We start from the raw sequence: 270,762 nt of genomic DNA, 5'->3' as shown, positions 1-270,762 counted from the left end.
GGGGAAAGGGGGCAGAGTACTCACCATTAATTCGGACCCTCGATACCGGGTTTTGGTACAGAATGCGAACCCATCTGGAGAAATACTCGCCCATCCTCACCCGTGATAATACTTTCCAAAGGAAGGGCCACTCCACCCTGTCAAAGGCCTTAGCGGCATCAAGGGACAGGATGGAGCAGTCCCCCCCGTCCCCCGTCTGGATGTTCAAGAGCGCCCGCCTTATATTGTCCTGTATATTTCTTTTGGGAATAAACCCGGTTTGATCTACATGGACAACTTTATGTATGACAGTTTTTAATCTGTTGGCTAACAATTTGGCAAGAATTTTATAATCTGTATTCAACAGAGAGATAGGGCGGTAGGAAGCAGCTAACAGCGGATCCTTCCCCTTTTTGGGGATCAATGTGATGGTGGCTTCCATCCATGAGGGGGGTAGGGAACCCATTGTCCAAGATTGATTTAGTACCTCCAACATTGGGGGAAGGATCGTTCCCTCATGTTGCCGATATACTTCGAATGGGAAACCGTCCGCCCCTGGGGATGTATTGCCCTTGATGGAGTGCAACGTGGTCTGTAGCTCGGTCAGTTGTATAGGTCTATTTAACCAGTCAATGTCTTGTTGGTCAAATTCAGGGATATCGATGTTATCCAGATATTGATCTATTTTTCCTCCCTGATTTTGGGACCCGGCTTGATATAATATAGAAAAGTACCTAGTGAATTCCTTTAGGATGTCATCAGGGTCTCGTAAGATGTTCCCTGCCTCTGTCCTAATTCCAGTAATATTGGAACCTCCCCTTTGATTTTTTACTATCATAGATAATAATCTGCTTGGCTTGCCGGACTCGCTAAAACTCCTCAACCCTGAAAAAAACATTTTTGTTTTGTGCTTTTTTGTATAAATTTTGTTGTATTCCTCCTGTGCCTTTTTAAGTTGGAGTTGTTTTTCTATGGTATTTACAGAGATAATCTCATTCGTTATCCGGTTGAGCCTCCCTTCTATTTCTTTTTGGGTTTGGGCGAAAAGATTTTTCTGTTTCCTGATTTCATGAGAATATATACCCCGGAGGTATGCCTTAAGCGAGTCCCAAACCATATGGATATGTGTTGAATTAACATTATCCCTCCAAAAGAGTTTTATTTCTTCATTAATCTTATCTAGATCCCTTATCAATGTCATCCAATGGGGGTTAAGTTTAAAAATTCTATTTTGGTTTGGTTTCTTAGGGCTGTCCAGTATTACCATGACCGGGCTATGGTCAGAGATGCCATGACATTCGTAATTCATTTTTTTAACCCTATTAATGAGCCCGGGGCTGGCGAGAGCCAGATCAACTCGAGACATGGACCTATATGTGTTACTAAAGCAAGAAAATACCTGCTTATTTCCGTAAAGAGATCGCCAGATATCGACCAGTGCCATCTCCGTACTGATTCTGGATAGCACTGTACTTGATCCCAGATTTGATTCGTAGTTAGTTATGGTGGAAATCCTATCTTTTTAGTGTCCATGACCGAGTTGAAATCGCCCATCACCAGCACCGGGCACTCCTCTCGTGCTGCAATGTATTCCATCAATTTACATAGTACAGTAGTAGTAAAGGGGGGCGGAATGTATATAAACGCTAAGATTATCCTTTGCCCCTGCCAATAGCAGTGCAAAAAGATGTACCGGCCCTCTTGATCAATTAGCTGTTCTATTGGGTCATAGTCTACCTGTCTATGAACATACACACTAATTCCCCTGGAGTATATAGAGTGGCAGGAATGATATTCGTGAGAGGCCCATCTCCTTCCGCCCAGTGCTGCCACTTTTTCACCTGTAAGGTGTGTTTCTAACAGGGCCACTATTGCTGGTAAATGTCTAGAAACTAAATCGAACACTGCGCACCTCTTAATTTTATCCGCAAAACCGCGGATATTCCATGTCAATATGCTAGACATTTTAAAGAATATGGCAACACTGAGCGAAAGAACAGGGGAGCCACCAGCGACATACCCTCAACAGCACGACAGGCCCCCGCGGAAAGAAATCCCCTCCCCCAAAACCCCAATCCCACTCTGACCTGCGAGACGCAGAGCGCGGCTCATAGGTCTCTAACTGTAGACTATCCCCCCCCCCACCGCCGACCCCCCCCAGCTCTCCCCCACCGCGACCATAAGCGGGTTATTTAATGCCCTGAGAGTCCATCCAATCGACGGCGTCACTTGGGTTGGAGAAAAATTGTACGGTTTCTTTATAGATAATCCGTAGTTTCGCAGGGTACATCATGGAATATTTTAGTTGGGCTTGAATCAGTCTCTTTTCAACATCCTTATATTCTCTTCTTTTGTCTTGCGTAGTTTTCGAAAAGTCCGGGTATATCTCTATATTAGTATCATTGTATTTCACCGTTGGCGCTTCTCTCTTCCACCTAAGGATGTTATCCCGATCCCTTGAGGAGGTCATTTTAATTAACAAAGGCCTTGGTGCTAGCCCTGGTAGGGGTTTTCTTGTTGGAATACGGTGTGCTCTCTCCACTATGGGTCCTAGAGCTGCTCCTGAGGCTGCTATATTATCTAACAGCCATTTTTGTATGAAACCTATAGGGTCGTCTTTTTCTGCTCCTTCTGGAAAACCCACTAATTTGAGATTGTCTCTCCGTGATCTGTCCTCCAAGTCGGCCATTTTTTCCTTCAGTGCCTTATTATCATTCTCTACAGTTGCCATCCTTTTTTTAATCTGGCTGGATTCTTTTTGCAGCTCTATGGTCAAGGTTCCGTACTCTTTAACGCGCTGCCTCATTTTATTTAGATCGTCCCGGATTACCGCAATATCAGTCTGCACTGCTGCCACCGTTGTCGTCAGAGTATTTAATGATTGGTTAGTTGTTTTAACTGCTTCCAATATACCTGCTAATTTATGATCAATATTACTCATCTGGTTCTCTACTACTGCTGCCTGGTTATCTCCCACCCTATTTGGAGGGTTTTCATTCTCTTCATAGTCCCCCATCTGTAATGTTTGTTTCTGATTACCCCTTGTCTTAGGTAATGGAGGTGGGGATTTAAGATATTTATCAAGCTGCGTCCTTCCAGCGCCCCCTTTGGGTGGAGAGGATCCAATGGACTTTCTGTTTTGCAATTTTGGAGCCATTATGTATATTCCCCCCCCCCCCTCCTCCAGCAGCAGAGCAGGGGCTATGATGGTATATACTGATGTAGCTAATGTACAGCTAGTATTATGGCAAATGTATATAGCAGGTATGTATAGCAGTTTTTGCCGCAAAGCGGTGCGGTGTCCAGCGGCAAAACGGGTGCTGTAGTGATTTACACTAATGTGGCTGGTATAAAGCTGATATATATAGCGGGTGTATAAGGCTGATATAAGGCCAGACAGGAGAAACTGTTTTTAAACTTAGCGACTGTCGCAGCAACCCCACAAATAGGTCGGAGAGGCAACTGGCTTGCTGGCGTATGAAGCGACGTGTAGTGGAGCATATAATGAAGATGTCAGCCCCCCTCTCTTCAGGGCCACACACCAGCAGGGCAGATGGAACCCGGGAGCGGTCGACTTTAAACCCTTTCAGACAGTGCCAAACAGACGAAAAACCACGAAGGCAACAATGTAGTACCCACTAGGGGTCATTTACTCACTACTCCAAATCTTCGGACACCACATGTAACCTCCAGTTTGGAACAGTCCGGAGCGGGCACAGAAGGGCAGCCTGAGACAGTTAGGACCCCAGGTAAGGACCCCGGACATACGGCCTCCTAAGTCGACTCAGCGGAGAGGGTAACAGAGCTTCGCAGCTTCACAGCAGGAGGAGACACCAGTGGACGCAGCAGGCACATCGATCAGGTAAGTCAGCCTCTCAACAGGGAATCGGGCTCATCGGAGAGCGCATCAGCGCATCGGAGTCGTCGCCCACGCTGCAGCGAGAGCAGGAGCAGGAGCTGGAGTCGGCGTCATGGGAGGGGGGAGGATCGCCGCACGCCCGTCTGTTCACGTCATGCCGCAGCGCCTCCTCTATTTTTCTTTAATTCTTCTGGAACGCCTAAAGTTTGTAAAATCATATTTGAATAACCTGAGGGGTGTAGTTTCTAAAATGGGCTGATATATATGGGTAGTTTCTATTATGTAAGCCCCACAAAGTGACTTCATAACTGAATTGTTCATTTTAAAAAGCTCATTTTGGAAATTTTCTAAAAACTGCGTCTAAAATTGTACTCTATTTAAAGTAGTGTGGGGTTTTGCTGGTAAATAGGGTAAGCGGGCGAAGTACAGAGGCAAAATACAAGTTCACACTTGATGCAATTGCACAAAAGAACACTTAACTTTGCAGTCTTGGTGTTAATTCACACACAATGGAAAGTTCATATAACACAACTCACCTTGCTGGCAGTTCTGCCTCCAGTAGTCCACAGCAGGCTTTAGGGGGCCTGTTTCCCCAGCGTGCGGCTCTCAGCCCTCCAGCACGGCACAAAGCCTCAGATCCTAAAAAACAGAGACATCTCTGTTGAGCCCAGCTGCCTATTTAAGGACAGCCAGGTGCTGCCAAAACCCGGATTGGCACTTAAGCTCCAGTCTGGTATTTGACCTCAACTGGCTGGAAATCAGCCAGGCCGCACATGCTGGGAGGAAAATACCTGCCTTGCCAGACAACCCCTCACTGCGTCACAGTAGACATATGGGTAATAGTAAAATAGTTATTACTTTATGTCTTAAAAGCAGATAAATTGAAACTTAGAAAATTGCGATTTTTTTTGTTGTTGTAAATTTTTGATTTTTTTTTAAATGAAGGTGAAATATATAGACTCAAACATACTTACCACTGTCATGAAGTACAATGTGTCACAAGAATATCTCAGAATGGCTTCAATAAGTAAAAGCGTTCCAAAATTATTACTACATAAAGTGACACATGTCAGATTTCCAAAATTTGGCCTGGTCCTTAAAGGAAATGTGTCACCAAAAATTAGATTTAGTTAAAATCAGATAGTAGGATCAGCTGTATAAGGAGATGGCGCGTGCAGTGTGCATGTGCCATCACCCTTCCTGCCCGCTGCTGCTTTGCCATAGACAGCAGCAGCAGGAAGTGATGCGGCACATGCACACTGCGCTCGCCGTCTCCTCATACAGCTGATCGGCGGATGTGCCGGGTGTTGAACCTCTGCCGATTGATAACCTATCCTGCCCTGGTGTTTTTCTTGTATAGAGGAAGTGATGTCAAAACGCCTGAAAAAAAGGCAAAAGCACAAACACACCGAGGGACATTTTATTAAGCTAATTATACCACTATGTGCACCATGATTTGCAACTTTTTAGGCTTCCTGACGCTTTTTCAAAGTGGCAAAAAAAAAGAGACTGGGCTCAGCAGAAGTGATGGGGCTTCAGGCCGTCTGCATTATTTACTATAACTTGTAAAAGTGTTGTAAGTTACAGCTAAAATTTCTGGCGCACTGCAGGGCAGAGATGCGCCTGATTTGTTAAGAGGTATCTGCCTCTTAAGTTAGGCGCCTCTCGCGCCAGCGCAGGGAGAATCAGACTGACATATGGATGTGCCAGTCTTGATATATCTCCCCCACTGAGTTTCTGAAAAGAAACCAAAGACAAAAAATGCCACCTAATAAACAAAATCGCAAGTAAAGAAAAACACTTGAGTGGCCTGTGTTTTAAATTTTGTAAAGACCTTTATCTAAGGCAGCGTTTCACATCACTGTTTCGTTTTCTGCTTTGTCATAAGAACAAAAATAAAAACGGATCTTGTAAAAAAAAAAAAAAAAGGATCCTGCGCATCACTTATGCACATTACTGAGCCATTTCCATCTGAGATCCCTGCACTGGTGTGAAATGTGCCTGATTTGTTAAGAAGCAGAAGCCTCCAGAAAGTGAACTTTACGCCGGCTACAGGCTGACGTAGACTTCAGCTATAACTCCTGCCACTTTCTGACAAAAGTTATAGTAAATGCAGTAGCGAAGCCATGCCCTCTTTTCCTCACCACTGTGCCGAGAAGCTCAAAACGTCACAAATTAAGATGTACAGATGCTGTGCGCCTTATTGGGCGACTTTTTAATGCCATAAATGTCCCCCATTGGCTTTGCAGCTTAGTATTACACATTATAGCCTTAGATACACTGAATAAACAGCTCTTCATCAAATACATGATACTAGCAGCAGAATTATCATGCTGTTATATACAGGGGCGGCTGTGAGTAGTAACACTGACGGAAGGCTCTGACTGCTGTGACACAGGGCTCACAGGCCTGGGATGTTGAGGCACATCCTGTATGCACACAGCACACTGAACTACCAGTCACAAGATGGCTGCAGGAGCTGTTTTCTCTCATAACACAATGACTGAATTTACTGTCGTTATGCTTCCAAATGTATCTTCTTGTGTGTTTAATTATTTGTGCCTCCTCCCTACTGTAATATAACCTAGTATACTCCGTGGTGACAGGGTCTCTTTAAAGGGATTCTGTCACCAGGTTTCACCCCTGTCAGCTAAACATATGCTGATGTTCAGGGCCTCATCACGATTCCTAATGTGGGCTTCTAAATGTGATCTGTAGCCTTATTTTGCTAAAAAAAACAGCTTTTACTAACCTGTCACTCAAAGAAATAAGGTGCCCAAGGGGATGTCAAGGGATCCAAGTTGCTGGCCACACCCGCCGCCGCCTTTCCAGACTTCTGCGCCGCCTCCTAATCATTTGTGCCGCCTCTCGCTCTCCCTCCCTCCCCCCTCCTCATGCTGTTATGATCTCGCGCGTGCGCACAGGGCTCTGCCTGATGAGCCCATTCGGACTTCTCCATTTGGCTTCTTACAGCGAAGTGCGCATGCGCCAGCACTTTGCTCAACCCCTGTATGCGCGAGATCTTACAGCAGGAGGAGGGGGGAGGGAGGGAGAACGAGAGGAGGCACAGAGGATTAGGAGGCGGCGCAGAAGTCTGGAAAGGCGGCGCTGGGCACGAACGGTGGCGGATGCGGCCGGCAGCTTGGGTCCCTTGACATCCCCTTGGGTGTGACAGGTTAGTAAAAGCTGTTTTTTTAGCAAAATAAGGCTACAGATCACATTTAGAAGCCCACATTAGGAATCGTGATGAGGCCCTGCACATCAGCATATGTTTAGCTGACAGGGGTGAAACCTGGTGACAGAATCCCTTTAAGTTCCACGTGATCGAGTGAGACTTCAGGGACTGTCTGTCCTGTCCGTCACAGAGGAGGGGGAACTCTGGGTGCAACTGTATCTCGCTCTCCTTGCACCTAGGGAGTCATTTACACAATAAAAAAGTATTTGGTCAGAGGAACATATAGAGATGCCAGAGACATCAGAGGACTCTGCTTATAACTGCATATGGACAGCTGCCAACCCTAGTGGTATGTGGCGACATGCCCTTAAACCTGTATGTATACCATTTTTCGATCTTGGCGTTTTTGGGGCAAAATGATAATTTTTCCCTTTATTTAGGTGTTTTCAAGTGTTTTATCACCTGCCATTTTTTGCATGCCTACCTTTATTTTATTTTTTGGGGGAAATTATATACCCCCCTCCCCCCCCTCCCGAGCATGCTGTTGAAAAACTCATTGACCAAAAAAAAGCACCTCAAGGGTAAAAAAACTGCATTACAAAAAAACAAACTAATTTTTTCCTTAAAAACTGGTTTAAAATCAGTAATAAAGTCACCCTTAGGGTTCATGAGCATAACCGTGTTTTTCATCCGTGTGCTTATCCGTGTTTGAGGATAGCACACTGAACCATTCATTTCTGTGGGGCCATGCACACATCCGTATTTTTGGCAGATCTGTGTGGCCATTCTGAAAATGATAGAATGTCTTATTCCTGTCTGTATTGCAGATGAAAATAGTCATTTCTAGTGATGGGAGTGAGAAACATGTGACGTGCACTCAGAAGGTATATGTATTTTACGGATCCGTTGCTTGAAAATCTAAATTACGGACACAACTGTGTGCACGAAGCCCAAGACTAGACAGTCTAAAAGTATGCCAGATCCACCATCAGCCAATGTGATAAATCTGCCATTTCAGACTGTGTAGTCTAGCCTTCAGCGTAGTATCAGCAAATCTACTCCAGTGTTTCTTAATTTATTTACAGGGAATATATTTTCAATTCAAAGAAAGTTGGCGTAGGAGCAAATACAGCATTCAAAACTCTTTAAGCAGGCTGAAATCAAGCTTACTTTAAGGCTACATTCACACGTCAGTATTTTTCTATATCCCGAATTTCGATCCGTTTTTTTGCGGATCCGTTGTTCCTGAAAATGTTTCCGTATGTCATCCGTTTTTTGCGGATCCGCAAAAAACTGAAACATGTATAAATTTCACAAAGCAAATAAAGTTGTTTGGATTTCTTTGAAAAAAAAAATGAATCAAAGTCTAGTTATGTGTTACCTCAGGTGCCATTTTGTTTGGTTCATCGTGAGGTAAAGAGCTCTGTGTGGAAATTTTGCTGTTGAGCCATTTTTCCGTGCAAACTCTACTGCGATAACATGCCGAAGGATATTTCTGGAGTTCTGTTCCATTGGGTCCTATTTCGTTTATTTGGACATCAAGCAGCAATGTTGGAAGAAGAACCGGAGAGGAGGAGAAGGGGACAGTGGATTCATCCCATTGTTGCGCAGAGACATCAGAAGGGACAATTTCATACACTCTATAACGATCTGCGTCAAGACCCCTTCAAGTTTAAAATTTTTTGCCGTATGTCCATGGAGTCATTTGATCACCTTTTGTCGTCTCTCCATCCAGACCTTAACTTCATGGACACTAGCATGCGGCGCAGCATCTCTGCCGAACAAAGGCTTATTGTCAAGTTGAGGTAAGGTTTTTTTTGTAATGTGAATATTTTGTGGTTTTTTATTAAAATAAAAATAATAATTTTTTTCTTTTTCCCACAGATTCCTTGCAACTGGAAATTCGTTTGCATTGCTGCACTTTGAATTTTTGCTTGGGATCTTAAAAATCTCTGGGATTGTCTGCCATACGTGTAAAGTCATATGGCAGCGCCTCAGAGATGCGGTGATGCCCACCCCCAAGGCGGAAGATTGGCTTCGTATCGCCGAGGGATTTTACCAATCAGTGCAGTTTCCAAACTGCATTGGGGCACTGGACGGAAAGCACATACGTGTGAAGAAGCCGCCTCACTCAGGGTCCCGGTACTTCAATTACAAGCAATATTTTTCTGTAGTGCTGATGGCCTTGGTTGACAGTAACTACAAGTTTGTAATTGTGGATATCGGGGCCTACGGGAGCACTTCAGACAGCCGCATCTTTAGTGTTTCCAGAATGGGTGAACGGCTTCGTGAAAACCAGCTTGCCCTGCCAGAGCCAAGAAGACTACCCGGATCTGCAGGTCCGCCGGCTCCATTTGTGATCGTGGCAGACGAAGGATTCGCATTGTCACACCACCTGATGCGGCCCTTCCCTAGACGCGATCTTGATGACAGGAAGCGCATCTTCAATTATCGATTGACTCGCGCCCGTCGGTATGTGGAGTGCGCTTTTGGAATACTGTCCAGTAAGTGGAGAGTATTCATGTCATCCATACAGATGAATCCGGACAATGCCACCCTGGTGATTCAGGCTTGTGTACTGCTGCACAACTTCACCAGGATACATGATGCCTCTGCTGATGCAGATATTGGTCAAAATGAGCCATCTTCTGTCAATTTTGATCTGAGTCGGACTGGACGACCGGGAACGGCTGGGCTAGCTGTTCGGGAATTCTATGCCGACTTTTTCAGCAGTCCAGAGGGGGCATTACCGTGGCAATTGGAAGCCATCCGTGAAAGTCGTTGATTTCAGCTTGAATCTGGTTTCCAAATTACTATACAAATTTAAATTTTCTTAGTTTAGTTAGATCCCCTGTTGTTAGTTTAGTTTAGGGACTCGCAAGATAATGAGGACACTTGACGTAGGCTTGCGAGCTGAGGTATTTAATATTTGACAAATGACTATCATTATATCAAATTTTGGTGATAGTGTTTAAAAAATGTTTACATTTTTTTTTATTAAATACCTTCAAATACCTCAAAATAACATTTAATAAAAATTTTTGAAATGTGTTTTTGAATTGTGCTTTTGTAACCTCAAAAGTTTTTTTTTTTAACAATTAAATTTTTCCTAAATTTGTGTTGGACTTAAATTTTATTATTTATATGTTATTAACTTTAATTGTCTAAATAAAAATTAATAGACATATTTAAATGAAAAATGTAATTTATTATAGTAAACAACATATTTTTTTTAAAGAAAAAATTAAAGATCAAAAAGTTCCCTTGTAAAAGGGCCGGGATTGGAACTGGGGAGACGAGTTCCCTCTGAAGACCTGGGGTGTCCATGTTCCTATTGATAACTCCCCTGGGTAGAGGTTTCTCCACGATAGGACCGAGATGGTGGTGGATTGTGGGAATAAGTTTGCCCAAAAGGCCTCCAATTGAGCATTGCATCTCTATCGCGCTCCAAATTGTGAACGGTTTCAATGGGTTCGTGGGGACCTGCAAATAGGTCCATTAAAAGTGCCACAGCAGATAGACACCGAGCTTTTCGTTCCTCAGGTATTTTTTTAAGTAAGGGGACCAAACTTTTTACCATTGTTTCGTCTGGACTCTCACCACGATTCTGGTTTAGATACTCCATAACCCTTGATTCAACAATGGTTCGAGTATCTAAAGCAGAATCGTGGGGAGGGGGACCCCTACGTCTACCAGAAGAACGACGCTGGGTGTTTATCTGCTGTGGCACTGCGATATTTTCAGGGACATCCTCAGAGACCGTTTGCAAAGGTGGATTTTCTTCCGTGGATGGAGGGGCAGATGTATTGTCAATCGAAGATGGTCCAGATGCTGCTTCGACTTCATTCGGGTCTTGGCTGAGGTTATCAACGGTCCTGTAAAATATTTTCAAAAGTATTATTAAAGTAAATTATTCAAGAAAAATTAAAAATCAAAATTGATTATTATTTGACAGACATGCTGATCCGGGAACCGTCAAGCAGTTTCAAAACTACATTTCCCATCATTTCAGAACGGCATACAGAAATCCTCTTATAAGGACCATTGTGGGAGTTGCTATTTGCCATCTGTTTTAAGAATGACGCAGGGTCACTAGCCAAGCTATTGGATATGAAAATACCATAGGCCCCTTGCAGACGGGAATAACTGATTCTGTCCGGATAGATTGACTAGTTCAACTAAACCCACGGGATTCCTCACTCAATGAGTGTAACATTTTTATTATAGACTAAAAATTTAAGCCAAAAAATTTAAAATAAAATAAAAACATCCCTCTCACCATGAGAAAACCTCTATGTTAGAATATACAATCGAATTCCAGTTTGAAGGCCCGGTCCATCAGTATAATCTTACACAGAGGCCTTCCCGCGGCGATAGGGACGCTTCAATTTGGAATATAAAAAGAACAATGTACATACTGACCCTTGCCTGCCTGGTAACACCCTATCTGTTACAGGGTGCTATGATCCCCTCAATTAACCACTCTGGTGCGGTTATGTACACTGTTCTTGGTATAATAGAACTAGAAGCGGTCCCATCACCATGGGAACGCCTCTGTGTGTGCATATACGGTTGGATCTGAGTTCTTACAAACAAACTTACATCCAATGGTATATTCTAGGCATGCTCAACCAGCGGCCCTCAAGCTGTTGTCAAACTAAAGCTCCCACGTTGCCCTGCTGTAAGCTGATAGCTGTATGCTGTTCAGGCATGCTGGTAGTTGTAGTTTGGCAACAGCTGGAGGGCCGCAGGTTGAGCATGCCTGGTATATTATAACATAGAGGCGTTCTCATGGTGATGGGGATGCTTCAAGTTAAAAAATACCATTGGATTGGAGAAAACTCTGATCCAATGGTATATTAATAGGGACTCCTGACTTTACATTGAAAGGCGATGTGAAATGGATCCGTTTACAATTGCACCATATTGTGTAACTCCAAAAGGATCCGTACACATTTACTTACATTGTACCTCAGGACGGATCCCTTTGGTTCGGCACCTCCTGGAGCACACCTAAATTCTTCATACATCATTTAGATGCCCGCCTCCTGAGCGGAAAAGAGGCATGATGGCACCAAATTTATGCATTCTAAATGGAACCATATCCAATCAGAATGCATAGGTCCAGAACTGATTATCCTTGGGCCGCTTGCGAGAGCCTTAAAACTGATTTCACAGGACGACCCAGAAACGCCAGTCTGAAAGGTACCAAACTATAATCATCAAGATGACATTGAAATATAATCTTAATAAAACATTACTTACGGTCGAGTTTCCATAATTGGCCTTAAAAATTGTAAATTGGCCGTATATAAGTATGGCTTTTTGGCCAAAGATCCGTCGCCACTTTTTTGCCTCAGGTTCATTTCCTGCTTGAATTGGTCCCGACACGAATACCAGCGGTTTTTTATTTTGCTGACTAGGTTAAAAAAATAAAAAATGAAAAAACAGACATATATTTTAAATTTTCCATAATTATAAAAAACCAACATATCTGAGATTTACACACTATTCAAACACTAATCTACTCAATTTACTGTATTAGCTGTAAGGCAGGCATGCACTACCTCAGGCCCTCATGCTGTTTCCAAACTACAACTCCCAGCATTTCTGCACAGGCGACAGCTATCAGCCTATAGCATGGCATGTTAGGTGTTGTAGATTGTCCAAAGCTGGATGGCCACAGCAGCCATGCTATAAGGAGTTAACATGTTTGTAAGGCCTAAAAAAAAAGTAGCCATATGCAGCTGTATAATAATGCCTTGCTATGCACAGGTTTGCAAAGTAAAAATCTTGGACGGGGGGGGGGGGGTTAAAATGTTTGCAAACCCGTCAAAAAGCATGCATATGCAGATGTATAGTAATGCCTTGCTATGCACAGGTTTGCAAAGTTAAATTCTTAGGGCTCTTTCACACCTGCGTTATTGTCTTCCGGCATAGAGTTCCGTCGTCGGGGCTCTATGCCGGAAGAATCCTGATCCTTTTTTTTCCTAATGCATTCTGAATAGAGTGAAATCCGTTCAGGATGCTTAAGGATGTCTTCAGTTCCGGACCGGAACGTTTTTCGGCCGGAGAAAATACCGCAGAATGCTGCGCTTTTTGATCCGGCCAAAAATCCTGAAGACTTGCCGCAAGGCCGGATCCGGAATGAATGCCCATTGAAAGGCATTGATCCGGATCCGGCCTTAAGCTAAACGTCGTTTCGGCGCATTGCCGACGTTTAGCTTTTTTAGAGTGGTTACCATGGCTGCCGGGACGCTAATGTCCTGGCAGCCATGGTAAAGTTTAGCGGGGAGCGGGGGAGCAGCATACTTACCATCCGTGCGGCTCCCAGGGCGCTCCAGAGTGACGTCAGGGCGCCCCACGCGCATGGATGACGTGATCGCATGGCACGTCATCCATGCGCATGGGGCGCTCTGACGTCATTCTGGAGCGCCCCGGGAGCCGCACGGACTGTAAGTATACCACTCCCCCGCTCCTACTATGGCAACCAGGAGTTTAATAGCGTCCTGGATGCCATAGTAACACTGAACGCATTTTGAAGACGGATCTGTCTTCAAATGCTTTCAGTACACTTGCGTTTTTCCGGATCCGGCGTGTAATTCCGGCAAGTGGAGTACACGCCGGATCCGGACAACGCAAGTGTGAAAGAGGCCTTAGACGTAAGGATTATAAAAGTTTGCAAAGCAAAAAAAAACATGAATATGCAGCTGGATCTTTATGCTTTATGGAATGCATGGTCAGCCTGCTGCTCTCCAAATGCTGAAAAACTACTTCTCTAGACAGCACGTCATAGGAGGAGTAGTAGTTTGGAGAGCCAAAGTTCTCACATTCCTGAATACATGCATTTCTAAGAAATATGACCAGACATATATACATATATAAATTACTCACTGATGATGTGACGCTTCTTGGAGTCTGCTTTAGCAAATTCAGCCCCATCTATTTCTTGGGCAATCTCTTCCCATGACCTTTCCTTCTGGACTCGGTCATGGTAGGAGTCCAGTCGGGTATCCCATAGGTTGGGACGCTCTTCAATTAGCGTAATCAATTTCTCCACATCATAGAGTGGCATCCTGACAACTTTTAATCCAGTCTGATTTTCAAAAAACAGGATCCAGCTCTGCAAAGCCCTTCCCCTTTGGTTTCTGTGGGCAGGATTTAATTTCCAGGAACGGAATCCGCATAAAACGGATGACATACGTAATGACATCCGAATGTCTTCCGTTTTTTGCGGATCCATTGACTTTGTATTGTACCAGGATCCGAATTTTGCGGAAAAGAATAGGACATGTTTTATACTTTATCGGACATGCGGAACGGAACAACGGAAACGGACAGCACACATTGTGCTGTCCGATTTTTTCCAGGACCCATTGAAAATGAATGGGTCCAGATCTGTTCCGCAAAAAAAGATCAGGAAAGAAAAAACGGACGTGTGAATGGATCCTTAGGCTACCTGCACACAGGTGCGGGTTTACAAATGGAATATCTACGTAGATTTTCGTGCAAATTTCTCAGAATTTCTCACCAAAATCCACATCTGCACAGTAAGATATCAATTTTTGCAGATGACATTAAACTGTGTAAAGTAATTAACACTGAAGAGGACAGTATACTGCTACAGAGGGATCTGGATAGATTGGAGGCTTGAGCAGATAAGTGGCAGGTGATGTTTAACACCGACAACTGTAAGGTTATGCACATGGGAAGGAATAATGCAAGTCACCAGTACATACTAAATGGTAAAACACTGGGTAACCGACATGGAAAAGGACTAGGAATTTTAGTGGACAGTAAACTAAGCTGTAGAAACTAGCGTCAGGCAGCTGCTGCCAAGGCCAAAAGATAATGGGGCATAGATGCCCGTGATGAGAACATAGTCCTGCCACTTTACAAATCACTAGTCAGACCACACATGGAGTACTGTGTACCAGGGGAGCACCCAGGAATTTTGTCTAGAGGGGGTCCGAAAGGCAAAAAATGTGGCACGTGTAGCGTGCTGTGCCAATTCTTTTGTCCGCCCATTTTTCAAAGCCCCTTCATAATTAAAAATGTGGCGCGTGTAGCGTGCTGCACTGATTCTTTAGCCTGGCCATTTTTTAGCCCCGCCAATTAAAAGCTCCTCCTACATATAAAAGGCCATTCCCAACAAACACTGCACAGCTGAAATTCTATTGTTGAGGCCTGTGTCTACACATCATACGGAGAGGGAGGCCTGTCCTGGCTGCACTGCCTGCTTCACATCATACAATAAACAGCCGGCTACAGCCAGGAAGCTCCTCCGCTCTCCTCCCTCCCCAGATCCTGCTCAAGGCTTGTGGTTCCCCCCCACCATCTGCCACCCGCCCGTGGCCTGCTGCCCACCTTGGCTGTCCTCACCCAGCTCTGAATCCTCCTTCTGCAAATGGCAGGGGGAGGAGCCGGAGCATCTCCTCTCCTACATAGCACCACATACCTCTTACATCCAGTGATGTCACCTTTGTTGTAGACGTTCTCTTTCCTCATCTTCTCTATTCAGACCAGACCGCCATGATGATTATTCAGCCATCTCCCGTCTCTGCGGAGATTGAGAAACAGACATTAGTTTCCCACATTGTCCCATCATCTTCACATCTTCTAAACACCCTTTCCCGCCACCCCCAATACTACAGTCCCCCTAGAAATACTACTACCTCACAGATAGTGCCCCCTTCAACAATTATTGGCACACAGCGCTCTAAAAAATAACAGTACCCAGACACTAATCGTATAAAGATAATGTCCCCCAAAAATAATTGTGCAAAGCTGATACTGTGCCAGGGTGTCCCCCAAAGTAACAGTGCTCCTCAAAATCCCACCAATAGAAATAATTCTCTGCCAGAACACACTTAGTAGTAATAATGCCCCTATAGTGCCCATACTAGTAATCATGTTCCTCATAGCCCCCCAGTAGTAGTAAAGCTCCCCATAATACCCCCTAGTAGTAATAATTCTCCTTATAATATGACAGTACATGAAATACCCCCGCTTAGTGCTTGCAGTTGAGCTAATGTCCCCACAATGTATGCCAGTATAAAATACCCTCATAGTGCTCCTCTCCCCCTTCCCCATAGTGTCCCCGATAATAGGCCAGTAAAAAAATGCTGCTTCTTATTGCCCCCAGAAGATGCCCCAATAGTGCTCCTCTCCCCCATAGTGCCCCCAAATAATGCCCCATAGTCCGCTCTCCCCTATAGTGCCTCCCATAATGTGCCAGTAAAAAATGCCCCCTTAGGGCCACCAGATGCCATAATGCCCCTCATAATGTGCCAATAAAAAAGGCCCCTTTAGAGCACACACTTCCCAAAAGTGCCCCCAAATAATGCCACTATAGTGCCACCAGATGCCCCATAGTGCCCCCATAATGTGCCAATTTAAAAAAAAAGCCCCTTTAGAACCCCCAGATGCCCCCATAGTGCTCCTCTCCCCCATGGTTCCCCCCCAAAATGGGCAAGAAATAAATACCCCCAGAGTGCCACCCCCCAATAAAATGGGGCTGTAAGAAATGCCAGATGCCCCCCATAGTGCCAGCTCCCCCCCCCCCAAACAAAAACAAAAAAACACTAATACTTACCTTCATCATCAGCGATGCGATGCAGGCCTCTCCCGGCCTGTGTCCCCGCTGTGTGCTGCCCGGCTCAGGCGGTACTAGTGCCTGCGGCCAATCAGAAGAACAGGGAAGGGAGACGCCTCTCCCTCCCCTGCCCCGCCGCAGCACAGCCATCTGCATCGCTGTCCTGAAGACGGCGATACAAATGAATATGGAGATGAGCACTTCCACAATGGAAGCGCTCATCTCCTACTGCCACCGCCCCCCCCCCCCCCCCCCCACTGCCGGCAACTAGAACCAGTGCCGCGCCACCTGTGGTGATCGGCGGTGCAGCCCTGCGGGATAATAAAAAATATACAAATATTCGCTGGTTGTTCGAGGGGGGGGGGGGACTGGTCCAGACCCGCTGGACCAACCCTGTCGGTGCGCCACTACTGTGTACAGTTCTGGGCCCCTGTGAACAAGGCAGACATAGCAGAGCTGGAGAGGGTTCAGAGGAGGGCAACTACAGTACCCTGAAAGATTATCAAAATTAGGGCTATTCACTTTAGAAAAAAGACGACTGAGGGGAGATCTAATAACTATGTATAAATATATCAGGGGTCAGTACAGAGATCTATCCCATCATCTATTTATCCCCAGGACTGTGACGAGGGGACATCCTCTGCGTCTGGAGGAAAGAAGGTTTGTACACAAACATAGAAGAGGATTCTTTACGGTAAGAGCCGTGAGACTATGGAACTCTCTGCCTGAGGAGGTGGTGATGGGGAGTACAATAAAGGAATTCAAGAGGGGCCTGGATGTATTTCTGGAGCGTAATAATATTACAGGCTATAATTACTAGAGGGGGGTCGTTGATCCAGGGAGTTATTCTGATTGTCTGATTGAAGTCGGGAAGGAATTATTTTCCCCTAAAATGAGGAAAATTGGCTTCTACTTCACAGTGTTTTTTTTTTTTTGCCTTCCTCTGGATCAACTTGCAGCATAACAGGCCGAACTGGATGGACAGATGTATTTTTTTATTCTAACAAACTACTTTACTATGTTACTTGCAGTTTTTGTTGCAGATTGTATGTGGTTTTGCGACAAAAGGTGAAATCCACACCAAAAATTGCACAAACAAATAACATGCTGTGGATCTCGAAATCTGCATGGCAGGTCAGTCTCATTCACATTGATGGTACTGTATTACGCTGTGTAAAACATGAGTAATCTGCAATGTGTGCAGGTATATTAAAAGAGAGAACTTTAAGTGACTTCCCTGGATCCCACATTCCAGGAACCTTTTGGGGGAAACATTGGTTCAGAAGTCAGAACTATGTGTCCATCTAGTGGTATTTTCTGGTAATGCACGTGCAGCTCTACAGATAGACATTAGGTACAGCCTTTTTGTTTTTCTGGGTTCATTCTCACAATGATAATCAGTTTTGTCTATTTTACAGGAAACTATTAGTTCTAACAAAAATTGAATATGAATGGATATTCCAATTATTAATTACTAGTCAGTTATACTGGTGCTGGACACTGGATTAGTACCCTGCATGTGAGCAGTTACCCTGTCAGTGGACAATCACCGGGGGCGTAACTACCAGGGGTGCATCGCCAATGAGGCGAGGTAAGGCGACTGCCTCAGGAGGTACCAGGTAGGGACAAGTAGGGGGCAACAGAAAGGCATTAGGCAATCAGTGCTTTCATTGTGGAAGCGTTCATCTCTGCATATTCAACTGTATTGCTATATTAACCAGTATGTTTTGTAGCATTATACATAATGTTTTCCAAGTATGCCTTCAACAATAGGGCTGGAAGGAAGGGGTTAGGTTGAGAATTTGGCATGGGGGGGGCATCATTTCAGTTTTTCCCTAAGGCAGCAGAAAGGCTAGGTGCAACCATGGTAACTACCATAGCGGCAGACCAAGCGACTGCTGTGGGGCCCAGGGCAAGAGGGGGCCCAGTCTTAGTTGGTATTATCTTTAATTCTACTGGAGGTTAAAACTTGTTCAGGACTTTACCCTCTAAAGGAACAACTTTCAGCAAATGAGGCAGTGGAAAAATTGTCCAAGGGTAACACAGAAACCCTACTATCCTATGTGGGGGGCCTGGTTAGATCCTTGCTATGGGGCCCTTACTTCTCTATATACATCATCACATCATAATGGAATCCTGGATACTATTATCTGCTGACCATACATTGTGACATCATAATGGAATCCTGGATACTATTATCTGCTGACCATACATTGTGACATCATAATGGAATTCTGGATAATATTATCTGCTGACCATACATTGTGACATCATAATGGAATTCTGGATAATATTATATGCCGAGTATACATTGTGACATCATAATGGAATCCTGGATACTATTATTTGCTGACCATACATTGTGACATCATAACGGAATCCTGGATACTATTATTTGCTGACCATACATTGTGACATCATAAAGGAATCCTGGATACTATTATCTGCTGACCATACATTGTGACATCATAATGGAACAGTGGATACTATTATATGCTGACTATACATTGTGACATCATAATGGAATCCCGGATACATTATGACATCATAATGTAATACTGGATATTATCCTCTGATTACTATTCATTGTGACATCATAATGGAAGCGTGGTTACTATTATCTGATGACCATACATTGTGACATCATAATGGAATCCTGGATACTATTATCTGCTGACCATATATTATGACATCATAATGGAATCCTGAATACTATTATCTGCTAACCATACATTGTGACATCATAATGGAATCCTGGATACTATTATCTGCTGACCATACATTGTGACATCATAATGGAATCCTGGATACTATTATCTGCTAACCATACATTGTGACATCATAATGGAATCCTGGATACTATTATCTGCTGACCATACATTGTGACATCATAATGGAATCCTGGATACTATTATCTGCTGAGTATACATTGTGACATCATAATGGAATCCTGGATACTATTATCTACTGACCATACATTGTGAAATCATAATGGAATCCTGGATACTATAATCTGCTGACTAAATATTGTGACATCATAATGGAATTCTGGATACTATAATCTGCTGACCATACATTGTGACATCATAATGGAATCCTGGATACGATTATCTGCTGACCATACATTGTGACATCAAAATGGAATCCTGGATACTATCATCTGCTTAGTATACATTGTGACATCATAATCAAATCCTGGATTCTATCATCTGCTTAGTATACATTGTGACATCATAATGGAATCCTAGATACTATTATCTGCTGACCATACATTGTGACATCAAAATGGAATCCTGGATACTATCATCTGCTGACCATACATTGTGACATCATAATGGAATTCTGGATACTATTATCTGCTGACCATACATTGTGACATCATAATGGAATCCTAGATACTATTATCTGCTGACCATACATTGTGACATCATAATGAAATCCTGGATACTATTATCTAATGACCATACATTGTGACATCATAATGGAACAGTGGATACTATTATCTGCTGACTATACATTGTGACATCATAATCGAATCCTGGATTCTATTATCTGCTTAGTATACATTGTGACATCATAATAGAATCCTAGATACTATTATCTGCTGACAATACATTGTGACATCATAATGGAATTCTGGATACTATTATCTGCTGACAATACATTGTGACATCATAATGGAACCCCGGATACTTTTATCTGCTGACCATATATTGTGACATCATAATGGAATCCTAGATACTATTATCTGCTGACCATACATTGTGACCTCATAATGGAATCCTGGATACTATTATATGCTGACCATACATTGTGACATTATAATGGAATCCTGGATACTATTATCTGCTGACCATACATTGTGACATCATAATCGAATCCTGGATTCTATTATCTGCTTAGTATACATTGTGACATCATAATAGAATCCTAGATACTATTATCTGCTGACAATACATTGTGACATCATAATGGAATCCTGGATGCTATTATCTGCTGACCATGCATTGTGACATCATAATGGAATTCTGGATACTATTATCTGCTGACAATACATTGTGACATCATAATGGAACCCCGGATACTTTTATCTGCTGACCATATATTGTGACATCATAATGGAATCCTAGATACTATTATCTGCTGACCATACATTGTGACCTCATAATGGAATCCTGGATACTATTATATGCTGACCATACATTGTGACATTATAATGGAATCCTGGATACTATTATCTGCTGACCATACATTGTGACATCATAATCGAATCCTGGATTCTATTATCTGCTTAGTATACATTGTGACATCATAATAGAATCCTAGATACTATTATCTGCTGACAATACATTGTGACATCATAATGGAATCCTGGATGCTATTATCTGCTGACAATACATTGTGACATCATAATGGAATCCCGGATACTTTTATCTGCTGACCATATATTGTGACATCATAATGGAATCCTAGATACTATTATCTGCTGACCATACATTGTGACCTCATAATGGAATCCTGGATACTATTATATGCTGACCATACATTGTGACATTATAATGGAATCCTGGATACTATTATCTGCTGACCATACATTGTGACATCATAATGGAACAGTGGATACTATTATATGCAAACTATACATTGTGACATCATAATGGAATCCTGGGTACTATTATATGCTAACCATACATTGTGACATCATAATGGAATTCTGGATACTATTATCTGCTGACCATACATTGTGACATCATAATGGAATCCTGGATACTATAATCTGCTGACCATACATTGTGACATCATAATGGAATCCTGGATACTATTATCTAATGACCATACATTGTGACATCATAATGGAACAGTGGATACTATTATCTGCTGACTATACATTGTGACATCATAATGGAATCCTGGATAATATTATATGCTAACTATACATTGTGACATCATAATGGAATCCTGAATACTATTATCTGCTGACCATACATTGTGACATCATAATCAAATCCTGGATTCTATCATCTGCTTAGTATACATTGTGACATCATAATGGAATCCTGGATACTATTATATGCTGACCATACATTGTGACATCATAATGGAATCCTGGATACTATTATCTGCTGACCATACATTGTGACATCATAATGGAACAGTGGATACTATTATCTGCTGACTATACATTGTGACATCATAATGGAATCCTGGATACTATTATCTGCTGACCATACATTGTGACATCAAAATGGAATCCTGGATACTATTATATGCTGAACATACATTGTGACATCATAATGGAATCCTGGATACTATTATCTGCTGACCATACATTGTGACATCATAATGGAACAGTGGATACTATTATCTGCTGACTATACATTGTGACATCAAAATGGAATCCTGGATACTATCATCTGCTTAGTATACATTGTGACATCATAATCAAATCCTGGATTCTATCATCTGCTTAGTATAAATTGTGACATCATAATGGAATCCTAGATACTATTATATGCTGACCATACATTGTGACATCAAAATGGAATCCTGGATACTATTATCTGCTGACAATACATTGTGACATTATAATGGAATCCTGGATACTATTATCTGCTGACCATACATTGTGACATCATAATGGAACAGTGGATACTATTGTCTGCTGACCATACATTGTGACATCATAATGGAATCCAAGAAACTATTATCTGCTGACCATATATTGTGACATCATAATGGAATTCTGGATACTATTATCTGCTGACCATGCATTGTGACATCATAATGGAATTCTGGATACTATTATCTGCTGACCATACATTGTGACATCATAATGGAATCCCGGATACTATTATCTGCTGACTATACATTGTGACATCATAATGGAATCCTAGATACTATTATATGCTGACCATACATTGTGACATCATAATGGAATCCTGGATACTATTATCTGCTGACCATACATTGTGACATCATAATAGAATCCTGGATACGATTATCTGCTGACCATACATTGTGACATCATAATCGAATCCTGGATTCTATTATCTGCTTAGTATACATTGTGACATCAAAATGGAATCCTGGATTCTATTATCTGCTGACCATACATTGTGACATCATAATGGAATCCTGGATACTATTATCTGCTGACAAAACATTGTGACATCATAATGGAATCCTGGATACTATTATCTAATGACCATACATTGTGACATCATAATGGAACAGTGGATACTATTATCTGCTGACTATACATTGTGACATCATAATGGAATCCTGGATACTATTATCTAATGACCATACATTGTGACATCATAATGGAATCCTGGATACTATTATCTGCTGACCATACATTGTGACATCATAATGGAATCCTGGATACTATTATCTACTGACCATACATTGTGACATCGTAATGGAATTCTGGATACTATTATCTGCTGACCATACATTGTAACATCATAATGGAATCCTGGATACTATTATATGCTGACCATACATTGTGACATTATAATGGAATCCTGGATACTATTATCTGCTGACCATACATTGTGACATCATAATGGAACAGTGGATACTATTGTCTGCTGACCATACATTGTGACATCATAATGGAATTCTGGATACTATTATCTGCTGACCATATATTGTGACATCATAATGGAATTCTGGATACTATTATATGCTGACCATACATTGTGACATTATAATGGAATCCTGGATACTATTATCTGCTGACCATACATTGTGACATCATAATGGAACAGTGGATACTATTGTCTGCTGACCATACATTGTGACATCATAATGGAATTCTGGATACTATTATCTGCTGACCATATATTGTGACATCATAATGGAATTCTGGATACTATTATCTGCTGACCATACATTGTGACATTATAAGGGAATCCTGGGTACTATTATCTCCTGACCATACATTGTGACATCATAATGGAATACTGGATACTATTATCTGCTGACAATACACTGTGACATCATAATGGAATCCTGGAAAATATTATCTGCTGACCATACATTGTGACATCATAATGGAATCCTGGATACTATCATCTGCTTAGTATACATTGTGACATCATAATGAAATCCTGGATACTATTATCTACTGACCATACATTGTGACATCATAATGGAATCCTGAATACTATTATCTGCTGACCATACATTGTGACATCATAATGGAATCCTGTTTACTATTATCTCCTGAACATACATTGTGACATCATAATGGAATACTAGATACTATTATCTGCTGACTAGGGATCGACCGATTATCGGATTTACCGATATTATCGGCCGATATTCAGGATTTTGAACGTTATCGGTATCGGCATTTATTTTGCCGATATTCCGATAACGTCCTGGGAACACAGATCGCGCTGCTGACAGCGCTCTCCGTGTTCCCTCAGCAGCAGCACAGGGGAGAAGGAGCAGTGTCTCCTCCCCCTGTGCTGCTGCTGCCGCTCCAGCCAATGGGAGGACAGGGGACAAGAGGAGGGGAGGAGCTATGGCCACTGCGCCACCAATGAAGCTTAATCTCACATTAATTCATATACAGGAGGCGGGAGCTGCAGGATCACATAGCCGGCTCCCGGCCTCTATGAGCTGTAGCTGCGATCTGCGGTAGTTAACTCCTCAGGTGCCGCGGATCGCAGCTACTGCTCATAGAGGTCGGGAGCCGGCTATGTGATTCTGCAGCCAGCTCCCGCCTCCTGTATATGAATAAATTAGAGATTAAGCTTCATTGGTGGCGCAGTGCGCCCCCCCCCCAAGCCCCCCAGTATCAGACATTGGTGGCGCAGTGCGCCCCCCCAATATTAGGCATTGGTGGCGCAGTGCGCCTCCCCCCCAAGCCCCCAGAGTATTAAGCATTGGTGGCGCAGTGCGCCCCCCCCTCCCCCCCAGTATTAAACAGTGGTGCGCCCCACCCCACCCCAGTCGCAGTGCGCCCCCCACAGGATTCCCTCTCCCCTGCTCCTCCGATCGGAGCCCCAGCAGTGTAATGCTGGGGCTCCGATCGGTTACCATGGCAGCCAGGACGCTATTGAAGCCCTGGCTGCCATGATAAGCTCCATGCTACTGTGTGCACAAAGCACACAGCAGCAGGGACAGTGTGAGCTCCTATTCACCCTGATAGAGCTCTATCAGGGTGAATAGGACAAGGGTTCTAGTCCCTAAGGGGGCTAAAAGTTAGTTAAAAGAAAAAAGTAATAAAAATAAAAACACCAAAATATTAATTATAAATGAAACAGAAAGATTTACAAAAAAAATAAAAATACACATTAACAATAAACATTAATTTTCAGCAGATTTGTGGGAATTAAATTTTTTTTTCAAAAATGAAAATTCCCAGAATATCGGTATAAATTATCGGCTATCGGCCTGAAAGTTCACAAATTATCGGTATCGGCCCTAAAAAATCAATATCGGTCGATCCCTACTGCTGACCATACATTGTGACATCATAATGGAATTCTAGATACTATTATCTGCTGACCATACATTGTGACATCATAATAGAATCCTGAATACTATTATCTGCTGACCATACATTGTGACATCATAATGGAATCCTGGATACTATTATCTGCTGACCATACATTGTGACATCATAATGGAATCCTGGATACTATTATCTACTGACCATACATTGTGACATCGTAATGGAATTCTGGATACTATAATCTGCTGACCATATATTGTGACATCATAATGGAATTCTGGATACTATTATCTGCTGACCATACATTGTGACATCATAATGGAATCCTGGATACTATTATATGCTGACCATATATTGTGACATCATAATGGAATCCTAGATACTATTATCTGCTGACCATACATTGTGACATCATAAAGGAATCCTGGATACTATTATCTGCTGACAATACATAGTAACATCATAATGGAATCCTGGATACTATCATCTGCTTAGTATACATTGTGACATCATAATGGAATCCTAGATACTATTATCTGCTGACCATACATTGTGACATCATAAAGGAATCCTGGATACTATTATCTGCTGACAATACATAGTAACATCATAATGGAATTCTGGATACTATTATCTGCTGACAATACATTGTGACATCATAATGGAATCCTGAATACTATTATCTGCTGACCATACATTGTGACATCATAATCAAATCCTGGATTCTATCATCTGCTTAGTATACATTGTGACATCATAATGGAATCCTGGATACTATTATATGCTGACCATACATTGTGACATCATAATGGAATCCTGGATACTATTATCTGCTGACCATACATTGTGACATCAAAATGGAATCCTGGATACTATCATCTGCTTAGTATACATTGTGACATCATAATCAAATCCTGGATTCTATCATCTGCTTAGTATACATTGTGACATCATAATGGAATCCTAGATACTATTATATGCTGACCATACATTGTGACATCAAAATGGAATCCTGGATACTATCATCTGCTTAGTATACATTGTGACATCATAATCAAATCCTGGATTCTATCATCTGCTTAGTATACATTGTGACATCATAATGGAATCCTAGATACTATTATATGCTGACCATACATTGTGACATCATAATGGAATCCTGGATACTATTATCTGCTGACAATACATTGTGACATCATAATGGAATCCTGGATACTATTATCTGCTGACCATACATTGTGACATCATAATGGAACAGTGGATACTATTATCTGCTGACTATACATTGTGACATCATAATAGAATCCTGGATACTATTATCTGCTGACCATACATTGTGACATCAAAATGGAATCCTGGATACTATTATATGCTGAACATACATTGTGACATCATAATGGAACAGTGGATACTATTATCTGCTGACTATACATTGTGACATCATAATCAAATCCTGGATTCTATCATCGGCTTAGTATACATTGTGACATCATAATGGAATCCTGGATACTATTATATGCTGACCATACATTGTGACATCATAATGGAATCCTGGATACTATTATCTGCTGACCATACATTGTGACATCATAATGGAACAGTGGATACTATTATCTGCTGACTATACATTGTGACATCATAATGGAATCCTGGATACTATTATCTGCTGACCATACATTGTGACATCAAAATGGAATCCTGGATACTATTATATGCTGAACATACATTGTGACATCATAATGGAATCCTGGATACTATTATCTGCTGACCATACATTGTGACATCATAATGGAACAGTGGATACTATTATCTGCTGACTATACATTGTGACATCATAATCAAATCCTGGATTCTATCATCGGCTTAGTATACATTGTGACATCATAATGGAATCCTGGATACTATTATCTGCTTAGTATACATTGTGACATCATAATGGAATCCTGGATACTATTATATGCTGACCATACATTGTGACATCATAATGGAATCCTGGATACTATTATCTGCTGACTATACATTGTGACATCATAATGGAATCCTGGATACTATTATCTGCTGACCATACATTGTGACATCAAAATGGAATCCTGGATACTATCATCTGCTGACCATACATTGTGACATCATAATCAAATCCTGGATTCTATCATCTGCTTAGTATAAATTGTGACATCATAATGGAATCCTAGATACTATTATCTGCTGACAATACATTGTGACATTATAATGGAATCCTGGATACTATTATCTGCTGACCATACATTGTGACATCATAATGGAACAGTGGATACTATTATCTGCTGACTATACATTGTGACATCATAATGGAATCCTGGATAATATTATCTGCTGACCATACATTGTGACATCATAATCAAATCCTGGATTCTATCATCTGCTTAGTATACATTGTGACATCATAATGGAATCCTGAATACTATTATCTGCTGACCATACATTGTGACATCATAATGGAATCCTAGATACTATTATATGCTGACCATACATTGTGACATCAAAATGGAATCCTGGATACTATCATCTGCTGAGTATACATTGTGACATCATAATGGAATCCTGGATACTATTATCTGCTGACAATACATTGTGACATCATAATGGAATCCTGGATACTATTATATGCTGACCATACATTGTGACATTATAATGGAATCCTGGATACTATTATCTGCTGACTATACATTGTGACATCATAATGGAATTCTGGATACTATTATATGCTAACTATACATTGTGACATCATAATGGAATCCTGAATACTATTATCTGCTGACCATACATTGTGACATCATAATGGAACAGTGGATACTATTATCTGCTGACTATACATTGTGACATCATAATGGAATCCTGGATACTATTATCTGCTGACCATACATTGTGACATCAAAATGGAATCCTGGATACTATTATATGCTGAACATACATTGTGACATCATAATGGAACAGTGGATACTATTATCTGCTGACTATACATTGTGACATCATAATCAAATCCTGGATTCTATCATCGGCTTAGTATACATTGTGACATCATAATGGAATCCTGGATACTATTATCTGCTTAGTATACATTGTGACATCATAATGGAATCCTGGATACTATTATATGCTGACCATACATTGTGACATCATAATGGAATCCTGGATACTATTATCTGCTGACCATACATTGTGACATCATAATGGAACAGTGGATACTATTATCTGCTGACTATACATTGTGACATCATAATGGAATCCTGGATACTATTATCTGCTGACCATACATTGTGACATCAAAATGGAATCCTGGATACTATTATATGCTGAACATACATTGTGACATCATAATGGAATCCTGGATACTATTATCTGCTGACCATACATTGTGACATCATAATGGAACAGTGGATACTATTATCTGCTGACTATACATTGTGACATCATAATCAAATCCTGGATTCTATCATCGGCTTAGTATACATTGTGACATCATAATGGAATCCTGGATACTATTATCTGCTGACCATACATTGTGACATCATAATGGAATCCTGGATACTATTATCTGCTGACCATACATTGTGACATCATAATGGAACAGTGGATACTATTATCTGCTGACTATACATTGTGACATCATAATGGAATCCTGGATACTATTATCTGCTGACCATACATTGTGACATCAAAATGGAATCCTGGATACTATTATATGCTGAACATACATTGTGACATCATAATGGAATCCTGGATACTATTATCTGCTGACTATACATTGTGACATCATAATGGAATCCTGGATACTATTATCTGCTGACCATACATTGTGACATCAAAATGGAATCCTGGATACTATCATCTGCTTAGTATACATTGTGACATCATAATCAAATCCTGGATTCTATCATCTGCTTAGTATAAATTGTGACATCATAATGGAATCCTAGATACTATTATCTGCTGACCATACATTGTGACATCATAATGGAACAGTGGATACTATTATCTGCTGACTATACATTGTGACATCATAATGGAATCCTGGATAATATTATATGCTAACTATACATTGTGACATCATAATGGAATCCTGAATACTATTATCTGCTGACCATACATTGTGACATCATAATCAAATCCTGGATTCTATCATCTGCTTAGTATACATTGTGACATCATAATGGAATCCTAGATACTATTATATGCTGACCATACATTGTGACATCAAAATGGAATCCTGGATACTATCATCTGCTGAGTATACATTGTGACATCATAATGGAATCCTGGATACTATTATCTGCTGACAATACATTGTGACATCATAATCAAATCCTGGATTCTATCATCTGCTTAGTATACATTGTGACATCATAATGGAATCCTGGATACTATTATCTGCTGACAATACATTGTGACATCATAATCAAATCCTGGATTCTATCATCTGCTGACTATACATTGTGACATCATAATGGAATTCTGGATACTATTATCTGCTGACAATACATTGTGACATCATAATGGAATCCCGGATACTTTTATCTGCTGACCATAGATTGTGACATCATAATGGAATCCTGGATACTATTATCTGCTGACAAAACATTGTGACATCATAATGGAATTCTGGATACTATTATCTGCTGACCATATATTGTGACATCATAATGGAATCCTAGATACTATTATCTGCTGACCATACATTGTGACATCATAATGAAATCCTGGATACTATTATCTAATGACCATACATTGTGACATCATAATGGAACAGTGGATACTATTATCTGCTGACTATACATTGTGACATCATAATGGAATCCTGAATACTATTATCTGCTGACCATACATTGTGACATCATAATCGAATCCTGGATTCTATTATCTGCTTAGTATACATTGTGACATCATAATAGAATCCTAGATACTATTATATGCTGACCATACATTGTGACATCATAATGGAATCCTGGATACTATTATCTGCTGACAATACATTGTGACATCATAATGGAATCCTGGATGCTATTATCTGCTGACCATGCATTGTGACATCATAATGGAATTCTGGATACTATTATCTGCTGACAATACATTGTGACATTATAATGGAATCCTGGATACTATTATCTGCTGACCATACATTGTGACATCATAATGGAACAGTGGATACTATTATATGCAAACTATACATTGTGACATCATAATGGAATCCTGGGTACTATTATCTCCTGACCATACATTGTGACATCATAATGGAATTCTGGATACTATTATCTGCTGACCATATATTGTGACATCATTAGGGATCGACCGATATTGATTTTTTAGGGCCGATACCGATACCGATAATTTGTGAACATTCAGGCCGATAGCCGATAATTTATACCGATATTCTGGGAATTTTCATTTTTGAAAAAAAAATAAAAAATTCCCACAAATCTGCTGAAAATTAATGTTTATTGTTAATGGGTATTTTTATTTTTTGTAAATCTTTCTTTTTCATTTATATTTAATATTTTGGTGTTTTTATTTTTATTACTTTTTTTTTTAACTAACTTTTAGCCCCCTTAGGGACTAGAACCCTTGTCCTATTCACCCTGATAGAGATCTATCAGGGTGAATAGGAGCTCACACTGTCCCTGCTGCTGTGTGCTTTGTGCACACAGCAGCATGGAGGTTATCATGGCATCCAGGGCTTCAATAGCGTCCTGGCTGCCATGGTAACCGATCGGAGCCCCAGCATTACACTGCTGGGGCTCCGATCGGAGGAGCAGGGGAGAGGGAATCCTGTGGGGGGCGCACTGCGACTGGGGGGAGGGGGGGGGGGCGCACCACTGCTTAATACTGGGGGGAGGGGGGGCGCACTGCGCCACCAATGCCTAATATTGGGGGGGGGGGGGGGGGCGCACTGCGCCACCAATGAAGCTTAATCCCACATTTATTCATATACAGGAGGCGGGAGCTGGCTGCAGGATCACATAGCCGGCTCCCGACCTCTATGAGCTGTAGCTGCGATCCGCGGCACCTGAGGAGTTAACTACCGCAGATCGCAGCTACAGCTCAGAGGCCGGGAGCCGGCTATGTGATTCTGTAGCTCCCGCCTCCTGTATATGAATTAATGTGAGATTAAGCTTCATTGGTGGCGCAGTGGCCATAGCTCCTCCCCTCCTCTTGTCCCCTGTCCTCCCATTGGCTGGAGCGACAGCAGCAGCACAGGGGGAGGAGACACTGCTCCTTCTTCCCTGTGCTGCTGCTGAGGGAACACGGAGAGCGCTGTCAGCAGCGCGATCTGTGTTCCCAGGACGTTATCGGAATATCGGCAAAATAAATGCCGATACCGATAACGTTCAAAATCCTGAATATCGGCCGATAATATCGGTAAATCCGATAATCGGTCGATCCCTAGACATCATAATGGAATCCTGGATACTATAATCTGCTAAGTATACATTGTGACCTCATAATGAAATCCTGGATACTATAATCTGCTGACCATACATTGTGACATCATAATGGAACAGTGGATACTATTATCTGCTGACTATACATTGTGACATCATAATGGAATCCTGGATAATATTATATGCTAACTATACATTGTGACATCAAAATGGAATCCTGGATACTATTATATGCTGAACATACATTGTGACATCATAATGGAATCCTGGATACTATTATCTGCTGACCATACATTGTGACATCATAATGGAATTCTGGATACTATTATCTGCTGACCATACATTGTGACATCATAATGGAATACTGGATACTATTATCTGCTGACCATATATTGTGACATCATAATGGAATTCTGGATACTATTAACTGCTGACCATACATTGTGACATTATAATGGAATCCTGGATACTATTATCTGCTGACCATACATTGTGACATCATAATGGAACAGTGGATACTATTATATGCAAACTATACATTGTGACATCATAATGGAATCCTGGGTACTATTATCTGCTGACCATATATTGTGACATCATAATGGAATCCTGGATACTATTATCTGCTGACCATACATTGTGACATCATAATGGAATCCTGGATACTATCATCTGCTTAGTATACATTGTGACATCATAATGAAATCCTGGATACTATTATCTACTGACCATACATTGTGACATCATAATGGAATCCTGTTTACTATTATCTCCTGAACATACATTGTGACATCATAATGGAATACTGGATACTATTATCTGCTGACAATACACTGTGACATCATAATGGAATCCTGGAAACTATTATCTGCTGACCATACATTGTGACATTATAATGAAATCCTGGATACTATTATCTACTGACCATACATTGTGACATCATAATGGAATACTAGATACTATTATCTGCTGACCATACATTGTGACATCATAATGGAATCCTAGATACTATTATCTGCTGACCATACATTGTGACATCATAATGGAATCCTGGATACTATTATCTACTGACCATACATTGTGACATCATAATGGAATCCTGGATACGATTATCTGCTGACCATACATTGTGACATCATAATAGAATCCTGAATACTATTATCTGCTGACCATACATTGTGACATCATAATGGAATCCTGGATACTATTATATGCTGACCATACATTGTGACATCATAATGGAATCCTAGATACTATTATCTGCTGACCATACATTGTGACATCATAATAGAATCCTGAATACTATTATCTGCTAACCATACATTGTGACATCATAATGGAATCCTGGATACTATTATCTGCTGACCATACATTGTGACATCATAATGGAATCCTGGAAACTATTATCTACTGACCATACATTGTGACATCGTAATGGAATTCTGGATACTATAATCTGCTGACCATACATTGTGACATCATAATGGAATCCTGGATACTATTATATGCTGACCATATATTGTGACATCATAATGGAATCCTAGATACTATTATCTGCTGACCATACATTGTGACATCATAATGGAATCCTGGATACTATCATCTGCTTAGTATACATTGTGACATCATAATGAAATCCTGGATACTATTATCTACTGACCATACATTGTGACATCATAATGGAATCCTGTTTACTATTATCTCCAGAACATACATTGTGACATCATAATGGAATACTGGATACTATTATCTGCTGACCATACATTGTGACATCATAATGGAATCCTGGATACTATTATATGCTGACCATACATTGTGACATCATAATGGAATACTGGATACTATTATCTGCTGACCATACATTGTGACATCATAATGGAATCCTGGAAACTATTATCTGCTGACCATACATTGTGACATTATAATGAAATCCTGGATACTATTATCTACTGACCATACATTGTGACATCATAATGGAATCCTGAATACTATTATCTGCTGACCATACATTGTGACATCATAATGGAATCCTGGATACTATTATATGCTGACCATACATTGTGACATCATAATAGAATCCTGAATACTATTATCTGCTGACCATACATTGTGACATCATAATGGAATCCTAGATACTATTATCTGCTGACCATACATTGTGACATCATAATAGAATCCTGAATACTATTATCTGCTAACCATACATTGTGACATCATAATGGAATCCTGGATACTATTATCTGCTGACAATACATTGTGACATCATAATCAAATCCTGGATTCTATCATCGGCTTAGTATACATTGTGACATCATAATGGAATCCTGGATACTATTATCTGCTTAGTATACATTGTGACATCATAATGGAATCCTGGATACTATTATATGCTGACCATACATTGTGACATCATAATGGAATCCTGGATACTATTATCTGCTGACCATACATTGTGACATCATAATGGAATCCTGGATACTATTATCTACTGACCATACATTGTGACATCGTAATGGAATTCTGGATACTATAATCTGCTGACCATATATTGTGACATCATAATGGAATTCTGGATACTATTATCTGCTGACCATACATTGTGACATCATAATGGAATCCTGGATACTATTATATGCTGACCATATATTGTGACATCATAATGGAATCCTAGATACTATTATCTGCTGACCATACATTGTGACATCATAATCGAATCCTGGATTCTATCATCTGCTTAGTATACATTGTGACATCATAATGGAATCCTGTTTACTATTATCTCTTGAACATACATTGTGATATCATAATGGAATCCTGGATACTATCATCTGCTTAGTATACATTGTGACATCATAATTGAATCCTAGATACTATTATCTGCTGACCATACATTGTGACATCATAATGGAATCCTGGATACTATTATATGCTGACCATACATTGTGACATCATAATGGAATCCTGGATACTATTATCTGCGGACCCTACATTGTGACATCATAATGGAATCCTGAATACTATCATCTGCTGACCATACATTGTGACATCATAATGGAATCCTAGATACTATTATCTACTGACCATACATTGTAACATCATAATGGAATCCTGGATACTATTATCTGCTGTCCATATATTGTGACATCATAATGGAACAGTGGATACTATTATATGCTAACTATTCATTGTGACATCATAATGGAAGCGTGGTTACTATTATCTGCTGACCATACATTGTGACATCATAATGGAATACTGGATACTATCATCTGCTTAGTATACATTGTGACATCATAATGGAATCCTAGATACTATTATCTGCTGACCATACATTGTGACATCATAAAGGAATCCTGGATACTATTATCTGCTGACCATATATTGTGACATCATAATGGAATTCTGGATACTATTATCTGCTGACCATGCTTTGTGACATCATAATGGGATTCTGGATACTATTATCTGCTGACAATACATTGTGACATCATAATGGAATACCGGATACTTTTATCTGCTGACCATACATTGTGACATCATAATGGAATCCTAGATACTATTATCTGCTGACCATACATTGTGACATCATAATGGAATTCTGGATACTATTATCTGCTGACTATACATTGTGACATCATAATGGAATCCTGGATACTATTATCTGTTGACCATACATTGTGACATCATAGTGGAATCCTAGATACTATTATATGCTGACCATATATTGTGACATCATAATGGAATCCTGGATACTATTATCTGCTGACCATACATTGTGACATCATAATGGAATCCTGGATACTATTATCTGCTGACAAAACATTGTGACATCATAATGGAATTCTGGATACTATTATCTGCTGACCATATATTGTGACATCATAATGGAATCCTGGATACTATTATCTGTTGACCATACATTGTGACATCATAGTGGAATCCTAGATACTATTATCTGCTGACCATACATTGTGACATCATAATGGAATCCTGAATACTATTATCTGCTGACCATACATTGTGACATCATAAAGGAATCCTGGATACTATTATCTGCTGACCATACATTGTGACATCATAAATGAACAGTGGATACTATTATCTGCTGACCATACATTGTGACATCATAATTGAATTCTGGACACTATTATCTGCTGACCATACATTGTGACATCATAATGGAATCCTGGATACGATTATCTGCTGACCATACATTGTGACATCATAATTTATTCCTGGATAATATTATATGCTAACTATACATTGTGACATCATAATGGAATCCTGAATACTATTATCTGCTGACCATACATTGTGACATCATAATCGAATCCTGGATTCTATTATCTGCTTAGTATACATTGTGACATCATAATGGAATCCTGGATACTATTATCTGCTGACCATACATTGTGAATTCATAATGGAATCCTGGATACTATTATATGCTGACCATACATTGTGACATTATAATGGAATCCTCGATACTATTATCTGCTGACCATACATTGTGACATCATAATGGAACAGTGGATACTATTGTCTGCTGACTATACATTGTGACATCATAATGGAATCCTGGATACTATTATATGCTAACTATACATTGTGACATCATAATGGAATCCAAGATACTATTATCTGCTGACCATATATTGTGACATCATAATGGAATTCTGGATACTATTATCTGCTGACAAAACATTGTGACCTCATAATGGAATCCTGGATACTATTATATGCTGACCATACATTGTGACCTCATAATGGAATCCTGGATACTATTATATGCTGACCATACATTGTGACATTATAATGGAATCCTGGATACTATTATCTGCTGACTATACATTGTGACATCATAATGGAACAGTGGATACTATTGTCTGCTGACTATACATTGTGACATCATAATGGAATCCTGGATACTATTATATGCTAACTATACATTGTGACATCATAATGGAATCCAAGATACTATTATCTGCTGACCATATATTGTGACATCATAATGGAATTCTGGATACTATTATCTGCTGACCATACATTGTGACATCATAATGGAATCCTGGGTACTATTATCTCCTGACCATACATTGTGACATCATAATGGAATCCTGGGTATTATTATCTCCTGACCATACATTGTGACATCATAATGGAATACTGGATACTATTATCTGCTGACAATACACTGTGACATCATAATGGAATCCTGGATACGATTATCTGCTGACCATACATTGTGACATCATAAAGGAATCCTGGATACTATTATCTGCTAACCATACATTGTGACATCATAATGGAATCCTGGATACTATCATCTGCTTAGTATACATTGTGACATCATAATAGAATCCTAGATACTACTATCTACTGACCATACATTGTGACATCATAATGAAATCCTGGATACTATTATATGCTGACCATACATTGTTACATGATAATGGAATCCTGGATACTATTATCTGCTGAACATACATTGTGACATCATAATGGAATCCTGGAAAATATTATCTGCTGACCATACATTGTGACATCATAATGGAATCCTGGATACTATTATCTGCTGACCATACATTGTGACATCATAAAGGAATCCTGGATACTATTATCTGCTGACCATACATTGTGACATCATAAAGGAATCCTGGATACTATTATATGCTAACTATACATTGTGACATCATAATGGAATCCAAGATACTATTATCTGCTGACCATATATTGTGACATCATAATGGAATTCTGGATACTATTATCTGCTGACCATACATTGTGACATCATAATGGAATCCTGGGTACTATTATCTCCTGACCATACATTGTGACATCATAATGGAATCCTGGGTATTATTATCTGCTGACCATACATTGTGACATCATAATGGAATACTGGATACTATTATCTGCTGACAATACACTGTGACATCATAATGGAATCCTGGATACGATTATCTGCTGACCATACATTGTGACATCATAAAGGAATCCTGGATACTATTATCTGCTAACCATACATTGTGACATCATAATGGAATCCTGGATACTATCATCTGCTTAGTATACATTGTGACATCATAATAGAATCCTAGATACTACTATCTACTGACCATACATTGTGACATCATAATGAAATCCTGGATACTATTATATGCTGACCATACATTGTTACATGATAATGGAATCCTGGATACTATTATCTGCTGAACATACATTGTGACATCATAATGGAATCCTGGAAAATATTATCTGCTGACCATACATTGTGACATCATAATGGAATCCTGAATACTATTATCTGCTGACCATACATTGTGACATCATAAAGGAATCCTGGATACTATTATCTGCTGACCATACATTGTGACATCATAAAGGAATCCTGGATACTATTATCTGCTAACCATACATTGTGACATCATAATGGAATACTGGATACTATTATCTGCTGACAATACACTGTGACATCATAATGGAATCCTGGATACGATTATCTGCTGACAAAACATTGTGACATCATAATGGAATTCTGGATACTATTATCTGCTGACCATACATTGTGACATCATAATGGAATCCTGGATACTATTATCTGCTGACCATACATTGTGACATCATAATGGAATCCTGGGTACTATTATCTGCTAACCATACATTGTGACATCATAATGGAATCCTGGATACTATCATCTGCTTAGTATACATTGTGACATCATAATTGAATCCTAGATACTACTATCTACTGACCATACATTGTGACATCATAATGAAATCCTGGATACTATTATATGCTGACCATACATTGTTACATCATAATGGAATCCTGGATACTATTATCTGCTGACCATACATTGTGACATCATAATGGAATCCTAGATACTATTATCTGCTGACCATACATTGTGACATCATAATGGAATCCTGGATACTATTATCTACTGACCATACATTGTGACATCATAATGGAATCCTGGATACGATTATCTGCTGACCATACATTGTGACATCATAATGGAATCCTGGATACTATTATCTGCTTACCATACATTGTGACATCATAATAGAATCCTGAATACTATTATCTGCTGACCATACATTGTGACATCATAATGGAATCCTGGATACTATTATCTGCTTACCATACATTGTGACATCATAATAGAATCCTGGATACTATTATCTGCTTACCATACATTGTGACATCATAATAGAATCCTGGATACTATTATCTACTGACCATACATTGTGACATCATAATGGGATCCTGGATACTATTATATGCTGACCATACATTGTGACATCATAATGGAATCCTAGATACTATTATCTGCTGACCACACATAGTGACATCATAATGGAATCCTGGATACTATAATCTGCTGACCATATATTGTGACATCATAATGGAATTCTGGATACTATTATCTGCTGACCATACATTGTGACATCATAATGGAATCCTGGATACTATTATATGCTGACCATATATTGTGACATCATAATGGAATCCTAGATACTATTATCTGCTGACCATACATTGTGACATCATAATGGAACAGTGGATACTATTATATGCTGACTATACATTGTGACATCATAATGGAATCCTGAATACTATTATCTGCTGACCATACATTGTGACATCATTATGGAACAGTGGATACTATTATCTGCTGACTATACATTGTGACATCATAATGGAATCCTGGATAATATTATATGCTGACCATACATTGTGACATCATAATGGAATCCCGGATACTTTTATCTGCTGACCATACATTGTGACATCATAATGGAATCCTGGATACTATTATCTGCTGACAAAACATTGTGACATCATAATGGAATCCTGGATACTATTATCTACTGACCATACATTGTGACATCATAATGGAATCCTGGATACGATTATCTGCTGACCATACATTGTGACATCATAATGGAATCCTGGATACTATTATCTGCTTACCATACATTGTGACATCATAATAGAATCCTGAATACTATTATCTGCTGACCATACATTGTGACATCATAATGGAATCCTAGATACTATTATCTGCTGACCACACATTGTGACCACATAATAGAATCCTGAATACTATTATCTGCTAACCATACATTGTGACATCATAATGGAATCCTGGATACTATTATCTGCTGACCATACATTGTGACATCGTAATGGAATTCTGGATACTATTATCTGCTGACCATACATTGTGACATCATAATGGAATCCTGGATACTATTATATGCTGACCATATATTGTGACATCATAATGGAATCCTAGATACTATTATCTGCTGACCATACATTGTGACATCATAATGGAACAGTGGATACTATTATATGCTAACTATACATTGTGACATCATAATGGAATCCTGAATACTATTATCTGCTGACCATACATTGTGACATCATTATGGAATTCTGGATACTATTATCTGCTGACTATACATTGTGACATCATAATGGAATCCTGGATAATATTATATGCTGACCATACATTGTGACATCATAATGGAATCCCGGATACTTTTATCTGCTGACCATACATTGTGACATCATAATGGAATTCTGGATACTATTATCTGCTGACCATACATTGTGACATTATAATGGAATCCTGGATACTATTATCTGCTGACTATACATTGAAACATCATAAAGGAATCCTGGATACTATCATCTGCTTAGTATACATTGTGACATCATAATTGAATCCTAGATACTACTATCTACTGACCATACATTGTGACATGATAATGAAATCCTGGATACTATTATCTGCTGACCATACATTGTGACATCATAATGGAATCCTGTTTACTATTATCTCCTGAACATACACTGTGACATCATAATGGAATCCTGGAAACTATTATCTGCTGACCATACATTGTGACATCATAATGGAATCCTGGATACTATTATCTGCTGACCATACATTGTGACATCATAATGGAATACTGGATACTATCATCTGCTTAGTATACATTTTGACATCATAATTGAATCCTAGATACTATTATCTACTGACCATACATTGTGACATTATAATGAAATCCTGGATACTATTATCTACTGACCATACATTGTGACATCATAATGGAATACTAGATACTATTATCTGCTGACCATACATTGTGACATCATAATGGAATCCTGGATACTATTATCTACTGACCATACATTGTGACATCATAATGGAATCCTGGATACGATTATCTGCTGACCATACATTGTGACATCATAATGGAATCCTGGATACTATTATCTGCTGACCATACATTGTGACATCATAATAGAATCCTGAATACTATTATCTGCTGACCATACATTGTGACATCATAATGGAATCCTGGATACTATTATATGCTGACCATACATTGTGACATCATAATGGAATCCTAGATACTATTATCTGCTGACCATACATTGAAACATCATAAAGGAATCCTGGATACTATTATCTGCTGACCATACATTGTGACATCATAATAGAATCCTGAATACTATTATCTGCTAACCATACATTGTGACATCATAATGGAACAGTGGATACTATTGTCTGCTGACTATACATTGTGACATCATAATGGAATCCTGGATACTATTATATGCTAACTATACATTGTGACATCATAATGTGACATCATAATGGAATCCAAGATACTATTATCTGCTGACCATATATTGTGACATCATAATGGAATTCTGGATACTATTATCTGCTGACCATACATTGTGACATCATAATGGAATCCTGGATACGATTATCTGCTGACCATACATTGTGACATCATAATGGAATCCTGGATACTATTATCTGCTTACCATACATTGTGACATCATAATAGAATCCTGAATACTATTATCTGCTGACCATACATTGTGACATCATAATGGGATCCTGGATACTATTATATGCTGACCATACATTGTGACATCATAATGGAATCCTAGATACTATTATCTGCTGACCACACATTGTGACATCATAATGGAATCCTGGATACTATAATCTGCTGACCATATATTGTGACATCATAATGGAATTCTGGATACTATTATCTGCTGACCATACATTGTGACATCATAATGGAATCCTGGATACTATTATATGCTGACCATATATTGTGACATCATAATGGAATCCTAGATACTATTATCTGCTGACCATACATTGTGACATCATAATGGAACAGTGGATACTATTATATGCTGACTATACATTGTGACATCATAATGGAATCCTGAATACTATTATCTGCTGACCATACATTGTGACATCATTATGGAACAGTGGATACTATTATCTGCTGACTATACATTGTGACATCATAATGGAATCCTGGATAATATTATATGCTGACCATACATTGTGACATCATAATGGAATTCCGGATACTTTTATCTGCTGACCATACATTGTGACATCATAATGGAATCCTGGATACTATTATCTGCTGACAAAACATTGTGACATCATAATGGAATCCTGGATACTATTATCTACTGACCATACATTGTGACATCATAATGGGATCCTGGATACGATTATCTGCTGACCATACATTGTGACATCATAATGGAATCCTGGATACTATTATCTGCTTACCATACATTGTGACATCATAATAGAATCCTGAATACTATTATCTGCTGACCATACATTGTGACATCATAATAGAATCCTGAATACTATTATCTGCTGACCATACATTGTGACATCATAATGGAATCCTAGATACTATTATCTGCTGACCATACATTGTGACCACATAATAGAATCCTGAATACTATTATCTGCTAACCATACATTGTGACATCATAATGGAATCCTGGATACTATTATCTGCTGACCATACATTGTGACATCGTAATGGAATTCTGGATACTATTATCTGCTGACCATACATTGTGACATCATAATGGAATCCTGGATACTATTATATGCTGACCATATATTGTGACATCATAATGGAATCCTAGATACTATTATCTGCTGACCATACATTGTGACATCATAATGGAACAGTGGATACTATTATATGCTAACTATACATTGTGACATCATAATGGAATCCTGAATACTATTATCTGCTGACCATACATTGTGACATCATTATGGAACAGTGGATACTATTATCTGCTGACTATACATTGTGACATCATAATGGAATCCTGGATAATATTATATGCTGACCATACATTGTGACATCATAATGGAATCCCGGATACTTTTATCTGCTGACCATACATTGTGACATCATAATGGAATTCTGGATACTATTATCTGCTGACCATACATTGTGACATTATAATGGAATCCTGGATACTATTATCTGCTGACTATACATTGAAACATCATAAAGGAATCCTGGATACTATCATCTGCTTAGTATACATTGTGACATCATAATTGAATCCTAGATACTACTATCTACTGACCATACATTGTGACATGATAATGAAATCCTGGATACTATTATCTACTGACCATACATTGTGACATCATAATGGAATCCTGAATACTATTATCTGCTGACCATACATTGTGACATCATAATGGAATCCTGTTTACTATTATCTCCTGAACATACACTGTGACATCATAATGGAATCCTGGAAACTATTATCTGCTGACCATACATTGTGACATCATAATGGAATCCTGGATACTATTATCTACTGACCATACATTGTGACATTATAATGAAATCCTGGATACTATTATCTACTGACCATACATTGTGACATCATAATGGAATACTAGATACTATTATCTGCTGACCATACATTGTGACATCATAATGGAATCCTGGATACTATTATCTACTGACCATACATTGTGACATCATAATGGAATCCTGGATACGATTATCTGCTGACCATACATTGTGACATCATAATGGAATCCTGGATACTATTATCTGCTGACCATACATTGTGACATCATAATAGAATCCTGAATACTATTATATGCTGACCATACATTGTGACATCATAATGGAATCCTAGATACTATTATCTGCTGACCATACATTGAAACATCATAAAGGAATCCTGGATACTATTATCTACTGACCATACATTGTGACATCATAATGGAATCCTGGATACTATTATCTGCTGACCATACATTGTGACATCATAATAGAATCCTGAATACTATTATCTGCTAACCATACATTGTGACATCATAATGGAATCCTGGATACTATTATCTGCTGACTATACATTGTGACATCATAATGGAACAGTGGATACTATTGTCTGCTGACTATACATTGTGACATCATAATGGAATCCTGGATACTATTATATGCTGACCATACATTGTGACATCATAATGGAATCCAAGATACTATTATCTGCTGACCATATATTGTGACATCATAATGGAATTCTGGATACTATTATCTGCTGACCATACATTGTGACATCATAATGGAATCCTGGGTACTATTATCTCCTGACCATACATTGTGACATCATAATGGAATACTGGATACTATTATCTGCTGACCATACATTGTGACATCATAATGGAATCCTGGATACTATTATCTGCTGACCATACATTGTGACATCATAAAGGAATCCTGGATACTATTATCTGCTAACCATACATTGTGACATCATAATGGAATCCTGGATACTATCATCTGCTTAGTATACATTGTGACATCATAATTGAATCCTAGATACTACTATCTACTGACCATACATTGTGACATCATAATGAAATCCTGGATACTATTATATGCTGAACATACATTGTTACATCATAATGGAATCCTGGATACTATTATCTGCTGAACATACATTGTGACATCATAATGGAATCCTGGAAAATATTATCTGCTGACCATACATTGTGACATCATAATGGAATCCTGGATACTATTATCTGCTGACCATACATTGTGACATCATAATGGAATACTAGATACTATTATCTGCAGACCATACATTGTGACATCATAATGGAATCCTGGATACGATTATCTGCTGACCATACATTGTGACATCATAATGGAATCCTAGATACTATTATCTGCTGACCATACATTGTGACATCATAATGGAATCCTGGATACTATTATCTACTGACCATACATTGTGACATCATAATGGAATACTAGATACTATTATCTGCAGACCATACATTGTGACATCATAATGGAATCCTGGATACGATTATCTGCTGACCATACATTGTGACATCATAATGGAATCCTAGATACTATTATCTGCTGACCATACATTGTGACATCATAATGGAATCCTGGATACTATTATCTACTGACCATACATTGTGACATCATAATGGAATCCTGGATACGATTATCTGCTGACCATACATTGTGACATCATAATGGAATCCTGAATACTATTATCTGCTGACCATACATTGTGACATCATAATGGAATCCTGGATACTATTATCTACTGACCATACATTGTGACATCGTAATGGAATTCTGGATACTATAATCTGCTCACCATATATTGTGACATCATAATGGAATTCTGGATACTATTATCTGCTGACCATACATTGTGACATCATAATGGAATCCTGGATACTATTATATGCTGACAATACATTGTGACATCATAATGGAATCCTAGATACTATTATCTGCTGACCATACATTGTGACATCATAATGGAACAGTGGATACTATTATATGCTAACTATACATTGTGACATCATAATGGAATCCTGAATACTATTATCTGCTGACCATACATTGTGACATCATTATGGAACAGTGGATACTATTATCTGCTGACTATACATTGTGACATCATAATGGAATCCTGGATAATATTATATGCTAACTATACATTGTGACATCATAATGGAATCCTAAATACTATTATCTGCTGACCATACATTGTGACATCATAATGGAATCCCGGATACTTTTATCTGCTGACCATACATTGTGACATCATAATGGAATTCTGGATACTATTATCTGCTGACCATACATTGTGACATCATAATGGAACAGTGGATACTATTATCTGCTGACCATACATTGAAACATCATAAAGGAATCCTGGATACTATCATCTGCTTAGTATACATTGTGACATCATAATTGAATCCTAGATACTACTATCTACTGACCATACATTGTGACATCATAATGAAATCCTGGATACTATTATCTACTGACCATACATTGTGACATCGTAATGGAATCCTGAATACTATTATCTACTGACCATACATTGTGACATCATAATGGAATCCTGTTTACTATTATCTCCTGAACATACATTGTGACATCATAATGGAATCCTGGATACTATTATCTGCTGACCATACATTGTGACATCATAATGGAATACTGGATACTATCATCTGCTTAGTATACATTTTGACATCATAATTGAATCCTAGATACTATTATCTACTGACCATACATTGTGACATTATAATGAAATCCTGGATACTATTATCTACTGACCATACATTGTGACATCATAATGGAATACTAGATACTATTATCTGCTGACCATACATTGTGACATCATAATGGAATCCTGGATACGATTATCTGCTGACCCTACATTGTGACATCATAATGGAATCCTGGATACTATTATCTACTGACCATACATTGTGACATCATAATGGAATCCTGGATACGATTATCTGCTGACCATACATTGTGACATCATAATGGAATCCTGGATACTATTATCTGCTGACCATACATTGTGACATCATAATAGAATCCTGAATACTATTATCTGCTGACCATACATTGTGACATCATAATGGAATCCTGGATACTATTATATGCTGACCATACATTGTGACATCATAATAGAATCCTGAATACTATTATCTGCTGACCATACATTGTGACATCATAATGGAATCCTGGATACTATTATCTACTGACCATACATTGTGACATCATAATGGAATCCTGGATACGATTATCTGCTGACCATACATTGTGACATCATAATGGAATCCTGGATACTATAATATGCTGAGTATACATTGTGACCTCATAATGGAATCCTAGATACTATTATCTGTTGACCATACATTGTGACATCATAATGGAATCCTGGATACTATTATATGCTGACCATTCATTGTGACATCATAATGGAATCCTAGATACTATTATCTGCTGACCATACATTGTGACATCATAATGGAATCCTGGATACTATTATCTGCTGACCATACATTGTGACATCATAATGGAATCCTGGATATTATTATCTGCTGAGTATACATTGTGACATCATAATGGAATCCAAGATACTATTATCTGCTGATTATATATTGTGACATCATAATGGAATTCTGGATACTATTATCTGCTGACCATACATTGTGACATCATAATGGAATCCTGGATACGATTATCTGCTGACCATACATTGTGACATCATAATGGAATCCTGGAAACTATTATCTGCTGACCATATAGTATGACATCATAATGGAATACTGGATACTATTATCTGCTGATTATACATTGTGACATCATAATGGAAATCTGGATACTATTATCTGCTGACCATATATTGTGACATCATAATGGAATTCTGGATACTATTATCTGCTGACCATATATTATGACATCATAATGGAATACTGGATACTATTATCTGCTGACCATATATTGTGAGATCATAATGGAATTCTGGATACTATTATCTGCTGACAATACATTGTGACATCATAATGGAATCCTGGATACGATTATCTGCTGACCATACATTGTGACATCATAATGGAATCCTAGATACTATTATCTGCTAACCATACATTGTGACATCATAATGGAATCCTGGATAGTATTATATGCTGACCATACATTGTGACATCATAATGGAATCCTAGATACTATTATCTGCTGACCATACATTGTGACATCATAATGGAATCCTGGATACTATTATCTGCTGACCATACATTGTGACATCATAATGGAACAGTGGATACTATTATCTGCTGACCATACATTGTGACATCATAATGGAATCCTGAATACTATTATCTGCTGACCATACATTGTGACATCATAATCGAATCCTGGATTCTATTATCTGCTTAGTATACATTGTGACATCAAAATGGAATCCTGGATTCTATTATCTGCTTAGTATACATTGTGACATCATAATGGAATCCTGGATACTATTATCTGCTGACTATACATTGTGACATCATAATGGAATCCTGGATACTATTATCTGCTGACAAAACATTGTGACATCATAATGGAATCCTGGATACTATTATCTGCTGACCATAGATTGTGACATCATAATGGAATCCTGGATAGTATCACCTGTAGACCATACATTATGACAGTGATGGAGAACCTTTTAGAGACCGAGTGCCCAAACTGCAACCCAAAACCTACTTATTTATCACAAAGTGTCAACACGGCAATGTAACCTGAATACTACAGTCCAATATAGTATATCTTCTATGTACTTTATCATTTAGCTATAATAGCCTGCCTGCATTCAGTGCGCTGCCTGTGCTGTTCATAGTGCGCCCTGCCCTGATGAATAGTAGGAAAAGTCTAAAGCATACTGGTACACCATATAATTTTTCCAGGGCGTGGGTGCCCACAGAGAAGGCTCTAAGTGCCACTTCTGGCACCCGTGCCATAGGTCCACCATCACTACTCTAAAGGAACAACATTTAGCAAATTAGGCAGTTTTCGCCTCAGGCAGCAGAATGGCTAGGTGCACCCCTCTTCTACTGGAGATGAAAACTTGGACAGGACTCTACCGTCTAAAGGAACAACTTTTAGCAAAAGAGGCAATGGAAAAATGGCCCAAGGGTCATTGAAAAGGGTTTAGGCAGAAACCCTACTGTCCTATGTGGGGGGCCTGAATTGATCCTTGCTATGGGGCCCTTACTTCTCTAGGTACGTCACTGACAATCATGTCTCCTTTCAATGATGGCCACATTCACCACTCACCATCACAGCGCAGGCTCTTCCCTAGGATACTCTATTGTCGCCCTATGTGATGATTTTCTGATCTAAACTGTATTATTGAAACCAACACCAATTACGAGACATAAAGGTTTATTGATAACACAAGTCTCAATGGGGGAGGGAAATCTCATCCTCAGCTCATGGTTTTACTAATTGGTATGTGAGAATTGTCGGACTGGGGTACCTAGGGCCCACCAGTAAAATTAATTTTGGGGGCCTACAGTACGTATTCATTAAAATATAATAAATAATCTAACAAGTTTTTTATATGAACATAGGCTGGTTGAGGTGCTGTACATTGAATATATGTATGTAGTGCAGTAAGTCTACTGTGTTATTTGCCACTTGTGCAGGGGGTGGGAGACTAAGGGCCCACCTTGCTCAGGGGCAACTGGGGGAATCACCCGTACCCCTGTGGGCCAGTACGAGCCTGTACGTGAGGCAAAGAAGGGGAGAGGAGCTCATAGGGTAGTAAGTTCTTTTGATAAGTTGGTTGAAAACAAAAACCGTTCACAGGCACAACACTCATGAAGACAAGTGGTCGGTGCTGCCGGTATTGTTCAGTCCTCACTTGTGTAGTTGCCAGTTCTCCGGTGGAGTGATAAAGTGAACAATGGAGAGATGTGGACTAGAAAGACAAGTCCTTTTTTTGAGATGTAGGTCACCTACATCTCAATAAATGGAATTGTCTTCAATACATCGAGGTAGAGTTTTTGCGCCAAGCTGTATCAAAATTTGTGGCTTCTCCTAGTCCACACCCCTCCATTGTTCACGTACAGACAGAGGACGTATCCTGTCAGGGTTTTCATAGACATGGCCGACCAGTGGCCGAGCTCAGATATCACAAGCATGGAGGTCACTGTCAGGAGAATGGCCAACAGAACTGGAGTGATGGCACATATAAAATAAATCACAACTAATCCTCTCCCCCCGCGTCTGTGCAGAGTTCTGGGGAGATAGATGTTTTCTGTGTCTCTCACTAGGTGGCAACCAATGAACACTGCATCCGCACTGCGGCAGTTCTTGGAAACCGTCAGAATGTGCAGAATTAAATGTCCCAGGAAAATAAGTACAATCAGAGTGAAGCTGTCGGGATATGAGGAGCTGGGAAGAGCCGGGATACACAGGCCAAGGGTGGAAACTGAAGAAAGCAAGCACAGGACCCAGAAAAACATCTGCGGGAGGTTTATTATCCGATGGCCACTAGGTTTCCTCCACATGATCAGCCGGGAAAGGATTTTCAGGCACTTGAGAATCTTCAGAAGTAAAGAATAAAATCCTGTTGAAGAAGAGATGCCTCAGAAGAGTCTGGTACATCTCACAAATCAACAAGTACTGGTGGGTTATGAACTAGGCAATTGCTGGTTGTTTCATTGTATGTAACCCACGTGACTTAATCTGGTCACATGACCATGTCCATGTGGTTTCAAAAGGTCCTTAACCCCTTAAGGACCCATAACGTACATTTACGTAATTTCTTTCTGGGACTTAAAGACCCGTGACGTACATGTACTTCATGGGGATCGGGCGGGTGCAGGAGCTGCGCCCACTCGATCTGCAGCAGGTGTCCGGCTGTCACTGATAGCCGGACCCCTGCTGCATGCCGGCGCAGTAACCCTTCATGTGCCGCGGTCGGCGCTGAACGCGGCACGTGAGATGTCGGGCAGGGATCTGAGCTGCCATCGGGTCCCCGTGCTGCTGTGACGGGGACCTGATGGCATGGAAGGCAACCCGATGCCTTCCTTAGGCATCGGGGCTGCCTTCCGGTGAAGAGTCTGTGAGATCCAGCCCCCTAGATCTCACAGGCAGGAAGCTGTATGAGTAATACACACTGTATTACACATACAGCCAATGCATTCCAATACATAAATATTGGAATGCATTGTAAAGGGTATCAGACCCCCAAAAGTTGAAGTTCCAAAGTGGGACAAAAAATAAAGTGAAAAAAAAAGTTGAAAAAATAAAGTGAAAAAAAAAGTTGAAAAAATAAAGTTCCCCCCCCCAAAAAAAAATTAAAAGTTTCAAGTAAAAAACAAAACGCCATTTTCCCCAAATAAAGTAAAAAAAAAAATTGTAAAAAATAGGGAAAATGAGAAAAGTAGACATATTAGGTCTGTATCGACCAGCTCTATATAAACATATCACATGACCTAACCCCTCAGATGAACACCGTAATAAATAAAAAAAACTAAAAACTGTGCTAAATAAACCATTTTTTTTGTCACCTTACATCACTAAAAGTACAACACCAAGCGATCAAAAAGGCATATGCCCGCCAAAATAGTACCAATCTAACCGTCACCTCATCACGCAAAAAATAAGCCCCTACCTAAGACAATCGCCCAAAAAATAAAAAATATATGGCTCAGAATATGGAGACACTGAAACATATTTTTGGGGGTTTTTAAAAATGCAGTTATTGTGTAAAACTTAAGTAAATAAAAAAAGTATACATATTAGGTATCGCCACATCTGTAAGAACCTGCTCTATATAAATATCACATGACCTAACCCCTCAGATGAACACCGTATAAAAAAATAAAAACGGTGTGAAAAAACCAAGCGATCAAAAAGTCATACGCACCCCAAAATAGTGCCAATCAAACCGTCATCTCATCCTGCAAAAATCATACCCTACCTAAGATAATCGCCCAAAAACTGAAAAAACTATGGCGCATAGACTATGGAGACACTAAAACATGATTTTCTTTTTTGTTTCAAAAATGAAATCATTGTGTAAAACTTACATAAACAAAAAGAAAAGTTGACATTAGGTATAGCTACGTCCATAATAACCTGATAACCACATGACCTAACCCCTCAGATGAATACCGCAAAAAATTTTTTTGACACCTTACATCACAAAAAGTGTAATAGCACCTATAATAGTACCAATCAAACCGTCATCTCATCCCGAAAAAAAATGAGCCCCTACACAAGACAGTCGCCCAAAAAATAAATAAAACTACAGCTTTCAGAATGTGGAGACACTAAAAAATCATTTTTTTTCAAAACAAACAAATAAACCGAAAAAAGTTGTCATATTTGGTATTGTCGCATCCGTAACAATCTGCTCTATAAAAATAACAATGATCTAACCTGTCAGATGAATGTTGTTAATAACAAAAAATAAAAATAGTGCCAAAACAGCTATTTATTTGTTACCTTGCCTCACAAAAAGTGTAATATAGAGCAACCAAAAATCATATGTACCCTAAAATAGTACCAACAAAACTGTCACCTTATCCCGTTGTTTCCAAAATAGGGTAACTTTTTTGGAGTTTCTACTCTAGGGGTGCATCAGGGCGGCTTCAAATGGGACATGGTGTCAAAAAAACAGTCCAGCAAAATCTGCCTTTCAAAAACCGTATGGCGTTTCTTTCCTTCTGTGCAATGCCGTGTGCCCGTACAGCAGTTTACGACCACATATGGGGTGTTTCTGTAAACTACAGAATCAGGGCCATAAATATATATTTATTTTCTTTATTTATCTCAAAAAAACACTTACAGAATTAGGAAAGAGAAAATCCATACATTCCCACCCACCCATCCAGCTCCCTCCCCCCACAATGCCGCCATCCCTGAAGGAAAAAAAAAAAAAATATATATATATATCTATAAAAAATAAGTCACCGTAAGGTCTTTTCCAATTATTCTTTCACCCATTCCATACTGCCCAAACCCTAAGCCATTTATCATATGAACCGCTCTGCCTGTACAAGATGGCCTCATAGTCTTTGATTTTATTGACTAGTTTCAGCCACTGGTTGACGTAAGGAGGGGTGGCTGCAAACCAGGACCTGGAGACCAGGAGACAGGCCAAAAACATCACCCTAGTGAAAAAGCACTGCTTTGGCTTCTGGCAGTTTAAAGCCGACAGATCCCCAAGGATCCACAGCTCCATCTGCAGTCGCCGAGCAAGAAGTTCTTGTATTGCTCCCCAATAACCATCTAGAAGGGGGCAATCGTATGCAGTTGGAGTTATCTCGTAATCCGTGCCTCTGAAGCCACACCGGTGTTACATGTGCATAATATTAAACTGAACAACCATGTGGTTAAAACTAAAAGAAACTAAACCTATATTCTTCAATACACTTTCCCAAACCTCAGAAGATAAGTTAGGGTAAGTAAGTCTCCAGGACTTTTGTCCAGGTGAGAGACAATCCAAAAAGCGTGCCCTGATTAGGTGTTTATAACAATAAGCTATGTTAACCTTTACGTGGTTCTTTTTCTTTATTACACTGTGCAAAAAACTAGACGTGTCTATACTTAATAAAGTGCCAATCGTAACTAAAAGTATCTAAACCAAACAATGTATATATTTTTGTGCATAGTTTTAGAATAAAACTAACGATTTCATCGTTCCAGTTTTGCCCTTGTTACTTGATGACCTGATCTATGCTAAGAACTCTGTCCTCAGAAGACATACTACCAAATAGTTTTATTTTTATAAATTGTTAATGTACTAGCTAGGTTGCAAATAACCGTTTCGTCCCTTTAGGATTAGCTAGCCGGGGTCTCTTCGCCCCGATTCAATACAAAGAGTGGTGGCAGCAAATTAATTTGTGATTGCATCCTGTCTGGGCCCACCAACCAATCTTAAACGTCTTCTGTGCTCACAGTGGATTCGCCTCCAGAAGTCTCTAGTGGAGACCTGTATGGCAACTGTGGCTTAGTACGACGGGATTGGCGGGTGGTTGTCACAGGGAGGTTCAAACCCCCCCGTTCCAGCGGCATTGAAAAATAGTCCAGTTTCAGCCTTACCCGCTTTCTCCCCCATAGCAAATCATTAATCATCTTCTCTATCAGTTTAAAGAATTTGTCCTCTATCCAGACCGGAGAGTTTCGGAGAACATAAAGCAGTTGGGGAAGAACTATCATTTTCACCAAGGAGACCCTATCTCCTCTCGAAAGGGTGAACCGATGCCATTTTTTAATTTTAGACCTAATCTTCATAATGACCGGGAGTCGATTAAGTTGAACATAGTCCTAAATATTAGCAGAGATAGCTATCCCCAAGTACTTCATGGAATCCTTGACCCCCAGGTCCAGAGGTAGATTCTCCACTGACCATTGTGGCTTATCTATAGGGAGGAGGGTGGTTTTGGACCAGTTTACCTCCAGGCCCGAAAACCTGGAGTACAATTCTACAATCTCCATAACTTTTGGCAGGGTAGTATTAGTCTGTTGCATGAAGAACAGAATATCGTCTGCATATAGAGAAATCCGATCATAATCTCCCGCAATCCCAAATCCAAGAACACCCGAGTCCTGTCTGATTTTTATACCCAAAGGCTCAATATAAATGTTAAATAGGAGTGGCGAGAGAGGACATTCCTGGCGGGTGCCTCTCTCCAACATCAGACTCCTGGTCAGGGTCCCATTGATCCTGAGCTTGGCTGAAGGGGATTTGTAAAGTATATTGGCCAGGACCTTGGAGAGCAGTTTAATATCAGTGTTAAGTAAAGAAATAGGTCTATAAGCACCCATCTCCAAAATATCTTTATCTTTTTTTAGAATTAGAACTATCAGTGCTTCATACATGGAGGTCGGGAGGCCCTCTCCCTGCAGCCCCTTTGTAAATACTTCTGAAAGATACGGGAGGACTATATTCGCGTATTTCCTGTAGAATTCATATGGAAGGCCATCCAGCCCCCGGGGACGAACTACCCGATATTGACCCAATGGCCAAATGGATTTCCATAAGAGTGAAAAATGTTCCTTCCTGAAATTATCAAAAATAATAGATTGTATTGTTCCTACTAGATTTTTATCATCCGCATCTTCTGTCAGTCCAATAATTCGTACATTAGATCTTCTTGACTGATCTTCTAAATCAACCGTTTTTTTTTCAGGTAGTTATAATCTATTTTTAATGTAGTGTTCTCTTCTTTTAATGTTTTCACTTCTTGCTCCAAATTAATCACTGTATTTTCTAATTCTTTCCCGGATCTTTGTAAAATCATCCTTTATAATAAGGACATCTGTCTGTATTGACCCCAATTGCACTGCCATGTTTTGTATCGCCTTTCCGTTATTTTTAACAATTGATATAATGTAAAGAGAAATTTAGGATAAGTGATCAATTATTTAAAACTTAACTTTTAATAGGGTAAGCATAGAAAATTCGCCCCACGATAAATAGATGGCATTAGTGCCATAAAGGATAATTACAGTAACATGAATATGCTGACCAGACACATGTACAGGGGAAAGGGATGGAAAAATAGAACAATAACTGAGGCTACTTTCACACTAGCGTTGTTTTAATCCGGCGTTCAATTCCGACACCGGAACTGCCCGCCGGATCCGGAAAAACGTGTGAAAACGGATTACATTTGAATCCTGATCAGGATTTTGATCACAATGAAAAAATGCATTGGAAAAAACGGATCCGCCATTTATGGACTTTAACTTTTTTTTCACATTTTTCGGGTTTAACATGCAAAAGCCGGATCCGTTTTGACTGAACACACAGGGCCGGATCCGGCGTTAATACAAGTCAATGGGAAAAAAGCCTGATCAGGCGTTCAGTCAAAGTGTTCAGGCTTTTTGGCCGGAGGTAAAAATACTGCATGCTACGTTTTTCTGAAAAGCCTGATCAGTCAAAAAGACTGAACTGAAGACATCCTGATGCATCCTGAAGGACTGACTCTCTATTCAGAATGCATTAGGATAAAACTGATCAGTTCTTTTCCGGATTTGAGCCCCTAGGACGGAACTCAGCGCCGGAAAAGAAAAACGCTAGTGTGAAAGTACCCTAAAGCAGTGCTCCAGACTAAAAAAAATACCTGGTAGCCACTGGCTCCTGAACTGAAAAATTTAGGAGCCAAATCTAATTTTTAGTCGCCAAATCAAAACCGAATCAAAATTTTGGTATCGTTACAACGCTACTCCGATCAGATTGGCATAGGGTTGTTTTGATAGCAAAATTTTGATTCGCTTTCGTCACCATAAAGTATTGCGATACTCAATACCGCGCAAAAAAAAAACACCAAAAAAAGCCGCGTGCATTTTGCATATTATGAAACATTCGGCCCATAATAGAGCAGTCCTATCCTATTTTTTGGGATGACAAGGTGACAAAAAAATGGTGAATGCTCACCGCATAGGAGATATTTTTTAATAATTTAATAGTTTGGACAGCACTATGTAATATGTTTATTTATTCTTTATATATTTTATATGTAAAATTGGGAAAGGGGGGATTTAAACTTAATATTTTAGGGTACTTTCACACTAGTGTTTTTCTTTTCCGGCATAGAGTTCCGTCCTAGGGGCTCAATATCGGAAAAGAACTGATCAGTTATATCCCCATGCATTCTGAATGGAGAGTAATCCGTTCAGGATACATCAGGATGTCTTCAGTTCAGTCATTTTGACTGATCAGGCAAAAGAGAAAACTGCAGCATGCTACGGTTATATCTCCGGCGAAAAAAACCTGAAGATTTGCCTGAATGCCGGATCAAGCATTTTTTCCCATAGGAATGTATCAGTGCCGGATCTGGCATTCAAAATACCGGAATGCACCCGCACTAAATCCGGACCCATTCACTTCTATGGGGCTGTGCACATGAGCGGTGATTTTCACACATCACTTGTGCGTTGCGTGAAAATCGCAGCATGTTCTATGTTGTGCGTTTTTCACGCAACGCAGGCCCCATAGAAGCTAATGGGGCTGCGTGAAAATCGCAAGCAAGTGCGGATGCGGTGCGATTTTCACTCATGGTTGCTAGGATGAAAGTCTATTCACTGTATTATTTTCCCTTATAACATGGTTCTAAGGGAAAATAATAGCATTCTTTAATACAGAATGCTTAGTAGAAGGTCAATATAATAAACATTGGTGGCGCAGTGCCGCTCCCCCAACACCCAGTATGATAAACATTGGTGGCGCAGTGTGCGCCCCCAATATAACAAACATTGGTGGCGTAGTGCACCCCCCCCACACCCCAGTTTGATAAACATTGGTGGCGCAGTGCGCCCCCCCCAAATATAAGAAACATTGATAGAGCAGTGCGCACCCCCCCCCCCAAACACCCCAGTATAATAAACATTGGTGGCGCAGTGTGCCCCCCTCAATATAATAAACATTGGTGGCGCAGTGCGCCCCCCCCCCAACACCCCAGTATAATAAACATTGGTGGCGCAATGTGCCCCCCTCAATATAATAAACATTGGTGGCGCAGTGCGCACCCCCCCAACACCCCAGTATAATAAACATTGGGGGGCGCAGTGTGCCCCCCCCTCAATATAATAAACATTGGTGGCGCAGTGTGCACCCCCCCAACACCCCAGTATAATAAACATTGGTGGTGCAGTGTGCCCCCCTCAATATAATAAACATTGGTGGCGCAGTGCGACCCCCCCTCAATATAAAGAACATTGGTGGCGCAGTGTGCACCCCCCCCCCCAACACCCCAGTATAATAAACATTGGTGGCGCAGTGCGACCCCCCTCAATATAATGAACATTGGTGGTGCAGTGGGAAGTGCCAATGAGGGTTCAAAAAATAAAATAAAAATTAACTCGCCTCCTCCAATTGATCGTCTCCTGTTCTTTCTTCATGACCTGTCAAAGGACCTGTGGTGACATCACTGTGCTCATCACATGATACATAACATGATTCATCACCATGGTAATGGACCATGTGATGAGCTCAGTGACATCACCACAGGTCCTGAAGCAAGAACAGGAGACCGGCAGCTACGCGATCAACTGGAGGAGGTGAGTTAATTTTTTTAAATTATTCTTTAACCCTCATTGGCACTTCCCACTGTGCCACCAATGTTTCTTATACTGGGGTGTGGGGGGGGGGCACACTGTACAGGGAGTCTAAGAAAGAATCAAATGAGTCACAAGTCGGCTCTTTAGTTCTTTTCACCTGTGACTCATTCGATTCTTTCTCCCTGTACTTGTCAGTGACTCAGAGCTGCTAGTGCTCGCCTTGCCTTGCCTCAGCTCTGATTGGTTGGTGGGCGGGGAGGGGCTGGCAGAAGCAGCTTCCACTCTAGGATCAGATTACACTCCTCCCAGCCCCTCCCCTCCCTGCTGCCGGCGTCTCTGCTGTTGTCTGTGTGCTGTGACCGAGCTGACTGAGACTGAGAAGAACATCGGCGGCGGCGGCGGGGTAGAGAACTATCCGCTCCTGTGCCCGTCGCTGTTCTACTGCAGAGCTGCCGCGGAGGGTCTAGTCGCAAATGGCGACAAGACTAAAAAGTCTTGTCGCCATATGTAAATTCTAAGTCGCATTGGCGACCATTTTGGTCGCCATCTGGAGCCCTGTAAAGGAGGGAAATGGAGAAAGGAGGGGAGAGGACAAGAAACAGAGAACTAATATAATTAAATATACATGTTAGTAGACTGATGAAGATCCAAATAGCCAAGCAGATGAAATTATAAGGTATGCATATGAGCACGGGCTACCTAGATGAAGCAGCTAAAATTAAGTTGCTCATTCAGGCCCGTGGGTGAGACTGTACGTAATGTATAGATCCAGCGGGATTCTCGCTACAGTAAAATGCTGTCCCAGTCTCCACCACGGCGGAGACTGGGACCGCATTTTACTCCAGCGAGAATCCAGTTTTGTAGCGAAACATGCGTGTAGGGACTAGGCAGGAGAGGGCTTTCTAGGGCGCACTAATTCCAGGGTTAGGTTCCTGGTTGTGACCGGTCACGGGGATCCGTTATTAGGTCACTCAGGCCATTGTAGGTCCCTAGGTATTACTAGGGCCAGCTAGCCTAGCATCCCTAACCCTGTGCTTTACAACTGCCTTCAGCGACGGTGTATGCACATCATCCAACACCGGCGAGGCATCCGTTGTATCAAGGACCTCTTGCTATCTAAATGTGTCCTGGTTATTGAGTACCATTATTACCTGTGTGGTGACCTTATCGTGGGGCCAATTTTCTATGCTTACCCTATTAAAAGTTAAGTTTTAAATAATTGATCACTTATCCTAAATTTCTGTTTGACTCAGGTGGCTGTTAACTCTTGCTTTGTTAGCGGAAAAAAATTATTAAAATGGAAAATTTGCCAAAAATGTGAAATTCAGAAATTTCATCTCTAGTTTCCATTTATTCCTTTGGAACACCTAAAGGGTTAATAAAGTTTGTAAAATCAGTTTTGTATACCTTGAGGGCTGTAGTTTGTAAAATGGGGTCACTTTTTTGGAGTTTCTACTCTAGGGGTGCATCAGGGGGGCTTCAAATGGGATATGGTGTCAAAAAAACAGTCCAACAAAATCTGCCTTTTAAAAACCGTACGGCATTCCTTTCCTTCTGCGCCCTGCCGTGTGCCCGTACAGCAGTTTATGACCACATATGGGGTGTTTCTGTATACTACAGAATTAGGGCCATAAATATTTAGTGTTGTTTGGCTGTTAACTCTTGCTTTGTAACTGGAAAAAATGGATTCAAATGGAAATTCTGCCAAAAAAGTGAAATTTTATCTCTATTTTCCATTAATTCTTGTGGAACACCTAAAGGGTTAACAGTTTGTAAAATCAGTTTTGAATACCTTGAGGGGTGTAGTTTGTAAAATGGGGTCATTTTGGGGCGGTTTCTATTATGTAAGCCTCACAAAGTGACTTCAGACCTGAACTGGTCCTTTTCTGAAAAATTTCAAGATTTGCTTCTAAACTTCTAAGCCTTCTAACGTCCCCAAAAAATAAAATGGCATTCACAAAATAATCCAAACATGAAGTAGACATATGGGGAATGTAAAGTAATAACTATTTTTGGAGGTATTACTATCTATTTTAAAAGTAAAGAAATAGAAATTTGGAAATTTGCTAACTTTTCAAAATTTGGGGTAAATTTTGAATTTTTTAATAAATTTTTTTTTTTGGGACTCAATTTTACCACGGTCATGAAGTACAATACATGACGTGAAAACATTCTCAGAATGGTCTGGATAAGTAAAAGTGTTTTAAAGTTATCACAACATAAATTGACACATCAGATTTGCAAAAAATGGCCTTAAGGTGAAAAATGGCAGGGTCCTGAAGGGGTTAAAGGGGTTGTCCCACGAAAAATATTCAACATTTTTCAAACCAGCACCTGGATCTAAATACTTTTGTTATTGAATAGAATTCAAAATTTTGCATAGCCACTGAGTTATTCACTAAAGTGTATCTGTTTAGCGCCACCTTCAGTTATTTTATTTCTTATTTCATTGACCTGCTCACTGAGAAGGCCGCACATGCTCAGTTTCATCCTTCAACTGCCTCCTGAGCTGTGATAGGGAGAGCATGGACACGCCCCCTAAGCTGCAGCAGAAAAGACACTCCCCTTGAGCTGTCAGCTTGATATAAATCTTGCAGAGCAATGAATGGTGAGATCTCTGGATCCATGTGAGGTACAGGGCTGGTTCTAGCTTTGTTAGAAAGAGGTTTTCGTGTCCTATATGATGTCTGATTTTAATTTTTTACATTAGTCATGGGATATCCCTGCTGGTGTGAAGGAGAAGTTGGGGCTGCATCACACTATAACTATAAAACTAAAATTGTGAACGCCCAAAAGATTCACCCGCATCTTATCCAGCCCAAATCTATGACGCCCGTGTGAAAGAGGCCTAACTGTTTTAAGCAGGGCTGTGGAGTCGGTAGATAAATGCTCCGACTCCGACTCCTCAGTTTTTTGTACTTCTGACTCCGACTCCTCTGTATTTAATATGCAAATGTATTTTATACATTCCTTGAAAGAAAGAAAGAAGTTCTTCTAAGCTCTTCTAGCACAGAGAGGTAGTTGGGCAGAAGCTGCTACCTTCTCCTTTGTGTGCTGATCTTCTGCTGAAGACAGGGCAGTGGGAGGATCCAGGAAGGGACATTTATTTTAAAACATGATTTCCCTAGAAGAATCCCATAGTCATGTTTAAAGTTTAAGATAACATTCTGAGTTTACACGTTTTATAGCCTTGGGCCCCATGCACACGGCCGTGTGCGGGCCGTGGAACCGCGGCCTGGATCCCTCCTGAGAGCAGGAGCGCACGGCGTCACTGGTTGCTATGACGCCGTGCGCTCCCTGCTGCCGGCACAGTACAGTAATACACTGGTATGATCTATACCAGTGTATTACTGTACTGTGCCGGCAGCAGGGAGCGCACGGCGTCATAGCAACCAGTGACGCCGTGCGCTCCTGCTCTCAGGAGGGATCCAGGCCGTGGTTCCACGGCCCGCACTGCCCTGAACAACGGCCGTGTGCATGGGGCCTTAGCTGAATGACAGCAGTTTTTCCAATGGTTTACAGCTTCAGTCTTGAACTATTGACCCTCCATTCCCTTCATTTATACAAGTGTCTCTAGTCCTGCAAAACACATATTTACTTAATCCCTTATCAGTGAGAGGCTAGGTAAACCATGGGCATTGTGTTCCCTGTAACATCAGAACACAACACAATGGAAAGTATATGTATTGCCACTCCAAATTGTGCATTGCGTGCCATATAGTGAAGCATATGAAAAGCATGCTTCTTCACATCACTGAACGCGTTTGTTTTGCGGTTACGTGAGGCACTGCATGCATTGGCCTTTATTCTTACAGTAGAGAAGTCATTAATTATAACTGTTTATGAATTCGGACATTTAAACTTGCTTTTTTTTTTTTTATTCCAATTTAAATTTAGTAGGAGTCAGAGTCGGTTCATTTTTTGCCGACTCCGACTCCAGGTACCCAAAATTGACTCCGACTCCTCGACTCCGACTCCACAGCCCTGGTTTTAAGTCCTATGTTCGCCCTATTTTTTGGCCTAACCCATAAGAAAAGAGAATACAACAGATGTGGGATTTTAAAACTGGACACAGCTTTATTGAATTGTACACACATTAACCAATGTTCCTGCCGCAGCGAATCCCTGCAGGCACGAAATAACCCCAAATCACAAGAGTCTCTGACCGAGAGATGAAACCGTGGGGTACCACCTCTCCATCTAACTTCCCAAAGATCCAGAACTCTAGGCTTGAAAGGCCACCAACACCTCAAAGGTTAAACCTAACCGGAGAGATGATCCCACAAGGCCAGAGCCCAATCAATACTGTTCTGGAAATTTTAGTTCAGTGTATCTAGCCCTATTGGGTTTAAATGCATACCATCTTTCCTTTTTAGGGAAATACCCCAACTATTTCCCTGTGTCTGAGTGATGTGCCCCCAGTGCGACAGAAAAAGGCAGAGACTTACAGTTTTAACTTTCTGTGACATTTTTCAAAAGCAGTCATCTCTTTCGCTCCTCCAGAAAGATCTAGACACTATCTCAGTCCAGACTTAGTAAACCACATTTAATCTGATTTAAAGGGGTTGTCCAGGTTCAGAGCTGAACCTGGACATACCTCCATTTTCACCCCGGCAGCCCCCCTGACATGAGCATCAGAGCAGTACATGCTCCGATGCTCTCCTTTGCCCTGCGCTAAATTGCGCAGGGCAAAGGCATTTTTCTGAGTTCCGGTGACGAACCGGGCTCTCCATGGGGCTGACAGGCAGCCCGGTGACGTCACCGGCACTGATGGGCGGGATTTGGCTCTGCCCTAGCCAGTAAAACGGCTAGGGCAGAGCTAAAGCCCGCCCCTCAGAGCCGGTGACGTCACCGAACACACTGCTGGGCGGAAGTTACCGCCCGGCAGTGTGTTATTGAAAACACAAGAGCCTGTGCCCTGCGCGATCTAGCGCAGGGCACGGGAGCGCATCGGAGCATGAGATGCTCCGATGCCAGGCTCAGGGGGGCTGCCGGGGTGAAAATAAGGGTATGTCCGGGTTCAGCTCTGAACCCGGACAACCCCTTTAATTGTGTGGATCAGGTAAACATTCTTTGTGGAACCCAGGTCGGTTCCCCTGGCGTGTATGATTAAGATAAACAAGGATGGGCATTGTTCTTTTTATCAAGTAAACTTCCAGGTAAATTTGGGACCACAGTAACTGCTTATACCCCTCCATCTGACCTGTACATGTGACATATGGTATCCCAGGTTCCTGCCACAAGGCCTCTCGCTGGCCCAATAGACAAAAGAGTGGCCAACGATCTACACCCGGACTGGAGGTTTCCCTGTAAGGTTACAAAAAATTAGGGCGAACATAGGACTTAAAACAGTTAGGCCTCTTTCACACAGGCGTCATAGATTTGGGCTGGATAAGATGCGGGTGAATCGCGGAAAAATGCGTGATTTTTCTGCACAAGTGCAAAACATTTTAATGCGTTTTTGACATGCATGAGAAAAATCTGCATTTTTGGGTTAGGTGTTGTGTAGATTTTTATTATTTTCCCTTATAACATGGTTATAAGGGAAAATAATAGCATTCTTAATACAGGATGCTTAGTAAAAAAGGGCTGGAGGGGTTAAAAAATAAATAGATAACAATTTAACTCACCTTAATCCACTTGTTCGTGTAGCCTGGCTTCTCTTTTCTTCTTCTTTGCTGTGCAGGAGGAAAAGGATCTGTGGTGACGTCACTGCGCTCATCACATGGTCCATCACATGGTCCGTCACCATGGTGATGGATCGTGTGATGGACCACATGATGAGCGCAGTGACGTCACCACAGGTCCTTTTCCTCCTGCACAGTAAAGAAGAAGAGAAGCCGGGTTGCGCGAACAAGTGGATTAAGGTGAGTTAAATTATTTGTAATTTTTTTTTAACCCCTCCAGCCCTATTTTACTAAGCATTCTGTATTAAGAATGCTATTATTTTCCCTTATAACCATGTTATAAGGGAAAATAATAAAATGTACATAACACCTAACCCAAACCCGAACTTCTAACCCAAACCTGAACTTATGTGTTTTCTCACGTGCGTGCAAAACACATTTTCCCACGACGCACATGCATCTTATCCGGCCCAAATCCATGACGCCCGTGTGAATCCATCGTTTTAATCTCCCCTTCAGACATGCCTGACAGGAATTCCATAGTGGCAGCTCCTATCCAGAAAGAGTGTGTAGTAAAAGAGGTAACAACTGGAGACCAAAATGTGACAAAGTTTTTAATGAGAGGGATGAACTGCTTGTGAATGTACAGATAGCCCTGTCTATCAGGCCTAACTTCCAGATAAAGGCTGAGGTTTAAAATGGGCAAGAGAGGCCGTTAATGGTGTATAAAGGTAGACCCGACCGTGTCCCTCTTGATCAGTTTAGATTTGGGCAGCCAGGTCAGCATGGCGTTGGCTCCTTTGGAAAATGAAAGGCGGAATCTGATTGCTTGCTATGGGCAACTAAGTCAGTTTTCCTTTACACCAGTTTTGATAAATCGCCCTCATTGTCTTTTAACAAACTGCCCGAAGAGTCTGTTCTTCTGCCTTCTAATTCGCTGATGTGAAAGGTCCCAAAGAAAAAAAGGATAAAAGGCAAACAGAAGAGGTGTGTTTCAAAGGAGTCCGAGCACTCTGACGGGAGGGTGTCCAGTCATTTTTCCGGGATGGCTGGAGAAATGGTCCTTCTTTTGTCTTTGGTAGCATGAGCAGACCTTCTCCAACCTTGAACAATCTTTTTAGCGAGGAAATTCTCCAGTCCATCAACTGACCTTAATGGTCTTCAATAAAGCAAGGGTGGCAATCAATCTGGACAAAAGTCTCAATGGGGGGGATCTCATCCTCGGCTCATGGCTTTACTAATTGGTATGGGAGGTACACGTACAGACAGAGGACGTATCCTATCAGGGTTTTTATAGACATGGCAGACCAGTAGCCGAGCTCAGATATCACAAGCATGGAGGTCACTGCCAGGAGAATGGCCAAAAGAACTGATGTGAGTGATGACACATATAAAAGAAATCACCACTAATCCTCTCCCCCCCATGGTTGTGCAGAGTTCTGGGGAGATAGACGCTTTCTGTGTCTCTCACTGGGTGGCAATCGATGAACACTGTATCCGCACTGCGGCAGTTCTTGGGAACCGTCAGAATGTGCAGAATCAAATGTCCCAGGAAAATAAGTCCAATCAGAGTGAAGCCGGCGACATATGAGGAGATATGAGGAGATGGGAAGAGCCGGGATACACAGTCCAAGGGTGGAAACGGAAGAAAACAGGCACAGGACCCAGAAGAACATCTGCGGGGGGCTCATCAGCTGATGGCCACTAGGTTTCCTCCACATGATCACCCTGGGGATGTCCTGCTGCTCCATTATAGCAACAACTTCCTTTACCATCCGGAAAAGCGTTGTCAGGCGCTTGAGAATCTTCAGAAGTGAAGAACAAAATCCTACTGAAGAAGAGATTCCAGAAGAGTCTGATGCTTCTCCCCAATCAACAAGTAATGGTGAGGCAAGTCATCTCCCAGTACATGAGCACCACCTATTAAGATGCGGTTGCTTCTATGGATTATGAGGCGGCTGGGTTCCATCAGGCGGCCGGGTTCCATCAGGCGGCCAGGTTCCATCAGGCGGTCGGGCCCTACGGTTATGATGCAGCAGGGTCTATAGTTCTAATATGGCAGGTTCTACATGATACGGCCATGCTGAAAGAGAGTGAAACCTAGTAAGCTGTGCTGTGCCTAGAGGAGAATACATTTACTTCTGCTGCATCTTTTCAGGGGAACATAAATGAGCAGAAATAAAAAAAAAAGGGAGGGCAGATTTATTGGTTTTATGTCGGTGATCTGGCATAAACATGCAAGGTGTGAAGGAGACCTTTTGGAACGCTTTGCTAAATTATGAATGGGGATGTCCTTTCTACCTCTGGAGGAATTGTTCGGCGTGTGTCCATGTAATTACATCACCCATGCTGGATTCCTCTAAAGGTGGGGAGTGAAGGCTGAGCGTGCCCCAAGCAGTATCTGTCAGGGACAGTCGGGAGCTCCCTATATATGTTAGACTGTTGGCTGAACCGCAGAGAAAGGCTGGTACAGCCAACAATAGCATAATGTGAATATCAGAGTTTTTTTTTGTCTTCATGTTTTCATTTTTCTTCCCAGTTTTCCCAGAGCCATAACTTTTTATTTTTCTATTTACATAGCCGTAGCCGTAAATAGCTTTATTTGCCACCGGCAGGCCTCCATAGGAACTGCAGCTCTGTTACGTTGGGTTGCTTCAGAGAGAAGGACGAGCTCGTAGAGACACCCAGTGCTTCAGAGAGAAGGAGCGGCTCGCTGATCGCTGCATGGAGGAGCTAGTCCTAATCCAGAAGCACGCTTCTGGTTTTTGGATGCCGCAGTCACGCTGGACCACGGCATCTTAAGAGTTAAATGTATGCAATCGGCATTATTGCCAGTTACAGAAATTATCCCAGAGCCTCTGCGGTTTGAAACAACAGAGACCCGTCAGCTATGGCGCCCACTGCTTGAGAGCAGGCAATATATTTAAAACATCTACTTCTACTATACATGTACGGAGGTGGTACTCAAGGCGTCACCTGGGAATTCATAAAATAAAATTACTGAAAATAGATAAATATTACTTAATTATAAATACATTCCCGAATACCTTTCATTGGTTATAACTGGCTTGTTATACGGAGCAATCATCAGGAGAAATAAAATGGCCGTCGTCCTATTAGTACACACAAAACCTGTCCTAATCACACAGGAGGACAAGTTATTTCCGAACACTGAGGTAAAGAGCTGCCTCATCCTCCTCTCTGCTCTACTTGTCAGGAATTATGATCCTGAACACAGCTGATAAGACCTTTAGCTGAATCTCTTTAGGAATGGAGAGGACATGAAGTACAGAGAGGACGACAGGACAGACTGTGGTAATGTTGGGCTGTGGTAAGGGAGACTGTATACAAGTGGTGCTGCTGCTCATTACCCACATCCCCAGCTCTGTCCCGTTTCTGTTATGCAGGGCAGTAGAGTTGTTGCGATACCAAATTTTTGATTGGATGTTGATACCATAAAAAGTATTGCGATACTCGATACCACGCGAAAGAAATAAACCATAAAAGCCACGTGCATTCCGCATTTTTCAAAAAATGGCGAATCGCGCGGTTTTTATTTTTTTCTGTTCCGGCATTCACTGCATATATTTTTTTTTTCTATTTTAATAGTTTGGAGTTTTCAGACGTGGCGATATGTGATATGTTTATTTATTTATTGGTTATATATTTTATATGTAATTTATACTTAATATTTTGGTGGTGTTTCTTTTTTACTTTTTATGTAATAACTATTTCCCCCCTTAGGGGCTAAAACCTGGGATTTTTTCATCCCTTGTCCAATTCACCCTCCCTGCTGCCCTGTGAATAGTACACACAGCAGCAGGGAGCCGACTATGGCAGCCAGGGCTTCAGGCTGCCATGGTAACTGATCGGAGCCCCAGGCTTACACTGCTGGGGCTCCGATCAGAACTGCCACTGCCACCAATGAGGAGGGGAGGGAGGGATCCTGTGGCCACTGCCACCAATGATTTTAATACTGGGGGGGGGGGTTGAGGGGGGGGGGGGGCACTGAGCCACCAATGATTTTAAAGGGCTTCTGTCACCCCACTAAACAGTTTTTGTTTTTTTTTGTTTACTTATAATCCCTATAGTGCGATTTCTGCATACATAAGCTAAATAATCATTTCGGTTCAGTAAAATTTGTTAAAAACGTAATTTTAAAATATGCAAATTACCTTTCTACCAGCAAGTAGGGCGGCTACTTGCTGGTAGCAGCCGCATCCTCCAATCCTAAAGACGCCCCCTCCGCATGTTGATCGACAGGGCCAGCGAACGGGATTGTTCTCTGCTGGCCCCGTCTGAATTCAAAATCCCGTACCTGTCTTCAATCGACGCAGGCGCGCTGAGAGGCGGCCGCTCCATCCTCAATGCGCCTGCGCCAGGTGTAGATGTGATGTCATTGGCGCAGGCGCATTGAGGAAGGAGCGGCCAAGCGAGCGGCCGCCTCTCAGTGCGCCTGCGCCGACTGAATACCGTTACGCGCAGGCGCGAGATCTTGATAGCAGTCAGGGCCAGCAGAGGACGATCCCGTTCCCTGGCCCTGTCAATCAACATGCGGAGGGGGCGTCTTTAGGATCGGAGGATGCGGCTGCTACCAGCAAGTAGCCGCCCTACTTGCTGGTAGCAAGGTAATTTTATTTTAATATTATGTTTTTAACAAATTCTACTGAACTGAAATGATTATTTAGCTTATGTATGCAGAAATCGCACTATAGGGATTATAAGTAAACCCAAAAAAACCCAAAAAACTGTTTAGTGGGGTGACAGAAGCCCTTTAATACTGGGAGGGGGGGGGGGGGCGCACTGCGCCACCAATGATAATTAACCTTTAATACAGGAGGAGGGTACTGGCAGCAAATCAGCGGCAGTTAACCCCTCAGGTGTCGCAGTTCCCTGTGAAAGGCAGGGTGCCGGCACCTGCCTCCTGTATTAAAACTTCTTGGAACACCCAGGAGAGAAGCTGATGTCTCCTGTCCATCGCTCTGATAGTAGTAATAAGTATACGGAGCAGGAGACTATAACTGGGGCACAGCGGGCGAACGGAGCGGCACCCAGGAATAATAGTAGGTGCAGGGAGATCTCTGGGCGCCGCTCTATGTAGCCTGGTAACTTAAAGGGGTTCTGCACTTTCAATTAACTGATGATCTATCCTCTGGATAGATCATCAGCTTCTGATCGGCGGGGGTCCGACACCCGGGACCCCCGCCGATCAGCTGTTTGAGAAGGCAGCGGCGCTCCAGCAGCGCAGCGGCCTTCTCACTGTTTACCGCTGGGCCGCCCACTGACGTCGCGACTTGTATCAACTAGAGTGGGCGCGGCTAAGCTCTGTTCACTTGAATGGAGCTTAGCCGCGCCCACTGTAGTTGATACAAGTCGTGACGTCAGTGGGCGGGCGGCCTGGCGGTAAACAGTGAGAAGGCCGCGGCGCTGCTGGAGCGCCGCTGCCTTCTCAAACAGCTGATCGGCGGGGGTCCCGGGTGTCGGACCCCCGCCGATCAGAAGCTGATGATCTATCCAGAGGATAGATCATCAGTTAATTGAAAGTGTAGAACCCCTTTAACTAAGTCCGAACCCATAAAAAAGGGTCGCCCTATCATTGGTAGTGCAGTGCGCCCTCCCCTCCTCTGCCCCTCTCTCCACATTGGTGGCAGCTGCAGCAGCGGCACAGGGGGAGGGAGAGACTGCTTTCTTCTCCCCTGTGCTGCTGAGGGAACATGAGCGCATTGACAACAGCGCGCTCATGTTCAGAGATTCTAGACTGCGCATCAGTGCAGGCCAGTATGGAGTAAAATGGAAATCCCAATATCGTATCGATACCGGGACAAAAGTATTGATTGGGCATCGAAATTTCGATACCCGCAACAACCCTACAGGGGAGTCCTCTCCTCTAAAGGCATTCTGTCACAGAATTGCGTTATGGTCCATGGTAACGGAATCTATAATGCAATTCTGCTTTTACCAGTAAATGAATCGCAAAATATAAAATTCGCTCATCTTTTGTCCTCCTGTGTGATCAGGACAGGTTCTCTGTGCACTAATAGGGCGGCGGCCATTTTGTTTCCCCTGATGATTGCTCCCCAGACAAAATGAGCCATTATAACTAATGAAAGGTATTTGGGAATATATTTATAATAAAGTAATATTTAAGTATTTTATTTTCTTAATTCCCCCTTTAAGGAGAATCTGCACCAATTTGTGCTTCCTCGGAGGACCTATCTCAGAAATGTTGCATCAAACTGTGTCAGTGCCATTTTCCTAAAACGGCAACTCTCTTGCGCCAAACTTATACATGGGGATGTCCCAGGGGGATATGTGGGTCCCAGAGGTGGGACTCACACCTAGCAGACACTGGACTGCAAGGATATGCCACCTCTTAGGGGGCATTATACCATTATACCGTGTGTGTGTGTGGCACCATATTATGTTGGGGGCACTAAACGGGCATCATGATGTGTGGGGGCACAAAGAGAGCATTACTGTGTGTCACGGCACTGAAGGGGCATCATACTCTCTGAGGGGCACTATGATGGTCTCATTACTACCTAGAGAGCACTTTTAGGGCTCATGCACACGACTGTATGCATTTTGCGATCTGCAAAAAATACAGATGATGTCCGTGTGCATTCCGTATTTTGCAGTTGGCCCCTAATAGAACAGTCCTATCCTTGTACGTAACACCGACAATAATAGGACAAGTTCTATTTTTTTGTGGAACGGAAATACAGAAAAGAGTAATCTCAATAAAAAAAAATTGTGGACCCCTTGAAATGAATAGTTACGCATACGGTCGGCAAATAAACCAGAACGGACAAGGAAAGAAAATACCCTTTTTTATGGTGGGATTTCTTACAATCTCATCCACTTCGCCGGTAATGTACAACGCTGGGATTTGCCGTTATAGCCGCCACGTGTGAATTACCCGCAAAATGTCGTGTTCATGTCCAATTAGTGCATGTCCTATTAACCCTATAGGTCTCACAAAGACCAGCTCTATGTGTAATTGGAAGCAGTGCAATAATAACATTTCCCCCCGATGGCACATTGGTCAACACATGGCCCCCAAAGATCGCAGAATACTCAAAATGAATGGGGCCACATTCAGACTGACACGTTTCCTGAAATCCAGCAGCTTTACGTGCCTGGTAAGTGACCAACACACCGCAGCCCCACAAACACTAACCATATTCCAGTCAGTGCACAACAGTGCAGTACTCCTTCCCATTTCCCGCGCTGAATCCTACCTTCGCGTTTTCAGTTTTGGACCCTGCAGGCCGCCGTCTCTGACAGCGCGGGATGGTTGAATGGGCGGTCGCTAAGTGACAGCCTGTGTGCGGGAATGACTAGACCACAGCCGGCTTCTTGTCTCAGCGTACACAGTGCATGAGCCATGGAGACTCCCGGCGAGGACGAGCTGCTGGAGATGATGATGGAGAGAAGCTTCACAGACTTAGACGAGAAGGCCAGGGACAGGTAATGGTCTCGCTCCCTCCTTATGTACAGAGACCCCAAATAACTATAGACAGCCCACTCCTTATACAGAGAGAGACCCCCAGAATAACTATAGACAGCCCACTCCTTATACAGAGAGAGACCCCCAGAATAACTATAGACAGCCGACTCCTTATATAAAGAGAGAGACCCCTAGAATAACTATAGACAGCCGACTCCTTATATACAGAGAGAGACCCCTAGAATAACTATAGACAGCCGACTCCTTATATACAGAGAGAGACCCCTAGAATAACTATAGACAGCCGACTCCTTATATACAGAGAGAGACCCCTAGAATAACTATAGACAGCCGACTCCTTATATACAGAGAGAGACCCCTAGAATAACTACAGACAGCCCACTCCTTATACAGAGAGAGACCCCTAGAATAACTATAGACAGCCGACTCCTTATATACAGAGAGAGACCCCTAGAATAACTATAGACAGCTGACTCCTTATATACAGAGAGAGACCCCTAGAATAACTACAGACAGCCCACTCCTTATACAGAGAGAGACCCCTAGAATAACTATAGACAGCCGACTCCTTATATACAGACAGACTTCCCCCCCCCCCCCCCCCAAAAAAATAAATAAAAATAAAATAATAATACTGTGCGGCCATACCCTTCGATTGGCGTGGAGACACCGCTGCGCACTGCACAGCACAGTAGTGCAGCCTGATACCAGCGAGTATTGGGTCTGGTTTCCTTCACATGCCTTTTTTTTTTCTTTTCAGTCATAAATTGTACGGGGGTTTTTGGTCATGTTTTTTTTCCCCCAGCTTTTTTCATTCAGTGTGCTGACACTTCAAAAACTGCAGTTTTTTTCCTTAAACGCCGCATGTAACCACCTTTAGGCCAGCTTTACTTCTGCCGCGAAATCCCCTCTTTCTGTTCAGTATGTAGCTGTAATCTGCGATGGAGCCCCCCTACCAGAACCCTGCAGTAATGGGGTCCTTGGCTACTGTCCCACTCAGCATGACGACGTGTCTCTCCATGTCTTACTTCTCATTGTGTGGGGGGGTCTACGTGGACAAGACCTGACCGGCATCAGTAAATTATCTATGCCGGTGACCAGGAGTGCCATGGCTGGCTGGAATTTAACCCCTTAAGGATGCCGTCTTCCTTGTACTTTCTTTTATTGGCATGACCAACTTGGGTCTGTGACTTGGTACCGTTACAGCATTGCCAGATTTATAGTCCCCTTTTTTTTTTTTTTAACTTGTGATACATATAACTTTGGTCACTTTTTATTGCATTATTCAAGAGGTGAAATGAACAGAATAACAGCAGTTTTGTTAAAGGCCTCGGTCCACTGGAGGCCATTGGCAGACCCCCGTGCTGCCATGACAATCCCTCGGCACCCTGCGATTGCCTCACAGGGGGTCTGATGGGGTGAGATGGAGCTCTCTCCCTCTAATCACATGGATGTCGCAGTCAGCATTGATAACTCCGTTCCTGGACGTTAGAACAGGGTAACACAGCTGGCACCTGCAGGAAATGAGACGGGCACAGCTCCCAAGCCAGCAATAACTTCCTTACCACCCAGCCAGAAGGTCCTAAAGTGAGCTGGTGCTGGCACTGGTCTTCCCATACACACACAGCACTTGCCTGGGCTTATGAGATTGTACAGAAAGGTGCTAGGAGACACAAAGGGCTTCTGGGAAACGTAGTTTTCTCAGTGGGAAGCAGCAGTCACCTGCTGTGAACAGGAGCATCGGCCTGCTGAAGCCGAGACCACCAACAGCATTGCTGACACAACAGTGCTCCAGAAAAAAAAAAAAATACCTAGTAGTCATTGGCTCCTGAACTGAAAAATTTAGGAGCCAAATCTAATTTTTTGTCGCCAAATCGAAACCGAATCCAAATTTTGGTATCGTGACAACGCTACGCCGATCAGATTGGCGTAGGGTTGTTTTGATACCAAAATTTTGATAAGCTTTCGGCGCCATAAAAAAGTATTGCGATACTCAATACCGCGAAAAAATATAATAAAATACCAAAAAAAAAGCTGTGTGCATTTCGCATTTTATGAAACGTTCGGCCCATAATAGAACAGTCTTATCCTATTTTTTGGGGTGACAAGGTGACTAAAAAAATGTCAAATGCTCACCGCATAGGAGATATTTTTTAATAATTTAATAGTTTGAACTTTTCGGACGCAGCGCTATGTAATATGTTTGTTTATTTATTGTTTATATATTTTATATGTAAAATTGGGAAAGGGGGGATTTAAACGTAATATTTTAGGGTACTTTCACACTAGCGTTTTTCTTTTCCGGCATAGAGTTCTGTCCTAGGGGCTCAATACTGGAAAAGAACTGATCAGGCATATCCCCATGCATTCTGAATGGAGAGCAATCCGTTCAGGATGTCTTCAGTTCAGTCATTTTGACTGATCAGGCAAAAGAGAAAACTGCAGCATGCTACGGTTTTATCTCCGGCGAAAAAAAACAGAAGATTTACCTGAATGCCGGATCCAGCATTTCCCCCCCCATAGGAATGTATTAGTACCGGATCCGGCATTCAAAATACCAGAATGCACCCGCACTAAATCCGGACCCATTCACTTCTATGGGGCTGTGCACATGAGCGGTCATTTTCACGCATCACTTGTGCGTTGCCTGAAAATCGCAGCATGCTCTATGTTGTGCGTTGTTGCAGGCCCCATAGAAGTTAATGGGGCTGCGTGAAAATCGCAAGCAAGTGCGGATGTGGTGCGATTTTTTTCACGCATGGTTGCTAGGATGAAAGTCTATTCACTGTATTATTTTTCCTTATAACCAATAGCATTCTTTAATACAGAATGCTTAGTACAAGGTCAATATAATAAACATTATATACACCCCAGTATAATAAACATTGGTGGCGCAGTGCACCCCCCCCCCCAAATATAATAAACATTGGTGGTGCAGTGCGCCCCCCCCCCCAACACCCCAGTATAAACAACATTGGTGGCGCAATGTGCCTCCCCCTCAATATAATAAACATTGGTGGCGCAGTGGGCAGTGCCAATGAGGGTTAAAAAATAATTGGCTACTTTCACATTAGCGGTTTTCTTTTCCGGCATAGAGTTCCGTCACAGGGGCTCTATACCGGAAAATAACGGATCAGTTTTATCCCCATGCATTCTGAATGGAGAGTAATCCATTCAGGATGTCTTCAGTTCAGTCATTTTGACTTAACAGGCAAAAGAGAAAACCGTAGCATGCTACGGTTTTATCTCCGGTGAAAAAACTGAAGACTTGCCTGAATGCCGGCTCCGTCCTTCCGGGCTGCGCATGCACAGACCTTTTAAAAATGAGAAGGAAAAAAAACTGATTCGTTTTGCCTGATTACACCGGAAAAACGGATCCGGTATTGCAATGCATTTTTCTGACTGATCAGGCATTTTTCAGACTGATCAGGATCCTGATCAGTCTGAAAAATGCCTGATCAGTCAGAAAAAATGACATCCGTTTGCATACAGTTTGCCTAATCAGGCAGTCAGTTCAGGCAACGGAACTGCCTGCCGGAATCAAACAACGCAAGTGTGAAAGTACCCTAACTCACCTCCAATTGATCGTCTCCTGTTCTTCTCATCAAATAGCCGGCACCCGACCTCTATGACAGGGAGCTGCGATCCGATGCAGTTAACCCCCTCAGGTACCGCACCTGTCAGAGGTCGGATGCCGGCTATTTGATTCCGGCAGCCGCCTCCTGTATTTGTATTAGGTCAGTTATATAAGTTATATATAAGTAACAGGTCAGTTATCTTCATTGGTGGCACAGTGGCCACATCCCCTCCTCCTCCTCCCGTCTCTCTCCTTACTGGCAGAGGCGGTGGCAGCAGCACAGGGGGGGGAGAGACTCCTTCTCCACTGCGCTGCTGAGAAGAACATCGGCGACGGGGCAGAGAACTATTAGCTCCTGTGCCCCGCCGCTGCATTCAACTGCAGAGCAGCGGCGGGTATAGTCGCAAATGGCTACAAGACTAAAAAGTCTTGTCGCCATTTGTAAATTCTAAGTCGCATTGGCGAAAGTGTACCCCTTTAAGCTAATCTCTAGTGTAACATCAGAGGCCGCTTTGTGCTGGGTTGTTCTATATGATTTGTGTGAACACTTTTTCTATTTCTTTTCTGTAGGCCTCCTAAGAAAATTATTCCCAGGACTAAACTGTGCAGAGGTCTGCACAATAGATATTGTGTTCTGGATGTGAAGGAGGTGTATGCGCCCAGAGAGGAGAAGCACCTCACTATTACAGCTCACCAGGAGGGAGAAGACACAGAACTCTGCATTCTTAAGGATGACTGGTAAAAAAAATATACATCCTCAAAGGGAATGTGCCATCCAAAAATGACCTGCTGTTTAAATAACTTTTTAATGTTTAACATATTATTTATAAGCATTTTTTATTTCCTTTTTTAATTTTCTAAGTCAATATCTATATTTAAACAATAGAAAATTGGCTGGCTCACAGAAATTTGTTCACGGAAAGAAAGGGAAAGTGAGGTGTATAAAAGAGTAATTTATTGATATACGCTAAAAACAGGGGAAACAGGAGTGGAAACCTAATAAAACATTCCCCGTGTGGAGTGATGCAACACTTGAGCGCTCAGAGGACTAAGGCTGGGTTCACACCTGAGCGTATTTGATAAGCGATTTTTGCAGGCGTTTTTTATCGGGTGTTTTTAATGGGCGGAAACAAGCAAACGCCCATTTAGACTCATACCCGCTGAAGTCTATGGGCGGGAACGCACGACAATACGCCCCAAAGAAGCTCCTGTACTTCTTGGGGCGTAGGGCGTTTTACAGCGCGTAGGAACGCACTGTAAAATGCTCAGGTGTGAACCTAGTCTTAAACAAATAGGTCACAAGCAGCAGGGGTAGGCTGGAGATGGATATAAGCAAAAACCTACACCACCTGCTATCGCCCATGCTCAACTAGTGAGAAATGACCCCCACTTCGTTCAGATGGGTGTGATACTATAGGCACACCACTTGACGTGTACTGAGCTAAGGGGGTAACAACACCAGTGATGCACATATATATATATAACACTGCAGCCAACTATCAGGGGAGGGAACTGGACAGAGTTACCACAGTGCAATGTTGAGTCCCCCAGTAAGGTGTGTGTATATATACACGTACCACACAAGTATATTGTCACTGTGGGGCACTGTACATGCAGACCATACTCGGGATGCTCCCTAACCACCTGCCTGGTATATAATATTGGACGCAGATGGAGGGAAACACCCCAGGCCTAAGGGACTCGCAAGCTAAATAGCTAATCAGGCAGGTAGCTAAGCTTCATCGGAAGCAGCAATTGCCAAGGTGTAACAGCTCAAAATCTATCATCAGTAAGTAACTGCTCACAGAAATTTGCATCAACTTTTACTAATTGGTAAAAACATTTCACATAGAATATTCACATAAAAAACCCTTATAAAGCAGAAATAGACAAAAATAAACGTCAATTTTATATACTGTCCCTTTAAATTCGGAGCTCATGCAAAAATAATAAAAATATATAAAATAGCAGCTTCCTTATAGTTTGTTCGTTCTGGGCGTGTGATTAGTAATGTTACTTAGTATATTGTTGTACTGGCTTTCTTATGCTCGCAGCACGCTCTGTTGGATAATTAGGTTGTGTCCATACTGCGGGGCTAATTGTTATTAGTTTGCGGTTAGATAAAAATGCATACACGTATGCTCAGTTGATCCCAAGTTTGGTTGGTCCGCAACTTGTTTCACAGTTAAACACTATCGTGTGTTACTCACGGTTATGGCTGGTATGTACGCTCCCTCTATAGCTTGCCTCCTGTACTGCCAGTTTGGCTATGCCGCTTCTCAGAGCATGTTTCCTGGCGCATGTGCAGTTTGCCCACTGGGACGCCAACCTTGTACTCGTGTCTTTATTCGCCAAAGTATATCTTTGTTCACACTGCCCGTTCCTCAGCTGCTAAGCAGACGCGTTTCTGAACCATATAGTTCCTTCCTCAGTGGTATAAAAAATCATTATTTTTTTAAAATCACTGAGGAAGGAACTGAATGGTTTTGAAACACTTCTGGTGAGCAGCTGAGGAACGGGCAGTGTGAACAAATATACTTTGGCGAATAAAGACACGAGTACAAGGTTGGCGTACCTGTGGGCAAACTGCGCATGCGCCAGGAAACGCGCTCTGAGAAGTGGCATAGCCGAACTGGCAGTACAGGAGGCAAGCCTTAGAGGGAGCGTACATACCAGCCGTAACCGGCTAACTGTGAAACAAGTTGCGGACCAGTCAAATCTGGGATCAACTGAGCATAAGTTTTAAGCATTTTTATCTAACCGCAAAGTAACACCACAATTAGCCCCGCAGTATGGACACAAACTAACCATCTAACCGAGCATGCTACGAGCATATGTGCATGTATTTCTATTTAACCGCAAAGTAACACCACAATTAGCCCCGCAGTATGGACACAAACTAACCATCTAACAGAGCGTGCTACGAGCATATTAACAGAAGATTGTATAAGAAAGCCAGTACAACAATATACTAAGTAACATTACTAATCACACACCCAGAACGAACAAACTATAAGGAAGCTGCCATTTTGTATATTTTTATTATTTTTGTGTGAGCTGCGCACTTAAAGGGACAATATATAAAATGTACGTTTATTTTTGTCTATTTTTATGTGAAATGTTTTTACCAATCAGTAAAAGTTGATGCAAATTACTGTGAGCCGGACAATTTTTCATTGTTTTATATTTGTAATTTCACTGGGGGGTGGACAGTGGGCTGGGCTCCAGTGTCACCGGTGAGTATCCCCTATACTGTACAATATCTATATGTAAACAAAAACCATAAAGTCCTGCAGTTTTTTCACACTGGCCGCTAAGCCTAAGGCGAGTTTTCCGCGCGGGTGCAATGCGTGAGGTGAACGCATTGCACCCGCACTGAATTTTGACCCATTAATTTCTATGGGGCTGTGCACATGAGTGGTGATTTTCACACATCACTTGTGCGTTGCGTGAAAATCGCAGCATGCGCCTCGTTGTGCGTTTTCCACGCAATGCAGGCCCCATAGAAATGAATGGGGCTGCGTGAAAATCGCAAGCAAGTGCGGATGCGGTGCGATTTTTTACGCACGGTTGCTAGGAGACGATCGGGATGGGAACCCGATTATTATTATTTTCCCTTATAACATGGTTATAAGGGAAAATAGCATTCTGAATACAGAATGCTTAGTGAAATAGGGCTGGAGGGGTTAAAAAAATTCAAATTTAACTCTCCTTAATCCACTTGTTCGCGTAGCCCGGCTTCTCTTCTGTCTTCATCTGTGAGGAAAAGGACCTTTTGATGATGTCACTACGCTCATCACATGGTCAGTCACATGATCCATCACCATGGTAAAAGGTCATGTGATGAGTGTAGTGACGTCATCAAAGGTCCTATTCCTCAAAGAAGAGATGCCGGCTGCGCGAACAAGTGGATTAAGGTGAGTTAAATTATATATATATATATATATATATATATATATATATATATATATATTTTTTAACCCCTCCAGCCCTATTTCACTATGCATTCTGTATTCAGAATGCTATTATTTTCCCTTATAACCATGTTATAAGGGGAAATGATACAATCTACACAACCTTGAACCCAAACCTGCACGTCTGTGAAGAAGTTTGGGTCTGGGTACCACATTCAGTTTTTTATCACGCGCGTGCAAAACACACCTTATCCGGACACGCTTGTCTGCAGGGGGCCTAACAGTCTTGGATTGCATGGATTTTCCTCAGCATTTCCGAGCCAAATATCTCCTAAAGACATATGAATCAAGCACCTTTATAGTGCTATTAAGTGAAGTTGTTCAGTTGAGACAATATCACACTGTGATGCAGCCTTTAGTGTCCATAAGCCATAAATCAATCACCAATAATTTTATATAGTGGAAATAACGAGTGACACAAGAAAGATTATATCACTTCTTAGTCCAGTGAGAGATGCATTTGCACTCTACAAGATACAGGGGTTTTCTCAGGACAACCTCTATCACCGTGGACATAGATTTGAAACCTATTGGAGTCCATTTTGGGGGAGTAAGGCCAGTTCCACATGAGGGTGTTCAGTCCAAACAACACGCCCCATGTGGCAGCAGTATTTCCTAGTCCGAACACTGCTCTGTAGTGAACTAAAAGTATCATGAGGATTTGATGCTGTGAATTCCACTCTCACCCCAAGTCTACTTAACAGTTCTGACATAATGCTGTCACTACAGTTCAGTAGACCTGCGGTGCCACAGGGATTCACAGCATTCCAAATTATGATGCTGCGAGTTTACTTCAGAGGATACGATTTGGATTTTTTGTGATTCAGGGATCACGGTTGCGGCAGACTTGCGACTCATCTTCTATGAGATCACCGGAACACTGTGATGCCCTTGCAATCCTGGCAGTGGTCGTTGTGTAGCCCAAACCTCTAAATCGGCCTTGTTTCACAGTGTAATCAGAGGGCCACTTTAATTTTTCCAGAGCAGACATTAAAGCTGAGCTCACAGAGCGAGTTCCCGGACCGAATAAACTTATCTGAAACTGGCCTAAGAAGTGAGAGCCGCTGATAATCAATGACTCTCGATCTGCTAGACTCTGGTAAATTACTTTACCTTATTGGCGTCACGGCCATGTTTTGAATGTTTGGTCTGATACATTCTTCTTCCATACAGGGTTGGAATTCAAGTGAAACCGGGAGATGTTATTCACCTGGAGGGTAATGCAGCACTGCCAAATACATGGACTGTGGACAAGGATTCTGGATATATCATATTATTCCCTGACCTTCTCATATCTGGGACCAGCATAGCAAATGGTATTCGATGCTTACGGAGATCAGTGCTGAGTGAGAAATTCAAGGTTTGTTTCTTTAGTATGGATATGTATATAAAATTATTAACAAACAGGATAGGTGATAAATAACGGATGGCGGGGTCCAATTGTGGGGACCCTATGCAATCCTGGGAAGGAGAGATCTGCTGTTCCCCTTTCTCAATGGAGCGATAGTGCCCCTCTTTGTCCACCACTCCATTCTATTAAATAGACTGTGGTAGAGCTGAACAATTTTGCCAAAAAATAATTTTTCCCTTATGCCCATGATGGCACCCTTGAGAGACCTCCTCCATCCAGGACAGGAAACAGGAACTTTCGTGGAGAGCTCTTAAAGGGAACCTATCACCGGGATTTTGGGTATAGAGCTGAGGACATGGGTTGCTAGATGGCCTCTAGCACATCCGCAATACCCAGTCCCCATAGCTCTGTGTGCTTTTATTGTGTCGAAAAACTGATTTGATACATTTCAACACAATAAAAGCACACAGAGCTATGGGGACTGGGTATTGCCGAAGTGCTAGCGGCCATCTAGCAACCCGTGTCCTCAGCTCTATACCCAAAATCCCGGTGACAGGTTCCCTTTAAGGAAGGAGTTCCTGTTTCTTGTCCTATGGATAGGACTTCTATGTGGAGAGCTAGGATCAGGCTGCAGGAGCCCCTGAGGTGCAACATTCATAGTGGTTACCTGGTGCGTCCTAAGACTCCACTAGGAGCCGCCTCCTAAGTCTGGGGCCAATCCTTCTGGGTCCTGGATGTGTTCTGTTGGGCCAGTGTTCCTGGGCAGTCCCAGCATAACCAGGAGGTGATGCTGGCACGCTGGATCCTCCTGGCGATGTTCAGGAGGTCCGGAGCCTTTTCTTTGCCTTCCTCCCGGCCTTGAGCAACTTACAGAGGCAGGGGTATTTGGAACGCATGTGGCTACAGTGAAGGAGCGTTCCAGAAGTAAGGGAAGATACATCCTCTGCTGCAAGGGCCGCATGGGAACGCCAGCAGGGACCCGACCTAGGGTTATTAAACCCTTCAGCGCACGGTTAGAAGAATCCCAGCCAGCCTGCAAGCATCTGTGGATCCACTTATGGAAAAAACACTATCCTGGTCTGGTACAATGGATGAAGAGGCTAGTTAGCGTGCTGATGTCCAGGAGGGTCATGATGCCAGACCGGTATTCCTGGTGGGGTAAGGGAGTCAATCCCCACCTTTTTATTTCTTCCTTCAGTGTCTAATAGGGGCTTATTCTCTTATTTTATTTTAGAATATCAAAGAGGGCCCTAGGAAAGCTACCACTAAATCTAAAGGAAGAGAGTGCTGTATGCAAGAAAAAACTCGCTCCTTCCTGGTCTGTTAGGTCAGCATTTTGCGAACAAGGTCGGAGAGGAGGAATCCCTGTCACTACTTCAGGGTATCAAAGATGTTGTCAATTCTGAAGTTTCTGATTCAATGAAAATGTTTAAAAAGTGCCTCACTTCCTCGGGCAAGCAGGGTTACTCTAATATAGTATCCAATTCAGAGTCTTCAAATGAGAATGAGCAAGGACAAATCCTAGAAGATTCAAACTCTTCCTCAGATGAAGAAACCACGGGTAGACCTTTCATTTTCTCCTGAGGATACAGATTCCTTGCTCAGGGCTATTAGAGCCACTATGAGGGTGGATGAATGTAGGGAACAAAAATCTATTCAAGATATAATGTTTGGTGACCTGGGGCAAAAAAGATCAAGTCTTTCTGTTAAAACGAAAATATAAAATATTTAAATCAGAAAAAGTGGGGAAAAAAACACGCCTGCGCCGAATACTGAACGGCGTGAGATTTCACCAGAGCACAGGGCTGGCAGATAGATGCGAGCGCTGCCTGGCCCTGTCAATCAGGACTTGGAGGGAGGCGACAAAGGTGGGAGAACGGAGCCTCTAGGAGCAGGAACAAAGCTTCCCCCCCCCCTTGCTCCTAGGGGCTAATTAGCATATTATAAAAGTTTGATTTCTGGCGTAACGAGGGCATAGATAAAAGTAGGAATAGGCTAGTTAGGTTTATTTGACACTGGCACATCGCTAACGTGAGCTAGCTTAATAGGGTTAAATCTGGTGACAGAAATCCTTTAAAAGCTCTCCATGAAAGTTCCTGTCCTGGATGGAGGCGGTCTCTCAAGGGTGCTGTCATGGGCTCATGGCAAAAGGATTACCGGTAAGTGTAATCCTGTTGTTTTTTTTTTTTTGTTTGTTTGTTTGTTCACCCCCCCCCCCCAAAACCCTATTGGCGATTTGAATCTTCATTTTCCTATTTTTGGTAATTAAACTATAATGACAAGACTATATAGACTTACAGTATGTAGACCGGCGGTACAGGGGGGGGTGTGTGTGTGTAATAAATACCGTATATACAGGCAGTCCCTGGTGTGACAAAGGCCCCTCTTTTGAGTTTGCCACGAGTACTTGGAGAGGACTACTTGCCAGCCTCTTACCATGTGATTACGGTCCCATGTTGAATGTACCTGTTTTATGTTCTAGCTGCATAGTTATACAAGTACAGGTATTTTTCTACCATGTGGCTAATGGAGTCTGGCCTCTGTCCCCTGTCCCTGGGAGATGTGGATCACTTCTTAATTGTCTCCAGGACAAAAGACTGTGTAGGACCGGTTTTGGGCAGAAAAGCAATCAGTACAGCCAGGCCAAAGAGACTTTTACTAACTTTTGAACCCCTGGTCTAGTTTGTGCCATTTCGGGATGTTAAATGTCTGTGTACTATAAGGGCCGCTTAACACGAGCGGATGCCTTGCGTGGCATCCGCTCCGTGACAGAGTGCCAAGACCCGCTGCAGACTGCAGAGGCACGGGGCAGTAACATGACTGTTAATGCTCCGTGCCTCTCTGTGATCTCTTTACTACGAAATCACAGTGACAACTGTGATTTCGTAGTAAAGAGATCACAGAGAGGCACGGAGCATTAACAGTCATGTTACTGCCCCGTGCCTCTGCAGTCTGCAGCGGGTCTTGGCACTCTGTCACGGAGCGGATGCCACGCAAGGCATCCGCTCGTGTGAAGCGGCCCTAAAGGGTGGGACATTGTATATTTAAGTAGTGATGTCTGTCCTATTGTCTCCCCGTGTGTATTGGTGATTTTCCCTTTGTCCTGAGAGATAATTGAATTACACCTCGGTTGTCTCCAGAACAAAAGACATTGTGCATGCTCCTGCCTGTAGTAATTATGTTAACCATTGTGTGCCATAATTATATCACAGGCAGAGGGGAGGATTCTATGTGGGTTGTACCTTTTGTGTTATTGGTTAATGTATATTTGTTGTGGGTGTCTCCCTTGCATGGGAGCAGGGCATAAAAGAAAGTGTAGTTCTGAATGCCTGTGTTGCTTCCAGTAAAGGCTTGTTCCAGCATTCAGGTTTGGCTCATGTATGGTCTTATTTGGCGATACTAGCGATTTTATTGCTCTGTGGATTATTTGGCTGTGCTATTTCAAGGGAAGAAGGGAATACTAGGCGGTGACATGGATGATACCGTCACACCCAGGTTAAGTACATTTGAGTTAAGTACAACTCGTACTTGCGTACACTGCCTCATGGGACCGAAAGTGTACCCCCCCCCCCCCCCCCCCCCCCATCAAGCTCTCTGCAAGCCGTTTAGAGACATCCAGAACTCCCCTGCCCGTTCTCTGCAGCTGGGAGTTGAAAACCACATAAGAGGCTGATACACGTGGGGCTAACAGTGTCTGTCCCACCACCCACCATCTCCAGACAGTGATCAGTGACCCTCTGTCTGTGTTTCCAGGGCAGCGAGTGGCTGTCAGGCTGCTCTGTGCAGCAGCACCCGAGCCGAGCCTCCGTCTGTGTTTGCAAGAGGTAGGGAAGGGGCAGCGTGTGCTGTGTAAAGCAGAGCAGAGCTTACTTAACACCTTCTATCACGGGCCTGTTTTCACCTTTCTGCCCAGGCCATTTTTTGCAAATCTGAAGTGTCACTCTATACATTATGTGGTGATAACTTTAAAACGCTTTTACTTATACAGGCCATTCTGAGATTGTTTTCTCGTCACATATTGTACTTCATAACAGTGGTAAAAATAAGTAAAAAAAAAAAAAAAAGTATTCATGAAAAAATACAAAATTTACTAAAAATTTTGAGGGGCATACGCCTTTTTTTCAGTTTTTTTATTATAAAATTAGGGGAAAGGGGCGTGTGTTTTTTTTTTTTTTTTTTTTTTTTTTTTTACTTTATTTATGACATTCACTTTTGGGGGTCTGATCCCCTCGGCAATGCATTACAATACATCTGTATTGTAATGTGCAAAAAGAGAAAATTTTAGCAGCTCTCACCTCTAAACACCTGCGTGAAGCACGGAAGGAAAGTGACTTGAACCTAGCCACACTTGATAAGTCCAAAAAACAAAGGGGTTGATTCCAGCTTTTGACGTATAAAAGGTATTCTTTATTCGGCTTGTAGTATTAAGATCCAACAAATGTCACATGGAGAGACACAGATTGTGACGCGTTTCGGGCTATAGTATTGAGCCCTTCATCAAGACAATACAAAGTGTACTAAAAACAAAAGCTTTATATACAACACAAATGGGTTCCTCCTCCTTCTCTAATTGGATGAAGGTTGTGTCCCAGACCCAGGTGTTCCCAGATTGGGAAAACCCTTCCAGGAACACGTGGGTGGGGACGCAGCAATTCAAAAAATTAAACATTCAGAAACATACTGGTGCACTACATATACTGCAAGGTTAAATCATGCTTTCTGTTCAAACCCTTCGGTATACATGTATCCAAAATGAACATCCAATATGTTTCCCTACTTAGAAGCTTTTGTTTGCGATCACCTCCTCTGACAGGTGCGGAGACAACCTCCACCCCCTGTACAGAAAACGCAGAGACATCGCCCTTGTGAACAGTGGCAAAATGTCTTGTTGCCGCTGAGACATTGCGAGACATATAATGAGGGACATCACTTAAGTGCTTTCTTATGCGTACCTTTAAATCATTCGTGGTACACCCCACATATTGTAGATTACATATACTGCATGTTATAACATATACTACATGATCTGTATTACAATTAATATATTGTTTTAGCATATATTTTTTATTATTAGCCATAGATGTAACCTCTTTTGAGATATGCATATGTTGACAGCAGATGCATTTTTTGCTGCCGCATTTATAATTCCCGTTGGTTCTGGGCCAGGTGCTTATTCTAGGAAAATTTTCCCTGAATAGGCTTGGGCAGATTTTTTGGCCCACTGTATGGGCTCTTTTTGCTACACACCTTATCCCTGTGGATGCTATATTTCTCCATTCCTCGTTGAAATTCAGAACATGGAGATGTTTGCGTATGATTTTGCAGATTTTGAAATAATCTCTACTATAATTTGTGGTAAAAGTGATGGGTTCTTCCTTATTGGTGATGTTTTCTTTTTTTATTCTTTTTTATTTTTATATTTCGTTCCATTTTTTCCCTCGTTCTCATTTTTGTCTTCTTTGTCTTTGTTCTTATTTTTATTGATATTTCTTTTAGGAAAAATAAGGGTTTCTCTATTTTTTGATCTAGCAAAATGAATGCCTCTGTTTATACTGGTTTGGGTGTAGCCTCTCATTCTCAGTCTGGCTGCAATATTTTGAGCCTCTCTTTCAAAAAGTTCCTGGGTAGAGCAATTCTTTTTAGCCCTTACCATTTCTCCCTTGGGGATATTTTTTAGGACGTGTGGTGGATGGCAGGAGGAGGCAGAGAGAATAGTATTGCCCGCTGTAGGCTTTCTGTGGGTATATGTAACCACCCTGTTGGTGTCATTATCCCCTTCCAGACACAGATCCAGAAAAACAATTTTCTCTGGATCGCTGGAAAAAGTGAGTTTTATTGATGTAGTACAGTTATTTATATACTCTACACATTTGGCTATTCTCTCTTCGTCCCCCTGCCATACCCACAACATATCGTCGATATAACGGGCATACCATTTAATGTCCTCCCTACAAGGGTTGTTATCAGAGAAAAGGAACCTATTTTCCCACCATGCCATGTATATATTTGCGATTGACGGTGAGTATTTAGCTCCCATTGAACATAAAAAAATTATGTCTCATCAAAAAATCTATAACTGAACATAAAAAATCCTGCAGCTCTAGAGTATAGTTGCTGTAGTGTTCTAAGAACCATTTTAAAGCAACAATGGCAGATTGATGGGGTATGTTGGTATATAAAGAGGAGATGTCTGCTCTTACCCATATAAAATCTTTGTGCCAATCAAAAGAAAGAAAATTGCCCAGGACAGTACCAGTGTCTCTCAAATACCCCGGTATTAGTGGCACAAGTGGCTGTAATAGGGAATCTGCCCATTCCGATAAATTTTCGGAATAGGAGCCGATGCCTGCCACAATCGGACGTAGTGGGGGAGGGAAACCTGGTTTATGGATTTTGGGGAGCGCGTGAAATATGGGTGTAATTGCATGTTCCACATATATAAATTCAGTTTCTTTTTTGGACAAAATGCCCAGGGAGTGGCCCCTGTCCAAAATTGCACTTAGCATTTTCTGACAGGGGAGGAGAGGGCTGCAATCCAATGTGAGATAGGTACTGGAATCTTTTTAATAAGTCCAGAATCTGGTTTTTATATAGCTCACTATCAAGGATTACGACCGCTCCTCCCTTGTCAGCTCTCCGTATTACAACATCTTGCATATTTTGTAGCTCTATAAAGGCTTTGTGTTCATTTTTGGTAAGATTATTTTTAAACATATTTTTTCGTCTGAATCAGCTTTCAAAGCACATAGATCCCTTTGTATTGTCTTGATGAAGGGCTCAATACTATAGCCCGAAACCCGTCACAATCTGTGTCTCTCCATGTGACATTTGTTGGATCTTAATACTACAAGCCGAATAAAGAATACCTTTTATACGTCAAAAGCTGGAATCAACCCCTTTGTTTTTTGGACTTATCTGTATTGTAATGCATTGCCTGTTAGTGTATGACTCAGTGTCCTACACTAACAGGTTGCCTAGGAGACGCAGCCTGAGGCTGGATCTCCTCGGCACCCGTAGAAGGCAGTTCCCGATGCCGTGCAAGGCATTAGGCAGCCTCTGCGCGGCATTGGGCTGCCTTGTGTCGCATCGGGTCGCCGCCACAGCAGCGCGGGGACTCGATGCTCTCCCTCGCCCGACACAAACCTCTTCTATGTCGCGGACCGTGGCATAGAAGGGGTTAATCCGCCGGCATCTGCTTTTACAGCAATACCAGTGGATACAGCAGGGGCCCGGCTACCACGAACTGCCGGGGCCCTGCAGTGATCGCGCTCGCACCGCTCCGGTGCCCGCGCGATCACTATGACGTACTATTACGTCTAATTGCGGGAACTCGTGGGTAACAGTACGTCAAAGGTCGGGAAGGGGTTAAAGAGTAAAAAACATTCCAGAGCAGACAATCAGACTGCTTTAGGGACAAGTTTTATTAGCCTGAGCAACAGTTTCCTTATTCATTAAAGGAGATCATCACAGGGTTCTCTGACAACTGTACCCTGTTTTGAATGTTTAATTTGATATTTAAGCATTTACATGCAAAGAAAAAAATATATATATATATTAAGACAAACGTGTCCAAGTTGCATTTCCTATGTAGAACACCATGCAATTTAGTTTTAAGGAGTATGGAATGAGTTTAGAGCCACTTGAGATTTTACTGCTTTTTGTAACCTTATTAGAAAGATGTAATCTAATATCCTGTCCTTTGGCTAGTGGTTAGTGCTTTAAAAAAAAGTGCCCGATTTGACTTATGAACAAATTCGACTTATGAACAAACCTACAGTCCCTATCTTGTACGTAACCCGGGAACTGCATGTATACAGTGGATATAAAAAGTCTATACACCCCTGTTAAAATGTCAGGTTCCTGTGCTGTAAAAAAAATGAGACAAAGATAAATAATTTCAGAATTTTTTCCACCTTTAATGTGACCTATAAACTATACAACTGGGTGCCTTCTGAAATCAATCAGCAGGCACCCTGGTTCAATGCCAAGGGGGGTCCTGTGCCCCCCCTGTATCGGCGATCATTGGGGTTTGTGTTTGAGGGAGCCAATCGAGTCCCCGCGCTGCTGTCTCAGAAGGCAGCCCGATGCTGTGCAGAGGCTGCCCAATGCCTTGCACGGCTTTGGGAACTGCCTTCTACGGGAGCCGAGGAGCTCTAGCCTCAGGCTGGGTCTCCTAGGCAACCTGTTAGTGTATTACTTTGTGTAATACAGTAACAGCTAATGCATTACAATACAGATGCATTGCAGAGGGGATCAGACCCCCAAAAGTGAACATCAGAAAAAAAACACCCCTTTCCCCTTATTTTATAATAAAAAAAATTTCAAAAAAACCCACACATTAGGTATCGCCGTGTCCGTAATGACCGGCTCTATAAATATATCTCATTATCCACCCTGTCCGATAAATACCATTAAAAAAAAAACACCAACACCAAGTGATCAAAAAGTTGTATGCCCCCTAAAATAGTACTAATCTAACAGTCACCTCATCCCGCAAAAAAATGAGCCCCTATCTAAGCCAATCGCCCAAAAAATGAAAAAACTATGGCTCAGAATATGGAGACACTAAAACATGATATTTTTCTGTTTCAAAAATGAAATCATTGTGTAAAACTTACATAAATAAAAAAAAGTTGACATATTAGGTATTGCCGCATCCGTAATAACCTGCTCTATAAAAATATCATATGACCTAACCCCTCAGTTGAATGCCGTAAAAAAATAAATGGAAATATAGCCATTTTTGACACCTTACTTCACAAAAAGTGTAATGGCAAGCAATCAAAAAGTCATACGCACCCCAAAATAGTGCCAATCAAACCGTCATCTCATCCCGAAAAAAATTAGCTCCTACACAAGACAGTCGCCCCAAAAATAAAACTATGGTTTTCAGAATGTGGAGAATCATTTTTATTTTTTTAAATGCTTTATGTAAAACAAACAGATAAAAGTCATATTTGGTATTGTCGTGTCCGTGACAACCTGCTCTATGAAAATACCACATGATCTAACCTGTCAGATGAATGTTGTAAATAGCAAAAAATTTAAACTGTGCCAAACAGCCATTTCTTGTTACCTTGCCTCACAAAAAGTGTAATATAGAGCAACCAAAAATCATATGTACCCTAAAATAGTACCAACAAAACTGCCACCCTATCTCGTAGTTTCCAAAATAGGGTCACTTTTATGGAGTTTCTACTCTAGGGGTGCATCAGGGGGGCTTCAAATGTGACATATTGTCAAAAAACCAGTCCAGCAAAATCTGCATTCCAAAAACCGCCTGGCATTCCTTTCCTTCTGAGCCCTGCCGTGTGCCCATACAGCAGTTTACCACCACATATGGGGTGTTTCTGTAAATTACAGAATCGGGTCTATAAATATTGAGTTTTGTTTGGCTGTTAACCCTTGCTTTGGAACTGGAAAAAAAATTGATTCAAATGGAAAAGTGAAATTTTGAAATTTTATCTCCATTTTCCATTAATTCTTGTGGAACGCCTAAAGAGTTAGCAAAGTTTTTAAAATCCAGTTTTGAATAACTTGAGGGGTGTAGTTTGTAAAACGGGGTCATTTTTGGGTGGTTTCTATTATGTAAGCCTCACAAAGTGACTTCAGACCTGAACTGGTCCTGAAAAAGTGGGTTTTAGAAATTTTCGAGATTTGCTTCTAAACTTGTAAGCCTTGTAACGTCTCCAAATGATCCAAACATGAAGTAGACATATGGGGAATGTAAAGTAATAACAATTGGAGGTATTACTATGTATTATAGAAGTAGAGAAATAGAAATTTGCTAATATTTCAAAATTTTTGGTAAATTTGGGTATTTTTGTTTTATACATAAAAATGATTTATTTATTTTTTTACTCCATTTTACCTGTCATGAAGTAAAATATGTGACGAAAAAACAATCTCAGAATGGCCTGGATAAGTAAAAGCGTTTTTTAAAGTTATTCACACATGGTGACACTGGTCAGATTTGCAAAAATTGGCCTGGTCCTTAAGGGGTTAAACCTCTGCACTCCTGGTCTGTGTACAGTAACCCCTGCTAGTGTGTGTCTCTATGGCAGTCTGGGGGTTACTACAGAATCGTCAAATTAATTTGCCTGGTCTGTGTAGTAACCCCTGCATTATATATTTATTTATTATAGTGTGTGTGTGTGTATATATACTGTGACATTGTATGAGGCAGTAGACATGACACATAATGATGCTTCGCTCATTGCTTTTAGGTTTGTGAAAAAGGTTCAAGGCAAATGTTGATCGGTACAATGTTGCATGACGTCTTCCAGAAAGCAACAACTTGTGGTTTTGGGGAGGAAGTTTTGCAAAACCTCGCTGTCCAGGCTGTTTATGGACCCAAATATCTGAAAGAAATGTAAGTAGTGGATTAGATTCCTGTGTGATGAGTGACCCCATCTTAATAGGTAGGGAATGCTCATATAAGCAGTTCTGCAGATGTGTGGTACATTTATAGCACATGATCAGCAGATGGCCTCCCTTTGGCTGCATATACAGTTTAAACGTGTGAGAAAATGGAGTGACCCTTAAAGCAGCTAGTTTGATGTAAGCTGGTTCACACTTGCAACCGGAATACCCCTTTAAAGCTGAGCTCTGATTAGATGCTAAGGGCACAAAGGCCTTTTTTCTATTGGACAGTTTCCATGAATGAGGCCCAATGTAACCCTATTTAACTGGCATATAGGTACTTCAAAAATGGCTGATCAGTTAGGCTCCAACTGCTGGGACCCACATATCTGCCTCTTTTATGACACTGAACACACCCTACCAAGGCAGTGTTAAGCTTTATTCACATGTGTCCGTGCTCAAATTTGTGAAAAGGTGGTCAGTGATGTCCATGAAGGATCAGTGTTTGGTCCATGTGTCCCTTTTTTTGCTGTCCGTGTGTCATCCGTGTTTCACTGACACTGAACAACTGAAAAATTATTTTCAGTGCATCTCTTCCTAATGATCCTCGAAACACAGATGGCATCTGTGATTTTCATGGACCCATAGACTATAATGGGCATAAAGGATCCGTGAACACAGACAAAATAGATCAGGCTTCCTTGCTAAAAACACGGACCCACAGACTGTAGTAAAAATCTGATGTGGGAATACGCACATTAAAATGAATGGGTACATGTGCCGTCCGTGGAGAACACGTACAGCACATGTCCGTGGAATACTGATGTGTGAATGAGGCTTTACAGTTCCTAATGCAGTATTTGGTTGGGAATGGCAGTTTGTCTAACTGGTGGTGGAGATCTCGATAATGCGTCGTGTGGAACACATTGTGGGGGGATCAATAGTTTGTACATTACAGGTGAAACTCAAAGTTAGAATATCGTGCTAAATTCATTTATTTCAGTAATGCAACTTAAAAGGTGAAACTAACACATGAGACTCATTACAGGCAAAGCGAGATATTTCAAGCCTTTATTTGGTATAATTCGGATGATTATGGCTTACAGCTTATGAAACCCCAAAGTCACAATCTCAGGTCCCCTTTGCTCAGGGGGTATGGATTAAAGAGGACCTTTCACCGAATATGACAATGTGAACTAAGTATACAGACATGGAGAGCGGCGCCCGGGGATCTCACTGCACTTACTATTATCCCTGGGCGCCGCTCCGTTCTCCTGCTATTCCCTCCGGTATCTCCGGCCACTAAGTTATAGTAGGCGGAGATTTCAGTCACAAAGTTATGGTAGGCGGAGCCTGCCCTTGTTCTGCTGTAGCGCTGGCCAATCGCATTGCAGAGCTCACAGCCTGGGAGAAAATAACCTCCCAGGCTGTGAGCTCTGCGCTGCGATTGGCCAGCGCTACAGCAGAACAAGGGCAGACTCCGCCTACCATAACTTTGTGACCGAAGATACCGGAGGGCATAGCAGGAGAACGGAGCGGCACCCAGGGATAATAGTGCAGTGAGATCCCCGGGCGCCGCTCTACGTGTCTGTATACTTATTTCACAATGTCAGGATCGGTGAAAGGTCCTCTTTAATTAGCTGACTAGAGTGTGACTCTTTGAGCCTAGAATATTGAACCTTTTTCACAATGTTCTAATTTTAAGTTGCATTACTGAAATAAATGGACTTTTGCACAATTATTCTAATTTTTCGAGTTTCACCTGTATATGTAGTGTGTTTTTTTTTTTTTCTGTATAATGAATTTTTTATAGTCTTATGTGCACCTTTTCTTTTTTGTAATCTGCTAAAGCATGTCAAAGTATGGATATATAGGAAGAAGAAGAAAAAAAAATCTCAATGCTGTAGGTGAATATTTAGGATGTACCACATTTGGGGAGATTTATCAAAACTGGTGTAAAGGAAAATTGGCTCAGTTGCCCATAGCAACCAATCAGACTCCACCTTTCATTTTTCAGAGCTCCTTTGGTGGAATCTGATTAGTTGCTATGGGCAACTGAGCCAATTTTCCTTTACACCAGTTTTGATAAATCTCCTGAACTTTGCAGCAAATTTGTTCCTGGAAAATTTCTATTTATTTTTTTATTTTTTTTTATGCATGTTTTTCTTTTTCACCAGGTACCAATTAAACTTAAATCAAGCTGACGTTTTCCAAGAAATTGAGGAATATCTTCCATCATTTCAAAGATGGACAAATGACTATATGACACCTGTGTCACAAACGAAGAGGACACTTGGCAAGTAAGCCCACCAGAAATATTTTCACAAGCCGTTTTTAAGCTTCGTTCACACTTGCATAATGGCTTCAGCTTTTAATGTAATCCAAGATGCTATTTTAAAATTGTCACACAGTGAATCCAAACAACGGTCACGAGACACCATTGACTTTTTAACAAATCTCTTTTTATTGGAGTTTTGTGACAATAATAAATGAGCTTGCACTTACAGTATACAGACGGTCCAGATATGAACATGAGACAAGTGACAATGTATTGACATAAAGCAAAAATCCATTTCCATGCAAGGAATGGGCAAAGTAAACAATGACTTCAGAGGCTATATGCCTGACAACACAGGAGGCATGGAGTACATGCCATCTCTGACAATACACATAGCAAACATGCTGGAGATCTGAATAACCAGGCCTTATAAGAGCAAGAAATAATGATTAGAAGAAAGAAGGGTTGCTACAGTGGCGCTCAGTGGATGCTATATGTAGAAGCAGCGGTATCGCGGCAGAACCACAAAAATCTGCCGCAAAGGGGAGACAATGTAATATATTATAATACTGCGCTTAAGGACATATAGTGATGAATGTTGGTGTACAGGTATTGCAAATATATGGTGACTGGCACACGAAGGTATATCAATATACAGGTGCTTAGCTAGTTTTAAACAGTGTACCTGAAATGAAGGCTTCTGTTTGTGTGCTTTTGTCCGTGTCCCCGTACTTGATGTACAGATATTTTCTTCTTTGCTTTTGTTTCTGTACTCGGTTATTGCTGATGCTGGTAATCAGGAACAGTCCAGATGTACTGTGGTTTGGCGTGCTGCCTCGTGCCCCGGCCGGTGGCACGCTGCTGCCGCAAGTGGAGGTGTGTGCAGAGGAGTGGTTAGCGATCACTTGGAGCTTGTGAGTGACGTCACTTACAGCGGTCATACAATGACCACCAGTACCAGGTATCTTTCTCCAACGCGTTTCGAACAGACGCTGTTCTTCCTCAGGGAGTGTTACCTGGCTGCTCACGCTCCCTTTTTATAGGCGCTTCTCCAGAACTTTAACCCCTTCCCTGCCAATCCTGCATGAAGTCATCACCAGTCATTTATTCAAAATAGGGCTGCAGCTAACGATTATTTGAATAATCGATTAGTTGCCGATTTAATTTCTACGATTAATCGGCAAAAACGACAAAATTACAAAACAGAGGTTTATATGATTTTACTTGAAAAAATATGTTCAAAGGCCATATTAAAACAAATTGTGGACGACACTATTATTGGGGATCTGTGGACGACACTATTATGGGGGATCTGTGGACGGCGCAGTTATGGAGAGAGGGATCTGTGGATGGCGTAGTTATGGAGAGGGGGATCTGTGGGTGGCGCAGTTATGGAGAGGGGGATCTGTGGGTGGCGCAGTTATGGAGAGGGGGATCTGTGGGTGGCGCAGTTATGGAGAGGGGGATCTGTGGGTGGCGCAGTTATGGAGAGGGGGATCTGTGGGTGGCGCAGTTATGGAGAGGGGGATCTGTGGGTGGCGCAGTTATGGAGAGGGGGATCTGTGGGCGGCGCAGTTATGGAGAGGGGGATCTGTGGGCGGCGCAGTTATGGAGAGGGGGATCTGTGGGCGGCGCAGTTATGGAGAGGGGGATCTGTGGGCGGCGCAGTTATGGAGAGGGGGATCTGTGGGCGGCGCAGTTATGGAGAGGGGGATCTGTGGGCGGCGCAGTTATGGAGAGGGGGATATGTGCACTGTTATGGGCATAACAGTGCACAGATCCCTTTCCTCATAACAGTGCACAGATCCCCCTTCCCATAGCAGTGCCATACACAGACCCCCCCTCCCCATAGCAGTGCCATAGACAGATCCTCCCCCCCTCCCCATAACAGCCCCGGCCCCGATGCTTATAAGTTGGACTAATCACGTCTGCATCTTTATTTTACCTTTTTACAATGACGCTCCTGTAACAGCCAGGCAGAGCGGACGGCGGCGTAACGTCACTCACTCACGTGACGCACCTGCTCCGCCCACCTCATGAATGAAGGAGGCGGAGCAGGCGTGTCACGTGAGTGAGTGACGTTACGCCGCCGTCCGCTCTGCCTGGCTGTTACAGGAGCGTCATTGTAAAAAGGTAAAATAAAGATGCAGGGACCGCCCGCCCGCCCGCATAGCAACGAATCGGCGATTATTCGATAACTGGATTCGTCGACAACGAATCCAGTTATCGAATATAATCGATTACATCGATTAATCGTTGCAGCCCTAATTCAAAAGCAAACAGTTCTATCTCCGCATTTAAACCATTGGGTATTAGGGTGTCCATGTTGAATATCCATTTTTATTCTCTTTTGGACATTTCCTTAATGTAGTCCCCTCCCCTCTTATTTGGTTGTATTGTTTCAACCCCACAGAAATGGGACCCAGCAAAATTGCCCCCATGCTTTACACTGTAGTGGCGCGATAATGGATGGCCTTCATATTTTCTATTTATGTTGTATATATGTTCACCTATTCTTTTCTTTAGGGTTCTCTTGGTGCGGCCCACGTAAATCTTGTTGCAGGGGCATGTTAAAGTGTAGATGACTCCTTTACTGTTACAAGTGATGAAATGTTTTATAGTTTGTTTATAGGTTCCCTCCGTATTACTTATTTGTGTTATTGTTTTCGTGTTTTTGGATATTTTGCATCCTCTGCACATTTTACACGGATGGAAACCGCCTTTTTTTCCTCTATATTTATTCCTGTACATCTACCTGTGGATGCAATTATATTGCCCACATTTTGTGCCCTTTGGAAAACAAATTTCGGGTCTTTGGGGATAATTTCTCCTATTATTTTATCCTCCTTGAGGATGTCCCAGTGTTTTTTTACACTGGTACCTGGTTACTGTATGGTGTGATAATGGGCGGTATTTTCGCATTAATTTCAGTCTCTGGAGTTTTCATATTGTTCTTATTTGCTGTTAGTAAGGTCTGCCTATTTAGTTGGTTTATTTCAGATTTTTGTGCTACCAATTTTATTGTATCATATCCCTTGTGTTCCAATTTCTTCTGTAGAATTTCTGCCTCCCTCTCATATTCCCCTATTTCTGTACAGTTTCTTCTTAATCTCATAAATTGACTACGCAGGATATTTTCCAACCATTTGGGAAGGTGGCAACTGTTCATGGAAATAAAGCTGTTTCCATCTGTTGGTTTACTGTAGGTTCTGGTGAGTAGTTTTTCCCCTTCTAAATAAATCTAAAAAGTTGATCTCTTTTCTGCTGTAAGTTGAACTAAATTCTAAATAAAAATCATTTTTATTAATATAATTTAAAAATTCCAGCAGTTGCCACCTTCCCAAATGGTTGGAAAATATCCCGCGTAGTCAATTTATGAGACTAATAGGTTTGCTACAGAGCCATGTAAGCACTGTATATGGCCATATGGAGGTGACAGACTCCCTTTAATGGCCTTGGTAGTCATATCTCTAATTCTTCTCATCTGGGGAGGAGAGATAGAAATCCCTAAAGCTTCTGAATTGTCAGTTATTCTTGAAATTAGACGCCTTCCCAAATGCCTCAAAAATATTCATATGTGGCATGGCTTCTTCTGGGTTCGAGATAAACATCAAAAAATCATCGGCAAACGCTGCCATTTTGTGTTCAGTTTTTTTTTTATTCTCAAGCCTCTAATATCAGGGGTCTGTCTAAATTTAAGCAGCAGCGTTTCCATGGCCAAAATGAAGAGTGAAGGAGAAAGCGGGCAACCCTGTCTGGTACCATTTCCAATGCCAAAGGAGTCCAACAGTGTGTTGTTCACCAATATACAGTACAGACTAAAAGTTTGCACACACCTTCTCATTCAAAGAGTTTTCTTTATTTTCATGACTATGAAAATTGTAGATTCACACTGAAGGCATCAAAACTATGAATTAACACATGTGGCATTATATACATAACAAAAAAGTGTGAAACAACTGAAAATTTGTCATATTCTAGGTTCTTCAAAGTAGCTACCTTTTTGCTTTGATTACTGCTTTGCACACTCTTGGCATTCTCTTGATGAGCTTCAAGAGGTAGTCACCTGAAATGGTTTTCACTTCACAGGTGTGCCCTGTCAGGTTTTATAAGGCTACTTTCACACTTGCGTTAGGAGCGGATCCGTCTGGTGTCTGCACAGACGGATCCTCTCCTATAATGCAAACGCTTGCATCCGTTCAGAACGGATCTGTTTGCATAACTGTTTATTTCAGATCTGATTTTTCACTTCGGAAAACTCAGATCCGACAGTATATTCTAAACACAGAAGCGTTAAGTTAGAATATACTGGGGACGCTTTAAGTTAGAATATACTGAGAACTGGCAGACCCCCCCCTCCCGTATTCAACTTATTGGTGGCCAGTGCGGCCCCCCCCCCCCCCTCCCTCCCCAGTATTAATTGTAACCAGTGCGGCCCCCCTCCCTCTATATTCATCGGTGGCCAGTGCGGATTCCCAGTATTAAATATGACCAGTGCGGCCCCCCTCCCTCTATATTCATTGGTGGCCGGCCAGTGCGGATTCCAAGTATTGTGACCAGTGCGGCCTCTCTTCCCCCCCCCCCCCCCCAATTAAAATGGTGGCAGCGGAGAGTACCGATCGAATTCCCAGTTTAAATCGCTGGGGCTCCGATCGGTTACCATGGCAGCCAAGACGCTATTGCAGTCTTGGCTGCCATGGTTACTTGGCAATAAATACAAGCATTATACTTACCTGAAGAGCTGCGATGTCTGTGTCCGGCCGGGAGCTCCTCCTACTGGTAAGTGAAAGGTCTGTGCGGCGCATTGCCTATAGCACAGACCTGTCACTTACCAGTAGGAGGAGCGCCCGGCCGGTCGGACATCGCAGCTCTTCAGGTAAGTATAATGCTTGTATTTATTGCTAAGTAACCATGGCAGCCAAGACTGCGATAGCGTCTTGGCTGCCATGGTAACCGATCGGAGCCCCAGCGATTTAAACTGGGACTCCGATCGGTACTCTCCGCTGCCACCAATGATGTGTGTGTGGGGGGGGAGAGGCCGCACTGGTCACAATACTTGGAATCCGCACTGGCCGGCCACCAATGAATATAGAGGGAGGGGGGCCGCACTGGTCATATTTAATACTAGGGAGGGGGAGGCCGCACTGGTCATATTTAATACTGGGAATCCGCACTGGCCACCGATGAATATAGAGGGAGGGGGGCCGCACTGGCCACCAATAAGTTAATTACAGGAGGAGGGGGGTCTGCCCCCTGCTGCCAGGCAGCAGGGGGCAGTCATGTACACAGTTCTCAGTATATTCTAACATGAAACGTCCCCATCACCATGGGAACGCCTCTGTGTTAGAATATACTGTCTGATCTGAGTTTTACGATGTAACTCAAATCCGATGGTATATTCTAACATAGAGGCGTTCCCATGGTGATGGGGACGCTTCAAGTTAAAATATACCATCGGATTGGAGAAAACTCCGATCTGATGGTATATTAATAGGGACTCCTGACTTTACATTGAAAGTCAATGGGGGACGGATCCGTTTGAAATTGCACCATATTGTGTCAACGTCAAACGGATCTGTCCCCATTGACTTGCATTGTAAGTCTGGACGGATCCGTTTGGCTCCGCACGGCCAGGCGGACGCGAAAACGCTGCAAGCTGCGTTCGGGTGTCCGTCTGCTGAGCGGAGCGGAGGCCAAACGGTGCCAAACTGATGCATTCTGAGCCAATCCGCATCCACTCAGAATGCGTTGGGGCTGTACAGATCCGTTCGGGGCCGCTTGTGAGAGCCTTCAAACGGAACTCACAAGTGGAGCCCCGAACGCTAGTGTGAAAGTAGCCTAAGTGGGATTTCTTGCCTTATAAATGGGGTTGGGACCATCAGTTGCGTTGAGGAGAAGTCAGGTGGATACACAGCTGATAGTCCCACTGAATAGACTGTTAGAATTTGTATTATGGCAAGAAAAAGGCAGCTAAGTAAAGAAAAACGAGTGGCCATCATTACTTTAGGAAATGAAGGTCAGTCAGTCTGAAAAATTGGGAAAACTTTGAAAGTGTCCCCAAGTGCAGTCGCAAAAACCATCAAGCGGTACAAAGAAACTGGCTCACATGCGGACCGCCCCAGGAAAGGAAGACCAAGAGTCGCCTCTGCTGTGGAGGATAAGTTCATCCGAGTCACCAGCCTTAGAAATCACAGGTTAACAGCAGCTCAGATTAGAGACCAGGTCAATGCCACACAGAGTTCTAGCAGCAGACACATCTCTAGAACAACTGTTAAGAGGAGACTGTGTGAATCAGGCCTTCATGGTAGAATATCTGCTAGGAAACCACTGCTAAGGACAGGCAACAAGCAGAAGAGACTTCTTTGCGCTAAAGAACACAAGGAATGGACATTAGACCAGTGGAAATCTGTGCTTTGGTCTGATGAGTCCAAATTTGAGATCTTTGGTTCCAACCACCGTGTCTTTGTGTGACGCAGAAAAGGTGAACGGATGGACTCTACATGCCTGGTTCCCACCGTGAAGCATGGAGGAGGAGGAGGTGTGATGGTGTGGGGGTGCTTTGCTGGTCACACTGTTGGGGATTTATTCAAAATTCAAGGCATACTGAACCAGCATGGCTATCACAGCATCTTGCAGCGGCATGCTATTCCATCCGGTTTGCGTTTAGTTGGACCATCATTTATTTTTCAACAGGACAATGACCCCAAACTGCTGTGTAAGGGCTATTTGACCATGAAGGAGAGTGAGGGCAAAAGGGCCAACAAGTGCTAAGCATCTCTGGGAACTCCTTCAAGACTGTTGGAAGACCATTTCAGGTGACTACCTCTTGAAGCTCATCAAGAGAATGCCAAGAGTGTGCAAAGCAGTAATCAAAGCAAAAGGTGGCTACTTTGAAGAACCTAGAATATGACATATTTTCAGTTGTTTCACACTTTTTTTTGTTATGTATATAATTCCACATGTTAATTCATAGTTTTGATGCCTTCAGTGTGAATCTACAATTTTCATAGTCATGAAAATAAAGAAAACTCTTTGAATGAGAAGGTGTGTCCAAACTTTTGGTCTGTACTGTATGTGCTGAGGGAGAGGAGTACATCGCAAATATTGCCTGTACAAATCTATCTGGGAACTCAAACGCTTCCAAGGTTTTCCACATAAACTTCCAGTTAACTCTATCGAATGCTTTTTCTGCATCTGTCCCCAGTAGAACTAGGGGCATTTTTGGGGCGTGAGCATGAGCAACCGCACATACGACTCTACTAACATTGTGTCTACCCTTCCCTGCCCAATGCAAATCCCACCTGCTCTTCACCAATCAGGTTAGGAAGCAAGGAGGCCATCCTATGGCTTAGCAGCTTGGCCCACCACTTCAAATCTGTGTTTAGGAGAGATATTGGTCTGTAGCTACCGCACAGCTCCTGATCTTTCCCTTCCTTATGGATGATGGTAATATGTGCTGCTTGTGTTTGGGCTGGGAGGGTGGAGCCCTGCAGCAGATCATTACAGAGTCTCACAAAGTACGGGGATAAGATATGTTTAAATTTCTTGTAGTAATAAATGGGATACCCATCTGGACCTGGGCTCTTACCCGTTGGTATAGACCAGTGCTTCTCCGTAAAGGGGGGCTCGTTTGACCTCGGCAAACACTGTCATATTGGATGTCCAGATCGGATTATCCGACTCACTCGCAAGCGGCGTCCCACACGGCGTCGGTTGCCTAGCAACTCTACGGCTGGAGAGAGGGAGCAGCGCAACGCGATCACTGGAGATTGTCCCAGCGCAGCCCCAGTAGCAGCCTGATGCGGAGGACCACGTGACCGCCAACGCACGTGACACATGCAGAGGACCGGTGGAGACATACAAGTATCAATACGCCGGTTCCTAGTGCCACTCACAGAGGCGAAAGAGCAGGACGCCGGCATGTCATCAAGGCAGAGTCGCAAAGATACATCCGCAGCATCACCAGGTGGGAAAACAAGAGCTGAAGCACAGAGAGAACATAAAGAGCAGGGGTCAAGGAGAGGAGGTAGGACAAACACAAAATCTGATAATAAAACTGAAAAGGGGAAAAGAAATAGTAACCAGGGGATGGAGGAGGAAAAAGTATACGAACTAGAAGGCAGTACCCTGGATCAAAAGGAGGAGGGGGAAGGTGCAAAAAGACGCTCTGCAGGTAAACTAAGCCCTGAAGGTAACCTAGATAAAAAAGGGCATAATAGCAGGAATGCAGGAGTGGAAGGGGTACAAAGCACACTGCAGGAGGATACCAATAATAAGCTGTACTAAACAATTTTATAGACAAATGATACTATTTACAGTCGCGCACAAAATGTTTTCTTCTTTCTAGGGGGGGCATGACAGAAAAAAATTGAGAAGCACTGGTATAGACCCAAGGATTTTATCAACCTCCTCAGTGGTAACGGCCTCATCAGTGCAGATCTATTTTCCTCTGATAAAGTGGGGATTGCGATGGATTCAAGGAAGGAGTCTATGTATCCGCTTAAGAGGCTCTGATCAGACTCTGCTGTCTGTTTCTCTTGTTCAAGGTTATATAGTGATGAATACAAACTACAAAACTCTCTAGCTGTGTCTGGAGTTGAAGTGAGTTTTTTCCACTCCTTATTTTTTAATAGCATGTATAAAAGTTTTACTCCTTTGTGCTCTTAAAAGATTAGTTGTTACATTAGATCCCTTATCTCTATGACAGAAATACTTAAATCGTAGCGATTGCAATATTTTGGCTTTTTTAATATTTAACAAATCTTTAACCTGATGGCGCAGCACCTTAAGCGTACATTGCACTTTGTCAGACTGTCTAGTTTTATGTAAGGTTTCCAGGGTAGGAATCTGTGTCAGGAGAGAGTTTAAGGCTGGGATCTTTGTTTCTTTACTCTGGAGCCTAAGCTGACCAGTTCACCTCTAATAACCGCCTTATGAGCCTCCCAAATCATGGGCATGGGGGTTTGAGGACTATCATTTACATTGAAATAGTTTTGGATCTTCTGCTCTATCTGGGTTTTATTAACCTCATCCTCAAGAAGCATGGTGTTGAGCTGCCACGTCCATACTTTTGGGGGTAGGTCTTTCAATTTCCACCTAACTTTGACCAGAGCATGGTCAGAGACAGTGGAATTTCCAATTTCTGCCTTTGTAACCGAGGTAAGTGAACTGTTAGACATAAAGATGTAGTCCAACCTCTGGTAGGTACCATGTACCTGCGAGAAAAACGTGTAGTCCCTCCCCTCCGGGTTGAGAATCCTCCAAACATCAGAAATTCGCAAGTTCGAGAGAGATAACTGGAGTCTACGTATCTGTCTCTTAGAGAGAGATGGGGTTTTTGAGGTGGAGTCTATGTTGTGGTCTAAAGCAAGATTAAAGTCACCCCCTAATATCAATAAGCCTTCCACAAACTCCCTGATAGTGTTTAACATCTGCATGAACCACGGGACCTGTTTAACATTCGGGGCATATACATTTGCCATAGTGATGGTACTGTTAAGGACTTTCCCCTTTAACAAATAAATACCTTCCAAGAGGGTCCTCCATATTAGCCGTTAGGGTAAATAATACATTTTTGCTTCTTCCAATAGACACCTCGTGCAGCTGAGGAATAGGTAGAATGGTACCAGACAGGGAAGCTTCTGCTGTTCATATTGGGAACATGTTGATGCCGAAAGTGAGTCTCCTGTAAAAAGAGTATGTCAGCGTATTCTCTTTTAAGGGTGTAATACACCTGGCTACTTTTCTGGGGTACATTCATCCCTTTAACATTAAGTGTGCAAACAGTTATTTCAGCCATATTACTTTTAAACACTCTATATCTATCACAACCACCTCAGTGATATCATCTTGCAGGTCGACATTCGACATATGGGGGGGAGGGGGACAGGGAAAAAAACTGTAATATAAACAGAAGAAGAAAAAGAGCCCTGAGGCTCCAACAGCGCACCTCTGCGCAATAGTGCAATGACTATCGAATAATATAGGACCAGGAGGGGGAACATCAGTGGTAGAGCCCGACAGGACCAGGGACTCCGCACACCTCTGGCCAGTATAAGGGCCTTTCTAGGCCTACTCGATTCAGAGAACATATAGAAACATGTGTAACATAGGAAAAAACACATGAAAACGCATGGAAGCATATGAAAACACAGGAAGACAAATGCCTAGACTATTGCAGGGTCCGAGGGAGAGTACCGGCCCATGATGGTTGAAGAAGACTATTCTGAGGATCTAGCCTAGCTAGTCCCTCTCACCCAGTAATCTTTGTCTGCGTTCGGTTCTGCATTCCATATCCATTTTCGCATGATACCTGTCCAGGTAAGGCAAATCCGCTCATAACAATTCTAACAGGAACTCAGAGGTTCGCAGACACATGGGCCAGAAGCCCAAGAAGGAGTTCTTAACGCTACAACTGGTAGTTTTTTTACTCCCTTCAAAATTAAACTTCAGTCCACGGAGGCCTGTTTCTTTCTTGTCGGCTTGGACTTAGATGAAAGTGCGCAAAGCTCAGATGAGGGCAGACGAGGGAGATCTTCTGCTGCAGACACTGGTAGCCACGATGGAATGTCCATAGGCAATATCTCTAGGGCTTCCCAAATCTTCGGCAGGTCATCCGGGTGCCGCACTGTGTATTGCCGGCCCTTAATTGAAGTGCTCAGGCCAAAGGGGAAAATCCATCTCATAGGCAATTTCTTTGCTCTTAACTCTGCTGTCAGTGGACGTAGGGCCTGTCGTTTAGCAAGTGTACTAGCCGCCAAGTCCTGGAAGATCTGGATTTTGTGGGCGTCCAGTAAAATGTCCTCTTTCTCTGGCTTTTTTGAGGATCTCTGCCGTGTCTAGTTAGTTCAGGAGTGCGCACACTGTGTCTCTTGGTGGGGTCCCCTTCTGCCGGCTTGGCCCTTAGGGCTCTGTGGGCTTGCTCGATAATAATGGCGTCTGCATGTGCCTGCCCCACCGGTGTTGAGAAGATTCGGCGTACACATTCCGAGAGTTCCTCAGCAGATATGGACTCTAGGATCCCCCTGATTCTGACATTTTTTTCGCTGTCCCCTATTCTACTGGTCTTCCAGATTAAGGTAGGCATTATTCAGCTGCATGCGTAGTGATTTCATTTGAGTGTGCAGCCCTCTGCACTGTTCAGTTATGGCTAACTGGGAGCTTTCGAGTGATTTCAACTCGGGACCCCATTTGGTGTACCTCCATCTTTATGTCGCCAGCTCCTTCATCACCGGAGATGGGGCCTGCGACATAGAGTGCTTCAGGAAGGACCTTGTGATCGGTAGCATGTTGATAGCCCCTTGCGCATCGGAGAAGGTGCATGAACTGCCTCCGTCCGAATCATCTTCCTGTGTCTCAGAGCGGGCAGCAGCTGCCGCCACTTTCTTCACTCTGGCTGGGGAAGGCATCGGTTTATTTAGGAATCTTGTCAGGTGCCCCTGCGATTTTTGGGGTCTCAGTGTACACTCCGTGTCTTTGCTTCTCTCCTTGGACAATTTGCCCATGTTTCGAGTAGGCTGGGTGCTGTAAAAAGCTATTTGGCCGGGAGATGCGGTGAGGAGCTCGAGGTTAAGCGTCCACCACCATGCTCTGCTAGCTCCGCCCCCAGACACCATTGACTTTTAATGGGGGTTCCATTGTTTTGACACCTAAGAATCCTTTAAAAATGACAAACTTTGTCTGCGGTTCTAAACACTAGTTACAGCTGGCATAAATACAGGTTGACAGCAAGGTCGGTGCAGACATTGGACCAACAAGGAATGCTGGAGGATCTCAAGTCTTTGGCTTAAGGATTGTGAATGCAGCTCTGGCCTTAAATACAGACTGTAACTCGGGGTCCTTTAAACTTATTTCCAGTATTTGGATATTGAAGACTTATCCTCAGGATAAGTCATCAGTATCAAGTCGTGGGGGTCCGATACCCCACACGAACAGCTGTTTTTTTGTTTAATGGTCTGCTTGCATACTTGCACATTTTGTTGCAGAGTCATAGATATTAATATTGGATATTCCAATTGTTTGGTATTTGACCATCATAATGCTAGATGAGTGGATTACCTGGGTTATGGGACTTTTATTAGACTTATTTCTGGTTTCTAGATGCATGAATGTCAGGATGAATAACACTGCCTATATAAAATGATTTACATTCTTGGCGTTCTTATTTTTATTAGATCTACTGGAAGCATTACAGATACAAGAGCTGTTCAGGTGTCTGAGTTCCTGGACATTGAGGAAAATGTTTGGTCACCTAGATTTGGCCTAAAGGGAAAAATTGATGTAACTGCCAAAGTGAAGATACATCAGAAATCAAAATCTGTTAAAATAATGCCGCTTGAACTGAAGACTGGTAAAGAATCAAACTCCATAGAACACAGGAGCCAGGTGGGTTGTAATTAAAGTTAAGGATCTGCTGTCATAGATGTGCTGTGTCTGACTGTGTATAGTTATTCACAGTTCGGTGAAACAAAATGTCTGAAAGGGTTTTCCAGTTATATATCGCCTCTGAACCAAACCCCCCTTTCCCCCCCAAAATGCCATTAATTTGTAAATAGTTTTACATTAAAAGCTTCTGATTATGAATCTATAATATATATTTTTTCTAACCCCTTGCATTCCCCTCCCTGTGGGCCGTATATGCTGGTGAATGAGCCTTAGGACTGTTCGTGATTATATTGTGCAAGCTTAGGAGACATCTTTACATAACGGCAAGGACCACGTGGCCCATTTGTAGGCAAATAGCAGAGGTATGCAAGTGATAGGAAGTAGAAAATGGTGTATTGGGTATAGGAATATTTTAAATCCTATTTTAAATACACCGATTATTGCAGTTTAGGGGGTTTCAAAGGTGAAAGTCTATTTTAAGAATAACCTGTCACTCTTGCGGCTCTCTTTGAGGGGGTGTTCTCACATTAGACATTTAAGGCAATCCACAGGATTTGTAAAAATGTCTTGTAGATGTGGGTCCCTCCTCTTCAGAACCCATGGGTGGCTTTCTACATTCTCTGCCAAAAGGGAGCAGGATGGTGGTCAGGGGATCATGTGCCAAACAGTGTAAGGTGGGATTACTCCTTTTATATTAGAGTGGTGAGTTACAAAGATGTCCTTTTCTGTTCAGTGGGTGTTATGGTAATTACTAATGTACCTCTGGGAAGATGTGTTACTAATATCCTTACTTTAACACCTGAACAAGTTCCCACCATCTTCTGATGGTGCAGGTCTTGAGTCTGCAGCGACATCTTTTACCATTGCTATATTAAAAAGGGATTTTCAGTATCTGATGAGCTGTTTCAGGATGCCGCGGTGCTCCAATAAGCACATGCACAGTGCCATACATTGTATAGCAGTGGTGCTTGGTATTGCTTCCCAGCTCCATTCACTGGAATGGGACTGAGTTTGCCTAGGCCACGTGACGTCACTAGTCTAGGGCAAGCTGCGAGATGGCGTCAGCGCTCACCGGAGCACCAAGGCCTCCTCAAACAGCGCATAGTTGTCACAGCTTGTAACAGTGCATATTTAAATGTGTTGGGCACAGTGTCATCATAATAGAACACATTTTATCTTCTCCCTAGTCCTGTCTTTACTAGTAGGAACTCTGCTGGAAGGAATAGAGAGTTTGAGCAGCCATCTGCCTGCCATTCGCATATTCGCCGTATTTGATGAGTTGCATCTTTACTTTTTTTTGCTGGTACTCACATTGTTTGCTTGTTTTTGTATTTTAGGTAATTTTGTATACTTTATTAAGTCAAGAAAGGAGAGAAGATCCTGAAGCCGGCTTGCTTTTATATCTGAAAACAGGAAATATGTACAATGTGCCTGCAAATCGTCTGGACAAAAGAGGTTTGTTACATGCTAGGTGGCAGATTTATTAAAGGATCTAGATATTGTCATAAAGTTGGCACATCTAGTTTTAGGGATATTATTTTCGCCTAGCACAACGTGAGGGTGTGGTCTAAGATGCACCAAATTTGCCCCACTACTCCAGTGTAAAATTCTGTTGTGATGACCAATAGTTAATATTAAGTTGGAAAAAATTGCGTAGCCATGTGCCAGATTCATTATCCGGCCTGAGCTACTGTGGTAAATCTGGTGCATGTCTAGACCACCTATCTTAAAGTCCTATTAGGTAATTGTCAGGAGGGACGCGTTCCTTCCCGGCAATCGTCAGAGGAGGAGAGCACTGCAATTACATCGCGTTTGCTCGTTTATTGGGTATTGCACTGTCAAATCATCTCCAACGAGAGTCCCTATGAACACTAAAGGGGTTGGCCACTTTCTGGGCAACTTGTGCCCAATGTGTATGTAAAATGATTATATGGCTATTGCTAATATAGATTTTGGTGATATTCTGTGCTATTTCCTATATTTCATAGGTCATTTCCCCTTGTTAAGCAAATCTTCTGTGCTGTCTACAATTTTTATGGTGGTCCATAGAAAACTGAAGAACTCTAAAGTCTGAGTCCTCTAAGAAATACTTTGTAACATAACTTCCGTGTTCACATGACATTTGTCCTTTCTCCCCACTCTGCTGTTAGTGGCCTGAATCGTGCAGAGGCTGCTGTAATCACAGCACTTTGTTTGTAGAGAGAACATGCCAGTTAATAAAGAGCTTATAATTCCTTATGTTTACCCATGTCTGACTGCTCCTGCAGTTAACATTAGCAGAGAGGAAGTAAAGGGCTGCAAGAGTCCTCACATTATCTTCCATAATCAAATGGAGTGCACAGCCTGCAAATGAATGAAGCTAATAAATTGCATAAAGCACTATGGGGGTAATTTATCAAACTGGTGTATAGTAGAACTGGCTTAGTTGCCCATAGCAGCCAATCAGATTCCACCTTTTATATTTTGGACAGATCCTTTGGAAAATGAAAGGAGCAATCTGATTGGTTGCTATGGGCAACTAAACCAGTTCTACTTTACACCAATTTGATAAATGACAAATGATAGAGGTTTACTGGTTTACACACTGAAATACTTATGCTAAGGATTTTTTATGCAAATTATTGTAGGTACGCTCTAAATACATACCATATATTTGCCAAATTTAATGTATGAATTACATTATTACACTATTGACTGAACCTTCTTTTTTTCCAGAATTATTGAAAATAAGAAATGAGTTGTCATTTTATTTAAAGAATGTGGTACATAAATCTGACAACGGAACCAGAGAAATTAAACTTGCCTCTCTACCCTCACTCATTGCTGACAAACAAGCTTGCAGATTTTGTTCTCAACTTCGGAATTGTGCACTTTACAGCAGGTAATGACTGGACTCTTTTAATGACCATGTCCTGGAAGGCCATAATACCAGACTTGCAAAATGATAGTCTTTTTTTTTAGCATAAGCTTGGTTATGTCGAAATACATTTAAATGCAAAATGTGTACAATTGTGAGTGTATGTAAGTAATGCATCTGTGACATGCACAGCTCAGACAGGCATGTGGAAAAAAAAAATACAAAATACCGTACTTGTCGAAGGACTAAAGCGGGGACTCGGATCTACTTGTCCCGATACAATAATATATTTTTTTTTAAATTTTTTTTTTAAATCAAAACCATATTTCAATGCACCGCCACACTTTCTTATGCAGGGAGGTGGGTGGCTTGCAGGGTGGATTTAAATCAAACAGATTTTAAATCACTAGTCAGTAAGGCTTGATTTAAATCAGTTTTTTACATAAAGATTCATATTTGGACAATTTTTCTGTTGTACTTAGGAAGGAGAAAAATAATCATTACCTTAATAATAACAATTTAAATAGGATTTATTCAACTGAAACAATAACATTACAGCATGTTATTTGCTTGAACATCCATGTTTGTTGCAGTGTTTGCATTTTGCACGCATGCCTGCCTTACCGATAGGTAAAGGAACTTCATTAAAATATTTCCAAACTGGGTCTCTTTTACGCCCTGCTGCCATTATAGTTTTTTTCCTCCAAGGAAAGAATGTGATAAACCTCAGGTCATACACACAAAAAGATCCAAAGACTTGTCTGTCTGTGGCTGTGCAGTACTGTGCTCAGAAAGTTTCACTTTCATTTTGTAGTACTCCTTGTCTGCTTTTCCTCCTTACACTTAGTTTCACTTTCTTCTTGTGCAGATCTATTCCACTGCAAACAATCAGAAAAATATTGTTTATATTCTATTCACTGAACTTTAAACTTAGCACTGAAGGGGTTGATTCTGTATTCGGTTCGGTTTGTAGAAGTTAGGATTAAGATCTTTTTCTCAACTCTTTTCATGTTATAAATTCAGTTTTAAGAACTCCAGAATTAAACCAAGCATCTGTGATAATACCGTATTTTTCGCCGTATAAGACGCACCGGCGTATAAGACGCACCTAGGTTTTTGGGGAGGAAAATAAGAAAAAAAATATTTCTCGCCCAATTCCTTGGGGGACACAGGAACTCTTGGGTATAGCTTATCTCCATAGGAGGCGTGACACTAAGTAAAAGACTGTTAAGCCCCTCCTCCAGCAGCTATACCCTCAGCCTGGAGAGAGAGACTTCCAGTTTTTTGCTTAGTGTCAAGGAGGCAAGACACTCTCTGCACTGCAGAGTTGTCTTGTGAAGACTTAGAGTTTTTAATTTTTTTATTTTTACTTTTTTTCACTTGGATTTTTCCACAGGGACAACAGAGTCGCAGTAGACTTCTCTGTTTTCCCGGGGTTGAGCTGCACCAGGGCCGGTTATCCGCCCTGCTGCCTCCCCCACAGAAGAAAAGGAGGATCAGGGCAGCTCATGCTCCCCTGTATCCCGCCAGCTCTGGGTCGCCCACCTGCAAGCCCCTCTCCAGCTACTGTCACTCTGTGCCAGTGGCTGAAGGGGCGTCCCAGCTGGATGGACTAGAGGGTGAAGACGTCGCAGGTGAGGTGGCTAGTGCAGCCGTTCCACTCCCCTCCCCCTCCCCCCCTCCCTCTCTCCCCTCTCCGGAGGGTTCGGTGCTCCTCTCTGACTCCCCTTTACTGATGGCCTTGTTGCAGGCGCGATTCGGCGGCCGGGCGCCCTGCTTTGTCTGGAGCGGCGCGGCGGCAATGATTCATGGGGGAGACTTGTTTGAGGGCGGCCGGGTATGCGACCGCTGTGCCGTTGCATGGCAGGACGCCGGCTCCCGGCCCTCCTCCTTGGGCTCCTACCTTGCTTCCGCTCGGCGGGGGCCATTCGGGGGTCCTGTGATGGTGGAGCGCGGGTTTTGAATCGCGCGCGCGCGCGCGATAATTTTTTCGGCGGGGGGCGGAGTTTCGGATCTTCATTCAGAGGCCGCACGACTTTCTTCCCGCGCCTCTTTAGTCCCGCCCACTCTCGTGCCGGCGTGCTTCTGGGAGCTCACTGCAGGACGGACCGTTGCTCTGATTGCACACCGCCGCTCTTCTGCTGCTGCAGCTTCCTTCTGTGACCTGGTAGGACTGTTGACCCTTCCTCACTGTAGCCCCCTGGCCTGGACTCGGGTTTTTTTCTTTGCTTCTACCAACATGTCTGACCCCTTAGTGCCAGTGGGACCTTGGTACCATACCTGCACCGCATGTAAGGCGCCCTTTCCTCAAGGGCAGTCTGATCCGCATTGCTCGCTTTGCAAAGACCCATCGCAGGGTCCGCCATCTGTTGTGTCACCCCCTGGCCTCTTGGATCCCCCTGACTGGGCTAGATCCCTCTCCCAGGCTGTGGTTAGTCTCACTAGCGTTGTGGGCCGACTTGCAGATGCGTTGCCCTTGTCGCAGCCGGATGATTCCCCTGCTGGGCCCTCCGGGTCCGCTGTCCTGGCCGACCCGTCTGAGTCTCTCTCTGCAGGCGATTCCTCTAGAGCCCGCCAATCCCAGAAGCGGCCTAGGGTGGATCACCGGTCATCCTCGGATGCCTCGGTATCCCCCCCAAGGGTGCGTTCTCAGTCGGGCCCTTCCTCCTTGCAGGATTTGCCCTCTGAGGGGGAGCTGGTTGATTCCGATTGGGATATGGATTCGGCGCTGCCTTCAAAGCTGGCTTCTGCTGTGGGCCACCTTATAAACAGTATCCGTGATACCTTTAAAATTCGCGATGATCCTCCTGATCCTGAGAAAACCAGTGTTTCCTTCTTTCGCCAGAAACAGGCTTCGGCGGTTTTTCCCCTCCATGCTGACTTTTCGTCAGTGGTTTCTAAGGCCTGGGCCCGTCCTGATGCACGGTTTACCCCGCCAAAAAAGTTGGATGTTTGTTATCCGTTTCCGGCGGATTGCATCACAAACTGGGCGTCTCCTCCCAAGGTCGACCCCCCTGTGGCCCGTTTGTCCAAGAGCACGGCTATTCCCGTCGCAGATGGTTCTTCATTACAATCCACTGAAGACCGCCGTGTAGAGACCCTTACAAAGGGTATCTTTTCGGCCTCCGGATCCGCACTTCGGCCAGTCTTTGCTTCCGCTTGGGCGGGTAAAGCGGTTTCAGAATGGGCATCTCAGCTGGATCTGGAGCTTGAATCTGACGTCCCTATTCAAGACCTCCGTGCCCTGACTCAACTTATAGTTCAGGCTGGAAAATTTGTATGCGAAGCATCCCTGGATGCAGGAGCTCTTATTGCCCGTTCATCTGCTCTGGCCGTGTCGGCTAGGAGAGAGCTTTGGTTAAAGGTTTGGTCGGCGGACGCCGCGTCTAAGCGGTCTCTTACTAGCCTTCCTTTCTCTGGTGCTCGTTTGTTCGGAACCCGTTTGGATGAAATCATTTCGGAAGCCACGGGGGGGAAGAGTACTCATCTTCCCCAATCCAAAGCTAGGAGCTCCACTCGTGGTCGTCCCTCGTTCCCCCGTTTCAGGTCTTCTCGTAGGGCTTCCGCTCCTCGCTCCGCTTCTGGTCCGTCCACTAATCCTGTCCAGGACAGGCGTAAGAAACCCTTTTTTCGGACCCAGCCCTCCTGGCGCAAATCTCAACCTGCTCGCGCTCCCGCGACCAAGCAGCCCCCCGCCTGAAGGTGCGCCCCCACCCACCCGGGTGGGGGGACGTCTCCTCCTGTTCAGGGACTTCTGGCAGGCGCACGTCTCCGACGCCTGGGCTCTCGAGGTTGTGTCTTCCGGATACAAACTCGAGCTTGCGTCCCTTCCCCCAGTTCGGTTCTTTCGCTCTCGGGTTCCCCGGGATTCCCGAGGGGCGGCCGATTTCTTTGCTGCCGTTCAGATTCTTCTAGACAAAGGGGTCATCATCCCGGTTCCCATGGGAGACAGGTTCAAGGGGTTCTATTCGAACCTTTTTGTGGTCCCCAAGAAGGAGGGTTCGGTGCGACCCATTCTGGATCTGAAACGACTGAACCGCTTCCTTCGTCTTCAGCGGTTCCGGATGGAGTCGCTCAGGTCGGTGGTGGCCTCTCTGGAACAGGGGGAGTTCCTGGCCTCCATCGACATCCAGGACGCCTACCTTCACATTCCAATCGCACGGTGTCATCAGTGCTTTCTGCGTTTTGCAGTGGGGTCCGAACACTACCAGTTCGTTGCCCTTCCCTTCGGGCTGGCGACGGCCCCTCGTGTTTTCACGAAGATCCTGGCCCCGGTCCTCGCCTTACTTCGTTCCAGGGGAGTTTTTCTGCTTCCATATCTGGACGATCTCCTGATCAAGGCGCCTTCTCTGTCACTGACTTCAGCCAGCGTGGATCTCTCGCTGCAGACCTTGCGCCAGTTTGGTTGGGTTATCAACCTACCCAAATCCTCTCTGGTTCCCTCCCAGCAATTGGTCTTTCTGGGGATGCTGCTGGATACCGATTCAGCGGTGGTTCGTCTTCCGTTGGAGAAGCGCCTGCTCCTCCATCGGTCGGTTCGGAGCCTTCTGTCCCACCGCCGTCCTTCTTTCCGGTTCAGCATGCGGGTCCTGGGTCAGATGGTGTCCTGCTTCGAGGCGATTCCTTACGCGCAGTACCACTCCCGCACCTTTCAGACGGCCATTCTGTCCGCTTGGGACAAGTCCCAGGAGAGTCTGGATCGGCATTTTCCCCTTTCCCCCCAGGTTCGTTCCTCTCTCCTCTGGTGGCTGCGGACCCCTCTTCAGGGGAAGTCCTTCCTGCCAATGACTTGGCTGGTGATTACCACCGATGCCAGTCTGCGGGGGTGGGGGGGAGTGTTTCCTCCCCGGTCCGTCCAGGGCACTTGGTCTCCGTCGGAGTCCAGACTGCCGATCAATGTTCTGGAGCTGAGAGCCATTCTTTTCTCGCTCCGACACTGGACTTCGTTGCTGCAGGGTCGCCCTGTTCGAGTCCAGTCGGACAATGCCACGGCTGTGGCGTACATAAATCACCAGGGGGGCACTCGCAGCGCGGCGGCGATGAGGGAAGTGTCTCTGATCCTTCGCTGGGCGGAGGTTCATGTTCCGGCCCTTTCGGCCGTATACATTCCGGGGGTGGACAATTGGGCGGCGGATTTCCTCAGTCGGACGACGATCGACCCGGGGGAGTGGTCTCTGCACCCCGACGTCTTCGAGTCTCTTTGTCTCCGTTGGGGTCGTCCGGACGTGGATCTCATGGCCTCCAGATTCAACTACAAACTTCCCATCTACGTGGCCAGGGCCAAAGATCCGGACGCTTACGGCGCGGACGCGCTCGTCCTCCCCTGGACGGAGTTTTCGCTCCTCTACGTGTTTCCGCCCCTGCCTCTTCTTCCGCGGGTCCTTCGGAAGATTGCGGCGGAGGGCACGCCAGCTATCCTGATCGCCCCGGACTGGCCGCGTCGTCCGTGGTACGCCGACCTTATGTTGCTTCTGGCAGACGCTCCCTTGCCTCTGCCTCTCAGAGAGGACCTCCTCTCTCAGGGGCCGATCTTCCACCAGCATTTAGGGTCGCTACGTTTGACGGCGTGGCTATTGAAACCGCGGTCCTGACGCGGCGGGGGTTTTCGGCTGACGTGGTCCGTACCATGATTCGTGCACGAAAACCGGCCTCGGCCAGGATTTATTATCGTACCTGGCGGGCCTATTTGGTTTTCTGTGAGGCCTTGGGGACTCCCCCTCTGAGGTTTTCCCTTCCTACGGTTTTATCCTTTTTGCAGTCTGGTCTGGCTCTGGGCTTGGGTCTCAGTACCCTGAAGGGTCAGATTTCGGCTCTTTCGGTCCTTTTTCAGCGTCCGCTGGCTCCGCTCGGTCCGGTTAAGACCTTTCTTCAGGGGGTTGCTCACTGTGCTCCCCCCTATCGCCCTCCTGTTCCTGCTTGGGATCTCAACATTGTGTTGGCGGCTCTCCAATCTTCCCCTTTCGAGCCTCTGCGCAAGGTTTCCCCTCGCTTGTTGTCTTGCAAGGTTTTCTTTCTCGTCGCTATCACGTCCCTTCGGCGTGTGTCTGAGTTGGCGGCTCTTTCTTGCGTGGAGCCCTTCTTGGTTTTTCACCAGGACAAGGTGGTTCTCCGTCCTGTTCCGGAATTTCTTCCGAAGGTGGTGTCCGCCTTTCACCTGAATGAGGATATTGTCCTTCCTTCTCTGTGTCCGGCCCCGTCGCATCCCCGGGAGCGGGAGCTTCACCGTCTGGATGTTGTTCGGGCTCTCAGGATCTACCTGGATGTGACCAGACCCTTTCGGCGTACGGATTCTCTGTTTGTGGTTCCGGAGGGTCCGCGCAGGGGACTGGCGGCGTCTAAGGTGGTTGTTGCCCGCTTTCTCAAGATGGCTATCATTGAGGCTTACCGTGCTCGGGGCAGGGATCCGCCCCTTGGTGTTACCGCTCATTCTACCAGAGCGGTCGGGGCTTCCTGGGCTCAGCGTAATCGTGCCTCGGCTGAGCAGCTGTGCAAGGCGGCCACCTGGTCTTCTTTGCACACGTTCACCAAGTTTTACAGGGTGAACACTTATGCCTCGGCGGATGCTGCTTTGGGCCGCTTGGTCTTGCAGGCGGCGGTGCCTTGATGTTTACGGTGCCTGGTTCGCGTTTGATTGTGGTCCCTCCCTGTTTGTGGACTGCTTTTGAACGTCCCAAGAGTTCCTGTGTCCCCCAAGGAATTGGGCGAGAAAACGAGATTTTTGTATAACTTACCAGTAAAATCTCTTTCTCGCTCTTCCTTGGGGGACACAGCGCCCGCCCATTGTTTTTTTGTTGGCCTTCGGGTGTTTTTTTTTTTTCTGGCTTGTTGGTATTGGTTTTGGTTACTCCTTGCCTTTGTCTTGCACTACTTGGGCACATAACTGGAAGTCTCTCTCTCCAGGCTGAGGGTATAGCTGCTGGAGGAGGGGCTTAACAGTCTTTTACTTAGTGTCACGCCTCCTATGGAGATAAGCTATACCCAAGAGTTCCTGTGTCCCCCAAGGAAGAGCGAGAAAGAGATTTTACTGGTAAGTTATACAAAAATCTCGTTTTTGAACTAATTGTGGTCTGTGGGTGATGCACTGTTATGGGGATCTGTGGATGACGCACTGTTATGGGGGATCTGTGGGTGACACTTATAGGGGATCCTCTCTGGATGGCGCTGTTATGAGGATCTGTGTATGACAGTTATGGTGGGGATCTGTGGATGACACATATATAGCATCTTATGCTATGTGTCATCCACAGATCCCCTCCATAAGTGTGGGGGTCGCATTTGCTTTTATAATGGGGGTGGGGGTCGCATCTGCATTTATAATGACAGCGGGGCCCGTGCAGTGACTGTATTCTACTACACGGGCCCCGCTTACTGTACAATCATATCCCTAATACCGTAGTTAATTGTTGTGTGCACTGCATGTAAAAGCATAATGAGCGATGATGAGCGCTATTACTTACAATTAGAAGCGCTTGCCGTTCGGAGCAGGGAGGAGGCAGGAGGCAGGCCGGGAGGACGGGCGCTGGCAGTGTGAGTCATCCGTCATGCGCCCACGCCGCCTGCTTCATTCATGAAGCAGGCGGCGCAGGCGCGTGACGTATGACTCACACTGCCAGCGCCCGTCCTCCCGGCCTGCCTCCTGCCTCCTCCCTCCTCCCTGCTCCGAACGGCAAGCGCTTCTAATTGTAAGTAATAGCGCTCATCATCGCTCATTATGCTTTTACATGCAGTGCACACAACAATTAACTACGGTATTAGGGATATGATTGTACAGTAAGCGGGGCCCGTGTAGTAGAATACAGTCACTGCACGGGCCCCGCTGTCATTATAAATGCAGACGCCGGCCCCCAGCCCCTCCTCCCTCACAGCTGATATACCCGCCGCACGGCATCGCGGCGGGTGTATCATTGAAAACTAAGCAAAATCGGCTACATTCGCCGTATAAGACGCACTGCTATTTCCCCCCCACTTTTGGGGGGGAAAAAGTGCGTCTTATACGGCGAAAAATACGGTATCTTGTAGGCAGAGAAACTACCCAGTAATCTTACAAAAACCTCTGGAAGAGCATGACATTGTGAATGGATTAATGGAATTTAACAAAAAAATTAACATATACAGCCTTATTCTTCATAATAAAAAAAAGTAATCTTTATTTCATAATGAAATAACCTTTGGATGGTAATATATTTTCCTCAAAAAGCATTTTATATTAAAAAATCAGATTTAAATAAAAATAATCCTATTTTTTCGATTAAAAAAAAAAAAATCATAGATTTTTATCCACCCTGGTGGCTTGCGTTCTAGTCTTTGTGGTGTGAAATGACTCTAAGTTTAGGCCTCATTCACACCAGATGATTCTGTCCAAAATGCACTACATTGCGGCCGGCTCTCTATGTTGTGGGGCAGGAGGGGGCGTGACGATCCATTGAAGTGAATGGCACCGTAGCCACAGCCGCAGGCGATTGGATGCACAGGATCGCAAGGCACAATTATGCCTGAGGTCTGGCCAAAATGCTGCTGTACTGGACCTCAGGCATAATATGCTTTGCGATCCTGTGCAGCTGATCGCATTGCAGCCGTTGGGCATGGTAATGGCGCCAATCACTTCAACAGACCACTACTCCTACGCCCACTGCCTGGTGTGAACGAGGCCTTAATGTGATCACAGCTCCCTGTCAGAGGTCGGGTGCCGGGAATGTTTCTACAATGTTTGCATTAGGCCCCCCACCCCGGTATTAAAATCATTGGTGGGCAGTGCAAACTCTCCCTCCCCCCCCCCCTCCCAGTATTAAAATCATTGGTGGGCAGTGCGCCCCCAAACTCCCCGCTCCCCGGTATTAAAATCATGTTAATATAGCAATGCGCCGCACAGACCTGTAAGTTACAAAAAGGAGCGCCGGGTGGCCACAGCGCATGTAAGTATAATGCTGCTGAGTAACTGACCATGGCAGACAGGACTTCAGTAGCGTCTGCCACCAATGATTTTAATACTGGGAAGGGGGAGGGAGGGCGCACTAACCACCAATGATTTTAAGACTGGAAAAAGGGGGGGTGGGACTGAAGCAGCAATGTGGGTTCTTTTTTTCTTTTTAGGCAAGTACTTATCTGTTCTTTATTTCAAGCTGATCCTGAGGGTTCTCCATTTTCCACCTGAACCTGGTCAACCTCTAACAAACAAACTGATAAATAGAAATTATGGAACGATAGTGAGCAGATTTTTAGATATTGTGACATTCACCAGGCGCCTAAATAACTTATTCCCATGGGTCAGTGTGAAATACAGTGAGAAACTGTTAAACTGTCAGGAAGCCTCTTAGATCCTGCCTTTAGGCAAGGATTAACAGGCTAAAATACATTGCTGCTCATGGGAGCTTTGTGAGACGCCTAGATGTCTTGACAGTCCAATCGTGTCCCATTGCTGCACAACCACTTAGTATTGTGGTTGCTATTGACTGTGACATCTAAAGGGTTATACAGCTGGATCACTCGTCTTGCTGTTACAGCAGGTTATCTATAGTCCAGCAGACAACCTCAATACGTATGATGTGGACACAGCTCCTAAGTCCATACCATTCGTACATTATCGTAGTAGGTTGTGGTGTAGGAACTGCCTTTCTTCCAATGCAATACTATAGCATTGCTAGAAGATAAGGACACCGGAGGACTGATGCTCTATACTATAGAAATGCCAACCTTTTTATATTTTTTATAAAGGGATGTGCCTGTGACTTGCAAGCTCTTGCTTTTCTTTCTCTAGGTCTGTGGAGCAGCAGAGTGGTAGTTTCTACATTCCTAATGACATGCTTCCAGTTATTGAGAGTGAGACTGCACATCTGAAAGCCTCTCATCTGCAGTACTTCAGTCTCTGGTATCTCATGTGCTCTTTAGAAACAATATCAAAAGATTCAAAAATGGGCCGAAAAAACATCTGGATGCTATCATCTGAAGAAAGGTAATGGATGTTTTGGGATTTTTTTATTTTTTTTTGGTTGTTCATTTTTCAGATGTTTTCTGTACTAAGTTCTGAAACTTTTGTAAATGAACCTTACAAGTGTGAGCCGGAAGAATTTAAACCTTGCTATTTTTCCTGGAATCAAGTGTTTTGTTTGTTCGCTCTTTATTCTTGTGCTCATATCGCATTGTTATTTTGCGGTCATTTAAAAGGGTTCTTTGAGACCGTAAACACGTTTTCTTATGTGCAGGCGATTCACTTGTCATCGGCGCTCAGATTCCAGTGCCAAGCTCCCCTCTCCTCCACTTTCGGTCCAGTCACCACTGAGACCACGGATTGGCCAGCAGTGGTAGCATGTTTGTAGACAGCAAATCACAGTTCTGATGCAGCAGGGACCAGAAGCAGAGGAGAAAGGAGCTGTTTTTGTTTTTTCTTGTTAATGCCTGCTTCCTGCCCGCACATTTCAAAAGGGGTTCATGGTCTCTGAAAACCTCTTTAAAGAAACCAAGGTCTCTGGTGCCGCCTGTTGGAAAGCGGCTTTTAAGGTTAAACATTGACATGTAGGATGGCTGCCTTCTAATAGGTGGCACCAGAGACACAGCTTTATTTTTTTCTTTTGGCAAGAGAGCTAATTTACATACCTATTTCCCAGAGGAGCATTGAATGGCATATAAAGGGGTTGTGTCACTTCAGCAACTAGCATTTATTATGTAGAGAAAGTTAATACAAAGCACTTACTAATGTATTGTGATTGTCTATGTTGCCTCCTTTGCTGGCTGGATTCATTTTTCCATCACATTTTACACTGCTCATATCCAGAGGTTACGACCACCCTGCAATCCAGGAGCAGTGGTCGTGCTGCTGGATTACAGGGTGTTTGTAACCATGGAAGCGAGCAGTGTATAATGTGATGGGAAAAAATAATCAAGCCAGCAAAGGAGGCAATATGGGCGATAACAATACATTAGTAAGTTTCTTGTATTAACTTTGTCTACATGATAAATGCCATTTGCTGAAGTGAGACAACCCCTTTGAGACTCCCTATGTCGACTAGGCACGCTCTGTAGCGAGAAATATTACCCCCAGATCCCTGGCAAAGGCCTCTCACCCACCTAAGCAAGTATTCTCTGCTGTACAGTAATGACAATCACCCTGAAGGAGATGAGTGGCTTGGCTGTCATCCACCAGGTGGCACCTCTAAAGAGCTAATTTCCATTTCATCCACCATGACTATGGATTAGATTGACCCCTTGACCTCTGTAGGGGCAGGAATACACAGAGTTTAAAAGCCCCCACCCACTCTCACCCTTCAGTGCTTTCCTGTCCCTACAGGAGCAGTGCACAGAGAGACCTCCCTGGGGGTAGGTGAAGAGACTTTCATTTTTTTTTTCCTCATCTTATTTAGCGTTAAATTACGTTGGCTTACCAATCTTCTCCTCAGCCCTCCCGCAGCTTATGCTAAAGCTAGGTAGAGGAGATCAGCGTGATTCTCGTCCCTGTGTTGAGGGGCCTGTTTTCTCACATCACCTGCCACATCAGGGCGCCGGGGGCGTAGCCCGTCTCACCGCTTGGTTTCCCGGCGAGGTCAGGAGGGGGCGATGCTTGGAGTCACATGGAGAGACGCGTCCCCACGCTAGATGCAGCCTAATGACGTCAGACGCCGCACCAGGGAAAAGAAGCGTGGCAATTCGGTGAACATCATCTCCTCTGACCCCAGCAAACGTGTCAGCTCCTGAAGCGCCCGGGACCCGCATGGACTGCGCAGATCTACCTTCGGCTGCTCCATCAGTATGTGTATGGGGCTGATACCTGGTTGCTCTTCTTTCCTCAGGGATCTAAAGAAGGAAAAATTAAACCCAAATATATTAAGTGTGCCAAAATATGCAAGTCCTGCATTAGTGATCTTTTGAAAGCACAATCATCTATCCTGATGGAAGTAAAGTCCATGATTCAAGATGAAATTAAATCCTCACTGGCCTCCCTTACACCTGCTCAGCCCACGCCTCCTGCCAAAAAAACAAGGTTATCCGTTCCATTCTCCTCTGACGCAGAGGACATGGACGATAAGGGGTCTGTTACTAGACACTATTTTGAAGAAGATCAATTGTCATAGGGTGAAGTAGTGGAAGACTATAAGAAATACTTTATTTTTTTTTTTCCTCAGAAAAAATGGAGGAATTACTTAAAGGGACACTGACAGGCCCTATAAACATATTTAGTTATTCCTATGCAGTCATAGATCTATTAAAGTGTATTCCAATGATATAAGAGTACCCTCTGTCCGCATTGTCAACCATGTAAAAACAACTTTATATTCATCTGTCAATCACATTTCTTTATGCCCAAGGGGCGTTTTTTCTCATACCTTTGTGCCCAGGCGCCCCTCAACTGTCGATTCCTAGCGCCTCCCAGCTCATTATTATTCACTGCGCTGGGCGGCTCTTACATTCCCCGATCCTGTCACCCGAGAGAAGAGTTTCTTGGCCGGCGCAGGCGCATCAACCATCTGAATTTCTGATGACATCAGCGCCCTGAAGTGCTGGATACCAGTGCCTTGGAGGAGAGATCGGACGCAGGCGCATTCAATTACAGGCTTGGGAGGGTGCCAGCGCATGCGCAGATGGTCCGATTGAGGCCGATGCCCATAAGTATCTATCGGGCATGCACGGGAACTGACAGGGTCGAGGAATGTAAGAGCAGCGCAGTGAATAATAATGAGCTGGGCGGCTGTAGGAAACGACAGTTGGGGCGCGGCTGGGCACAAAGGTATGAGAAAAAACTCCCCTTGGGGATAAAGAAATGTGAGAAAACGCCCCTTGAGCATAAAGAAATGTGATTGACAGATGAATATAAAGTTGTTTTCCCCGGTGCCTCCACAACGGCATTCCCAGGAGGGTGTCCCCGCCTCCAGGACAGGAAACAACGAGGAAGCACAGGATTTAAGGAGCCTCCTCCCCTTACCTTACCAGTCGTTGTTTCCTGTCCTCGGACGTGCGTGGAAGCCACTCCTGGGGTTATCCAGGAATTTGGATACCGCACCGGTCTGGTCCTTTCCCGGTCGTTCAGGAGGGCTGGTGCAGGGATTGGGGGCTCCGGGGACGCATTGCCTCCCTTCCTCGATCCTGCGGAGTAAGTCCTGATCTCAGGCATCCCCGGGCTTGCGAGTCCGCCGGAACTCGCGCGGGATCGGGCGTTGTGACGTCAGCGGAACGAGATCTCCTTGGGCAAGAGATTCTCGCGGGACGGCTCCTGCGCGCGGCGGGAGATTTAAAAGGACTCGCATCCACCACCGCCGGTGATCTGCAGAGATGCCTTCCAGCGACAGAGAATCGTCAAAGCGCTCCGGTGATCCCGCTGTTTCGGCCCTCAGCCCGGTAAGCCTCCTCCCAGGGGGGAGTTATTCCTATTCTTTTTTTTTTATGTTTTCCACATAGGTATATAGGGTTAAGGAGTCCTGCACCCCTCCTCCCCCTGCACGCTGGGTGTCTGTAATTTTACTATACTGACCCCTCACCACCCTTACTCTGGATCCCTCCTTTGTCCTATACAAAGATTGTTTTATTCCCTTTAGGACAGTGAGTCCAGAAAGTCTAAAACCAAAGGGTATTCGGGCGCAGGAAGTGTGGTGGTTGCCGTAAAGGCTTGGTGTCGGATCTGAAAAGACCCTTTGCCCTAGATGTATTGAAAAGGTCATCTCAGAAGAATCCCCTTCCTTCGTGGAGTCCATGCGAACCCTCATTAGAGAAGAGATCAAGGCTGCGGCTGATTCTAGACAATTGGCGCTTTCCCCTGGGCCTTCCCGTTCCCTAAATCTGGAAATATCAGACCAATTGGATCTGGATGAAGGGGAGTTACTTGATGATCAGGTCTCCTTATCCTCTGAGGAGGCTGCAGGGAGGCCTATGTGCCTTCCCGAAGAAACGCAATCCCTACTGAAGGATATTAAATCTACCCTAAAATTAGACGATGTAAAAGAGACTCAGTCCCTTCACGATCAAATTTTTCAGGGGTTGGGAGAAAGAAAGAAAAGAGCCTTCCCCATCCACAATAATAAAGCCCTTATTTCCAGGGAATAGAGGGATCCTGATAAAAGGTGGACTGTATCGGCCGCCTTTAAGCGCAAATACCCCTTTTCAGAGTCTGACTCTGATTTGTGGGATAAAACTCCCAAAATAGATGCTCCGGTGGCCCGTATTTCAAAGAAATCCTCGCTGCCCTTTGAGGATATGGGTCTCCTAAAGGACCCGATGGACAAAAAATGCGAAAATCTATTAAGGAAATCCTGGGAGACAAATACAGCGATGTTGCGCCCCAGCATAGCGTCCACTTGTACGGCCAGAACCCTCTGTGTGGCTAGATCAGTTAGAGAGCAATCTGTCAGGGGGTACATCCAGAGAAGAAATCTTAAACTCCCTTCCCTCCCTAAAGAGAGCATCTAATTTTCTAGCGGACGCCTCGGCCGACTTGGTTAAACTCTCTGCAAGAAGCAGTGCTTTAGCCAACGCGACCCGTAGGGCGGTATGGCTCCGTTCATGGACGGGGGACGCAGGCTCTAAGAACCGCCTGTGCTCCATCCCATGTGAGGGAGACAGATTATTTGGCTTCGCTCTTGATGATATTCTGGAGAAGGCCTCCAATAGGAAAAAAGGTTTCCCCTTTGATAATCGTTACTATCAACAGAGACGTTCCTTTCAAAATCAAAAAAGGTCAAGAGCAGATCAGAGTAAAAGGGACGGATCAAAAAGGTGGCAACCTTCTAGAGGTAGAGGAAGGGGATACCTTTTTAAGCCAGAAGCCTCTACCCGCCCTACCCAGTGACATGCTGACCCAGGTAGGAGGCAGACTAAAACAATTCTCCTCCGCCTGGCAAGAAATTTATGCCTCCCCTTGGGTCACTCGTACTATAAGAGAAGGCCTAAAGCTAGAATTTGTTTCCCCACCCCCAAAACATTTTTTTTATCAACCAAAGGCAGCAGCCCGACAAACAGGCGTCCCTAGAGTCAGAGATAACTACGTTACTCCTCAAAGGAGTCCTCATCCCTGTACCAGAAGAACAACACGGCGAAGGATTCTATTCCCCTATATTTTTGATTTAAAAAAAAAAACTGCTCCTTTCGCCTAATAATACATTTAAAGTCCTTAAACAAATCCATCGTTTACAAGAGATTCAAAATGGAGACCATAAAATCTACCACACGGATCCTTCCGCAGGACTGCTTTATGGCTACAGTCGACCTTCAGGACGCTTACTACCACGTCCCAATATACCACAGGCATCAGTGTTTTCTAAGGATTGCAATTTATTATCAAGGAAAATTGTCCCATTTTCAGTTCACAGCCCTTCCTTTTGACCTGTCCTCTGCCCCCAGAGTTTTTTCAAAAATAATGTCAGAAGTCACGAAATTTCTTCACCTTCAGGGGGTACAGATCGTTCCATACCTGGATGACTTTCTGGTGTTTGCGGAGTCGCGCCAACTTCTACAATCACGCCTCAAGCAAATCCAGGACGGTCTTACAACTCTAGGGTGGATAATAAATCCCAAAAAATCGGACCTTATCCCCAATCAGGAAAAGGTGTTTTTAGGGGTGCTGTTGGACTCAAGGCATCTAATGTCTTTCCTTCCTCAAGACAAGCAATCTCACTTAATCCAAACAGTGTCTCATTTTTCCAGCAGGGATCGGTCCTCGATAAGAGACATCATGGCTGTACTAACAGCCGCAATCCCATCAGTAAGGTGGGCCCAAAGTCACACAAGAGTCCTTCAGGCCTTTCTCCTATCCTCATGGGACGGAAAGAACTCCTCTCTGGACAGAAAGGTTCACGTTCCCTGACAGGTAAAACAGTCACTAACTTGGTGGAGAATAAAGGGAAACCTGAGCGCCCAAAAGATGTTATTGTCATTACAACAGACGCCAGCAACTCAGGGTGGGGAGGTCATTCTTCAGGATCAGTAGTTCAGGGATCCTGGGAGAAGGACATGCAGGACGCCTCCTCAAATTTAAAAGAACTGTCAGCAGTCCACAGAGTTCTCCTTTCCCTTTACAAAACTTCCTCTCCAAAACACGTAAAAATATTGACGGACAACACTACAGTTGTGGCGTACGTAAACAAACAAGGGGGAACCAAAAGTCGCTCACTAGCGGAAGTTTAAAAAAAACTTTTTTTGTTGGGCAGAAAGAAGCCTTCTGTCCCTTTCTGCGGTGCATATCAAGGGGGAAAAAAACGTGGTGGCCGATTATCTCAGTCGACATCTCATAAGAGAAACCGAATGGTCCCTAAATCACCACGTTTTCAGCCAGATGTGGGGGACCCCAGTGTTAGATCTGTTCGCCACCAAAAGCAACAGGCAGGTCAGAAAGTTCTGTTCCCTCTTGCAAAAAGATCATCCGGTATGGCTAGACGCCCTCTCCCAGCCATGGCCAAAACAGCTCCTTTATGCCTTCCCTCCATTCAGCCTCATTCCAAGAGTCCTGGTAAAAACTCAGGAAGAGAGGGTCCATGTAATTATGATGGCCCCCTTCTGGCCAAGAAGGGCTTGGTTTCCACTCCTGCTCAAACTATCAGCCGGAGTTTATTGGACACTGCCGTCAAACCCAGACCTACTCCACCAGGGACCAATAAATCATCCCAGTGTAAAGCAACTCAGTTTGACGGCCTGGAATCTGAACGCCTCCTGCTAAAACGGAAGGGACTGTCAGATGCAGTTATTTCCACGATGCTAAAAAGCCGGAAACCCGTAACTTCCCGGATCTACTTGAGAACCTGGAATGCCTTTTTGTCCTTCTTGGGAAGTGTAGATTTTCCTGATGTTCCTCAGGTCCTCCAGTTCCTGCAAGCTGGGATGGAAATAGGCCTCCGCCCGTCAACTCTAAAGGTACAGATCTCCGCGCTCAGCGCCTTCCTGGACGTAAAACTGGCAGATTCCCCTCTGATCAAACGTTTTTTGAAGGGGGCAGTAAGAACTTTTTCTTCCCTCGTCCGGTGATTCCTCCCTGGGACTTGGGCCTAGTTCTTTCTGCTCTCACTACTCCTCCGTTTGAGCCAATTGATAATATCCCTCTAAGGCTCCTCACCATGAAGACGTTTTTTTTAGTTGCCATAACCTCTACCAGAAGAGTTGGGGAAATTCAAGCATTCTCTTGCAAGCCTCCCTATCTTACAATTCTGGATGATCGTATAATCATCAGGCACTGTCCTGCCTTTCTCCCAAAGGTGGTATCCAGATTTCATCGTGAACAAGAAGTCTCCCTACCTTCGTTTTTTCAGTCTCCATCCACTGACTCGGAGGGAACTCTCCATAATCTGGACGTCAGGAGATCAGTCCTTTCTTACCTACAAGCCACTAAGCCGCTAAGAAAATCGGACAGCCTCTTTCTGCAATTTCAGGGCCCTAATAAAGGGCAAGCGGCTAGCAAATCAACCATAGCTAGATGGATTAGGAACGTAATATCCTCTGCCTACGTTACCAAGAACTGTCAGCCACCAGAGGTATTAAGGGCTCATTCTACAAGGGCAGTGACGAAAGCAGTCCCTCTGGAACAAATCTGCAAAGCCGCCACATGGGCCAACCCTATGACTTTTTTCAGGCACTATAAGCTAGATGTAGTAAGGGATCAGGACTTGTCCTTTGGTCGTAAAGTTCTATCTGCTGTGGCCCCCCCCCCCCCCCCCTGATATTGATTACTCTGTTAGTCCTCCTGGGAATGCTGTTGTGGAGGCGCCGGGGAAAATGGTAAATTACTCTTACCGGTAATTGGATTTTCCAATAGCCTCCACAACAGCACTGGTTTCCCTCCCAAATTTTGAATGTAGACGAATGATGTAATTTGTTTACTATAATATTTAATTTCTTTCTGCATCACTTCTGTGTCCTCTCTTATTGACTGGTAAGGTAAGGGGAGGAGGCTCCTTAAATCCTGTGCTTCCTCGTTGTTTCCTGTCCTGGAGGCGGGGACACCCTCCTGGGAATGCCGTTGTGGAGGCTATTGGAAAATCCAATTACCGGTAAGAGTAATTTACCCTTTTTACATGGTTTACAATGCGGACAGGGGGTACTCTTATATCATTGGAATACACTTTAATAGATCTATGACTGCATAGGAATAACTAAATATGTTTATAGGGCCTGTCAGTGTCCCTTTAAGGCAGTGAGGGAGACCATGGGGATTGAAGTGATCGGTACAGGATGAAATGTTTGGGGGATTGCGTACAAAAAGATCCAAAGTTTCCCACATTAATGAAAATATTAAGGAAATGGTCCTTGACGAATGGGAGTCAAGGACCAAAGACGATTGGGAGTCTCTAGGGAGTTTAGGAATAGACTTCTTTTTGATCCAGCAGAAGCTAAGATCTTTAATGAAACCCCAAAAATAGACACACTGGTGGCAAAAGTTGTGAAGAAAACTTCCCTGCCATTCGAGGACGCTTCACAATTATGCGACCCAATGGAACAAAAGGCAGACGCCCTTTTAAGAAAATGATGGGAAGCTTCCATGTTTGGGGCGAAAACAAATATTGCGGCAACCTCCATTCCTAGGGCCATGTATTTCTGGCTTAATGAGCTAGAAAACCACATAAGAAATAAAGCCCCTAGGGAAGAAATTTGGCATTCCGTTCCTCTCCTAAAATCCGCCACTGCGTTCTTGGCAGACTCTTCCGCGGAATCTGTCAGATTTGTGGCCAAAGATGCAGTCCTTTCAAACCTCCAAATGAAAATCGTGCTCCTTTGCTTTTTCAGGAGAATGTATTTGGGCCTGTACTAGATAAAAAAATTCTAGAAACAGCCACTGATAAAAAGAAGGGCTTTCCAGAGGCGGTTAAAAGGAAATTCTTTCGTCCCTATAACCAGCAATCCAGACCCTACAGGGGAAAAGGGAAAACAGGGCGCTGGCATTATCAGAAAGGGGGTAAAGGTAGAGGTTTCCTCCTCAACCTCCAAAACAAACAAAGCGAAAAGCAATGACGCTAGAGTAGAGTAGAGGGGAGGTTGAGGAATTGTCTGACCCAATGGGAGTCTGTAACATCGAACCCTTTGGCATTAGACATCATGAAAAAAGGCTACAAAATAGTTTGCCTCAAAACCCCCAAGAAGATTTCAGATCACCTCCCACAGTCCCACCACTATGTCAAAGATATGGCAGGGAAATCGGTATTTAAAAAAAATCAGGGGTAGTAAGAGATGTTCCCAAGTCAGAAAGGAGACAAGGCTTCTACTCAAGACTATATCTCGTCCAAAAACCAGACTGTTCTTTCTGTACTATCATAAACTTAAAAAATCTAAACAAAACAATAACATACAGAAAGTTCAAGATGGAATCAATTTCGTCCCATGTTCCCCTTATCAAATCAGATCTAAATTGGTGGAAAAAAGAGGAACAACACAACAGTGGTCGCTTATTTAAAGGGAACCTGTCACCGGGATTTCTGTGTATAGAGCTGAGGACATGGGTTGCTAGAAGGCTGCTAGCACATCTGCAATACCCAGTCCCCATAGCTGTGTGTGTTCTTATTGTGTAAAAAAAAAAAAATCGATTTGATACATATGCAAATTACCCTGAAATGAGTCCTGTCCCTGAGATTACTCCTCTCAGGTTAATTTGCATATGGATCCAATAGTTTTTTTTACTCAATAAAAGCACACAGAGCTATGGGGACTGGGTATTGCAGATGTGCTAGCAGCCTTCTAGCAACCCATGTCCTCAGCTCTATACACAGGTTCCCGTTAAATAAGCGACCACTGTTGTGGTGGTCCTCTTTTTTTTCCACCAATTTAGATCTGATTCTGATGGTGACAGGTTCCCTTTAAAACATCAGGGGGGTACAAGGGCCCCAAGTTTGAAGTCCCTAGAGAAAAAAAATATCCTGTCCATTACACCGGTTCATCTCAAAGGATCAGAAAATTTAGAGGCAGATTTCCTGAGCAGAAAGACCCTGGACCCAGGGGAGTGGTCCTTAATCGCTTAAGGACCCTTGCCGTACACGTACGTCACAGATGGACGTCACTTAAGGACCAGAGACGTACATGTATGGCAGGCTGATCAGGTTGTATTGTAATGCATTGCAGAGTGGATCAGACCCCAGAAGTTGAAGTCCCGGAGTGGGACAAAAATAAAAAGTAAAACAAAAGTTTGTGTTTTTCATAATAAAAAATTAAGTTTCAAGTAAAAAAAAAAAAATTCCAAAAATAAAACACAAATTAAAAAGAAAACCAGACATATTGGGTATTGTCGCATCCGTAATGACTGGCCCTACAAAAATGTCACATGATCCTCACCTGAACACTATAGAAAAAATTAAAATAAAAACTGTGATAAAACCATCTTTTTCATTTATTTTTTATTTTTTGTCACCTTACATTACATAAAGTGTAATGCCAAGCGATCAAAAAGGTGTATGCCCCTCGAAATAGAACCAATCGGTCACCTCAACCAGCAACAAATTAGACTCTACCTAAGACAATTGGCCAAAAAATAAAAAAAACTATGGCTGAATATGGAGACGTTAAAACATGATTTATTTATTTTTTGGTTTTTTATTGTTTCGAAACTTATTGTGTAAAACTTAAATAAATAAAAGTATACATATTAGATATCGCCGCATCCATAAGAACCTGCTGTATAAAAATATCACATAACCTAACCCCTCAGTTGAACACCGTAAAAAAAAGCAATTTTTTTGTCACCTTAGATCACAAAAAGTGTAATGCCAAGCGATCAAAAAGTCATATGCACCCTAAAGTAGTACCAATCAAACCGACATCTCATACCGAAAAAAATGAGCCCCTACAGAAGACGGTCGCCCCAAAAAATATAAAAAACCATGGCTTTCAGAATATGGAGACACTAAAATATTTTTGGGGAAAAATGCTTTATTATATAAAACTAAAACAAACAACCCAAAAAAGTCATATTTGGTATTGTCGCGTCCGTAACAACCTGCTCTATAAAAATACCACATGTTCTAACCTAACTATCCCGTAGTTTCCAAAATGGGGTTATTGTTTTGGAGTTTCTACTCTAGGGGGTCTTCAAATGTGACATGTCAACTTAAAATTATCCCAGTAAAATCTTCCCTCCAAAAACCATATGGGGTTCCTTTCCTTCTGTGCCCTGCCGTGTGCCTGTACAGCAGTTTACGACCACGTATAGGGTGTTTCTGTAAACTACAGAATCAAGGTAATAAATATTGAGTTTTGTTTGGCTGTTAACCCTTGCTTTGTTAGCGGAAAGAAATGGATTAAAATGGAAAATCTGCCAAAAAAGTGAAATTCTGAAATTTCATCTCCATTTTCCTTTAAAGGGAACCTGTCACCTCTACTATGCTACTCTCACTGAGCGTTTCTAAATTTTCATTGTGTTACCCTAAACATATAAATTACACTTTTTTAATTTAATTTGCAGACAAATTCAATAAGTATTATGCATTTTTCTACTTCCCGTATTTTATGCAAATTAACATGAGTCATATCTCACTTGCGTGACCAGAGAAGTTATATTTTCAAGCTCTGACTCTTCTCACGTTAATTTGCATATGTATCAAATCGTGTTTTTTTACACCAGGCATGCGGCCCTCCAGCTGTTGTAAAACTACAATTCCCATCATTCCTGGACAGCCTACAGCTATCAGCCTACAGAACGGCATGGTGGGAGTTGTAGTTTTACAACAGCTGGAGGGCCGTAGATTGAGCATCCCTGTTTTACACAATAAAAGCACACAGTGCTATGGGGACTGGGTATTGTGGATGTGCTAGTGGCTATCTAGCAACCCATGTCCTCAACTCTATACCCAAAATCCAGATGACAGGTTCCCTTTAATTCTTGTGGAACACCTAAAGGGTTAACAAAGTTTGTAAAAATCAGTTTTGAATACCTTGAGGGGTGTAGTTTCTAAAATGGGACCATTTATGGGTGGTTTCCATTATGTAAGCCCCACAAAGTGGTTTCAGACCTGAACTGGTCCTTTAAAAAGTGGGTTTTGGACATTTTCTAACGTGTGTCCCCCCCCCCCAAAAAAAAAAGTCATTTACAAAATTATCCAAACATGAAGTTGACATATGTGAAATGTAAAGTAATAACTATTTTAGGAAGTATCACTATCTGTTTTAAAAGCAGAATTTTTTGGTAATTTTTTTTTTTTTTTTTTTTTATAAATAAAAATGAAATATTTGACTCAAATTTACCACTGTCATGAAGTACGGCTTGGATATGTAAAAGCGTTTTTATCACCACATAGTGACACGTGTCGGATTGGCAAAAAATGGCCTGGTTTTGAAGGGGTTAAATCCAGGGATCTTTCGAAAGATATCAACCGGATGGGGCCTGCGAGAAATAGACCTATTCGCCTAAAAAAGGAATGCAAAGGTCAATTGTTTCTGTTCCTTAAATCCCAGAGGAAAACCATGGGCAGTAGACGCTTTCTCAATTAAATGGACATGGAATCTAGCGTATGCCTTCCCTCCTTGGGCCTTAATGTCTCATGTTTTACAGTAGATTCTAACAGACCCTGTAACACTAATACTGATAACCCCCTATTGGCCCAAAAGAAGCTGGTACCCCATTCTAAAGAAAATAGCGCTGGAGGATCCCTGGCTGATACTGTTTCAGGAGGACATTCTTTCACAGGGGCCAATTCTCCATCAAAATCCAGGCCTTTTCAAACTATCCGCCTGGATCCTGAGGGCGAGATCTTAAAAAGTAAGGGGCTTTCAGATAAAGTTATTCATACTCTAAAAGACAGAAGGTCACCTCAGCCATCTATTGTACTTGGTTGGGGGGAAGTCTCTCCAAATCTGTCTTCGTCATGCATTCAAAATATTTTAGAATTCCTTCAAAGAGGGCTGGACTTAGGCCTTAGTCCAAGTACTTTAAAAGTACAGATATCTGCCCTAGGGTCTTCCTACGATACAAATCTAGCCAACCATAGATGGATTAGAAGATTCATAAGAGCAGCGTCCATACTTAGACCATCTTAAAAACATAAGGTTCCCCTACGGGACTTAAACGGGTTGACAAGATCTCCCTTTGCTCCTATGGCCGATATTTCCATAAAGCACCTCTCCTTTTAAGACAGCATTCTTAATAACCATAACTTTGGCTAGGCACCTGGGAGAGATCCAGGCCCTCATGTAGAGAACCTTACCTTTCCATCTTTTTCAACAGGATTGTATTAAAATTAGAACCAGGTTTCCTTCCTAAGCTGATTTCAAATTTCCATAGAGATCAGGAAATTGTTTTACCTTCCTTCTGTAGTGCCCCCAAAAAACCCTACGGAAGAGCAATTTCATCTCCTAGACGTCAGGGAAACTATTATTCAGTACCTAGAGGCCACAGAAGTTTTTAGGAATGATAATGATCTATTACAGTGTTTCCCAACCAGTGTGCCTCCAGCTGTTTCAAAACTACAACTCCCAGCATGCCCGCACAGCCAAAGGCTGTCCAGGCATGCTGGGAGTTGTAGTTTTGCAACAGCTGGAGGCACACTGGTTGGGAAACACTGATCTATTAATCCAGTTTGCGGGCATCAATAAGGCCTCTTTCAGACGGGCATTGCGGGAAAAGGTGCAGGTGCGTTGCGGGAACATGCACGATTTTTCCGCGCGAGTGCAAAACATTGTAATGCGTTTTGCACTCGCGTGAGAAAAATCTGCATGTTTGGTACCCGAACTTGTTCACAGAAGTTCGGCTTGGGATCGGTGTTCTGTAGATTGTATTATTTTCCCTTATAACATGGTGAATACAGAATGCATAGTAAAATAGCGCTGGAGGGGTTACAAAAAATAAAAAAATAATTTAACTCACCTTAATCCACTTGGTCGCGCAGCCGGCATTCTCTTCTGTCTTCTTTCTTTGCTGTGTGCAGTAACAGGACCTGTGGTGACGTCACTCCGGTCATCACATGGTCCATCACATGATCTATCACCATGGTAAAAGATCATGTGATGGATCATGTGATGACCGGAGTGACATCACCATAGGTCCTGTTCCTGCACACAGCAAAGAAAGAAGACAGAAGAGATGCCGGCTGCACGATCAAGTGGATTAAGGAGAGTTAAATTATTTTTTTATTTTTTGTAACCCCTCCAGCCCTATTTTACTATGCATTCTGTATTCAGAATGCTATTATTTTCCCTTATAACCATGTTATAAGGGAAAATAATAATGATCGCGTCTCCATCACGATCGTCTCCTAGCAACCGTGCGTGAAAATCGCACCTTATCCGCACTTGCTTGCGGGTGCTTGTGATTTTCACGCAACCCCATTCATTTCTATGGGGCCTGCGTTACGTGAAAAACGCACAAAATAGAGCATGCTGCGATTTTCACGCAACGCACAAGTGATGCGTGAAAATCACTGCTCATGTGAGCAGCCCTATAGAAATGAATGGGTCGGGATTCAATGCGGGTGCAATGCGTTCAACTCGCGCATCGCATCCGCGCGGAATACTCACCCGTGTGAAAGGGGCCTAAGGGAAAGAAACTCTCCAAAGCATCCATAGGGCGTTGGATAAAATCTACTATTTCATGCTGTTACTCCCTAATGGGTCACACTTGTCCTACGGGAATAAAGGCTCACTCCACTAGAGCTATGGCTGCTTCATGGGCAGAAAGCAATATAAGCAAGGCAGCTACTTGGTCTAGTATCGATACATTCATAAAACATTATCGTCTAAATGTATCTGCTTCTACGGATTTCGCCTTCGGCCAGAAAGTTCTGCAAGCAGTACCCCCCCCACATTATAATCTGTTAGTTCTCATCCGTAGCCATCATGGTGGATAAAATGGAAAACCGTAATTTGACTTACCGTTAATTCTGTTTCCTTGAATGCACCATTCCCTCTCGTAAGGTAAAAAAAAATATAAAAAAAAATGTGTATATATATATATATATATATATATATATATATATATATATATATATATTTTCACCAAATAAAGAGGCAGCACTTCCAGTCATGGGTGATAGGGTGACGACCCCAAACTTTATTCCCAGCAACGTTTCGGCCTTCTCTCTGAGGCCTTTGTCAAGCTACAACAATGCTAAAATGTGGGCTCTATATACCCACAAATCATTACAAAATCAGTGCAATTAATGAAAACCAGTGTAGACAATTAAGTCACATGACCATCCAACACTATATTGTCACATGACTATACAAGTGCAAATCTTATTTATATCACATAATAAAACCATCGTACAGCGTATTTCACATAATAATCAAAGTGGGTCATACATCATATGTGTCGCATATCATAAATGCGATGTACAGACATCAGTATTCAAAATATTACATCCAGTGTTCACTATCTCCTAGGTGGTCACAAGTGTACTAACCATAAAGAGTTAAAATCATTATACAGCTGTATCTTATTATTAAAATCCGTGAGACCAACCGTCATGGCGTAGCCCAGTGTGCCTGCTTCAGCGTCTCCCCGTCTGTCAGGCGCATGCGCCGCGACGAGCGTCATGCGTCACCCTCCCCATATGGCCGCGTCATCACGCACGCTCCCTGGAACGCACCATCGCCCAGTGGCACGCATCGCTGACGGAGCGGCCACAGGGGGCAGGGCAAAGGCAGACACCCATCCGGATCGCATTACCAGGCGTCTGGGGGGCGTGTTAGTAACCTAGGTGACGACATAGACAGCTATCCCAGAAGGGGACCAGACATAGTCACTCAGCACAATCAAGGGACCGACATAGGATGGAAAAGCAACGATGAGTACAATAGGGGTCATCACCATATTAACGGCAAATATAGCCGAAGTGGTGCCTTCCCCCTTGTCAACATCATTGCTGCCATCTTTAGCTAGTATGCAGATATAGAGGGAGGAATCCTTCCCATCTCCCTGCCTAATACTATAGTATAGATAAAGAGGCCGTCTGGCTTACAGATTCCCGGCCAGAAATTGCCTCTCAGTTCCTCTGGAAAAATTGCCGGTCAGATAATCTTGACGTGCAGTTTGTGACTTGTCATGGTAGCCCCTCCCGAACAGCAATCTATGGTCACCATCAAGCTTGCACACTGGGGTAGTCCATATACGGTCCGGTCCAACTGTAAGACAAAGGTTCTTCTATTTTCCTCAAATCTCTATCTATAAATATAGAGAGAAAAAGGTGTAAGTAGATTCCTACAACATTCTATAAAAATAGCATTGTTGTATATCATCCCCATCAAGCAGGACTAATAGTGTCACCCCCACGCCTGGTGAGCAAGTAGCACATTACCTATCCACATAATTCCCATCTGCACTCAGCATTAAGACCTGCGGGCCTAAGAGTACCTAACTTGTGTATCCACATAATCTCGCGATGTTTCAACTTTTTCTCCCTGTCACCTCCCCTTTTAAGTGGGGGGATATGGTCAATCACCCTAAACTTAAGGTCCTTTTCCCTGTGTCCAGCCTCAACAAAATGTTTAGGTACTGGGAGGTCCCTTCGTTTTTGGCGGATAGAATACCTGTGATAGTTCATTCTCGTCTTAACATCACATGTAGTCTCCCCAACGTATAGGAGACTACATGGACATAACAACAAGTATACGACGAATGAACTGTCACAGGTCAAATAGTGTCGGATCCCAAATACCTTGTGCGTAACTGGATGCGTAAACGTATCTCCCTTTAGCATATAGCTGCAATTTACACAATTCAGACATGGATAGCTTCCGCATTTCTTACGGCCTATATATGTCTGGACTGTGGTTTTCTCACCCGCTACCTCTGCTTTAACCAATTTATCTCGTAAATTCTCAGTTCTCCTATAGGACATTAGAGGGGGCACTGCAAATTCATTAACATGACCAAGATTACTATGTAATATAGGCCAATGCTTCCTGATGGCCTTGGCCACCTGATCACTGCCCTCTGTATAGGTGGAAATGAATGGTATTCTGGCTTGATTGATCACTTTCTCAGGTCTCCTCTGATCTAAATCGTCCAAATGTTTTTGGACTAATTTTCTTGGGTATCCCCTATGCAGAAACTTGTCGGCCATCTCAGCTAATCTTTTATTTTTCAATGGTGAATCCTTCACTATGCGTTGAATACGAAGAAATTGACTCCGTGGCAAAGACCTTACCATCGGCCGTGGGTGGCAGCTTTCAAACTTTAGAAGTTTGTTACAATCAGTCGGCTTAATGTAAAGGTCTGTTACCAACCTATTGTCCTGTTTCATCACCATGGTGTCCAAAAATTGAACCTGCTCGGTGGAGTGCGTCAGAGTAAACTGGATTTCTGGATCCATATTATTCAGGAATAGGTGGAATTGAGCCAATTCATCTTCATTGCCCCCCCAGATGACGAACACGTCATCAATGTATCTCCACCACCCCAGCACATGGCTGAAGTGGTGTCCAGTCTCCAGGCCGGCCATGAAGATATTGGCGTACGTGGGCGCCATGTTAGACCCCATAGCGGTTCCACGCTGTTGGAGATAGTAGCCATTTTGGAAAGCAAAGTAGTTGTATCTGAGCACCACACCGAGCAGGTCAATTATGAACTCCTTACATACATCAGTATATTGTGTTGCAACCAGACACTTTCTGACAGCCTCTACACCCCTATCATGATTGATAGAGGTGTAGAGGCTGACCACATCAAATGACGCCAGTATAGTCATTGGTGAAATGACCACCTCAGCAATCTTGTCAAGAAAGTGACCAGTGTCCCGAATGTAGGACTCGGCTGAAATTGCAAATTGTCGAAGGATTTTATCCAAAAAAATCGCCAAATTAGAAAATACAGATTCCCTCCCGGAGACTATCGGTCTCCCCGGTGGGTTACACATGCTCTTATGAATTTTTGGTAACACGTATATCAATGGTGTCTTAGGGTGTGTGATCAATAGAAAATTGTATAGAGACTCATCAATCAGGCCCCCTGTTTTAGCATCATCTAGTAATCTGGTGATAATTTTGATCACCTCAAATTTTGGGTTAAAGCAGAGGTAGCGGGTGAGAAAACCACAGTCCAGACATACCAGACATATATAGGCCGTAAGAAATGCGGAAGCTATCCATGTCTGAATTGTGTAAATTGCAGCTATATGCTAAAGGGAGATACGTTTACGCATCCAGTTACGCACAAGGTATTTGGGATCCGACACTATTTGACCTGTGACAGTTCATTCGTCGTATACTTGTTGTTATGTCCATGTAGTCTCCTATACGTTGGGGAGACTACATGTGATGTTAAGACGAGAATGAACTATCACAGGTATTCTATCCGCCAAAAACGAAGGGACCTCCCAGTACCTAAACATTTTGTTGAGGCTGGACACAGGGAAAAGGACCTTAAGTTTAGGGTGATTGACCATATCCCCCCACTTAAAAGGGGAGGTGACAGGGAGAAAAAGTTGAAACATCGCGAGATTATGTGGATACACAAGTTAGGTACTCTTAGGCCCGCAGGTCTTAATGCTGAGTGCAGATGGGAATTATGTGGATAGGTAATGTGCTACTTGCTCACCAGGCGTGGGGGTGACACTATTAGTCCTGCTTGATGGGGATGATATACAACAATGCTATTTTTATAGAATGTTGTAGGAATCTACTTACACCTTTTTCTCTCTATATTTATAGATAGAGATTTGAGGAAAATAGAAGAACCTTTGTCTTACAGTTGGACCGGACCGTATATGGACTACCCCAGTGTGCAAGCTTGATGGTGACCATAGATTGCTGTTCGGGAGGGGCTACCATGACAAGTCACAAACTGCACGTCAAGATTATCTGACCGGCAATTTTTCCAGAGGAACTGAGAGGCAATTTCTGGCCGGGAATCTGTAAGCCAGACGGCCTCTTTATCTATACTATAGTATTAGGCAGGGAGATGGGAAGGATTCCTCCCTCTATATCTGCATACTAGCTAAAGATGGCAGCAATGATGTTGACAAGGGGGAAGGCACCACTTCGGCTATATTTGCCGTTAATATGGTGATGACCCCTATTGTACTCATCGTTGCTTTTCCATCCTATGTCGGTCCCTTGATTGTGCTGAGTGACTATGTCTGGTCCCCTTCTGGGATAGCTGTCTATGTCGTCACCTAGGTTACTAACACGCCCCCCAGACGCCTGGTAATGCGATCCGGATGGGTGTCTGCCTTTGCCCTGCCCCCTGTGGCCGCTCCGTCAGCGATGCGTTCCACTGGGCGATGTTGCGTTCCAGGGAGCGTGCGTGATGACGCGGCCATATGGGGAGGGTGACGCATGACGCTCGTCGCGGCGCATGCGCCTGACAGACGGGGAGACGCTGAAGCAGGCACACTGGGCTACGCCATGACGGTTGGTCTCACGGATTTTAATAATAAGATACAGCTGTATAATGATTTTAACTCTTTATGGTTAGTACACTTGTGACCACCTAGGAGATAGTGAACACTGGATGTAATATTTTGAATACTGATGTCTGTACATCGCATTTATGATATGCGACACATATGATGTATGACCCACTTTGATTATTATGTGAAATACGCTGTACGATGGTTTTATTATGTGATATAAATAAGATTTGCACTTGTATAGTCATGTGACAATATAGTGTTGGATGGTCATGTGACTTAATTGTCTACACTGGTTTTCATTAATTGCACTGATTTTGTAATGATTTGTGGGTATATAGAGCCCACATTTTAGCATTGTTGTAGCTTGACAAAGGCCTCAGAGAGAAGGCCGAAACGTTGCTGGGAATAAAGTTTGGGGTCGTCACCCTATCACCCATGACTGGAAGTGCTGCCTCTTTATTTGGTGAATATACATTTTGGAGGACAAGCCAGCCTCTCTGAGGAATATTGCACCCAGCGCACAACGTCTGACTGTGCTGCTGCATCATCTGTTGTAATATATATATATATATATATATATATATATATATATATATATATATATATATATATATATATATATATATATATATATATATTTTATATATATATATATATATATATATTTTATATATATATATATATATATATATATTTTATATATATATATATATATATATATATATATATATATATAGTGTGTGTGTGTGTGTATATAATATAATTTTTTTTTTTTTTTTTTCCTTTATGGGAGGGAATGGTGCATTCAAGGAAACAGAATTACCGAAAATGTCATTACGGTTTTCCATTGCCTGTCATTAGATATTAATGGCTTGTACTATGAGTAAATGCAGCAATGGTTGCTCTTAGTAATGTCGCAGGGTTTGACTAATGCATACTGTTTTTGTCAAAACCAGGAGAGCATCTAAGAAATGAGAAAGGTTATCTAACTTTTCTTCTATCACATAACTGTCCCTAAATTGAATGAGCCTGTCATTGTGTCATGTTAACTGTCTTTCAGAGAAGAGGATGGGCAGTGCGTTGGAAACCTCAATTGTATAGGAAGTGTACAGAGTATAAGTGATGGACAATACCTCCATTGCTTTCAGCGTCGGGCTGGTGATATTCCTGCTACAAACATAATGACAGGAGACAGAGTTGTAGTTAGCGGAGAGGAAATGAAGTTCCTCGCTCTCTCCACCGGTTACATCAAAGAGGTGAACAGAAATAATATAACCTGCATTTTAGACAGGTACGATGACCTATTTGTGGATGAGCTCTAATATGTCAAATGCTGCATAACATTAGCAAGCAAAAACTTGAATTATACAATTCTCATGCAGAAGTCTGGCCAAGATACCGCAAGGTACTGTATTTAGATTGGATCACGAGGAGGGAGGTGGTGGCATGGAATCTCACCTGGGGAACCTGTCCAAGCTGATGGTAAATTCACCTGCAAGGTTTGTTGCTGCTTTCTAATTATTTAATGACTTTTTTTTTTTTTGGGCACACGGATATATCTAAAGTGCGCCAACAAAATTCTGGTGTACAGACAAATTTTTGGCGCACAAACAGAATTCTTGTGTAAATCTAGCACAGGATTTACAATAATCCAAATTTACAAAGGTCCACACCCTAGAATAGTAAATTTGTCTAATGTTAAGAATGTGATTCGTGTTCTTAGACTGTGCAAAGTATGACACTATTAGTTAGTAAATCGGCCCCACTATGTACTAGAAAAAGACAATGACCATATTCAAAAGCACCTGAACAGTTAGAGGCAATGTATTAAGACTGGTGTTTCTTACGCCACTCTGAATAACCAATCCCGCTGGCGTACAGTGAATAAGCTTATACTTTTTGGAGCATCTTAGATAGTTCCGGGTGCCATGAAAATAGCATCTATGCTATCGGACAGTTTTCTGGCTCACATATTGGTTTGTGTGGGGCCATGGCCAGCTTACCCCTTCCTGCCCACTTTTACAAAAAGTTGCAAATGTTGCTACAAAACTGGTGTAGGCTAATTATAGTTTCCTCTTTAGGCCATAGACACACAAGCAAGTTCAATGTGATGAACTCGCAGTGTGTGTCAGTGAGAGGTCCTGTCACAAACTTGCTCCACTTGACAAAGATCGCACAGCTTTATACAGATTTATGATGCTATGTAACCCTTAGGCCCCTTTCACACGGGCGAGTTTTCCGCGCGGATGCGTGAGTTGAATGCATTGCACCCGCACTGAAACCCAACCCATTCATTTCTATGGGGCTGTTCACATGAGCGGTGATTTTTCACGCATCACTTGTGCGTTGTGTGAAAATCGCAGGATGCTCTATATTCTGCGTTTTTCACGTAACGCAGGCCCCATAGAAATGAACGGGGTCGCGTGAAAATCGCAAGCATCCGCAAGCAAGTGCGGATGCGGTGCGATTTTCACGCACGGTTGCTAGGAGACTATCAGGATGGAGACCCGATCATTATTATTTTCCCTTATAACATGGTTATAAGGGACAATAATAGCATTCTGAATACAGAATGCATAGTAAAATAGCGCTGGAGGGGTTAATTTTTTTAAATTAACTCCCCTTAGTCCACTTGCTCGCGTAGCCGGCATCTCCTTCTGTCTTGATCTTAGATCTGTGTAGCAACAGGACCTTTGGTGACATCAGTCATCACATGATCTTTTACCATGGTGATGGATCATGTGATGACCGGAGTGACGTCACCACAGGTCCTGTTGCTACACAAAGCTAAGATGAAGACGGAAGGAGATGCTGGCTTCGCAATCAAGTGGACTAAGGTGAGTTAAATTATTTTATCTTTTTTTTTTTTTTTAACTCCTCCAGCGCTATTTTACTTAGCATTCTGTATTCAGAATGCTATTCTTTTCCCTTATAACCATGTTATAAGGGAAAATAATACAATCTACAGAACACCGATCCAAAGCCTGAACTTCTGTGAAGAAGTTCGGGTTTGGGTACCAAACATGCGTGATTTTTCTCACGCGAGTGCAAAATGCATTACAATGTTTTGCACTCGCGCTGAAAAATCGTGTGTTCCCGCAACGCACCCGCACATTTTTCCGCAACGCCCGTCTGAAAGAGGCCTTAGAGTTCTGGAATCTTTGGTATTAAACTGACAGTATTATGTCAGTGTATTACAATATATTTCAGGACTCTAAGGGTTACACAACATTATGAATCTGTTTAAGGGTCCATTCACACGTCCGCTATTTCGTTCCGCAAGGAATTGCGGACCCATTCATTTCTATGCGGCAGCATGATGTGCTGCTGGGATACGGAATTACGGACCCGCACTTCCGGATCTGCAATTCCATTCCCGAAAAAAAAAATATAATAGAACATGTCCTGTTCTTGTCCGCAATTGCAGACAAGAATAGGCATATTCTATCAGTGCCGGCGATGTGTTGTCCGCAAAATGCGGAATGCACATTTCCGTGTTTTGTGGATCTGCTAAACACGTTACGAACGTGTGAATGGACCCTAATGCTGTGCAATCCTGTCAAGAGGAGCGAGGTCAGGACTGGACCTCTCACTGACGCACGCTGCGAGTTTATTGCACTGAACTCGCTCGTGTGTCTCTGGCCTTAGTCTTTATTCAGTTGTTGAAACAGCTGTTTTTGTTAAATGGAACAGCATAAAAACCAAGTAGTTATAACCCCCCCTTAAAACAAAAAGAAACAGATCGGCTAGGACATTCTCTAAACAACACTTTAAAATGCTAGAGATGAGTAAGTCAATTTGTACGAATTGATTCGCTCATCAAACAGTTCTTGACCAGTGAGGGGCTGTCCCTGCTGCCTAAGAGGCTTCACCTTCATTGTCCATTGTACCCTCCTGTCCATCCAGCGCCTGCACCCCAGGTAGCGGTGCAAGGACAGAGGGAGGAGCCTCTTGAGCAGTATGGACAGTCCCTCGCTGCTCATGAACTCTGTATGAATCGATTTTGCCCTCTTAAAAATACAGATAATCACACAAACATACACAGAAAAGGGAAATAATTACGTAGGCAGCAAGGGCATGGATTTGTCTTTTATGACGTGTTATCGTTGAAATTGCTTTTCATTTCTTGCCTTAATAATACAGTGATCATTCTGTGTGTTGAATACGATATGTTTTATCTCCAACTAAATTGTCTGCTCTCTTTCTCAGTGAGAAGCTTAGAGATTTAATTATCGATTTTAAAAATCCAGGCTTTATTCAACATTTAAGCAGCGTTCTACCTCCAGATGCAAAGGACACTGTGGCTAACATATTGAAAGGTAAGTGTGTTGTGTCCGTAAGGAGTCTTTGCTCAGCTATGTTTAAGGGGTATTTCCATCTCAGACATTGTTGGCATATCCATAGGCCTTTGGCCTCCGAATCCAGGTCCCAATTAGATGGACAGAGTAGCTCTTGTCCACGTCTATGGGAGTTACGTGAACAGTCTAGCGCGGAGAGCTTGGCTGTTTCGGTAACGCTGAGCCCCTCAGTATTCAGTCGTCACATGGATGCATCAACCAGAGGCCACCTTGGCAGGGTGGTGGAACCCTTATTTTCACTTGATCAGCATCTGTTAGACATTTATGGCATATCCACAGGATGTTTTATAAATGTCTAAGATGGAAATACCCATTTAACTAAAATTTTAAGTAAGATAAATGACCGTAGATTGGCAATCATAAATGTGTAAATTAATGTTAGAAGGAAGTGTTTTGCTTGTTAGTTCATTCTGTTTGTAATAGAAAAATGTCATTTTAGTATGTTTAATCACTTATAACCCGATATTGCAGTGAAACTGTATTCTTGACTTTAAAGTTGCAGTCCAGGTTTAATATGGTATCTTCCCCTAGGCCTCAATAAGCCTCAGAAGCAAGCCATGAAACGTGTTCTCTTATCTACGGATTATACACTGATTGTTGGCATGCCAGGAACAGGGAAGACCACCACCATCTGCACTTTAGTAAGTTAAACACAATTGTGATGTGACTTTTGTCTTTCTGCCTGGCGTATGGAAGCTAAGGCTGCGTAGGTATTCGTCATTTATCTTTTTAGACAATGATTAAAGGGCTTAACCCACTAACAATATTTATCTCCTGTCCACAGGATAGGGAAAAACTGTATGATCACTGGGGGTCTCACACGGGGAACTCAACTGATCCCGGGAACTGGGCATACCTGTGTGAGTGAAGCAGTATTGCAAATACATGAGCACCACTCCATTCATTTGCATAAGACTGCCGGAAATAGCCAAGCACTGTACTTGGCAGTCCCTTAGACAGTCAATAGAATGGTGGTTGTGCACTACTGCTTCATTGACTAATGGGACTAGGGGATCCCTATTCTCATGATCTGTGGGGCTGTCAGTGATCAAAATATCCCCCCTTTCCTTCTAGCAACCATACATTTATCACCTATCATGTGGATAGATGATAAAGGCTGCACAGCTGCAATATGGCAGGAGCTATATATCCATATTATCATTCGGATGGGGGGGCTTTTAAAACTGTTTTGTTTTTGTGTTTTTTTTCCCCCTGCATGAGCATGTATTTTTGTTTTATTAAAAGGTGCATGCCAATCTGCTTTTCCCAGCCCAACACATTTTAAATAATAATAAAATAGGGTGCAGAGAGTTTTTGAATTGATAGCGTTATATGTTGCAGTTGATGAAGTTTGCATCTTCTATACATTATAAAACTGAGGTATTGCAGATCAAGATCTCTCTCCGCACATCTAATTGTAGATATACATCTTTAAAGGGGCCAGTCCAAATTCCATTCTTTATATTCACTCCTGTTCTCCTGCTTTGTGTCTGCAAACTGAGCGTGCAATGCGTAGACAGAAATCCTGAGCATATGCACATAATGGGGAGGACTCCTGGACTAGTCTTCTACCATTCCAGGCAGAAGAAAACTTGCTACTGTAAATATGCATGGCCTTCTATCCCTTTTTTATTTCAAGCTTTTTTTCTTTCTTTTTTTCCCCTCCTTTCTTGTGCATAATAATGAACTGTATTTGAAATTGTTTTAAGGTTAGAATCGCACACGCAGTTCTTTTTTAAGGCAAACAAAGGAGTGGAACAAAAGTAACAGGGTTCATTCAAACATCTATATAAAATTTATTACAGATCAAATAAGGGTGTCCAATATCAATCTTTCTTTAATTTGTTCTATTTTGTTTAGTGCTGCTTTTGTAAGATTGCATAAAATACAGACACAAAACAAGGAACAAATACACACATTACGGATATGTTAAAGGGAACCTGTCACCGGGATTTTGTGTATAGAGCTAAGGACATGGGTTGCTAGATGGCCGCTAGCACATCCGCTATACCCAGTCCCCATAGCTCTGTGTGCTTTTATTGTGTAAAAAATCAATAAAAATATTTTAAAAATATGCAAATTAACCTGAGACGAGTCCTGTCCCTGAGATGAGTCAGGGACAGGACTCATCTCAGGTTAATTTGCATATGTATCAAATCGGGGGTTTTTTTGCCAAAAAAGCACACAGAGCTATTGGGACTGGGTATTGCGGATGTCCTAGCGGCCATCTAGCAACCCATGTCCTCAGCTCTATACACAAAAGCCCGGTGACAGGTTCCCTTTAAGTATAAATAAACCCTAAAGACAGGACTTCTACTTCTCTTTTGTATCCATTTCTCTGGGTTAAAAAAAAAAAAAAAAAAAAACATAATGCAATATCACAGCTTGTATTGGTATCTTTTTTGAATTCTTTTAGGTACGAATTCTCTATGCCTGTGGCTTTAGCGTCTTGCTGACCAGTTATACTCACTCTGCAGTAGATAATATTCTCTTGAAAATTAAAAAATTTAAAGTTGGATTTTTACGATTGGGTAGAACACAGAAAATACACCCGGAAGTTCAGAAATTTGGTGAGGAAGAAATCTGCAAAACTAAGTCCATAAAGTCACTAAGTGCTCTAGAAGAACTCTACAACAGTCAGGTGCGTTGGAGGATTGTTGTATTTGCTTTTTTCTTTTTTTTTCTTTTTTACAGAACATCTGTGGCAACTGGCTGAAAGTAAGTACAGGTATGCAGTTAGAGCCACACATTGCGCTTACGGTAGCACCGAAGTGGATGAGATTTTCACAAGTATCATCCACACGTTGAGGTCATCCTTCCGCACTGAAATCTGCACATATTTTTATGTGCAGTGCGGATTTTAATCCTTTCAAGACCAGGTGATTTTCATTTTCTACTCCCAGCCCTCCCAAAGACATAACTTTTATTCACTTAGCCGTATGAGGGCATTAGCATTGGAGTGTATTACAGTTAGGCCTCATGCACACGGCCTTTGTGTGTTTTGCAGTCCGCAAATTGCGGATCCGCAGAACACTGATGCCGTCCATGTGCATTCCGCAATTTGCGGAATGGTGCGGACAGCCATTAATATAACTGCCTATTCTTGTCCGCAAAACGGACAAGAATAGGACAGGTTATATTTTTTTTGTGGACCACAGAACGGAGCAACGGATGCGCACTGCACACTGAGTGCTGTCCGCATCTTTTGCGGCCCCATTGAAGTGAATGGGTCCACATCAAAGCTGTAAATACTGCGGCTCTGATGCGGACCAAAACAACGGTCGTGTGCTTGATGCCTTACATTGTGTTCCTATGGAACCCTGCCACAGGCATGCTCTCGAGTACAGGGGCTGTTGCACACTACATCCAGCTCCCCCAATCCTTGCCCCAGGGGGACCGGAGCAATGCTTGGAGCGCGCATTCCCGTTCTTTTCTTCTCAGATGCCGTGGTCACATTTGACCATGGCATCTTAATGATTGAATGTATGCGATCAATATTCTCGTCTATCCAATACATTAGTCCCGGGTGCTTGCTGTTTAAAACAGCAGGCACCCAGTCACTATGATGCCTGCTCGGCTTGCGAGCGGGCACCATTTGTAACCAGCTCAGCTCCCCTAGCTTAAACCCCCTTAATGACCAGACCACTTTTTACAATTCTGCACTACACTACTTTCACGGTTTATTGCTCGGTCATACAACTTACCACCCAAATGAATTTTACCTCCTTTTCTTCTCACTAATAGAGCTTTCATTTGGTGGTATTTCATTGCTGCTGACATTTTTACTTTTTTTTTTTTATATTAATCAAAATTGACTGAAATTTTTGCAAAAAAATTAAATTTTTCACTTTCTGTTGTAAAATGTTTCAATTAAAACTACATTTCTATATACATTTTTCTCTAAATGTATTGTTCTACATGTCTTTGATTTAAAAAAAAAAATGCAATAAGTGTATATTTATTGGTTTGGGTAATAGTTACTATGGTGCAAAAATTTGAATTTATGCACTTTGACTTTCTGAGCACCTGTCATGTTTCCTGAGGGTCTACAATGCCCAAACAGTAGAAACACCCCACAAATGACCCCATTTCAGAAATTAGACACCCTAAGGTATTCGCTGATGGGCATAGTAAGTTCATGGAAGTTTTTATTTTTTGTCACAAGTTAGCGGAAAATGATTTTATTATTTTTTTTTCTTACAAAGTCTCATATTCCACTAACTTGTGACAAAAAATAGAATTTTACATGAACTCACTATACCTCTCACGGAATACCTTGGGGTGTCTTCTTTCCAAAATGGGGTCACTTGTGGGGTATTTATACTGCTCTGGCATTTTAGGGGACCTAAAGCGTGAGAAGTAGTTTGGAATCCAAATGCGTAAAAAATGCCCTGTGAAATCGTAAAGATACTCATTGGAATTTGGGCCCCTTTGCGCACCTAGGCTGCAAAAAAGTGTCACACGTGGTATCGCCGTACTCCGAAGAAGTAGGGCAATGTGTTTTGGGGTGTATTTTTACATATACCCATACTGTGTGAGATAAATATCTCTGTAAAAGACAACTTTTTAAAAAATTGCCATGCCCCTCAAAAGTGATCTTTATAGCACCGCAGCGATTTTGCAGTGATCAGAAAAAAAAATATTTCTGTCACTGCGGTGTGGGGCGGACTGAATGCAAGTGTGTGCACAAGATCAGGCCCGATCCGGCGAACACTGCGTTTTTGGTAGAGCCTATAGAACATGTCCTATTCTTGTCCACAAAAAGGCATTTTCTATATAGTTCTGGCAAAAAGCACATTGCTGGTGTCCGTGTTTTGCAGATCCGCTGTGTCCGTGTTTTGTGGATCTGTTAACAAAACAGCGTCTGATATACCTTTCAAGGGTTAAAAAAATCGCATCTACAGCCTGCCAGCAAATGATCACTGCATGACCACCCTGCCTCCCGGGCAGTGGAGGACCTCTCTAAGATATCCTAATCCACCCTTACTCTCATGGGTCGATAAATCTCCACCTGCGCAGTCCGCACCCTCCTCCGCAGAGCACCTTTGGGGCAGACCTTCTCACAAACTGCCCAGAACAGGACGTCAATCCTTCTTTGACTCCTCAGCATCCCCCCCCCCCCCCCCTTTTTGTGTAGCGCTCGGACGTGTCCTCCCTACCAGGGGAAGGATTGTCGGATGGGGAGATTGTTGATTCAGACTCCAATATGGATCTGGAACAATCTTCCAAGATTGCTTCCATGGTTGACAGCTTAGTTACTGCTGTCCGTGACACCTTCCAGGATGACTCCCCCTCCACCAGTCACCAGGGAGTGACTCCTAAAGCCTTCCCCCTGCACGACAACTTTTCAGTTGTCGTGGCTCGGGCGTGGGACCATCCGGAACGTCGCTTTAGCACTTCAAAGCGACTGGATCTGCTGTATCCCTTTCAGACACAATGGGTGTCTAAATGGTCTTCACCCCCTAAGGTGGATCCTCTGGTAGCACACCTGGCCAAGAACACCGCCATCCCAGTGGCTGATGGCTCAGCCTTTCAGGATCCCGTTGATCGCCGCATGGAATCTTGGGTGAAGTCCATCTTCGCGGCAAGTGTCTCAGCGCTCCGGACAATTTTCCACTCCGCTTGGGTGGCTAAGGCGGTCTCGCACTGGGCACTCCGGCTAGACCAGGACATGACGGCGGATGTTCCACTCCCTGAACTCCATTCCTTGGCTCTACAGATCTCACCAGCGTGGAAGTACCTCTGCGAAATGTCCTTAGACGCAGGGTCTCTGGTTGCCCGCTCATCAGCTCTCGCGGTTACCTTGAGACACGAGCTCTGGCTGAAAGTGTGGACAGCGGACGCATCGTCAAAGCAGTCCCTTACAAGCCTTCCGTTTGCTGGCTCCCGGTTGTTTGGGGCGCGGTTGGATGAAATCATCTCCGAGGCCACGGGTGGTAAGAGTACCCACCTCCCGCAGGGCAAATCCAGACACACGTTTCGCGTTAGACTAATGCCCGGACTCAGTCCTTTCGTCGCTTCACCGGCATGCGCCAGGCAGCAGCAGATCCTCCACGCAGGACCAGCGCAAAAAGCCATTCTTTAGGCCTCAACCATCCTGGCACCACACGGACGCAGTCCGCCCGTCCTTCGTCCGGCAAGCAGCCCTCGGCATGAAGAGGCGGGAAGTGAGGTGGGCCCCACATCTCCGACGTATGGGCGCTCAAGATTGTAACCTCGGGTTACAGAATAGAGTTCGCATCCCCTCCTCTACATCGTTTCTTTCCCTCCCAACCTCCCAGGGATCCAGGTCAGGCGGCAGCCTTTTTCGAGGCGATCCAGTCTCTCCTCGTGCGAGGTGTGATTGCCCCGATTCCTTTGGCGAAACAATTCACGGGTTTCTATTCCAACTTGTTTGTCGTCCCCAAAAAAGAGGGGTCAGTTCGCCCAATCCTGGACCTCAAGTTGCTGAACCGGTTTCTCTGGGTGCAACACTTCAGAATGGAGTCCCTTCGCTCTGTGATTGCTTCTCTGGAACGGGGCGAATTCCTCTCTTCCATAGACATTCGGTACACGTGTTTACATTTCCCAATTGCTCAGGCACATCAGTTGTTCCTCCGCTTTGTAGTGGGCCCCCACCACTATCAGTTCATCGCCCTGCCCTTTGGCCTGGCGATGGCGCCACGAGTCTTTACAAAGGTCTCGTTCCTCTCCTGGCACTTTGTACCAAGGGCATCACCCTTATCCCGTATCTGGATGACATCCTGGTCAAAGCGGCGTCCTTTGGGCAGAACGAGGAAGCCTGCGTATCACCCTGGATACCATGGTGCGGTTCGGGTGGTTGGTGAACTTTCAAAAGTCTTCACTGCGTCCGGCCAGACGGATCGCTTTTTTAGGTATGAGCCTCGACACGGCAGTGGTGCACCTGCCTCGGGAGAAGAGGCTGGCCCCTCGTCGGTCTATCATTCTTTTACTTCAGCGCAGAATCCCGTCTATTCGGTTCTGCAGGAATTTCCTGGGGGCAATGGTTTGCTTCTTTCGAAGCGGTTCCGTTTGCCTAATTTCACTCTGTCACTTCAGCGGGCAATCTTGTCCCTTTGGGACAAGTCATCAGAGTCTCTGGACCGTCACATAGTCTTACCCCCAAAGGTGCGGTAGGCACTCAGGTGGTGGCTTTCGACCCCAACTCTGGAGTCAGGAAAATCCTTTCTTCCGATCTCATGGATGGTCATCACAACCGATGCCAGCCTCCAAGGCTGGGGCGGAGTCTTCCGGCCCAGGACGGTCCAAGGAGTGTGGTCTCGGTCGGAGCTCCGAGCCATTCATCTGTCCCTTCTTCATTGGACCCCTCTTCTCCTGGGCCGGTCGATCAGGGTACAGTCTGACAATACCACGGCAGTGGCCTATATCAATCATCAAGGAGGAACTCTCAATCGAGCAATGATGGCGGATTCAGCCAAGATCATGAGGTGGGTGGAGTCCCACGTGCCAGCTTTGTCGGCAGTCTACATTCCGGGAGTGGAAAACTGGACAGCGGATTTCCTCAGCCGGATGACTGTGGACCTGGGGGTATGCTCTCTACACCTGGAGGTGTTTCAAGAGATCTGCCTCAGGTGGGGTCAACCAGAGGTGGACTTGATGGCTTCTGGACTCAACCACAAGCTCCCAGTCTTCTTCTCTGGAACAAGAGATTCAAGGGCACACGCAGTAGACGCACTGGTGCAACCATGGGATGGGTTCTCTGGTGTACGTATTTCGGCCTCTTCCCCCTCCTGCCCCGAGTCTTACGCAGGATCAAGATGATGGGTATCCAGACGGTCCTCTTCACTCCAGACTGGCTCCGTCACGCATGGTACACAGACGTCATTCATCTCCTGGGAGACACTCCGTGGCGCCTTCCGCTCACACCGATCTTCTCTCTCAGGGTCCTGTCTTTCACCAGCATTTAGAGTCGCTACGTTTGACTGTGTGGCTGTTAAAAACCTCCATTCTGAAGCAACGTGGTTTCTCTGACAGAGTCATCCGCACCATAATTAAGGCCAGGAAGTCGGTGTCGTCCAGGCTCCGGTTAGGACATTCCTACAAGGGGTGCCCCACACTGTCCCTCATTAATGTCCCCCCTTGCCCAAGTGGGCCTTGAAGCTTGGTGCTGGGCTCCCTCCAGTCGGATCTGTTTGAGCCTTTGGACACAGTGCCCCACCGTGTTCTCTCCTGGAAGGTGGCATTCCTGGTGGCCATCACTTCCATCAGGTGCGTTTCAGAGTTGGCAGCACTGTCCCGTAAAGAACCCTTACTTATTCTGCATCAAGACAAGGCAGTACTCCGTCCCATGCCTTCTTATCAACCGAAGGTAGTCTCTGCATTCCATGTCAACGAAAACATTATTCTTCAGTCATTCTGTCCATCTCCTTCGCATCCGAGGGAGCAGGCTCTCCACCATCTGGACGTGGTTAGAGCCCCAAGGATTTACTTATCGGTCTCGAGGACTGTTCACCGGACGGACTCTGTTTGTTATTCCGGAAGGTCTTCGTCAAGGTCTGGCGGCCTCCAAGGTGACGATTGCCAGGTGGATCCGGTTGGCAATTGCTGAGGCTTACCGGGGCAAGGCTCCGCCCCTCGGCGTCACACCCACTCAACCAGGGCGGTAGGCGCGTCTTGGGCTTGCTTCTGCCTCACAGCTGTGCAAGGCAGCGACGTGGTCATCCCTGCACACGTTCACCAGGTTTTACCAGGTGCATACGTTGGCCGCTGGGTCGCAAAGTCTTGCAGGCAGCAGTGTCCTGAGCTTCCGTGAGGCAGTTTTCATGAAGGTGTGCTTTGGTCCCTCCCCGTGGACTGCTTTGGAACGGTCCTGTGTCCCCCAATGATACGATCGAGAAAACTAGATTTTTGTGAACTCGCCTGTAAAATCTTTCTCGCTGAGTTCATTGGGGGACACGGCACCCACCCATTATTCTGTGATAGCGGTTGGTTTGCCGGGAGGGGGGGGGAGGTTCCTCGGTTTGGTTCGGCCCGTCCGGCATTAATTGTTTCTAGTGTTTTTTGGTTTTTTTTCTATGTTTCGTTCTCCTGTCCTACTGCTTGGGCACAAACTGATATGCTCTCTCCTGGCTAGAGGAGGAGCTAACACTTTTTAGCCTAGTGTCGCCTCCTAGTGGAAGCAGCAAGCTATACCCACGGTCCTGTGTCCCCCAATGAACTCGGCGAGGTTTTACAGGTGAGTTCACAAAAATCTTGTTTTTCCACCTCTTATATCTGTGCAGAAAATAGCTGAAAGTTGTGCCTACGTACACTATTGGTTGAGTTTGAATAACTGCAGCCTATAGTGCTCCAGTTGTATTATTTCTCTCTTTAAAACACAAAGACCTCACTTATACAGACTTACGGATTTGTTTATTAATGTACATTCTGTGATTAGCTCTACAATATTGTTTTCTTACCAGCCAGTAGTTGCGACCACATGCATGGGCATCAATCATCCAATCTTCACCAGAAGGAGGTTTGACTTCTGCATCGTAGATGAAGCATCTCAAATAAGTCAGCCAATCTGCCTTGGCCCCTTGTTTTTTGCAGACAGATTTGTGTTAGTGGGAGACCATCAGCAACTCCCACCACTCGTCCAAAGTGCAGAAGCCAGGTAACTGTATTATACGTTAATAATAAGTTAATAATCTTTGTACCATTTTTTTTTTTTTTAACCCATTGCACTGGTTTTTAATTATCCTATTTAGAGAAATACTGGTATATTTTTTTAGTTTTCTAAGGGGTAAAAAAGTAAAACAATTAAATTCATAGTTCTTCATTCTTCAAATTTATATATTCAGTGTAAGGCCTCATGCACACGGACGTTTTTTTTTTTTGCGGTCCGCAAAAACGGTTTCCGTTGTTCCGTGATCAGTGTCCGTTTTTTTCTTCCGTGGGTCGTCCTTGATTTTTGGAGGATCCACGGACATGAAAAATAAAAAAATAAAAAAAAACTAAGTCAAGTTTGCCTTTGAAATGATGGGAAAAAACGGACACAGATCACGGACGCGGATGACAATCTTGTGTGCAGCCGTGATTTTTCACGGACCCATTGACTTGAATGGGTCCGTGAACCGTTGTCCGTGAAAAAATCAGGACAGGTCCTATTTTTTTCACTGACTGGAAACACAGATCACGGACGCGGATGCAAAAACGGAGCACTTTACGATTTTTCCACTGACCCATTAAAAGTCAATGGGTCCGCGGAAAAAAAGGAACAACGGCCGCGGATGCACACAACGGTCGTGTGCATGAGGCCTAACTCCTGTTCCCTAAATTTGTATTCGAATGGGCTCCCTATATTGTTTTGGATGGCTTGACCCCTAGTATGTGTAGTGTCAGGTGAACGTGGCAGCTGTAGTGATTGTTTGCATCGGCAGAAGTGGCGTATGAGGTTTTATCTCTGTATTTGTATCTTATACTTCTCTGGGGGGTACCCAGCAATCGTGATCACAGGGTCCCATAGAGGCATAGATTGCATTGCTGATGCCATTATTTCTTCACTGAGTGCTCTGTAGGTTGAAAAGGCACATGCTGGTGTAAATCGCCTCTATCTACTCCTCTGGCTCACCAGCTGTCAGAAGCATTTTACATAAGAGTTTTAAGTCAGCAAGATGAAAGGACAATAGATGTGGGGAGGTTAAAATGAGGAACCAGCCCTGTACCTCACATGGATCCAGAGATCTCCACATTCATTGCTCTGCTAGATTTATATCAAGCTGACAGCTCAGGGGAGTGTCTTTTCTGCTACAGCTAAGGGGGTGTGTCTCAGCTCTCCCCATCACAGCTCAGGAGGCAGTTAAAGGATGATTCTGAGCATGTGCGACCATCCCAGTAAGGGTACTTTCACGCTAGCGTTAAAGTATTCCGGTATTGAGGTCCGTCACAGGGGCTCAATACCAAAAAAAACACTTTTAGTTTTATCCTAATGCATTCTGAATGGAGAGCAATCCGTTCAGTATGCATCAGGATGTTTTCAGTTCAGTCCCTCTTACGGTATTTGGCCGGAGAAAATACTGCAGCATGCTGTGGTATTTTCTCCGGCCAAAATTTCAGAACGCTTGCCGGAATGCCGGATGCGGCATTAATTTCCATTAAAATGTATTAATGCCGGATCCTGTTTCCCAGTGTATGCATGCGCAGACATTTAAATCAGAAATAAATAAATACCGGATCTGTTTTTCCGGATGACACCGCAGAGACGGATCCAGTATTTCAATGCATTTGTCAGACGGATCCAGAAACAAATGCTACCCGTTTGCATATGGACTTCCGGATCCGGCAAGCAGTTCCGGGAAGTGTGAAAGTACCCTAAGCTGGACAAAGAAATGAGGATTAAAAAAACAGCAGGTGGCGCTATAAAGGTACATTTTATTGAATAACTCAGTGGCTATGCTAAATCTTTAATTACATTCAATTACAAAAGTATTCAGATCCAGGTGCTGGTTTGAAAACTGTAAAGTATTTTTTTTGTGGGACTACACCTTTTAATCTTTCTAGTTTTATAAGCGAAGTGTCAAGTTATCAGAATGTGGCTTTAGATAGATTTTGGCCCTGCAGAGCCCCTGTAATGTTCAAGAAAAGAGAATGATAGTGAGCCGTGAATGTCACAGACAGGCATGGTGCAGCTAACGCAACTATGTAATGTGATGACCTTACAAAAAAATAATAATAATGTTTCGCACCTTTTTTATGTTTTGCCAGGGAATTGGGAATGAGTGAGAGTTTGTTCAAGAGGCTGGAGAGGAACCAGGATGCTGTTGTCCAGCTCACTGTGCAGTATCGTATGAATAGGTAATGGACCTGTCATACTGTTGGTTTTTGCACATATATGTAATTTGCTGCATCGGTGTTGACCTTTTTTTTTTTTTTTTTTTATTCTATTAGCAAGATTATGGCTCTGAGCAATAAGCTAGTATATGAAGGGCGGCTAGAATGCGCCTCTGAGCGTGTGTCCGCTGCCATCATCCATCTACCTCATCTCCAGTCTCTGCAGCTGGAGTTGGAATTCAGGGAGTCCCCAGAAAATGCGTGGGTCAGAGATGTTTTACAACCAAGCAACCCAGTCGTCTTTCTGAATACAGAGGAGGTAGGTTTCATTGCAAGCTCATCTGTCTGATATCTGGACTAGAAATTGTGATTTCCTTCTGAATGCACTAACATATAATATTCCTTCCAGGACATGGCTTTCAATGACTACTCTCATTCATTTGCAAATGTCAAGTTCTTCTTTTATAAAGTAAAAACCTGTAGAGACCGAACAGCTATGAAAAGCAAATAATGTCTTTTACTGTGCTTTCTAGATTCCTGCTTTAGAAACAGAAGAAAAATGCGGTGTCAGTAACTGGATTGAAGCCAAGTTGGTGTTCCTATTAACCTCTCTGTTCCTTAAGGTTGGTTTGACTACAAATATGTGTCTATCTTTTTTTTTTAATCAAATCTTTATTTAGATTTTCTGTCATCATCATGACATTAGCGTACATACAAGTGTACTTCGAGAACAAAACAAAATTGAACAACAGAACAGTACATCCATGATCTGGTACAGAATGTGTCTACCTTTTCAATGCTATCTTAGAATTAAAATATATATATATATATTGACACATATATATATATTGATATATATTGCTTGCTATATGGGAGATATTTTCTATGGATGAGCAAATCGACTTCGGGTGCTTCATCCGAAGTAGATTCGCATAAAACTTTGTTTAAATACTCTACGGAGCAGGCGCCACTTCGTAAGTAGTACCTTGGAACTAGAGTTGTCTTGGGTATCGAAATTTCTATACTTTTATAACAGTATCGGTTCGGTACCAGGATTTCCATTTTCTCGATACTGGGCTGCGCTGTCAGTGCGCCATGTTCCCTCTGCAGCACAGGGGAGAAGGAGTCACTCTCTCCTTTCTCCCCCCCCCCCCTTCGTCGCAATGCCAATGAGGCGAGAAAGGGGCGGGCGCCACCAATGATAATTAACTTATATTTCTTTTAATCAGATAATTTGTATTTGACATTTTTTTGAAAAACACAAAAATACCAAGAAAGTAAATAGCCTGCACAGTATACATCCAACAGTTGAGAACAATAGAATCATAGCATTACATGATCGGCCAAAGAATTACTTCCATGAGTATGCAATATGTCAGCCGACATATCATAAGATCAAGTAATCTAGTTACACAGTATACTAGGTACATATCACATTTCCATCCATTATAATTAAATGAACATAGGACCAACCCCCCCCCCTTCCCATTACCTGAGCCATGGAACGGATACGGAACTCCAACATCGGTTATCTTATTAATATATCCTAAGCATAGCCATTAGTCTACTTCTCCTATCTGTTTAACATTCCACTTTACACCCATCCTACGTAGGACTGAACGCCATCATACATCGTACATCTATAGCTAATTAAGCGCAAGAAAAAAAGAACGCACACAAAAACAGGGGCAATGTCTCTACCTTCCCATAGTTCAACTAAGAAGAGAGGCTAATCCGGGCACTGAACCCTAAATTTCTCCCAATTATCCCATATTTTGTTAAACTTCATTACACACTGTCTTTTAACATACACCTTTTTCTAAGCGTATTATATCTGACATCCTACTGAGGAATTCTCCCCTAGACGGTGGTTGAGGTCTAAGCCAGAATCTGGCTATTAGTTTCCTAGCCTGGAATAGCAGACGCTGCACTCCCAGACGATGATGACGATTTTTGACATCTAATATTCCTACTATACATGTTCTCGGACCAGGCGGAATCGTGATATTAAATGCACATTTTATTAAGGCCAGAACAGAGGACCAGAAATTCCGGAGCTCCGCACACTCCCAGAACATGTGCAACAATGAAGCAGGGCTCATGCCACATCTAGGACAATCCGCATCCTCCCGAGCACCAATCCGGCGCAAAAACTCTGGCGTCCTATACACCCGGTGCAATAAAAACAACTGGGACATACGCTGCCCCTCACAAACTGCCAATTGTGGAGTGATCGCTAAGAGCGACTTCCACTGCTCTTCTGAAATCGGCCCAACCTCGCTTTCCCATTTAGATTTAATTGCTAAAACCCCTTGTTTCATCGACTTCACATATAAGTTCCTGTAGGTAGAAGATATTAGACCGCTCGAGGAACTATTAGTAAGAAGTTGCTGAAACATCGGAACCGTAGTGCATTTCAATTATATAAATTTAGCCTGCGTCTGAAAGGCATGCCGTAATTGCAGAAATTGATAGAAGGCCGTGCGTGGGAGACCGAATTCAGTTCTCAATTGCTCAAAGGACTTAAAACCATCAGCACTCTGTAGTTGACGTAGATACCTCACTCCTTTACGCTCCCAGGGTGAAAATGATAATTAACGTTTAATACAAATACAGGAGGCTGTGCCCAGCCTCTGACAGAAAGCTGCGATCAGCAGCAGTTAACCCCTCAGGTCAGAGATGGGGTGCCAGCTGTGTGATTCTGCCGCCGACACACCCGCCTCCTATATTAAACGGTATAAACCGTATTAAAAACAGTGGTGGCGCAGTGCGCCCTCCACCCAGTATTAAAGGAAACCTGTCACCTCTACTATGCTACCCTCTCTGAGCATTTCTAAATGTTCATTGTGTTGCATCCAAATATATAAATTACATTTCATCTGCTTCCCGCCTTTTATGCAAATTAACATAAGAGTCATATCTTACTTGTGTGACCAGAGAAGAGTCATAGCTCCTCAGCTCCGCCTAAGAAACTCCCCAGTAGATAAAATCTTGTGCATGCACAATAGTCAGTACGGGCAAGACAATGTTGCGTAAGTATTTCCATGATATCACGTGATCTACGTAGTACCTGCAGTAATGCGCGCTCCCTAATTACTTCCCCTGAAGCGGAGTGACTTCCTCCAGTACTATTGTACATTTGCACAGACGTGGTGCTTCTGGACAGCCTATGACCAGTGGCGTGCCAAGGGGGGGTCGGGGGCGCTGGGGCGGTCCACCCCTGGTGTCAGATATACAGGCGGTGCAGTGCTGCCGGCATCAGGCAGTGAACTGTCAGTGGGAACGAACTATGCGCTATCTTCTGTCGTAGGGGGAGCGGATAGTTGAGAACATTCCAGCACGTAGTGGCAAGAGCGGACATACACTATCTGATTGGCCTAACTAAGAAAGGGCAAGTGCGAGATTACAAGCAGTGACCGAGAAGATTTGCTGTCAAAGTCTAGGGGGAGGGAAATAGGCTCTGATTGTGTGAGGAGAAGGAATTATTTATGCAAATGATCATAACGTCGGGAAATATTTAGAGGGTGATATAATAGGACATGTTAGTCCTGAGAAGGTTATGGGTGGATCACTAGGAACTATCAAGGGAGACAAGCTTGAAGGTACATTCAGTTTTATATGTGAAAACATGGTGACAGGTTCCCTTTAAAGTCTTTGGTGGCGCAGTGCGCCCCCCCAGTATTAAAATCATTGGTGGCAGTGGCCACAGGGTCCCCTCTTCATTGGTAACAAGAAATGATTGTAGAGTCGCACTCGCCAGATCTCGAGGTCATCCGGAATGCACCAGCCTACCTGGAGTCCAAGGTTCATCAGGGCTCCTGAGTAACAAGTCCCATGAAAGAAGATGAAGGCAGCATATCCGGTAAAAAATCCCTTTTATTGGGAGCCGCTTACGTGAACAGACGTGCAATAGGTCGTGACGTTTCGGCTGGTGCCCAGCCTTTATCAAGTTTCATAAAGGCTGGGCACCAGCCCAGCCGAAACGTCACGACCTATTGCACGTCTGTTCACGTAAGCGGCTCCCAATAAAAGGGATTTTTTACCGGATATGCTGCCTCCATCTTCTTTCATGGCCCTCTTCATTGGTGGCAGTGGCAGCTTCTGATCAGCAGTGTAAACCTGGGGCTCCGATCGGTTACCATGGCAGCCAGGACGCTACTGAAGCCCTGGCTGCCATGGTAAGCTCCCTGCTGCTGTGTGTACTATGTACAGGGCAGCAGGGAGAGTGTGAAGTCGTATTCACCCTAATAGAGCTCTATTAGGGTGAATAGGACAAGGGATGAAAAGTAAAAAAATAATTAAGTATAAATCACCCCCCTTCCCAATTTTACATATGAAATATATAAACATATCACATATTGCCACATCCGAAAATTCCAAACTATTAAAATATAAAAAGAATCTCCGATGCGGTGCACGCCGCAACAGAAAAAAAAGAAAAGCTGCGCGATTCGCCATATTTTTCACCTTATCCCCCCAAAAAATAGTATAGGACTGTTCGTTCCATAAAAGGCGGAATGCACGCGGTTTTATTTTTTCCGCAGGGTATTGCACTACTTTTTATATGGTATCGAAACCGAATCAAAATTTTGGTATCGAAACAACCCCACTTGGAACCGAACCAGAGTTTGCTACATAGGCTTTTTTTCCAAAGCATCACCACGACGGCAACACAAGGAGATTGACCTCTGTAGGGGCAGGAAGCAGAGAGAGGTTTAAATGCCCACCACCAACACCAGTGTTTCCTGTCCCTACAAGAGGACAGGGGTGGAGAAAGGTCTTGTGTGCCACGCGCCGGGGAGATGAAGATGATGTGTACCTTTAAACACCATATTTACATGGTGACTCCCTGCCCTCCCGCAGTCTCCGTACTAACGCTGGGCAGGGGTGGCTCGGGATGCCTCGCTCTGGTGTTATCTGGGGCCTGCCGGGATGACCTCACCAGAAGTGATGAAGGCGGCACATATACGGCGGGACCTGGAGGAAGTTTTGAAATCTCTCCTTCTCCCCAGCGTTCCGGGTTGTGGTGAGTTGTTGGCTCCTCTATCCCTCCAGGATGTCTGCACCAGAGCACTGAAGCTGCTGCGCCGCCTTCCATTCCTAAAGAAGCGCAAAGAAAGCCCAAGAAATCCACAAAATGTGTTTCTTGCTATAAACGATTAACAGACGATTATTTGAAAAAGGTATGCAGTGATTGTATTGCCAGGATTATACGGGCCCAACAACCATCATTAATGGATGAGTTCAGAACCATGATGCAGGAGGAAATTAAATCATCTTTGGCATTCATGTCCGGATTACACAAAGATGCCCCTCCTCAAATTGAACCCCCACACAAGCGTCTGAAAACAGGGGATTCCTTTTTCTTCTGAGTCAGATTAATTTGGAGATGGTTCTTCTTCCAAAGTATGGGAGGAAGATGACAATCTGAGAGAGAGATCCCCTAAGGTAGAAGAAAATAAAAATTTTCGTCAGAGGATATGCCCGAGTTACTTAAAGCAGTCAGGGCAACCATGGGGGTAGAAGAAATTCAACTAACCCCTTCTGTTCAGGAAGAAATGTTTGGAGGGCTTTGAGTGAAGAAAACTAGAGTCTTCCCTTTCTCGCCCAGTTTCCTTGGGGGACACAGAAGACCTTGGGTATAGCTCATCTCCCTAGGAGGCGTGACACTAAGTAAGAACTGTTAAGCCCCTCCTCCACAGCTATACCCTCTGCCAGTTTTTTGCTTAGTGTCCAAGGAGGCAAGACACTCCCTGCTCTGCAGGGCTGTTTTCTCCTTGTTTAAATTTTAGATTTTTACTTTTTTCTTTTCTTTTTGTTCCAGAACATCAGGGACAACAGAGACGCACTAGACCTCTCTGTTTCTCCCGGGGTCGAGCTGCGCCAGTGCCGGTCACCCGCACTGCTGCCTCCCCCACAGAAGGCAAGGTGGATCAGGGCAGCCCAGCTCCCCTACATCCCGCCAGCACAAGGGTCGCCCGCACGCCAAGTCCCTCTTCCAGCGTCCTGCCACTACGGTGCCAGTAGCTGAAGGGGCGACCCTGCTGGAACGGACCGAGGGTGAAGACGGCTATGGTGAGAGATTGGCTTCTCCAGCCCTACGTCCCCCCCCCCCCCACCCCGGTCTCCTGCGTGCCTGACCCCCATACTGGGCCTCTGGACCCTTCTGTCCCTGCTAGCCCTAGGCTGGCCCCTGGCTGCCGCAGGGCGACATTCTGCTCCCCCTCCTCCCCTCCATAGGACATTGGCACCCTTCTCCCTGCAAGAAGAATGCCTGGGGAGCTGCAGAGGTTCGCACCTAGCTGCCCCTGACGGAGGGGTTATGCAGGCTTCCCACCCTCACAGACCCGGTCTCGGGGTCCCCCTCCCTCTTACCGGCCACTGCTTCAGGGCCAGAGGGCCCGCGCCTTGCTGCCCCTGACCCACCTCTACCATCACGGGCACCGGTCCAAGGGCAAGGTGGTTGTGGCTGCCGGCCATATGGAGCGCTGTTCTAGGCCAAGGGCCCGCTCCAGGGGTGAAATGGCTGCCGGGTCATCGCTTCCGACAGCGGGTGGGCACCGCGGCCTGCAAATGAGCGCTATGCCTCAACAGCCCCCGGCCGACCGTCGGAACAATCCGGCCGGCCGGGCGCCGCAAAATGTTGTTCCCCTCCTGGGCGACACTTCGCGGCCGCGATCCCGCTCTATCCGGGTCCCCAGCTCTTCCGGCCCGCGGGGTGGGCGGCCGGTATGTGCCGCTCCGTAGGCCCGGTCAGCCGGGCGCCGCTAAAAATTTAGGCCCCGGCTTCACGGCCTGCTAGGCCGCAAAATTCAGGCCTCTGTTGGAGGGGGCTGGAACTTCTCCAGGCGCGAATCTTCCCGCCTGGAGGTTCCCCCGCCCCCAGAGGATCGCAGTGCCGCCCCCTAGGCCGGATCCCTGTTAACCCCTTGGGTACAGGCCGGCTTCCGATGGGCCTGTATGGCTGGCCCCCCCTTTTTTTTCCTGCTTCTCAGAGAATCTGCCCCTGTAGGTGTTGTTAATATGACTTGTGGGCTGCGCAGGACACTGCAGCCTCATCTCAGAGTGCTGCCTGTATACATGCCCCCCTTCCATAGGTGGCATGGTGTCGCGCTCCCTGGCTGCGGCGCTGCCAGGGTCATTTCCCCTTCTAGGCGGTTTTTTGCCCTCTCCGCGCTACGGCGCTGGTCAGTGCATGCGGCCCTTTCTGTAGGCAGCATTCGTCACCCTCTCCAGTTATGGTGCCTGCCATGTGCAGGACCCCCCTCCTGGGCGGGATACTGCACTCTCCCTAACTGCGGGTTGGCCTTGTGCATGATCGCCCTTTCATTGGCAGCCTACTGCAGTTTCTCCGGATGCGGTGCTGGCCATGTGCACGACCCCCTTCCATAGGTGGAACACGGCACTCTCACTGGATTCGCTGCCAGCCATGTGCGTGACCCCCTTCCATAGGCGGAACGCTACACTCTCACTGGATTCGTTGCCGATCATGTGCATGACCCCCTTCTTAGGCGGAATACTGCGCTCTCACCAGATACGGTGCTGGCCATGTGCACGACCCCCTTCCTTAGGCGGAACGCTGCACTCTCTCTGGATTCGCTGCCTGCCATAGGCATGACTCCCTTCTGTGGATGGTATTCGGCACTCTCACTGGATTCACTGCCAGCCATGTGCATGACCACCTTCCATAGGCGGTATGATGCACTCTCATTGGATTCACTGCCGGCCTTGGGCATGCCTCCTTCCCTGGTGGCGGCATACATACACTCCCTCGGTCGGTGGTTGTTCTCTCGCCGGTACGTTGTTGGCCAGGTGCATGAACCCTATGCATGGCGGGGTGCTTGCACTCTCTCTGGATCCGCTGCCGGCCATATGCATGACCCCTCTTCCGTGGGCGGTGTACGCACTCTCACTGGATTCGCTGCCGGCCATGGGCATGCCTCCTTTAGGTGACATACACACATTTTCACCGGCTGCTCGCACTTTCCCTGAATGCGATGCTGGCCATGTGCATTAACCCCCCCCCCCTTCCTGTTCTGGGCGGCATACTACACTCTCGCCGGATACGTTGCTGGCCTTGAGCATGGCCTTCTAACATGGGTGGAACGCTTGTGCTCCCATTGGATGCGATGCTGGCCTTGTGCGTGACCACCCCTCATTCCATGGGCGGAATTTTGCACGCTCACGAGATTCAAGGCTGTCCTTGTATGTGCTGTGCTGGACTTGCTCATGTTCCCCCTTCATTGGTGGAGTGGTTGCACTCTCACGAAATTTCGGTGTTGGGTGAATTGTTGCACACTCGCTTAATGCTAGGATAGCCCTGTGCATGACCCCCTTTTCACTAGGTGGACCTCCTGCGTTCCTGCTGGATACTGTGTGGCCATGTGCATGGCGCCCTTCTGGGCGAAGTAGGGTATGCCCTACTTCTCTGACGTAGGTACGACCTTGGGCATCACCCCCTTTTTGGGGCGGGCCTTTGCACTCTTGCTGACTGCAGTTTGCCAGGTACATGTCCCCCCCCCCCCCTTTCGGGGCGGTCAGTTTGCGTTCCATCGCATACCATACTAGTCTTGTGCATAACTCCTTTTCAGTTGCACTTCCGTAGATACTGTGGGACTCTGTGGCTGGCCCTCTTCGCTGAGTGATATTTTTGCAGTGAGTGGACGTTCTTGTGCGTTGTTTGGGCCGTGTATGCCTTCTCGTCCCGTAGGTGGGTTGGCCTTCTCACTGCTTACGGGGCTACTCGTACGTATGCCTCCTTTCCTCCTGCGATATACTTTTTCTCTTGGGAGACGGTGTTTGCAGCAAGCCTTGCACTATTCTCTAAGGAGATCATTTTGTCCACCTGTGTGAGCCTAAGGTGTTGTCCAATAAGCAACAGATGAATACCTTATATTTAAGTAGACGGGCTCTGCTGCTCGCTACTGCACCGAGCTGGGTGGTACTCACTCATTTCGTTGGCCCTTCCGCCCGGGGAGTGTTCGTGGTTCCTAGATACGTACCCATTCGTCCTCCCGCGGCATTGTTTCCCTGCGCTAGTGGTCACATGGTCGAGAGTGCTGTCTGCAGCGCCCTTCGCATTTTATGTTGGCTCTGGCAGGACTACGGTCCCCTCGCCTAATACCTTTTCCTCCTCTTCGGGTGCAGTGTGGTATGATTCTTTCCGGTTGGCGCCCTCGGTGCTTCAGTCTGATCTGCTACCAGGTTCGGGCTGCTCTTCTTGGGAAGGTCACCCAACTTCTCTTGGGTGCTCGCCTACCCAGGTCCGGAGGACCTCCGCCTTGGGTTCTTCAGGGTATTCAAGGCAGTGGACCGGGCGTCTCAGTGTAGCGGTGTTCTGCTTTTGAGCTGTCCTATGGCTTCTCTGTTGCCCACTCCTATGCCGGCCTCTGTCTCGACTGCCTTTTCTCGCCGGTTCTGTTTGGCTCCCACTCGGTACAGATCACTCCGATGTGGCTTCTGTTCCGGCCACGCTTCAGAGGCTGTTCCTTCACTGCCCTTCCCTCAGGGGAGAGCATGGTTGTTCATGTGGATGGTACTGGTGTTCCCTTTGAGTCCCCCTTGTCCACACTGGCTGTACTAGCTGTGTACCTAGTTACCGGGTCTACGGCGTTCTGTCCTCCCGCTGGGTGCAGATTGCGTTTTTTTTTTTTTTTTTTTGTTTTTTTTTTCAATTCTAGGCAATGTTTCTGCTATGGACTTACCTTCTCGGTAACTTGGGAGGGCTACCATTTGGTCAAGATTGTCTTCAGATCTCCCACACCGGGACTGTAGTCCGTCTTCCTGTGGTGACTGCATCGGCTTGGGCTTTAGCCTGTCTTGTCCTGGCATCTGGCGGTTGCTGGGCGGACCCTTCGGTTCCTGTCCGTTTGTCCTTCTGCTCCCCCACTCCGGGTGGATACGGGACAACTTTGCTCGGGGGCCGGCGGGACCAGTTCTGCCCGTGTTACTGGTCTGCGCCTGATCATTGGGTTTTCACCCTCTTGCCCAGGCGACTCTAGTGGGCTCGCTAGTGTTCACTCCTGGCCGTGTTTCGTCCAGGATCTGTTGTAGGACTTAGGTTTTTACCTGGGGTTCTGTGGGAAGCTGGGCGTTCCCCCACTCTTCCTTTCTCTCTCCATGGTTCTGTCTTTCTCCAGTCCGGCCTGGACCTGGGACTGGGACTCTGTCGCTTGAAGTATCAGGTGTCAGCGCTGCCCTTCCTCTTTCAGCGTTCCCCAGCCCTCTGGGCCTGTCTGGACCTTCTTCCGTGGAGCGGCTCTTGGGTTCCTTTGTACTGCCCTCCGGTACCGCCCTGGGAACTACATACTGGGCTCTTGGCGCTCCAATCTTTCACTTGGAGCCGTTACAGAGGTTCTCTCTACTCCTTCTGTCCTGTACGGTTGTGTTTCTGTAGCCATCGTGTCTCTGGCGGGTGCCTGAGTGGCGTCCCTTCTTGTTCCGAGCCTTATGTCTTTCCCCAGGACAGGGCTGTTCTCCATTCCGTCTCTTCCTTCCTCCTGAAGGTGGTGTTTGTCTTTCATTTCGTCGAGGCAGTCGTCCTCCCCTTCCCACCCCCGGGAATGGACACTTCACCGATTTGGACGTTGTTTGGGCCTTGCAGTTTTTACTTGGAGATCTCCGACTCTTGTCTATGTTCGGCCTCTTGTGTTCCAGGAGGTCCGCGCAAAGGGTTGACGGCATCCAGGGTGGCTTTCCTCCACTTTCTCAGAGTGGCTATTGCTGTGGTTGCCGCACCAAGGGCAGGGTTCTGCTTTTGGCGTCACCGTTCATTTCACCAGAGCTGTCGGTTCCTCCTGGGTCAGAGGCATTAGGCTTCGGCCATGCATTTGTGCAAGGCGGTCACTGTCTTCCTTGCACACCTTACCAAGTTCTACAGGGTGCATACTCGGGCTTCAGCGTATGCTGCCTTGGGCCGCCTGGTCTGCAGGCGGCGGTTTCTTGATGCCTTCGGGTGCTTCGCCTTGGTGCTGTGGTCCCTCCCCTCTTGGACTGCTATTGAACGTCCCAAGGTCTTCTGTGTCCCCCAAGGAAACTGGGCGAGAAAACGAGATTTTTGTATAACTTACCAGTAAAATCTCTTTCTCGCTCTTTCCTTGGGGGACACAGCACCCACCCATTCTTTGTTCTTCTCTGCACGGTTTCCGGGTTTGTTTTACCCGTTGGGTAGTTGGCTTGTTGGTTCCACTTTTGGACTTTGCCTTGTTATCACTACTTGGACACGCAACTGACAGTCTCTCTCTCCAGGCTGAGGGTATAGCTGTGGAGGAGGGGCTTAACAGTACTTACTTAGTGTCACGCCTCCTAGGGAGATGAGCTATACCCAAGGTCTTCTGTGTCCCCCAAGGAAAGAGCGAGAAAGAGATTTTACTGGTAAGTTATACAAAAATCTCGTTATTAACAAAAACATTAAAGGATTGATATTAGATAAATGGTCTGATCTGGAAAAGCGTCTATGAATCTCCAGAGCTTATCAGAACAGATTTACTTTTTGATCAGGAGGAAGCCCAAATATTTTATACGATTCCTAATATAGATGCTCAGGTAGCAAAGGTCAATAAAAAGACCTCTCTACCTTTTTAAAGACTCGTCACAATTAAGAGACCCTATGGACAGGAAGGCTGATGGTCTATTACGCAGGTCCTGGGAGGCTGCTATGTACAATCTTAAATCGAACATAGCTGCTACCTCTGTAGCCAGGTAAAGCAAAAACGGAGAGTTATAGTTACCCTAAAGGAGGGAGAGGAAGGGGTTTCCTCGCCTCATCTCAGAAGGGAAACGAAAATCGGTGATGCCAGAGTCGGGGGAAGACTGAAGACATTTTTTCCTTTCTGTGATCAAATTTCTTCAAACCCATGGGCTCTTATCAAATCGGGCTACAGGATTCAATTCTCTGCCCTTCCCCCAAGAAAATTTATAGTTTCAAAACTCCCTGCTCCAACGTATCAAAGCCCAATTTGGAAGGGTGTTCAGGAGTTAATATCCAAACAGTAGATAACAGAGGTACCCCCATTGGAAAGAGGAAAAGGTTTCTACTAGACTTTTTCTGGTGAAAAAGAAAGAGGGTTCCTTTCGGACCATTATAAACCTGAAGCTACTAAACAAATTTATTTCCTACCAGAAATTTCGTATGGAGACACTAAATTCAATCATTCCCCTGTTACAGGAAGAGTCAGTCATGTGCACGGTAGATTTAAGCGACTAGTACTACCATGTCCCAATACATCACAATTCCCAGCAATTTCTGAGATTTGCAATAAAAGATCACAAGGGCGATATTCACCATTACAAATTTACCTCTCTCCCTTTCGGCATATCCTCGGCATCACGAGTGTTCACAAAACTGATAATAGATGTAGTAGCATATCTGAGAAAAAAGGGATTGAAAATTTTCCATTACCTGGACGATTTCTTAATAACCAACAACTCTGCTTCCCAACTACAGAAGGACCTGGAAGTTTTTCTACTGACCTTGGACAGACTGGGATGGCTGGTCAACAGAATGAAATCAAACCTAGTACCTTCGACCAAGATCAGGTTTCTAGGGGTTATCCTGGACTCTCAAAAACAGTTAACCAATCTACCTTGGGACAAGATATCAGATATCCAAAGGGGCTGGGGCCGCTTATAATCAAGGCCCCGACTCCTCTGCAGCCTACCTCCCATCCGCCTCCTACAGCAGATGGCTAGCACCTGGCCGGCTTCTCCATTCGGCCACCGCTATCTTGGAGGGGGGGGGGGAGCCTTCCTTAGGGTGGCTGTGTGTCCCTTCTTCCCCCTGGGGACAGAACGGGCCTGCTGCATCCCCATGTGATCACCGAAGGCTGACATTCATTCGAGGGGGCGGGGCATGAGGTTCTCCTCGCTCCCACTACTTCGCCCTCTTTCATCCTTCTGGGGTAAGTTCTTGGCACTTTTTTTGCGCTCAGCCCACTTCAGGAGGAACTCTGGCAATCGTCCTCTCCTCGTTTTGGACAAGCTACATTGAGGGACACAGGCTGGGTAAGCTACAACATGGCCCCCCCCCCCCCTCCTTCCTACAGGGTCTAGCCTACTCCCCTCATCCTCCTATCTGTCACTACAGGGCTTTCACTATGTCTGAGCCCAGGCCCCAAAACAGGCGGTGACTTCTGTGCGCCATTTTGCCTGTGCTTCTTTTTTTTTTTTTTTTTTTTTTTTTTTTTTTTTTTTTTTTACTCTTTTTATTGAAGTTTAACAACAGACATGGTACATCACAGTCTGAAACAGTGACAGCCCACGCAGGGGAGCCACTCGCTTCGCAGCATATCGTCAAAATACACAGTGCATTGGGCAGGTATCCATAGTATTTCACATTTGACCTCAAAGACACCCAAGATCTGCAGTACAGTGTTCAGACACCCAGCGCAGTGGGATCCTCCGACACGGAGTGTAAATGCACAGATTGCAAAGAATGAGTAGAGGAGCACCACTCCCCCCATACTTTCTGGAATTTCTGAGGACACTTTCTATGAATATACACCACTTTTTCCATCGCCATTGCATGATTCATCAAGGTCTTCCATTGACCCACCGTGGGGGACCTTTCCGCCATCCACCTCAGAGCTATTGCCTTTCTAGCCATAAAGAGTGCCTCCCCCAGAAATACCCTCTGATAATGTGTCCACTGTTCTTCCTCCAGCACTCCCAGGATACATATTTTGGGGCAGACCCCTATTGGTGCCGGTACCATCGTGGAGAGGATTTCTACTACTTTGCCCCAAAATACCTGTAAATGCCTACATTCCCACATCAAGTGCCAGAAGTCAGCTCCCTCCTCCTGACACCTATGACACCTACTGCTAGTCGATCTCCCCATCCTAAGCAGCCTAATAGGGGACAAATAACTCCTATGCAGAATGAACAATTGTCAGTCTATTATTTACCGATGGGGAAACCTTAGTGGGTACTAGCATAGCCTCCTCCCAGTCTTCAGCGTCAAGAGTCGGGATATTAGCTTTCCATTTCGCCTCTACCTCCAGTGGATGAAGAACCATGCGTTCACCCAGCAGATATGTGTACAGTATAGAGATAATGCCCTTAGGTCCCTGTGATCGCAGCACCCCTATCAATGGGTATTTGGAAATACTGCGACTCGTCCCTCTAAACTGAGCGCTCAGGGCATGCCTTAATTGAAGGTACCTATAGAATAAGGAGTGGGGAATCTCAAACTTCTCCTGTAGCTGCTGTAAAGTCCGCAATACACCCCCATCGTACAACTCAGCCAGTGTCAGCACCCCACACCCTTTCCATTGCCTGTGCTTCTTGTCGCTCAAAATTCCCATGCGGTCAATTGGATCCCCTCTGCTCTTCGTGCTCTGCCCCACCGCCAAGTGGCTCTGACCCTGACCCAGTTGACCCTCCTGCCTAGCCCATGGCAGAACCGGAGTGTTCCCTGTCAAAGATGGTACAAGACGTCTCCCATACCAACAAAGCCATCGTGGAAATGCTGGGGCGTTTGTCCGCAAGGCAGTCCTCTGATCAGTCCAACTCTGGGGATCCTTTGGCTAATCCTCATCATGGTCATCCTGCAAAATGGGCCAGGACTCCCTCCACCAGAAGGGTGTCTGCACCCACAGTTTCTTCTGTCTCACTGCCCCCCCCCCCAAGAGAGTCTTGCTTGGATGTGTCCTCCCTGGAAGAGGCATGTTCCGAGGAAAAAAATTTCAGATGCTGACTTTCTCTCCTGAGGACCAATCTCATTGCAGCGGTTATAGAACCCTTAGGCCCCCTGCACACGATCAGGATTGCATGCGGAAAATCCGCACCGTAGGTCATGTACATTGTATTCTATGAGAATTTGAAATTCTCAATGCACACGATGCAGATTTTTTCCGCGTGGATTTTGACCTGCGGTGCGGATTTTAAAATCCGCGACATGTCAAATATTTTTTTTTTTTTCCTGACCGGATTTTCTTCATTCACTAAGTGAAATCCGCATGCGGAAAATACGCACGCAAATCCGCATCAATTGATTCGGATTGACCGCATAGATTTGCCTGCGAACACCTGCGGATTTCAGTGTGGATTCTCCGCACATGAATCCTGAACGTGTGCATGTAGCCTTACAGGTTGAAGACCCTGCACCCTCATCAGCCGACTCCACTTTTTCCTTCAGGCGGTCCCATTGCTCGCCAAAATGTTTCCCTAACCACCAGGATTTTGATTCCTCTCTTTCCAAGAAGTGCAGTTATCCTGACAGACGTTTTACCTTGCCAAAACGCTTAGACGTCTTATACCCCTTTCAGGAGGATTTGACAAAGAAGTGGTCGTCCTCTCCTATTGTGGACCCTCCCGTATCCCACTTAGCTAAACATACCACTTTGCCTATGGTGGATGGGGCTTCCTTTTCCGACCACAGAGATAAGAAATTGGAATCCTTTGCAAAGTCATCCTTTGAAGCAGTGGGCACGGCACTGCATCCAGTCTTTGCCTCTACATGGGTGAACAAAGCTATGGGTGAGTGGGCAAACCAACTACGCCAGGGCCTCTCCTCTGGGGACCATTCGGAGGAACTTTGATATTGCCCTGCAGCTCTCCCAGGCCAGTTCTTATGTTTTGTGAAGCCTCTCTAGACGCGGCCAGACTTATGTGCCGCTCGTCAGCTCTCTTGGTGGCTATTCGCTGTACCCTTTGGCTCTCCTGCTGGGCGGCAGATAATGTCTCAAAACGAGCCTTGATGGCCCTCCCCTTTGCCGGCAGCAAACTTGTTGGCAAGCGGCTGGGTGAAATCATCTTTGAGACTACAGGTGGTAAGAGCACTCATTTACCACAGAACAGATTGCGCTTCAACAGATCGAAAAAGCGTAGGCCTCTTTTTCGTCCCTTTCAAAGTTTTTCCAGCCCTAAGCGGCCAACCCACAAGGCGATCCCGGATCCGAAGCGCAAGCTTTCCTTTAAACCTCGCCCTTCCTGGCGTCCCAGCCAACAGGCAAGTCCTATACCCCCAAAACTTTCTCTGCATTACGTGCAGCTTTCAACGCCCCCTAACCGGTGTACCCGGGTACCCATGTGCTATGCCAAGAGTTAGTAATCCTCTGGGGGGGGGGGGGGGGGGCACGGGCAGGAGTAGCAATATGCGCTCCTGCCTGTACTCACAGCGCTGCTGCGACCCCATTCATAAATTTCACAGCCCATACACTGCTGAGCTGTGAGCGGTGTACGGAGAACTGAATTTTAAGCGCACAGTGAATGTGGTGCGCTTTACAGACGTAAAAGACTAAGAAAAATACAAAATTGAATAATACAACTATTTCTAATGTACTTTATTAGGGACATCATATTTAAAATTGTTACAAAGGTTTAGTTACTCTTTAATTTACGAATCATACCAATTCCTTTTTTCTCCCATTTACCAGGCTGGAAGCAAGCCCTCCGACATCGGAATCATCGCTCCATATCGTCAGCAATTGAAAGTGATCTCTGGCTATTTTACTAACTTGTCATACAGCGCTGTAGAGGTTAACACCGTGGACAAATACCAGGGAAGAGACAAAAGTATTATCATTTTGTCATTCGTTAGAAGTAATATTGACGGGAAAGTAAGTCTAATTCTATTTTGCATTTCTAAGTTTTTACCTGCAATTTTAGTAAAATTATTGTGACTTTAAAATGCATTCTGTTTTCCTAAGAGTACTTTCACACTAGCGTTTTTCTTTTCCGGCACGGAGTTCCGTCATAGGGGCTCAATACCGGAAAAGAACTGATCAGTTTCATCCCCATGAATTCTGAATGGAGAGAAATCTGTTCAGGATGTCTTCAGTTCAGTCACTGAACGGCTCTTTGGATGGAGAAAATACCCTAGCATGCTGCGGTATTATCTCCGTCCAAAATTCGGGATCAGTTGCCGGAATGCCGGCATTAATTTACATTGAAATATATTAGTGCCGGATCCGGCATTAAAAATACCGCAATGCTGGATCAGTCCTTCCGGTCTGCGCATGCGCAGACCTGTATAAATGTGAAAAAAAATATATGGAACTGATCCGTTTCTCCGGATCCGTCTACAAATGCTGTCCGTTTTCATGCAGATTGCCGGATCACTCTGCCGCAAGTGGGAAAGTAGCCTAAAATAGATTTGAAATCAAATGATTTGTAGAAATTTCTAGGGTTGTCTTTATAGCAAAATGTATGTCCACGATGTAAAGAAATGGTGTTGATGTGTCACCTACGTGGAACTACACTAATCAATATGTAAGCACCCAAATATATTTATAAAATTGTCAGAGATTCCACAAGGGGTTAATTACAGTACCACACTATACTATAGTTTTCATCGTAGCATAAGTTATTATATATCAGGTTTGTATAATGCAGCTTACAGTCACATCTACAGGTATCCTTTCTTGCACCATTTAAAGAGAAATGTTACTTTTCCTGACATGTTGGATTTAGTTAAATGCTTGTATTTACCATGAAATAACAAGCATATTGGAGTTTATTTTAAACGCAACCTTGTAGTGTTCCTCCGTTATTCCTTGTAGACATCTCTGAATTAATTGACACCTGGGTCGTGTCCCTACACTGTTCAGCAGGACCTTTCATCTGTTTTACTTAAAGGAGCTAAATACCTGTACTTGCGGGGTACCCCCCACTGATGCTGCCACACAGCTTGCTTTTTTTTTTTTTTATTTAAACATCGCCCCGCTGCGCCCGCCTGAAGTTCTCGCGCTCAGTATGCAAATAGTGAGCATCGAACAGGGAGGAGGAGACTCCAGCGTTTCTCAACGGGTGTCTCCTTCTCCCTGTCTGACTCTCTCCGATATGATTGGATAGCGGCACAGCCAGGGAGAAGGCGACACCCATTGAGAAACCATGGCGTCTTCTCCTCCCTGTTCCGATGCTCAGTATTAGACTGAGGGCGAAAACTTGATTAGGGCGCAGCAGGGCGTAGGAGCGATGTTTAAAAAAAAAATATAATAATAATTGGGCGGCAGCATCAGCACGTACAGGTATTCAGCTCCTATAAGTAAAACAGATGAAAGGTCCTCTTTCAGTCTGTGCTGTTATCTATTTTAATATCATCTCTCTAAGAGGAATAACAGAGGAACAGCACATTGCAGGAACGCATAAGAATTTTTGTGTGTTTTGAAATCTGTTCTGAATCTGTTCAACCCCCTTTTTCTCTGAGCAGCTTGGGGATCTTCTAAAGGATTGGAGGAGACTGAATGTGGCCCTCACACGAGCCAAGCACAAGCTCGTAATGATCGGCTGCGTTCCTACACTGTGCCGCTTTGAATCCCTGGAGAAGCTAATCTGCCATCTGCGGAGTGAAAACCTCATATCCTTTTTGTGATATTTGCACAGCATAAGCTTGTGATACATAAATCCAAGTGCTTAGGTAGCCATGAGTAAAACCTTTACGAGCTTGACACTGGTCAGACCGCCAGAGTTGGGTTATATTGGGTTACTTTTTGGGCATCTGCGCATAAGAAGGACATAGCTGTACCAAGAAATGATCAAATTCAGTTTAAGGAAGACGGCTTTGGGTAATGGTGTTATGATTTACAATAAACAGCGATCTTTCTATTAGTCTTTGGTCCACGCAGTCCCAGAGATTAATCTTTAAAATGGAGTCTGCAAAGAGGAGAGTGGACCGGGCATGCCCGGTCGGCCTTTACTCATTTTTATGGGACTGCTAAAAATAGCCATGCGGTGGTTTGGCCATTTCCGTCAGCCACTTAGAAGTGAAAGGAGCGATGGCCGCACTTGCTCATTGCCCATTGCCCTTCCCATTCATTGCTACGAGACTTTGAAAAATAGCAGTGTGCTGCTCTTATTTTTGGCACTCCTATAGAAATTAATAGAGGGGGTCCGTGAATGCGCGATTCGCTATCCTTCACTTTGCATGCTCCATTCAAGAGATGGGTGTGGGTCCCACCTCTCAAACCCACACCTATCAGGCATTGGGGGCATATCCTAGCAAGATGGGCCAATCCCTTTTAAGGCTCAAACCACCCCATCTTTGATTTATTGTTTGTTGGCAGCACATCCCTGCCCACAATCAATTATTTTTATTGCCGCATTTGCTCATTCATCAGGGGATTAGTGGGATCTTTAGGCCTCATGCACCCAACTGTATCCATTTTGTGGTTTGCAAACTGCTCCCTGTTGCGTTGCTCAAAACATACGGCGGCGACTGAGGGGTGGGGGTGGGATGCTAGCCAATTGCAGCCTACAAGGAGGACGAGCCTCCCTAGCATTGCGGCTGGCGCTAGGGAGACTTGTCTCCGTTGCAGCATTCTTTTGGCTGCCCCCTGTGTTGCCATATGTTTTGATGGGGGGTGGGTTAAGTTTAACCCTTATGAGGTGCCTGGGCATTGGGGGGTGGGGTCATTATTGGTATTGGATAACCCCCTTTAAGGCCTCTTTTACACTGTCAGCATTTCGTCAGTATTTTTGCATTAGTATTTGTAAGTCAGAACCAGGAGTGGGTCCAAATAACAGAAGAGGCACAAATATTTATTTGATACATTTCCTCTGTAGGTTCCACTTCTGGTTTTGAATTACAAATACTGACTGTTTGAAACAGGCTTAACTTTAGAGACCAATGCCAGACAGCCGCTGCCAAGGCAAATCAAATAATGGGATGTATCAAAAGAAGTATAGATGCTAATGACAGAATAGTGTTACATCTATACAAATCACTAGTGAAACACATGGAAAATTGTGTACAATTTTTTTGGGCACCAGTGTATAAAAAGGACATAAACTGGAGCAGATACAGTGGAGGGCGACCAAGGTAATTAAGGGGATGGTTGGTTTGCAGTCCAAAGACAGGTTATCTAAGTTATTTATTCAGTTTGGAAAAAAGACTGATTCGGAGCAATTTAAATACAATATACAAATATATCAAGAGCAGTGAGACTATGGAAGCCTCTGCCAGAGGTGGTGATGGATAATTCCTTGAACTAGTTCAGGAGGGGCCTGGATGTCTTTGTTGAAAGTAATGATGGATTACTAGGTTTCTGGAGATGGGACATGGATCCAGGGATTTATTCTGCTATATTTGGAGTTGGGAAAGCATGTTTTCCCTAATATAGGGCAGTCTGCTTTTCCTTCCGTTTTTTTTCTTCTCTGGCTCAGGGTTCACGGTCACACCGCAAACCTTGGTAGCTCCTACGTTGATGCAGGGTATTGGTTCAGTTTTGTTTTTTTCTTCCAGTCTCGTTCCGGACTGACTGTTGGGCTGTGACGTTTTTCCATATTCTCCTTCTACAGGTGAATCCTACCCGTTGGTCTTGGGTGTCCTACCCGTATCTACAACTACCTCTCAAGACTTGACTACTGACTGCCACGTCAGTCCGATGGTAGTCATGCCTTTTCACTGCACTTTCCGTGGCTAGACTACGAGACTCGCCACGCCAGGCGAAGCGTGGGTGCTGTCGAGACTCGCCACCGTTGCTGGAGTTTCGTTCCTGGAACAGAACACCCCTTCTATTCTTCCTCCTCGAGGCAGGAGTTTTTCTCTCTTCTTGGTCTGGTCGAAATTTCCGTTGAGCAGCGTTGCTACACAGTCAATACACAGTCGCTGACGGAACTCCTCACTGCCGGTGATTCTCATATCGTCTCTACTTCTACGTATCCAATGTATTGATTCCTTGGCTTGCAGTTGGACACGCCTTTCAGGCGTTTTTTTTATTGGTAGTTTATCAGCCGGCTTCTCAGTCTCCCCACAAGCCTCTTCGGCTCGAGGGACTTCGGTGGACAAATTACCATTTCCGGAATTCCCCCCCCCTTGAACCCTTGCGGGAGAGGTCTCTCAGACTCTGGTCCTGGAATGTAGTTTTTTCTTGTGGCTATCATATCCATCAGACGGGTGTCCGGTTGGGGCGCTCTCTTGCAGAGAACCTTCCTGGTTCTTCACAGGGATATGCGATCCTCCGGCCTGTTTATTCCTTCTCCCGATGGTGGTCTCTGATTTCCATTGCAATGAAGAAATTGTCCTTCCATCACCGTGTCCCTCCCCTTCACACCCTAGGGAACGGGAGTTACACCATTTGGACGTTGTCAGGGCTCTGACTATTTATTTGCCAGCCTCCAGTTCCTTCCGGCGTACGGGCTCCACTTTATTTATTTTTTGTCATCCCGGAGGGTCCTTGCAAGGCATTGGCGGCCTCCAGGGTGGCAATTGTACGTCTGGAATTGCTGGAGCATACTGCACCCGGGGCAGAGTTCCACCCTTTGGTGTCACAGCTCACTCCACCAGAGCGGTGGGCGCTCTTGGCTCGGAGGATTCAAGGTTCGGCCACGGGAGTTGTGCAAGGCGGCTACTGACCTCCTTACGCACATTCACAAAAATTTGCCAGGTGCATACTTATGCATCAGTGGGCGCTGCCTTGGGCCGCATAGTCTTGCAGGCGGCACTTCTTAGTTGCCTGCAGGGGCGCTTGCTCCATGTGTCTGTGGTTTTCCCTCCCTGTGGACTGCTCTCGGACGTCCTATGGTCTCTGTGTCCCCCAATGAATATGGGCGAGAAAACGAGATTTTTTTTTTTTATAACTTACCAGTAAAATCTCTTTCTCGCTCTTCATTGGGAGACACGGCACCCACCCAGTATTGTTGTTCGGCCACAGTTGTGGCTGTTGCTGGTTAGAACCTGGTTTGGTTCTCGGCATTGCTGCTGTTCCACGTTTTTTCGTTGGTTTACTTGCTTCTCCTACTGCTTCTCACAAACTGAAGCTCTCTCTTCAGGCTGGAGGGGGTATAGCTGCAAGGGGGGGAGCTAACAGCTTTTACTAGTGTCAACGCCTCCTAGAGGACATAGCTATACCCATGGTCTCTGTGTCCCCCAATGAAGAGCGAGAAAGATTTTCCTGGTAAGTTATACAAAAATCTTGTTTTTTTCCTTTTGAACGATATAACTAAAGACTCCTCTTACATTATTTCACACTTTAAGGGTTCACTCTGGTTTCACATTTCAGACGTATTTTCAAGTCACCTGGTAATATATACAATACAGATGATCTTATTTTTAGTTTATGCTCCTTGACACCAGCACATTATGAATCTCCCTCCAGGAGCTCATGAACACCTTCCAATGTGATCCATGCGATTGCGTATACGGTGGATATCATTTCAAGATTTCAATAGGTGCTTTACTTTTCCAGAGGAGATTCTTTCTAAGAAAATCACTGGACCTAATGTGATTGTTAATGCTGCTGGAAAATTCCTGTGTATAGAAGTGTCCTCTACGTGTAGTAACACTGCTTTGTTATCGTTCCTGTTGTAACCTGGATATAAATGTAGCTGTTGCAATGTAATGGCTATTGAAGGGGTTCTCCCATAAGTGTCTGATCGGCTATGGTCCAACTGCTGGGATGGAGCCTTGTATTTGAATGGACCAGTGGTCACTACTGTACAATTCCTCTCCATTCAATTCTGTGGGACTGCCGAAGACAGCCAACCGCGTGTACTCGGCTACTTATGGCAGTCCCATAGAGTTGAATGGGGGGTGGCAGTGTGCATACTTGACCACTGATGGCATTCAGACGTGATATCCAGTGACTGGACACCCGCAAACCAGACCTTAAATACCTATCCTGAGGATAATGGGACAACCCTCTTAAGTGTTAGTTCATTATATTGATTATTTGGTAATCGAAGCACATTCCTGACCTCCATCTCATCCAGTCTCTTGATGTTAGTTTTAGATTAACCATCTCCTTTGTAAAAAGCGGTGTACGTTTCCGATACACTAAAGAGCCGTCACATTGATGTTGCGTGCACACATGTGGCCGCTCATTCATGTAGAGCAATACGCTATTATAATAAATTTGTTGTGACTAGAAAATGTTCAGATTTCAATCTTGCCTCACCGGTCTACAGTAATTAAGCTATGGTCTAAACTTATTTATGTGTTTGTTTGTTTTTTGTCTTTTTATGGAACATCTTAAGTATTTTTACATTTATACTACAATAAAATGTTGCTTTACATTGTGTTGTGTTAATTGGCACAAGTTATATCAATAACTCTTCTATGTCTTTAATATTTGAACATCCTTTCCTGCATAGCATACCAGTGTTTGCACTTCTGATGGCAGCGTTTTTGAGGTTTACATTTATTCATTGCATCCAGAATTTGACGCTAATCTTGCAAGGACAGAGGAGAACTTTATTTTGCAGAGGTAGATGGTGGGTTAGGGGCCAATCAATGTAGTAGCAACTATTAGCTTTGAAGAGAGAAGGTTGTCCTGAGGAGCTTCACGTTATAGGACCTTTTTCATAGCAAGTATGTTATTGGAGTGCTTTTTTTATTGGTATATGTTGGGGCTTATTCAGACTCTGGTATGTTTTTTGTGGTCTGCAAAAATGCAGATCCTTTTTTCTTTTTGCTGTCAGTTGCATGTCTGCAAAAAAAAAAAAAGTATTGCAATCCGCATTTTTGCAGACCCATAGACTTCAATGGGGCTACGTCCCAATTTCTCGCCCATTCCATTGGGGGACACAGACCATGGGTATAGCCTAGGCCATTACTAGGAGGAGACACTATGCAAATAAAGAAGAAAGCTCCACCTCCACGGGCTATACCCCCAGACTCCCACAGGAGGACCTCAGTTCTTGCTTAGTGTCCTGTTTGTTTTTGTTTTTTCTTAACAGAGGATGCAGGGCAGCATGGGGCTGCCATGGTCTCTCGGTGGAGCGAGTGCCAGGGTCGAAGTGGCGTCCCCGGCTACGTCCAGACACCAACCCCCCCCCCCCGCTCCGGCGCTTCTGCTCTCCTCAGTGTTTCTCCTCGCGTGGCTGCTCCTCTCAGGTCGCGGTAGGGCGCTTTTTTGATTACCACCTGCTGCTGCAAACTGTAGGAGACCCTGAACCTTCAGATTTTTCTGGGTGTCGCCATCATGCCAAAACCAGGGGCCCCCCAAAAGTCCTCTAAGGCGGCTCCTCAGGCCCCACTGGGGTCCTGCAAGGTCTGCGGCTTGCCTCTATCTGTCTCAGGTGCCTGCAGTGCTTGCCTCGGGACAGGATCATCCGCCTCCTCTCCCTCAGCCCAGTCCCTCTTCTGCCCCTTCGGGCCTCCTGGGCCTCTGCCATATCTAGGGCGGCCGCGGACTTATCTCAAGTCTCACATGCGGCCATGGCATTTATGGAACGCATGGCAGCCACGGACCCTGTGGCTAGCACCCCTCCTCCACCTCACATTGCTTCCCACAGGGGACGCTCTACTGTTAAAAGGCAGCGTGCGCAGCAGCATCCCTCCTCGGATGACTCTGCTTCACCCCCTCGCCTGGAGGCCAACTCAGACTCCCCCCCCTCCTCGCAGGGACCATAGGTCTGAGGGGGAACGTTCCAGCTCGGACGAAGACACCTGGAGCCGTCGCCTAAACTGTCCACCATGGTGGCGGACTTGGTCATGGAGGTTCGTGACACCTTTGATATCCAGGGGGACCCTCCTTCCACCAGTAGCCAGGAATTCCCCCTTTTCCATTCCAGGAAACCAGAGGCAGTCGCATTCCCCATCCATGGCGAATTTGCCAAAGTCCTTTCTAAGGCCTGGGACCGCCCTAATCACAGTTTTTCTGCCACAAGGCGCATGGATACTCTTTTTTATCCATTTCCGGCAGAAAACGTGCAGCAGTGGTCTTCCCCATCCAAGGTCGACCTGCCAGTGCCCAGATTGGCCTTACCGGTCTTGGACGGTTCCTCCCTACAGGACTCCGTTGATAGGCGTTTGGATTCTCTTTCCAAAGCCATCTTCACGCTGGCGGGCACAGGTCTGCGGCCCGCATTCGCCTCAGCCTGGGTGGCCAGAGCACTTTCGGTATGGTTGCAGCGCCACCATCAGGACCTCGTGGAGCAGGATGCCTCTGCGGACACTTTGAACTTTGTCCTTCAGATGTCTCAGGCGACAAAATTCCTCTGTGAAGCTTCCTTGGACGTCAGCACTCTTTGTGCGTGTCTCGGCCCTCTCAGTCACACAGTGTAGGGAAGTCTGGCTGAAGGTTTGGGACGCTGACGCTTCCTCAAAGCGCTCTCTCACTAACCTCCCTTTCGCGGGTTCCAGGCTTTTTGGCGCTAAGCTGGACGAGATTATCTCGGACACTACGGGGGGCAAAAGCACCCACCTGCCCCAATCTAGATCCAAGCGCACTTTCAGAGTTCGGTCCTCTGGTCCTAGGAACCAGTCCTTTTCGTCGCTTCTCTTCCAGATCTGCGACGGCCCCCTCCTCCAGTGGCTCTCAAGATTCCCGCAAGAAGCCTTCCTTTAAGCCCCAACCCTCCTGGCGGCCGCGGGCACAGTTCCAGGGGAGTTCTGCCTGCCCCGTGGGTCCCAAGCAGTCCTCCGCCTGAAGGGGCGCCCCCACCTCTTGCGGTGGCGGGCCGACTGCTTTCCTTTCAGCAGGTTTGGAGAGCTCACATCCAGGACGCCTGGGCCCTGGAAGTTGTAACCTCTGGTTACAAAATAGTTTGTTTCCAGGCCTCCGGAGCGTTTCTTCCCTTCTCGGGTTTCGGGGTACCCGACTCAGACCTCTTACAGGTGGTCTCTTCTCTTCTGGACATGGGAGTAATTGCCCCAGTCCCTCTACAGGAACAAGGCGCAGGGTTCTACTCCAACCTATTCGTAGTGCCAAAGAAGGAGGGTTCAGTGCGCCCGGTCCTGGACCTGAAGATGCTAAACAAGTCCCTGAGAGTGCGGAGGTTCCGGATGGAATCACTCCGCTCCGTTATCTCTTCTTCTTCCAGGGGAGTTCCTCGTGTTGGTGGACAGCCGGGACGCCTATCTGCATGTTCCTATCGCGGAAGCTCACTTTAGATTCCTGCGCTTCGCCATTGGGGACATCATTATCAGTTCGTCCCGCTTCCCTTTGGGCTGGCGACAGCCCCGCGGGTATTAACCAAGATCTTGGCGCCGCTCATGGCGCTTCTCCGTACCAGAGGCATATCTCTGTTGCCCTAACTGGACGACATACTGATAAAGGCTCCCTCCCTTCCCCAGGCAGAGGACAGCGTCCAAATCACTGTCCAGACTCTGGAACAGTTTGGCTGGCTGATCAACTTCCCAAAGTCCTCCCTTCGTCCTTCCCAGAGGGTGATTTTCCTGGGTATGATTATGGACACCACGGCAGCCCGGGTATTCCTTCCGGATGCAAAGTCCTCTCGGATTCAGGAGTCGGTGTCTTGCCCTTCTGCGCTCCCGGTATCTCTCTATCGGGGAGTGCATGCAGGCTCTGGGGCTGATGGTGGCCTCCTTCGAAGCTGTCCCCTTTGCCCAGTTTCACACACTGCCTCTGCAGCAGGCGATCCTGTCCTCCTGGGACAAGACATCGTGACGTCTGGACTCTCGGATCCGCCTGCCTCCTCGGGTTCGCGCAGAACTCTCGTGGTGGCTCTCCTCTCACAACCTGACTTCAGGGAGGTCCCTCCTTCCTTCCGATCTCCTGGACGGTCGTCACCACCGACGCCAGTCTCCTGGGTTGGGGTGGCGTTCTCTGGACGCGGACAGTTCAGGGGGTTTGGTCAGCGGTGAAGGCCTGCCTTCCAATCAACATTCTGGAGCTCAGAGCAGTTTTCCTCTCCCTTTCTCATTGGACATCTCTCCTGGCGGGTCACCCGGTAAGGGTCCAGTCGGACAATGCCACAGCCGTGGCTTACATCAATCATCAGGGTGGGACCCGAAGTCGGATGGTGATGCATGAGGTGAGAGGGATCCTTCAGTGGGCGGAGGCTCACGTTCCAGTTCTGTCAGCGGTGTACATCCCGGGGGTTGACAACTGGGCAGCAGACTTCCTCAGTCGCAACAAGCTGGATCCGGGAGAGTGGTCTCTGCACCCGGACGTATTCGAGGTCGTCTGTCGTCGTTGGGGCAAACTGGACTCGACAACAAGGTTCCCACGTTCCTGGCCCGAGCTCGGGATCCGGAGGCGTACGGGGTGGACGCTCTGGTGTCTCCGTGGCAAGATTTCGCCCTCCTCTATGTCTTGCCACTGCTGCCGTTACTTCCAAAAGTTCTTTGCAGGATCGCAATAGGAGGGATTCCGGCCATCCTCATCGCCCCCGATTGGCTGCGCCTGGTTCTCGGAGGTCACTCGGATGCTGGCGGATGTTCCGTGGCCTCTTCCTCTCAGGGAGGACCTGCTGTCTCAGGGACCGCTCTTCCACCAGAATTTACGGTTGCTTTGTTTAACGGCGTGGCTATTGAGACCGCCATCCTGAAGAAGAGGGGCTTCTCTGACTCTGTCGTGAAGACCATGATCAAAGCCAGGAAACCAGCTTCCTGCCAGATATACGATCGTACCTGGAAGGCTTTTCTTGCCTTTTGCGAGAAGCTAGGCGTTTGTCCCCTTCGTTTCTCTGTTCCGGTGGTCCTCTCCTTTCTCCAGTCGGGCCTAGAGCTGGGAAAGTCCCTGAGCTCCCTAAAGGGTCAAGTTTCGGCTCTTGCCATTTTCTTTCAGCGGTCCCTGGCTCTGCTCGGGCCTGTGAGGACCTTCATGCAGGGGGTGGCACATTCGGTTCCTCCTCTGCCCCCCTGGGACCTCAATCTGGTTTGTTCTTCCCTCCAGGTGGATCCCTTCGAACCCCTGAGGGAGATTTCCCTGTCTCTTCTCACCTGCAAGGTGGTCTTTCTGGTGGCCATCACCTCTATCAGGAGGGTGTCGGAGCTGGTGGCCCATTTCTCTAGGGTGCCCTTTTTGGTCTTCCACAAGGATAAGGTGGTGCTGCGTCCGGTCCCTTCTTTTTTGCCCAAGGTGGTCTCCACCTTCCACCTTAATGAGGACATTGTCCTGCCCACTTTTTGCCCTTCTCCAGCGAACCCCAAGGAGCACGCTCTCCATTCCCTGGACGTTGTCCGTGCTTTGAGGGTGTACCTTTCGGTGACTGCCCCTTTGCGCCGTTCTGACTCCCTTTTTCGTGGTTCCCGAAGGGCCTCGTAAGGGTCTGGCGGCCTCCAAGGTCCCTGTGGTGGATTCGGTCGGTTATTGCCATGGCATATCGTTCCCGTGGCAGAGTTCCCCCGCACTCCAAGGGCGGTGGGGGCCTCCTGGGCTAGGTGTAATCAAGCATCTGCATCACAACTTTGTAAGGCGGCAACCTGGTCGTCCTTGCATACCTTTGCAAAGTTTTACCAACTGCACTCTTTGACATCGGCTGATGCTGCTCTTGGACGCAAGCTATTGCAGGCAGTGGTTCCTGTTTGACCGTTGGACGTGCTCCTCTGCCGGTGTTGATCTTTTTCCTACCCCATGGACTGCTCTGGGACGTCCCATGGTCTGTGTCCCCCAATGGAGAGTTTTTTTTGTGAAACTCGCCTGTAAAATCTTTTTCTTGTCTTTTCCATTGGGGGACACAGCTCCCACCGATTCTTGTCTGTTGCAGGAGGGGTTGGTTCACTTATGTTGGGACCTTATGGTTTTGGTCCGATGGCGGTATTCCTTTGTTTTTTCTCTTGCAATGTTTTTTTTTTTTTTGGTCTCCTACTGCTTTTGCACGCACTGAGGTCCTCCTGTGGGAGTCTGGGGGTATAGCCCTTGGAGGAGCTTTCTTCTTTATTTGCATAGTGTCTCCTCCTAGAAATGGCCTAGGCTATACCCATGGTCTGTGTCCCCCAATGGTAAAAGACGATAAAAAGATTTTACAGGTGAGTTTCACAAAATAAAATCTCCTTTTTTCGCTGGCAAGTATAGGACATGTTTTATTTGTTTTGCGGGGCCGTGGAGCTGAAGTAAAGATGCGGACAGCACATAGTGCTGTCTGCATCTTTCGGGGCCCCATAGAGCTGAATGGGCCCACATTGTTTCCGCAAAATTGCAGATCAGATACGGAAAACATAGTCGTCTGAATGACCCCTTATTGTGAGATTTGCACGTGTAAAATTTATGGACGAATTGAAGCAAGAGAGAACTGGAAAAATGGATAAGGTGATCTCTTCATATTGAAGGCTCATCCAAAATGTATGTATCCCACTTGTTAACCTTGATCATCACTGTGAGGCATATAAAAGAACAGTTAAAGTGCTAGGTGAAATTCAGACTGTCATTTACAGTGAGTGGGATTATCTAAAACATCTGTACATTGTACATTTTTTGCTACTGTACTCTAGTAAATATCATGAGTATGTACGGACAGATAAAACTGTTTCCCCCCCCTTATGATTTATTCCTGGTTTTGGCTTAACTGTCATCAAAAATCCTGCGCCTGTGGCTGTATCCTTTGAATCCGCTGTAACACAGAGGGGTAGTATGTAGCTGTTGCTCTTTAGGGAATGTACACCTTTTAAAGTGGCCGTACATATTTGAAAAGAAATTCACTGGAATCCCCACTTTTTAATGAGATTGCCCAACTATGTAAAGAGTTTGGTGGTCTCCTGACTCTCTCCAGAGAGAATAGATGTTCTCAGAGGAAGTCTGTACACCAATTCACTGGCAAGCTAATAGTGGTATGTGTTCCACAATCAAAAATAATTCACTGCAGATAGGAACGCTATAGGGATTAGTTAAAACTCATACTTTATTAAATATACAAAAAATGTGTGGAAAAGTAAACTACTAAATATATAAAATTCCAAGTGACCAAGATCTATCCACGGACCCTGAGATTGAGGTATTGCGTGGAAAAAACATGGTCTGCAATACCGCTCAGGTGTGGGTACAGTCACTGAGAAATCCACTTCAGGTGCACTACAAAGGTTGCAAAACCATGCCAGCAGTCTGTAGTTATCTATTCACAACCAAATGTGCGCACCGTGGCACTGACAAGGTGCTCAGCTCAATCACCCAGTCTGGATGGCCCTGAACTAAATTAACAACTAATCCATTGATAAACATCTACTCACTAGGGCAGGCCTCCATCAAGAACCACCTGTTCAAGGGTATGAACCAGATGTCTGATCGCCGGCCCTGTGAGCACGAATCAAGGAACACTAACTGTAACGGATCTCCTAGCACCCCGACTGGATACCTCCGTCGATGGATGCTCCTAGTGCTTCCCGAGGACTCCAAGCACTCCACTTGACACCGTAAGCGCTGCAGACCCCACAAACTGCCGAAGCTTGGTTGAGGTCTCACCGTCTCCTACCCACCCACCCTGGACCTACGACAAGGCTCCAGGCTCCAGTGGGTGAACCTCTCTTAAATCCAGAGAGCAGGAACAGCTCTTACAAGGGCTAATAGTTATAACCAGGGGAGTATAGCAAATCTTCAGCGTATAGCAATCCCCAGTGTCGATCAGTTACCCAAACACCAGCCTCAACATGATTAAGGGTAAAACAGGAACTCTTTAATGGGTTATTTTTCAGCCTTTTATACAGGTCTCCTAGCAAGGGACACTCCCCCTGGGGCTCTTGTAGAAGACTGTGGCAGTTTATATTTTAGCCAATCACATGCATTTACAGTATTGAAACCTTCCCAGCAATTGTACACAAAACCCCCTTTCCTCTGTCTGTAACGCAATCAACAAAATACAATGAGCATTGTCTTTGACGCAATTACCTAACACACTGGCATTGTCTGAAACGCAATTAACTAAATACAATTACCAATAACACAGAGGCTACAACCCACATAGAATCCTCCCCTCTACCTGTGATATTATCATGGCACACCATGGTTAACAATCATCACAGGCAGGAGAATACACAATGTCCTCTGTCCTGGAGACAACCGAGTTGTAATTCAATTATCTCTCAGGACAGAGGGCAATCGCCAATACACAGAGAGAGACAATGGAACAGACCTCACTACTCAATGTAAACAATGTCCCACCCTTTACAATACACATAGACATTTAACATCCCAACATAGCACAAATTAGTTGTAAAAGTCTCTTGGGCCTAGCTGTACTCATGACTTTTCTGTCCAAAACTGTTCCACAGATTTAAGCTGTGCAGCCGGTCTGTATTCTCCTTCAAAGTTAGTATGGGCCATAATCCTGGGGCAAGAGGCTGGCAACCAGGCCCCTCCAAAACCCAGTGGCGAGGTTGGTTTCGTCACACTTACTAACTGGGTGTGAGCAAAGAAGCTTGAGTGCACCTGTTCACATACTACAGAGGGCTCGATTGACGCGAACCACTTCTGTTGTATGAACGCAAGTCAAGCAAAATGCAAAAACATGGGTTTGCCCCCCACTAGTCGCTCAACGTGTTTTGCCATGTTTGGCTCGTCAGGAGCATAGAATGTGGGTAGAAGGACAAACAATCAAACCAGCTGCTAACCCCATGACAGAGGCTGCAGCTATCAGCACTGAGTGACCGCATGCGGCCGCAAAGACACGCGCTATATATGGAGGAAACTCCTCCCCTCTTCTGGATCAAGCCCCTAGGGAGGCAGGAGGTGCGGCAACGCTGCAGCAAACAACCCGCCCCACTTGCTCGCCCCCTCTATGAGGTGATCACAGACGAATATCAAAACATTCGCATATTAATATTAGAGCGACCAAACAACGCTTTTGAAAAATAAGGTAGCGCAGCACTACAGGGACAGGGATTGGTGTCTTGTTCTAGTAAGTGGTTGCATGTAGTAAATAACTACTGTGGTTGTGGTAACTAAATTATGATTACTCTGAAATGTGAGGAGTCATGAGTTATCATAATATATAGAGATGATGCATCATGTGGATTACCGTAATGCATCAAGGTGACACACAACGTATTCAACTCTGAGATACAAATGTAGGGCAGAGCAGAATGTGTTGTGTCCTTGTTTACATGTGGACCGGAGACACTCCCCATAATAATGTGAGACAATTACATGCATGGGGACTCAATGTGTTGATGGCTGTTGTCAGGGTGCTGATTGGTGCGGGGAGAGAGGCGGGAGATTCAAACTCCCGGCGCTCCTCTCTCCCCTCCTCTTCCTGTTTCAGCACCGTCCTCACCAGGCTCCTGCGATTCCCCCCGTCGGCACCCGTTACCCTCCAGGTAGGTTAGGGTCAGTGAGGGAGAGGCACCGTTAGGCAGGAATAGAAGGGAAAAGTTAGTTAGGGAAAAAAAATATATATATAAACTTTTTCTAAATTTATTGTTTTCTAGCTTTGAGACCCTAGACCCCCCCCCCCCCCCTGCCACAAAATTTATTGTTTTCTAGCTTTGAGACCCTAGACGCCCCCCCACGTTCCTCTTGTCATCCGCATCCTCCTCCTCATCATCTGATAACGATGAGCCCCCAAGGCGGCGGATATGCCGCCAGGCGGAGCCAGGGGCCCCACATGCTAGGGACCCTGTGGCCCACCCTAGTACGAGCCACCCTGGGGCTCGTACTGGTTTCCCGGCCCACCAAATAAGCCCACCGGAGCCCCCTGTCGGTGAACTTAGCTGGTGTCCCCCAGTGGATTTTGAGCCCAAGATTCCGGATTTTGTTGGCAATCCAGGAATCCAGAGTCCCACAGTGGGTTTCACTGAAATGGACTATTTTAGGTTTTTTTTCAGTGACCCATTTGTGAATCTGATGGTGGAGCAGACGAACCTGTACGCCCAACAGTTCGTTGCTCAGCACCTGGGCTCCTTTTTGGCTAGACCCAGTGGCTGGACACCGGTCAGTGCAGCCGAGATGAGGACATTTTGGGGCCTCGTGCTGCGCATGGGTCTTGAGCAAAAACCCAGTGTCGGGCAATACTGGAGTGGGGACGTCCTCTACCAGACCCCACTCTACAGTATGGCATGACATGTACCCGGTTTGAGGCCATCCAGAAATGTCTGCATTATTCAGATAATGCAGCATGTCCCCCCGAGGTGATCCTGCCTATGACCATCTGTATAAGATACGGCTGGTCATCAATCACTTCGAGGCCATATTTGCGCAGGCCTACGTACCTGGAAGGGAGGTCGCGGTTGATGAGTCTCTCGTTGCGTTCAAGTGGAGACTCAGTTTCCACCAATACATTCCCACTAAGTGGGCGAGGTATGGCGTGAAGCTGTACAAAATTTGTGAGAGTACCTCAGGGTACACTTACAAATTTCGTGTGTACGAGGGGCGAGATTTCCGTATTCAACCCCCAGAATGTCCCCTTACTCTGGGTGTTAGAGGGAAACTCATGTGGGACCTTATGTACCCACTGCTAGATAAGGGTTACCACTTGTACGTGGCCAACCTTTATACTAGCATTCCCTTGTTCAGGTCCCTTGCCGCCAGATCCACGTTCGCTTGTGGGACCGTGCGGAAAAATCAGCGCGGCCTACCCCCTCCAGGTACCTATCCCCAGGGGTGAGACCCGTGCCCTTACTAGTGGAAACCTGTTGCTGGTCAGGTATAAGGACAAGAGGGATGTCCTTGTACTGTCCACAATCCACGGTAATGGCATCACCCCTGTCCCTGTGCTAGGTACCGCGGCAATGGTCCTCAAGGCCGATTGTATCGTCGACTACAATCGGTATATGGGAGGAGTTGATCTCTCTGATCAAGTCCTCAAGCCATATAATGCCATGCGCAAAACCCGGGCATAGTACAAAAAAGTTGCGGTCTACTTGGTACAGGTTGCCTTGTACAACTCTTTTGTACTATTCCGAAGCGCTGGCAGCACAGGGACATTCCTCCAATTCTATGAGGCAGTCCTCAAGGACCTGATTTTTTCAGACCGGGAAAGAGCAGGCCGGAGTACCTCGGGAATTGGAGGCGCCTGGATCGTCCCTGGCCAACATTTTCCAGGTGTGGTCCCCCATACTGGAAAGAAGGGACGAACCCAAAAAAGATGCAGAGTGTGTCACAAGAGGGGGATACGGAAGGACACCACCACTCAATGTAACGCTTGCCCCGATCATCCGGGCCTCTGCGTTATCGATTGCTTCAGGGAGTATCACACTTCCATGGAGTACTACATTTTTATGATCCCCAACAGTCCTAGAGAACATAAAAAACTATGGCTCTCAGACTTTGGAGACAAGGAAACAATTTTTTTTCCCCAAAAAATATTAGTTTTAGAGCAGGCATCCTCAAACTGCGGCCCTCCAGATGTTGATGTTGTAAAACTATACTCCCAGCATGCCCAGACAACCTACAGCCATCAGCAGGGTATGGTGGGAATTGTAGTTTTACAACATCTGGAGGGCCGCAGTTTTAGGATGCCTGCTTAGTGTCTCGAAAGTCTGAGAGCCATACATATTGGGCATCGCCGCGTCTGTAAAAATCTTCTCTTCCCCCCCCCCCCGGGTGAACAGCGTTAAAAAAAAAAAAAAAAGCCACAAAATGTCATATGCACCCCCAATTAGTGCCAATAAAACCGCCATCTCATCCCGCAAAAAATGAGCCCCTACATTAGATAGTCGCTCAACAAAAACAAAAAAAAATGTAGTTCCAAGGCTATGGAGATACTAAAATAATTTTTTTTTGTTCCTAAAATGATAATCTAGTGTAAAATCTAAATAAATTTTAAAATGTAGACATATTAGGTATCGCCGCGTCCGTAAGAATCTGCCCTATAAAAATAACATTTGACTAAACCCCTCGGATGAACAGTGTTAAAAATAGAAAATAAAAACGGTGCCAAAACACCTATTTTTTGGCATAATTTCCATTTGAATCCTCTTTTTCCGGTAATAAAGCAAGGGTTAGCAGCCAAACAAAACTAAATATTTATTGCCCTGATTCTGTAGTTTGCAGAAACACCCCATATGTGGTCGGAAATGGCTATATAGCCACACGGCAGGGCATAGAACGAAGGGAACGCCCTATGGTTTCTGGAAGGCAGATTTTGATGGACTGGTTTATTTACACCATGTCCCATTAGAAGCCCTGCCTGATGTAGCCTAGACTAGAAACTCCAAAAAAGTGACCCCATCTAATAAACTACACCCTCAAGGTATTCATTAGTTACTTTACAAACTTTGTTAACCCTTTAGGTGTTCCACAAAACGAAATGGCAAATGTAGAAACTATTTTAGAATTTAAATTTTTTGTTACCTTGCCACAAAGAAGTGTAATATAGAGCAACCAAAAATCATATTTACCCTAAAATAGTCCCAAAAAAACAACCACCTTATCCCGTAGTCTCCTAGATGGGGTCACTTTTATGGAGTTTCTACTCGAGGGGTGCATCAGGGGGCTTGAAAGGTTCCATGGTGTAAATAAACCAGTCCAGCAAAATCTGCCTCCCAAAAACCATATGGCGTTCCCCTTCTATGTCCTGCCGTTTAGCCAAATAGTAGTTTACGACCACATATGGGGTGTTCTGCAAACTACAGAATCAGGGCAACCCATATTGAGTTTTTTTGGGCTGTTAACCCATTTTTTCCAGTAATAAAGTAAGGGTTAAAATGGAAAATTTTCCAAAAAATAGAAATTCCAAAATTGTTTCTCCATCTGCCATTAACTCTTGTGGAACGCCTAAAGGGTTAACAAAGTTTGTAAATCCAGTTTTGAATACCTTGAGGGGTGTACTTTCTTAGATGGAGTCACTTTTTTGAAATTTCTATTCTAGGGGTGCAACGGGGGGCTTGAAATGGGACATGGTATAAACAAAACCAGTCCTGCAAAATCTGCCTTCCAAAACCCATATGGCGTTCCCCTCTTTCTATGCCCTCCCGTTTACCCAAACAGTAGTTTACGACCAGATATGGGGTGTTTCTGCAAACTACAGAATCAGGGCAACCTATAATGAGTTTTGTTTGGCAGTTAACCCTTGCTTTGTTTCTGGAAAAAATTGATTATATTGGAAAATTTTCCAAATAATCGAAATTCTTAAATTTTGTGTCCATTTGCCATGAAGACCTAAAGGGTTAACAAAGTTTGTAAAATCCGTTTTGAATACCTTGAGGGGTGTAGTTTCTAAAATGGGGTCATTTTTGGATGGTTTCTATTATGTAAGCCTCACAAAGTGACTTCAGACCTGAACTGGTCCATAAAAAGTGGGTTTTGGAAAATTTCTGAAAAATTTCAAAATTTGCTTCTAAAGGGCTCTTTCACACTTGCGTTGTCCGGATCCGTTGTGTACTCCATTTGCCGGAATTACACACCGGATCCGGAAAAACGCAAGTGAACTGAAAGCATTTGAAGACTGATCAGTCTTCAAAATGCGTTCAGTGTTACTATGGCAGCCAGGACGCTATTAAAGTCCTGGTTGCCATAGTAGTAGTGGGGAGCGGGGAGCAGTATACTTACCGCCCGCGCGGCTCCCGGGGCGCTCCAGAATGACGTCAGAGCGCCCCATGCGCATGGTAGACGTGATCCATGCGATCACGTCATCCATGCGCGTGGGGCGCCCTGACGTCACTCTGAAGCGCCCCGGGAGCCGCACGGACGGTAAGTATACTGCTCCCCACTACACTTTACCATGGCAAACAGGACTTTAGCGTCCTGGCAGCCATGGTAACCATTCAGAAAAAGCTAAACGTCGGATCCGGCAATGCGCCGAAACGACGTTTAGCTTAAGGCCGGATCCGGATTAATGCCTTTCAATGGGCATTCATTCCGGATCCGGCCTTGCAGCAAGTGTTCAGGATTTTTGGTCGGAGCAAAAAGCGCAGCATGCTGCGGTATTTTCTCCGGCCAAAAAACGTTCCAGTCCTGAACTGAAGACATCCTGATGCATCCTGAACGGATTTCTCTCTATTCAGAATGCATTAGGATAATCCTGATCAGGATTCTTCCGGCATAGAGCCCCGACGACGGAACTCTATGCCGGAACAGAACAACGCAAGTGTGAAAGAGCCCTAAGCTATGTAACATCCCCAAAAAATAAAATATAATTCCCAAAATGATACAAGCATGAAGTAGACATATGGGGAATGTAAAGTCCTCACAATTTTTGAGGGTATTACTATGTATTACAGAAGTAGAGAAACTAAAACTTTTAAATTTGCTAATTTTTCAAAATTTTTGGTAAATTTGTTTTTTTTTTATGCAAAAAAAAATTAAATTTTTGATCAATTTTAGCGGTGTCATAAAGTACAATATGTGACGAAAAAACAGTCTCAGAACGGCCTGGGTAAGTAAAAGCATTTTAAAGTTATCAGCACTTAAAGTGACACTGGTCAGATTTGCAAAAAATGGCCTGGTCCTTAAGGTGAAATAGGGCTGAGTCCTTAAGGGGCTAATATGTAAATCCTGGAAAACCCCTTTAATTTGATATTTAGATTGTGAGCTCCAATGAGGACAAATGCTATTTTGAGTGATGTCCTCTATAGAGTGCTTTTATAAATAAAATTATATGGTGGCATCATACCCATTACCTGACGTTTGGAGGAAACTCCACTCTCCAACTCAACAGTTGTGTATTTGCCATCATTAGTTTGAATCAGGAAACATTCATTTAGTGAAAGGCAAGGAAGCTGCTCAGATTTATTCATCGGACGCGTCAGAATATACCTTCTATTGCAAAGTAACTTATACCATGTATGTTTTTTTTAAATTAAATTGCAGTTTAATGGCATGCTGTATGCAATATACAAAAATATCCATTTGGTATGCATGTTTTAATTTTTTTTAAATAACGAGTATTAAACCGATTCTCTGACAAAGTGATCTGGCTAAGCCTTTATTATAATTCAATATCCACCGTGTTATAACAGGTTTCTATTTTCATAGCTCTAATTTTTCATTTGGTTAATTACATTTCCTATTGCAGTCATGCTTGTCAGCTAGAAATATACATTTCAGTCTAATTATTTTACGAGTTTTTGTCTAAAATGTATACAGTACTGGTTAATACAGTAGGCGGCACATGACGCAGAACTATGTGCAGGGTAGTCAGGGAGTTTAATAGTGATTAGATGTACAACCCAAACAGAAAAGTAGAGACTATAATTGTTGATTTCAGAAATTAATCTTAAAACTTTTATATGTTGTATATTTTTACATCTAGTAATCATGTTGGCAACTTTAGTGCCATCAGTACTTGGACAGATGTCTTCCTACCAATGCAGCAGCTGAGGACTATATGGACAACAGTAATGGAGAGACTGTCACCTTTTGTAACAAAGTATCACGCAGGAGTTACCTATAATTAATCAGTTTTTTGCAAAGGAACATTTAAAAAAATAACCTGGAATCAGTCAATTGCTACGAGCAGGGAGACATATTCTAGAGCCATTTGACTCGGCTGCTGAGGGGCACCAACAAGCCATTTTGTCATGACTGGAGTATATAGATTCAGGGCTAGGGCAAAAAACAACCTTTTGTGACCGGTGAAAAAAAGCCTAGCTACAACTCTGGTTATAAGCTACATTGTTTTGATAAATCTTCCCCGTTCAATTAGCCTAAAGCAGCATTGAGTAGATTTAAGAATACAGTGCTATACTTTAAAGGGAACCTGTCATCAGGCAGCATAAAGTAGAGACAGGTGAGTTGATTTAATCGGTCTGTCATTCAAAAGTTAAAAATAAGTGGTTGCCGAGAACCAACATCACAATCATTGCAGACTGGGCCTGGAAAAGAGTCACGGCCACCTGAGAAGAGTCCTGGTCATTCATAATCTCCTGATCTCCTGCCCACCTGCTGAAGACTGACAGTCTTCTACCTAGTTTTCTCTCTAGGAGAGAACTGCCAATCATCAGTAGATGGGCGAGAGAGCAGGAGATTATGGATAACGATGACTCTTCTCAAGTAGATTTGACTCTTTTCAAGGCCTGGGCTGCAATGATTATGATGCCGGTTCTCAGCAACCACTTAAGTTTAGCTCATGAGTGACACACCGCTGACATCAGAATGTCTGTCACTACTTAAAGATGACCTTTCATCGGTCCAAACATTGTGAACTAAGTATTATGATCTGGACAGCGGCACCCAGGGATCTCACTGCACTTAGTATTATCCCAGGGCGCAGCTCCGTTCTTCTGTTATACCCTCCGGTATGTTCGGTCACTTGGTTATAGTAGGCAGAGACTTAGGGGACTTGGTTATAGTAGGCGGAGTCTGCCCTTGTTCTGCTGGGCGTCTTCTTCTCCCAGGCTGTAGCGCTTGCCAATCGCAGCGCAGAGCTTACAGCCTGGGAGGTTTTTTTTCTCCCAGGCTGTGTGCACTGCTCTGCGATTGGCCAGCGCTACAACCTAGGAGAAGGAGACGCCGAGCAGAACAAGGGCAGACTCCGCCTACTATAACCAAGTGACTGAACATACCGGAGGGCATAGCAGGAGAACGGAGCGGCGCCCAGGGATAATAGTAAGTGCAGTGAGATCCCTGGGCGCCGCTGTATATGTCTGTATACTTAGTTCACAATGTTTGGACTGATGAAAGGTCCTCTTTAATACTGCTCTCCGTAAGGTCAGCATAAAGTTGATGATAGGTTGCCTTTAAAGACATCTGTCAGCAGATTTGTACCTATGACACTGGCTGACCTGTTACATGTGCACTTGGCAGCTGAAGGCATCTGTGTTGGTCCCATGTTCATATGTGCGCATTGCAGAGAAAAATGAAATGTTAATGTATGTAAATGAGTCTCTAGGTGCAATGGGGGTGTTGCCATTACACCCAGAGGCTCTGATCTTTTGCAACTGCTGCACCCTCTGCACTTTGAGAGGGCCAGGCGTGATGACCTGTCACTGTCAGTCAAAGTGCAGAGGGCGGCAGTTGCAGATTATGCTGCGCTTTTAGGTGTAATGGCAACGCCCCCATTGCTCCTAGTGGCTCATTTGCATATATTAATACATCAATTTTCTCAGCAATGCGGGCACATATGAACATGGGACCAACATGGACCTTCAGCTGCCAAGTGCACAAGTAACGGCAGGCAGCTTCTCCTGCCTGATTCCGATTAAAGGGCTTCTGTCACTCCCCATAGTGCAATTTTCATTAGCCGACATTAGCTATTTGCTAATGTTAGCTGAGTGCAATCATACATGTCCTACCTTTGTCTGTGGCTTATTTCTTGTAAAAATCATACTTTTATCTTATGCAAATTTCTTCACTACCAGCAAGTTGGCCGTGTACTTGCTGGTAGCCGCCGCATCTGCTCCTTCTAGACACACCCCATCTCCTCTTGATAGACTTGGCCAGCGAGCGCTCTCCTCCTCCCGCTGGCCCCGTCTGCTGCTGATTGCCTGCGCGGTAACGTTACTCGATCGGTGCAGGCTTACTGAGTGAAGGATGCGTGCTTGCCAGCTCCTTCCTCAGTGCGCCTGCGCCGATTACGTCACACTACACCCGGAAGAGAAGACTGTCGGCATCAGCGATAATCGGCAGTCTTCTCTTCCGGGTGTAGTGTGACATAATCGGCGCAGGCGCACTGAGGAAGGAGCCGGCAAGCGCGCGTCCTTCACTCAGTAAGCCTGCACCGATCGAGTAACGTTACGGCGCAGGCATTCAGCAGCAGACGGGGCCAGCGGGAGGAGGAGAGCGCTCGCTGGCCCTGTCTATCAAGAGGAGATGGGGCGTGTCTAGAAGCGGCAGATGCGGCGGCTACCAGCAAGTACACGGCCAACTTGCTGGTAGTGAAGAAATTTGCATATGATAAAAGTATGATTTTTACAAGAAATAAGCCACAGACAAAGGTAGGACATGTATGATTGCACTCAGCTGACAGCAAATAGCTAATGTCGGCTAATGAAAATTGCACAATGGGGGGTGACAGAAGCCCTTTAAGGCCTCTTTACCTTGGCCGGCACAGCTGACAATTATCAGGACCTATCCATTCATTCCCAATAATTGCCACTTGGCGGAGGAAGTGAGAGCTGCATTTACGTGCAGCAATCATCTTCTCTGCATGTGGATGAGGGATCGCTACAGTCATTGCTCATCCCTATAGAGAATCATTGTTTCTGGGCTGTTTAGACTGCCTGATCTGCTGCCCAGAAGCGATGATTTTAGGTGACCGTACCAGCGATGCTTTCACCTGCTGAACGAGCATTTAATCAGCATCACTTTTATATAAGACAGTTATTAAGAATGAGTGTTCCTAGGAATGCCCCTTCCCGGCCCATGTAAAGATGCCTTTACCTTTTCCTTTCCACAGTTCAGGTGATGTGAGCCAGCCATAATGTGCTCATGCCTGATATTCAGTAGCTGGAGATTTCTCCTTAAAGGGGTTCTGCACTTTGTTTAAACTGATGATCTATCCTCTGGTCAGCGTTTGTCCGACACCTGGGACCCCCGCTGATCAGCTGTTTGAGAAAGCAGCGTCGCTCCAGCAGCGCCGCGACATTCTCACTATGTATTATCGCTGGCCGAGTGACGTCACAACTAGTATCACTGGCCTGGGCGCGGCTAAGCTTCGTTCCCCTGAGCGCAGCTGCCTTCTCAAACAGCTGATCAGCGGGGGGTCCCGAGCGTCGGATCCCCGCCGATCAGATGCTGATGATCTATCCAGATGATACATTACCAGTTTAAACAAACTGCAGAACCCTTTAAATACATTAGCTGATGATTAGCTCTCTGAATCCACCATAAACCTGCAGCACTCATGTCAGCCAAGCATAGATGTTGGCAAATCTCATCTACATGGAGTGGGGGGGGGAAAAAATCTACCGTATATCATAAATTAACCTACGGTTCAGATTTTAAACTGTTGAAACTTTCCGCTGCAGATTTCACTCTTTGCAATGCAAATGGTAAAATCCACAACAAATGTGTATGTAATGCATGCTGATTATGCTGTGAAAATGCAGCAAAATACTTAGTGGAAATTCCACTTGGTGTGGCCAAACGGTAAGGCACTGTTCACATCTGCCTAAGAGCTCATGCACACATGCAATTTGGGGTCCCCAATGCACGGGACAAAATCCGTCCAGATTCTGCAGACGGATCCAGATTGATTCAACTTGAATAGGTCCTTGGTCTGTCCGCACCACAAAAAAAGAAGTGCATGCACACCTTTTTTTTTTTTTTGCAGTGCGGAGGCACGAACAGAAACCCCATGGAAGCACTCTGTGGGGTTCCAAGCCTCTGTTCCACTCCGGACCTTGCGGATTGCGGACTCATTCATGAAATGGGTCCACATCTGTGATGCAGGGTGCACATGGCCGGTGCCTGCATATTGCAATATGGGCATGGAGTGTGCATGAGCCCTAATTGTAGAAAAAGCCACATCATACACAACACAAACACTATTGGTGCCCCTACTCCATTACTAGACAGGTGCCTTCAATGCAGATGTGAACACGCACCAGTTAGCAAATAGGCACGAATAACCAGTAGGGTTGTGGGGGAGTGAAAGGTAATAGAAAGCTGTGCACAGGACGACTGCTAATGTCATATTCCGAATCCAGATAGAACTATATTGATCCACAACACAGAACAGACAGGTACTTTACAGTAGATTAGGAATTTTTTTTCTTTCTAATGTAGAGGTAATGGGTAAAAGTCACACACTCAAGTAACAAGTAACTTGGACTCTAAGTGAAATTTAAAGAATTCTGTGAGCCATTCGTATGTGGATAGATGGCGTTACTGTTTCTGTACGATGGTTCTGTGATGTTCCTGGGCTTGTACTCAGATTCCCAGCCTTCTTTGTCTTCCTTCACCAGATTGCTTGGATGGATTTCTTCCCAGCTTAATTGTTTCTCCTTAAATAATAAAAAAATATATCTTTCTCAATAAAAGAAAAGGTCCTGATTAAAAATTTAACTGGTAAAATGCTAGTTTTGAATTGTATGTATTAATTTTAGGCTCCCTACAGAATGATTGGTGGCAGATACCTAGGAAAAAGTTCAAGGATTGCGTGACACCAAATCTTCTCATATGGAAATGCCTTGATGTCACTGTAAGGCTGGTTTCACACGGGCATTGCGGGAAAAGATTCAGGTGCGTTGTGGGAACATGCACAATTTTTCCGCGCGAGTGCAAAACATTGTAATGCGTTTTGCACGCGCGTGAGAGAAATCGGCATGTTTGGTACCCGAACTTCTTCACAGACGTTCGGGTTTGGGATAGGTGTTCTGTAGATTGCTATTATTTTCCTTTATAACCATGTTATAAGGGAAAATAATACAATCTGAATACAGAATGCATAGTACAATAGGGCTGGAGGGGTTAAAAAAAAATTATAATAATTTAACTCACTTTAATCCACTTGTTCGCGCAGCCAGCATCTCGCCTGTCTTCTTTCTTCAGGACCTGGGTAAAGGACCTGTGGTGACATCACTGCACTCATCACATGGTCCATCACATGATCTTTTACCATGGTGATGGATCATGTGACGGGCTATGTGATGAACGTAGTGACATCATCAAAGGTCCTATTCCTCACAGAACAAGACAGAAGAGATGCCGGCTGCGCGAACAAGTGGATTAAGGCCAGGTAAATTATTATTTATTTATTTTTAATCCCTCCAGCCCTATTGTACTATGCATTCTGTATTCAGAATGCTATTATTTTCCCTTATAACCATGTTATAAGGGCAAATAATAAAGATCGGGTCCCTATCCCGATCGTCTCCTAGTAACCGTGCGTGAAAATCGCACCGCATCCGCACTTGCTTGCGGATGTTTGCGATTTTCACGCAGCCCCATTCACTTCTATGAGGCCTGCGTTGCGTGAAAAACGCACAATATACAGCATGCTGCGATTTTCACGCAACACACAAGTGATGCGTGAAAATCACCGCTCATGTGCACAGCCCCATAGAAATGAATGGGTCGGGATTCAGTGCGGGTGCAATGCGTTCAACTCACGCATTGCACCCGCGCGGAAAACTCGCCCGTGTGAAAGGGGCCTAATGGCTCTTGCACACGACCGTTGGATGTTTTGCAGTCCGTAAATCGCAGAACGGAACAGCTGGCCCCTAGCAGGACAGTTCGATCCTTGTCTGCAATGCGGACAATAATAGGAAATGTTCAAATTAAATATTTTTTTTTTTTTCAGAACAGCCATGCGGACATACGGAAATGGATTGCACTACATTTCCGCAATGAACTGAAGACAGGAAAAAAAATAAGTTTGTGCTGCCTGCGCCCATATTGCGGCCCGCAATATGCGGGCACTGTGTGTGCAATGTTTCACGGATACGAAAGCTATGGAGCGGAAGGCCACGGAAGCACTGCCTCCTCACTGAACATAAAAATAGAACATATTCCGTTTTTTACAGTGCAGACAGATCGTGGACCCTATTCAAGTTGAATAGGTCTGCATCCGTCAGCACCGCCCACGTGGATGGTGCACGTGCATTGAGGGCCGCAATTTGCTTTCCCCAATGCATGGCACAGGTGGAAGATGTTCATGTGCATGAGTCTAAGATGTCTTGCTACCATCACCTTTCTTTGTATCATATGGGGGTCAGCCGAGTGCCATTTTGGGCACTGGTCAATGGCTCCTCTTAAAAAGGGTTCCCTCATATAGATAATATAATGGTCATACATCTTATAGGACACATGAATGTCATGGGAAAGATGTTGGGGTCCTCTACATTGGATCCTTTTCAATGCACCAGAAGGAGCTGTGGACCTGGTTGTTGAACTATTACGTGGCCAGATCATCTATTTAAAGTAGTAATATGTAAAGGATACGGTCAGCACTGCTGTAGGTGTGGGATTTCATTTGGTGCTGCACTGATCGACTGTGAGAAGTGGTGGTGCTCAGCATAAAAAACAAGTAGTATTTGCAACAAAGGAGAGAAAAGAATGCGGCACTCACCAAAAAATACTCTTTGCAGCTTTAGGCCTCATGCACACGACCGTTGTTCTGGTCCGCATCCGAGCCGCAGTTTTTGCGGCTTGGGTGCGGACCTATTCACTTCAATGGGGCCGCAAAAGATGCGGACAGCACTCCGTGTGCTGTCCTCATCCATTGCTCCGTTCCGTGGCCCCGCAAAAAAAAAATAACATGTCCTATTCTTGCCCGTTTTGCGGACAAGAATAGGCATTTCTACAATGGGCCGCCTATTCCGTTCCGCAAATTGTGGAAGGCACACGGGCTGCTTCCGTGTTTTGCGGACCGCAAAAAACAGAGTGGCCCATGTGCATGAGGCCTTATTCACATAAAAAGGTCAGCGACATGCGGGCAAAACACAGCTAGAAGGCAACAGCCGTTTCGCGCCTGTTGAAAAAGCGCAACAAGCGCGAAACGGCTGTTGCCTTTTAGCTGTGTTTTGCCCGCATGACGCTGACATTTTTATGTGAATAAAGCTGCAAAGAGTAATTTTTGGTGAGTGCCGCATTCTTTTTTCTTTTCTCTCCTTTGTTGCATATTCTATTTAAAGGGCTACTCAGAGATTGGGGTCCCCTTTTAATATTGCCAGACAGTGTACAGGGATAAAAAAAAAAAAAAAACAAGCTCCTATCACCAGCATCCCAGTTCCCTTCTCCACTTCCAGCATTGTGGTGTGTCGTCTATGTGGACATCACCACTGCAGGCTTATCAGTGGTCTCAGCAGTGACATGCATATAAATGGCATGTCGCGTTTCTGGTCCAGCTTGGATTGGAAGTGGAGGGGAAGAGAGTTTTTTTTTGTTTTTTGTTCCTTGGACCCTGTGGCAGTATCAAAAGGGGTTCTCTGTCTCAGAAAACCTCTTAAATCTAGCAATATGGCATCTGATCTGAACATTTACTCCTGGCAATACGATTTTCCATGTTTATTTTCCGTTCTTCCGTTCATCAGTTATGCACGTTTGAGCCATTTCCGTCTGAGATCATTTTATTTTTTACGGAACAAAAAAGTACTGCATGTCGGAAATGTGCGCGGTTGCAGCAGTTACTGTATATCAGGGGTGCACAAAGTTTTCTGGGTGGGGGACACATTGTCAGACTGAACCTACGTCAAGGGCGGAAAATAAAATTTAAAGGGGCATTAACAACTGAAATACTGTATTTACGGCATATTGGAAATACAGTATATACCGCTAATGTCTACTTACAGTTCCTTGACTCCCATCTAATGGGAGAATACATGAAAAATACATTTGAGCAGCCACCAGACATAGACATACATGTCTGTTACCAGATAGTTGGGGGTGGCACAGAATGGTATCAAGGTCCACATGTGGCCCCCAGGCCACAGTTTGAGCACTCCTGCTGTATATTGTCTAGTGCTGTATATGGCATCAGAGCAGGTGTGTTTGTAGAAGCTCAGAAGTCAATGACCACAAAACTCACCTTTGCTATATTGTTCGGCAGATTATCCGTCAGGTTCGACTGCTTTATCTTGTTTGTTTCCATTGTCTCCAATTTCATCTCCACAGTTTCTACTTTTCTCATTATTCGGCTGATGGACATTTCAAGTTGCTGCAGTCTTATCTGAAATCTAGAACATAAGCATGAGTAACACGTTTATGAGGCATTTGCTGGTTTATTTCATATATCATCATGTAGCGACATCTATGTAGATTGTTATATTAACACTGCATCTGTCAGAAATGAGAAAGGGACACCTTGTCATCAGAACCTGAATAGAACATGTCCTTTTCTTGACCTCAAAATGCAAACCACAGGCCCATTGACATCAATGGGTCTGAAGAAAATGCTGATGCAACACAGACAGTATCTGTATTTTGCTGATCCGCAATTTGTGGACCGAAAAAACACCTACGGTCGTGTGCATGAGGCCTAACTCAGAACAGCAGTAGGATATTAGAATTTGTTTTCAAATTTTTACGGTACATTACAGGACCTTTTTAGTTTCTGATAGATGTTGGGCTTGCCTATCTTTCCATTAAAGGCTATGAACACCTTCGGATGCAATTTTTTTATGTTTACATTTTACTCATTATGGGTTAAAAATCTTTTTCTCAATTAGTCAGTATTTCAAATTTCCAGCAATTTTTGACCTCCAGGGTTAACTTTCAGCCTAGCTTTAGAGCGAGTCCCGTCATGTTCCTGTTCTAAGGCTATGTACAGACTTTATCTCTTATCTCCTGACCGCTCATAAACACTCGTTAAGCTTGAATGATAATAAAACTGATAGGACTATGGCTTAAATGAGTGTTTATGAGCCGTCAGGAGATCAGACCTAGGGCTACAGATCCAGCTGTCAGAACAGGAACAAGACAGGACTCATTCTACAGCTAGGCTGAAATGAAACCTTGTAGGACAAAAACTGCTTAAACGTTTTAATAAAGACCAATTGAAAAAATTGCTTAAAATGAGTAAAATGCACTCATAAAAAAAGTTGACCGTGAAGGTGTACCTAAACTTTAATAAACACTGTATGCGAAGAAAAAAAAACTGTGTAATTAAAAAAAAAAAAAACCTTTTCTATTTATATTATCTATTTATATTATATTATCTATTTATAGAATGGTTTACCTTATACATGGCTACAGCACTATTAACTATTAACTGCGCTCACTGAAAAATAACCACAACTGAGACATGTCATGGGAGCTTTGTGTTTGGACAGTTTCATTCTCATTCTTTCTTTTTCTCCCTATTATAATTTTTATGAAATCTCTGACGTCACGTTAGATACTGGTTCTTTTTATGTGTTCAATAGGCTCCATGTATCTCTCAGTCAATTGATTCTCTAGCACACCATAGTACGGGTGTAATTTATGGGTATTATATCGTTTCTATTTTCTCTGCCATACCTTCTGTGGCGCCAGTGAAACCTATAGCCAAAAACCCCAAAACAAGAAGCAAAGTAATGTCCTTAAAACTAAATTACAGCTGACTGGATTACCAGTATAATATTCATGCATATTGCTCAGCCCGAAAATTATTATCGGGGATACAAAGCATAAGAGTCACTTTGTGCATAAAATTCTGCGACTGAGTGGTGTGTTCTATACGTGACCTCAGACTGTGGTAATAGATGAGGCTGTGTTTACTCGTTTCTGTATGGTAGTCTATATGGATGCACTGTGTACACAGAAACCAATGTACATACCATGTAATGCACACCCATTAATGCGGCTATATTGATGTACAGTATTGTGCAAATGTTTTACGCAGGTGTGGAAAAATGCTTAAAAAGTAAGACTGTTTTCAAAAACAGAAGTGTTATAACCTATTTTTATGAATTAACAAAATAACTGGACAAAACTTAAATCTAATTCCAATCAATATATCAATATTTGGTATGACCACCCATTTCCTTCGTAACAGCACCAATTCTTCTAGGTACACTTGTGCTTTTGAAGGAACTGGGCAGGGAGGTTTTTCCAGACAACTTGGAGAACTAACTACAGATCTTCTGTGGATGTAGGCTTGGTCATATTCTTCTCTTCCTCTCTTCATGTCACCCCAGGCAGACTCTGTGATGTTGAGATCAGGGTTATGTCTGGACCAAATCATCACTTCCAGGGCTTCTTATCCCTCCTTACGCTGATCATATTAATGACAACACTGAATGTTTGGGGTCATTGTCCTGCTGCAGAATAAATTTGGAGCCATTCAGATTCCTCCCTGATGGTACTGCATGACGGATAAGTATCTCAGCACTGAGGACACCATTAATCCTGACCAAATGTCCAACTCAGGTTGGTAAAATGCAGCCCCAAATTTGCAAGGAACCTCCACCATACTTCACTGTTGCCTGCAGATACTCCTTATTGTACTGCTCTCTAGCCCTACGTGAATAAACTGCCCTTTGTTTCAGCCAAATATTTCTGAGCACCTGCTGCCATTTTTTTCACCCCAGTTCCTAAGTTTTTTTGCATAGTTGAGTCGCTTGGCCCTGTTTCTATTCTACTATTTTTTAAAACATTCTTAATTGCAGATTTTTTTTCCACACCTGCACAAAAAAAAAAAGTGCACAGTACCGTATGTATGTAAACACCCCCCTGCTTCTTCGCCCAAGCAAGGTCCCTGAAATTGATACTTGGAGAGCAGATTTTGCACAAACTGTAGCACATTTGTACTCTTATCTGAGCGTTATTTGTGTACATTAATAAAGCTTCATACGTTGTAAATTCTTCTTGTGAAACCCAGCTTGGCTTGCTGGACAGGTCATTCCTCAAGTCTGATAAGTTGACCACTGTGTCCAAATCCGTGTTCCCTTGTGATCTACCCAAGTTCTCAATTTCAGCATTCAGAGCCAGCTGTAACAAAAATTATTATAATAGTGTATTAGATCAATAAAAAAAACAAGTAAAACATGATGGATTTATCTGGGTACGTTAACATGGGTAAAGGAAATGTACACCATTCAGCCATAACATTCCAAGTCCCAAAGACCAAGAACACCACTAAGAAGGACAAGTCATACGGTTATGCAAATCGAGGGAGTAGCAGGTGTCACTAAGATATGCAATCACATTTTCCAGCACCTACTGTATCTCCAATCTGTCGTGTGTGGAAGGACTATAAAAGACAGATTGAAAGCAAAGTTTTTTAGCTGCAGAAACCTCAAAAATCTGATAAAGTTGTGTGGGATGACTGTGCAATGCTTCCTGTTTGTCAATGGGCCAGTTATTGCCACTGAGAAGGATAGAATCCTTGAACTGATAGACTTGGTTTAGCACTCCAGAAGATCGCTATGCGTCTAGGCCGAGATGTTCAACGTTGTGTGTCCGGGTGGTTGAAAAAAAAAAAAACTGGAAGGAAAGCAAGAGGTGCAAAGAGGAGAACCTCTACACGGATGGATCGTATGATTAGAAAAAAGGCACATGGTGATCCATTCTGTACTGCAAGTGAAATTGGACGTCACGTCTTGAGTCTAGGGAGGCAAACAGTGTTTACACAAACTATCACAAGACGTTTGCATGACATTGGGCCACGAGCCAGACATCCAGCCACAGGCGTTCCACTGACGTCAGACCACCACTCTCAAAGGTTTTCAAGGTGCACAGCAAGACAGCAATGGAGGTCTGTCCTCTTTAGCGATGAGTCCACTTTTGTTTCAGTTAGTATTGAGCGAATCGGGAAAATATGATTCGCCGTGAAGCTGAATTTCTTCATCCTTTGTAGTAGCGAATCGATTTTCCCTGATATAGCATTAAAAAAAATATATCATACTTACCTCATCCATTCGATCGCAGAGAGCCAGCCACCTCCATCTTGATTGAAGATCCCACTCAAAATCCCGTGCTCGGTGACGTGTAACGTCATCATGGGCAGCACAATCTTTTGCGATAGATCTTCAATCAAGATGGTGGCAGCCGGCTCTTTGTGATTAAATGGATGAGGTAAGTAGGATTTTACCTATGTCAGATGCTGCGATCAGCGATGAAAGCGGCATCTGAGGGGTACAATAACAGGGAGCAGAGCAATCGCCGTTCCCTGTCATTGTACCCACTACTTTCAAAGAAATGCGCTTTGTGATTAAATAATTTGTAATGGAGCAATTTTTTTTGTAAAATTTGGTGAAGCATCAGAATAGAATTTTCAAATACTCTGCTTATCTCTAGCAATAATAGCTGGGGATTGGGCTATAGACCAGACAGGCAACACAATGGAGAGGACTTTACAAGGTAATATCACACCAGTTCTACTCGCAGGATTATGGTGTGGCATGGCATAATGTTCAGTAGCCAGACCTCTCTAGTCTTCATTTTATGTACATTAACGGCTCGGTGTTACATTGATTTGGTCGTGGAACCAGTGTTGTGGCCATTTCTCCAAAATGTCCCAGGGCTGTTTTTCAACAGAACAATGATGGGCCGCATGTTGCTTCATGCTACAGTGAGCAGCCTGCATGGCCTAAACATGGTATCAGGGCCTGTAGCGTCTCCGAACTTATCTCCCATCGAGCACATCTGGGATATCATTGGTCAATAATTGCATGACAATCAGACAATTATTAATAACCTCAATCATAGCATGTTAAGGTATGTAAGTGGGGTGCTCATACTTCATAATGAATAAATCAATATATTTTGCTTTTTTTTTGTTTCCTTTTTTTTATAATTTGCATATGATTAACATTTCTATCAATCCTGTGATTTTCATAATTCCATGACTTTTCCTTCTTGGTGTTGCAATTTAAATGTTGATGAGTGTATTAAGGCATGGACTCCACAAGGCCTCTGAAAGTGTCCTGTGGTATCCAGCACCAAGATGTTATAAGGCCTCCGTGGATCTGATGAGCGATGCAGGCTCCCAGCAGCTTTCCAAGGATAGCGCAGTACATCGTATAGTGGCAGTATTTGGTATTGCAGCTCAGCCCCATTGACTTGAATGGAGCTGAGCTGCAACTAAGCCACGTGGCCGATGTACAGTGATGTCACAAGGTCTAGGAAGAGGCTGCGGTGCTCAAGGCTCAAGTCATAAATATCTTTTCCTGAATAAGCGCTAAGTGACTTGGTCATACTGTGATATGTGTTCCCTTTTTTAGAACCATGTAGTTTACTTATATCACACTTTTGATTATCCTTCTTGCCTTAGTTACTTCGAAGTAGACAGAGTGCTCTGTAACTGCTACCATTAAAACAGAAGCATAGAGAATTCTTTCATACTTATCAAAGACCTATCCTTTACGTACTCTATTTCTCTCCAGAATATCTCTCATTCTATTCTGTTCATCTTCATCCAGAATCCGGTTACCATCCTGGTCAAATCTGGAAAAGGCAGCTGTAATTTCATGATCATCATGACCCATCCTACAAAACAGTAGGTTGCCAAATGTAATAGATAAAAAAACATGTTATGATTTAATTTTATTTTTTGCTGAATAAACTTAATTGACTTTATTTTATATAGGGTCTATCTATATCTATCTCTCTATCTATCCATATCTCTCTTTTTATCTCTATCTATCTATGAAAAAGGAAATTCCACGGCACTTCCCAAAGATAGATACGTGTTTATTTCACCAGATGCAACGTTTCGGCTCTCCTTCTGGAACCTTTCTCAAGCAGTGATATCTATCTATTTTTATCTATCCATCTTTATCTATCTATCTACACTGAACAAAAATATAAACGCAACACTTTTGGTTTTGCTCCCATTTTTCATGAGCTTAACTCAAAGATCTGAAACATTTTCTACATACACAAAAGACCCATTACTCTCAAATATTGTTCACAAATCTGTCTAAGGGCTCTTTCACACTTGCGTTCTTTTCTTCCGGCATAGAGTTCCGTCGTCGGGGCTCTATGCCGGAAGAATCCTGATTAGTTTTATCCTAATGCATTCTGAATGGAGTGAAATCTGTTCAGGATGTCTTCAGTTCCGGAACGGAACATTTTTTGGCCGGAGAAAATACCGCAGCATGCTGCGCTTTTTGCTCCGGCCAAAAATCCTGAATACTTGCCGCAAGGCCGGATCCGGAATTAATGCCCATTGAAAGGCATTGATCCGGATCCGGCCTTAAGCTAAACGTCGTTTCGGCGCATTGCCGGATCCGACGTTTAGCTTTTTCTGAATGGTTACCATGGCTGCCGGGACGCTAAAGTCCTGTTTGCCATGGTAAAGTGTAGTGGGGAGCGGGGGAGCAGCATACTTACCGTCCGTGCGGCTCCTGGGGTGCTCCAGAGTGACGTCAGGGCGCCCCAAGTGCATGGATCACGTGATCACATGGCACGTCATCCATGCGCATGGGGCGCTCTGACGTCATTCTGGAGCGCCCCGGGAGCCGCACGGACGGTAAGTATACTGCTCCCCCGCTCCCCACTACTACTATGGCAACCAGGACTTTAATAGCGTCCTGGCTGCCATAGTAACACTGAAAGCATTTTAAAGACGGATCCGTCTTCAAATGCTTTCAGTACACTTGAGTTTTTCCGGATCCGGACAACGCAAGTGTGAAAGAGGCCTAAATCTGTGTTAGTGAGCACTTCTCCTTTGCTGAGATAATCCATCCCACCTCACAGCTGTGGCATATCAAAGTGCTGATTAGACAGCATGAATATTGCACAGGTGTGCCTTAGACTGCCCACAATAAAAGAGCACTCTGAAATGTGCACAGTTTTGTCTTACGAGGGGGAAACCAGTCAGTATCTGGTGTGGCCACCATTTGCCTCATGCAGTGCAACACATCTCCGTTGCATTGAGTTGGTCAGGTAGTTGATTGTGGCCTGTGTAATGTTAGTCCACTCCGCTCCAATATCTGTGCGAAGTTGCAAAATATTGGCAGGAACTGGTACACGCTGTCATATACGCAGATCCAGAGCATCCCAAACATGCTCAATGGGTGACATGTCCGGTGAGTCTGCTGGCCATGCAAGAACTGGGATGTTTTCAGCTTCCAGGAATTGTGTACAGATCCTTGCAATATGGGGCAGTGCATTATCATGCTGCAACATGAGGTGATGGTCGTGGATTAATGGCACAACAATGGGCCTCAGGAACTCATCATGGTATCTCTGTGCATTCAAAATGACATCAATAAAATGCACCTGTGTTTGTTGTCCATAACATATGCCTGCCCATACCATAACCCCAAGGCTGCACACCATTATACATACAAACCATAGAGCTAAGAAATGGGGGTAGCTGGTCTCTACACTGCGCTGAATATTGTAGGCTAAGTAAGTCCAAATAGAGGCAGTATATTTAGTGTTAGGGACCCATCTGCGGAAGCCATCTTGACGCCTGGTAGATGGGCCCGACACATGTTTGAGCAAATATGTGCGCTAAATGCTTCCATTAACTCCTTTATAGTCAGTATTGAACCACTTTTATTTTGAATGACCCCCCATTTCTTAGCTCTATACTGGGACTCATCTGTGAACAGAACGCCTCTTCAATGTGCCAGACGCCATCAAATGTGAGCATTTGCCCACTCAAGACGGTTACGACAACGAACTGCAGTCAGGTCCAGACCCCGATGAGGACAACGAGCATGCAGATGAGTTTCCCTGAGATGGTTTCTGACAGTTTGTGCAGAAATTCTTTGGTTATGCAAACCAATTGTTGCTGCAGCTGTCCGGGTGACTGGTCTCAAACGATCATGGAGGTGAACATGCTGGATGTGGAGGTCCTGGGCTGGTGTGGTTACACGTGGTCTGCGGTTGTGAGGCCGGTTTGATGTGTAACACCCCAGAGTTCTGTTCCGAAACTCTTTTACCCTGCTACAACCTGTTAAGAGTATTTGCCTTGTCATCTTGTGTAATTTCACATAATTTCCTCACATATGTGCATTCTAAGCCTTGCTAAATGTATATTGTTGTCATTCTTCATGTTCTCCAGCAGGTGGCAGCAATGTGTTAGGAAGGAGTTAAAGTCAGTTTAGTGTTTCTGAACTGGAATAGTTCATTCCAGTTTAGGTCCCCCCTCTATGAGCAAAGTGGGCTGCTCCCACATCCTGCCTCATGGGGAGGGAAGGAACTTTATAGGGATCCAAAGCCAGGATCTTGTCTCGGCTGAGACAATTGATCATCATTCCCAGCCTGAGTGTAACGGGGTGCCGAAGGCGCACTTGGTCTCCCATCAGCCGCAGACCTGCTGCTTAGCTTCGGGAGCAAGGATCTGTGTTTGACCAAGTTCCCAGAGCGGCTTTGCTAGCTGGGAGGCTCCCTGTTCCTAGGTCTGCCTTGAGCGCCGACTGGTTGGTCTGTCGGTCATGTGACGCTGGCCACATCACATGACCCTCACTCCCCACTATAAATACAGGCAGCCTGCTGGCCACAGGTTGCCTGTTAATTTAGGTTCCTGGCAGTTGTTGGATACCTGTGTACTTACCTGATCCTGTTCCCTGACGATCCTTTGCCTGCTCCTCTTGTACTGCGCATCCTTCCTGGTATACTGACCTCGGCTTCCACCTGACTATTCTTTGCGGACTCCTTTGGTACTTCTTGACTCTCCTGGTATTTATGACCCCGGCTTCTCCTGACCTTTCTTTGCTTATCCCTCTGTACTGCGTTGTCCTCTTGGTTTTGACCTGGTCCGTTCACTATTCGTTATTTGTCTTGTCTGTCCTTCCCGCATGTATCCTAAGTTAGGGACTGCCGTCGAGTTGTCCCCTGTCATCAGGACTTGTGAGGCAAGTAGCCAGGGTCAGGGGTGAGGGTGGAGGGCAGTGGTCACTATCCTCCCCCCTGTGTGTGTGTGTGTGTACGTGACCGTTACACTGAGGCGTGCAGCCTCAGCTGGTAAAAGCAAGCAGCCACCTCCAGTTACAGGAAGAAGCATACCCAGAGACAATAACTGTGAGTCAAAGTCCAGAGACCAGGAGAAGCCATATTCCTCCTCAGCTAGTCAGTCCCCAAGACAGCAGAAGATAGTCAGCGCAGAAGCCAAATTCCTGCCACACATTGCCAATACCTGCTGGGACCAAAGACTATTGATGTACCTTGTTTGGATGAAAGCTGCAACTAGTAAAGACAAGTTTGAACTTTACCAAAGGTCTGGATCTCAATTACTGCTACCAAATCCCTCAATTACTCCTACTAGCACAACACTCATTTTATTGCAAGTGAGCCAGGATCCAGGAGTCCAGCTGTACCAAGGTAGGAGACACCGTTAACACTATTGCCATAACCACACACAGACATTACACCACTCTGGCATTCCTAGTCTGGTACGTGAGTTACAACACCTTAAAGGGCCCTGTGATAGTACCTTGTGCACGCTGCAATTGTGTCAAGAACAAAACCATAGACTATTATACCCATATCCTGACCCACTGCATAAATGGCATCCGTATATCTGCACCCACGGTCTGGCTCATTGCAGATGTACTGCCAAATTCTCTGAAACGCCTTAGGAGACGGCTTATGGTAGAGAAATCAACATTCATTGCACGGGCAACAGCTCTGGTAGACATTCCTGCAGTCAGCATGCCAATTGCACACTCCCTCAAACGTTGCGACATCTGTGGCATTGTGCTGTATGATCAAACTGCACATTTCAGAGTGGCTTTTTATTGTGGGTAGTCTAAGGCACACCTGTGCATTATTCGTTCTGTCTAATCAGCACCTTGATATGCCACACCTGTGAGGTGGGATGGATTATCTCGGCAAAGGAGAAGTGCTCACTAACACAGATTTAGACAGATTTGTGAACAATATTTGAGAGTAATGGGTCTTTTGTGTATGTAGAAAATATTTCAGATCTTTGAGTTAAGCTCATGAAAAATGGGAGCAAAACCAAAAGTGTTGTGTTTATATTTTTGTTCAGTGTATCTATCTATCTACAGCCAGGTCCATAAATTTTGGGACATCGACACAATTCAAACTTTTTGGGCTCTATACACCACCACAATGGATTTGAAATAAAACAAACAAGATGTGCTTTACCTGCAGACTGTCAGCTTTAATTTGAGGGTATTTACATCCAAATCAGGTGAACGGAGAAGGAATTACAACAGTTTGCATATGTGCCTCCCACTTGTTAAAGGACCAAAAGTAATGGGACAGAATAATAATCATCAATCAAACTTTCACTTTTTAATACTTGGTTGCAAATCCTTTGCAGTCAATTACATCCTGAAGTCTGGAACACATAGACAAAACCAGACGCTGGGTTTCATCCCTGGTTAAGCTCTGCTAGGCCTCTACTGCCACTGTCTTCAGTTCCTGCTTGTTATTGGGGCATTTTCCCTTCAGTTTTGTCTTCAGCAAGTGAAATGCATGCTCATTCGGATTCAGGTCAGGTGATTGACTTGGCCATTTGGTAACATTCCACTTCTTTCCCATAAAAAAACTCGTTGGTTGCTTTCGCAGTATGCTTTGGTTCATTGTCCATCTGCACTGTGAAGCGCCGTCCAATGAGTTCTGAAGCATTTGGCTGAATATGAGCAGATAATATTGCCCGAAACACTTCAGTATTCATCCTGCTGCTTTTGTCAGCAGTCACATTATCAATAAAGCAAGAGAAGCAGTTCCATTGGCAGCCATACATGCCCACCCCATGACACTACCACGACCATGCTTCACTGATGAGGTGGTATGCTTAGGATCATGAGCAGTTCTTTTCCTTCTCCATACTCCTCTCTTTCCATCACTCTGGTACAAGTTGATCTTGGTCTCATCTGTCCATAGGATGTTGTTCCAGAACTGTGAAGGCTTTTTTTAGATGTCGTTTGGTAATAATCTGGCCTTCCTGTTTTTGAGGCTCACCAATGGTTTACATCTTGTGGTGAACCCTCTGTATTCACTCTGGTGAAGTCTTCTCTTGATTGTTGATTTTGACACACACACACCTTCCCCCTGGAGAGTGTTCTTGATCTGGCCAACTGTTGTGAAGGGTGTTTTCTTCACCAGGGAAAGAATTATTCGGTCATCCACCACAGTTGTTTTCCATGGTCTTCCAGGTCTTTTGGTGTTGCTGAGCTCACCTGTGCGTTCCTTCTTTTTAAGGATGTTCCAAACTGTTGTTTTGGCCACGCCTAATGTTTTTGCTATGTCTCTGATGGGTTTGTTTTGTGTTTTCAGCCTAATGATGGCTTGCTTCACTGACAGCTCTTTGGATCTCATCTTGAGAGTTGACAGCAACAGATTCCAAATGCAAATAGCACACTTGAAATGAACTCTGGACCTTTTATCTGCTAATTGTAATTGGAATAATGAGGGAATAACACACACCTGGCCATGGAACAGCTGAGAAGCCAATTGTCCCATTACTTTTAGTCCCTTAACAATTGGGAGGCACATATGCAAACTGTTTTAATTCCTACACCGTTCACCTAATTTGGATGTAAATATCCTCAAATTAAAGCTGACAGTCTGCAGTTAAAGCACATCTTGTTCCTTATATTTCAAATCCATTGTGGTGGTGTATAGAGTCAAAAATGTTACAATTGTGTCGATGTCCCAATACTTATGGACCCGACTGTATCTATTTATCTATCCCCTGACAAATCCAGAGGGAGTGGACCTGGCTTGCTCAATATCTTACCATTCATGGGCTAAAATTTCAGTGCAAAAGTGACACTGAATCCTGCCATAGTCCACTGCATTACATTACTTCATCTGCAAAGAACTGTAGTGAGGACATCTTGAAACAACCTTTAGATGACAGCATCTTCAGTCGCCAATACTGAATGCTAGAGCAGACTTTGTAACTAAGGATGGATCTAGTGTAATTCTAGCCACGGACATGTGGAGGTAACAAAAATATATTCATGTCTCTGGTTGCACTAATAGTTTTTGTAAAGGATTGATAATTTTATATAGGGAAGTCATTCTACTTACTACTGAGCTAGTAAAGAACTCATGCCATATAATGGGCTTCTTCACCTAGCCGTATTCATAGCACTCACTCTTTTAGACTGTTCTTGAACTCTTCAAATGACATTTCTTTGGAGCCGTTCTGCAGTGCTTTCTGTACATCTGATATGCGCTCCTTCTTCAGCTTAAGCTTCATTAATGTCTTCTTATAACCCTAAAAATAATAGAAATGACGATTAGGTCCTGATATAGTCTAATCACCGGTGGCAAAATAATGGACGCTGCATTCATCAAATGTTTAATGGCTTCAAAACAGAACATATTGGGATTTTGCTTTTCAGTTTGAAGGCTGAAAAATGACATAATGTATAAATATAAAGAAGACACTGGGGCGCCTTTACAAAAGAAAAAAGAAAAAAGAAAAAAAGGTGAGTAACTTTTTTAGAACCTGCTTTGTGAAAGCTCTTTCCCCATCTCAACATTTATGCTATACTGCTAGGATAATGCTCAGATGTGAGATACGTGCAGATCCCACCTCTAGCTCTTGGACCCTCTCCTATTTCTAGAATGGGGTTCTGACATGAAGGAAGAGCAGCTTTGCATGTGTGGCACCCTCAATTTATTTCTATGGGACTTCCATGAGGAGGAGCCAGAGCTGAGGATGTTGCTCCCTAGGGTCATACAGTGAAAGGAGGGTGCACCCTTTATTCGCTCGGGGCACACCCTTTTTCTGGGGCTCCTGTCAGATGGTAGTTGGGTTGCCGTGATGTTAATTGTTTTTATGAGTCACAGAGACTTTGATGGACATCCTCCTGTCTGCTTCATGTCATCCCTGGCACAACTTAAATCTTGTGCATGTGCCATATTAACTTCTCCTGTCCTGACATCAGCAGGGGGTTCATGAAGCCGAGGTTTATACACCAGGAGAGGAGAAGGAAAATAGTTGGTTTGTAAAGTGAGATGGGCAGGCTTGCAGTGACTACTCTGTGACTTGGTAATTATATTTAAACAGAAAATCAGAGTTTTGAAGAAGACAGCTATAATTTTGCCGAGTTGTGATCTACTGTGCCAAATAATTCGTTGAATGTGGCTATCTGTGCTACATGTTCCGTTGAAAATACTGGCTGTAATGCTGTCCAGTTTCATTTACAGTAGCTTTTGAAATTTCCCTTAAAATGATTAAAGAGCAAAGACGGATGTGGTTGCACAAGGCGCATTACCCTCCTACAATATAGGGCGCACCACTTGTAATGGCAGACAGTGCACATCACAGACTAACTAATACAGTGACACTGCTGCTGTCATTCATGGAACTACTGGGGCCAATGTCCTACCCCTCCTGACTAGTACGCTGCTCCAGCTCAGAAGTGTCATCCCGAACAGTTTCAAGATGTGTCCTGCAGTATGAGGGATGGTGGAGAGGAACTGTCTTTGTTTGTATTGGTGTTTTACTGGTGACCTAGCTGCTATAGGAAGAATATGAAGACTGAAAGATCGCTCTGCATGTGTTCTCAATAGGGAGTGGGATATAAGCTGCTGCCAGATACAACTAGCAATGGTTTATGTCCTTTGTAAAGAAAAGGATCCACCATGTTGAAATCCAGCTTTCTGTCTCTGGGGAGGGGTGGAACACCCCATACACATTAGATAGTCGGCTAGTTCTGCCAAAAATGTTTTCATGAGAATTGTATAAATTGTATTAGTATTATATGATTGTTTATGTTCTTTAAATTATTTTAAAATGGGGAGGGGGTGAGACCAAGGGACCCCATTCTGCCGCTGTCCATACCTGCTTTAAGATGTCTGAAAATTGAAGTTCATTTTTCTGATTGGAGAGTTCTTCTTTCACTTCGGAATATGTGTCGTTAATGATAGCCAAAAACATGTTCTACAAAGAAAAGCACATTAAACGGAGTCTAAATATCACTGGTCATTTGTGGTACATTACAAATACAGGCTATGCTACGGAAACAGTTTGTGAGACTTCCATTATATAATGGGGCAAGGTATATTTTGGGTGAGATTATTTCTAGATTTATATTATATCTAGTGATGAGCAAATCGAAGTACACGATTCGCTGCAAAGCCTGATTTCCTCGTTCTTAGCGGTAGCGAATCGATTTAAACTGAAATAGTGCAAAAAAAATAATACCTGATCCATTTGCTTGCGACGGGATGCGATCATGTATGAACCCGGCATCTGAGGGGTACAATGACGGGGGTGGTGCAATCACCACTCCCTGTCATTGCACCCACTACTTACAAATAAATGCGCTTCATGACTAAGTAATTTGTCACAAAGCGGATTTTGTTGTAAAATTCGCTGAAGCAGCCGAATCGAATTTCCAAAAACTTTGCTCATCTCTAATTATATCTATACCAAAGTCAAAGTAAAATTGCTTCATACTGATCCTAGAAACTCTTCTAAGTTTTCTTTGGTTGGTTAAAAAAAACATTTCCATGCATGACCCTTTAAGACTGTATGAACCTTTGAAAATAAGGTTGCTTTGATTACTCTAGAAGCGCTCACCCAAATCACAATAGGCACAGTTGGGTCCATTTGGGATCCTGGCAATATGGCCATGATATTTCAATAATGGAGAAAGCTTACCAACAGCACGAAGAAGACAAAGAAGACGTAAGTGACAAAGTAGATAGGTCCTAGAATTCGGTTTGCATTGTCAATAGCGTCATAGTCAAAATCTCCTAAAATGATTCTAAACTGGGTGAATCTAGAGTAAAAAGAAATTATATTTTAAATGGATATTGTATTGATAAAATAAAATAAAATAAAAACCTATTTAATCAACTGCCATGCCAGTGCTGCTACTTCATTGGTGCCCAGCAGTCTGTTTACTTGTCCTGTTGTGATGACATCACCCACATAGCTGCTGCAGCCAGTCACTGACATCAGCGGTCATGTGCAACATCAACTACATGCAAACATCACCACTTAAGCCAGTGACTGCTGCAGACTTGTAAGTAAAGCCCAGCTGGGAGAACCAGCGCTGGATCTTCGAGATAAGTACTGCTCATTTATTTTAGGTTATCCCACAGTGTTGCTGAAAGTGGACCACCCCTTTAATGTTCTGTTCCTGTTGTACACCAATATTTTCCCAAGTCTCAACCAGGGCGGCCTCTAGATGGGTCCTTGGGAAACAATGTCACCCTTGGCTTTACCATATCACCATGGTCTCTATCTAGCCCTGAAGACCCTAGTTCCAATCCCCACTCTTTTCATGTCTCCTACACTGTCTCCCCTCTGTCGATATGAAAGTAGACAGTGTCATGAGAAAAACAAAGTACAGCTTCTTTGAATTATATGGTTTTACGTATCAGAACATAATAAAACATCTGGTCCTTAGGTCGTAAAATTATGTAAATACAGCCTCAATTCAAAAACACAAAAAATAAGGCAAAATGGAAAAGCCATGTGTGAAAAACTAAGTACACCCCATGGATCATTATAGAACCACCTTTAGCAGCAATAACTTGAAGTGATCATTTTTTTTTTACTTGATCAGTCTCTCACATCGTTCTGGAAGAATTCTGGCCCAATCATCTTTACAATGTTGCTTCAGTTCATTGAGGTTTGTGGGCTTTCATTTATGAACAGCTGTCTTAAGGTTCCACCACAGTATGTTGGTTGGGTTAAGGACTGGACTTTGATAGGGCCATTGCAACACCTTGACTTTTTTTTATTTTTCAGCCATTCTGTTGTAGATTTGCTGGTGTGGTTGGGATCATTCTCTTGTTGGGTGACCCAGTTGTGGACAAGCTTTAAATATTGGGTAGATGACCTCGCATTTGAATATAGAGTATTTTGGTATACAAAGGAGTACATGACTGCAATGTGCACAGGTCCTGTAGTTAAAAAGCAAGACCAAAAAACAGAACGCACACAGAAACAGAATACGTTTGTGTGAAATGTAGCCTTAGATGTTTTTTTTGTTTTTTTTTAGTTTCTCTGAGCATTTGTTACTTTTATACAGGTGGTGACACTTGCTGATAATCAATAATCAAGGGCACCTGACTGCTACTTTACCCTCTTAATTTCTATGAAAGCAGTAAGGATGTACTTAATTTTTTACACACAGAATCTGAAATTTTGGCCTAGTAAATAATGACACAGTATAATTTGTCGTGTTGTATTCACCTCATGTTTTTTGTTACGTCCTCATACGTAAAACCATAGAATTCAAAGAGGGTTTGTTTTTCTCATGACTTTATGTACGTAGCTGACTTGATTTTAATCTTTACACAAAATAAGTGGAAATCTATGAATATACCCAACATGACTGTTGAAATGCAACAAAATGCCCATTATGCAAATACTTATAAACAATAGAGCAGATTTACTAATCTAGTGCAAACTTAGTCTATGAATGCACCAGATTTATCAAAGTGGATGATAAATAGTATACATTTATGCCACCTATTTGGATTATTTACACCAGAATTTTGGTACATTGTAAGTCACCCCTCTTTCCAGCAGACCATGTCTTTTCCCCAAGGCACACCCACTTGTTGAGTCAAAAAAAAGTCTTAAATACTTAAATAAAATATGGTGCAAAGCATGTACGCTTGTTTTTGGATCAAGTTACGCCAGAAAATCTTTACTAATGCATTAACTTACATGCACTTTACAAACGTGCTGAAGTTTTCCACTTGGGTTCCAAACAGAAGATATCCCAGCTGGGCATAGGCAAAAAATACTATGAAGAACATGATAGCAAAGCCCAATATATCCTTCGCACAACGAGCAAGAGTGGATGAAAGTTGTGTCATTGTCTTATTGAAGCTAATGTACTTGAAGATCTGGGGACAAGAAGGGCACAATGGATGTAAACACTGTAACAATCAATAGAGAATACAACAAAACTATATGTCTGTATAATTCTGGTTGAGTTATACTTTCAGAAATTTCAATAAAACCAAGTTATGTGACTCTCAGGTACAGGCGTACAGAAACTGCTCCATAATTGACTTGAAATCTAAGGCCTTTCCTTAACTTGCAGTTACGCTCTATGCTGTCAGCTGTATTAATTGAACAGAATTTGCATAAAAAAATAAGAATAATAGAATTGATCTAGCATCAAGTAAAATGCAATTCATTGAAAAAATATTAAAACATGATCTCCTGTAAGACTTCTAGGCCAATGCATTTCCATGGCATAGCGCTCTTACTCATGGTCTGTAAAAAAAAAAAGCTATTCTCATGAGACTATAGGGGACATTTATCAAGACTGGTACTTTCTGCGCCTGACTTGATATCCTCTGCGCTGACAGAGAATGCACCTTATTTATAAATTGGGCGCATCCACCTGCAGTCCATGCACCTAACCAGAAATCTATGACAGCTCAGAGCTGCTGTAGCTTTCTGGTTTCATTTACGCCAGAAAACTGGAATAAATGAAAATAAATTTGCCGCTGTGGTTGGCCATGCTCCCTTCCCTGCCCTTGCCACACCCCCTTTTTAGAAAAGTGTTGAGAACGGCGAAAAAAGGGGAGATGTGACCATTTTTAAAAACGCAATTTTTTAGATGTAAAGGGAATGATAAATCTCCCCCTATTACTCTTTAAACTTCTCTTCTTCCATGGTTCAGTTTGATACCTTCCCGCCCACACCACATACATTTACAGACTAATGCATGGCCCCTTTGCCAGAAATGCATTACTTTAAATGACCCTGTGGTGTCATTGCTGATGTCACAGGGATTCCTTGTGTAGGGGGGTGGAAAACATGCAGAGAAGAGGCAATCTGTGTCGTCTCTTCATATTGGTGTATACAGATCACTGGTAACAGAGACCTACTGGACCATTACCACCCTATAGTGTCTGCAGCTTCTAAGAGGTTAGACAAAAGGGAGGTGGCTACCTCTGTCACCCTATCAATGTCTCCCAGTTGGTTATAATCGGTCTTCATGGTAGCCGGGAGTCTAAAGAAATCCCGGAGTCTTCCAGAGGCAGGGCTTAATAAGCAGCCTGTTATTGACCCCCTCTTTCTCTAGGCGTCTTAGACTTTGAATGGGTCATTCAGCTGCCACTCCATTCAAACTCCTCCTAGCTGTATTATTTCTGCTGAACGGACTGGCAATCGGTGGGGATCCTAGCGGTCAGACCCCTAGTGATCCATTATTCATCACCTACACTTCAATTATATCTATATAATTGCATTTTAGTTTTTTTGCTATCGCTGACCACTGAGGTGTCATCTATCCACTATTTATCTGCCAATGATCCTTTCAGCTTCAAGATCAGAATTGTCCACTTACTTTAATCCACGCGAAGAATAGATTGACAGCATTCATGTTGTTGTACTGTGTTTGCCAAAATGCTAAAAACTCAAAGTCGGCATATATTTTGGGATTTTCCAGCAGCGATCCCATGAGTCGATTCACTTCAATAGTCCGAAAGATATGAAAAGCAATGGCTACAAGAGAAAGCTGAAGAAGATGGAATCAGTCACTTAACCATGGATATGTCATAGGTGTAATCACATTCACTTCCAAATAAATGGGTGTCTTTTAACTATTATTTTTTTTTTTACTTATGATTATGCTTTTTGTAACCTGTTATTTTCGTTCCTAAATGTTTTTGTAAATTATTTCTCTGGTGAAAATCAATTTTTTCTCTTGGTTCCCTATTACGTAGCCACACAGCTTTCATGTGCTGCTAGACAGTCTCCGTTGGTTGCTATATGTATTGATGGGAGAATTTTGTACATATGGTATGCAATGCCATGATTTTTTACAAAAAGAAACCATAACAACAACTTATCTCCTATCCACAGGGGCTCTAATATGGCTAACAAAGTTGTAAAATGGCTATGTACATGACACCTTAGAGTCACTATAATCATGTGAATGAATCCAACTGCATAAGACCTCAAACTAACATCTGGATCACATCTGAACTTTCTTAACCTCAGTTGGCGTCGATACAACGAATAGGGCAAAAATTAGGCAGTAACAGCGGCTGCGAGGCGCTGCTGTTCCCCCGCTTACCGCTGCAGTCCTGGGTTTTGTCGGGGTTCTGCTATTCCTTCTGAGGATTCCGCTCCACAGCTTCCACTCAGCCCTGTTCACAGCCTGTGTTCGGCTGGTTTCATGTTTCACTGCTCTAAGGGCGGAGCGCATCACTCCCTGGGCTGTGTGGGTTAGGTCAGGTGACCTCGCTAACCAACCTTGGCTCTCCTGCAGGTACTAAAGTGGCTCAACCCTTCTCCCAGATGCCTCAGTGTCAAGGTCCTTGTCTTTTGCTTAAGAGCCTGATAACCACTTGTGTTCCTGACTTGTACTTCGTTCCTTGACTCTGCTTATCGTCTGATCCCTGCCTGTTTGATTCATCTCTCCCGTTGCTGATCCGGATTGCCTGACCTGTTCCTGTGCCGCCTGCTTTGATCTATTGCCTGTCTGACCACGTCTCTGCCTTATCCTTGTGTCCTGCACCGTTGCTCCTGGTAACGTCTCTGCTCATCTGACTACCCCCCTGCCTCGTCCTTCGGTACTGCACTGTTGCTCCTGGTAATGACCCCGCCTGCCTGATTACGCTTATACTTGTGGTACCTACTCAGGTACCTCCTGGTCCGCCGGGACCAGCTGCCACTGACTCAGTCTATCCTCACCACCAGAGGCTCTAGTGAAAACCAGGTAGTTGCTTAGATACGCCCCTCCAGAGTATAGCCAGTCAGTGGCACAGTTGGTTTACATCCGCTGATCTGTGACATAGGCCATATAGAGATAATATTGAGCTGGAAATGTTTAATATAATAATCAGATCCTTTCTCATTGGAAAGGCAATGGTCCAAGCACTGTTGCTCCAGAGATTTGACCTGCCCACATATGGATGTTCAGACATACTGTATAATTTATTGCTTATGTGTGCTTTAAGTAACTTAGCCAGACAATAAAGGTGTTTTCTGGTTTCTTGATATTGAATTGATTACCTATTCTAGCTCTCCTGGCCCTGCTGAACATGTATGTGTATTTAAAGGTAGTTGGTCACCTACTTTACACATATTAAACTGTTTATCATTGTCCTGTAGGTAATATGAACAGTTAACAGACCATACCTTTCTTCCTGTTTTCTGTGTATCTCATTTTTAAAAATCATATATGCTAATGATTTGCAAGTGCCCTGGTGGCGATCCCCACTGATGCAAGTGCCTAATCCCTCCAGAGACTGCTGTTGATTTCTCCTCCCATGTTTCACTGTAAGACATCCCAGTGTCCTTACGTCACTGAAACATGGGAGGAGAGATAAATAGCAGTCTCTGGAGGACATGGGACTTGCATTAGTGGGGATCGCCACCAGGAACTCGCAAATCATTAGCATATATCATCAAACTTAATTTTTTCAATATGAGATACACAGAAAGCAGAAAGAAAGGGTACGGGAAGTTAACTGTTTATATTACCTAGGCTACAGGACAATGATGACAGTTTAAAGGAGTTTTCTGAGATTTTTTTTTACTGATAGCCTATCCTCAGTATAGGTCATCAGTATCTGATTGGTGGGGGTCCAATACTCTGAGAAGGCAGTGGCCTTCTATCATCTTTTCCTAGGCCGATTGAAAAACACGTTCATGTGTCACGTGGACAAGGAGCTGCTCAGCCCCATTTAAGTCAATCGGTCTGAGCTACAATACCAAGCACAGCCAATATACAATGTACAGCGCTGTGCTTGGTGAGCAGAGAGAAGGCAGCAGTGCTCACAGGACAGCTGATCGGCAGGGGTCCCGGGTGTCGGCCCCCCCATTGATCAGATACTGATGACCTATCCTGAGGATAGGTCATCAGTATAAAAATCTTGGAAAACCCCTTTAATAGGTGTAAAGTAGGTGACAGACACCCTTTAATGGTTAGAGAGGAAAAGCCACTGCCAGAGACTTCCCTTCAGGGAAAACAAAAGATCAGGCGAAAATAATAATTTAATCCAATCTTTCTCTCCCCCGACAAATTAGTTGACATTTCCCCATACACTTGAAACTGCCGGCTGAATCCATCAAGAATGGTGGGTTCGAGCAACAATATGCTAATGTATATGGAGGACTTTAAAGAAAAAAACAAATAAATTATTTAAAAAATGGTGAAGGTTTTCTTTACCTACCCTCTAATTGAGCCAAAGACAACAATGAGTATTTCTAGGTAAGAAATAGCATTAGAAAATATTTATATACTCTAGATAGATAGACATCTGGGCAACACGGGGTATATATGCTAGATCAGTGTTTCCCAACCAGTGTGCCTCCAGCTGTTGCAAAACTACAACTCCCAGCATGCCCGCACAGCCAAAGGCTGTCAAGGCATGCTGGGAGTTGTAGTTTTGCAACAGCTGGAGGCACACTGGTTGGGAAACACTGTGCTAGATGATTTAAAAAGTATCCTCACCATTATAACCACAACATCCAGAATGTTCCAGATACTTGCGAAATATTTAAATCTATGTATTCTCAGCTCCAGAATCTCCTCCACCACATAGTAAAAGATGAACACGCAGAAGATAATTTCACAGGCAATGATAAAATAATCCCAGTTGCTGACGTATCGAATTAGCTTGACTGTACGAATCTGCCAAGATGGTATGGCACCGCCGGTAGCTGGAAACTCCACCACAAGTCTGTAGAAAGAGGCACAAATATGGAAATATAAATTGAAGGTTCTTTCTATACTTGTATTCCCCTTCAAACGAAAATTTTATGTTTCCTGACCCCACCGCCTATACTCTTAGGGTAGGATGAATGCACATGGCAAGCTTCACCCAAAGCTCTACCCACCTGCATGAGCCAATAGTCCCATGATTTTACTGCAAAACCATGCAGGCGTTCCTGTTGTGGACGGAACTGGTTTGGTTGTGTGCGGTCAGCCACATGCATTATCTCATCCTTGAACCCAAAGCCTTCTTTCATCAGTAAATTGACCAACACATTGGCCACATTTACAATACAGTTCATATCTGATATTGGTAGAAATTGCATCTAAGATTTTCAAGAAAATTGCTAAACTTTAGGACATTTATTTTCTCTAAAAAAGAAAAAAGTTGCAATGGTCAAGCTTTAAAGGTTTTTCTTTTGCTGGAAGAACCACCTTCCCCCTCTCCCGGCTACACCTGTAAAGAGAAGCATACTTATCTGCTCCCCGCTGCTGGGTTCTGGTTCCTTCACTTTCTGACCTTGGCTGCCTCACTCAGGTCATCTGCTGTCAACATCTGCTTTGACGCCGCTGCAGCATCATATCAATTGGTCACGTGATGCAAGAGAGGCAGGTCACCGCTGCAGCTAGTCATTGGCTGCAGCACCATCAAAATGGATGATGACGGGACGCAAGATAAGCAGACGATGATGGGTGGTGCAGGAGCCAGGACCTAGTGGCAGGGAAGTATGCTTCCTCTTACAGATCTAGGCAGGTGGCCAACCCTTTTAAAGAGGACCTTTCATCTGTTTAACCCTAGTCTAATCAGGGTCTTACCTTATAGGGCGGCCCACACTGATGTCATTGCACAGTTATTATTATTTTTTTTTTTAAAAACCTCTGTTCGTCCGCTGTTGTCCCTGTTGATTTCGGCGCCTTATATTATAATTAGCGGACTTGGTTATACTAGGCAGAGACTGGAGCGGTTCTCTTCTCCCTAGTTGTGAGCGCATCCAATCAAAGCGTACCGCTCATAGCCAGGGAGAATGAGCTCCTTCCTGGCTATGAGCGGTGCGCTCTGATTGGATGCGCTCACAGACAGGGACGAACGGGGGGGGGGGGGGGGGTCTTTTAAAAAACAAAAAAGTTAGGCCCTTATTAGACTAGGGTTAAACAGATGAAAGTTCCTCTTTAAGTATACATTTAGGGTAACTACAAACTCAAATTAGCATTTTTGGGGGGCTGATAAAACACCAGTATAAGCACATAGGGTTTTTTGTGCTGCTTTTTGTTTAGGCATTTTTTTGGGCGTCAAGAACCTGCATAAAAAATCTGTCAAAAAAGTTGGTGCAGTTTAGCGCATCTAGGGTTTCTTCTCTTTTTCTGATATGCTTGACAAAGGACGTGCTGGTTTGATCCAAAATTGTGCCACAATTCTGTCATTAAAATCTGTCTCAAAGTAAGCCAACCAATAGTTGGTATAGAGTTAGAGAAAAGTGTCTCTTCCTGCACCAGATTTATCTTCCAGACTGAGCCCCTGTGATAAATCTGGAGCAGGTCTAGACCGCCGGCCAAAGCTTACACCATCTTTAGGATTAGTAAATCTGGCCCATTGTATTTGCTGTCTTTGCCCACTAGCATTTTCTTCATAGCATTTTTTCCCTATAAACAAGGTAATGTTAAAATACCTTAAAAAGGGTACTTTCACACTAGCGTTTTTCTTTTCCGCCATAGAGTTCCTAGGGGCTCTATACCGGAAAATAACTGATCAGTTTAATCCCCATGCATTCTGAATTGAGAGCAATCCGTTCAGAATGCATCAGGATGTCTTCAGTTCAGTCTTTTTGACTGTTCAGTATGGAGATAATACCGCAGCATGCTACGGTTTTATCTCCGGCCAAAAAAACTGAACACTTGCCTGAATGCCGGATCCAGCATTTTTTTCCATAGGAATGTATTAGTGCCGGATCCGGCATTCAAAATACCTGCACAGACCGAAAAAAGGTGAAAAATAAATAAATCCCGGATCCGTTTTTCCGGATGACACCGGAAAGACGGATACGGCATTTCAATGCATTTGTAAGATGGATCAGGATCCTGATCAGTCTTACTAATGCCATCAGTTGGCATACGTTTCGACAGATCCGGCAGGCAGTTCTGGCGACGGAACTGCTTGCCGGATCACTCTGCCGCAAGTGTAAAAGTACCCTAACCCTGGGTTCACACCTGAGCGTTTCTCAAACGCGCGTTTTACGCGCGTTTTTGTCGCGCGTTCTTATGCGCGTTTTTTGTAATAGTAAACGCGCGTTTGACGCGCGTTTGTGTCATTGACTGCAGTGTCCTATGGCCACAAACGCGCGTCAAAACGCCCCAAAGAAGCTCAAGTACTTGTTTGAGCGTCGGGCGTTTTACAGCGCGTTCGTACGCGCTGTAAAACGCCCAGGTGTGAACCATTCCCATAGGGAAGCATTGGATTTCATGTCTTGAGCGTTTTACAGCGCTGTTTGAACGCGCTGTAAAACGCTCAGGTGTGAACCCAGGGTAAGGCCCCTTTCACACGGGCGAGATTTCCGCGCGGGTGCGATGCGTGAGTTGAACACATTGCACCCGCACTGAATCCTGACCCATTCATTTCTATGGGGCTGTTCACATGAGCGGTGATTTTCACGCATCACTTATGCGTTGCGTGAAAATCGCAGCATGTTCTATATTCAGCGTTTTTCACGTAACGCAGGCCCCATAGAAATGAATGGGGTTGCGTGAAAATCGCAAGCATCCGCAAGCAAGTGCGGATGCGGTGCGATTTCCACGCATGGGTTCTAGGTGACAGTCTATTCACTGTATTATTTTCCCTTATAACATGGTTATAAGGGAAAATAATAGCATTCTGACTACAGAATGCTTAGTATAATAGCGCTGGGAGGGTTAAAAAAAATAAAAAAAAGTTAACTCACCTTATCCCCATGATCGCCTAGTTCCCGGTCGGTCTGTTCTTTAGCTGTGGCTAAAGGACCTGTGGTGATGTCAGATCACATGCTCCATCACCATGGTGATGGACCATGTGATTGGAGCATGTGATCTGACATCACCAAAGGTCATTCAGCCCACAGCTAAAGAACAGACCGGGATCTACACGATCATGGGGATAAGGTGAGTTAACTTTTTTATTTTTTTTAACCCTTCCAGCGCTATTATACTAAGCATTCTGTATTCAGAATGCTATTATTTTCCCTTATAACCATGTTATAAGGGAAAATAATACAATCTTCAGAACATCAATCCCAAGCCCGAACTTCTGTGAAGAAGTTCGGGTTTGGGTACCAAACATGCGCGATTTTTCTCACGCGAGTGCAAAACGCATTACAATGTTTTGCACTCGCGCGGAAAAATCGCGGGTGTTTCCGCAACGCACCCGCACATTTTTCCGCAACGCCCGTGTGAAACCAGCCTAAGAGCACCAGCATGCTGCATTTCTGAAAAGAAGCCAGAAAGATGAACACCACCTAATAACAAAGACAACAGGAGCAAAAAAAAACACTTGTGTGTCCTGTGCTGCATATTCGCCATAGACCTTCAGCTAACATCTGGAGCTAGTATTTTTACCCCCCAAAAAAATTGCACCAAAAAAGCCACTAAAAACACAAAATTGCGAAAAAACATTCAGCTCTATGCGTGAAAGAAGCCTCAACCTCATTTATCAAAGGGGACGGTTAAAGAAGGTGCAAATTATCAGATGTAAAAGAGAAAACCAAACAATTCTAAAAGCTGATTTTTTAAGAGACGTGAGTCTTTTATTAAATTAGAAAATACGAGAGAACTAAAGCTCATAGACGTCCAATAATGTAAAATAGTATACTTTATTAGTTACAAAATCAATTAATAATAAATACCATAAAAAAATGTTATAGTATTTATTATTAATTAATTTTGTAACTAATAAAGTATACTATTTTACATTATTGGACGTCTATGAGCTTTAGTTCTCTCGTATTTTCTTGTACCAATAAAAAGCTTGTCCAGTTACATATAAATGTTGGGAAGTCTGATTATATAGCCGCACTACTGTAGTGTATATTTATCCGGCAATTGACACCCATGGTTGTTTTTTTTTTTTTTTTTTTTTTTTATTAAATTAGGTATAATTGTCTTCAACTGTCCTCTCCTATTTAATGGGAATCTGTCACCAGCGACCTCCCTGCCCAGCTCTTTGCATAGACACTTAGCTTTGGTTCACCTGACTAAAATGCTGTTTTTCTTTTTTTGATCCGAGGCTCTGTTCCTGAGTTCTGATACTTTTTCCTAATATGCAAATTAGGCCTTTAGTGCAATGAGGGCATCACCGTTGCTCTTGTTGTACTCAAGCTCTACTGACTTCTATGCCCACAGCTAAGTGTCTGTGCAAACAGTTGGATAGGTAGACCGCTGGTGACAGATTCCCTTTAATTGGCGCAGAATACGGATAACAGCATGCTCTGCACCTAGTAGTAAACACCTAATTGTCTTTTATTTCACATTGGATCATGTACGATGTGTACTTACGTACCTTAAAACGCAGAATAGATTGATGTTGGCATTATACACTGAAAAGTCAATAAAAATTGCTCGAGTTCCTCTGTCCAGCCACAGGTTATGTTTTAGAGTTTGCAGAGTCTTTAACGTTGCTTGTTTTGTCAGCTGAAAATCTATGTAGTAACCTCCTCCGCTGTAAGTCGCTATTTTACCCCAGTGGGAAGAGCCTCCTAGTTCTTTCTCTGTAAAATATGTCCACCTGGCAAGAAAAAAAAAAATATAAAAGATCTGTTACTTTCCAATTTTTTATATGAATGACATAAAATTTATGTTATCTTTCCTTTCCCCTTTATTGTGGCCAAAACATATGTCCCCAAGAACACCTCCGAGGTCACATTCAGCAGTGCAATACATGTCAACTCCATTTACATAATTAGGGATCATGAACACATCTGTAATTGTTTTGCGGTCCGCAAATTGCGGATCCTGGCCGAGTGCATGCTGCCATTTTTTTTTACTTCTGCAGAAATGTAAATGCAAAACAGAGAAGAATAGGACATGTTCTATTTGGCGGGGCCACGGAACGGGCGTGCAGATGCGGACAGTACGCGGTGTGCTGTCGGCATCTTTTGAGGCCCCATTGAAATTAATGGGTCTGCATCCAATCCGCAAAAAATGCAGATCGGGTGTGGACAGAAACTTCTGCCATGTTCATGAGCCCTTACCAATATTTTTGTTGGTAAATTCGGGGTATTTAAGTCCAAACCCACTGGGGGGGTTACAAATGCCATGTCCATTTTTGGGCCAAGACTGGCCAAATTTGCTGTGATTGTCCCTAAAGAAAATTTGGGACTTTTGGCAGCTATGCTGATTAGGGCCAAACTGTGCAGTAGGTAATTACTGTACCTGAACTCACCTAAAAAAAAAACACAATGCAACAGCACTCTGCATACCAAATAACGCACAATACCACCATAGTTGTAGAAAATATTCTGGTGCTAATGCTACGCTTGTTTTATATTTGGGCCCGTCTGCCAAACCTCAAGGCGATCTCTGTCTGGATGGTCAAAATTGCTGACAGACCTCCTTTAAGGCCTCATGCACACAACCGTATCTATTTTGCTTCTTTTTTTTTATTTTTTAGACTCATTGACCTTAATGGCTCTGTGATCTGCATTTTATGGACATATTCTATCTTTTTGGGGAACAGACATACGGACGCGGAAAGCACATGGATGATCTGTGTGCTTTCCTCATCTGTATGTCCGTTCTGCAAAAAGATGGAACATGGCATATTTGGCCACCAAGTGTGGACCACAGACCCTCTGAAGTCGATGAGCGTTTTGCAGACTGTGAGATACATGCAGTCATGTGAATTCCCCCTAGGAGATAGCAGCTAAAGATTGTGCATGGCAGATGAGTGTGTATTCAAAGAAAGCAGCTCATATGGGCTTTAGATAGAAAGGAAAGCATACCCAAGGCTGTTTGCAGGGAGAAGACAACAGCATCCTGGACACACAGATCCATCATGTATTACTTTATTTTGTACAGTTAACCACTAACATAAGTGAAAATTAAGTGACATTATTACATGCCTTCCCAAAAGTTGGTACAGAATAATGTGTATTACTGATAAGCCAGCAGTAATGTACAGTATATGTAACAGTAATGGCATAGTACTTCAGTGTAGTACTTACGCTGTCCCATTAATTAACCCAAATGGATTTTTGTCCTCTTCGTCCTCAGAATACGTATCATAGCAGCCAAAGATATCTTCTCTAAAATCCTTATACACAACGCACGAATTGTTTTCGACTTTCAGCTGTCGCATTCGGGGGACTCCAAGCAGCAGGTTTTCATAGTATATAAATGAGTTCTGAGAGTTGTCTAGAGAAGCGTTATTGTACCAATTTGTCCAGTAAAGGCCGTTAAGTAATGGTCCCTGTGCATACTGGTAGATAGAAGTGGGGAAACAGTTAGTGTTCTGATTACCCGATATAATAGAGATTTCATTGGTTATCATTATTACTGCTACCTAGTACCACATTAGTGCTGGTTACTTGGCGATACACCTGTTATAATACAAGTGGCATTGTCCCCTGAGATCCCCTACGATCAGTAGAGCGCTGGTCTCAAGTGCCCACGCTCAGGCATTTATCACCTCGTATAGGTGAAAACGATTGTGGGAAAACCCCTTTATGGGTATGGCCACACGGGATGGATTAGGTGCAGTTTTGCCATGGTGCAGAAGAAAATATGCAGCAAATAATAATCTGTGATATGGATTTTATACTCACAGTCTCTGGATCCATGTGAGGGACAGGGCTGGTTCTAGCTTTGTTTGAAAGATATTGGCATGCAGTATAATGACGTCTGGTTTCCATTTTTTACATTCAACATGGGATAACCCCATTAATTGACACTAGACACCATCCTGATAGATAGACATACTATATATTAACCAGGCTATTTTTATGTCTTCACTTTAGGATGCACACCTGAATGTGGTTAAAAAATGCTGTTCTTGACATTGGCCTTATATTAGTATGTCTATAATCATTTATAATACAGGTGTAAATATAATTTACAGGTAATTTAAAAAGCATATACAGGTTATATGGTTGCTCAACATCCCATAACAAAACATATAAAACCTGACAACCAGTATGAATTCAAAATGAATGAAAGCACTACATGGAACATTGTGTAATCTTTGTGTACAGGACTATGAATAAGAAGTTCTCAATGCAATGAAACTTTCACCCACATGCCTTACAAAGTAACATTTCAAAAAAAGATAATAAAAACAGCAGGGCATAACTAGAGACCTATGGATCTCAGAACAAAGTTTTGAAGCTGTCCCACCCCTTCACCAGCTTGCTGCTTTATGGTTTGGGCTCCAGGGATGTTGTTTGGGTCTCTATTGGTAGTGCCACAGACGGTAATCACACCCACCTTGGTGCCTTACTGTATCTGAACTGCTTAGGATAGGTTCACATGGACATTTAAATTCTGCTATAGGATAGGAACATAATACCAGACTTACTGGATCCGTCTTTATGACAGACACCACCGGCACTCGATGGGTCCCATTCACTATAATGGAGTTCACTGGGTCCATTCCGCTGGACAAAATGCAGCTGAACACGGGGGTTGGCATTTTTTTGGGGCAGAATCTGAGACGGACTCTCTTGCCGAAACCTCTGCACCGGATGTGCATCAAGCCTATCCTAGCCTATAATTATGACAGGATGGGAATCTTTATTTATACCATGGGTGCTCTCCCTGTGGCCTCTGGCTCTTTAGTTTGTGTATTGTACAGTGTGCATAGCACACAGCTCCACATGTACTTGCTGATATCCTATGCTTTATGGCATAAATGTTTGATTTGGTAATGTTCAACTGTGGTTACCAGGATCCCTGTTTCCACACCCAAGTCTGGTCACACTGGAAAGTCTAGTACAAATTTTGCCCAGGAGCCTCGAGCACACTTGAGTGTTGAGTGCCCTTACCCCATGAGTGTTATTCTAATGGGAACTGATGAAAATTATAAAATATTGGTACTCACCGACCAAAAATCTGTCATGCTGCCAATATTCTGGAATGTAACCCCAGTATCAGATGGCGTGTTCAGGAAAAGTGTAGACATGACATTAGTGTAATAGTAGGTGTTAGAGCTCGTCATCCCATACGTCACTACAAAAGTAATAGATTGTAAAGATTATCTCATTGTCTAAGCACAACATGTAAATATTGCTACTATTTCATATTTGATTGAATAATTTCCATAATATGGGGCGGCGTTCAGGCTGAAAGTGCTCAGGCCCTCTTCTCGCATAACCCCTCCCTAGCCTGTTGCTTGGCCCATCCTGTAAGCCTCTTGCGTCATCCATTGTACTGGCCGAGATCCCGCCGGCGCATGCGCATCGCTCCATGCAGTGCGCCGGTGGGATCTCGGCCAGTAGTTTGCATTATATCAGAGAAAAACTGCTCTTTTTCCACTTATCAGCCCCCCCCCCCCCCTGCACTCATCATTCAGCCTCAATTCGCTGCTATAATCCCTGTTGAAAGAGGCAGAGAAAAGACAGTTTTTCAGCTTCACTGATTGATCAGATTACAGCTGCTGCCCACAGAAGTCTATGAAGAGGAGAAGTAGAGGAGAAAGCGAAAGGAGTTTAAGTGAGAAAAAGAAGCAGAGACTCTGCTGGTTACATTGTGTTTAACTGTCTCACATCAGTGCTGAATTCACAGCTACATTGCTTAGTACTGTTTTATATTGCACTCTGTGCTGCTGCTTCTGAGAATGTGCTACTGAGATATAGGTGGAGGATCTCCTCTTCTCTGTGTGCAGTGTAAGTGAGGCATCAAAGCTAGGGATGAGCGAATCGACTTAAGATTAAACATCCGAAGTTGATTCGCATCAAACTTTGTTTCAATACTTTACGGAGCTCCGTACAGTATTAGAATGTATTGGCTCCGATGAGCCGAAGTTATTACTTCGCAAAGTCTCACTCGCTCCATACAGTATTGAAACAAAGTTTTATGCGAATCGACTTCGGATGTTTCATCATAAGTCGATTCTCTCATCCCTAATCATAGCAGTTAGTTTCTGCCCCTACTGGAGCTGAGTTTACAGCTAACTAACAATTAGGTTTAGTGCACAAGAAAAAGGAAATTGCGGCACTCACCTTCGGATGTAAAAAAACCTTTTTTATTCTTCCATTGTTAAAAGCTGGGTCAGCGGGACAGACAACATAGAATGCAAATGTAAAAAATCGGCAACAGCCGTTTCGCACTTGTATGAGTGTCTTACTGTGTCCCACCTCAGCAGCGATGGCGCGCTGTGAGAGACCCTGCTTATGCAGTTCAACAACCCAACGTTCAGAAAGGGAGAGTTTTTTTGCCTTTGCCATCACAACGTGTGACTACCTGACAGAAAATGACAATGAATCTACATCTTTGCACAGATTTGGCCTTTTAAAGGCATGTGGTCCTAAACATTTGATCAGCTGAAAAACAACCTTTTTTAGTTTATTCATTGTTTTCATTAAATTGAATGCTCAAAATGTTTTTTGTCTCACTCCCATTTCTTCTTGTTGCAGGTTGAAGCTCTACTTGGAACCTTGTTAAGATCCAGCCATGCTAAATAGGATTTTTTGCCATTTTTCAAGTGGTCTTAAACTTTTGATCAGAACTGTATCTTGTATATGCGGGAGATTCTATATTGGGAAAACCATCCGCAGTATGTTTGAGAGGTTCCGTGAACATCTAAATACCTTAAATACTGGCAGAGGGGTTCCCCGTCTTATACAACATGTGAATGAGGCCCACGGTGGAGATCATAGAGTTCTGAGGTTTGCAGGAGTGGAGGTAGTGCCACCTCCACCACAAGGGGTCGACAGAGAGTGGGAACTACTGAGGAGAGAAGGAAGGTGGATACTCCGTTCCGGAACAACAGGACCCCTGGGACTTCATGAAAAATTGGACATGGGAGTGTTTTTGTAGATAGTTTTTTTTTGTGTTGGTTTTGGATATCAGGTTGGCGTTCTTTTGTGTAAAGGATCTGTGGATATATGTGGTTCACTCCGGTCTTTACTGTTAGTAACCTCCCAGTGTAGAGAGTGACGACCTCACCTGTGGGCGGGTTGAGCACCAGGTGAGGTATTAAGACCTGCATTGCACTAACATACAGACCGAGGCCAGAGGAAGCGCATACAAGTGCGAAACGGCAGTAGCATGGGTTCACTTGAGTCCCATCAAAAAATTGCAATGTAAAGGGGTCCTAGGTTCGAATCTGACCAAGGACAACATCTGCACTGAGTTTGTATGTTTTCCGCGTGTTTGCGTGGGCTTCCTCCGGTGGCTCTGATTTCCTCCCACACTCCAAAGACAGACTTAGGTTGTGAGCTCCATTGGGGACAGCAAGTGATGCTAATGTCTGTAAAGCGCTGCGGAATATGTCAGCGCTATATAAATGGGGATAATAAATAAATAATGTGCATTATTGCTATTATTACAATCCTGTACACAGCTGTAGGCACTGTGTAAAATATATATTTTTTTAATGTTTTATCACATAACGACATTTAAATAAATGACTGGACAAAACCAATTCTTAAACAATACAGAGGAGAAGAAACAGGTGCTTCTTCAATGCGGCGGGTCTATAGCATGCAGCTATATTTAGTTTGTCTGAAATGTTTGTACAGAACACAGAGTAAACTCAGTTATGTAAGTGCATTGCCAGCCACCGTTCATTACAGAAGGCTACCATTACATATGGGCGGACTGGGAACTTAAACTGGCCCTGGAAAAAAACCCTAAAAGTAAGCGAGTCCATATTGACAGAAGGTGGGGCAACACAAGTAAGCATGGCCAACAGAAGTAGGTGGAGCCTGCAATACTGGAGTGCAGCACAATATACTGCCTCAACAGAAGCAAATACCTCAGTGCAGCACAATGTACCGCCTCAACAGAAGCAAATACCTCAGTGCAGCACAATGTACCGCCTCAACAGAAGCAAATACCTCAGTGCAGCACAATGTACCGCCTCAACAGAAGCAAATACCACAGTGCAGCACAATATACTGCCTCAACAGAAGCAAATACCACAGTGCAGCACAATGTACCGCCTCAACAGAAGCAAATACCACAGTGCAGCACAATATACTGCCTCAACAGAAGCAAATACCTCAGTGCAGCACAATGTACCGCCTCAACAGAAGCAAATACCTCAGTGCAGCACAATGTACCGCCTCAACAGAAGCAAATACCACAGTGCAGCACAATATACTGCCTCAACAGAAGCAAATACCACAGTGCAGCACAATGTACCGCCTCAACAGAAGCAAATACCACAGTGCAGCACAATATACTGCCTCAACAGAAGCAAATACCACAGTGCAGCACAATATACTGCCTCAACAGAAGCAAATACCACAGTGCAGCACAATGTACCGCCTCAACAGAAGCAAATACCACAGTGCAGCACAATATACTGCCTCAACAGAAGCAAATACCACAGTGCAGCACAATATACTGCCTCAACTGAAGCAAATACCACAATGCAGCACAATATACTGCCTCAACAGAAGCAAATACCACAATGCAGCACAATATACTGCCTCAACAGAAGCAAATACCACAGTGCAGCACAATATACTGCCTCAACTGAAGCAAATACCACAATGCAGCACAATATACTGCCTCAACAGAAGCAAATACCACAGTGCAGCACAATATACTGCCTCAACAGAAGCAAATACCACAGTGCAGCACAATATACTGCCTCAACTGAAGCAAATACCACAATGCAGCACAATATACTGCCTCAACAGAAGCAAATACCACAGTGCAGCACAATGTACCGCCTCAACAGAAGCAAATACCACAGTGCAGCACAATATATTGCCTCAACAGAAGCAAATACCACAGTGCAACACAATATACTGCCTCGATGGAAGCAAATACCTCAGTGCAGCACAATATACTGCCTCAACAGAAGCAAATACCACAGCGGAGCACAATATACTGCCTCAACAGAAGCAAATGCCACAATGCAGCACAATATACTGCCTCAACAAAGGCAAATACCACGGTGCAGCACAATATACTGCCTCAACAGAAACAAATACCACAGTGCAGCACAATATACTGCCTCAAGAGAAGCAAATACCACAATGCAGTACAATATACTGCCTCAAGAGAAGCAAATACCACAATGCAGTACAATATACTGCCTCAACAGCGGCAAATATCACAGTGCAGCACAATATACTGCCTCAACAGAAGCAAATACCACAGTGCAGCACAATATATTGCCTCAACAGAAGCAAATAACACAGTGCAGCACAATATACTGCCTCAACAGAAGCAAATACCACAGTGCAGCACAATATACTGCCTCAACAGAGGCAAATACCACAGCGGAGCACAATATATTGCCTCAACAGAATCAAATACCACAGTGCAACACAATATACTGCCTCAACAGAGGCAGATATCATAGTGCAACACAATATACTGCCTCAATAGAAGCAAATACCACAGTGCAGCACAATTTACTGCCTCAACAGAGGAAAATACCACAGTGCAGCACAAAAAACTGCCTCCCTTACCACAGTATTAAACTGAGTCACTGTCCTAAGGATGGTGATACAGTTGTATTCAGGAGGGCACCTGCAGCCACTCGATAGGTGCATAAGTACTTAGTGCATAGCTTGCTGCTTTTCCAAGACTGCTTTACCAAGAGCTGATCTACAAGAGCATTGGAGATACTCAGGAGGTAATCTGGAGGTGGATACAATCTAAACAAGTAAGATTTGTTTGTTTAAAATCTTTCCCCTCTTTACAATGGCAGACCTGGTTCTGTGCAGGAATTGTTGTGCTTTTATTTCAGGTTCCACTCTTCAGAGGTTTGGATACTGTCTGATCTGTAGACAGCTCTCCATAATGCAGCAGGAAATTACCTTTTTGAAATATGAGATTTTTAAATTAACCACTAAACAAACTCAGGCTGAGAACATTGCAATGCCTCTGCCACAGAGGCCCCCTAGAAATGGAAGATGGGTTACTGTAGGTTCTGGTAGACAGAGTTGTGGATAGAAGGCATGTCCCACAGTCTGTGGCTCTCCATAATTCATTTGCAGCACTTTCAGAGTGCAAGAGCAACATGGGGGATGGCTCAAGCACAGTGGGTGAGAAACAATCATCTCCCATGCCTAAAGTATGTAAGACTGCAGCCAAAGACAAAAAGGAGAAGGTGAGGATTGATAGTAAGCAGCTGTTGGTGGGCGATTCCATCATAAGAGGTGTGAAGTTTGAGGAGAATGGTGTTGTGAGATGTCTCCCTGGTGCTACCGCTAGCAGGGATAGACGACGGATACTCAATATTGTTAGGCAAGCAAAGCAGGAAAGGGAAGTGGATGTTATTCTCCATCTTAGAACAAACAATTTGGCTTGCAATGAGGTTTCAAAGGTGAAATAAGCTTTTCACACACTTGGAAAGGATATACAGGAGGTTGCATCAACTGTTTCATTCTCTGCAGTTTTGCCTGTGCATAACCTTCAGCATGACAGGAAAATGCGCATTAAGGAATTCAATATATGGCTTGGTGAATGGTGTCTGATCCAAGGGTTTGGCTTTGTGTCTCATGTTAGCTCTTGTTGGAATGGAAAAGAACTGTACAAGAAAGATGGTTTGCATCTTTCTCTCAAGGGAACGACTGTCCTCGGTGAACAGTTCCAAGTATTTGCTAAGGAGCATTTAAACTAGGAAAGGGGGGCAAAAGAGTGATAATCCAGCAGTCCGACTGCCCCCCGGAACAATGCCAGAAGAGGCCAGTAGCACAAAGGTTAAGAAATGACAAGCTCAGAGTCTTGTCTACAAATGCTCGCAGTCTAGGGAATAAGATCAATGAACTTGAGGCTATAATGGCATCTGAGAATATAGATGTATTGGCTGTTACTGAGACGTGGTTCAAGGGGAGTAATGACTGGGATATATCAATACCAGGGTTCTCTCTATACAGGAAAGACAGAGAAGGCAAGAAGGGGGAGGGGTGGCCCTGTATGTGAAAGATAGCATAAAATCTAATTTGATAAAAGTTAGCGAGAACAATTTAGAGTCAGTTTGGGTTACCTTGCAGCTTGATAATCATAAGGTAACTCGTGTAGGTGTGATATATAGACCACCTAGCCAAGTCAATGAATTAGATGAGCTACTAGTTGAGGAAATAGCTAAAATGACATTGAAGGGGGAAGTTATCATTATGGGAGACTTCAATCTTCCAGATGTAAACTGGAAAACCAAAATAGCTAGTTCTGCCAGGAGTACAGATATTCTAAATTCCCTACTGGGATTATCTCTACAGCAAGTAGTGGAGGAGCCAACCCGGAAGGAGGCCATTTTAGATTTAGTATTCACAAATGGGAATTTGGTATCTGATATTACTGTAGGGGAAAGCTTGGGATCTAGTGATCACCAGTCAGTGTGGTTTACTATAAGTACAGTGACTGAGTCACACCACACAAAAACTAAAGTTTTAGATTTTAGAAAAACAGACCTTTCTAAAATAAGATTACTGCTATACGAGTCCCTATTAGACTTTTACAGTTTCATTGGAGTCCAGGAGAAATGGGACTACTTAAAAGTGGCACTATTGAAGGCAACAGAAAATTACATTAGGCTTGTCAGTAAAAGCAAAAAAAGGAAGAGACCACTGTGGTACTCAGCAGAAGTGGCCAAAATCATTAAAAACAAAAAAATAGCATTTAGGAATTATAAAAAAAACAACACAAAACGAGGATGACAGGCAAATTTATAAGATTAGGCAGAGAGAGGCCAAACAAGTTATAAGAGCTTCTAAAGCACAGGCAGAAGAGAAATTAGCTCAGTCAGGGAAAAAAGGCGATAAGGCATTCTTCAGATACATAAATGAAAAAAGGAAACTAAAACAAGGAATTACCAAATTAAAAACAAAAGAAGGAAGGTATATGGAAGAAGATAAAGAACTAGCTGACTGCCTCAATGAATACTTCTGTTCAGTTTTTACAAAGGAAAATGAAGGAGAAGGACCTCAGTTAGGAAAGAAGACTAATGAATCTTTTGATGCATGTGTCTTTACAGAGGAAGAGGTTCTAAGTCAACTGTCTAAAATTAATACAAATAAGTCACAGGGGCCTGATGGGATACACCCAAAGCTATTAAAAGAGCTCAGCGGTGAACTAGCAAAACCATTAACAGATTTATTTGACCAATCACTGGCAACAGGAGTCGTCCCAGAAGATTGGAAATTTGCAAATGTTGTGCCCATTCACAAGAAAGGTAGTAGGGAGGAATCGGGCAACTATAGGCCAGTAAGCCTGACATCAATAGTGGGGAAATTAATGGAAACCATACTTAAGGAGAGGATTGTGGAACATCTAAAATCCCATGGATTGAAAGATGAAAAACAGCATGGGTTTACTTCAGGGAGATCATGTCAAACTAATCTTATTGATTTTTTTGATTGGGTGACTAAAATAATAGATGGCGGAGGTGCAGTAGACATTGCTTATCTACACTTTAGTAAGGCTTTTGATACTGTCCCACATAGAAGCTTATCAATAAAGTGCAGTATTTGGGCTTGGACTCCCATATTGTTGAATAGATTAGGCAGTGGCTGAGGGACAGGCAACAGAGGGTTGTAGTCAATGGAGTATATTCAGACCAAGGTCTTGTTACCAGTGGGGTACCTCAGGGATCTGTTCTGGGACCCATATTGTTTAATATCTTTATCAGCGAAATTGCAGAAGGCCTCGATTGTAAGGTGTGTCTTTTTGCTGATGACACAAAGATTTGTAACAGGGTTGATGTTCCTGGAGGGATACACCAAATGGAAAAGGACTTAGGAAAACTAGAGGAATGGTCAAAAATCTGGCAACTAAAATTTAATGTTGATAAGTGCAAGATAATGCACCTGGGGCGTAAAAACCCAAGAGCAGAATATAAAAATAGGATAACAGTCCTAACCTCAGTAGCTGAGGAAAGGGATTTAGGGATCATTATTTCAGAAGACTTAAAGGTAGGCAGACAATGTCATAGAGCAGCAGGAAATGCTAGCAGAATGCTTGGGTGTATAGGGAGAGGAATTTCCAGTCGAAAGAGGGAGGTGCTCATGCCGCTCTACAGAGCACTAGTGAGACCTCATTTGGAGTATTGTGCTCAGTACTGGAGACCATATCTCCAGAAGGATATTGATACTTTGGAGAGAGTTCAGAGAAGAGCTACTAAACTGGTACATGGATTGCAGGATAAAACTTACCAGGAAAGATTAAAGGACCTTAACATGTATAGCTTGGAAGAAAGACGAGACCGAGGGGATATGATAGAAACTTTTAAATACATAAAGGGAATCAACAAGGTAAAAGAGGAGAGAATATTTAAAAGAAGAAAAACTGCTACAAGAGGACATAGTTTTAAATACGAGGGGCAAAGGTTTAAAAGTAATATCAGGAAGTATTACTTTACTGAGAGAGTAGTGGATGCATGAAATAGTCTTCCTGCAGAAGTGGTAGCTGCAAATACAGTGAAGGAGTTTAGGCATGCACAGGATAGGCATAAGGCCATCCTTCATATAACATAGGGCCAGGGGATATCCATAGTATTTAGTATATTGGGCAGACTAGATGGGCCAAATGGTTCTTATCTGCCGACACATTCTATTTTTCTATAAGTGATGCCCCTACATTAATTTATGCTGAGAGCATCAGGTCATTATGTACCTGGCCAGCAGCTGTGAAGAGGGCTTGGGCAGCCACATGGGCATTTGCCCACTGGGAAATTTCCCTGTAAGTTCTATGGCTGATCCGCCCCTGCCATTACAGCAGATTGTCTCTGCTTGGGTGTGTAGCATGCAAGGTGACGTAGAGAGAGACTACATGATTGAAGTATTTCAACTGAATATTCAATTTTCACTAGCATTTTAGATATTTGCAATGGCAGTTCTTAAACGGGTATTCCAGGTTTTAGTTATCAATGGCCTATTAGTATCTGATCGCTGGGGTCTGACACCCTGCAAACCTGCAGCTGTTTCTGGTGCCTGAAGTCAGCAGCAGAACTACTGTGTATTGGACGTAACTGGTTACTGCAGTGCTGCTCCCATTGAAGTGAACGGGAACATGGTCAGGAGCAGCACAGTGCAGAGAAAATTTCCTGTGTCTAATTTCCCTTTATTCTAGGGAAGTAAAACTTAAAATGGAATAACTTTTCGGAAATGCTCAGAGTGGGTTGAGAATAATAAAACAAGCAATCATCTCAATGATCCCCCGCTGCTCCCATTCTGATGTTTACCAGGTCACCACTTGTTTCTGCTTCTTGATCCTGTCTCGACGCACAGCAAATGCCAGGGGATGCAGAGACCAGCGGTGATCCAGTAAGCATCAGAATGGGGAGAGGTGGGAAAGCGGTGTTTCATATATTTTTTTAGCCTACTCTGAGCCCTTTATTAAAGGGACACTGACAGGCCCAAAAAGCATATTTAGGGGTAAATATATGTCAGTATAAAGCAGACGCGCGGTGCGATCCAGGCCAGTGAGGGTGCCGGGCGCATGCGCTGAAGATGGCCGGGGACACTAGTACAGCGCTTCAGAGTAGCCGCCCAGCTCAGTGAATATTGATGAGCTGGGCGGCGCTTCAAACGGCAGTTGTGGCGAGGCTGGCTGGGCGCAAGTTGATATGAAGCACCGCCCCTTGGGCAGATTGAACACCAGGAAAGCAGGTTATAAAACTTCAGATTACTGTATTTATGAGGTGGACAGGGGGGATACTTAGATGATTCTAATACCCTTTATAAGACCTATACTGTCATATATACCCCTAAATATGCTTTTTGGGCCTGTCAGTGTCCCTTTAAAGGGAATCTGTCACCTGGTTTGAGAATATTCAGCTGTCACCATTGGCAGGTACAATAAATTACCTTATTTCCTGCAGCGGTCTTCTTATTCTTTTCATGGTTTCATTTTGCGCATGCCCAGTGACACTTTTGAAGCTGTTGCCCTCAGGAGCTATTTGATCGCACAGGCGCAGGCAGTCGGCGGTACTGCGCCTGCGCGAGAAAGAAAGAAGCCAGGGTTGTAGCTTGAATGTATTAGTTGACGTAGCGGAGGGGGCGGCGCCGTTCACCTCAGCTGTGGGACGATATTTCATAATGAGTAGGCGTGCTTTGGCTGGTAATTAAGGTGGGATTGGCACTGCAGGGGGAGCGTTACTGGGCTCAAGAGATGAAGAATAACGCCCCTCTGGGGACCTTGGAGGTTCATTTGCATAACACAAAAAGCGCTTTTTTTATGAAAATGAAACCATGAAAATAAGAAAGAAGCAGGAAATAAGGTAGTTTATTGTACATGCCAATGGTGACAGCTGAATATGCTCAGACCAGGTGACAGATTCCCTTTAAAGAATATTCCATGCTGGACAACTCCTTTAAGCCATACACAGTAATGAAAGTTTGACCACAGCATGAGGGGTGAAATGTTGATCGCATACATTATTCCCGGACGTTTGCTGTTTTAAACTCGAGCAGGCACCATCTTTAAACTCCCACCGCCAACGTAATTTTGCATTGGAGCAGAGGGAAAAGGGTTAAACATGAACACAAGTAATTGTTATTAAATCATCCCAAAAAATTTACATTTGTAATCTAACTGCAGTGTAGCCTAGAAACAATACCCCATAAAAAAGCTGATAAAGGAGTTTTAGATAAGTCAGATAATAAATCAGAATGTACAAGAAACTACCCGGGGAGTAGAGATCTCATAATGTTCTGTACGATTAAACACCTTCTACTTCAGCTTGTATTCTCGGGGGTTGTCTGCATATGCACACTAAAGGCAATCCAATCAAACACAAAGTAAAAATAAGACATATACCCTCAGTATTTTCAATAGGTTACCAAACATTATAAAGCAGACACAATATACAAGATATTAAGAGACAAATATTATAAGGCCTCATTCACATTATTCTTATATTTGCCTTTTTCTTCCCTCTTTTGACCTGAGAGAGATGTCTGTGCATGTGCTGGCACTGGCACTGCTGGAGAAATGTTCCATGGGGCCGTGGCCGCCCTGGTTCTGTTTGGACTGGACTGGAGAAATGTGAATTGTGCTGGCACTGCTGGAGAAATGTGCCATGGGGCCGCCCTGGTTCTTTTTGGGCCGCCTCCATTTGCTCGCGATGGGCCGGCCACTGCCATTTTGCTTAAAGATCTTGCGCGGCCTGAGATGACGTTGTCACACCAGATGGGATTTCAGCTGAGATCTTCAATCAAGATGGCAGTGACCAGCCTGTTGCGAGCAAATGGAGGAGGTAAGTATTATTTTGTTTGTTTTTTACACTATTTAAATTGATTTGCTACCACGAAGCACAAGAAAATTCAGCTTCGCGGCAAATCAAATTTATCCTGATATTCAGATCGACTTCCACATCAGAGATTTTGATGAAAGTGCCCAGTTCCCCTGCCTTACTCGAACCTACTCAAACCTAACTCCGCCCTTCAGTAAGTTTCGGCCAGCCCTGTGTCTCTGTGACATCATATTTCCATGTAGCCCCTTCGCACATCACCGCCGGGCCCGGGCATGCACAGTGTTCTGCCCACTGTAGGCAGAGGCACAGAGATATGCAGTGCGCATGCACCAATTTTGTACCAGTAACCGGCCCATGCTTACTAAGGGGTGGAGTTAGGAGCGATTAAGGCAGGGGAACCTGGGCACTTTCAGCAAACTCTCCACCCCTTGGCACTTGTGATGGCTAATTAGCATATCATAAAACAACTTTTTGGGCAATTTGGAGGACCTGAAAAACTAAACGCAGGTAACATCTGTGTCATGGCTTCTTTTTTTTCTTTTTCTGTTTTCCTTTTTTTAATAGTTTATTTTTATTAAATTTCAAAGAGTACAACAAACTCTAAGATAAAACAATAAACAGACAATCACACTAGCACAGTTAGTCCAGTAGTCTCCACTGAGTAGAATCAATGTCACAGTACAGGATTGACTTTACATAAAGCATCGCTCTGAGAAAATGGTTGCAAAACCCTGGCATTAAATATAAAGTGCACAAAACACAGTCAAAACAGTCCCGCCCCCAAGGGACCTGACAAGAGAGTCCTACACAATCAAAGAATTACTGTTTAATCGTTGATCCAAGAATCCCATATCTTAAGGAAACGGTCAGGGATCCCCCTATGTTCATAGACAAGCTTGTATAGCCCTGAATCAGAGTTAACCAATTGTATCCAATGTTGTATGGTGGGTATTTTGGGGGTCTTCCAATTCAGAAGGCTGGTTTTCCTTGCATAATATAGAAGTAATGGTAGGGAGAAAATAGCTGAAAACAGCGGCACTGCTCAAGTAGGTGAGTCACCTTGACCCCTTATGATAATGGAAGTCTTTAGACCAGCGGCTCCACTAACAGACCCGTAATGCGGTGCTCAGCGTGTGTAGGGATACAATGCATGGATGGTAGATAGAAAAGACCCGGCACTCACTAGGGTCTGGAAATCTTCAAAAGGCTTTAATGTTTACACAATAGCATGGCTCCACAGGCTGGGGAGCGGGATGGCCACGGTGCGGATCGGCGGTGACGGCTGTTTCGCGCGGATGTCGCGCTTCCTAAGACCGCCTATGACGCACGAACGTACTTTTAAGAGCAGCTCGATAGAGTGCATCGATCACGTCCCTCCTCGGGTGACCCGTTTCAAGCAGCCTCTCCTTAAGTTGGTGGGCCTGCCTGAAATAATCTTGGTCTGTGCTGTTAATTCTGCGTAGGCGTATAAATTGCCCAAATGGGACAGCATCCTTTACTGCCGGGGGGTGGAAGCTGGTCTGGTGGAGCAGCGAATTGGTTGCAGTAGGCTTGCGAAAGCCTGTGGTGCGCAAGACCCCATCAACGACGGTGACCTTTACATCCAGAAAATCTAGATTGTTGCCACCGAAGTTGAGGGTGAACTAGATTATTTCAGGCAGGCCCACCAACTTAAGGAAAGGCTGCTTGAAAGGGGTTACCTGAGGAGGAACGTGATCGATGCACTACATCGAGCTGCTCTCCGTCCACGAAATAGTCTCTTTAGTGACAAGATTCAGGATAACAACCAGGATAGGTTTGCGTTTATCTTCAAATTTAATCCTGCTGCGGACATAGTGAGACGAGCAGTGTTGAATAACTGGGACCTTTTGAAAGGTGAATCCTCTTTGGGGGGTGTTGTCTCAAGAAGACCCCTTATCACCTTCAAAAAGTGCCACACCTTAAAAGACAGATTGGTTCACAGTGTGTTGAGGCATCCAAAGCAGTCTAATTGACTGCAGAGTAGAAGACCCCAGGGTAACTTCCTTTTGTTCCTATAATTCACAGGGAAAGTTTCTGTCATTGGGGGGCGTATCACACAAGGTCAAAGAGTTTATTACCCATCAGAACGGGTGCCATGGGATGCCATGGTTTGAACGATAAAAATGATATGGCTGTATTTCTCTAGGCCTCTCGGTCTTTGCATCACTGATGCCACTGGTTCCGTCACGGACCCATTTGTCAGTCTCTGGATGTCCCTTGTGGGGTTGCCCCCATTTACCACTTGATTCCTTCTTTCACCTCATCCCCATTACCAGCATCGGCGCTTTAACATACACCCCTTTGGGAGGAGTTACCTGCCATTTCTGGGATGTTTCCCTGAACAACGGGGTGTGCTATTGGTCTGTACGGGCTTAACTAAGCTATTTAGAGACCTTGTTTCTCTACATATTATTTGTATCGCATCACTCCATAATTATGTCATGCTTTTGGAATTTGTCGCCTCCAGTAGAGATTTTGTGTTGCCATGTTTTCCTTTAGTGCTATTTTGTATGCACTTGTAATGTAATGTTTCCATGTTTCCTTTGTATCTGCTACAGCTGCGCACCTGTAGAGCGTCCGTGGTCACTATGGTGATGATCGGCGGCCGCTCTTAAAAGTACGTTCGTACGCCTGTGCATCATAGGCGGTCTGAGGAAGCGCGACATCCGCGCGAAACGGCCGTCACCGCCGATCCGCACCGTGGCCATTCCGCTCCCCAGCCTTTGCAGCCATGCTATTGTGTAACCATTACAGCCTTTTGAAGATTTCCAGACCCTGGTGAGTGCCGCGTCTTTTCTATCTACCGTCCATGTAATATAGAAGTAACCTGTATAGTCGTCTACCGTATTTGGTGGGTATAACATCGTTAACTAATCCCAAAAGACTTGTCATCGGCGTGCAGACATCTGACAAGCCAAGTTTAGTGTTTATATAAGCATGCACCTCTGGCCAAAAGCTCTGAATAATCAGGCACTGCCACACCATGTGAAAAAAGCAGCGACTATCGTACCCCCAGCGGGTGGCATATAGACTAGTTAATTTACGCATCTTAAATAATCTGCCAGGTGTATAGTACACCCTATGCAACCATTTCACCTGTATAAGTTGGCCCCTGGCACTAACAACTGTGGATCTCCATGTGTTGCTCAGTTCTCTCACATGAGAGGCCTCCAAATCTACTATATCGTGTTTCCATTTGGTAAAAGATTTGTCAATCGGAGAATCTTGCTCAGCCATCAGTGTTGCATATAAAGTGGACACTGGTTTAGCTAATTGTGCTCTTCTCACCACCGCCTCCACACGGCAACATTCCAGCTTCAGTGGACCCTTACCAAATTGAGTAAAATGTCTAAGCTGGAAGTATCTATACAGGCAGTGTTGAGGTAAATTAATTCCTGCTTCAGACTATTAAAAGACCTGAATAGACCCTTGTCATAAATTTGTGTGAAATACTGCAAACCTTTCTGTGGCCAAAATTCAAAGTCTGTCAGAGAGAATAATTCTGACAAATCTTTAATCCTCCATATGTCATGCCCGACTCTGACTATGTGCGGAGGTCGGCCAGAATAGCAGCACGTGTTTAGTGTTTGTTTTGGAGTCGTGCTGGATCCGCCTCCCATCAGGTGCACTGGGTGGGGTCATTAGTTTAAATGGCTCTCAATTCCAGTGCTCTGAGCGGGTTATAGAAATCAGTCTGGCCTAGGAAGCAAGCCTGGAAGGAAGGTTTTCTGTCCCAGCTCTGATAAGATAAGTGTGGTTTCTGTTTTTGTTGTTTGCTGTTTTAGTTGTGTTTGTGTCATCTCTCCCTTCCAGGTTCTGTGCGAGCAGGCTGCTCCTATTTCCCCTTTTCACCATCTCAGGGAATTTAGGGTGTATTAGCCCAGGCACGAGGACACAGCATTCCTACCACCAAGGTCTGCCTGTGGGCTGAGCAGTGCAGGGAGAGAGGTCAGGGATTAGCTAGGAGGTGACCCTTCCCCTGCTTCTCGCTCAGAGCCTGGTTGTTGGTTTTTCTGTCTGTCTGAGTGCTTGTCCGCCGTGACACCATAATGGCATATACGGCAACCATCCCTCTCCACCATCCTGAACTGTATGTACGCTCCCCCACTTAACCCAGATCGTAGCAGCCGTAGTAGGGGTATAATGGCGCACTGCATAGGCTCTCTTCCCATACACTAGGTTTGTGAGGGCTTCATAAGATCCCACCAAAGCTGCTTCCAACACCACTGCTGGGTAGCCTGCATCGGCTTTGATCCACCATGTTGCATAGCTCAGCGGTACTGCCGCATAGTAGAGGGAAAGATTTGCCAGTGCCAAGCCTCACCGCCCATACGGCGTCTGAAGGTTATGTCTCGCTATTCTGGGACAGAGTTTGCGCCACAGACAGGGGGTAAACTTAGTGTCTCTTCAGTAGTGCCAGCGGTGCTGCTCTATAGAGATATAACAAATATTTAAAACTGTTCTACAACTTGGAGTTTAGACTGCAATGAAATATGAATGGGATCAAAATCATCAATCAAGCAGAGACTCAATTTAGCCCAGTTTACCCGCAGACCAGAGAAACTACCAAACTAATCTACAGTGTCCAAGAGGGCATTAAGAGAGCTTCCTGGGTTTGCCAGGTAAACCAACATGTCATCTGCATAAAGGGACAGTTTCTCGGTTATACCCGCAACCTCCCAGCCTTCTATATATGAGTTAGAAGAAATGAGTAGGGACAAGGGCTCCATTATCAGTGCAAAGAGTAGGGGGGAAAGAGGGCAACCATGTCTGTTGCCCCTTCCAAGGGGAAAAGAGTCAGAGACATACCCATTTACCTTGACCCTGGCTGTTGGGGACTTATAAAGTAGTTGCAACAAGCGAAAGAAGTCAAATGCTTTTTCATTATCTAGTGACGTCATGTTGAACCTGGAGATTAGCATACAAGCGTCTCAGGTTTATATCAGTATTTTTTCCCGGCATTAAACCCGACATAAAACTCCCACTACAGAGAGGATCACATCTCTTAGTCGCAATGCCTGTTCTGCCCAGCTGAGTTTGTGTATCATTACAGATCATGTCTGCCTCAGTTTTGGTATTTCTGTAGTAATTAGTGTGGTTATAGCACCATCTAACGGTGTTAAGTTGCAATACGTTTTATCTTTCTTGTTACAAAGACTGCTGCATTGTGGGTGGTGCACTGCATTGTGGGAGGGCAAAGCATCCTGGGAAAGAGAACCCTCCAGTTACCAGGGCACATCAGCAGGGCTGTCTTTCTGCATATTTCCTTCTTAAACTTCACCATCCTTGTAAAAGCATATCTGGTGAGAGATCTACCTTTATTTAGGGGACATTATGTTATGCAGAGCTGTTCAGCTAGTTATCATTGTTACTCAGGAAGTTGTTACTACAGTTAGCTAGACATGCAATCTCATGTACAGGCAGCCATTTTACCATGTGCTTCAGTGTTAATGTAATGTTATAGTACATGCTACGCTATGCTTAATACTTATACATGTTATTTGTAGTGATGAGCGGCAGGGGCAATATTCGAATTCGCCAAATATTGTGATTTCATGATACTCGTGATAATCTTTTCGATTGCGCTATTATGCATGTACGCTCGCACGCACGCACGCACGCACTATTCGCTACATAAGTGAAAATGGTCAGCAGCAACTTTCGAGATAATGGTATTCAGGCTCCTCTCTCTCTCACATGAAACATCACAAAATACCTGCTGGGGAGTGTCTTAATTTATATAGTGAAGGGTAGGCAACTTTTCTATTGGTTGCTAAGCTGTAACAAAGCCTTCTCATTGTCCCACAAGCTAGAAGAAGGGAGGGATGATCACCTGATGTGTACTGTGCTAAAAAAAATAATATATATATATATATATATATATATATTCATCATTACGAATATATACTACTATATTCTAAATATTCGTGAATTTTCGAAGTGCCGATATTCGAGAAAAAAATTTGTGATACGAATATTCACGCTCAACACTAGTTATTAATATTTTTGAATTTTTACTGCATCGCGCAGAGAGTACAACTGCAATAGAGCACAGCAGCACAGGATTTGGGTACACTGATGCCTCTTATGCAGTGGGTCAGGATATGGGTGGTTAATAGTCTATAGTTTGTTCATGATGCCAATTGCAGCATGCGCAGGGCCCTTCCAAGGTGTTATAATGCACGTCCCAGATTAGGAATGCCAGAGTGGTGTAATGTCCTCTAAGGTCTCTGCAGGATAGTGGTAGTAGTGTCAACGGTGTCTCCTACCTGAGTGCGGCTGGACTGGCTCACTTGCAATGAATTTGAGTGTAGTGATAGTAGGAGTAATAGAGGAATTTTGAAGCAGAAATGATGTCCAGACCTTTAGATGAAGTTAAAACTTTTTTTTGCTGAAGATAACTTGTATCCAAGCAGTATACAGCTTTGGTCTTTGGTCCCAGCAGGTTTTGGCAATGGTTGGCAGTAATAAATCTTCTGCACTATAAATCTGGAGCTTGCAGGATAATTTGTCTGCTTAGTAGCTCTGTAACTGTGGCAGGAATTAATCTTCTGCGCTTTTCTATACTTCTGCTTTGTGGGGACAGACTAGCTGAGGAGAATATTGCTTCTCCTAGGTCTCTGGACTTACTCTCAGATGTTTTCTCAGGGAATGCTTTCATCCTCGAACTATGGAGGTTGTCTGCTTTCTTCTCATCCAGCCGAGGCTGCAGGTCTCAGACTGGGTAATTGATCAATGTCTCAGCCGAGACAAGATCATGGCTTTCTTCCCTATACAGGGGATTTCCTACACACACACCCTACCTCTAGCAGGGGGTGGGCTACACTCACTCTCCACCCAAGGTGCAGGATGTGGGGACAGTCCACACCTCCAGAGAGGGGAAGTAAGGCTGGAATAATTCATTCCAGCCTAGATATACTAAACTGAACCTAATACCTTACCAACGCATTGCTGCCACCTGCTGGTGGACCTGTAAAATTACAAGTAAATTTACATTTAACATAGTTTTAAATGGACAGTTGTGAAAACATGAGCAAAATCATATCTGATGACAATGTAAAGGCTCTTAGGAGCAGGGGCAGATTAAGTGCATGATAGGCCCGGGGCTTTTCTTTTCTGTATAAAGAGGCTACGGTGCTTTGTAAGTGCCAAAGTCTCTTCCTAGGCCATATGACATCGTTCACATGGTCTAGGTGCAGCTCTGTCCCATCTGAGTGATTGGGCTGAGCTGTAATACCAAGCACAGTGCTATCAAATGGACAGCGCTGTGCTTGGTAAGGAGCAAAGAGGCTGCAGCACTCACTTTAACATCACGGTCTCCTCAAACAGCTGATTTGTGGGGGTGCCAGGAGTCAGACCAGCACCATCTCATAACTCTTTGAGTACAGATTTCATAGATGTTACCTGCAGTCCTATGTAACACCCCACATAACACAGTGAACTATTGTGTTATGTGGGGTGTTACATAGGACTGCATGGAACATCTACAGTCGTGGCCCAAAGTTTTGAGAATTACATAAATATTGGAAATTGGAAAAGTTGCTGCTTAAGTTTTTATAATAGCAATTTGCATATACTCCAGAATGTTATGAAGAGTGATCAGATGAATTGCATAGTCCTTCTTTGCCATGAAAATTAACTAAATCCCCAAAAAACCTTTCCACTGCATTTCATTGCTGTCATTAAAGGACCTGCTGAGATCATTTCAGTAATCGTCTTGTTAACTCAGGTGAGAATGTTGTCGAGTACAAGGCTGGGGATCATTATGTCAGGCTGATTGGGTTAAAATAGCAGACTTGACCTGTTAAAAGGAGGGTGATGCTTGAAATCATTGTTCTTCCATTGTTAACCATGGTGACCTGCAAAGAAACGCATGCAGCCATCATTGCGTTGCATAAAAATGGCTTCACAGGCAAGGATATTGTGGCTACTAAGATTGCACCTCAATCAACAATTTATAGGATCATCAAGAACTTCAAGGAAAGAGGTTCAATTCTTGTTAAGAAGGCTTTAGGGCGTCCAAGAAAGTCCAGCAAGCGCCAGGATCGTCTCCTAAAGAGGATTCAGCTGCAGGATCGGAGTGCAACCAGTGCAGAGCTTGCTCAGGAATGGCAGCAGGCAGGTGTGAGCGCATCTGCACGCACAGTGAGGCGAAGACTTTTGGAAGATGGCCTGGTGTCAAGAAGGGCAGCAAAGAAGCCACTTCTCTCCAAAAAAAGGGACAGATTGATCTTCTGCAGAAAATATGGTGAATGGACTGCTGAGGACTGGGGCAAAGTCATATTCTCCAATGAAGCGCCTTTCCGCTTGTTTGGGGCATCAGGAAAAAGGCTTGTCCGGAGAAGAAAAGGTGAGCGCTACCATCAGTCCTGTGTCATGCCAACAGTAAAGCATCCTGAGACCATTCATGTGTGGGGTTGCTTCTCATCCAAGGGAGTGGGCTCACTTACAATTTTGCCCAAAAACACAGCCATGAATAAAGAATGGTACCAAAACACCCTCCAACAGCAACTTCTTCCAACAATCCAACAACAGTTTGGTGAAGAACAATGCATTTTCCAGCATGATGGAGCACCGTGCCATAAGGCAAAAGTGATAACTAAGTGGCTCAGGGACCAAAACGTTGACATTTTGGGTCCATGGCCTGGAAACTCCCCAGATCTAAATCCCATTGAGAACTTGTGGTCAATCCTCAAGAGGCGGGTGGACAAACAAAAACCCACTAATTCTGACAAACCGACCCAAATGCCCCAATTATAATCCGCCACTGCTTAGGAGATAGTAGTGGGGTAGAGGCGTGTCGTAACACAACTTTGGGATGTTACATTCCCCCTTACTTCGAGTTAAGCCGCCCTCGGCTTATGCTTAGGGTGAGAGGAATAAGCTCTGGGGTACCCAAATTAGTACAAAGTGTCTGCTTGATAAAGACCAACTGAGGTCAAAACGTCGCTGTATACTGGCTGCTTGAGTGAATAAATCACCACTATTTTCATCATTTACCGGCGAGTGCTGCGGATTATTGAATTGTCTGGATGAGTTGGGACCCCCAGCCAGGATCCCTATCTGCGCGCACCATTTGGCTTGTAAGCCATTTCCTGGTCAGTACCCAAATGAGTGGGATGAGTAGTGCTGCCAACCCCTGAATTTTCTATGGTTAAGTCCTACACCTTAGGCAAAGGCACAGAAGGGGAGGTATCAGCTTCTCCATGCACTTCTGGCAATGTCACAAGAGGAGGGTATAATAATCCCATCAAACTCCTGGAAGACACACCAGGATGGGGGTGTAGTAGTCCCATTACCAATCCTGGCACATATAACAAACGGGAAGGAGGGGTAAAAAACTCCTCTAACCATTCCCGAAGCAGCGGGGTTACCCGTTTAGTTACTGGACCTGCTGGGACTTACCACTTGGTCCTACCTGGGTACCCGGGATATATGACTCTAGATGTAGGCCATTAGTATTAAGCGTCCAGATAGGCAGTCCGTTTAAAGGAGGAAGAGACAAGAGCTGTAAAGCAAGGCAACCAAAAGCAAGGTGCTACATATCTTCTGCACTATAAATCTGGAGCTTGCAGGATAATTTGTCTGCTTAGTAGTTCTGTAACTGTGGCAGAAATTAATCTTCTGCGCTTTTCTATACTTCTGTTTTGTGGGGACAGACTAGCTGAGAAGGAAATGGCTTCTCCTAGGTCTCTGAACTTACTCTCAGATGTTTTCTCAGGGAATGCTTTCGTCCTGGAACTCTGGAGGTTGTCTACTTTCTTCTCATCCAGCTGAGGCTGCAGGTCTCAGACTGGGTAATTGATCAATATCTCAGCCGAGACAAGATCCTGGCTTTCTTCCCTATACAGGGGATTTTCTACACACACACCCTACCCCTAGCAGGGGGTGGGCTACACTCACTCTAACTTCCTTTTCCACCCAAGGTGCAGGATGTGGGAACAGTCCACACCTCCACAGAGGGGGAGCTAAGCTGGAATAATCCATTCCAGCCTAGATATACTAAACTGAACCTAATACCTTACCAATGCATTGCTGCCTCCTGCTGGTGGACCTGTAAAATTACAAGGAAATTTACATTTAACATAGTTTGAAATGCACAGTTATGAAGACATGAGCAAAATCATATCTGATGACAATGTAAAGGCTCATAGGAGATAGTAGCAGGGTAGAGGTGTGTCGTACACAACTCTGGGGTGTTACACAACCTGTTGACCAATAAACAAGTTAGACTACAAAGAACAGTCCACTTATTTGGAAGACAGGAATGGTTTATGCTGAATGTCAGACTGCACACTGTGTGAACGTGTAGGAATATAGAACAATGCCAGTACCTTTGTCAAAATTTTACCATCAAGATTTAAGAGTGAGATAGGTCTGTAGGAGCTACATTGGTCCAGTGGTCTCCCCGGTTTGTGTATCACCACAATGGTCGCCTCCGAAAAGGAGGGGAGGAAGAGAGCCATGTTCAAAAGCATAATCAAAAATCTTCCGGAGTCTGGTGCTATGCTCCTTAGAGTGGAGTCTGTACCATTCAGCTGAAAAGCCATCCGGACCAGGAGCTTTCCCCACGGCCGGGGATTTAATAGCCAGCTCAATTTTAGCATCTGTGATGTGCACCACCAAGTGGGAAGTGGAATCCCGGCTAGAAAATGGGTTATATTTACTGGAGTACAAGTGGTTTTAGAAGCATATAGAGCAGAATAGTAGGAAGCAAATTGGTTACACACATCACAGGGCTCAACCATCAGTTCACCGTGGTCAGACATAACACTGGCAATCACTGTTTGGGGGGTTTCTGAGCGAGCAAAGTATGCCAAAGCCCTACTATTTTTATCCCCATCAGAAAAAACTATTTGCCTCTGGGCTAGTAGTTTCTGTTGTGTATAGTCAGTAAGGTGTAGGCAGAACGGACACTGTGCTTTCAGCCAATCCCCCTGCTTTTCGCTACTCAGATCTTTTAGAAATTCCTGCTACTTGTTGGAGACCGCAACTTCTAACTTAGTCCGTGTTATACGCAGTTCCTTCCTGTGTGACGCTATCGCATGGATTAATGCTCCCCTCATCACGGACTTAAAGGCATCCCATTCTAACAGAGGATTTGAGGACCCTTCGTTCTCTGTCCAATAGTATTCCGTAGCCTCGTAACAACTGCTCGTCACTGGGGGAACATCTAGCCATAACTGGTTTAAACACCACAATCTAGTGGGGGGGGGGGGATCAATGGCTGTGATAAAATAAAGAGGAGGGGGGCATGATCTGAAATGCCCCTAGGCAGATAATCACTAGTTCTAATATAAGGTAACAGATCCCCACTGACGAAAGCTAAGTCTATTCGAGACATAGAGCCCATGGAGGCTAAGTAAGATGAGAATTGTGCAGAGGTAGGATTGAGGTGGCGCCAGATATCTATGAGTCCATGTGCTTTAGTCCAAAGTTGCATTGTAATCACCCATAATGATAAATGGATTTGCTGAAAACATTGCAACTTTGCTCATAATATACAGTGCCTTGCAAAAGTATTCACCCCCCCCCCCCCTTGACTTTTCCGTATTTTGGTACATTACAGCCTTAAGTTCAATGTTTTGTTAATCTGAATTTTATGTGGTGGATCAGAACACAATAGTCTAAGTTGGTGAAGTGAAATGAGAAAAATATATAAATAAAACGATTGGTTAGAAATAGAAAACAGAAAATTTGCATGTGCGGATGTATTATGTGACTTCTGAAGTTAATTGGTTGTGCCAGAGCTTTTTATGGGCTACCTAACAAAGGGGGTGACCCTTTGTTAGGAAGCCCATAAAAAGCTCTGGCACAACCAATTACCTTCAGAAGTCACATAATTAGTGAAATGATGTCCACCTGTGTGCAATCTAAGTGTCACGACCATGTTTATGGCCGTGACTCCTTGGGAGCCGCATACAGTTGCCCGCGGTTTGGGTTGTAGTGTCAACCGCATCTGGAGGCATATTGTTGTTTTTTTTTCTTTGTTTTTTTGGGTGGCAACCATGTCCTGGGAGTCAGCCCGAAGGCCGGGACACTGCCACCACATGTACACATAACGACCAAACGTTGCCACGGACAACCACAGTGAGGGGAAGATGTAAGTGCACACCACACATAACACAGAGTGCACACAGACATACGAAAGTGCATACAAACGCGCACACAACTCCAAGGGAACCGCACACATACCTGTTGTCCGCGGCAACCGCACTTGAGGCTAACAACATTATGCCTCCAGCTGCGGTTGACACTACAACCCAAACCGCGGGCAACTGTATGCGGCTCCTAAGGCTTCATAAACATGGTCGTGACACTAAGTGTCACATAATCTACAATAGAAAGAGTAAAAGTCCAGCTCACCAGTAATCCACAGTGCACGGACAAGCCAAGGCTGACTCAGTATGAAACAAAAGAAACGTCCAGCACGTAGTATGTTGAAGCGCTGCATCATCTTTATTTTATCGTGGATACAGTCAATGTACAAAGCAGTGGTCATCACCTCCCGTCAGACCGACATGTTTCAAACCAAACGGTTCTTAATCATGATCTTGTCACATGATCTGTCATTACATTTACACACCTTTTTTGAAAGGCCCCAGAGGCTGCAACACCTAAGCAAGAGGCATCACTGCCATGAAGACCAAGGAACTCTCCAAACAAGTAAGGGACAATGTTGAGAAGTACAAGTCAGGGTTAGGTTATAAAAAAACAACTAATCTTTGATGATCCCCAGGAGCACCATTAAATCTATCATAACCAAATGGAAAGAATATTGCACAACAGCAAACCTGCCAAGAGATGGCCGCCCACAAACTCACAGACTGGGCAAGGAGGGCACTAATCAGAGAAGCAGCACAGAGACCTAAGGTAACCCTGGAGGAGCAGCAGAGTTCCACAGCAGAGACTGGAGTATCTGTACATAGGGTGACAATAAGCCGTACGCTCCATAGATTTGGGCTTTATAACAGAGTGGCCAGAAGAAAGCCATTACTTTCAGCTAAAAACAAAAAGACATGTTGTGAGTTTGCGAAAAGGCATGTGGGAGACTCCCAAAATGTATGGTGCAAACCCATCACATCAACCAAAGAACACCAACCCCACAGTGAAACATGGGTGTGGCAGCATCATGCTGTGGGGATGTTTTTCAGCAATACGATCTATAATAAAAAGTGGACCTCCTTGCGCTCCCGGCGTTTAAGTTTTCAAAAATCAGCCAGTCCTGGCTGATTCCGCTGCTAAGTGTCTAAAAAGGAGCTGTTGTCCTCCTTAAAATTGTGATATAAGTAGCTGATATATCACCCGTAGGTGACGTGAGACATAAGCGCTGGAATAGCAAACCCGACCTCTGTTTTTTTAGTGTGTGAGTGAGTGTTAAAAGGGAAAGAGAGGATGCAAAAGACTATAAATAGGGAGCATTAATGGGCAGTCCATGGCGATCGCTATCTGTGCTGAGAAGGTATGTTAAAAATGCAAGCACGGACGCAGGGACGAAGGAGCCCGACAGACCCCGAATTGCGTAGGAGGTTTTTTGTCCTACGGAGGCTACGGTATCCACAGAGGTGACGTCACCGAAGCGGTTTCCAGGACGACCGTAACAACAAGCTCCCTTGCACCACGCTTGCTTCCAGCCAGGGCAGCGTCCGTGCTAGCAGGTGAGCCAGGAGGACGCATTTACTCCAAGAGACTTACAGGATAAAGGAACACAGAACAAAGAACCGGTAAAAACATAGGAAAAGAAAAGGATGCATCATTGAATTTAGTAAAGCAGGAACTGACCAGGTATAGTTTACACTTTATATTGGACACTGGAGATTTGTGCTCACACCGATTGTGTTTGCATTTTTAACATACCTTCTCAGCACAGATAGCGATCGCCACGGACTGCCCATTAATGCTCTCTATTTATAGTCTTTTGCATCCTCTCTTTCCCTTTTAACACTCACTCACACACTAAAAAAACAGAGGGAGATAGCGGTCGGGTTTGCTATTCCAGCACTTGTGTCTCACGTCACCTACGGGTGATATATCAGCTACTTATATCACAATGTTTTTCAGCAGCCGGGACTGGGAAACTAGTCAGAGTTGAGGGAAAGATGGATGGTGCTAAATACAGGGATATTCTTGAGCAAAACCTGTACCACTCTGTGTGTGATCTGAGGCTAGGACGGAGGTTCACCTTCCAGCAGAACACACTAAAGCAACACTTAAGTGGTTTAAGGGGAAACATGTAAATGTGAACAGATTGCTGTTCACAAGTGCAAACCATAAAACTTGAAGGAGCTGGGGCAAAAATCCTAGTGGTGGAAGTGGGCAAAAATCCTAGTGGTAAGATGTGGCAAGCTCATAGAGACTTATCCAAAGCGCCTTGTAGCTGTGATTGCCGCAAAAGGTGGCTCTATAAAGTATTGACTTTAGGGGGGTGAATAGTTATAACAAAATAATAGCAAAGACAGGTGCACTCTGCGGTCTTACTAAACCCTCAAACTGATTTTAAAATTGAGAGATTAGCCAACATGTCCTACGGTGTACCTTGGCACAGTGCCCGGGCTCAGACATGTCCTACACCGTAGGACATGTTGGCTAATCTCTCAATTTTAAAATCAGTTTGAGGGTTTAGTAAGACCACAGAGTGCACCTGTCTTTGCTATTATTTTGTTATATTGTTATATTGATTATCACATCCACATAATTGCTATCTTGTGTAGGATGACTATTGTGGTACTTGTGGTTCGCCGCGGGCATCCTCCACCGTATGCATTTTTGCTGGGGATCGTCATTAGCAACGGGCCACAAGTGCAGGATTTGCTCCCCTATATATATGCACAACTACATGTGGGTTTGAGCACCTCCTGCTGATACCACGCCATTCTTTTCAGTTTGTATATATAGAATTGTCTGGAGGTATATAAACTCCAATTTAAATGTGCCTGTTTTCCATCTACAGGCCACATTTAGGTGCACCTGTGAGGCCTGGGCCATACCAGCCAGTCTTGAGTGGGACTCGCAGACTCCTCCCTCCTCCCATTGCAAGCATGGTTACATGCTGGAGGTAACTGGTGAGTTGTTTGTAAGTCGGCCTCATGCTCCTGTAATTTGCCCACTGGCTCCTGGTATTGCCCATACGGCCCAGGTAGGAGAAAGTCTCCAATCTCCGACAACCCCTTTAACTTGCTGCTGCAGTTGTCTAGTGTCAGTCTCACCTCCTTGGGTCATATCTTCCACATCACTTAATCTGCGCTCCACTTCGGTGGTTCTTTCGCGTATTTTATCAAAATCATGCCGCAGACAGCTAAGATCAGATTGAAGATGGTCAATTTTTGCGTTGAGAGCTGGTTGGCATGTGGCAATTGCCTTCTTAATTTGGGAGGCCTCTGCTGAGGTTTCCAAGGGATGAGGCTCTCCGTCTCCCTGCTCTGTTTGACTCATGGCATCCATATACATTTTTGCAGCAGGGGGAGCAACAAGTGTCGTGGTTTTGCGACCCATATAAAAGCCCACAGCTGCTGTCCCAATAGAGTATAAGTAAAGACAGCACTTGTAGCGCAGCAAACAATCTTTATAGGATAATCCCCAGAGTATTATCAACAGAAAACATACAGTCTGTCTGTAGTAGGTAATAAAAGAGGATCTAGACTGATAAGGAGATAAAGCAGTGGGTTTAGCAGGAACAGTCCCTTAGGTCTGGGGTTCCATTCAGGAGTAAGGTTGGTCACACAGATGTAAGTAGGCCTGGGTGCTCTGCTCACAGTGGCTAGGAGAATAGGCCCCCTCCAAAATACAGTGTCTGTATCCCAATGTCCCTTATTGGGGAGATGGGTTCCTGGGACCTTCCACACCTCACTTCCACACAGCCTCTTTCCTCTCCTGTCGGCACAGAGCAGCGGGGTCAGCTCACAGCTCCCTGCATCCAGGATGGCGCCCACCATGTGTCTCTCCCACTGCCTTCACCTCCATCCTCTCTGCTCTGCAATCAACTGTACAGGTCCCTGGCAGGGCTCCTGGGGGTGCCACTCGACAGATGACCTAGGCAGGTAGCTATATATGCAGTTTACTAGTTTTTTTCCCCGGCAGCGTGGATTCCCGCTCAGGCGCAACTCTCTGTGGCGGGGCTCTGGTCCCCACAAGGCAGCACTGATTTCCATTGTGCTCTCCTACTTCCCGGGGTCCAGGCACACTGGGGCTCAGGATGGAGGTGCAAAAAGCCAGAAAGTTACTGGGTGATGGCAGGATATAAGCAAGGTTGCCAACGGAGCTCTTCACAGTTGCTTCTTCACGCCATGCGAGCTAGGCCATGCCCCCTGTGTCATGTCTTTGTGCCCCACTGAACTTGTGATTGGTTTAAAAGCAGTCAGGTTGGTGACAGACTCCCTTTAAGTACCCAATGCAATGACAATTATTGGAAATGAATCAAACATTCGCGATAATTCATCCCCTCTATATGTGGATGAATGATCGCTACTGTGAGAAATAAAATCTCGGAAAACCCCTTTTATATACAATAGATGCTAATGGTTTTCATTGACTGATTGAAATATTTTCTTAGTTATTCTAATTTTTCCAAAAATGAAGAGGACTCCAAGAAATTCCTTAATAAATCTTGATCTGGTCCTGACCAGATATATGGGGAATACAACCAAATTGCAGTGACGACCCACTCCCCCTACTACACCCCGATACAACTGTTTGTGAAACAGTGGTGGTAGCTGTGGTACTTTGATAACCTTGAGAACCATATATCAAGCAGTGCGCCTGACACTATCATGACACCACATCCAACACTTGCTGGGTTCATCTCTACCCCTCTTGCAGTGTTACTTGCCTTCCCTGATTGCCAGCCTGCAGTCAACTGATACCAGGAAAATCACTGTTCCTCAGAATTAATGGGAAGCTGCTGTACCGGTACATTTTCCTCCACAGTCAGCCCTGTCATACCACCCAATGGTTTACCCATTGTTGCTCCCCCGAGGTTGACTCCATGTGAGTAAAGTATGTAGCCTAATATAACTTATTTTTCAATTAATAGTCTAGGAGTAAGGAATATGCCGCCCAGTTATAGGAACTTTATTCCACCTGGTTTCTCCTGGCCCTTTTAACCCTAGCCTTATAGTTATAACCTTTATATTTTTCTGCCATTCTTCCACCAACTTTGTTCAAGCCCACTCCTTCAGACATCTTAAAGCCCATAGCCATACAACAATCATGCCCTAGCCTCACCCCTTGATGATCCTCAGGGGTGCCCTCACCCAAGTTGTTGGAACTCCCATTGGTTTTCAAGCATGGACAACCACTATGGTCAGTAGCATACCAGTGTGTTTTTTGGAATGAGCCCCTATATTTTATAACCCCCCTTTACTGCCAGAGAAACATGTTAACTACGTATACTTTCAAATACATCATGAACCTTCCTGTAGCTTCAAAAAGCATTCAGAATAAGAAAATTCATCCTTGTGACCAGACTTACAGAGACAGATATCCACCAAAAAGATAATATAGACCAGTAATTCCCTCAGTGTGGTTTTCACAAACAGCTCCCGGTTTTCTGCTGTGTCTTCAGTTAAGGTTGTTCCCCAAAGTCCTGTCAACAAGAGAACATGAATAAGAATTAAAACTTTCCAGACATTTTCTTGTCATAAATTCTGTAAAGATTTGCCAAATTTTGAAGGTGTTCTCTTTTGGGAGAGGATGCTTGAATTTCTATGCAATGCCTGTCATATACCATTACAGTATTTATATATTACCCTTCATGCATATATAACGCCAAACAGAGCTGAACTACAGGAAGGGACTAAAATGGCCATAGAGCTGGCACCTCAACCATCTCTTCCCTCCTCAGGATAGCTAATACTAACTACACCTTGTTTCAATTGGATTTCTGGACTAACCCAGCACTGAGCACTATTATCTGGACACTGGAGCACTAGTGTCAGAACACTGTATGGCAGTGCTATTGTCTTACATTTTACAGTCAATAAAAAAATATTCTAGGACTTTTTTTTACTGATCCTTGGATAGGTCATCAGTATCTGATCGGTGGGACCCCCACTAACCAGCTGTTTTGAGCAGACAGCGGTGCTCCTGTGAGCGCTGCGGCCTTCTCTCAGCTCACCAAGCACAGTGTTGTACATTGTATAATGACTGTGCTTTGTATTGTGCTCAGCCCCATTCACTTCTATGGGTTTGAGCTGCTCCTAGGCCACATGACACATGAACGTGTCATAACTGGCCTAAGGAAAACAGGGAGAAGGCCATGGCACTCACAGGAGAGCCGCTGCCCTGTTTAACAGCTGATCGGTGAGAGTCCCGGGTGTCAGACCCCACGATCAGATACTGATGACCAATCCTGAGTATAGGTCATCAGTAAGAAAATCTCGGAAAACCCTTTTTATATACAGTAGATGCTAAAGGTTTTCATTGACTGATTGAAATATTTTCTTAGTTATTCAAATTTTTCCAACAATGAAGAGGACTCCAAAATGTCCTCAATAAATCTTGATCTGGTCCTGACCAGATATATGGGGCATACAGCCAAATTGCAGTGACGAACCACTCCCCCTACTACACCCCGATACAACTGTTTGTGAAACAGTGGTGGTAGCTATGGCACTTTGATAACCTTGAGAACCATATATCAAGCAGTGCGCCTGACACTATCATGGCACCCCATCCAACACTTGCTGGGTGCATGTCTACCCCTCTTGCAGTGGTACTTGCCTTCCCTGATTGCCAGCCTGCAGTCAACTGATCCCAGGAAAATCACTGTTCCTCAGAATTAACGGGAAGCTGCTGTAACCGGTGCATTTTCCTCCACAGTCAGCCCTGTCATACCACCCCATGGTTTACCCATCGTTGCTCCCCCGAGGTTGACTCCGTGTAAGTAAAGTATGTACTCACTCCTAGACTATTAATTGAAGGGTAAGTTATATTAGGATATAACTTACCCTTCAATTAATAGTCTAGGAGTGAGGGATATGTGTCCAGTTAGAGGAACATTACTCCACCTAGTTTCTCCTGGACCTTTTAACCCTAGCTTTCTAGTAATAACCTTCATATTTTTCTGCCATTCTTTCACCAACTTTGTTCAAGCCCACTTCTTCAGACATCTTGAAGCCCATAGCCATACAATTATTATGCCCTAGCCTCACCCCTTGATACTCCTCAGGGGTGCCCTCACCCAAGTTGTTGGAACTCCCATTGATTTTCAAGCAGGGACAAACACCATAAACAGTAGCATACCAGTGTGTTTTTTGGAATGGGTGAGGAAACATATGAATACAATGCCACCTCCATGTATGTTCAGTCCTGGTCAGGTTTGAAACCATAACGAGCTGCAAGGCTACACTTTTATACAGGAGTTACTAGGAAGCATAATATTGGAGAAATCAATTTATTCTTGTCATCAGTTTTTCCATTCTGCCTGCAGATATTTTATGGAAGTCATTGAGTTTGATTAAACAATGAAAGCAGCAATTAGAGGTTATTCTGCCCTTCACCCGGTCTGTTCTCCATCATCATCCTCCTCTCTATAGAAATAACTCAACCAATTTACATCCAGAAGATAGTGTTTAAAGGGGTTGTCCCACAAAAAAATTCTACAGTTTTCAAACTAGTGCCTGGATCGGAATACTGTCATAATTGCATATAATAAAAAAATTGCATAGCCACTGAGTATTCAATAAAATCTATCTGTGTAGCACCACCTGCTGTTTTTTTTCTCAATTCTTTGTCCAGCTCACTGAGATGGCCGCAAATGCTCAATTTTATCCTTCAACTGCCTCCTGAGTTGTGATATGGAGAGCATGGACACACACCCTTAGCTGCAACAGAATAGGCACTCCCCAAATGGGAATACCCCTTTATGTTGGTACATCAAGAGGGCAGTATTTTGGCACATATTTGGCCAAATGTAACCCATGAGTAGATGACAGGATATATGTCTGAATATTTTCACACATGTGACGAGGTGGAGGTAAAGTGGTCCGCTAAGGGTACTTTCACACTAGCGTTATTCTTTTCCGGCATTGAGTTTCGTCCTAGGGGCTTAATACCGGAAAAAAACTGAATGCATTCTGAATAGAGAGCATTCCGTTCAGTATGCATCAGGATGCATCAGTTCAGTCCCTCTTATGTTTTTTCTCTCCAGCCAAAAATCCTAAACACTTGCCGGAATGCCGGACCCGGCATTAATTTCCATTGAAATGCCGGATCTGGCCCCAAGTGTTCTGGCAAAACGGATCCGTTCTTCCAGTCCGCGCATGCGCAGACCTTTAAATCTTTGAAAAATATAAATACCGGATCCGTTTTTCCAGATGATACTGAAGAGACGGATCCAGGATTTCAATGCATTTGTCAGACGGATCCGCATCCGGATCCGTATGACAAATGCCATCCGCTTTCGTCCAGATTGCCGGATCTGGCAGGCAGTTCCGGCGACGGAACTGCCTGCCGGAATCCTCTACCACAAGTGTGAAAGTACCCTAAGGGGCTAGCATTGCCCCTCAGTGCTCCAAGCACCTAATTAGCATATTATAAAAGTTAGGATTTCTATACAATAGACCATCCGATGGCAGAAGGCAAGGTAGTACGACATCGCTAGGCACTTATATGTACATTTACATTGAGCTTGTCTATACATTCCCTATCTATGTGTAACAAACCTACCTGTCCAGGCTCCAGCAGTGCAACCCTCAGCCTCTGCACAGGTGAGTCGGGAGAGACGCGATGATGAGCCAAACCCCCTGGTGCAGCGACCGCATCCTTAGCAACAGGATGCAATGTTTCTCTGTTTCTCCCAGCAGTGGGCGTGTGCTGGAGGAGACTAGCAGTGGACTGATTGCTCTGCCTAGCTGTGTTCCTGGTTCTTACGCCTGTGCTTATTTGGATTGCTTGTGCTTCTGACCCCGGCTTGTCTTCTGACCACTCTCCATCTCTCTTCTGGTACTATGAAGTCCATCTGGTTCTGATCTTAGTTTGTCTTCTAACCACTCTTTGTCTCTCAGTTGGTGCTGCATAGCCCAAATGGTTTTGACCCATTTACATACTACTCTGTATTGTGTTTGTCTGTCTTTGTTTGTAGTCCATTTCTGCACTTATATAGTGTAGGGACCGTCGACCAGTTGGGGTCTAGCTATCTAGGGCTTGTACTGCAAGCAGTTAGGTAAAGCTGGCTGGGTACTAGCCTGAGGGCTCACTGTCCTTGTCTGTCCCTACCTACAGTCATTGCTTTTGCAAACTCATTCATAACCAGTGATCAAATTCAACATCTTCCATGAAACTGGATGATTAGACTGCACAAAAAACATCAATTGTGGAGATTAATGTTTTTAAAGGGAACCTGTTAGGTTGAACATGGAGGAGCTGATATATGCTTTTAGGATGAAAACTTGAATTTTTTAAATTGAAATCCCTGCTCTTTCTATGCTTAGGTGTCCAGTGGGTGGCCGTAGTTAGTGATTTTGTTTTATGCACAGTCATATAGGCAAAGCTGTCAATCACTGAGTAGGACCGCCCACTGGACTCTTAAACATATAACGAGTAGGCATTTAAACGAATGAAATGTAAGTTTTAGTAAACATTTGCCCACAAAACCATATATCAGTTCCTTCTGCTTTGTACCGTGCTGCTGAAAGAAAGGACTGCATGTGCAAAATGGCGGTTTTATTTTTAAAAAGGTTTTGCATGTTTGCCTAACCTACACTCCCCCATGCAGACCTGCGAAGGTAAGCCTACTTTACCTGCTTCCCGGCATTGGCTCTCCGGCTCCTCCAACTTCCGGTCTCCGCTGCTCCTCCTGGGTCTCTGGATGTAAACTTCTGGTTTGACGCTGCTGGTGACCTGTTTACCTTGCATCATGTCAAATGGTCAAGTGACACAAGGGGATCAGGTCACCACAATGTCAAACAGGAAGGTTATTTAAATTGGCCCAAGCAGAGCAGTGGAGACCAGTAAGGAGTCAGCGTCGGGAAGTAGGTAAGTATGCTTCCCTTTAAGTTACCTTTCTTAGATGAATACTGTCTGAGAGAATGTCAAAGGGTTGACCTTCAAATACAGATTCATATATATATATATATATATATATATATGTATTTTATATATATAAAAAAGGGAATGTGGGCAGCACCACTGTCTGTGTAGTATAATCGGAGTGCCAGCGGCTGAGTAGGCGATCCACCTCCAAAAATGTAGAATGAAAGAATTCCACAGCACATCCACGTAGTAAGGAAGTAAAAAAAACTTTATTCACCAAGCATGCGACGTTTCAATCCTCTCAATGGGATTTTCCTCAAGCAGTGACTTGAGGAAAATCCCATTGAGAGGATTGAAACGTCGCATGCTTGGTGAATAAAGTTTTTTTACTTCCTTACTTCCTTACTTACGTGGATGTGCTGCGGAATTCTTTCATTCTATATTATATATATATATATATATATTAAGTGGCAATTAGGACATATGATGGTATTAGAAGACAAATCAAGCATTTCAAAGTCTAATTAAAGAGAATACAATGTTTTTTTTTAGGAGATTTTATTTAGATCATTATAACATGGGTAGGAAAAACTACAGCTATGACTTGTAGTGATATATTAAGCAATGAAACATAAAAAAACATTAAGTTCTTTAGTTACCAGAGCCAGCTATTGATATGTTTTATGTTAATGTTCCTTTTCATAATAGCCTTCTAATGTGAGCATGTGGTGCATCAGGGACTATTTACCCGTGGATGCTCTTTGAAGGTCAAACACTGCTCTGTTGTTGTAACTAAAGCTTTTATTATAGGAGCGCACCATATTAAATATGGGTTTCATGAGAGGCTCAGGACCGCTAAAGACCTTGGCCTTGACTGACTTGTTGTGGGAAGGAGGTACCACAAGATTTCTCAGTACAAAATTTCTCATTATGGTGTTCTCTGCATGAAAAAGTAAACTGTCTGTATAGGATTGTTATTAAGAAGGCAATTTATGCATTAAATAATGGGATGGGCCAGGGACACTTTCATAAAATTATTTTTTTTATTACATATTAACCACCTCTATGTGAAATTTCGATGTAACTGTTTTAAATAAAAAATAGGTGGATATTCTATTATATTTTTTTTAAGTCATCACATGTATTCTATTTCCTACTACCACCAATACCAGAAAGACTATACAAACAGGCTGCACATCCTATGATAATTAAAATATACATTAATCTTTATTCAGCACGATAACATTAAAATACTGTATACAAAAAAAGAAACCTTATCTGGGACTTGTATATGTCCTCACATGAATGTGGTCCAAAATAAGGAAAATCATGAAGACCTGGACCTCTAAAATGAACTGATTTATACAAAGATTATAACGTGACATCTAATCATAAACAAGAAATAACAATACCCATAATGCAGCAATAAACGTCCAGGGTGGTGCGCACACAAGTTGTCGCCCCACAGAACCCCTGAGAACGCAGTTTTTTTCCGGCGATACACATGGGGCAAAAAGTTATGTCCAGGTCTTTATGATTGTCCTTTTTTTGGACAAGTTTCCATACATTTTTGTGAGGACATATACAAGTCCCAGATAAGATTTCTGTTTTTGTATACAGTATTTTAATGTTGTGGTGCTGAATAAAGATTCACTGGATGTGTGGCCTGTTGGTAAAGTTTTTCTGGTATTTGTGGTACTACATGGTTTGCATAGACTATGGACCGGCACTCCAGGTCACTTAAATAGGCCTCCTTAGTTTTGTATTTTTTATGTATTCTACTTCCTGTCCTGTCCCGTTAACTTCCTCTTTGTTGGGACACAAACAATCTTGCTTAGTGACTCAGTTAGCGCATCACACATTACACTAATCAATGCAGTGCTCTTCTATGGGCCTCATTATATGGGCCTACCAAGAAAACAACAGACCCAGGGTTGGACTGGCCCACCAGAGTAGCTTCCCATAGGTTCAGGCCCTAATGCAATAGTGGGCCCCAAAGGACCAGAAGAAGAAAATAATATTTGACTGCCGTTTAATTAGCCAGTCACTTGCCACTAGGGTCTTTTTCTTTGATTAAAACCTGTAAGACTCTATTGATGATATAGGGCAGGGGTACCAAGATTAATTTCCTCTGGTGGGCCCAAGGAACCTCAGTTCGACACTGAAAAGAGTGTCATACGGGTATTGCATTTTTGCACCTACTGTTATCAAGAAGATTGCCCTTCCAATAACATCTTCCTCTCTCAGCATCAGTAAACTAACAATAGGCTCCCTATGTATATAGGAGGTTTATCTCTCTGGACTGACTGCTACAGAACGGCATTATTTTGTATTACATTTTTAGTGGCGTAGTACTACCGGAATGAAATAGTAAAACAGCCAAAAATTCTAAAAAATTTGAATACTGAGTTTCCCTTTTTGATGGAAGTGTCCCTTTCAAAGATACCTACAAGACATAAGGTTTCATAACCTATTCTATAATATTACATAGTGAGTCTACTTCTAGGATGCAGAACCTGTATATCATTTCTCTTTTATAGTAATTGCAGTCCATATCGAATTTCAAAAAGCATCATTCAGTACGTGTCTTGAGAATGATGTCCTGCATGGGAGCAAATGTCTCTGCAAAGCTACAAAGAGACTTTTGTGAATTAATTCCTGGTCTCTTCCACTGTTTACAGAAGCTCATATATCCAACCAAGCACAAAGGGCTATGCCGTGTATGTGTACTAGTGCAAACCATTGATCTGTGCAAACAAAAACTCCACCTCAGCGGCAGGCAGTCACTTTTATCACCGCAGCACTGATAGGCTGAATTATGATAGGGATAAGATGGTCATAGACATCCAGAACAGTAGGCTCCAGACATTTTCCAGGCTGTATGTAAATAATGGCACCTTTTGCGAAAATCAAAACCAGAAAAGTAAAGATGGCCATACATGGGCAGATGGCATTGGGCCCTATGATTGCACAGAAAATCTGTGACTGGTGAAGGTAGGTGCTGATAGTTGTGTGATAAAAGCTAATCTCATCCAAATGTGGAAACCAAGGGGGACATTTATCAAATGTTGTATGCCAGTTTTCTACCATTGAAATGTTGCAATTGTTGGTGCACGTGACAAATTTTTGCAACTTTTTGGCCTCCTGCACTCCCTCCTGGGATTGAGGCCAAATTTAATATAAGATAAAGGGGGTCATTTATTAATCTGAAGCTAGCCGTATTTTAGGTGCAGATTGCAGCACAATGGTTAGTTGTGCCGCAATCTGCGACTTCTCCCCGATTACACCAGGTCTAAAATTGTAGGCGTAGCATGGGAAGAGGACGGGCCTGTCGCATTTACCATTTTCGGAAGCTGTCTTACATTTAGAACTGGCGGAGGATCCACCGAAGTCAGCGCCTCTTCATAACCTCGACGGATCCACCGCCAGCTTAGGGTCTTAATAAATATGCCTCTAAATCACTGTTAAGTCTCTTTTATCTTCTGTGACATTCACGAAACTTCACAAAAAAAAAAACAGGTGTACTTAAAAGATATAGGCGTAAACCACATTGTACTTGAGCCACATTTATTATTACTGTGCGCCATTTAATAAATTAGGCTCGCTGTCACAAACCAAAGACAGACTTAAACAGGTTGTCTCACCAATGTCAGATAGGTCCCAGAGTGCCTAAAGTAAAAGAGGGGGCACCGTGCATAGGATCATCCCCGACCCCAATAATTTCTATGGGACTTCTAAAAATAGGCAAGTGTGTTCACTCTGCTGTATCTTCAGAACTCCCATAGAAGTGAATGGAGAGCACGCCGGACACGCACCTACAGTCAGGTCCATAAATATTGGGACATGGACACAATTCTAACATTTTTGGCTCTATACACCACCACAATAGATTTGAAATGAAACGAACAAGATGTGCTTTATGAATATTCAGAGAGGGCTCACCTGTATAATCAAGAGTGGGAGTGGGTGCACCTACCAAGAGGATTCACCCAATCCTCTAAGGTAAAAAATGGCAGAATCAGAAGAAAGAGTGGTAGGGCACACCAATATTCGGAATCACAAGGATAATGATAACAATATTTTATTATTAGGTGACATACACTGTTAAATAGCACACTTAAAAATTATAAAACTATAAAATACAATAAAATAATAAAACAATAGCATACAAATCAATAATCTTATATATATAAATATGCTGATATTTGCCCTAAAGTCTATTTAAATAGTGGTTGTTATCCTTCCAGGTGGGTTATTTAACCCAATCGGTGCCCCAGTAATTGAAGTGGGGAGTAAATCCGCTGTTTGGATAAAGTCTTTTCTTATTTAGTCACTTGTAACAGATATTGCGACTCAATAGTCGCTGCGCCTATGTGAGCGCTACACTGTTGCTGCCTGCTAATAAAGAGAGCCGAGGCTGTTGTACTCACAGTTTGTAGTGAAATAAAGTCGGCTTGCTGCGTCACAGGTGGCGTCCAACGTGTGGTCAGCAATGATGATACAGGTTACAGCAAATAAAACTGACGCGGCTTCGGGATCTTCAGTGTTTTTATATGGACGTACTGTCTCGGAGATCAGTCGATGAGCATTTAAGCAGATCTTTTTCCAAGAGTGGATTTGACCACAAAGTCGACTCTCCCAGTACGCCAATTTCCTACTTATCTTTACTTTTTTAAGATAGAGGAGGTCACCGATCCCTTGCGTCTTTACTTTCCTTTAGCGCTTCCAGTCCTCCGGTATTGTGTTCTGTTCCATAGGATAGTTACCAAACGCGTTTCGGAGTTAACTGCGACTCCTTCTTCAGTGGCTTCATGAGCCACTGAAGAAGGAGTCGCAGTTAACTCCGAAACGCGTTTGGTAACTATCCTATGGAACAGAACACAATACCGGAGGACTGGAAGCGCTAAAGGAAAGTAAAGACGCAAGGGATCGGTGACCTCCTCTATCTTAAAAAAGTAAAGATAAGTAGGAAATTGGCGTACTGGGAGAGTCGACTTTGTGGTCAAATCCACTCTTGGAAAAAGATCTGCTTAAATGCTCATCGACTGATCTCCGAGACAGCACGTCCATATAAAAACACTGAAGATCCCGAAGCCGCGTCAGTTTTATTTGCTGTAACCTGTATCATCACTGCTGACCACACGTGGGACGCCACCTGTGACGCAGCAAGCCGACTTTATTTCACTACAAACTGTGAGTACAACAGCTTCGGCTCTCTTTATTAGCAGGCAGCAACAGTGTAGCGCTCACATAGGCGCAGCGACTATTGAGTCGCAATATCTGTTACAAGTGACTAAATAAGAAAAGACTTTATCCAAACAGCGGATTTACTCCCCACTTCATTTATTGGGGCACCTGATTGGGTTAAATAACCCACCTGGAAGGATAACAACCACTATTTAAATAGACTTTAGGGCAAATATCAGCATATTTATATATATAAGATTATTGATTTGTATGCTATTGTTTTATTATTTTATTGTATTTTATAGTTTTATAATTTTTAAGTGTGCTATTTAACAGTGTATGTCACCTAATAATAAAATATTGTTATCATTATCCTTGTGATTCTGAATATTGGTGTGTCCTACCACTCTTTCTTAAGATGTGCTTTAACTGCAGACTGTCAGCTTTAATTTGAGGGTATTTACATCCAAATCAGGTGAACGGTGCAGCAATTACAACAGTTTGCATATGTGCCTCCCACTTGTTAAGGGACCAAAAGTAATTGGACAATTGGCTTCTCAGCTGTTTCATGGCCAGGTGTGTGTTATTCCCTCATTATCTCAATTACAATGAGCAGATACAAGGTCTACAGGTCATTTCCAGTCTGCTATTTGCATTTGGAATCTGTTGCTGTCAACTCTCAAGATTAGATCCAAAGAGCTGTCACTATCACTGAAGCAAGCCATCATTAGGCTGAAAAAAACAAAACAAACCCATCAGAGAGATAGCAAAAGCATTAGGCGTGGCCAAAACAACTGTTTGGAACATTCTTAAAAATAAGGAATGCACCGGTGAGCTCAGCAACACCATAAGACCTAGAAGACCACGGAAAACAACTGTGGTGGATGACAGAAGAATTATTTCCCTGGTGAAGAAATCACCATTCACAACAGTTGACCAGATCAAGAACACTCTCCAGGAGGTAGGTGTATGTGTGTCAAAGTCAACAATCAAGAGAAGACTTCACCAGAGTGAATACAGAGGGTTCACCACAAGATGTAAACCATTGGTGAGCCTCAAAAACAGGAAGGCCAGATTAGAGTTAATCTGCCAAACGACATCTAAAAAAGCCTTCACAGTTCTGGAACAACATCCTATGGACAGATGAGACCAAGATCAACTTGTACCAGAGTGATGGGAAGAGAAGAGTATGGAGAAGGAAAGGAACTGCTCATGATCCTAAGCATACCACCTCATCAGTGAAGTATGGTGGTGGTAGTATCATGGCGTGGGCATGTATGGCTGCCGATGGAACTGGTTCTCTTGTATTTATTGATGATGTGACTGCTGACAAAAGCAGCAGGATGAATTCTGAAGTGTTTCGGGCAATATTATCTGCTCATATTCAGCCAAATGCTTCAGAACTCATTGGACGGCGCTTCACAGTGCAGATGGACAATGACCCAAAGCATACTGCAAAAGCAGCCAAAGAGTTTTTTTAAGGGAAAGAAGGGGAATGTTATGCAATGGCCAAGTCAATCACCTGACCTGAATCCGATTGAGCATGCATTTCACTTGCTGAAGACAAAACTGAAGGAAAAATGCCCCAAGAACAAGCAGGAACTGAAGACAGTTGCAGTAGAGACCTGGCAGAGCATCACCAGGGATGAAACCCAGCGTCTGGTGATGTCTATGCGTTCCAGACTTCAGGCTGTAATTTACTGCAAAGGATTTGCAACCAAGTATTAAAAAGTGAAAGTTTGATTTATGATTATTATTCTGTCCCATTACTTTTGGTTCCTTAACAAGTGGGAGGCACATATGCAAACTGTTGTAATTCCTACCCTGTTCACCTGATTTGCATGTAAATACCCTCAGATTAAGACCTCATGCACACGACCGTTGTGTGTTTTGCGGTCCGTGCACGCTCCGTAATTTGCGGAACGGCACGGACAGCCTTCGATATAAATGCCTATTCTGTCCGCATCTTTTGTGGCCCCATTGAAGTGAATGGGTCCGCATCCGAACCCCCAAAACGGCGGCTCGGATGCGGACCCGAACAACGGCCCTGTGCATGAGGCCTAAAGCTGACAGTCTGCAGTTAAAGCACATCTTGTTTGTTTAATTTCAAATCCATTGTGGTGGTGTATAGACCCAAAAATGTTAGAATTGTGTCAATGTCCCAATATTTATGGACCTGACTGTATCTGACTTTGGTGGCATATCCTAATGATATGCCTCCAATGTGTGAGGTGACACAACCCTGTTCAAAATGACACAAAAAGCACCGTGAATGATAAATTCCCTCTCCATGTTTATTGGTTTAGCTACCTCCAAAAACTGGTGCAGATCCTTCAGGAAATAGTTGATTATTCGACCCTGATAGTAATAGTAACTCTGGTAATCTGAGTGCGCATGCTATTGTGTAAATGACATATTACGTAGGTTCAGCCTCCAAATCTAGAGTTAAATCTTTTTGTAATAATGAGCATTCATTAGTATTACTATCCCATATATTTCAAGGCTCCACAAGCCTCAAATGAACATTTGATAGTAAAAAAAAAAAGTAGTACGGTAATACCTAGAAACAGTGATATGAAAAGTACAAAGATAAACATAACGTTGAGCTGGTTATCAGAAGTGAGAAAAGCCTAATTGTGATTGTGAGACAAGATGTCTTAATTACTTCCAAATTATTTTTTATGAACCTTTTTTAGCGGATAAATGTTATCCCTCCCTTCATTGTAAGAAATGGATAATAAAGGGTCTTCAGTAAATATGTCTTATAGGTGCGGGTCCCACCGCTGGGAACCCGCACCTATATCGAGAACGGAGCCCGGCAAGGTGGTGGGTCGAAGACTACGGTTCGGCCACCACAAAGCCGGCTCCCCATAGAAGTTAGAGGGAGCCTACCGCGCATGCACGGCCTCCGCTCCTATTCATTTATATGAGGCCAACGGAAATAGCCGACCGCTCGGCTATTTTCGCTGGCCCCATAGAAAATTAATGGAGGGCTGCTGCGCATGCGCAGTGTGCCCTCCTTCACTTTCGGGGCTCCGTTCTTCCACTGCTGGGACCCACAGCTATAAGGCAATGGGGGCATATCCTAGCGATATGCCCCCATTGTCCATGAGACAACCCCTTTAAATCAGCTCTAAATGTAGAAGAACCCTATTGGAGAGCACAGCAGTGCCCAAAACTAAGAACACCTAGCCCAAATAGTGTTTCTCTAACAATTCAGAACAGATCCAGAAGTGCTGACTCACATACAGAACACATATAAAACGGAAGACGAGAAACGTGTCCGCAGTGACTGTAAGTATAGACGCTCCCTTTGGTACTTGGTGGTATTCATAGTAAGTCACTGTTGGCATTTTTTATAACAAAATAATTGTATCATCTGATGAGGGATGTAAATAACAAACAATATAAAATATAATAATAATAATAATAATAATAATATTATAATAATAATATATCCAAGGTCCAGTTTAACCCTTTTTATTAGTTCACTAACATATTATATAATCTAAACTTCATTATATAAATGTAATTTTTTTTTTTTTGCCTTTCCATCACGCCCTATAGATTTTTATTATTTTTTTTAACAAACCATAATGTCAGTGCAAACAAAAACCACCTCTGATGATATAATTCTACTTCATAAATCCAATATCAATCTATGTTCAGTCATGAAGCAGACATACCGTATATATACTGGTAGAGTGTGTGAGATTTACTAAGATGTGATGCTCCTTTCTAGCTATTCTAAATACTGTATGACTTTGCCATACTTTTAAATTTATGAACTGAATTTTAGACATTCTCATACTAATTACCAGCTGATAAATGTAATCATTCTAAAAAGAAACAGCAAATAATTTCATAGGCAATTGGGATCTTAAAGCCACCTACCTCGAATCCCGTGGGCAATGTGGGCACAGCATTGTGAGCACAGGTTACCCCTCTTCTTTTTTTCCTGGTAAGGTGGTGGGTCTCCCAAATTGTCCATGCTGTCATAAGGGTTTTCCAAAACAGTTTTGGGGTTGTATATGGCTTTGATCTTTGGAGATGGAGAACCGTCGTAGGCTGGGTTATCCCAAGCCCTTTTCCCTAAATTATCCATTTCTTGTTCCTCGTGAGCCTTGAACTGATTTTCTGTGCGGCTTCTCAGCTTGGCAGGGTTCATATTTCTTTTTATGTGGCTGGCTCTTGTACACAGGTCAGCTCTGATATAGATTAGACTCAGCTCTGACACCAGACTCTAACAGATCCGGGAGTACACAGGTCTTTTTATAGTGTCATTCATACTGGCTATTGTCTATAGGATAGAACAAGCAATTCTGAAAAACAGGTTGTCTCTGATGATAGCAGAGGGGCAGCAGTTCACATTTA

General features: G+C 43.8%; 2 protein-coding genes across 2 annotated transcripts; one reads left to right on the top strand and one right to left on the bottom strand.

The window, feature by feature from the left end:
* Window positions 1-70,211: 70,211 nt before the first annotated feature.
* Window positions 70,212-175,415, top strand: DNA2 (DNA replication helicase/nuclease 2). The gene is made up of 21 exons (XM_044298652.1): window positions 70,212-70,346; window positions 74,495-74,662; window positions 79,072-79,258; window positions 89,476-89,621; window positions 91,789-91,911; window positions 104,063-104,273; window positions 105,611-105,728; window positions 106,989-107,154; window positions 116,885-117,079; window positions 137,422-137,652; window positions 137,744-137,860; window positions 140,571-140,680; window positions 141,251-141,360; window positions 143,136-143,360; window positions 150,142-150,335; window positions 152,426-152,515; window positions 152,609-152,810; window positions 153,025-153,114; window positions 168,868-169,050; window positions 170,643-170,789; window positions 174,510-175,415. Exons 1-21 carry the CDS (start codon window positions 70,264-70,266, stop codon window positions 174,552-174,554), a joined length of 3,141 nt encoding a protein of 1,046 aa, XP_044154587.1. The 5' UTR covers window positions 70,212-70,263; the 3' UTR covers window positions 174,555-175,415.
* A 19,284-nt stretch (window positions 175,416-194,699) lies between these two features.
* Window positions 194,700-270,556, bottom strand: LOC122942175 (polycystic kidney disease 2-like 1 protein). The gene is made up of 15 exons (XM_044299676.1): window positions 270,283-270,556; window positions 256,700-256,813; window positions 227,935-228,062; window positions 226,064-226,317; window positions 224,401-224,625; window positions 219,618-219,846; window positions 216,501-216,671; window positions 214,862-215,043; window positions 212,837-212,957; window positions 212,015-212,113; window positions 210,318-210,439; window positions 203,658-203,775; window positions 201,140-201,276; window positions 198,395-198,542; window positions 194,700-194,870 (listed from the first exon to the last, which is right to left on the bottom strand). Exons 1-15 carry the CDS (start codon window positions 270,554-270,556, stop codon window positions 194,700-194,702), a joined length of 2,493 nt encoding a protein of 830 aa, XP_044155611.1.
* Window positions 270,557-270,762: the final 206 nt, after the last annotated feature.

Source organism: Bufo gargarizans, chromosome 6 (genome assembly GCF_014858855.1).
Source record: "Bufo gargarizans isolate SCDJY-AF-19 chromosome 6, ASM1485885v1, whole genome shotgun sequence".
Lineage (NCBI taxonomy): Eukaryota > Metazoa > Chordata > Amphibia > Anura > Bufonidae > Bufo > Bufo gargarizans.
This window is presented reverse-complemented; position numbering and strand designations above follow the sequence as displayed.

What these genes read in the sequence shown, in the direction of transcription:
- DNA2 (XM_044298652.1), top strand. Translation starts at nt 70,264, where the DNA reads ATGGAGACTCCCGGCGAGGACGAGCTGCTGGAGATGATGATGGAGAGA. An exon ending in CCCAAATATCTGAAAGAAAT is followed by an intron (nt 89,622 to 91,788) that starts GTAAGTAGTGGA and finishes CTTTTTCACCAG; the next exon opens with GTACCAATTAAACTTAAATC. An exon ending in CCATAGAACACAGGAGCCAG is followed by an intron (nt 104,274 to 105,610) that starts GTGGGTTGTAAT and finishes TTTGTATTTTAG; the next exon opens with GTAATTTTGTATACTTTATT.
- LOC122942175 (XM_044299676.1), bottom strand. Translation starts at nt 270,556, where the DNA reads ATGAACCCTGCCAAGCTGAGAAGCCGCACAGAAAATCAGTTCAAGGCT. An exon ending in TTCAAGAACAGTCTAAAAGA is followed by an intron (nt 203,776 to 210,317) that starts GTGAGTGCTATG and finishes ACTGTTTTGTAG; the next exon opens with GATGGGTCATGATGATCATG. An exon ending in ATATTCTGGAGAGAAATAGA is followed by an intron (nt 201,277 to 203,657) that starts GTACGTAAAGGA and finishes TTTTTGTTACAG; the next exon opens with CTGGCTCTGAATGCTGAAAT.